At 41.4% G+C, this 288,358-nt stretch overlaps 10 protein-coding genes across 18 annotated transcripts in view; 4 read left to right on the top strand and 6 right to left on the bottom strand.

Moving 5' to 3' along the window:
* Positions 1-30,045, bottom strand: part of TESK2 (testis associated actin remodelling kinase 2) — a 131,022-nt gene extending 100,977 nt beyond the window's left edge. Inside the window, exons 1-2 of one of the 3 annotated variants that reach the window (XM_029227992.1) lie at positions 29,739-30,045; positions 360-671 (exon numbers count right to left, since the gene is read on the bottom strand). In XM_029227992.1, the coding sequence (XP_029083825.1) occupies positions 360-581 (222 nt within the window). In that variant the 5' untranslated portion in view covers positions 582-671; positions 29,739-30,045. Of the gene's footprint in view, positions 1-359; positions 672-19,173; positions 19,202-29,738 lie in introns of those variants that run through there. The other 2 variants (XM_029227995.1, XM_029227993.1) reach the window with 2 other exon arrangements.
* A 2,991-nt stretch (positions 30,046-33,036) lies between these two features.
* CCDC163 (coiled-coil domain containing 163) lies at positions 33,037-36,705 on the bottom strand. The gene is made up of 7 exons (XM_029227013.1): positions 36,693-36,705; positions 35,447-35,523; positions 35,254-35,335; positions 34,904-35,090; positions 34,723-34,790; positions 34,375-34,442; positions 33,037-33,285 (listed from the first exon to the last, which is right to left on the bottom strand). Exons 1-7 carry the CDS (start codon positions 36,703-36,705, stop codon positions 33,172-33,174), a joined length of 609 nt encoding a protein of 202 aa, XP_029082846.1. The 3' UTR covers positions 33,037-33,171.
* On the top strand, positions 36,590-41,589 carry MMACHC (metabolism of cobalamin associated C). Of its 2 annotated transcripts, none has more exons than XM_029229664.1 (4): positions 36,590-36,817; positions 38,599-38,793; positions 39,503-39,655; positions 40,260-41,589. In XM_029229664.1, exons 1-4 carry the CDS (start codon positions 36,737-36,739, stop codon positions 40,671-40,673), a joined length of 843 nt encoding a protein of 280 aa, XP_029085497.1. In that variant the 5' UTR covers positions 36,590-36,736; the 3' UTR covers positions 40,674-41,589. The 2 variants fall into 2 exon arrangements, with proteins under 2 accessions (XP_029085497.1, XP_029085498.1); XM_029229665.1 differs by lacking the exon at positions 36,590-36,817 and adding an exon at positions 36,903-37,098.
* A 200-nt stretch (positions 41,590-41,789) lies between these two features.
* On the bottom strand, positions 41,790-52,535 carry PRDX1 (peroxiredoxin 1). The gene is made up of 6 exons (XM_029229666.1): positions 52,479-52,535; positions 50,562-50,678; positions 48,137-48,290; positions 47,496-47,618; positions 47,047-47,177; positions 41,790-42,144 (listed from the first exon to the last, which is right to left on the bottom strand). Exons 2-6 carry the CDS (start codon positions 50,665-50,667, stop codon positions 42,059-42,061), a joined length of 600 nt encoding a protein of 199 aa, XP_029085499.1. The 5' UTR covers positions 50,668-50,678; positions 52,479-52,535; the 3' UTR covers positions 41,790-42,058.
* A 34,278-nt stretch (positions 52,536-86,813) lies between these two features.
* On the top strand, positions 86,814-96,757 carry AKR1A1 (aldo-keto reductase family 1 member A1). The gene is made up of 9 exons (XM_029226790.1): positions 86,814-87,174; positions 91,800-91,889; positions 93,610-93,729; positions 93,901-94,052; positions 94,649-94,844; positions 95,191-95,390; positions 95,666-95,738; positions 95,892-95,978; positions 96,592-96,757. Exons 1-9 carry the CDS (start codon positions 86,983-86,985, stop codon positions 96,655-96,657), a joined length of 1,176 nt encoding a protein of 391 aa, XP_029082623.1. The 5' UTR covers positions 86,814-86,982; the 3' UTR covers positions 96,658-96,757.
* Positions 96,758-105,548: 8,791 nt separating this feature from the next.
* On the top strand, positions 105,549-142,204 carry NASP (nuclear autoantigenic sperm protein). 3 transcript variants are annotated; one of them, XM_029228773.1, is made up of 15 exons: positions 105,601-105,765; positions 120,122-120,172; positions 128,852-128,962; positions 130,461-130,541; positions 131,581-131,690; positions 132,387-133,373; positions 136,988-137,067; positions 137,467-137,552; positions 137,668-137,741; positions 138,480-138,668; positions 138,786-138,952; positions 139,349-139,405; positions 139,494-139,571; positions 140,253-140,381; positions 140,878-141,066. In XM_029228773.1, exons 1-15 carry the CDS (start codon positions 105,707-105,709, stop codon positions 140,956-140,958), a joined length of 2,340 nt encoding a protein of 779 aa, XP_029084606.1. In that variant the 5' UTR covers positions 105,601-105,706; the 3' UTR covers positions 140,959-141,066. The 3 variants fall into 3 exon arrangements, with proteins under 3 accessions (XP_029084608.1, XP_029084606.1, XP_029084607.1); XM_029228775.1 differs by lacking the exon at positions 132,387-133,373 and having other exon boundaries at positions 105,549-105,765; positions 140,878-141,786; XM_029228774.1 differs by lacking the exon at positions 139,349-139,405 and having other exon boundaries at positions 105,614-105,765; positions 140,878-142,204.
* An 8-nt stretch (positions 142,205-142,212) lies between these two features.
* Positions 142,213-147,230, bottom strand: CCDC17 (coiled-coil domain containing 17). Its single transcript, XM_029228777.1, is given in 14 exon segments — positions 142,213-143,053; positions 143,055-143,135; positions 143,437-143,547; positions 143,615-143,825; positions 143,996-144,199; positions 144,358-144,455; positions 144,559-144,707; positions 144,947-145,063; positions 145,311-145,429; positions 145,519-145,602; positions 145,822-145,984; positions 146,073-146,295; positions 146,397-146,501; positions 146,565-147,230. Coding segments are annotated over 14 exon segments (1,908 nt in total). The 5' UTR covers positions 146,730-147,230; the 3' UTR covers positions 142,213-142,975.
* A 1,520-nt stretch (positions 147,231-148,750) lies between these two features.
* On the bottom strand, positions 148,751-206,197 carry GPBP1L1 (GC-rich promoter binding protein 1 like 1). 4 transcript variants are annotated; one of them, XM_029227447.1, is made up of 12 exons: positions 206,050-206,197; positions 176,344-177,363; positions 175,636-175,750; positions 173,243-173,372; positions 172,567-172,853; positions 162,947-163,019; positions 161,273-161,466; positions 153,565-153,705; positions 152,941-153,099; positions 151,677-151,801; positions 150,680-150,782; positions 148,751-149,827 (listed from the first exon to the last, which is right to left on the bottom strand). In XM_029227447.1, the coding sequence occupies exons 3-12, from the start codon at positions 175,693-175,695 to the stop codon at positions 149,675-149,677; spliced, it is 1,425 nt and encodes a 474-aa protein (XP_029083280.1). In that variant the 5' UTR covers positions 175,696-175,750; positions 176,344-177,363; positions 206,050-206,197; the 3' UTR covers positions 148,751-149,674. The 4 variants fall into 4 exon arrangements, with proteins under 4 accessions (XP_029083280.1, XP_029083281.1, XP_029083282.1 ...); XM_029227448.1 differs by lacking the exon at positions 206,050-206,197 and adding an exon at positions 205,135-205,223; XM_029227449.1 differs by lacking the exon at positions 206,050-206,197 and adding an exon at positions 205,174-205,194.
* A 117-nt stretch (positions 206,198-206,314) lies between these two features.
* TMEM69 (transmembrane protein 69) lies at positions 206,315-211,834 on the top strand. The gene is made up of 3 exons (XM_029230870.1): positions 206,315-206,381; positions 207,850-207,989; positions 209,155-211,834. The coding sequence occupies exons 2-3, from the start codon at positions 207,936-207,938 to the stop codon at positions 209,866-209,868; spliced, it is 768 nt and encodes a 255-aa protein (XP_029086703.1). The 5' UTR covers positions 206,315-206,381; positions 207,850-207,935; the 3' UTR covers positions 209,869-211,834.
* Positions 211,835-211,843: 9 nt separating this feature from the next.
* IPP (intracisternal A particle-promoted polypeptide) lies at positions 211,844-251,877 on the bottom strand. Its single transcript, XM_029230869.1, has 9 exons — positions 251,862-251,877; positions 248,884-249,221; positions 240,987-241,418; positions 235,089-235,244; positions 233,376-233,543; positions 229,864-230,001; positions 228,568-228,690; positions 226,157-226,377; positions 211,844-213,973 (listed from the first exon to the last, which is right to left on the bottom strand). The coding sequence occupies exons 2-9, from the start codon at positions 249,173-249,175 to the stop codon at positions 213,749-213,751; spliced, it is 1,755 nt and encodes a 584-aa protein (XP_029086702.1). The 5' UTR covers positions 249,176-249,221; positions 251,862-251,877; the 3' UTR covers positions 211,844-213,748.
* Positions 251,878-288,358: the final 36,481 nt, after the last annotated feature.

Genomic DNA, 288,358 nt, shown 5'->3' with positions numbered 1-288,358 from the left:
AATAGACATATTCATAGAGACAGAAGGTAGAACAGACATTAACAGGGCTAAGGGTAGTGGAGGGAGTTATTTTTTAATGGGTACAAAGTTTCCATTTGGGATGATGAAGAATTCTGGGGGAGTGGAAGAGGCTCCTATATTATTTTAATTTTTGATCAGCATGTAGTATTTTTATAATTAAAATAAATAAAATACCTTACAAGTTAATAGATAGCTCAAGAGGACAGTTTGTAACACTGCTCAAGATCCATAGCACCCTGACAAGGCAAAGCCTATGTCTTAATTAAACACAACTGTCAACTCTGCAGTGAAACTGACCATCAACAAGACAATATAAGAAAAACTGATGCATCACTCACCTTGAACACTTCAGAGAAGAAGCCAGACCCTATTTTTTCACAGGTGAAGTCATCTAAACGCGTCAGTCTGGAAAAGGCACTTATAAGAGCTCGATATGAAGAGGGCCAAACTCTTCCCACCTGGGTCATGTTCCCGTCCCCTCCACCACCTCCTTCAAAATCTTCAAGACGCTCCACACGTGGAGGAAATCCTGCAATTGAATTCCGTTTGCTCCGATCCATAGTCTCAATAATCACTTTTTTTCTTCTTTTAGGAATGAATTCCACACATAGTAAATTTCTGTTGAGTTTTACTTCTCTTCTGGCTTGTCACTAAATAAGAGATTAAAATGATATTTCATTAAAACCATTAATGACTAATAAATACAGGCATACAGAACACTATCAATGTAAAAATATTTCCTCTTTCATATTCTAGTTCCTGATTTTCAGATCTAAAAAACACTTTATGCTTTTACCTTCAAAAAGCGGTGATATATCTATTATTCGTTGAGTACCTATTATCTAGGAAACATACTATAAGAGTTATGCATATGTCATGTCATTTGATTCTCAAATAACCCATGATATAAGATTATGTTCATTTCACAGAGAGGTCAATCATACAGTCACCAAATGGTACAGATAAAGTTAACATGCCAGATTGTCTGATTCAAAAGCCTGTGCTCCTGCCAATGCCCTTCACAGCCTCATATAATTTTCTCTTCATTTGAAAAATCATTAAGTCCAAATATATAAAACAAGGATGACAAATATTTTATACTATAAAATTGTACAATTTTAAAAGAAGAAAACTATATCCAAAAGCAATTTAAAATTCCACTCTTGATTAAACAACCCAGTCCAGCAGAAGTGACTACAGAAGGCTCCATCCCATCTGGCACCTAAGAATAAAAACAAAAACCCACTTTTTCTTTTAGCCTGTCTCTCCCAACATCTACTTTTTCCACAAGAATCAATTATATTTAGGCCTTTAATCCATTTTTTTAAAAGATTTATTTATTATTTATTTATTTTTGGTTGTGTCAGGTCTTAGTTGTGGCACGCGGGATCTTCGTTGAGGCATGCGGGATCTTTCATTGCAGCACGCAGGCTTCTCTCTAGTTGTGGCATGTGGGTTTTCTCTTCTTTAGTTGAGGCGCGAGCTCAGTAGTTGTGGCACGCGGGGCTTAGTTGTCCCGCAGCATGTGGGATTCTAGTTCCCTGACCAGGGATGGAACCTGCGCCCCCTGCATTGTAAGGTGGATTCTTTACCACTGGACCACCAGGGAAGTCCCTTTAATCCATTTTAAGTTTATTTTTGTGTACGGTGTTAAAAAGATGTTCTAATTTAATTTTTTTTTTTACATGTAGTTGTCCAGTTTTCCCAGCATCTATAAAACTCTCAGAGGAGACTTCCCTGGTGCTCCAGCGGGTAAGACTCCCACTCCCAATGCAGGAGGCCCAGGTTCAATCCCTGGTCAGGGAACTAGATGCCGTGTGCATGCTGCAACTAAGAAGTCTGCATGCTGCAACTAAAGTTCCCACATGCCCCAACTAAGACCTAACACAGCCTAAACAAACAAACAAATAAATAAATATTTTTTTAAAAACTGGTAGAGGAAAATACAGGCAGAACACTCTTTCACATAAATTGCAATATCTTTTTCGATCTGTCTCCTAGAATAATGGAAATAAAAACAAAAATAAACAACTGGGACCTAATTAAACTCAAAAGCTTTTGCATAGCAAAGGACGCCATAAACAAAACAAAAAGACAACCCACAAAATGGGAGAAAATATTTGCAAATGATGCAACTGATCTCCAAAATTTACAAACATATCATGCAGTTCAATATCAAAAAACCAAACAACCCAATCAAAAAATGGGCAGAAGACCTAAATAGACATTTCTCCAAAGAAGACACACAGATGGCCAATAGGCACATGAAAAGACGCTCAACATGGCTAATTATTAGAGAAATGCAAATCAAAACTACAATGCGGTATCACCTCACACCAGTCAGAATGGCCATCATCAAAAAACCTACAAACAATAAATGCTGGAGAGGGTGTGGAGAATAGGGAACCCTCCTACACTGTTGGTGGGAATGTAAATTGGTACACCTACTATGGAGAACAGTATGGAGATTCCTTAAAATACTAAAAATAGAGCTACCATATGATCCAGCAATCCCGCTCCTGGGCATATATCCAGAGAAAACCATAATTTGAAACAATACCTGCACCCCAATGTTCATTGCAGCACTATTTACAATAGCCAGGACATGGAAGCAACCTTAATGTCCACCGACAGAAGAATGGATAAAGAAGATGTGGTACATATGTACAATGGAATATTACTCAGCCATAAAAAAGAACAAAATAATGCCATTTGCAGCAACATGGATGGATCTAGAGATTGTCATACTGAGTGAAGTAAGTCAGACAGAGAAAGAAAAATATCATATCGCTTACATGTGGAATCTAAAAAAAAATGGTACAAATGAACGTACTTACAAAACAGAAATAGAGTCACAGATGTAGAAAACAAACTTATAGTTACCAGGAATATGGGGGCAGGATAAATTGGGAGACTGGGATTGACACATGCACACTTCTATATATAAAACAGATAACTAATAAGGACCTACTGTGTAGCACAGGGAACCCTGCTCAATAATCTGTAATCACCTAAATGGGAAAAGAATTTGAAAAAGAATAGTTACATGTGTATGTATAAATGAATCACTCTGCTGTACACGTGAAACTAACACAACACTGTTAATCAACTATACTCCAATATAAAATAAAAATTTGGGGACTTCCCTGGTGGTACAGTGGTTAAGACTCCATGCTCCCAATGCAGGGACCCCAGGTTCAATCCCTGGTCAAGGAACTAGATCCCACATGCATGCCACAACTAAGAAGCCAGCAAGCCGCAACTAAGGAGCCGGCGAGCAGCAACTAAGGAGTCCGTGAGCCCCAACTAAGGAGCCCGCCTGCCACAACTAAGACCCAGTGCAACCAAATAAATATTTTTAAAATAAAAAAATTTTTTAATAAAAATAAAATTAGTATTGAAAAAGATTTTTTTTAAAGAATCAATTATAAGAGTCCTATGCAAAATACAACATTGTGATTCTACAATTAGTGAAACACTTCCATAAATGTGATGAATACCTAACCCAGAATACCTCTACCACCTCCAATCATGGAGAATTAGCAGCAGGGCTTGCAGGGATATCCTTACAATATGACCCTGCTGTAGCCAAAGTTGGTAGCGTTCTACCCAATATGGACCAATCACATTTCCTTTCTGGGCAATTTGGAATTGGAATTAAGATATTCCAGCCTCAGTCTGGCTGCTTTCTAAAATGGAAACCATGTAAACTCAGGAGCTGTTGGCCATGGCGATTTTCTACCATGCAGGCTTGAAGGCAGAATAAGCCAAGGGATTGAGGCAAATTTACAGAGGAAAAAAAGGCACAGACAAGAACTTCTTGATTTTCCTAATGTGCTCTAATCCCTGATTCCTGAGGCCTAACTGTATCCTGGCTTAAGGTTCCACGAGATATAACTGTATCTTTTTTTTTTTTTTTTTTTTTTTTCCTTGTGGCACGCGGGCCTCCCACTGCTGTGGCCTCTCCCATTGTGGAGCACAGGCTCCGGACGCGCAGGCCCAGCGGCCATGTATCACGGGCCCAGCCGCCCCGCAGCATGTGGGATCCTCCCGGACCGGGGCACGAACCCGTGTCCCCTGCATCAGCAGGCGGACTCCCAACAACTGCGCCACCAGGGAAGCCCATAACTGTATCTTTAAAACAAATTATTTTTGCCTAGCTAGTGTCACCATTCTTCACAGAAGGAAGAATAATCCAAGTTCCTAAAGAATAAAACATTGAGACTTTCCTCGTGGTCCAGTGGTAAAGAATTTGCCTTCCAGTGCAGGGGAAGTGGGTTCAATTCCTGGTCGGAGAACTAAGGTCCCACGTGACATGGGGCAACTAAGCCCACGTGCCACAACTACTGAGGCTTCAACAAGAGAGCCCGCATGCTGCCAAGTACAGAGCCATGCATTCTGGAGCCCACGTGCCACAACTAGAGAGAGAACCCGCATGCCACAACTAGAGAGAAGCCTGCACGCCGCAACGAACAGCTCGCATGCCACAAGAAAAAAAAGATCCCACGTGCCGCAACTAAGACATGACGCGGCCAAAAAAAAGAATGAAACATTTAAGTATCTCTATTGAACCTCTGCCAAAAAGTGGCAACAAATCACCAGATCAAAAATTTAGCATTATAAGACCAACATTTTTAAAATTTTACAGCCAGTAGAGACCATGAAGTTCATTTTATATTTTAGGAAACACAAGGACCAGAAAGCATAAACAATGTGCCCATAGCTATAAGGTATTTACTAGCAAAGCCAGACTTAGAACCAAGGATAATGCACTTCTAAAAGTATGTCTGTTGATCATCTGCTTCAAAATTACCCAAGGACTTCATTTAAAACTCAGATTCTTGGGTCTCAACCTTGACCCACTAAATCAGAATCTCTTGGAGTGAGGCCTAGAAATTTTACCAAGTTTCCCAGTGATTCTTATGTACACTAAGAGTTGAAGATCCCTTACAGCAGGGAAGGGGAATATTAATAGCTTTTTTAAAAAAACACCAAGAATTTCACAGGCACTTTCGCATTTAATCCTCAAAATATACCACCAAGGCAGGTATGATCCCGATTTTACAGAAAAACAAATGTAGGCTCAGGAGGTTAAGTAACTTGTCTAAGGAAACAGACCTGGTAGAACCAGAACTGGAACAAAGGTCCACCCAGCACCAAAGCTCAAGCTTTTTCCATTTCATTATTACTTAGTTCAGTGTTTTTCCACTATGAGAGTTGTAAGGAGTTAAGCTAGTCATCTGCATATAAAAGAGGATCAGGACCTGAGTGCAGAGGAAGGCCAGGCCAATTACAATTTGGACAGAGATGGAAAAGAAACTTTAGAAAAATACAGAATTGGAGAAAATGTAAAATAAAGCAACCAACTTAGTGTACAAAAATATTTGTAAAATAAAGCAACCAAACCAAGGGATTAATCTCCAAAATATACAAACAGCTCATGCAACTCAATATCAAAAAAAACAAACCACCCAATCAAAAAGTGGGCAGAAGACCTAAACAGACATTTCTCCAAAGAAGACATACAGACGGCCAACAAGCGCATGAAAAGATGCTCAATATCGCTAATTATTAGAGAAATGCAAATCAAAACTACAGTGAGGTATCACCTCACGCCAGTCAGAATGGCCATCATTAAAAAGTCTACAGGGCTTCCCTGGTGGCGCAGTGGTTGAGAGTCTGCCTGCCGATGCAGGGGACACAGGTTCGTGCCCTGGTCCGGGAAGATCCCACATGCTGCGGAGCGGCTGGGCCCGTGAGCCATGGCCACTGAGCCTGCGTGTCTGGAGCCTGTGCTCCGCAACGGGAGAGGCCACAACAGTGAGAGGCCCGCGTAATGAAAAAAAAAAAAGTCTACAAACAATAAATGCTAGAAAAGTTCAGGAGAAAAGGAAACCCTCCTACACTGTTGGGGGGAATGTAAATTGGTAGAACCACTATGGAAAACAGTATGGAGGTTCCTTAAAAAAATAAAAATAGAACTACCACATGATCCTGCAATCCCACTCCTGGGCATATATCCAGAGAAAACTATAATTCAAAAAGATACATGCATCCCAACGTTCATTGCAGCACTATTTACAATAGCCAGGACATGGAAGCAACCTAAATGTCCACTGACAGAGGAATGGATAAAGAAGATGTGCTACATATATACAATGGAATATTACTCAGCCATAGAAAAAGAATGAAATAATGCCATTTGCAGCAACATGGATGGACCCAGAGATTACCATACTAAGTGAAGTAAGCCAGACAAAGACAAATAGCATATGACATCACTTATATGTGGAATCTAAAAAAAGAGACAGATACAAATGAACTTATTTACAAAACAGAAATAGACGCACAGACATAGAAAACAAACTTATGGTTACCAAAGGGGAAGGGGGGGAGGGATAAATTAGGAGCTTGGCATTAACAGATACACACTGCTACATATAAAATAGATAACAAACAAGGACCTACTGTATAGCACAAGGAACTATACTCAATATTTTTTAATAACCTATAAGGGAAAAGAATCTGAAAAAGAATATATACATATATATATATATGTATAACTGAATCACTGTGCTGTATACCTGAAACTAACATGACATTGTAAATCAACTACATTTCAATAAAATTTGAAAAAGAAAAAAAAAGGATACATACACCGCAATGTTCACTGCAGCACTATTTACAACAACCAAGACATGGAAGCAGCCTAAGTGTCCATCAACAGATGAATGGATAAAGACAATGTGGTATAATGTGGAATCTAAAAAAAGGTACAAATGAACTTATCTACAAAACAGAAATAGAGTCACAGATGCAGAAAACAACCTTATGGTTACCAGGGGGTAAAGAGGGAGAGGGATAAATTGGGAGATTTGGATTAACATAGGCACACTACTATACATAAAATAGATAACTAATAAGGACCTACTGTATAGCACAGGGAGCTCTACTCAATACTCTGTAATGACCTATATGGGAAAAGAATCTAAAAAAAGAGTGATATATGTATATGTATAACTGATTCACTTTATTGTACAGCAGAAACTAACACAACACTGTAAATCAATTATACTCCAATAAAAATTTTTTTAAAAAGATGATGTAGGGCTTCCCTGGTGGCACAGCAGTTAAGAATCCGCCTGCCAATGCAGGGGACACGGGTTCGAGCCCTGGTCCAGGAAGATCCCACATGCCGCAGGGCAACTAAGCCGGTGCACCACAACTACTGAGGCTGCGAGCCACAGCTACTGAGCCCATGCGCCACAACTAAAGAGAAGCCTGTGAGCCACAGCGAAAGATCCCGAGTGCCACAACTAAGACCCGATGCAGCCCTAAATAAATAAAATTTTTTTCAAACTGAATTCAAAGCAATTTTTAAGAAGTTACCAAAAAAACTGTAGGACCATCCTACAGGATAATACCATTTTAATTAAAAAATGTATTTTTTAAACATATAAAATAACATATATTATAGAGAGGCAGGACAGCATACTGATTAAAGGTATAGCCTTCAGAACAAATCTGTATTCAAATCCTTGCTCTGTAACTTGCAGCTATGTGAACCTGGTCAAGTTATTTCAAAACCTCTCTACATCTCCAGTTCCCCATCTATAAAATGGAAATAAATTAGTACCTACATTAGAACATTTTATATGTATTAACTCATTTAATCCTTACAATCACCATAGGGTATTGATTAAATGAACAGTGCCTGGAAAATAGTAAGCATTCAAGTTCTGTTGCTTATTATGATTATTATATAAAGATATATATTTATAGTAAATGTCTAAAAGTATGAACTAGGGGGACTTCCCTGGCAGTGCAGTGGTTAAGACTCCATGCTTCTTGGGCTTCCCTGGTGGCGCAGTAGTTAAGAATCCACCTGCCAATGCAGGGGACACGGGTTCAAGCCCTGGTCTGGGAAGATCCCACATGCCGCAGAGCAACTAAGCCTGTGCGCCACAACTACTGAGCCTGCGCTCTAGAGCCTGCGTGCCACAACTACCGAAGCCCGCGTGCCTAGAGCCCATGCTTCGCAACAAGAGAAGCCACTGCAATGAGAAGCCCGCGCACCACAACCAAGAGTGGCCCCCACTCACTGCAGAGAAAGCCCACGGGCAGTAACGAAGACCCAATGCATCCAAAAATAAATAAATAAAATAAAATATTTAAAAAAAAAGACTCCGTACTTCCAACGCAGGGGGCTCGGGTTGGACCCCTCATCAGGGAACTCAGATCCCACATGCCACAAGGCGCAGCCAGAAAAAAAAAAAAGATAAAAGCATGAACTAGAAAGCCAGCCACTAAATTCATTGTAGTAGTTGCCTTGGTGGGAAAGAAGAAAAATGAGATAAGGAAGGGAAATAAAGGAGATTTCAACTATAACAATAATGTTTTGTTTCCTTTTATTAAAAAACAAACCTATAACAAACACAAAACGGTATGTTTGCTAATTTTGTTATTTTTTTCACTAATATTTGTTAATTCTGGGTGGTATTATATTGTACTCTTTTCTATATTTAATTTTCTTTTTTTTCTATATTTACTCTTTTCTATATTTAATTTTCCTAATAAAAAAAGAATTTTAACAGTTGTTTTCTTTTTTTTTAAGTCTATTGCCAATACAACAGCTATGTAGTATGCTCAGCCCAAAAAAACTGAAAACAATTTGGCAAATAAATAGCATCCCACTGTGCAAGCCAAGTCTCAAGATTCTCAACCTTTTATTCTGCAATAGTTCGACTACAGTTTTTGGTCCAAGGAATATTTATATCTTAGCCTAAAAACTCAAAAGCATTAGGAAAATTTTTGGATAGCCTTACTTATTCAAGTCCACAAACTTAAAATATAAAAGCACTCATGACAAACACTGATATTTAGTTGTAGAGCCCCTATTATATGCTAAAGCAATACTAATTACTAGACAGCTGAGGGACAAAAAGTACAGTCCCCTTATGGGAGTAAGAACTTTATTAATCCATTTTGGAAAAGTGCTGAGCATGGGAAAACTTCCAAACCATGCCTTCTGCTTCCTTGGCCAGCATACTGAATGACCACATTTTAAACGAAACCAACCAAGTTACAAATAGCTTTCAATTTAATCTGATAATTTTCTATTAGCCATAAAAGGCAGCAAAGGTGTGTATGAACAGACTCTAAAACCATACCCTATTTTTTAAAATCTGAAAATAACTAATTTTAAAATCAGACAATACATTCTTTGAAACTTGTGAGATTTTATGCTGTTTTCAGACTCTGGGTTACTTCTCTTGGTCTCACTTAAGGAATATTACTTTTTGATACAAATAGTGCCCTTTAAAGTATACATTTTGGGTGGAACAGAAAAACAACTACAATTACTCTTGCTGTAAAGAGCCTATTTGATTCAAGAGACTACACATTGTTGATCAAGAATTTTAAGCTTGTAAAAACTTGGAATTCCTAAATGGAAACTGATGATACTGTGAGCTGCTTCCCTAAAAATATCCCAGCGAGAGTCCCAGTGGTTCTTAATTAGGGTCATGTGAAGATTTAGGGGGAAGGAGGTTCTTGTCAGCGAGGAGCTACTGTCACAATGGTGGGGGTGTAGGGTGGGCACTATTGGCATTTTAGTGGGCAGCGGCCAGGGAAGCTAAATGTCCTACAATGCACAGAACAGTCCTGCACAACAAAGAACTGTCTTGCCCTAAATGCCAGTAGTGCCCCCGTTAAGAAGCACTGTGTCAGAAAAGCTTAATCAGTTTTGTTCTTAAACCAGGAAACAGCCTTCAGCAGTCTTTCAAAAATGCCAAAATTATGTTGCTTACAAGGACACAAATAATTTTTTAGTAATTTTGTTCTCAATTTCAATATTTATAAACTGGAAAGTTCAAAACTTTTTTCCTTTCTTTTCTGCATAGGAAGGTTTGTCTTTTCAAAGGCTAATTTTCACTTACACTGGGATTGATTTATTTTTCCCAAAGAAAGTACAATTAAAAGCTTTGATTGGAGAAAGTAATTTGAAAAGCTATCAATAAAAAAGTCAGTGGGGCTTCCCTGGTGGCGCAGTGGTTGGGCGTCCGCCTGCCGATGCAGGGGACACGGGTTCGTGCCCCGGTCCGGGAAGATCCCACATGCCGCGGAGCGGCTGGGCCCGTGAGCCATGGCCTCTGAGCCTGCTTGGCCACAGCAGTGAGAGGCCTGTGTACTGCAAAAAAAAAAAAAAAAAAAAAGTTTCTCTTTCAAAAAGAAAAAAAAAAAGTCAGTGAACTAAATATCCTATAACCAATATTATATATTTTATCTTTTCAAAGTAGGAATTCCACAAATCATTTTCCAGAGAATCAAGAAACTTTTAGGACTCCCAAGTAGACCATACGCCCATCTGAAATGCTTATGGAAATAATAACAACTGTAGCCACCATTTACCATAGGCCATGCATTCTACCAAATGTTTCTGCGTTTTAGATAACCTTTATGACAACTCTGCAAGGTAGGTGTTATCATCTCCAATTGAAAGAGAAAGAAATTAAAACACTGAGAGATTAAATTCAAACAAATTCAAACAACTAGTGACAGACTCTGGATTCAAATCAAGAGTTCCAAATCCAAATACTTCCCACTATGACATGTCTCCTCCAAAAAAACAGCTAAATTTCCGTGAAAAATTACAGCTTACTAGCTAGGTACTAAGCTACTACTATTCTCCACCGTAATTTAACAACAGAGACTAAAGAGCACACAGATGATAGCTCCACCAGCCGCTGAAGCAAAAGCCTTTAGTCTCTTCATCACTTTCTACAGATCAAAAAATTAGCATTGGGCTTCCGTGGTGGCGCAGTGGTTAAGAATCCATCCGCCAATGCAGGGGACACCGGTTCAAGCCCTGGTCCGGGAAGATCCCACATGCCGCGGAGCAACTAAGCCTGTGCGCCACAACTACTGAGCCTGCACTCTAGAGCCCGCGAGCCACAACTACAGAGCCCGCGTGCTACAACTACTGAAGCCCGCACGCCTAGAGCCCGTGCTCCACAACAAGAGAAGCCACCGCAATGAGAAGCCCGCACACCGCAACGAAGAGTAGCCACCACTCGCCGCAACTAGAGAAGGCCCGCGCACAGCAACAAAGACCCAACGCAGCCAAAAACTAAATAAATAAATAAATTAGCATTGGTTTAAACAGGCTATTTAAAGAATGGATGCCAAGCTGACAGGAAAGATATGCCAACCCCCAATCAGCCCTTCTTTTCCATTCTAATGTACAGCATTAGTTGTTTCTTACACTTTCATTCCACAGGAATGAAGTAGATGAAACTTCACAACAACATAGATGTAAATAAAATCCTGTAACGCACTGAACAGCTAGCTATCAACCAACAGGTAACAGGATATGGCAAAGTGTCAGCCAGCACCCATAATCTTCAACATCCATCCAAATATGGAATCATGTGTGTACAGAGTTGGTAATGAAGTCCCACAAGTGAGTAAAAAGGATTTCTGAGAATTCAGTGGACTTTTATACCCTGGGTATAAAGAGTAGAAAAAGAATGCAAACATAATATCCTAATATCCTAATCATGCTCTGTTTTCTTTCTATCATCATAAAAATCCCCTCTCTAATTCAAAATGAAACAAGGATTCATTACGGGTAAGATGTAGCCCAGAAAACTGGCCATTTTCCTGAACAGGAATACTGATAAGTACATTAGCTGTATATCATGACCAACCACATGGCAAATCTACATCACAGTCTGCTCAGCTGCTGTCCTTTCTATGGACCAACAAAGCAAATACGGACACATTTCAGGATGACTGCCTAATTAAAAATAAAAGCAACACTGCTGAACTTGCCATCCTGCTGTGAAATAATGAGTTGCAGTTTCCATTCAAAGCAAAAGCAATCTAACATAAAAAGTGGCATCCCCTATTTAATTAGCTATGAGTATACACAATGGCATATATTAGTGCCAGACAGATCAAAAGCCAGTTCTTAAAACTGTTATTATCTCTTTTGGATACGCATATTATATGCTGTTGTAACTACAATCCACCAGGCCCTAGGTCATGACATAAAACTGAAACTTAGGTTGAAAGTTGAAAAGGCATTTAGAGGTTAACTAGTCCAATCTTTTGGCCAATTCAAGAATCCCCTCTGTTAAAAAATCAAATGTTAATTGGGTTCCCACTAGGTATAGGGCATTACAAGTTTGTTTTCTTTTTTTAATATTTATTTATTTGGCTGTGCTGGGTCTTAGTTGTGGCATGCAGGATCTTTTTTTTTTTGTTGCAGCTTAGTTGCAGCATGCAGGATCTAGTTCCCTGACCAGGGATCAAACCCAGGCCCCCTGCATTGGGAGCACAGAGTCTTAACTGCTGGACCACCAGGGAAGTCCCAAAGAAGTGACTTTAAAAAGGTGAACAAAATGGGAATTTCCTGGCAATGCAGTGGTTAGGACTCGGGGCTTTCACTGCCGTGTCCCAGGATCAATCCCTGGCTGGGGAACTAAGATCCACAAGCCTCGTGGTGCAGCCAAGAAAACTGAAAAGTAAAAAGAATAAATAAAAAATTTTTTAAAGGTGAGGAAAAACCGAAAGCAATCTACAGATTTAATGTGATCCCTATCAATTACTCATGACATTTTTCACATAACTAGAACAAATAATCCTAAAATTTATATGGAACCATAAAAGACCCAGAATTCCCAAAGCAATCCTGAGGGAAAAAAACAAATCAGGAGGCAAAGCCCTCCCAGACTTCAGACAATAGTACAAAGCTACAGTAATCAAAACAGTGTGGCATTGGCACAAAAACAGACATATGCTTAACGGAACAGAATAGAAAGCCCAGAAATAAACCCACACACCTACAGTCAATTAATCTTCAACAAAGGAGGCAAGAATATACAATGAAGACAGTTTCTTCAGTAAGTGATGTTAGGAAAAGTTGGACAGCTGCATAGAAATCAGTGAAGTTAGAACAGTCTCTCACACCATACACAAAAATAAACTCAAAATGCTTTAAAGACTTAAATATAAGCCATGACACCATAAAACTCCTAGAAGAGAACATAGGCAAAACATTCTCTGACATAAATTATACCATTACTTTCTTAGGTCAGTCTCCCAAGGCAACAGAAATAAAAGTAAAAATAAACAAATGGGACTTAATCAAACTTACAAGCTTTTGCACAGCAAAAGGAAACCATAAACAAAATGAAAAGACAACCTACAGATTGGGAGAAAATATCTGCACACGATGCGATCAATGAGGGCTTAATTTCCAAAATATACAAACAGTTCATACAACTCAATAACAAAAAAAAAAAACAGCCCAATCAAAAAATGGGCAGAAGACTTAAATACACATTTCTCCAAAGAAGACATACAGATGGCCAATGGGCAAATGAAAAGGTGCTCAACACCGTTAACTATTAGAGAAATACAAAACACTGGTCAGAATGGCCATGATTAAAAAGTCTACAAATAATAAGTGATGAAGAGGGTGTGGATAAAAGGGAACCCTCCTACACTGTTGATGGGAAGGCAAATTGGTGCAGCCACTATGGAAAACAGTATGGAGGTTGCTTTAAAAACTAAAAATAGAGTTGCCATATGATCCAGCAATCCCACTCCTTGGCATATATGCAGACAAAACTCTAATTCAGAAAGATACATGCAGACTTCCCTGGTGGTGCAGTGGTTAAGAATCCACCTGCCAATGCAGGGGACACAGGTTTGAACCCTGGTCCAGGAAGATCCCACACACTGCAGAGTAACTAAGCTCATGTGCCACAACTACTGAGCCTGTGCTCTAGAGTCCATGAGCCACAACTACTGAGCTCACGTGCCACAAGTACTGAAGCCCGTGAGCCCCCAACTACTGTGCCTCAACTACTGAGCCCATGTGCCTCAACTACTGAGCCCATGTGCCCCAACTACTGAAGCCTGTGCTCCCTAATGCCCACATGCCGCAACTAGAGAAAGCCTGCATGCAGCAACAAAGACGCAATGCAGCCAAATTATTTATTTATTTTTTATTTATTTATTTATTTTTAAAAAGAGGCCAAGGGAACATCAACATATACAGGACAAAAAGAAACAACAGAGGTAAGAATAAAACCAAGAGGAAGTAAGTCACACAGGTCAAAGGTGGGAACGATAGGGCTTCCCTGGTGGCACAGTGGTTAAGGAACCACCTGCCAATGCAGGGGACACGGGTTCAAGCCCTGGTCCAGGAAGATCCCACATGCCGCGGAGCAACGAAGCCCATGAGCCACAACTACTGAGCCTGCACTCTAGAGCCGGCAAGCCATGGCTACTGAAGTCCGTGTGCCTAGAGCCCGTGCTCTGCAACAAGAGAAGCCACGGCAATTGGAAGCCCGTGCACCACAACAAAGAGTAGCCCCCCACTCACCACAACTAGAGAAAAGCCTGCACACACCAACTAAGACCAAATGCAGCCAATAATAAATAAATAAAATTTTTTAAAAATAAAAAGGTGGTAACAACAAACATATCAGATGTCACAAATCAGTCAAATAATATGAAGAAAAGTGTCCACTGGATTGGACACTACAGAGGCCAGAGTTAACTCAGCCTACTGAAACAAACCACTAACAAAGAGCTCACTAATTCCTCCATGCCTGTTCTATTATTGAAAAGTTCTGATCGTTACAAAGCTTTTTCTTTACAAGGAAAAGAAAGCATAGAGAAAGCACAGTACTATATTCAAATTCTGACTCTGAAGGAGAATTAAGAAGTTTAACAACTAAATAAAATAATGAGACTTTATTGGATCTTGATTTGAACAAACTAGTTATAGAAGAGAGCTGAGGAAATTTTAATAAGAAATACTATTAGCTGATAAAAGAAAGTTCTATTAATTTAAGTGTGATAATGATATTAAGATTGTATAAGACTTACTTTTGGAGATGCACACAGAAATAGAAGTGAAATATCATGTCTATACTTGTGTTAAAATATATCAGAAAAAAAAGATGTAGTAAATCTTACAAAATGTTAATTGTTAAATACAATTCTTATATGGGTAGATGGGTGTTTGTTACATTTTTCTCATAATAATAACAAAAAAGGCTTCAGAAACAAAAGATGATAAACTATTTGTCAATTAAAAAAAAGAATCCTGAAAAACTGAAACCATTTCCACTAAGATCAGGAACAAGGCAAGGTTGCTCACTCTCACCACTATTATTCAACATTGTTTTGGAAGTTTTAGCCACAGCAATCAGAGAAGAAAAAGAAATAAAAGGAATCCAAATCGGAAAAGAAGAAGTAAAGTTGTCACTGTTTGCAGATGGCATGATACTATACATAGAGAATCCTAAAGATACTACCAGAAAACTACTAGAGCTAATCAATGAATTTGGTAAAGTAGCAGGATACAAAATTAATGCACAGAAATCTCTTACATTCCTATACGCTGATGAAAAATCTGAAAGAGAAATTAAGGAAACACTCCCATTTACCATTGCAACAAAAAGAATAAAATACCTAAGAATAAACCTACCTAAGAAGACAAAAGATCTGTATGCAGAAAACTATAAGACACTGATGAAAGAAACTAAAGATGATACAAATAGATGGAGAGATATACCATGTTCTTGGATTGGAAGAATCAACATTGTGAAAATGACTTTACTACCCAAAGCAATCTACAGATTCAGTGCAATCCCTATCAAACTACCACTGGCATTTTTCACAGAACTAGAACAAAAAATTTCACAATTTGTATGGAAACACAAGAAACTCCGAATAGCCAAAGCAATCTTGAGAAAGAAAAACGGAACTGGAGGAATCAGGCTCCCCGACTTCAGACTCTACTACAAAGCTACAGTAATCAAGACAGTATGGTACTGACACAAAAACAGAAATATAGATAAACGGAACAGGATAGAAAGCCCAGAGATAAACCCACGCACATATGGTCACCTTATTTTTGATAAAGGAGGCAAGAATATACAATGGAGAAAAGACAGCCTCTTCAATAAGTGGTGCTGGGAAAACTGGACAGCTACATGTAAAAGAATGAAATTACAACACTCCCTAACACCATACACAAAAATAAACTCAAAATGGATTAAAGACCTAAATGTAAGGCCAGGCACTATAAAACTCTTAGAGGAAAACATAGGCAGAACACTCTATGACATAAATCACAGCAAAATCCTTTTTGACCCACTTTCTAGAGGAATGGAACTAAAAACAAAAATAAACAAATGGGACCTAATGAAACTTAAAAGCTTTTGCACAGCAAAGGAAACCATAAACAAGATGAAAAGACAACCAAGACAACCCTCAGAATGGGAGAAAATGTTTGCAAATGAAGCAACTGACAAAGGATTAATCTCCAAAATTTACAAGTAGCTCATGAAGCTCAGTATCAAAAGAACAAACAACCCAATCCAAAAATGGGCAGAAGACCTAAATAGACATTTCTCCAAAGAAGATATACAGATTACCAACAAACACATGAAAGAATGCTCAACATCATTAATTATTAGAGAAATGCAAATCAAAACTACAATGAGATATCATCTCACAACAGTCAGAATGGCCATCATCAAAAAATCTACAAACAGTAAATGCTGGGGAGGGTGTGGAGAAAAGGGAACCCTTTTACACTGTTGGTGGGAATATAAATTGATACAGCCACTATGGAGAACAGTATGGAGGTTCCTTAAAAAACTAAAAATAGAACTACCATACGACCCAGCAATCCCACTACTGGGCATATACCCTGAGAAAACCATAATTCAAAAAGAGTCATGTACCACAATGTTCATTGAAGCTCTATTTACAATAGCCAGGACATGGAAGCAACCTAAGTGTCCATCGACAGATGAATGGATAAAGAAGATGTGGCACATATATACAATGGAATATTACTCAGCCATAAAAAGAAACAAAATTGAGTTATTTGTAGTGAGGTGGATGGACCTAGAATCTGTCATACAGGGTGAAGTAAGTCAGAAAGAGAAAATCAAATACCATATGCTAACATATATATATGGAATCTAAAAAAAAAAAAAAAAAACAATGGTCATGAAAAACCTAGGGGCAGGACAGGAATAAAGATGTGGACCTACTGGAGAATGGACTTGGGGACACGGGGAGGGGGAAGGGTAAGCTGGGACAAAGTGAGAGAGTGGCATGGACATATATACACTACCAAATGTAAAACCGATAGCTAGTGGGAAGCAGCCACATAGCATAGGGAGATCAGCTTGGGGCTTTGTGACCACGTACAGGGGTGGGATAGGGAGGGAGACGCAAGAGGGAAGAGATATGGGGATATATTTATATGTATAGCTGATTCACTTTGCTATAAAGCAGAAACTAACACACTATTGTAAAGCAATTATAACTCCAATAAAGATGTTAAAAAAAAAAAAGAATCCAGGGCTTCCCTGGTGGCGCAGTGGTTAAGAATCCGCCTACCAATGCAGGGGACACGGGTTCGATCCCTGCTCCAGGAAGATCCCACATGCCGCAGAGCAACTAAGCCCGTGCACCACAAATACTGAGCCTGCGCTCTAGAGCCCGCGAGCCACAACTCCTGGAGCTCAAGTGCCACAACTACTGAAGCCCTCGTTCCACACCTACTGAAGCCCGCACGCCCAGAGCCCATGCTCCGCAACAAGAGAAGCCAGAGCAATGACAAGCCCGTTCACTGCAACGAAGAGTAGCCCCCACTTGCGACAACTAGAGAAAGCCCACGCACAGCAATGAAGACCCAACGTAGCCATAAATAAATAAATGGCATCACAATTAAGTTAAAAATCTCAAGATCTACTTAAAAAAATTTTGCTAGAATAAAAAAATAAAAGAGCTTAGAGGGAAGAGCAGATGATATACCATGGCAAACTGTGTTAGATAATTCAGAAAAGATCTAGTGATGGCAAAGATACTGAGATTGGAAAAGCATGTCAAGACATAAAACTTCATGAAATGAGAGCAGAAAAAAAATTTTCTAAAATAACACTGTTACATATTATTTAAAACATATGTATGTGACCAAAATAAATTAAACAAGACAAGTTTAAAAAATTCTGATTCCAGCTAAGTAGCTGAATCATCTTGGGCATGTTACTTAACTTCTCCCCCTCATTTATAAAATAGAGGTAAATATTAACTATATCTCACTGAGTTATAATGAGAATTAATGACAACACACTAAGGAATTAAAGGATAAAAATGCATAAATGAAGCAAAAGGCAGGGTGCATAACACACAGTAAGCATTCAATAAAAATGAGTTCCCTTTCCTCTCTCTTCCCCAGCCCAACCTTAATCCTAGTTCTGGATGCTGCAAGTATACAACAAATTAAGTCTGGTTTTCTTCTTTATGATACATTTTCAGTTACCAAGTTTTCTCCAGGGCACATATACACAAGTCTTTCAAGTTTCCCATGAAACATGGCATCAAGAGCTCCCTGGTTATCTTCTTTAAAGTTTAGCCTTAATTGCCCTCCAAACTGTCAAAGCTCCTCTAAAACACAATAGCAAAAAAAGTACACAATATTACATATATGGTCTAACTAGGACAGAATTGAGTAGGATTATTATTTCCCATAATCTGGATATAAAAAACATAGTTTCTGATCTTCTAAGTACACTAAATGTATCTAAAACTTTTTATGCTGGAACATGAAACTTGACACAAGATCAACCAATTGATATTAGACCCATTCAAATAAGCTGAGATGCTAAAGTACTAAGAGGATTATGAATTTCCAGGATAGGACTTCCCTAGTGGTCCAGTGGTTAAGAATCCACCTGCCAAGGCAGGGGACACGGGTTCAATCCCTGGTCCGGGAAGATCCCACATGCCGCGGAACAACTAAGCACATGGGCCACAACTACTGAGCCTGCACTCTAGAGCCCGCGAGCCGCAAGTACTGAAGCCCGCGTGCCTAGAGCCTGTGCTCCACAGCAAGAGAAGCCACCGCAATGAGAAGCCCACACACCTCAACGAAGAGTAGCCCCCACTCGCCACAACTAGAGAAAGCCCGCGCACAGCAACGAAGACCCAATGCAGCCAAAAATAAATAAATAAAATAAATAGATAAATAAATTTCCAGGTTAATCTTTATTTTGATAAATTTTCCTATTTGATTTTAAGAAGACCACTTAGGTCAAATAGGCAACTCACCTCTTCTGATAAAGTGGTTAGAAGTCTATTTCAGAGGCTGGCAAAGAAAGCAATCAAGAGAAAAAGGAAGTTAGATTCCTGGGGTTAGGGTAGGCTCTTCTATAGTTTACATTACAAAGGTCAAAGGAGGAATCTGATAAAAGGCAAAACAAAATTAATAACATGAAGTATTGTCAAAAAATATTCACCAAAAAATATTTTTCAACCTTATTTCTCTCTCAAGTGTATTATTTCCACTAAAGGGAATATTTTATAGCCATTAAAAGTGAGTTACTGGGCTTCCCTGGTGGCACAGTGGTTGAGAGTCCACCTGCCGATGCAGGGGACACGGGTTCGTGCCCCGGTCCGGGAAGATCCCACATGCCGCGGAGCGGCTGGACCCGTGAGCCATGGCCGCTGAGCCTGCGCGTCCGGAGCCTGTGCTCCGCAACAGGAGAGGCCACAACAGTGAGAGGACTGCGTACCGCAAAAAAAACAAAAACAAAAACAAACAAACAAAATAAGTGAGTTACTATAAGCAGACATAAGATAAATGTACAACAATGTATTAACTTACATGTTGTCAGTAACAGAAAAAAACTGGAGACAATCCAAATGTCCATCAATAGGGTAGGTTAAATAAACTGGAGTACATCCAAATAATGTATTATATAGTCATTAAAAGAATGAGGCAGGGCTTCCCTGGTGGCGCAGTGGTTAAGAGTCCGCCTGCCGATGTAGGGGACACGGGTTCTTGCCCCGGTCTGGGAGGATCCCACGTGCCACGGAGCGGCTGGGCCCGTGAGCCATGGCCGCTGAGCCTGCACGTCCGGAGCCTGTGCTCCGCAGCGGGAGAGGCCACAACAGTGAGGGGTCCGCGTACCGCAAAAAAAAAAAAAAAAGAATGAGGTAAATTCTATATATACTAACATGGAGAGATGTCAAAGTTTCACTGTCAAGTGACAATACCAAGATATTGGTATTGTCACTTGACAGTGTCGCTGTTGGCAAAATAGAATGTATAGTGCAATCGTATTTTTATTTTTTAATATAATAGTAAACATTAGTATATATCTAAAAAAACAATTTAAAAGAATGCATATATTAAACTTTATCTTGGTGGAAGAGGTGATTATAAGAAAGACTTTTTTTTTTAATTTATTTTTGGCTGTGTTGGGTCTTCATTGCTGCATGCGGGTTTTCTCTAGTTGCGGCAAGCAGGGTCTACTCTTCCTTGCTGTGCATGGGCTTCTCATTGCAGTGGCTTCTCTTGTTGTGGAGCACAGGCTCTAGGCACGCGGGCTTCAGTAGTTGTGGCATGTGGACTCAGTAGTTGTGGTTCACAGGCTCTAGAGCACAGGCTCAGTAGTTGTGGCGCATGGGCTTAGTTGCTCCCCAGCATGTGGGATCTTTCCGGACCAGGGCTCAAACCCATGTCCCCTGCATTGGCAGGTGGATTCTTAACCACTGTGCCACCAGGGAAGTCCCAAGACTCATTTTTGTATGGAATACGTTTCTGTTCAGTTTTTTTACAATGACCTTGCATTACTTTTGTTTAAAAAATGAAGATTAAAAGCTTAGAACAGGGCTTCCCTGGTGGCACAGTGGTTGAGAGTCTGCCTGCCGATGCAGGGGACACAGGTTCGTGCCCCGGTCCGGGAAGATCCCACATGCCACGGAGCGGCTGGGCCCGTGAACCATGGCCGCTGGGCCTGCGCCTCCAGAGCCTGTGCTCCTCAACGGGAGAGGCCACAGCAGTGAGAGGCCCGCGTACCGCAAAAAAAAAAAAAAAAAAGCCTAGAACAACTAAAAATCACCGTTTCATCCCTCCCACTACAATAGCTTAGACTACATGAGATGAAATTTATATGTTAAGTGCGAAGAGGGAGGGGCAAAAATATAAAAATTGAATAATCAATGATTATAATTATATAAAAGTATGCACTGGAAAAAATAAAGGAATTATACCAAAGTGATAATGTTATTTTGGGTAGAAAATGTATGACTTATTCTTTACTCTTATTCTAAACTTTCTGTAATGTTATATTGACAACAAATATAGCAAACTGAACATAATTTCACAATCAATGTATAATGAAAATGAGTCTCTTAAAGCATTTAATTATTAATATACAGAAATACAAATATAAAAGCTGACCTGTAGTAATTCGACTAAATTCATATTAACTACAGCATACTCCCTGGCATTTCTTTTTTCTGAAAGGGGTTTGCTTCCTTAAAATATTTTCTTTCTGATTTAAATTCAGGAAAAAAATTCTAATTCCAGTTAAAAATGTATTCTCTAATGTAACTATGGAGCTTTAAGAGGACTTTTAATGTGATTTCCTTATACTTGTAAAGCTTCAACAAGACCAGAGCCTTACCATGCCAGAGGGTTATCTGGTCTTAAGAATCCAAAGGAAAGAGTACATAACTATTATAAAAGGTATTTTCAAACAATGCCTATTTTCATAGTTCTTTAATATATATACACATATATACTTTTCAAATAAAGGGTCATATTCCAGTCTGAAATTTCACTTCTGTTTAAATACAATTGTCTTTGATAATATCTCTACTATTTCATAAGCATGAAAGATTTCAACATCATTTCAGACTAGTGGGAAGGAAGCAAACTGCAACCTGTAACAGTTCACATAGCACACATGACAGTTAAAAAGAAAATTCAATGGCGGCTTCCCTGGTGGCGCAGTGATTAAGAATCCGCCTGCCAATGCAGGAGACACGGGTTCGATCCCTGATCTGGGGATATCCCACATGCTGCGGAGCAACTAAGCCCGTGCACCACAACTACTGAGCCCGTGTGCCACAACTACTGAAGCCCGTGCGCCTGGAGCCTGTGCTCTGCAACAAGAGAAGCCACCACAATGAGAAGCCCGCACACCGCAACGAAGAGTCGGCCCCGCTTGCCACAACTAGAGAAAGCCCACATGCAGCAACGAAGGCCCAACGCAACCAAAACTAAAAATTTTTAAATTAAAAAAAAAATTCAGTGACATTTGTTGCACATAAAATTCCTTAGCTTGGCATTCAAAGACTTTGCTCTACTAAAACTGGCCTAATCATTAGCCCCCAGACTTAACCCTCCTTTCAAGTGTAGCTTTCCCCTCCTAGCTTGGCTTAAGTGATGTTCATCTCATTCCAGCTGTTGTGCTCAGTTAACATCTTCTTGGTCTTCCTATCTTCACTCTCACACCTCTCCCAATCTATTCTCCAAAATAAGTAAACTTTTGAGAACTTTTCATGTGTGATACAAAGGCTCTTTCTTATCTGGCCCCTGCCCACATCTCCGGCCTCATCTATCTCTATTCCTCTACCCACAGACACAATCTGCTCCAAACATAGAGAACTACTTGTAGAGTCCTGCTCACACTTCAATACCTAGAAGGAATATTCCTTCTCCCTGGCATGTTCTTCTTGACCTCTTCTACATGGCTCTCCAGTGATCATCTCATATGGGAAGTGTTCTCTGACCCCTCAATCTCTTTTTTCTGTGCTTTGATAATGCCTTCCACAAAGCTCTGTTATTATAGCTATCACACAGTATTTTAATTGTTGCTTATCTGTCTCTTTCACTGGACTCTGAGCTCTGTGAGGGTTAGACTTGAACTTACTCACCTCCAAATGAATTATGGCATACAAATTTTAATACTACTATATGAATCAAAATCTACAGTGGATAAAAAAATGAAAATAAGTAAGACATTGAGATTCCGTACTTCCTATGTAAAAACATATTCATTCTTTCATTCACTCAGTCAACAAATATTTATTTAGCACCTACTAAGGGCCAGGCACTATGCCAGACCCTGGGAGTTGGTAATGACAATGCAAACACATACACAAAAAGAATCCTGAGAGTCCAAAATGTTAACATTGGCTATTAACTCTTTGAATCTTGGGGAGATCTGAATAATTGAAAATCATCTCTATTCCCCAATTCCTCCTTAATGAACATGCATTAATTTTATAATCTTACACACACACACACACACACACACACAAAAGTGAGGGGTCCTCCCAAATTACAAATTCCTATCAATCAGTAAGAATACAATACGCAAAGTAAATAATGTGCAAATTTGTCAATCATAGCTAATGTGAAAGCAAAACAATTTTTGAGAACTTTTAGTCAGATTCCAATTATACCTAATACAAAGAACAACAAAGACTAAAGTATGCAAAAATACTTCAGGATTTCCACTGTGCCTACTTTTGAAAAAGATCCCATGCAAATTGTCCAAGAAAAACACTGACCACAAGATCAATACCACCCTAGTTTCCCACACTGCAGAAAACAAAAATTTGTCATCCTATTCCATTTAATGCAGGAGAAGAGATGACAACCTCTATACAATTTGTTCAGAAGACAAATTAATAAGTAACACCATATTTCATCTGTATAATGATTTACAGTTTACAGTTCACAAAGCACTTTGACCTTCACAATAATTCTATTTTCTTGTTCCCACTGGATAGATTAAAAAACTAATGATTGAGATGAAGAAGGTCTTTCTAACTATAACTCAAAATCCAAAAGCCATAGAAGACAAGATTGATAAGTCTGTCTACATAAAAATCTAAAAGTTCTGCATGGGAATAAAAGAAGTCAGAAGACAAATGTCAAAATGGGAAAATATTTGCAATACATACCCCAGACAAAAAAATTTATCTTATTACATGTATACATGATATATATACATAAATACACATATACCAATACATAAATAAATATATATACATATTTATATCATATATAAAAAGAGAGAGAAACTTAGAAATTAATAGGAAAGAGGCCTATGACTCAAAAGAAAAACAGGTAAAGAATTTAAACACGTAGTTTACAGAAAAGGAAACATGAGTGATCAAACAATATAAAAAGATCCTTAACCTTAACGTAATATTTTAAAACTTAAAACTACTCTGAGGTATCATTTTTCTCTATCAGATTGGCAAAAATTCAAGTTTGATAACAGTAAAACATAATCTTAGTAACACCAATCCTGAAGCCAGAATACTTGGTTTGAATTTCTGCCACAGTAACTGTATGATTTGGGCAAATCACTTAAAGTCTCTATTCCTCAAATTATTAATCTGAAAAATGGAGATAATAACAGTACCTACCTCAAAGGATGTTATTAAGATAAAATGAAGTAATGTATATAAAGCACTTAGAACAGTATCTGGTACACAGTAAGTACCATGTAAGTATTAGCTATGATACAGCTAATGTTGGTGAGTGAACAGGCAATGCACATTTTGGAGCAACCCCAAAGGGAAGCAATTTGGCAACATATTTCACAGTTATAAATGCATATATCCTTTGACTTAGAAATCCCACTTTCTATAAAGTGATCCCACAAATATCCTTTTACACATGTAAAATGACACATGTTCAAGGGTCTCCATTACAGAATTGCTTACAATATCAAAAGAGTAGGAGCAACACACATGTACAACAATAAGGAACTAGTTAAATTATGATACATCCATTCAATGAAATACTGTGCAGATTTTTTGAAAAAAAGCAGAAACTCTCTATGTACTGATCTGGAAAGGTCTCCAAGATACATTAAGTGAAAAAAAATTTGGGGGGTAATGGGTTGAAGGTGCAGAACAGTGGGGACTATGGACTAACTTTTGCATGAAAAGTAGGAAAAATACATTCATAATTGTAAGCGTTTGCCTAAAGAAAGTCTAAAAGAGTGTAAAGAAACCAGTAAAAGTGGTTGGGCAAGGGACATGAAACTGCGTGGATGAGGAATAGGCATAGGAGTGAGACTTTCACTGTTTATATAAAATATATAAATATTCAACTATTTATTTAACCATTTGAATGTATTACCTATTCAAAAATTAAATTTAAAAAAACCTAACGCTCAGAGGATAAAAAATTTGCCTACAATCATATAGCTAATCATAACAGGGTTGATGACAGTTAGGACTTCCACTTTTTTCCTTATATCACACTGCCTTTCTGAAATTTTCAGGAATGTAAGATTTAAAAATTATCACAAGTAAGCCTTTCTCTGAAACAACCACTCCGAGTGCTCAGAAGAAATAACACCAGTGAGACTACATTGAAGTCATCTCCATATGATGACTTGGAAAACAGTATAATACTCATTGTTGGCCCAAAACATTCACCATCACCCACACTATACAATGTAATACTTGGGCTTCATTTACCAGAAGGAGACAAAATTCTCATAAAAGCCCTTATCATAGATTTCAAATTCCAACACAACATTCATTTTGCAGAAAAGATGAAATGTACGACACAAAGATTGTATTTATAAACACTTTCACATAGAGAAAAAAGTCATTAAAGCAAGTCAGCTTTCTACTCTAAATAAGCCAGGGAATGAGTACATGTAAATATGTAAATGTGTAATTTACTTTTTACAAATAACGTAAGTACAAAATGTCATTGGGGATACTGGGTTGGAGAGTCCCTAGTCTAGCTTCTCAGCACGTACACTCTTAAACAGAGCTAAACAGGCCTATCATATTCCAAATCACAAAAGATCTGTGTTTCAGACCATCCCAAATAGACATCTGTTTGAGAGAATAATACATCATACATCCAGGGCATCAAGTATTTGAGGATCTCGACATTAATTCACACACAAATATCTGTACCACCTAGTACTGCTTTTGAACAAGTGCCAAGGAACGTCCAACTCAATTCTGGGTCCCTTAGTTCTGAGCAGCCCCACATATAGGACCCAATATCTTCTCTGTTCCATTTCCCGCTTCATAGTGGGCAACTATGACATCTATACTGATGACATATCAATATCCTTTATAGCCCCTTAACCTCCCACTACTTCAATAATCTATACGTCTATTCCCCTTCAACAGCACTGAGACAGTTACACTCTGGTTTTTTTTTTTTTAAAGTTTATTTATTTACTTATTTATTCATTCGTTCATTCATTCATTCATTTATTTGGGCTGCGTTGGGTCTTTGTTGCTGTACGTGGGCTTTCTATAGTTGCAGCGAGTGGGGGCTAGTCCATTGTGGTGCGCAGTCTTCTCATTGTGGTGGTTTCTCGTGTTGCGGAGCATGGGCTCTAGGCACGCTGGCTTCAGTAGTTGTGGCTCACGGGCTCTAGAGTGCAGGCTCAGTAGTTGTGGCACACAGACTTAGTTGCTCTGCGGCATGTGGGATATTCCCAGACAAGGGCTCGAACCTGTGTCCCCTGCATTGGTGGGTGGATTCTTAACCACTGCGCCACCAGGGAAGTCCCTACACTGTTTTTTACTTTACCTTGAAACTATATTTATACTGAACTCTCAGCTTTCTCATTCTGTTTTTCTTACAAAACCTAGTCTTCAACCACATTTCTGATTGTCTCCTTATTTTCCAAATACACCAGCCCCAAAGAAGGTTTTATTTCTCACAGCCCCAGCTCTGACGCTCAAAGTGCATCATACCATCATACCTCCCACACTATCACTAGCAATGTAAAATTACTCTCCATTTTACCTTTCTTTCTTGTAAATTCCAATTCTGGATCAACCCAATCATCTTTTTTGCCTTCTTCCTCTTAGGCTGCTGGAGTGGAAAATGCATGCTCCTGGGCCCCACTACAAATATATATTTCTAACTTTAACTTGGCTTAAATGTGTCAGCAATCTTTTTTATTTAATCCTTAATCCAGGGACTTCCCTCCCTGGTGGCGCAGTGGTTAAGAATACGCCTGCCAATGCAGGGGACACAGGTTCGAGTCCTGGTCCGGGAAGATCCCACATGCCACAGAGCAACTAAGCCTGTGCACCACAACTACTGAGCCTGCGAGCCACAACTACTGAGCCCGCACGCCTAGAGCCTGTGCTCCGCAACGAGAAGCCACCGCAATGAGAAGCCTGCACACTGAATGAAGAGTAGTCCCCGCTCGCCACAACTAGAGAAAGCCCACGTGCAGCAACGAAGACCCAACGCAGCCAAAAATAAAAATAAATTAATTAATTAAAAGAAGAATCCTTAATCCATTCCTCTTTCATTTTCCATTGAATATTTCCATGGCCATAATACTCAAGCCAGAAACTCACCATAGTTCCTTCAGTCTCCAAAGATAATTGACGTCTCCACAGATAACTTATCACATCAACAAAATAAAACCATCTTTTAAACTCTCTCACCTTCCTTCCCTCCTACCACATCATTATCCATCTCGATGTCTATCCTTTTGGTGTCAAAGAATGAAATGCCCAACGTATCTCCTAAATAAAATTTCCCCTCAACCTACCATACTAAAAAGAAAAACACACATGTGCCATAGTGGAAAGAACACAGGTTTCAGAGCTAGACAGACTTTTTCAAATTCTTGCCTATAGCCTTCCCAACTGTAAAAGAGGGATACTGATACATAAACAAGGCTGTTGTGATCTATAACGCATCTTTATGATACCTGGCATATAGCATAACCTCAACAAAGGTGTTTCACTACTATCAGCTCTCCTTCACAACCACAGTTGTTGAAAGAGTAATTTTACTGTCTCACATTTGCTCCTCAATCCATCACGATCTGACTACTGCCATCATTCCCATCATCACGCTATCTAAAGTGTCTTTCAAAGAAAGCAAGTGATCTCCTAATTACTAAATTCAGTGGTTTCTTCCTAATTCTCATTCTACTGGTCATACACCACATCATACACTGATGGTCGCCCTCTCCCTTCTTGAAACCCTTTCTTCCTTTGGCTTCTATCATAATGCCATTCTGTTCTAATTCTTGTCCCACTGTTTTAACCTCTCTTTCTCAGTGTCTATTACCCTTCAAACAATGATATTCCTTCTGGTCCACAGCCCTTTTCTTCTCTTCTTTCAGTATTACCATCCCATACTAAGGCTTCAAACATCCCCCATATACTCTTTGTTGACCCTCAAATATATGTATTCAGTTCCAAACTTTCTCCCAGTTTTCAGACCCAAATTTCCATCTACCCACAATGATACCTGAAAAACACCTCAAACTAAACTTGTCCAAAACCACATTACCTCCCCCTCAAAATTGCTTCTTTATGTTCCCTATTTCAATTAACACTATCAATCCATCCCATCAGCCAAGTGAGAAATCCCCCACTAATTCTCTCAACTCTATTTTTTTCATAATAAATACTATTTATTAAAAGTGAAAATACAAGTTACAGATCAGAAGAGAATTTTTGTAACTAATTGTACTCAAAGTATATTAAAAAAAACTTTTAGAACTTAGTAAGAAAAAACCCCACAAAGTAGAAAAATGGGCAAGAGACTTAACAAGCAATTCACAGAAGAAACCAAATTGGGTAACACAAGATATTCAACATTATTAATAATTGGGGAAATGCAAATAAAGACCACAGTACCTTTTTATACCCCCTAAATTGGTAGAAATTTAAATGTCAGATACTACCAAATACTAATAAGAATATGAAGCAGTGATAACATTCATACTCTGCTATAGGAGTGTAAACTGCTGCAACCACTTTGGAAAACAATCTGATATCTTATGAAGTTAAAGTGTATATACCCCATGACCCTACTCCTAGGTCTTGTTGCATGTGTGTACCCCCAACTCCAGCCATAGGCAATCACTAATCTACATTCTGTTTCTATAGTTTTGCCTACTCTGGACATTTCGTATAAATGGAATCATACAGTCAACTCTATTTTGAAACCTCATGGAACTGCATGCCATTCTCTTCATTTTCCTACCACTATTCCCCTCTGACCTGGATTAGCACACTACTTTCCTGCCTACCTAGGCTTTCTGCCTCCACGCTCTTCACTTTGAATTCTTCCTCCATATTTTCACCAGAGATAATCAACCATACCAAACTCCTGCTTAAAAGCTTCAATGGCTCCCCATACCTACAGAATAAAGTCCAAATTATTTAGCAAAGTTTTTTTCAGAGGGATACATTGAAAGGTTTTTAAATTCGACAAACCCGGTTTCACTTCTAGCTAAATCTGAATACTGGCTTAGTCCAGAGTGTTCAAAGTTAAGGGTAAAAGGCAGAGGAGGGAAAAGGAAAGATGCGGAGAGGAGGGATGACAGGTGAGGAGTGAAAAAAAGGAGTCAGTAGTGTCTGAGGGGAGGGAAGTATCTTTCGAGGGTAGAAGTGGGTGTTTTCGAGGGTGTTACGTTTGAGAAAAGTAAGGGAGTCCAGATCTCTGAGCGAGCTGACAGTGTGGAGCTGGAGGTCTCAGAAACGGGAGTTCTCCGAGGAAATGAAGAAGTCCTGAGTCTCGAAGTGGGGAAAGAGCCTGAAGGAGTCGGGGACCAAGTCCCAGATACGAAGGAACTTCTACGGGTTCCGGGCCTCTACGGTGGGGAGGGAGAAGGCGCGGGGCAGGGGTAAGAAGCCGTCCCGGGACCCTGAGGGAAGTGAAAAGAGTAGAGGAAGGGGTCGAGGAGTGTCCCCAGCCGCTGAGAGGAGGCTCCGGAAAGCGAAGGAGTCTTGCCAGTGCTAAAAGACCGGAGCACCAAAGCTCCTAAGCCCAGGCGGGCGGCAGCCGCGCACGCGGGCCGGGGTGCCCTGGGTTAGTGCCCCACGCGCTCTCTTGGCGTTACCTGAGGCGGGACTGAGCAGCCAGAGGGGTGCCTGCGCGGGCGGGAGGGGGAGGCGGAGGCAAAGAGGGAGCATAGTAGCCCTCACAGCTCGGAGGCGGCAGCGGCTCTTAGCCTGCGGAGGCGGTAGGGCTCCCTCGCGCAGAAGCCGGCGACTCGGCTGGGCCAGCGGCGGCGGAGGACGAGGAGGCTACTGCCATGACCCCGCAGCCGGGGCCGCTCCACACGCCTGTTCGGCGAGGCCAGGAGAATGATCCGGCCGGCGAGCCAAACAGCGCAGCTGGAAGAGCCCCAGGCTGCCCGGTCGCGAGCGACTGAAACTCCTGCCCAGGCGGGCAGGGAAGCTAGGGGCGGGGTTTCAACAGTCACGCCCCTCTTCTCAAGCCCTCCCTCAGAGCAGCCAATCAATCGTTAATACTGGAAAAACGAGCTAGTGGAATTGCCCAATTAGCACTAGGAATGCCACGTGGTATGAGGGTGGACACAATGGGCGTTCAGAAAAGCCAATCATCAGCCCAAAGCGCCAACTCCGGAGGACGAAGGGAACCAATAGGAAGGAAGTAGAAGTAAAAACAGAAGAGGCAGTGTGCGGGAAAGGCGGAACCAAGGGCGGAACCAAGGAGGAGGGAATACACCTGGGGAAAACCCGAGCCCAGGAGCCTCTCAGAGGGCGGGAGAGTAAACACAAAATGGGCCAATCAAAATGCCAAACATATAAGCGCTTGGTAATTGATAGAGGCAACAGAAAATGGATTCTACTGGCGCGGCTTTTGGCTTGGTGAAGATATTGCTGAATAAGGACTTGAGTAGGCAAAAGCCGTATGAACGCAGAGTCGGACAGGATCTCACTACAGTGTGGAGGGAAAACTGAAATAAACAATTATTAGCGACTTGAGATAGTAAGAGCAATGGGTATAAATGCTGAGCGAGCAATACCTTTAAGCTAAGAGATTCGATTTGGTGAAGCCTTCTTCCAGGAGGTTAACACTTGAGCTGGCTTGAAAACAGGTTAGGGAATAAGAATGCTATTCAGCTGTTCAACAGGCACATATTTCCTCATGCTTTCCATACGCCTGGACCTCATGCCATCAAGGCATGAGCCTTGATGATCTCATGCCTGAGCAGATTGAAGCTTCCAGGGCAAGAGCAGGCAAACAGTGGAGTATGGCCTTCCTGCACCCACCTTCCCTGGGGTTAGAGACCTCCTTTGTGCCATCTTTAGACTTGCCTCCTGTTGGAAGGGTCTTGACAGATGAGTGGGATTTGAACAGTTGGAGTATAGGTGGTGTGCATTTTTGGTGGCAATAAAGTTTAAGAAAGATGTGTGGTAAGAGATAGAAGGCAGAGATAAGAGGTTAAATGTGGGTTCAGCTTAAATGCCAAACTTGTCCTTTCTTTTTTATGCTGGAAGAATTATCAGAGGTTCTTTAGCAGGAGAGTAGCCTTTACAGGACACTGTTTTAGGAAGATTGATAGCTCACAGGATCTCTAAAGGGAGAAAAGAGGTCACCATCACCCAGTCCCCTTGGCAAGCCTTTTCTGTATCATTCTCCTGGCAACAAATCATGTGCTGCCACCTGGTGACAGTTCAAATACCATTGTTCCACATTGCTATTTAATGTTTCTGTTGGAGCCCTGGCATCCTTGCAAACCTGTCTTCCACAGACCTTGATGCAAAGTAGTTGATAAGTAAGTAGAGCACTGGTAGCAAGTAGATTAAATAGTGCCATTATGCCAGATATATCACCTGCCCAGTAAAAGATGTAAAAGACAGGGGTTCCTTGTATCTGCTTCAGCAGGAAGATGAGCCTTCATGGGAACTTTTGGGTTTTGTTTTTTTGAACAGGTTCTGTTGGACCCAGGTCTCATCTCTACCATTCCATTCTCATCAATCTCCCTAATGCTGAGGGGGAAGAAAACATGAGGATTGCCTTATAGCTATTCAGGTGTCAAAGGCCCACCCTTCATGACCTGTCTGCTGATTAGGCCAGGGCCTTGAATGTACCCCAAAACAGGAAGTAGTTCCTGCTCTACTCACCCCAGCCTTTTATTATGCTTTTATTTCAGATAACTGTCTCCTCTTCCCAGCTAGACTGAGCTAAGAGATGGGAGTCCACTGCACATCTTAGCTTAGGACAAATATATACCAGGACTGGTATGTATTATGCTCAATAAACATCCACTTGGTGGATAAATGACATTATTTTTTGGGCTGTATTTAGCACTGGAAGAGACCTAATGAGACCTCAGTGAGACGCTGCTACTTCTAGGGAAACCCTGGACGGCACTGTCTAGAATACAAAGCCCAGGTAAGGAAAAAGTAAAGCTTCCCTAAGTCTACCCAGGAAGGTATACTTCCAGAGAGCAACCAAGTGGTGGAAGGATCAGAACCAATAGCCACAAAGCATTTTAAAAAATATAATAGGAAATATCAGAGTGCATAACTCTTAGTAAGAATAGTATTGAATAAGGGCTTCCCTGGTGGCACAGTGGTTGAGAGTCCACCTGCTGATGCAGGGGACATGGGTTCGCGCCCCGGTCTGGGAAGATCCCACATGCCGCGGAGCGGCTGGGCCCGTGAGCCATGGCCGCTGAGCCTGCGCATCCAGAGCCTGTGCTCCGCAACGGGAGAGGCCACAACAGTGAAAGGCCCGCGTACCACAAAAATAAATAAATAAATAAATAAAATAAAATACAGCATTGTTTCTCATCATCAAAAAAAAAAAAATTTAAAGAATAGTATTGAATCATAAAATTTGTTTCAGTTAATAAATACATACATTTATATTTACTATGCTACAATGTAAACTGTATTTCTTACTGGAGGTCACAGTCAAAAAGCCCTGAACACCATTGGACTAGAGGTAGAGGCTGAAAGAAGAGAGACTAAGGAGGAGACTGCTGCAGAAATGCAGCCTGGACTGCTGAGGATGAAGAAATATGGAAGGGCTAGAGTGAGCCTCAAGAGGCAGAAGCTGAAAAAAAAGGAGAGGAAGCATTCTATTTGCCAGGTCAAAGGCCCACCAGAGTGTCTTGCCCTCCTCTGCATCCCCATAGCAGTACTGCCCCAGAGCATTGTCCTACCTCATTCTACCCACCAGAATGGGAGCTCTTCCTTCCAACGTCCACTGAGCACAGGGCTTGCACTCAGAAGATACAGTTATAAATGTCTACAAACTTGGATTTCAGAGAGAGAGGTGACAGGAAGCAGTCAAGTCACAGGTACAGCTGAGTCTATCCCATGTGGGTGCTGATTCACAGAAAACACATCAGGCAGGATTAAACCATTTTATTGCTTGTGGGTAAGGCTGGACAGGCAGTGACAAACCTCAGTAGGGAGGGCAAACACCAGCTAGATCAAGAGGGGAGGGGAAGGGGACCCAGAAACAGGACCTTGGAGGAGAAGGTGAGCAAAGAAGACATCATCCTACTGCTCTTACAAGTCCTTACAGTCACTCAGGAGCATCTTGGGGCCCTTAAAGTATAGGGCTCTGGGCCTGGAGCTGAAAGCTGCTGGGCTGCAGGTTAGAAAGGGTATGCCTCTGGAGATCTAAGAGGAAAGAAAGGGAAGAGAGAACAAATCATCAGCAAGCACTGTGATACATACAGACCTAAGCTGTGGGCCCTGATGGGGAAGGACATAAAGGCCTGACTCGGGATAAGGAGCAACGGAGGTTGATGGATTCACAAGAAAGAAGCAGAGACTCCATTCTACCCAATGTCAAACAATTAGGCAGCTGGCATCCAGGCACCATTCAGATTCAGCTTCCCCAAGATGCATGCCTTACCCCCACCTAGCTACCTTAAAAGTTCCCAACTACTGTTACTGTCTGGAAGACTGACTTCAGAGCTAGATGAAGAAAGAGACATGGCGAAGGTGGCAGCCAGGGGCAGCTTAGACTGGAGGACGTGAACGGAAGTCCTGCAAAGGGGAAAGAATCAGAGGCAGAGATGGTGATGGTGGGTCAAGGGGGCCCTCCCAGCACAGAACTGTCCTCCTTCCTGAGGCTAGGACTCCAGTCCCCTCCCCCTTTATCCTCCAAATATATAGAAATACCTCGGTGACTCTGTGTCAAGTAAAGAATGCCCGGTACTGCCCGTATGCTGCAACCCCTACCATACCACCCCTACCAGCCCATTTCAAATTTAAGATAGCTAGCTGAACTTTGGTCCCTAGTGCCTGGTCTCTGTGAGACAAATCCCTTCCACTACCACAAGCAACCATACTCCCTGACCTGAGGGGGTCGTGCTCCCACCAGGCATCCTGGACCTCTGTCCTGGCAGCCTCCAGGGTGTGACTTTTGCCCTCCTGGCCACTTTCCAGCTGATCCAACATCAGCCAGACCATGGGCCCAGGTAGGACCAAACCTCTCCCTCTCCAGAAGCAACTCCCCCTCCCCACAATTAGCCTCTTCAGCACACTTGGAACCCTCATGTGGACAAAGATAGTTTCTCATGGCCTGGAGCAGAGGGCTTGGGAAGAAGAGCTTTGGAGGCAGGTGGAGTCAGCAGAGGGAAGAGAAGGAAAGAGATAGGGATAGGAGAGGGTATCCTGGCCCGCCAGCAAAACAGGATAGACAGAGAAAGGACGGGGCCTCCAAAGGGAGATGTGAACAGATAGGTCCGATCCTGGTCCTACCTTCCAGCTGTGGGCCTGAGCTTGCCGCCCCTCAGTCATCTGTTTCAGCAGCAGCTCCTGGTGCTGGCCTGTGGATGAGAGAAAATGTAAGGGGGATGTTCTCCAACTTCCTTCCTTCCCCTTCTCTGGCACTGAAAACTAGGACAGAAGCATTCTGGTCCAGCTGCTGAGAAGTTTCCAAGCTGACTGGGGAGACTAGACTCACACCATGAGAGGTAAGACAAAATATTTGGCCAGATTTCTAGGAAGCTCAAGCAGTCAGAGCTATGGTCATTTATTAGGAAAGCAAGAAGGCTTTCCAGAAAAGGGAACAGGTGACTTCACACCCACCCCCAATCTTTTACTCACTCAGCTGGTCCTGCAGCAACTTCAATTCCTCCCGAAGAATCTCTGACTCCTCCCACAGCAGTTGCAGCCTGCAGGAATGACAGCAGTGTCATTCTAAAGCCAATTAACAAGCCCAGAGGAGGCTACCAGAGTACCAGGAGTTCAGAGGCCTGAAGAAGGTGAAGTTTTGCCCATCACTTACTCATTCTGCAGCTCTTGGTGAAGGCCACTGGTAGCACTGCACTTTTGTGGTCCTGTTTGTATTTGGGCTCGCGCCTGTTCCTGTACCTGGTTTCGAAGGCCCTGCAGTTCCCTTCTCAGCCCCTCCAGGCGTTGCTCCAGGAGAAGGACCCTTTGCTCTGGGCCCCCCTGCAGCAACCTTAGTGATGCTGTAGTGGGACAAGTTGGGGATCAGCCCCTCTAAGAACTTCACACATGAGCCTAGAGACTCCACTTGCAAATCAAGACACAAGCACACACACAACAGGAGTGCACCAAAATGTGTTCACACATATGAGACTGTGTATATGAAGAAAAGAACTGATCAGATACCTTCTAGGGCAGAGATCTGGTACTTCTGCTGCTCTCGCTCTTCCAGCAGGCCCTGCACAGCTTGCCTTAGTGCCTCAGTCACCTACCCAGGCAGAAAAACCACACGAGTTATTGTGCAAGGGGCTCCGCCAACCCCTGGTATCCTCATCTCACGCAAACCCCAAACATACTCACCTAGGAGTCCATGCCTCACCTGAGCCTGGGATCGAAGCTGGGATCGAAGAATAGTAAATTCATCCCAGAGAAGATGCACTACAGGCCTCAGCCCAACTTAGTCTCTCTGGGACAATGGGAGTCTCTAGAGCCCAAGGCTGTTGAGCTTGGACTCCTGACTGGGGAGGCAAGTAATGAGGGGAAATCCAGGTCCCAGTCAGGTCTCCTGCTGAGGGAATAAGGAAGGGACGAGTGCAAAGCCTATTGGGGGGGGGGGGGCGAAATGTTTGTTCAGGAAAATAAAAAGCTGGAATTTGCAAGGACTAGTGGACGGCATAGGCACTGGAAAAAGGCAGATTCTGGAAAGAGAAAAGGCTGAGGGATAGGTAGAAAAAGGAACAATACCCGTGGTGGAGACTCCAAGGGGATACAGCCTTTGCTACAAAAAAAACAAATGCACAGGCCAATGAGTTCTGTCTTGCAGTCCCTTAACCCACATCCCCTAAACCAGAAGGCGGGGAACTCAGGCGCCCCCTCACCTTAATCCTGGCCACATTTCCGTCAGTAGCATTGAGAAGCGCACCGAGCTGCTCAGACCATCTCAGGCTCCTACTCATAGCCTGCGGCAGAGCTCTGGCTCCCTGGCATCTTGTGCCCTTGCTCTCCCAACTGTGGGCACCCAAGGCACAGCCCAGGAAAGACCACAACGTCAGATCTAAAGAGGTGAGTGGGGGATGCAATAATAGAGGTAAGGATGCAGTATCAGACCAAAACTGCGCCTCTGGGACTAGTCAGGGGAGCAACGTCCTTGGGGAACTGGTGGAAAAGCGGGATGCCCTGATACGCAGATATCAGGTGGGAGTTAAAAGGTACCGAATCTTGGTCGAGACCTCTCCAGACGCACGACACTTGCGCCATCACACCGAACCTGTGCCAGCGACTACTGCCGCCGCCCGGTTCAAACCTTACGGTCGGCCGGGAAAGCCCGACTTCGCACTGGCCTCCGCGGTGCCACTTGGGAAACTGAGTTCACCTCTACTGGAGACAGCTGGCGATGCAGGCTACCGAACTACGTTTCCCTAGAAGCAACACGCGCAGTCACAGCCCCACCGTGAAGCTTGCCGGGAAACTGAGTCTTTCGGCTTCTGTAGTGGCTGTCTCTAAGGACCGAATGAACTACGTGTCCCAGGATGCATCGCGCAGAGCCAACGAAGTCCCGCTGCCGATCCCAGTAGTTCTTGGGAAATGGAGTCCAAGCTGCCTCAAAGCTTAACGTCCCGAGTTACCTTGAGACTCCATTCCCCAGCAGGCTCAGCGTGTAGCGTGCGCTATGGAGCCGCAAGTTGCAGAGCTGAAACAGAAGATTGAGGACACGTTGTGCCCTTTCGGCTTCGAGGTTTACCCCTTCCAGGTTGGTTTATCCCTACCGTGGTGCTAGGGCGAAGTGTATGGTTGGCTTCGGTGCCACCGGCGTGAGGCCCTGGAGTCCTCTGAACTTTCCCGAGCTCTTCTGGCCCCGTGTTCGTTTGACGTATCGGGACAGGGTCTCAACGGGCGCTTGGTTTAAACGGGTAGAGAACTGTTGCAGGTTTGTCCTTTTACCCTCATACAATGCCGGATTGATGAATAGGAGACACCATATGATCCAGTAACCCTGTGGCTTTGTCACCTACGTAATTTACAGGAAGAAAGGTACTGTGGGGCCAGAGTCATTTTGGAAGCTTCCCGAAGGAGTTGGGAGGAGGGCAAGGCCTGGAATGTTTGCATGGCTAGAATTTTGGTCATCTGATTAGCGAAGGGCATTCATGGTGTTGAACAAGCAAACAGTTGGCTGGGTTGTTCCATCTACCAATAAAAGGTTACATTCATGATGTTGCCAGTCACCAGTGCTGGGCTGGGTATATAAACTATACACTTGCCTGACACAGAAGTCTGGCATCACCACCTACCCTTGTTCACATAGGTCCACTTCCCTATATCCAGTGTCCCCTGCACTGAACCCTGTGCTTGGAAACAAAGCTAAGTCAACTCAGCTTGAGCCTTTTGCCTGATGCTTAAGAGGCAGCCCACTTCCACCCCTTCCACTGAGTGGCACACAGCAGTGCTGGGAGAGGATTATAGAGGAAGTAGGTTGGATCTAGCCTCAGAGAGGCTTACCTGGAAAAAATGGAGTTGAACTATATATGAAAAGATAGATTGGAAGGTTATATACATCCCAAATATCAGGAAGAGCTTGAATAAAGGTGTTGAGGTAGTAGTGGTGGATGGCAGGTATGAGGGAGAGTGGAGATGCCTAGCTGGTGCAATCAGGTAGGCCTGGATAGGGGGAGCTATGGTATTGAACAGTGCCATATACAGCCCTGCCAATCATCCTGAGCTCCTCCTTCTCTCACCTCCCTAGCTCCACATACAATCAGCCAGAGACCTTTAGCAACAATCTGTCTCCTATCCCAGATCCATTTCCTTCCATTCAACCCATCTATGCTCCTGGTCCAGGCCACTATTTCTCATTTGAATTTCTGCAGTAACCTCCTTCCTGTCACTTTGCCTCCATTCCATCCTCCACACTGCAGCCAGACTGATCTAAAACTGATCATGTCAGTTTACTCCTTAAATCTTCAATGGCTAGCCCTCATTGTCACCAAATTAGACCCATATTCCTCAAATTGGCAGTATTCAAAGCCAGTCAGTCTTACTCCTACTGATCTCTCCAGCCTTCTCTCCCTCTGCTCCCCTCTACAGATGCTTCACTTCTGTCAAACTAGACAATTTGCTATTCTCCAACTATGCCTTGCACTTTTTACCTTTGTTTATGCTGGGACCTGCTTAAAACACATACCAGATTCTCCCTCTACACGTCAGCCTGTAAGTTTCCTTCCTAGCCTTCAAGACTCAGCTTCCAAGCCTTTTCTAATTTCAGAGGGCCTTCACTGGCCCTGTTATTGCACTAATCACAATATAATCAAATTTTTTTTGTCCTTAGTTTTTTATGAATTCTTTGCTTCTCTATTGTAACTCCCTGTCAGATTCAGTTGCGTCCCCATAAACACACATCATACATCAGTAGAGTTTCATTGATTGAATAAGATGGAGGCTGGGCAAGATGCATGAAGCCTTGAATGCAAAGCTAAGGTATGGGCCTGGCTAAGGCCTAAGTTGGCCCTCGTGTGGCCTGAATTTTCTCTATTCCAGGTGGCATGGTACAATGCACTTCTGCCTCCAGCCTTCCACCTGCCCCTGCCAGGACCTACCCTGGCCTTCCTGGTACTCAGCACACCTGCCATGTTTGACCGGGCCCTCAAGCCCTTCCTGCAGAGCTGCCACCTCCAGCCACTGACTGACCCTGTGGACCAGTGTGTGGCCTACCACCTGGGCCGTGTTAGAGAGGTGAGCAAGGCTGGCTGTAGCCTTCCCCAGCTTCAAAACCTGCACCTGCTTCCAGCTCCTCGACTAGACCTGCTTAGGGCTAGGAGCCACTTCCCGGGCAGAAGGGTATCCTAAAGCCAGCCTTGACAATATGATCTCTCCCCATTCTGCCTTCTCACCCCAGGTTTGGCCACCTCCTCTAGCAGCCCCCCAGGTCTGAAACCAGTCTCACTCACCCTTCACTGATGTACAACTCTATGATCAGAATTCCCTTGGCCTCCAAGTGAAATGGGAATAAGCCCAACATTCCCCACGCATCTCTCACCTTTCTTTGCCCTAGACCTGGAAGCTTTATGCTATCTTTGGGGTCTTTTGAGGACAGAATACTCCCCCACTAGACACTTTACATGTATATACACACGTACACATACACTGGGTCTCCCCAAAGCTGGGCCATGTCTTCCTCCACATTGGGCCTCCGGAGGGCAGAGCCAAGTCACCCCTCATAAAGGTTTCTGAACAAGACTGTATTTCCCTTCAAACATGGGCCCTCCTAGACACAATATTGTTTTCTTCACGCTGGAGCCCCCAGCCCCACTCCCAAGTTTAAGATCATGTTTCCCCTTTAAACATGACTTCTGAGGACAGGGCCGTGTTAACACAACTTAAGGCTCTGTTGGACATGGTCATGATTCCTCTTGTGCTAAAAGCTTCCATCTTGCTATCACAGAGCCTCCCAGAGATGCAAGTAGAAATCATCGCTGACTACGAGGTACACCCAAACCGGCGCCCCAAGATTCTGGCCCAGACAGCAGCCCATGTGGCAGGGGCAGCTTATTACTACCAACGACAGGATGTGGAGTCTGACCCCTGGGGAACCCAGGTCAGAGGGCAAATATGAATGAATAGGGGCTGAAAATGGAAAGGAAAGGAAAATCCCTCAAGATTTCAAGTCCCAGGAGTTCCCTGGAGGCCTAGTGTTTAGGATTCCGGGGTTTCACTGTCATGGCCCGGGTTCATTACCTGGTTGGGGAACTGAGAATCCCGCAAACCGCAAGGCACAGCCAAAAGAAAAAAAAAGATTTCAGATGTCATTCTTCCACCTCCCCTGGGTAAAGGAATTGATGGGTACAATCCAGGACAAATGTGCACCATGGTCAGAGGTCTGGTTCCTAGAGACACATCAGTCAGAGAACTAGTCTGTTCTTAGTCTTTGTGATAGAATGGAGGGGGCAGAGCTGTGATTAGAGTGGTGAGACTGGGAAGCTGAAGTTCAGCTCAAGGAACCTTTCCTTGTGGTCAGTGACTTCATGAAAAAAGTTGTCCAGGAGAGATTAGAGGAGTCCAGTCAAGGACTGACCGAGGCTCACGTGTAGACTCAGAGTAAGAAATGAGAATAAGTGAACAAACCTAGCTTGCATTGCTGGTAGCTGGATTTGGTGCCAAGACGACCTCCATGACTGTTTTCTTTTTTACCCACTCCCCAGCACATATCAGGTGTGTGCATACATCCCAGATTCGGGGGCTGGTTTGCCATCCGAGGGGCCGTGCTGCTGCGAGGAATAGAGGTGCCAGACCTGCCACCCACAAAGCCCCTCGACTGTGTACCTGCAAGAGCTGACCGGATCACCCTGCTTGAACGCTTCAACTTCCATTGGCGTGACTGGACTTACCGGGATGCTGTGCCACCTCAGGAGCGCTACTCAGAAGAGCAGAAGGCCTACTTTTCCACTCCGCCTGCCCAACGCTTGGCCTTATTGGGCTTGGCCCAGACCTCAGAGGAGCCTAGCCCTACATCCCAAGAGCTTCATTTCACCACATTCATCCCCAAGAAGCCTCAGAGTCCCAGCAGAGGCTGGCTCAGCCCCAGGGTCTCACCACCTGCATCCTCTGGCCCTTGATACCCTCCCCTCCCCTGTGGGATCCTCATTTATGACAGTTGCACCTGCTGGGACTTATTTGGCTAGACAAGATTTTATTGGGTACAAGATGATCATTTTTGATAAAGAATTATAGTAGAGATCTTAAATGAAGATAACAAGTCTTAAAGAAGTTTGGTCAAAAGACCAAAGCAGATCCAGACTTGCCACCTGCCTTGGAATATGGGGTTATTACCTGTTATTACCATTTCTCAGCAGTGCTTCAAGATGCTATTTGTTACAGGGCTTAAGAAGCAACTATCCCCTAAATAACGGTACCTGCCTCAGAGGGTTCTTATGGAGACTGAATAAATACAAAATAGTACCTGGCATATAATAAGCTATTTATTATTAAAGGCCCCAGGAATCCTATACTGCCGCTCATAGCTCTTGCTTGTCTGAATACTGGAGGGCTAGGTAGGCTGGGGTAGCCGTGTCTGGAAGGTGTCTAGAAGGGCACCACATGATATACAGAAGGATTCTCAGTCCTGAATCTGCCCTAGCCTCAAGAGCCCAGGAGGAATCCACCTTTGCCCCACTGACAACCCTCCCTCAGGACAATGATATGAGGATAAGAACTACCCTTAAATCAAGGATAGAAACCCCAGGGAAGCCAAGAGGTGCTCAGCACTGTGCTTTTGACACAGAAACCTACCCTATGAACACCAGTGCTGTGTTTGTCTCCCCCTCCCCCTTTTAGTTCCAAAGGTACTGAAGCCTCTCTGATCTTTTTACAGAACCAGTACCAGGCATTTATCAGAAGAGGCCAAGCTTCAGGTTTTCATACAGCCCTCCCAGTAGTGTAAAAGTAAATGTCAGTAATCTCATTGGGCTCTTAACCTGCAACCCAGCCTATAGCAAAAATTGCAGTGCCTTGGCCAGTACTGTAGTAGGAGGCCTTGCTCTTCTCCAGATATGGTGAAATGAAACACCTTGCTTCGAGGTCCATCCTCTGTATGTACTTGCATTTCCCCTCAATATAATTTCCTGATTCTGAGACACTCTCACACCTCATTTTCCCCTAAAGAGGGAAAGCAAAAAGTAAATTCCTCTTACACTCAAAGGCTAATGTCCCCCTAAAATGAAGAATCAACAAGGTCTCAGCTCAAGTTTAATAAAACTACAAAGGACCAAAAGCGATAACCTACTACTATACAATCAGTTTGCCTGCCCCATAATACAGCTCAGGCCATTCCCCCCAGAGGAAGAAAGGCTGGCCTCCCCAGCCCCTGCAGGAAAGGCCTGTCCTGTCCCACACCACATCTGGGCTGAGTGCAAGGTCTTGTGTTTTAAGCATGACAATAGTACAAAAGAGGTTTTGTTCTCATGGCCACCTACTGCAGCCTGGCCCTAAAATGGCCCAGTGCTCACTTCTGCTTAGAGAAATATTCTTTGCTCTTCTGGACATCAGGCTTGATGGTATCACTGCCAGGCTTCCAGCCAGCTGGGCACACTGCAAAAGAAAGGATACTAATTAATAACCTGATCAGTGGTGAGCTCCACCCTCCCAAGGACAAGTGGATGCCTCAAAACCAAATGTGAGCCCTAAAGAGGCAACATTCAGGCACCAGGAAGCCTACCCTGCAGTCTGAGATCATTCAGCCTTTTAGTTCAAAGCTATAAATATGTAATTTAATCCTCACCAGAGCCCTAATTACTATGATACCTAATTTGTTCAGAGTAACTGAAATTTAAAGAAATTAAGTAACAGCTTCAACTTTATACTTTGTTCTAAAAATAATCTGTCTAAAGCATGTACAGCAAAATATTACGATTTTGTTAACAGTAGGTAGTAGATAAGTGGGTATTCATTTGTTCTCAGTAATTTTATGTATGCTTCAAAAATGCACCTTTTGAGAAATAAGCTTAAATGCTCTTCAACAGATGGTGCTGGAACAGCTGGATTTCCACATGTAAAACAATGAAATTGGACATCTATTCATACCATACACAAAAAGTTTACTCGCAAATGGATCAACAGCCTATATATGAGCTAAAACCATAAACTCTTTGAAGAAAACACAGGGTGGTCAAACTTCATGACCTTAGATTTGGAAATGTATTCTTAGACATGATACTGAAAACACAAACAACAGTAAAAAAAACATAAGGTAAATTGGACTTGATTGACATTAAGGACTTTTGTAGATTAAAGGACATTATGAAGTGAGTGAAGACAACCCACAGAATGGGAAAAAATATTTATAAATCATATCTGATAAGGGATTAATAGCCAAAATTGAAATCCAGAACTCCCACAGCTCAACAGACAACCCAATTCAAAAATGGGCAAAGGACTTGAAAAAAGACATATCTCCAAAGATATACAAATGGTCAAATAAACATATGAAAATATGCCATCACTAGTCAAAACTACAATGAGATACCACTTCACATCCCCTAGGATGGCTATAGTTTAAAAAAAAAAAAAAAGGAAAGTAAATGTTGGGAAGGATGTAAAGAGCCCTTGGTATTGCTGGTGGGAATGTAAAATGGTGCATGTGCTGTGGAAAACAGTTTGGCACTTCCTCAAGAATCTAAACATAGAATTACCATGTGACCCAGCAATTCTACTCCTATATATAGCCCCAAAGTAACTGGAAACAAGGATTCAGACACCAGTTCACCAATATTTTAGCAATATTATTCACAATAGCCAAAAGGTGGAAACAACCTGTTAACAGATAGACATAACTCTGTGTGTGTGTGTGTGTGTGTGTGTGTGTGTGTGTGTGTATCGGAATATTATTCAGCCTTTAAAAATAATAATGTTCTGATATATACTACAGCCTGGATAAACCTTGAAAACATTATGCTAGGTGAAAGAATCCAAACACAAATGGATAAATACTATATGACTTCACTCACATGAAACACCTAGAATAGGCAAATTCATAGACACAGAAAGTAGAAGTTACCAAAGGCTGGAGGGAAAGGGGAATGGTAAGTTATTGCTTCATGGTTACTACTGCCTGTTTGGGATGATGAAAAAGAGAAACAGTGGTGATAGATGTACAACACTGTGAATGTAATTAATGCCACTGAATTATGCACTTAAAAAGGTAAATTAGGGGCTTCCCTGGTGGCGCAGAGGTTGAGAGTCCGCCTGCCGATGCAGGGGACACGGGTTCGTGCCCCGGTCCAGGAAGATCCCACATGCCGCAGAGCGGCTGGGCCCGTGAGCCATGGCCGCTGAGCCTGCGCTCCACAACGGGAGAGGCCACAACAGTGAGAGGCCCGCGTAACGCAAAAAAAAAAAAAAAGGTAAATTATATGTAACCACAATAAAAACTGATTACCGTAGTGACTTGCCCCCATACCCAAGAAAAATATAAGCTAAAAAATGACAAAGCTATGACTGTGTAAACCCTAACACTAAGCTGCTTCTTCCCTCTAGCAGCCCTTCAGAGATCTGAAAGCAGCAAGCAGTTTTCCTTCTCAGTGTTCCTTAACTCTGCCAAACAAGAATGCCTGAAATAAGGGGCAGGACCTCCACAGAAGGTCCTGCTTGTTTCACTAAGTAACTGCCTGCTATACCTTGGTAAGCAAAAGGTCCAAGTTTGAATCTTTCGCACACTTTATGCAGAAAAGAACCTTTCAACCTTTCCAACGATCCTAAGTTAGCAATGCTCCTTGGGCAAACCTAAGGAAAGTGAGGCAAAGAAACCAATCTCTGATTTTCTACTCTATTTGCTGTTTAGTCTTCTAGGAAGCATGTAGTCAGCAAAGTCCAGTAATGGAGCAGCAAAAATCTCACTTGCTCAGGTGAGAGAGGGGAAGCCCCTTTCAGTCCAAGGATGTCACAGCCTCAGATGTCAGACACTGCAAACAGCAGTCTGGGAACAAGGTATATGGATGGAACAAGCACTAAATGGCAAACCCAGCTGCTTTACAAAATCTCCATTTGATTGTTACAGGCATTAGCTTTAGTGGCACCAAAGGGTTAGAACACAGGTCCTAAGCATAAACAAGCTTCCAAGAATAAAAAACAACATAAAAACAGAGACCAGACCCAGAGCCACCCCGTAGTTTGCCAGCAGGGAAACCAAAGATTCTTCTGTCCAGGAATACAAATGATACAAAGATAGGAGGAATAATGAACCAGAAAGAAGGACCTTGACAATTTAGTCTCCTTGGCACTAAAGCCTCTTGGCACTTAAGACTGTACCAATAATTAATGACAGGACAGAAAGATCCACACTTGGATGTTTCACTCATACCCAACAGTGCTGGTTTTTCAGAATCAATATGGAGCCCAGAAGAACTGGCTGAGTCCCACATTTACCAGCTTTCAAGTGCAGCTGAAGTACCACAACTCTCGCCAACACAGAAGGCCCTAAACAATGACTTTTTCAGCATTTGAAATTACCTAAGAAAAGGAGGGCTTTGAATTTGGATCCCAGTTCCACCATTAACTATGAATATATGCTGTGTTTAAATACTGGTTTATTTGTCCTTAAAAATAGGAACATAGGATTTTTTCAGTAAAAAATTTCTCTATGGTATTTGTCAGTTCCACCCTTCTCTCTGCTAAAATGTAATGTAGTTCACTTGAAGACCCCTTCCCCGCAAAAAAGTGTAAAATTCAAGATCAAAAAAAATTTTTAGGTAAAAATAGGAACATAGGATATACAAACATAAGGTCATTATGTTGTACACCTGAAAATAATATAATGTTATATGCCAATTATATCTCAATTTTAAAAATAGGAATGCGGGGTTATTTGTCAAATAAACAACACATGACAGCACGTCATATAGACTGCCTGGTTGGTATTTACATGCTCTCAACTGGGAACTATCATACTATAAGCCATAAAAGGCTGCGCACAGAAAGCTGTGCCTGTTCTAATGGGATGGGAAGCAGCAGAGAACAATAGAGTGTGAAGAAGCAAGCTTCACAGTCATGAAAGCTTGGGTTCAAGAGTCTATGCAAGGTCTAGCAAAGTCCAGTAAAGGGCTGACTTGGCCACTCCACAGAGCCTTCCGTCTTTGTACTGAACTTCATTCTCCACCAGGGGGCAGTCTCAGCAGCTGTCTACTCCTTTAATCCAGAGTAAAGCCCACACGAGCTTCTGCAAATGGTGCCTTCTGATTCCCATTACCTATTAGCCTTCCACTCTAGTCACACTAGCACTTCTGGGTCCCCCAAACAAACACCACTAATCCAGACTCTTAACTTCCACCTCCTTTAACTCGCAAGATCAGAGCTGAAATGAGCCTTAGAGAGCTAGTCAGAACTACTTATTTTCTAGAGAAAGAAAATGAGATGTACTAAGACAAGAAATTTGTCCAAGTCCACCTGCGCACTTGATATCAGTAGCACTTGATCCCAACCATCTTACCCTCAATCATATTAAGCTGGGGTGGGGGTGGGGTTCAAGATCCCCTCCCCCTACATACCCAGCACCTGCAGCAGATGGAGGAGCTGAGTTCTTAAAACTCAACCCAGTTGGGATAAGGCTATCTCATTCCAAGCAACAACTACACTGGGCAGAGGTGGGGAGCTGTCAAAAGCTACAGCCTTATAAACTCAAAGGCTGGGAGCAAGTAGTTCAGGACTTTATCAAAACACTGCAATGAGAGAATATATAAGGGGAGAAGGGCTAGAGCAGTAAGAAAGACCTGCACTCTAGCAAATGCTAGATAAAACCGTAAATTGAATCTACTCGGTCATGTTCAGACTCACAAAAACATTGTCTTTCATCCTGAAACTTCTAACGCAGAACCTTGGTATTTCATCTCAAACCCTTCGGCCCTAACCCCTCCTCCCTTAGAAAAATTTTTATATTGAGCATATATATAGTTTGGTATTTGTTGATTATCAGTCTTACAAATACAACCACACTGCACCAACAGAATGGATTTTTAAAAGATAAAAACATATTAACTGTTTCTACCTACTGTCTTTGGATAAGTTATCTTAGTCCTATTTTCATTTCACTTTCCAAAACTGGTTGGACATTACCCCAATGAAACAAATATGGTCTACAGAGATTAAGCTCTCCCCCCAGTAAACACTTGTCAAGAGCAGCATGGTTCCTGTCTAGGTGTGATTCCCAGCCTTTTGTTTCGCCCTTAACACACCTATGGGATCCTCCTATACTCTTTTAATAAGTTGAATCTGCAGCAGTGAGCGATACTAAATGATCAGGGCAGAAGCTGGGAATACGCAGTTGGAACAAGAAGCCTTTATATTCTCCTCCCCAGGCTTTTCCATTGCCCCACCCCCACAACCCACTATAATCCAGAGATGGCAACTTCTTGAAGAGACATAATCACCCTTTTATCTGGTAGACTTTGTTCCTCCCATCTTTCCCACTCCGCTGTCCTGTCACCAGGCAGACTGACTTACCTTCCCCATGTTTGTCAGTAAACTGGAAGGCCTGAACTAGTCTCAGTGTCTCATCCACAGAACGCCCAACAGGAAGGTCATTTATGGTGATCTGTCGAAGGATACCTTTATCATCAATAATAAAAAGGCCCCTGGAAAAAAGTATTAAAGGTTTGAGAGAGACAGTACAGTTTTAGAAATTGCTTTCTTAGAATAGAGAAGAAATGGAAATAGGCTGGTCTCCCACACTTGCACTGGCCTTCCCCTTAGGCCCAGCATAAAAGAATGAAATCATGCCACACACCTTGAACTTACACAGTGATGTCTATCAATTATTTCTCAATACAACAGGAAAAAAAATGAAATGAGAGAAAAGACTCCACAGATCAGGGCCCTACCTTTCAAATAAAAGATCCTCAGCCAATCAGATAATTCTCCTGATGACTGTCAGCCCCCCAGCAGGTATATACCTGAATGAGATGCCTTCATCAGCCTTTAAGACCCCATAGTCCTGAGCAATGGTGTGCTTGGGGTCTGATATCAAGGGAATGTTCATGGGTCCCAGTCCTCCTTGCTTCTTGGGTGTGTTGATCCTACAGCAAAAAGCACACATACAATCACATTCATTCAAACTCTTGTGTAGCAAAAGCATTAACTATAACTATTCCTTCTCCTGTCCAACATTCCTAATCTTACTCCCCAGAAAACTTCAAACTTTTTCCAGCAGTAAAATAACCCGCTGAGGACAGTTAAGGTCACCAGGGTACACTCAGCTGTAATCCAAGCTGCTTTTCCTCTGCTGCCAGGTAGTAAGAACAAGTCAGAGCATTTGTTCTCCTTCTATGAGCCAGAAATCAATACTTGAGAAAGTCTATTGCCAAAGCCTCCCAGTACCAGTTGCTGCTTAACTTAAAAGTCCATATGCCTGGACTTCACTGGCGGTACAGTGGTTAAGACTCCACGCTTCCACTGCAGGGGGCACAGGTTCCATCCCTGGTCAGGGAATTAAGATCCCACATGCCACACAGTGCGGTCAAAAAAAAAAAAAAAGTAATAATTTAAAAAAAAGAAAAACAAAAAATCTCCATGCCAAATGGATCAAGAGGTTTACCATGCCAGGTGACAAAAGTGAGAATCCACAGAAGCACCAATCACTTGGCAGTTGAGTTTCTTAAATTCTTCTGCCTTATCACTGAAAGCAATGATCTCCGTGGGGCACACAAAGGTGAAGTCAAGAGGGTAAAAGAAGAACACAACATATTTTCCTGGGGGGAAAAAAAAAGCCCAAGTTAGCCTTTGAAATAGACTTCCTGGGACTTCCCTGGTGGCGCAGTAGTTAAAATTCCAGCTGCCAATGCAGGGGACACGGGTTTGAGCCCTGGTCTGGGAAGATCCCACATGCCGCAGAGCAACGAAGCCCGTGTGCCACAACTACTCAAGCCCGCACGCCTAGAGCCCGTGCTCGGCAACAAGAGAAGCCCCCACTCTCTGCAACAAAGCCCGTGTGCAGCAACGAAAACCCAATGCAGCCATAAGTAAATAAATGTATTAAAAAAAAAAAAGAAACAGACTTCCTTGCCTTATAGAGAATGTAAACCTGAAGACATTCTCCTATGGAAAAAAGCAGCCTTTTCAAGTTGATGGCAGACACATTTGTTAAAATGCCAAGATGCTCAACAGAGAAGATTCCTTGCAGCTACTGTCAGAACCTCTCCCACAAGAAAAAGTTCTTCGTTTCCATGATTTATTTTCCTGCCTCCATGTTAGCTGCCAACTACAGATAAACTCTGTTCCATCTAATTTTGATCTCTGGATAGTTAAAATTAGCACAAACACCAAGTTCTCCAGTGAAGAAAAAAAGCAAAGACGCAATTATCTACTGGGCAATCTAATGCCAATGCTTATATAATCAGTGCCCAGAAAGAGCTGAATTGCTGCATTTTCTGCTGCAAGGCAATAAAACCAACAAGAGAAAGTCAGAACCTCTGCAATTCTACCACAAGGAACCACAGTAATGTGATGGGTAAGATTTGTTTATTTATTCATTTATTTAGGCTGCATTGGGTCTTCCTGCGGCACTAGGGATCTTCCCTGCAGTGTGCACGAGCTTCACTCTAGTTGTAGTGTGCAGGCTCTGTAGTTCTGGCGCACGGGCTTAAGTTGCCCCACAGCATGCCCGCGGCATGTGGGATCTTAGTTCCCCGACTGGGGATTGAACCCACGTCCCCTGCACTGGAAGGGGGACTCTTAACCACTGGACCACCAGGGAAGTCTCTGATGGCTAAGGTTTAAGTGATCACCTGAATAACCACAGATATGTTTCAAACAAGCCTGACAGGACAAGCAAAGAAAAAATTTATAAGGCAAAAGTTCCAAAAATTTTCCTGGTAGGTAACAGAATTTCTAGTTGCAATTTTATGAAACTCATTCTGATTACCAATTGAAGTATTCTAGATCTTCAACCTGAGGGCAGCTTCTCACCATACCTAATGGGCTGAGCTATTTGGAGCAATTCCAAATATTCACTTATTTCCAGATAGCAACAATGTTTGAAAGTCAAAAACAAGCAGATCCTTTTGACATTCACTTTGAAAGCCAAAATCACTATAAACACACTCACCGAAACAACCTTCCTCAGGGGCTTTGCCTAACAAGCTACAGCAGGTCAAGCCCTGGAGGGAACACAATAGCTCTTCCTAAACCTCATGCCTTTGCCCTTGGGCCAGAGTCACCTCCCTATAGTGCTACTTACCTTGTTTGCCAGGAGGAGCTTCTCTCCATAGGGCCCCACTTATCTGCTCTCATTCCAACCAATATGTGTAATTTGTTAAGAAACCTAGTCACAGGTTCTACCCAAAAGCTGCCTCTAGGAACCGACTGCTACACCATCAAGAAAGGTATACTTGACACCTGAGTCTCAGGTTTGCATTCTAAGGAATTTCTATTTTCAATTGTCCCAGAAGACCCTGCTGCTCCATGACTGCAAAATAAAAAGAACCTCATTAGAACTTGCTAGGTGTCTACTTGAAACTATTTAACAGAAAGGAGAGTTATTCTAATTGTGACACCAATTTTTCTCTGGGGGCAAAACAGTCAAGGGAATGTGCCTAAGCCCTCTGCCTAATACAGCAATCATGACACACATATTTCTTAAACTGAACTGAACATACAGTCTCACAGCTCCGAAGACTTTAGCTCTGAGACTTTAAATTGTTGAAGGCCTTTTATAACACGATAATGAGACTATCTCCAATAATATAACTGAGGAGCAATACTGGGAAAATAATAAAGATTTATGTCCAGACATAATGAAGCTTGTGCTTTCTCCAGAAGCAGTTTGGACTTAGGATATCTACCCTGTGTTCACTGATGATAATCACCACTTCAATTCAATAGGAAGACAAAGCCTCTTACCCTAAAGACACAGGAGATATAAAAATCATTTTACAATCAAATATGACAAGAGATACAGAAAATGAACAAGCCATCCCTAGACTGTAACATAATTCCACATTAATGAACCTAACTACTCTTACCTTTGTAGTCAGATAGGCTGATATCTTTGAACTGACCATCTGGCATTACAGCAGTTGCTTTGAACTGGGGGGCATGGTGCCCAATTTTGGCATTTCCTGAAGACATATTGCGATCAGCTGGAAAAGGTAAGAGGAAGTCAATTAGAAACAAGCCCCCTTTTTTTTTTTTTTTTTTGCGGTACGCCAGGCCTCTCACTGTTGTGGCCTCTCCCATTGCGGAGCACAGGCTCCGGACGTGCAGGCTCAGCGGCCATGGCTCACGGGCCCAGCCGCTTCGCGGCATGTGGGATCCCCCCGGACCGGGGCACAAACCCGCGTCCCCCACATCAGCAGGCGGACTCTCAACCACTGCGCCACCAGGGAAGCCCCTGAAGTTTATTTTTGTTTTTATTTTTTTACCTTTTATTGGAGTACAGTTGATTTACAATGTTATGTTTTCATTTTAAAATGGAAATTTTTTTATCAATTGGAGTAAACTCTTACTGTTCCTGAACCATCATTCGTACAACTACATTTTCTTCTGTACTTTCATTACACACATGCAGAGATAGAAAGAGGTGGAAACTCTCAAACCTGGACCCAAATGCACAATGCCATAAACACTGAGCACCTGCCTCCCAGAAGCTGCCATGCTGCCTTTTCCCTGGACTGCACCTCCATCTGCCTTCAGAACGTGGTAAGCACCCTTTGACCTTTCTCCAGGTAGATCTGCCCAAGACAGCACACACCCTAAAGCCAATCCAAGTTTTTCAAGACGTAAGACCAAGATTTATGGCATCGGCTCTATTTCAAAATTCTAGGTGTTGTGTTTAAGGCCCAGAAGTCCTTTCAAAAATAGGTTTCTTACCTCGGGGCCAAGATCCTGGGGCAGTGATAAGTAGAACAAGAGTCAATTTATTGCCAAAGAGTAATGTTACACTGGATTCACCCAGGTCAAGACCAAAATAAGAAGTTAAGATTTAACCCAGTAAGCCATCAGTTTAAAAGTGCCAAGAAACTAACTTTTCCAGTCCCCAAGTTCTTGCTTCATAATACCACAACAAGAAGAAACGTTGTAAGCATCGATTGCCACAAACTTTTTACCGCTTAACACCTTTTCATAGCAAACCAAAAAACCAGCAAGGCACAAAGCAACTTGGCAACCAAACACAGGATGTGACCCTAACATAAATGGGTTTCTTGTCCAAACCTGATTTTCCAGGGGGCCCCCACGACCACTAAAGCACAACCAGTGGTGGGGGATGGGAAGCTTCTGGACTTCTGGTCGGTGTGTTCCCTTCAGGAAATCTCCCCTTGAACTTCTGTGGAGAAAGCCACTCCCCAAAAACTCACTTCAGGTACCCTTTCTGCCACTCCCATCATCACCCCCACCCTAGCACTTAAGAAAGCACCAGCAGAAGAGTGCGCAGTCTTCACAGAGGGCATTTAGGATCACCACAAACCCATTCTGCAGAGAACTAAAGACGGAGAACGGAATCTTAGTATCTGAAGCTCCACTGCTAGTCACAGCTAAGGACCGAGAACAGCCTTTCCCCCTAATACACGACGGACGGACGAGTATTCTCAGTTTCTAATCAGTTTGCAGATCCACTCTAGAAGCTTCCCACACACACACACACACCCGCAGGAGACCCCATCACCACCAAGCCACGCCAAGCCAATCAGCGCCCTCTGCTTTGGTTGCCGGGGGAAGAGAATACTCAAGCCGCCTTTAGCCTCGAGTTTCAACCACGTCCCCGCACCCACAAGGGGGTCCAACGTGAGGGCCACCTCGCCCGGCCACCTTCTCCGTCAAAGAACCCCAGTTGAGCTGGGCAGGCCCCGGGGAGGGGGAGGGGGAGGAGGAGGAGTAAAGGGCGACGAGCGGGGCGCATGGGGCCTAGCGGTACGCAGAGGCCACGCTGCCCATATACTCACCACTCCTCACAAGCCACAAAGAACAGTCAGGAAGCACACACGCAAAGCATGCGCCGGGCGCTGGCCTTTATAGCCTGTAGGGTTCTCGCGAGAGTCAGGGCGGGCCAGGGGTGCGGACGGGGGAGAGGGAAGGGGGGGGATCTGGCCCGAGCACCGCCCCGACCCAACGCGCCCCGCCAGTATGACTCAGCGATTTCTCTCGCTGGGGGCGGCCTAGCGGACTACCAACCCCCCACCCCGCGTCGCCGAGGTTTGAGGCGTTCTTTTGATCACTTCCAAACCCGAACGCGTCCGCCTTGCCTTTAAAGCCTGAACCAGAGTAAGGGTTCTAGCTGCTGCCCACGGAAGACCACGTATAACCAACCCCTGAGAACTATCTCTTAAAATATTTCTCAAATATTACCCCCTTACACCGATTCCCGCAGCCTCTGCTGTAGAGCTGATCCTCAGTAACCCTCATTGCTTAGAGAGCCTCCCTTTTATTGTTCTGATTAACAGGGTTGCTGCTTTCTATCTGCTATCCATGAGTTCCCATCCCATCCATTCCACGGTGGCTGGAGGAAATCTTTCTGAAATCTGATCTTGTCACTCACTCACTCACCCCTCTGACTTGTGGCTCATAAAAACTGGGGCTCTGTATTCCTGAGTTAAAACTCTTCGTGGTTATTTTATGTGTGGCCTTCATAAAGGAGTCTTAATCCATTAACCTTACTTTTCTCGTCTGTAAAATGGGAATACTATTCTTTGTTGAAATCATCTCTGTAGTTTATTTAGCACAGTACCTAGTTCTTATTATACACTAGAAGTGTTAGCCATTGTTACTACTGTAACTCTTCCTTGTTCCTGTATTATAACACCCAGAGCAGAGTGTAGCTGTTTTAAGCCTTCAGCCTTTTGTTCAAGCATGAGGAACCCTTTCTCTATTTGACCTACAGAAAACGTGTTTGAAGACTCAGCTGAAGCACTACTTCCTCTGAAATTCTTTCACTCATCCTCAGAATTGACCATTCCCTCCTTTCTGCCCAAACAGTAGCCTGTATAGCAAAAAGAAAACTTTAAAGCTATTTTACTTGTTTATATGTCTATCTCTCCGTGTTAGACTGACTTTCTGAAGGGTAGGGTTTGGGTCACAACCATCTCTGTGTCCCCACGTCACAATGTAGCACCTGATATAAAATAGGAGTGTTTAATAAATAGTATTGTGTCCCCCTTTCTGCCTCCAACCCCCACTATCCTCCTAACTCCCTTGGACATTATAGCAGGATAAGAGATAGGGAAGTGCTGTGTCATGCTGCCTGAGCATCTCAAAATTTTTTGGCATTTATCATCCTACCATGCAACAGTAGTGATTTTTTTTTTCGTTCTCTGCCTAAGACTGAACAATTATTTGGCCATTATTCATCTTCTTCTTGAGGACTCAGGGGATACAGACATTCAGAGCTTAATAGTGGATGGTTATTGCTGTGAGCAGGTTAAACCAACCACGCACAGTCCTACAGCAGCCAGAAGAAAATTACCATTTATTTTATCTACCATGTGCCAGGCCCTGGGCTGGGCACTTGAACTTATTTGTCTCATTTAAGAGCCAAAAGAGTTACCCTGGCCCAGGGAAATATTAACATCCAATCCTCGTGGGAATATAAAAAAACAAAATAGCAGAACAATTATGACCAGAAGAAATCTGTTGAACACTTGTCTGATTAAGTCATCATAGAATCTGTTTCCTCAGGGAACAGTAAAGATTTTGGAAATGGGGGCAGGGGAACTTTATCCTTCTACAGGACCTTTATCCTCCCTTGTTCACCAGTAGTCTGGGAAGGATTTTATCTGTTTTATTTATATGTGTAGTACCAGAACCTGGCACACTAACTGGCCTAGGAGACGTGCTTCATTAATTTTGGAGTGTATTGCAGATTTTTGAGATGTGGAGTTAAGCTACTTGAACCACATTTTAGGAAGATGATTCTAGCAGCTGTGTGATCGATGTAATGACTAGGAGACAACAGGCAAAGAGACCAACTGGGAGGCTACTGCAATGGTCCAGATTAGAGAAGTCTCAGAACTGTAAAATGACATTGGCAGCAGAAAGGGAAGAAGGAGAGAAAGAATATTTCCACAGGCTTTTGGATTGATTGCATTTAGGGTGAGATGAAAGAGGAAGTTCAATCTGATTTCTTGGTTTCATATCTTGGTGCCATGTGAGTAATGTCACTAACCAGTGATGTAGGAAACACTGGAGGAGGAGAAGTTTTGAGGTTAAAAATAGTGATGAGGGCTTCCCTGGTGGCGCAGTGGTTAAGAATCCACCTGCCAATGCAGGGGAGACGGGTTCGAGCCCTGGTCCGGGAAGATCCCACATGCCACGGAGTAACTAAGTCCGTGAGCCACAACTACTGAGCCTGTGGTCTAGAGCCTGCTCGCCTAGAGCCTGGGCTCTGCAACAAGAGAAGCCACCGCAATGAGAAGCCTGCCCACCACAACGAAGAGTAGCCCCTGCTCACTGCAACTATAGAAAGCCCCACACGCAGCAATGAAGACCCAACGCAGCCAAAAATAAATAAATAATTTTTTTTAAAAAATGATGAACATTTATCAAGTACTACCTATTTTATAGATGAGATGCCTGATGCCCAAAGAATTTAATTATCTAAAGTAACAACTAATAGTGATACCAAGCAGGGCCCTGTGGGGCTTCTGGACACAAAGCCTCTCTGTGTCCCCCATTCCTTTGATTACAGGAAATAGCCTTCATTCAGCCTCCAAGACCTTCCCTGCGTTCCAATGGGCAGATTCAAGCAGTTTTTAATTAGGGAAGGGAGGGGATTGGAGACAAGGGAGAAACAAACAATCAAGAGAAACAATAATGCAGCCTTGGGGCAATGTCCTGGTTCCCCCTCAAAGGATACACATAACAATGTCTTTGAGTTTTGCAGATACTGAAACCCCCTCCAGGTGGGAGAAGTTTAACAATGGTATGCTGCCCACAGGCACATAGACTGCAGACCAGGTGGAACTTGAAGGTTGATGATGCTGACTCCTACTTACCTCACCACCAACCAATCAGAAGAATGTCCACAAGCTGATCATGCCCTCAGAGCCATTACTATAAAACTTCTCCCTACCCTCTCCAAGTTGGGACACAGGTTTTGAGGGCATTAGCCCACTGTGGTCTTCTTTGCCTGGCAAAGCAATAAAGCTCTTCTTTTCTACTTCAACCAAAATTCTGTCTCCAAGCTTTAATTCGGTGTCGGGGTACAGAGGCCGGATTTGGCTTCAATAGGTTTTGGAGCCAGATGCCATCCCAGGCAGCAGAGCCATCATGTTTCACACTATGCAGGTGTCACATTTACATAGACTGGGACTTCCCTGGTGGTCCATTGGGTAAGACTCTGAGCTCCCAGTGCAGGAGGCCCAGTTTCAATCCCTGGTCCGGGAACTAGATCCTGCATGCACTATGCAACTAAGAAGTCTGCATGCCACAACTAAAGATCCCGCATGCCACAGCGAAGATCCCACATGCCGTAACTAAGACCTGGCGCAGCCAAAATAATAAATATTTTTAAAATTTTTTACATAGACTGTAATGGAGTTGTGCCTTATCCTGGTTTGGCTAGGCTAACTCTAGAGTCTAACTTATTACTGACTCCTCTCTTAAAGGAGAAGATAATCAGTTTGGTTTGAGGAAAACATCATTGAGATGCTCACAAGACATCCAGGTAGATGTATCCAGAGGTCACTGTTGGAGATGTAGATTTGAAAATCAGCAGCACAGAGGTTTAGTTATATATTTATTGTTCTTCTATTTACAGGAGGCCTATTCTCTGCTAGGTACCAGACATGCAAAGATGAATAAAACACCATCTATTGAGGTGTTTTGAAGGATCACTAAAAAGTTAGTTAAGGAGAAGAAAAGTGTGGAAAGAGCTCCAGGCAGAGAAAACAGCAAAAGAAGTGGAAAACAATATAATATGTTTGGGGAAGTACAAAAAGTTGAATATTAGTAGAATGTAAATGCCAAAGACTAGAATGCAGAGACACAGAACACAGATTGGTTATGATGTACCCCATAAGCTTGACTGAGGAGTTTGAATTTTATCCCAGGGGGCAAAATTGAATATGGAAGTATAGAAAGAAAGTAAGAGTTTTGAATAGGAAAATGACATCAGGTTGTATTATTTATCATTCTGGCAGCTGCAGTGAAACTAGATTTAGGGGATATAGGATAGAAGATATAGGATAGAAGATATAGGATAAGGAGACCAAGAAGGAAGCTATTGCCGTGATTGGGGGAAAGAGGTCAAGAGCCTGAGTGAAGGCAGTAGTGCCAAGTGTGGAGAGATGGGATCAGATGGCAGAGTTTGTAAGATCTGGGCATCAGTTATGAGAATTGAAAGAGAGGAAGAAGTCGAGGATGAGTCCCAGGGGAATTGGATGAAGATGGTGCAATTCACAGAAATGTAATGAAACAGATTTTGGAGGAGATAATAAGTCCAGTTTGGGACATGCTGAATTTGAGATTCCAGCAGGAGATAGGAAGAAAGTTGGAAATGTGGAAACTTGAGTGTAAGCTTGTGGGAAGGCAGGGACCCTGCCTATCCTGTTCATCAAGTGCTATACTTATCAGCATGGTTCCTGGCACATGATAGGTACAGTAGATATTTGTTTTTTGGTTTTTCTTTTAGTTGCGGCATGAGGGATCTTTAGTTGCGGCATGCAGGATCTTTTAGTTGTGGCATGCAGGCTTCTTAGTTGTGGCATGCAGGCTTCTTAGTTGTGGCATGCATGTGGGATCTAGTTCCCCTACCAGGGTTCAAACCTGGACCCCCTGCTGGAGTGAAGAGTCTCGCCAGCTGGACCTCCAGGCAAGTCCCTAGGGTTTGTTTTGTTTTGTTTTGTTTTTTAATTTATTTTTGGCTGCATTGGGTCTTCGTTGCTGCGCACAGGCTTTCTCTAGTTGCGGCGAGCGGGGGCTACTCTCCATTGCGGTGCACGGGCTTCTCATTGCGGTGGTTTCTCTTTTTGCGGAGCATGGGCTCTAGGTGTGCGGGCTTTAGTAGTTGTGGCACGTGGGCTCAGTGGTTGTGGCTCGTTGTGCTCTAAATTGCAGGCTCAGTAGTTGTGGTGCACGGGCTTTGTTGCTCCACGGCATGTGGGATTTTCCCCAACCAGGGCTCGAACCCGTGTCTCCTGCATCAGCAGGCGGATTCTTAACCACTGTGCCACCAGGGAAGTCCAGTCCCTAGATATTTGTCAAATAAATTAATGAATTATATTTTTTGACATCAGTTGTAATATCAAGGATACTTGAAACTGTAGGAATAAATGAAATCCCTGAGAAAGTGGAAAGAGGTGAGCCAAGACCAGAACCTCAAAGATTTTCTATGAGGGTAAGAGGAAGGACAAAAACAAAGGCAACTCAAAAAAAAACGCAAAAAACAAAACTAACAAAAACAAATAAACAAAAACAAAGCAGCATTTTGTGGGCAAAGGGTCACTCATGAAGAGGGACTGTTTCTACCCAGAATAATTTCCTTTGATCTCCACCATCAGCATTGAAGTTTATTGCACTTGGGAAAGGGTAACAAAAAAGCAAACAAAAAAGGAATGAGTTAAGAAGTGAGTCAACTTGTAGGTATATATGCTGCCACCTGTGAGATTTACTACCGAGTTTTCTCTAAAATCCTTTAAATTAAAAAAAAAAAATCCATTACTAAGTTGCTGGTTGCTGAGGGCTTTAAGTGGGTACTTAATATTTTGATAGGTTACCCCGGGATGCAACATTGAATGTAATTTAAAATACTGTTTCAAAAGAGGAAATAAAATACTGCTTCCTGAAAATGTTTTTCTTGTTAATCACTACTACACTTGTTGCTGATGAATTATTGCCAGTTGTAATATGCAAGATGAGTTTCATTCAAGCAATACCCTTCATGAATATGGTCCTAATACTGTTATAGTTCATCACCCCCTGGGTTCTGCATACTTATTCTTGCCAACACCTTGTGTTGGTGACTCAGTTCTCCCACAACCTTTCTCTATTCAATCTAGCCATGAAACCTTGGTTCATACAGTGTTTTTTGACATCATCTGGCCCTCACTTAGCTTTAAGCGGTAGTTATATCACTCCACTGATTTGCTGTGGTAGACACAGTTAATTGACACACTTTCTTCACAACTAACTAGATGCAACAGGTAAGGCAATTCAACGTGAGTATAAAGCAGATGTCCTAGAGCAATGATCATCTTAACATTAGAACTTGCTAACCTAATAGCAGCCTGTCATAAAATTATAAACCATTGAAGTTAAACCTATAAACCATTAAAGTTAAACCTATAAACTATTAAAGCTAAATGCTTTAATGTAATTGTAACAATAAATGCAATCATGGAAATAAAAATCCCAGGGCAGCATTCAGTTATGAGCGCATTCAGATGATTCAAAATAGGATTATGTTAATTTTTTAAATTATCGCTGAAAGGAAAACATTACATTTAACAGCTCAAAGAACACTTGAATCCTTTAATTTACAAAGAATTCAATTTATAAAATTATATTTGGGGCACACAAAGGCCTACAGATACCAACCGAAACACTGTTATCAAGAATGATGTTCGTTAGAATTGAATGCAGCTGTAACTAACAGATTAAACTCAAATAACAAGCTCAACCAAATAGGGGATTAAGTTTTCCCATTTAACAAGTAGGCAGTCTAAGGCTGCGATCACGAACCCTGAGTTTCTTTTGTTTTGTTTTTTTCTCTTTATTTTTTTTGTGTGGTACGCGGGCCTCTCACTGTTGTGGCCTCTCCCGTTGCGGAGCCTGTGCTCCGGACGCGCAGGCTCAGCGGCCATGGCTCACGGGCCCAGCCGCTCTGCGGGCATGTGGGATCTTCCTGGACCGGGTCACGAACCCGCATCCCCCGCATCGGCAGGCGGACTCTCAACCACTGCGCCACCAGGGAAGCCCAGGAACCCAGAGTTTTAACTTTCTCGTCCCAAATCCCTAGCATGCAGCTTTTATTCTTACAACTACGTATAGTCACAAAATGTCTGCTCTACTTCCAACTTCATACCTATATTCCAGGCAGGGAGAAGGAAAAAGGCAGCCAGAAGTATGTGGGAACTATAATGGGGAGGCAAAGCATTCCCAGAAACCCTCAGTTTACATAGCATTTGCCTAAGTATGTCACATGGCTGCTCCTAGCTGTAAGGGAGGCTGGAAACTGTGTCTATTAATTGGGCATACTACCAGTCCTAACAAAATTGAGAATCGGAAGGAAGGTAGGAAGGAAGGAAGGAAGGATGGATGGATGGAAGGAAGGGGAAGGAAGGAAGGAAGGATGGATGGAAGGAAGGGGAAGGAAGGAAGGAAGAAAGGAAGGGTATTAGATAGGTAACTGACCTTGATGAATCTGAAAGGAAAAACTTAGGATTCTGACTGTGGCTGTGTAAGGATGTTGAAATGCTAGAAAAAGAGACTAAGTTACGTTGTTTTCCTACTCTGGCTAGAGGTGGCAATTCGTTTTATTAAACTGCCCAATCCTACATTTTCAATCAGATTCCAAACCTTAAGTTCAACTATGATTTGGTATTTGTTATTCTTCCATCACTGTCCTGATTTTTTTTTTTTTTTTTTTTAAGCTGCGTTTGGTCTTCGTTGCTATGCACAGGCTTTCTCTAGTTGCGGCGAGTGGGGACTGCTCTTCCTTGCAGTGCACGGGCTTCTCATTGCAGTGGCTTCTCTTGTTGCGGAGCACCGGCTCTAGGCATGCGGGTTTCAGCATTTGTGGCTCGCAGGCTCAGTAGCTGTGGCGCATAGGCTTAGTTGCTCCACGGCATGTGGGATCTTCCCAGACGAGGGCACGAACCTGTGTCCCCTGCATTGGCAGGCGGATTCTTAACCACTGCACCATCAGGGAAACCCCATTGTCCTGTTTTATACTAAGCTGCTGTTCATAATTAAATAAGGCATGTGCTTAGAATATCAAACTCTTGATTTTTGGCTGAAGTTTTCACCCCTCCACACCTAACTAAAGTGTTGATTTTCCTTCTCTTCTTCCATCTTCCTTCCCCTCCAATTTTCAGAGAACTGGAATGAATGCACAGATACATCCAGACCAGAACAGTAAAGGGGAAGGAAGTGCCCAAGCTGGATCAACAATGGTATAGCTGTAAGCTAGACTAGCAGTGGACTTGCACCTTATGTTTACAGAATTAAACTTGGTTTTTACCTCTAGCCACCTCATGCCTTAGGTACTAATGCTCAAACCCTCATCCTCCCCACAACCAAATCTTTCTAAACATAAGCATTTATCAGTTATTTCTCAACCTCAGTGCCATCAACATTTTGAGTCTGATAATTAGTTGTTGGAGGGAGGGGCTGTCCTGTGCATAATTGGATGTTTAGCAATATCCTACCCTCGAGATGCAGTGGCACCCCCTCCAACACATTGCCAAATGTCCCCTGGGGGACGAAATTGCCTCAGGTTGAGAACCTCTCAGTTAGAGAAAGTCAGATAAATGACTTGAGGTCTCTCCCAGCCTATCTAACCTTCTGGCCCATTTGTCCTGGCTGGTAGGGTATTCTCTGCCTGGAAGCAGGGAAAACAGTCTTTTACTTCTTTCATGCATTCATATTTTACTTCTAGACATCTTGGCCAAATCTTCCAGAAAAGAGTGCCTCACTCATTAGAAGCACTGCAATTAGGAGAGTGATGATGTTGGGACCAGAAAGACTCACACCCATTGTAATGACTCTTTGGCTTGTTCTTCTGAAGCCTGCTTTGCCACTGACAGATGGGAGAGAAAGGGAGGCAAAGGATAAAAGTCTCTGAGAAAGCACACAAATGGAAAAGGAGAGCTTTACCTCTGGGCAAGTCTTCACTGATACATTCCTAGCCTTAACCACACCTTTAACCACAAGCTGGGATCTCGCCTTTCCTGGAGCCATTAGTCACGTTCCCTTGACCCTCTACAGGCCATAATTCTGCAACTAGAGGCATCTCTACATTCTTTCCTACCACCTTCCCCAGAGGAACAGCAGATCTGACAAGTGCACTGGAATCTGAGAACTCTAATCTAAGACCAGAGCTGGATAGGAGGCAGGGCCATCCCAAATGGTTGAACAGTTTGGGCCACCGACCTAATTGTCTAGCTAAACTGCTCATCATGTATGGCTTACCAAGCCAGGATAAAAATTGGCCCTTTCTAATTCTGAAGTAACACATTAAAAAACTCTTCAAAACTCTTCTCTCCTGTCTTCTCAGTTCTTCAATTTAAGTAGCCCCACTTCCCTAACTGCTCCTTATGTGATATGATTTCCAACCCCCTTGCTGATATCTCCCCACAGTATTTAGCTTAGCAAGCGTTCAGCGTAACGTTCCATATCTTGACACCCAGGCTCTCCACCTTGTCTCTCCTCCCTCACATACACTGCAAGGTGCTCGAACCATAAAGGACTGTGTGCAATCTTTAAGTATATCATGATGTTACAGATCTCCCACATCCTGTTTGCTGACTCTTCTTTGCCTGACTCCTGCTTGTCTCTCAAAATTAGGCTAAAGTGTCACCATTCTGGGATACCTTTCCTAACAACCTCTCCATTCTCAAACTGATTTTCAGTATTCCTCCCTCTGTATTTCCACCATACTTTGTGCTTATTTCTATCACAGCTAGCACTTATCACATCGTTCTGTAATTCTTAATTTTTTTTCCCTTCCCCCAATGGACCATGATCTTAGTGAGTCAAGGTTATGGTGGCAGTAAGTACTTCATAGCATTGAAGAGATAACAGATTAAGAAGCACTGCATTGGACTGCCATTCCTTGAGGGCAGGGCCACATCTTCACCTCTGCATCTCCAGCATCCAGCACATGGTCTGTAAACAGCTGGTGCTCAGTGAATGTGGAGTATGCATGAATGCCTCAGGTAGAGGGGAATTGCTCTCAGGTGGCTAGCCACACATTTGGTGATCTTATCTTTGAGTGTCATGAGGACACTCATGACAAGTTCCTTATTCATGTCAGGAGCAGAGAAACTGCTGAATGGGTGCTTGCTGAATTAGTCAATGTCTCAATTTCCCCATTTTTAAGAACGGAGGTTCCTGCTCCCCTCCACCATAGGCTAGCAAGATCAAATACAAAATAAAAAACAGCCTTCCTAAGTATTTAGTATTACTTTCTGAGTTCCCTGGAGGCAGAGAGGATTATGAATCAGCTCCATTAAAACTGAGCCAACCATAGCCACTCAGGTCTGGAGAATGGCCTGGAAAACTGACAGGATAGAGCTTTACTTTTATTTATTTATTTATTTATTTATTTATTTATTTTAATTGAGGGACTTCCCTGGTGGTCCAGTGGCTAAGGCTCCATGCTCCCAATGCAGGGTCCCAGGTTCGATCCCTGGTCAGGGTACTAGATCCTGCATGCCGCAACTAACAGCCCACATGCTGTAAGTAAAGATCCTGCAGTCCGCAATGAAGATCCCACATGCAGCAACAAAGATACTGCGTGCCGCAACTAAGATCTGGTGCAGCCAAATAAATAAATAAATATTTTTTCAAAAAAATTGAAATATCGTTGATATATAGTATTATGTTAGGGGACTTCCCTAGTGGTGCAGTGGTTAAGAATCCGCCTGCCAATGCAGGGGACACGGGTTTGAGCCCTGGTCTGGGAAGATCCCGCATGCTGCAGAGCAACTAAGTTCGTGTACCACAACTACTGAAGCCCGCGTGCCTAGAGCCCGTGCTCCGCAACAAAAGAAGCCACCGCAATGAGAACACTGTGTACTGCAATGAAGAGTAGCCCCCGCTCGCCACAACTAGAGAAAGCCTGCATGCAGCAATGAAGACCCAATGCAGCCAAAATAATTAATTAATTAAAAATATTATGTTCGTTTCAGATGCACTACATAGTGATTTGACATTTGCATACATTATGAAATGGTTACCACGATGTCTAGTAACCATGTCCCCATACAAAATTATTACAATATTACTGTAATAATTAAAGACTAAGCATATTCCTTATGCTTCATATTACATCCCTGTGGCTTTTTTTTTCTTTTCTTTTTTTTTTTTGCGGTACGCTGGCCTCTCACTGTTGTGGCCTCTCCCGTTGCGGAGCACAGGCTCCGGACGCGCAGCCGCTCCGCGACATGTGGGATTTTTCCGCACCGGGGCACGAACCTGCGTCCCCTGCATCGGCAGGCGGACTCTCAACCACTGCGCCACCAGGGAAGCCCGGATTATTTATTTTCTAACTGGAGCTTTGTACCTCTTATTCCTCCTCACCTATTTCATCCCCCACTTCCCTTCTGGAAACCAGTTGTTCTCTGTATCTGTGAGTGTGTTTTCATTGTTTTGTTTATCTGTTTATTTTATTTCACTTTATTTTATTTTGCTTTTATTTTATTATTTTACTTTATTTTTTGGCCGTGTTGCACAGGCATGTGGGATCTTATTTTCCCGACCAGGGATCGAACCTGCAGTGGAAGTGCAGAGTCCCAACCAGTGGACCACCAGAGAAGTCCCTGTTTTATTTTTTAGATTTCACATATAAGTAAGATCATAACAGTATTTGTCTTTCTCTGTCTGACTTATTTCACTTAGCATAATACCCTCTAGACCCATCCATGTTCCTGCAAATTGCAAGATTTCATTTTTATGGTTCACATGTATCATGATATATTGAATACATACCACATATATCACGATATATATACCACATCTTCTTTATCCATTCAGCTATCAATAGACACTCAGGTTGCTTCCATATCTTGACTATTGTAAATAATGCTGCAATGAATATCGGTGTGCATATGTCTTTTCGAATTCCTGTTTTGTTTTCTTCAGGCAGGAGGGAGATTTACTTATATGGAATTAACCTAGGCCTGAGAATTGCACTGTGAATTCTGTCCTCCTCCTTTCCAGAAAAAAAACTGCAGGTTTTTTTTTAAGTGTATAAGAATTGGGCCCCTAGTACCTTTGATGGGAAAGGCCAATGTGGGGATTTTCACTGGAGAATGTTTTGATCAGTTAGTGTTATAAGCTGGATTTACCATATCGATTTCAAGAGGGTCTCCGGATGGGGCCTGGCCAGGGAGTTCCAGAGTTCTAATTAGCTACTAATTGTCCATTTACATAATAATAGCTTGGTTTGTCCAATGTTCAGATCCTGAAATATTTCATCTAATGAAACTATTTTGCTTCCTAGTATCTTACTGGAAATCCAGGCTTATGTGAAGCTTAATTAGTATTTATTGAGTGCCTACTCTTCTATTTCTGGGGACCCTGAAATCTTATGATCTTCTAATCCTCAGAAATGGACTCGAATACATCTCCTCTAATAGAACACAACCAAGCACCTTGGCTATAGTTGTTCTATGACTAAAAGGACAGCCTTATAGCAAAGGCTTATCTGCTAGATTCCCGAGAAAAAGGAAATCAGATTCCCAAAGTCCAGCACTAGCAGAGTTCAGAGAAGTCACCTTCTTGCCTAATGAAGGGCACCAGAATGTACCCAGAGTTTTAACCCTCATCCACGTTCTGTCTGGAGAAGGAAATGCAGGCTCCAATGCAGGTATCTGGCTCCTAGGCTTTGTCATGGCTGTGGCAGAGCTGGAGAAGAAATGCCCATCCCCACCTGGGGCTCATGGCCAGCCTCCTCCCTTACCTTGCACAACCTTGATCCAGAAGCAGGATGGTGGCACCCTGGCCTTTTGAGGCCCTAGGACTTTGATCTTTGAATCTGAATGAACTGAGCACAGCTAGTGCCCAACCTGCCTTCGATAACCTCCTTTTTGTTTGCTGTTTTTTCCTCCATTTAACAACATATCCTGGACACTTTTCTACTACAACAGTTACAGATCTACTTTTTCCTGTGGCTGTATCACTCTGTTTTTTTTGGTTGTGTTGGGTCTTTGTTGCTGCGCCCAGGCTTTTCTCTAGTTGTGGCGAGCGGGGGCCACTCTTCGTTGCGGTGCGTGGGCTTCTCGTTGAGGTGGCTTCTCTTGTTGCGGAGCACGGGCTCTAGGAGTGCGGGCTTCAGTAGTTGTGGCTTGAGGGCTCTAGGGCGCAGGCTCAGTAGTTGTGGCGCACGGGCTTAGTTGCTCCGTGGTATGTGGGGTCTTCCCAGACCAAGTCTCGAACCCGTGTCCCCTGCATTGGCAGGTGGATTCTTAACCACTGCGCCACCAGGGCAAGCCCCCATAGATTAGTTTCTACTGGTTTCATACTTTATAAAAATGGAATTATACAGTATATGTACTCTTTCATGTCTGTTTTATTTCACTCAACATTAAGTTTGGGAAATTTATTCACGTTGTTGAGTGTAGGAGTAGTTAATTCCTTTCGCCACAACGGAAGCCCTGAATAACCTTTTTATAGCCATTTTTCTTTCTTTTTTTATGAATTTATTTATTTTATTTATTTTTATTTTTGGCTGCACTGGGTCTTCGTTTCTGCGGGCGGGCTTTCTCTAGTTACGGCGAGTGGGGGCTACTCTTCGTTGCGGTGCGAGGGCTTCTCATTGCAGTGGCCTCTCCCGTTGCGGAGCACGGGCTCCGGACGCGCAGGCTCAGCGGCCATGGCTCACGGGCCCAGCCGCTCCGCAACATGTGGGACCCTTCTGGACCGGGGCACGAACCCGCGTCCCCTGCATCGGCAGGCAGACTCTCAACCACTGCACCAACAGGGAAGCCCTCTAGCAGTTCTTTACAAAGTAATATTTGAACCCTTCAACCATTAAATATTGCAGACTCTTTTCCTACTATGTCATTTGTCTTTTAATCTTGTTTATGTTGTCTTTTGCTGCACGATTTTCACTTTTGTCTGTAAAAACTGTCAATATTTTCCTTTATACTTTCTAACTTTTGCTTTAAACTTAAGGAAGGCCTTCTTCACCTCAAGATTGTACAAATATTCTCCTATTTCTTCTTTTAGTATTTAAAGAATTTATTTATTTGATATTCAAACCTTTATTTGTTTGTTTGTTTATTTATTTATTTGGCTGCACTGCACGGCTTGCAGGATCTTAGTTCCCTGACCAGGGATTGAACGAGGGCCCCTTCAGTGAAAGCATGAAAGCGCTGAGTCCTAACCACTGGAACGCCAGGGAATTCCAAATTCAAACCTTTAAACTTCCTGAAATTTACTTTTGTGTCTAGTACAAGGCAGTCTAACCTTTATTTTTTTCCAAATGGTTAGTCAGTTAACCCAGACATTTTAATGTGGTAACTAAGGCTCTTTATGAACTGGACTTATCCTACCTCTCCAGTTTCATCTACCACTTTTCTCCCTGGAACTCTATGCTCTCTTTTTATCAAACTACATGTAGTTCCTGGAATGTAACATTCTACTTCATTCCTCCACAACTTAACACATGTTAGTTCCTCTGCCCAGACTGCTCTTCCCTAGCTCCGTTTAGCTCCCTGACCAACAACTATTAATCCTTCCAGAAAATTCCTGGCATATGGTAGGTATCATTAAGCATTTGTCAGTTGAATAAATAAATCAATCACTTCTACCCACTTTTAGCACGGGGCGGGCTCTGTGGGACACATGTGCAGTGAAAGGATGTAAAACTGGGAAGTGAAGTTGACAGGGGAAATCCGCACTGCCATATGACAGGCCGTCTGCTTCCTGCCGTGGTTCTGCCCTCACCTTGCCAGGCCTGCTCACAGCACTCCCTCCTCTTCCCCTCCCTTTTCCAGCCCCAGACCAATGGTTTCAGTTGGCTGCAGCCTCCTTCCCACCACTTTACTGCAGCATTAATCTTTGTGACTGTGAATCCTGCCCTGATACAAATACAGCTAGCACTCTACATAAATGTGTGTGCACACAGGTGTGTGTCAGAGAGACAGAGAGAGAGAAGAGAGTGCAACCCTTCTGCAGGATCCTCTTCCATTCAGGAGTCTTGCTATCTCTCTCAGGTCTGGGGAGCAGTTTCAGCAGCTTCACTGGGTGGGGAGGGGACTGTTGTCACCCCTGCCTAGCTTGCAAACATGTCTACTCTGAATATAAACAATAACCAATCACAACTCTTCACTAAATCCCTACTATGTATACTGTGAGGAAATTTACATCCATTGTTTCATTTAATTCCAAAACATATCAGCAAGGTAGATATTCAAATCTCTATTTCACACATGAGGAAATGTGCCCAAGGTCACACAGCTACTAAGGGGTACAGCAAGGATTTAAACACAATTGCATCTAAACAACACCTGTCCTGGTTGATTCACAATCCATCTAGTTGGGCAGCCTCAAGGTTGGAGGTTCAGGTCTGTGAGATTTCCAGTTCCCCAGCCTGACATTCCAGACACAGCTGTACACAGCTGTGTACACAGCTACTATCCAGCTTCTTGAGTGGTACACTTGTGTGCACATTCTCATTCACTGATTCAACAGTCGTTGTTGATCTTGGTGAAACGGACACTCTCTTTGAAATTAGCCACATTTTTTTTTTTTTTTTGGTCGCACCAGGCGGCTTGCGGGATGTTAGTTCCCCAACCAGGGATCGAACCTGAGGCCCCAGCAATGAAAGCACGAAGTCCTACCAGTGGACTGCCAGGGAATTCCCTAGCCAAAATTCTTAATCCCGTCTTCACTACTCTATCATTTTAAGCAAGTTGCTAAGCCTCTCTGACACTCAATTTACCCCACTTTAAAATAAGAATGATAGGACTTGCCTGGTGGTGCAGTGGTTAAGAATCCACCTGCAAGTGCAGGGGATACTGGTTCGATCCCGGGCTCGGGAAGGTCCCACATGCCCTCGAGCATAATTAAGCCACTGCACCACAACTACTGAGCCCGTGTGCTGCAACTACTGGACCCCGGGCACCTAGAGCCCGGGCTCCACAGCAAGAGAAACCACCGCAATGAGAAGCCCGAGCATCGCAACGAAGAGTAGCCCCTTCTCACCACAACTAGAGAAAGCCCGCTCGCAGCGAAGTCCCAATGCAGACAAAATTAATTAATTAATTAATTAATTAAATTTAGTTTAATAAGGATGATAATACCAACATGCTGGATTACCGTGAGGATTAAATGAGATACTGGAGATAAGGAGGCATCAATCACTTTAAAAAGTATTTGACAGGGGAATTCCCTGGCTGTCCAGTAGTTAGAACTCCGTGCTTTCACTGCTGAAGGCCCAGGTTAAATCCCTGGTTGGGGAACTAAGATCCCACAAGCCGTGCAGAGTGGCCAAAAAAAAAAGTATCTATCAGTCTGCCCTCCAGTCTGAGGCAGACAGTCTATGCTCTCTTGCCTACTCAAGGATGTTGCCCCTGCAATTATCTTCTCTTTCTCCTGAATTGTCAATTTTCCTCACTCTGCTGGATCAGCACATAATCTACTATACTAATGTATCTGACAATTCAGGCGGAAAAAAAATCCCACTTTTGACTTCATTACACATCCAACTACCATCCCATTTCACTATACCAAAATTCCTAAACAGGTTGCTTATATGCACTTTGTTCACTTCTTCACCTCCAGTTCTTTTTACTTTTTATTTTTTTATTTTTTTTTTGCAGTATGCGGGCCTCTCACTGTTGTGGCCTCTCCCGTTGCGGAGCACAGGCTCTAGACGCGCAGGCTCAGCGGCCATGGCTCACGGGCCCAGCCGCTCCGCAGCATGTGGGATCCTCCCGGACCGCGGCACGAACCCGCGTCCCCTGCATCGTCAGGTGGACTCTCAACCACTGCGCCACCAGGAAAGCCCTTAAATATTTTTTAAATTAATTTTTAAATTAATTTTTGGCTGTGTTGGGTCTTCGTTGCTACACACGGGCTTTCTCTAGTTGTGGTGAGCAGGGGCTACTCTTCGTTGCGGTGCACAGGCCTCTCATTGCGGTGGCTTCTCTTGTTGCGGAGCACGGGCTCTAGGCGCACAGGCTTCAATAGTTGTGGCGCATGGGCTTAGTTGCTCCGCGGCATGTGGGATCTTCCCGGACCGGGGCTCGAACATGTCGTCGCCTGCATTGGTAGGCGGATTCTTAACCACTGCGCCACCAGGGAAGTCCCCACCTCCAGTTACTTTAATTCACTCTAAACAAGCTTTGTCTATACCACTTAAATGAAGCCTCTATTATCGAGATCTCTAATGGCTGCCATTATGCCAAATCCAATAGGCAAGCCTTGTTTCATCTTACATGAGCTCTCGGAAGCATTTGTCCTGATTGATCATTCTCTCCCTGAAAAGCTGTCTCTACTTGGCTTCTGGGAGTTTTCACTCTCCTGATTTTTCTTTTGTTTTATTGTTTTTTTCCTGGGTTCTTTTTCTGACTTCGGAATTTTGCAGGGCCGTCCAGAACAAAGTCTTTGGTCTTCATTTCTCTTATGTCTCATTCATTCCCTAGGTGAGCTTCTCCAGGTTCAGGACCTCAGCCATCATTTATACAGTCCATATAAATGGGACTGCTGGGCTCTGCACTAAAAGCCTACTTGACTCCCCTCTTGTCCAAAAAGAACTCTTTTCTCCCTACTGCTTTCTCAGTTTTCCCCATTTAGGAAAGAACCCAACATTTGCCCAGTTGCTCAGGTCAAAATACCAGGAGTCATCCTTTATTCCTCTCTCCCTCATACTCCTTATCTCATCCATCCTGTCAGCTCTCGCTTCAAAATGGATCCTGAATCTGACTGCTTTTCATCACCTTATTATCTTCACCCTTTTTTAAGTCACTGTCACCTCAAGTATGGTTTACTCTTAGAGCTTCCTAACTATTCCTCACACAGCAGCCAAGGATGCAGGCCTGATGCCTGCGCAAGACCTTACTTGATCACTGCAGCCCAGGGCCTAAGCCTCAGCTCAACTTTTGTTAGGGAATCCTAACTCAGGGGAGCTTACTATCATTTACAAGCTCAAAAAGGACTGATATAGGGAATTCCTTGGCAGTCCAGTGGTTAAGACTCCGCACTTCCACCACAGCGGGTGTGGGTTTGATCCCTGGTTGGGGGGATGAAGATCCCTCATGCCATGGCCCATGGCATGGCCAAAAAAAAAAAACTGATATATAAATTAGAAAATCAATATATTAATTCACCATGGAAAGACGGCTTTTCAAGAATGTGTATGTTTCTGCCTGCCCTCCAGAACACTCTCTTCTTGGCATTAAGAAATATAGAAAGCAAAACATTACTAAGAACTTTGCTTTGATGTATATGGAATTAGGGAAAAGGCAATAAAATGGTTCTAAGGACTAATTCACTCTGAGTTAAGGAAAGCCTAATGGGCTCTCAAGCCCATCATTCCTCCATCAGAGGTGCCTTACCCAATGACTCCCTCCCTTCCATAGTAATTTATAGCATTTCAATTCCTTTCGTCATTGTCATTAGAATGATGTTAATTAAGTTGGCTCCCTAGGCATACTATGACAGATTATAGTTTGTTAGAGTTTTAGCAGGAGTTTGTTATCCTGGTGGACTCAGGAGTTCTTCTTCCCTTTGACTTTGGAGGCAGGCAGGCATCAGTCATCCTGTGTTTTTTTAAACATTTTTTAAAAAAACTAATTTATTTATTTATTTTTGGCTGCGTTGGGTCTTCGTTGCTGCGCACGGGCTTTCTCTAGTTGTGGTGAGCAGGGGCTACTCTTCGTTGCGGTGTGTGGGCTTCTCATTGAGATGGCTTCTCTTGTTGCGGAGCATGGGCTCTAGGCACGTGGGCTTCAGTAGTTGTGGCTCGTGGGCTCAGTAGTTGTGGCTCACGGGCTCTAGAGCGCAGGTTCAGTAGTTGTGGCGCACGGGCTTAGTTGCTCTGTGGCATGTGGGATCTTCCCGGACCAGGGCTCGAACCCGTGTCCCCTGCATTGGCAGGTGGATTCTTAACCACTGTGCCACCAGGGAAGCCCTACTTGTTTTTATATTTTCAAAAGTTGCAATGAAAATATGTACTAGTTTTATAAAGGAAATACACCAATTTTTTTTTAAAGAAATGCAATACCTAAATGGCAAGTATCTTAGTTGGGGTCCCTCTAAAGTCAGACCCTGAGACTAGGGCTTAGGTACTGGTCATTTATTTGGGAGATGACCCGAGGAATTAGAAGGAGGGGAGAGGGGACATGAGACAGAAAAGGGGAAAAAGCCAATACATTAACTGCTTAATACTATGGGCAACTGGAATCAATCCACCTAGGGAATCTTGTGAAAAACTATGAAAACCACACATCAGAATTGTCCCAGTGGAGGCTGGGGAGGCTGGAGCATTTACAGGGACAGGGACAGGGACAGGATCCCTTTCCTTCCATTTTTTGAGGGTTTCCCCTGGAAACCTTAACTCCCTCACACTTCCAGATTGCAGGTGCACACAGCCAAGCAGCCTTTCATAGTGTGGAGAAAGCCCTGGGGCAGCAAAGCAAAGAGACATCATAGTACATGATTGATACTGTGAGTTACTGACCTCCACAGCAGTGTTAGAACACACAGGTTGATGCATCACACAAATCTCCTACAACAAGAAAGACAGAATAATTGTTGGGAAATTCTGTGCCCACTTCTATTTCCAGCTGATGGTACCTGTAGAAGAGTCTAGGGGTGTGAACCTACCATAGGTGGTACTCTTGAGAACCACTGACCTACAAAGGCCCGACTCTAGTCACTACTAATCCCTACTAGTTTGTTACTCCTTTGAGTGCATGGACCATATGTGAAAACAATTCTCAGACGTTTATTCACTGAGCCCTTAGTATGAGCCAAACGTCATTCTTGGCCTCAGGGTCACAGAGATCAATAACCCACTAGGAAAGGCAAAGGGGCATCCTGGAAAAAGCAAGGACTTTGGAGTCACAGATGTAGGTTGTAGTAGTTCCATTACTGTCTGACCCTGCATAAGTCATTTAGGCTCTTCTCAACTGCAAAAGGGGGATAATGGTCTCTACTTATAGGGTTGTTGTGGAGATTAAGTAAGGTAATTTCTATGAAATATTCAATACACTGCCTGATGCATATAGAAAGAGCCCAATAAATACTAGCTATTGTTTTGCTATTAAAAATGGTAGCTAGGAATACCCTGGTGGTCCAGTGGTTAGGACTAGGCTCTTTCACTGCCAGGGTCCAGGTTCCCTGGTCAGGGAACTAAGATCCCGCATGCCGTGCAGTGTGGCCAAATTAAAAAAAATTTTTTTTAATTTAAAAAAAAAAAAGAGAGACTTCCCTGGTGGTCCAGTGGGTAAGACTCCAGGCTCCCATTGCAGGGGGAACTAAAGACCCAGCGCAGCCTTAATAAATAAATATTAAAAAAAAAAAAGTAGCTAAGGCATGTTTCCTAAACCAGTCTCTGGCCTCAAAGAGATGGTCCCAGTTCTATGGGTAACACAGGATAGAGCACACAATCTTAGTTCACAGTGAAATATGGTACAGCGGAATCATGCACAGATGCAATGACATGCTGGGGAAATGAGGGCATTGGAGCTTGGATCTGGAATGATGAAGAAGCAGACTGCATGGCATAGTTCTCAGGGCCTGGTGCCAGCCTTGCTGGCCCTCAGCAGGCTCTTGATTTGGACCACAGGATCCAAGGGGCTGAGAAAGAGAGCGATGCCTCCATGCACAAACCCATGGACACTCCCAATAGCTCCCCAGGCAGGGATTCTCACTCTTGGGGAAAATTAGTCAGGTCTTGTCAAGTTGGTATCATCCATTTGTTAGAAGATCCCACATTGAAGGCTGGTTCTGAGCTGTCCAGGGTTTAGAAATAATTCTGCCCTTTAGGGACATTCATGGATTGGAAAGAATTCAGATTTTCCTTAAATGTGCTCCTGCCCTCTACTATTATGTCACTAGAGGGTCAGCTCATGAAGCCAAGATCTTGTTTAAGGTATCTCCAGCGCCCTAGCAGAATACCTAGCACACAATAAGGGTTCAGTAAGTATTAGTTGAATGAATGACTACTGAATGAAAAGACACTCGGCCGTGAGCACCTGGAGGTGAGTCTAGATTTAAGGTCTCCCTCTCTTTCTGGGAATTTTGACTGACACTGACGAGGGGTTTGGATCCAAGGGTTTGAGAGGCCCTGCTGAGGGGCAGACTGGAGGGTATGGACCTCTCCTCACTTTCTTGTCTCAGATTCCTTTCATCTAGGTAAAGTACATAGGCCCCTGCTTCTCCTGGCTCTAAGCTTCCAGAGTGGCCCTTTTATTGCCTTGATTTGCACATGGGTCCTCTGAGAGCTTGAACTTTGTTCTTGAATTCTCAGATATCCCAACCCAAAGTAAGCAGGAAGTGCCAGCAAATAAAACACCAGTATAGACTCAGAAACTTGGGAAGGGGACATTTCCTCATCCCTCTGACCTGACCACATTCCTCTCAGATTCTAGAAACTTCTCTCAAATGCTGAAATGCTCAGTGAAGCAGGGCTGAGAAGTTGTCCCTCCCACCTAGTAGTCCAGAGGGGGACATGCCCTCCTGCTTCCTCAGAGACACCTATTACTTTCCAGCTTTTCATCTGTTTGAGCCTCTTCCCCTGGCATCCCATGAAGCTGCCTCTGTGCACCCATCTCTGGGCCTGCATTCCACCTCTTCTACTTTAGCCCCTCTGGACTGTGAAAGTTATAGCCAGAGGACAAGGCTGATCCATTTTTGTGTCCTTTTTTGCACCTAGAAAAAGGACTAGGTGCTATGGTCTGAATGTTTGCCTCTCTGCACACCCCCTCCCACCATTAATATGTTGAAATCCTACTACCCAAGTTGATGGTATTAGTACATGTGGCATTTGGAAGGTGTATAAGTCATGAGGGTGGAACCGTCATGAATGGGATTAGTGCCTTATAAAAGAGGCTCTTCCGGAGAGATCCCTTGACCCTTCTGCCCTGTGAGGATACAATAAGTCTGTGACCTAGAAGAGGGCCCTTCGCTGATCATGCTGGCACCCTGACCTCAGACTTCCAGCCTCCAGAATGGTTAGCAGTAAATTTCTGCTGTTTATAAACCACCCAGTCTGTGGTATCCAAAGCAGCCCAAACAGACTAAGATACTAGTGCTTAGTAAATGCCCAGTAAATGTTAGCCGAAAGCATGATTCCCTCCATTATTCTCTCCCTTTTCTTAGCTCCAGTTTCTTCCACTGGACCCTTCCCCTTAGCACATGTTCACGTTCAAATTCCCCACATAGTGAAAAACTCTTCCTCCATCTGCTTTTCTCTCAAGCCACTAACCCATCACTTTCCTTCCCTTTACTATATTCTTGAGAAGTCTGCCCTCTGATTCTCCACATGTCTGTCTCCTCTTCACTCCTAGATCCAATCAGGCTCAGGATTAACCATTCCACTGAGCCAGCTCTCCACAAAGTCACCAATGACCTTCATGTCAACCGAATCCAAAAGTTTCTGCTGTGGAGATTAGAAAGCATGAATATAAAGAGTATGGCAGATAGCATATGCTCAATAAAATGGTAGTTGTTCTTACTTGTTTTAGTTTCCCTAACATTACTCACTTACTTTTTATAATTTGTTAATTTATTTATTTATTGGCTGCATTGGGTCTTCATTGCTGTGCCCGGGCTTTCTCTAGTTGTGGTGAGTGGGGGCCACTCTTTGCTGTGGTGTATGGGCTTCTCATTGCGGTGGCCTCTCTTGTTGTGGAGCATGGACTCTAGGCACGCGGGCTTCAGTAGTTGTGGTACGCGGGCTCTAGAACGCAGGCTCAGTAGCTGTGGAGCACGGGCCTAGTTGCTCCACAGCTTGTGGGATCTTCCTGGACCAGGGATTGAACCCGTGTCCCCTGCATTGGCAGGTGGATTCTTAACCACTGTGACACCAGGTAAGTCCCTGGTACCTCTTTTTAATTTTTTTTCTCTCCCTCCCTCCACTCATTATAAAGGTAATATAGTTGTATCCTAGCCTCTTTACCTAGAAAACCAGAGCTCAGAGCAAAATTTACATGCTAAGGCTTTATTGTGAGGTTCTACAAACAATATTCAGGACAAGAATAAGGGAAAAACAGAAAGGAAGGGAAAGAAAACAAAAGGTGAAGTGCCTCAGAGCTAGCCACAGCTTTATAAGAAGATACAGCTAATTGCTCAGTTATATAGGACTGAGAAACCATATAAAATGACGTTACGGTGTCTAGGAACTGTTTACTGGAGAGAGGAAGAGAAAACTATCTGTTGGCTCTTTGCTTCTATCTCTCATTTGTCAATTTCCTTATACTGTATGAGATATTAACTGCACTGTACTTCCAGGTTGTTTCCTCGCTCCTCAGTGCAGTCTTGGGAGATTGATCCCAATTACAGCAAGGGCTTCAGCTTACTCTGGAAGTGGTGTTAAGTGACCAGATTCTCTGTGGGCCTCGTTAAGTTGGATGTGAGTGTCATAGCAGCTGCAGCTCCTGCTATAGCAGGTGCAATAGAGAAAATACAGAAGTCTGGTCCACACACTTGGGGAAGCTGAGGCAGACTACTGCATCAGGAAGTGGGTTGGTTCACAGTAGTGACTAGCTCTCTACAGAGTGGAGAGGCTGGAAGCAGGTAGGTCCAAGTGAGTCTGGAGAGGTACTCAACTGGATTCAATAAAAGAGCTATGTTTCAAAAACTTTATAAACACAGAAGAAAAACAAAATAACCTATACATCCACTAATCAAATGCAACTATTGCAATTATTTTGGTGTGTTTCCATCCAATCTCTTTCCTTATACATATAGGTTTTTCATTTTTTTTTAATTTGAAAATATTTTCTAACTTTTTAATTGGAGTATAACATAATGGAAAAGTGTACATATTAAGTGCATAACTTGATAAATTTTCACAAATTTATCATATCCTTATAAATTAAATCAAGAAATAGATCATTAATATCACCCTACAAGCTTCGCCTCTTGCCCATTTCCAGTCTCTACATCTCCAAGGGTAATCACTATCCTGACTTCTGACAACATAGTTTTTTTTTTAATTTTTAAAAAATTAATTAGTTAACTTATTTTTGGCTGTGTTGGGCCTTCATTGCTGCACACAGGCTTTCTCTAGTTGCGGGGAGTGGGGGCTACTCTTCATTGTGGTGCGCAGGCTTCTCATTGCAGTGGCTTCTCTTGTTGTGGAACATGGGCCCTAGAGCACCCAGGCTTCAGTAGTTGCGGTGCGTGGGCTCAGTAGTTGTGGCTTGCAGGCTCTAGAACGGAGGCTCAGTAATTGTGGTGCACGGGCTTAGTTGCTCCATGGCATGTGGGATCTTCCCAGACCAGGGCTTGAACCTGTGTCCCCTGCATTGGCAGGCAGATTCTTAACCACTGCACCACCAGGGAAGTCCCCATAGATTCGTTTTTACTGGTTTTATACTTCATAAAAATGGAATTATACAGTATATGTACTCTTTCTTGTCTGCTTTATTTCACTCAACAGTAAGTTTGGGAAATTTATTCATGCTGTTCCTTTTCACTGCTGTATAACATCTCAGTTCCAGAATTTCTATTTAGCACTTTTTTGAAACTGACTCTTTTTCTTTCATGCCATTGCATTCTTATCTTCTGACTCAGTTTGGGTTTTGGAAGGCTAAAGAGAGTTTCTGATGGTCTTAGGGAAGGAGTGCCCCTCACTCATTTGAGAGAGCTCCCAGAAGTTAGTGCTCTGGAGAATGTGGTAGCTGATATGAAGGCTACAAGTGTCATAATCATTTTGCCACCATAAGGAGGTCAACTTCAGGATGAATATGAGATTGGAAAGCAGAGAGAAGAAATAGAAACAAACTGGGATCCTGATGACATTGTTGAGCTGCTGAATCAAACCAACCTTGAAGCCTGTCTATGTGAGTCCATAAATTTCCTTTACTGTCAAAGCCAGCTTAAATTAGGTTTTCTGTTAAGAGCAACAGAGTCTCTTTTTTTAAAATTTATTTATTTATTTATTTAATTTTTGGCTGCATTGGGTCTTGGTTGCAGCAAGCGGGGGCTACTCTTCATTGCGGTGTGTGGGCTTCTCATTGCAGTGGCTTCTCTTGTTGCAGAGCACAGGCTCTAGGCGCACGAGCTTCAGTAGTTGTGGCTCGCGGGCTCTAGAGCACAGGTTCAGTAGCTGTGGCGCACAGGCTTAGTTGCTCTGCGGCATGTGGGATCTTCCCAGACCAGGGATCAAACCTGTGTCCCTTGCATTGGCAGGTGGATTCTTAACCACTGCGCCACCAGGGAAGTCCCCAACACAGAGTCTTAACTTATCTATGGGTCAGTACTAGAGGCTTTGGGAATACAGAAGAGGAGTACCTAACTCAGTCTGAGCCAGTAGGGAAGGCTTCTCAATAAAGATGTTTTGGGAGTAGAGGATATTTGAAGGAATGTGTGTCCTAGGTAGGAATAGCATATGCAAAGACCCAAGGTGAGAGAAAAAATGGTGTGTTTAGGAAACCATTCACCATCCTCACATGTACTCAAGCTGGAAGCCTGTCATTCCAGTGTTTTGTTTTTTTCAATCGAAGTATAGTTGATTTACAATGGTGTGCCAATCTCTGCTGTACAGCAAAGTGACTCAGTTTTACACATAGAGACATTTCTTTTTTATATTCTTTTCCATTATGGTTTATCACAGGATACTGAATATAGTTCCCTGTGCTATGCATTAGGACCTTGTAGTTTATCCATTATAAATGTAATAGTTTGCATTTACCAACCCCAAACTCCCAGTCCATCTCTCTCCCTCCCCCCTGCCCCACCTTGGCAACTACAAGTCTGTTCTCTATGTTTTTTGTTGTTTTTTTAAATTTTTTATATTAATTTATTTTATTTATTTATTTATTTTTGGCTGTGTTGGGTCTTTGTTGCTGCGCATGGGCTTTCTCTAGTTGCGGTGAGCGGGGACTACTCTTCATTGCAGTGTGCGGGCTTCTCACTGCAGTGGCTTCTTTCATTGCAGAGCACGGGCTCTAGGCACGTGAGCTTCAGTAGTTGCAGCACGCAGGCTCAGTAGTTGTGACTCATGGGCTCTAGAGCACAGGCTCAGTAGTTGTGGCGCACGGGCTTAGTTGCTCTGTGGCATGTGGGATCTTCCTGGACCAGGGCTCGAACCCGTGTCCCCTGCATTGGCAGGTGGATTTTCAACCACTGTGCCACCAGGGAAGCCCTGTTGTTTTTTGTTTGTTTGTTTGTTTGTTTTAATCTCCTACATCTAGTGGATCACTGAGTGCTGCCAATTCTACTCCTAAATATTTCTAAAATTTGTGTCTGCTCCATGATGAGTGTGAGCTGCTGTCCTAGGACAGACCCTGGGAGAAACACACTCAACAGACAGAATGTGCGGCTTCCCTGGTGGCACAGTGGTTAAGAATCTGCCTGCCAATGCAGGAGACATGGGTTCGAGCCCTGGTCCAGGAAGATCCCACATGCCATGGAGCAACTAAGCCCGTGTACCACAACTACTGAGCCTGTGCTCTACAGCCCACGAGCCACAACTAGCCCGCGTTCCACAACTACTGAAGCCCACATACTTAGAGTCCGTGTTCCACAGCAAGAGAAGCCACCGCAATGAGAAGCCCACACACTGCAACAAAGAGTCGCCCCCACTTGCCACAACTAGAGAAAGCTGCACACAGCAACGAAGACCCAACACAACCAAAAAATAAATAATTAAAAAAAATTTTTTTTAATAAATAAAATAAATATTTTAAGGGACCTCTGTGGTGGTCCAGTGGTTAAGACTTCACCTTCCAATGTAGGGGGTACGGGTTCGATCCTTGGTCAGGGAGCTAAGATTCCCATGCCTCATGGCCAAAAAACCAAAACGTAAAACAGAAGCAATATTGCAATAAATCCAATAAAGACTTTAAAAATGGTCCACATCAAAAAAAATCTTTAAAAAAATAAATATTTTAAGACAAACTTTTTTTACAATGAAATTTTCAATTGACTGAATGTACTATTTACTTATACTAAATTAAACACTTAATACATAAATGTGAGCAGTTTTATACATTGCTGTCAATTCATTTGCAGAGATATCTGCATCTTCATGTCCATTGCAGCACCATTCACAATAGCCAAGACATGGAAAAACACGTGTCATCAGCAAATGAATGGATAAAGATACACACACACACACTTTATTATTATCCAGCCATGAAGAAAGAAGAAAATCCTGCAATTTGCAACATGGATGGACCTTGAGGGCATTATGTTAAGTGAAATAACACGGTCTGCAGAGAAAGACAAATACAGTATGGTATGGTATCACTTACATGTGGAATCTTAAAAAGCCAAGTTCAGAGAAAGAGACGGTAAAGGAGTGGTTACCAGGGGCCTGTGGTGTGGGGGGAATGAGAAGACATTGGTCAAAGGGTACAAATATCTAGTTGTAAGAGTAACAAGTTCTAGGGATCTAATGTACATCATGGTGGTTACAGCAAATAATACTGTATTATATACTTGAAGGCGGCTAAAAGAATAGATCTGAAATGTTCTCACCACAAAGAAAGAAATGGTAATTATATAACAGGACAGAGGTGTTAGCTAATGCTGTGATGGTAATCATTTTAAAATACAGTTGATCCTCAAACAATACAGGGGTTAGGGCACTGACCCTCGTGCAGTCAAAAATATGCTTATAACTTCACAACTGGCCCTCCCTGTCTGTGATTCTGCATCTACGGATTCAATCAATCTTGGATTGTGTTGTACTGTAGTATGCATTTACTGAAGAAAATCCACGTATAAACCTTGTTGTTCAAGGGTCCACTGTATATAAGTGTAACAAATAAACATATTATTCACAATGTTGTATGCCAGTTATATTTCAATAAAGCTGAAAAAAAATTTCTACACACTAAGTTTCTGCATTAAGCTTCTAAAGGAGTTTATCCTTGTTACTTCAACTGAGTCACAAATTATCCCATAACTAAGCCATGTGAAATGACCATTTATCATGCTCAAAAGTTCTGTGAGTCATGAATTTAGATAAGGCACAACAGTGATAGTTTGTATTTCATCCATGATATCTGGAGTTTCAACTAGATGACATGAAAGGTAGGTGCTAGACTCATATGAGTTCTTGTTCCCTCACAGGTCTACTGGTTGATAATGGCTATAAACTAGAATATTAGGTACTCTGCACACAGACTTTGCCATATGGGGTCTCCATGTTGGCTAGTTTGGGATACTTCCTAGCATGATGACTGGGTTTCAAAGGTAGATTTCCCAAGAGAGGAACAGATGGCCAAGTGGAAATTGCATTGCCTTTGTTAGACTAGCCTGAAATCACACAGTTTAACCAAACTATCTTCAATGAACAGTCACAAGTCCTTCCCAGTTTCAAGGAGAGGGGAAATAGACCCTATCTCTTAAAGGGGATTATCAATTTTCTGTCAGATGAGCCAGAAATACTGCTGTGACCTTTTCCAGAAAATACAATCTTCCACATTCCACCCTCTAGCCACAACAATGAATTTTTTCCTGTATGCACAGTCCACTCACCTCTCCTTGGAGAACCTCCAAAGTCGCATCACGTTAGGATATTTCAGGCGTCGACTGGAGGTCAAGAATCCTATCATCTAGGGACTTCCCTGGTGGCACAGTAGTTAAGATTCCACCTGCCGGAACTTCCCTGATGGTGCAGTGGTTAAGAATCTGCCTGCCAATGCAAGGGACATGGGTTCGATCCCTGGTCCGGGAAATCCCACATGCTGCAGAGTAACTAAGCCAGTGGGCCACAACTACTGAGCCTGTGCTCTAGAGCCCACGAGCCACAACTACTGAGCTCTCGTACCTAGAGCCCGTGCTCCACAAGAGAAGCCACCACAATGAGAAAGCCCACACACTGCAACGAAGAGTAGCCCCCGCTTGCAGCAACTAGAGAAAGCCCACATGCCGTAATGAAGACCCAATTCAGCCAAAAAATAAATTAATTAATTTAAAAAATTTCTATCATCTAGATCAGGCTAGCCTCATCTAGATAAGGCTCATTAAGTATAGTTTCCCTCTATGTGAAGACCTATGAACTTCTGCAGACTTTTCCTCCATAAACCCTACTGGGTGTTCACAAAAAATTGAGGAATATGCAGAAGAAGCTTTTCTTGTTTTGGTGGAAGGGAACACCAGCTGCCGGGGAAATTTTCAGAGAAGCGTCTTCCCCATCTTCCCTTCAGATAACAGATTTTATTTAGGCAGTACTCCAGCTCCAAGAGGGCGAGTAGGACATGTGAAGTGTCCACTATGGAGATGCAGGGACAGAGCTGAGGCCAAGACTGAGGTTAAATCAGAACATCAAAGAATGCTCCCACCTCACCTTGAGAATATTGTCTTAATATAGCATATTCTTATGCCTGGAAATTTTAAGTTATCATCCTTCTCTGCAGTCAAAATATATAAATTAATTTATATAATTTTAAGTTCTGTGATCATGTTTTTAAAAATTACAACTATTATTATTACACAGTTGATCAAAGTAACATACAGCACAAGTTTTGATACTTGTTAAACATAAAAATGAGATGGACTGGGGCTTTGTTCTTTTTTTTCTTTTCTCCATTTAATTCTTGTACCTGTGGATGAATATTACTTATTTTCAGAATGAACAGAGTTCAACAGCAATTCCATTCTTTTTTTTATATATAGATTTATTTATTTTTGGCTGCGTTGGGTCTTCATTGCTGTGTGTGGCTTTCTCTAGTTGTGATGAATGGGGGCTGCTCTTCGTTGCGGTGCACAGGCTTCTCATTGCGGTGGCTTCTCTTGTTGTGGAGCACGGGCTCTAGGCACGCAGGCTTCAGTAGCTGTGGCACGCGGGCTCAGTAGCTGTGGCGCAAGGGCTTAGTTGCTCCGCGGCATGCGGGATCTTCCAGGACCAAGGCTTGAACCTGTGTCCCCTGCATTGGCTAGCTGATTCTTAATCACGGCACCACCAGGGAAGTCCCTCAATTCCATTCTTACTTTTCATTTTTATAGATACAAGCATTGAGATAACTTGTTCACATAAATAAGTGGATGAAAATAGAAATCTTTCTAAAGCAATGTCACTTAGCTGTTTTAACTCTTTCCAAGTTATACTCCAAAAATCACAAAATCTATCATGCAAAATTATATATATATATACATATATATATTTGCGGTACGCGGGCCTCTCACTGTTGTGGCCTCTCCCGTTGCGGAGCACAGGCTCCAGACGCGCAGGCTGTGGCCCTGGCTCACTGGTCCAGCCGCTCCGCGGCATGTGGGATCCTCCCGGACCGGGGCACGAACCCGTGTCCCCTTCATCAGCAGGCGGACCCTCAACCACTGCGCCACCAGGGAAGCCCATGCAAAATTATTTTTAATGGTCTATCAGCTTTTACCAATAGTTTTCAAAACAAAGAATTGGAAATGACTTGCATAAGGGTTTATGATCCAGTCATTAGTCATCAGTATTTCCAAAAGTTCCTTTGTTTAGTGGCCTCAATGCACACGGGGGCAATGCATCCTATGAGCTGGCTGAGAGGTTTGTCTTTTTTAAAACGGAGGAGGAAGATTGTAAAAGGGATGGTGCGTTCTCATGCTGATCTCTTTTAGAAGACAATACACCAATTTGATGACTATTGCTCTGAAAACTCTTGGAAGGCTAGTGTTGTGCCTTGCATGGAACAATCCCAGTGGCCAGAACTAAGAGCAAAAGTCTCAGATCTGGGGAAGGAGTGGGCAGGAGGTAGTCCATTAGATGGGGCAGAAGATTGTGGATCGTGGGAGGGTCCTTTATGGCCTAAGCCATTTTGTGATCTAAGCCTGGCCACAGTGCTTATCCTTGAACAGGTCTCAGTAATTAGTGATCTTAAGGGGAAAAAATTATGCAAGAACAAACTGTTATCAGGCCAGAGGAGTAACAACAGCAAAGAGAAGACTTCCAGTTCTGTTTTACAAAAAAAAGATTAGCCTGAAGCACTAAACCACCAGATCAGTTAGAACGTAAGGAATGCTGATGTCGAGATTTTCTGACTTTTGTGACTTTAATCAACTAAAGTTTGGACTCTGTTGACCACCCAAGCCCTTTCGTGAATATGCATGTGCCCTTAGCTTAAATGTTCCCATTTTTGCTGTCAGGGAGCAGCAAAACCTTTGCCTTTCTGCTTTGGGAAAGATCCCTGTTGTTCTCTTTACTCGTTGCAATAATGACTGAACAAAAGTTCGTGTGCCCCATGCAGAGTGAGGCCAAATAAACCTAAACATCAAACATTGAAGCAGAGAAAGGTCTATTGCAAGACCAAGCAAGGAGAATGGGTGACTCATGCTCAAAAACCCTGAACTCCCCAATGGTTTTTGGGGAAAGCTTTTTATAGGCAAAATTTGGGGTGAGGGCTGCAGGGTGTATGGCTTTCTTCTGATTGGTTGGTGGTGAGGTAACAAGGCAGTGCTCCAGGAATCTTGTGCTCAGCCTGAAGTTGCTATCCTCTCCCTGGGTGGGGGTCTTAGTTCCTGCAGAAGATCTCAAAAATATTGTCATGTACATTCCTTGAGGAGGAACCAGGACCCTGCCCCAAGGCTGCATTAGTATTTCTTGATTGTTCCTCTGTTGTTTCTGCATTCCCTCCCTTCTCTGATTAGCAACTGTTTTAACCTGCCCTTTGGAACTTAGGGAAGGTCAAGGAGGCTGAATGAAGCCTATTTCCTACAAACAAGAAATGGGGGACACAGAAAGGCTTTGTACCCGGGAGTCCTACAGGGTCCTGCTAGGTTTCAATAATAAATTCTCCCTTCTCCCGATCTTTGGCTTGGTTGTGTTCATCCCACCAAGGGATGAACCCAGTTTTTCTGGTAACAGTTCTCTTTCTCTGGGGACCCCCTGCCCTACCTGCTTATAATGGTCTTTGCTGGGCTAAGATGAACTTGAGAGATTCTAAATTCTGATCAGGTAACAGGGAAGAGCTAAATCAGACTCCATGTCTGATCTGTTTCATTGCCTTTAACCTTTGCTTTTCGTTGCTTTTGTTATTATAATCATATATAAATGGCCTGCCTCAGGTAACCATGCCCACCTGTGAGTGGCTGCAAGAAAAAATAAACTAACACATCCCCTGACGGAGGTTGGTCATTCCAGGAGATGTTTTGCAAGACTGATGGCCCTTTTGCTTTACTTCCTCACTGCCCCTCCCTCTCTGATTCTATAAAAGAAACTGGCATCCAGGACCAGATAGGACGGTTTTTCAGAGACACTAGTCTGACACCTTCTCCATCTGCTGGCTTTCCAAATAAAGTGGTATTCCTTGCCTCAACACCTCGCCTCTGATTCATTGTCCTGTCCGGCGGTGAGCAGAGCAAGCTTGGACTCGGCAACAATCACATAAGCTGGAATCTGAGTGTCTTTATGAGGATAGATGGTGTGAAATGTCGGACATTTAGTCCATCAGGACACCACTCCTACTTGGGAGACAGTGGGGAGTAATCTGGGTGTAAAAAAAGATGGGGGAAGGTCTTCCCTGGTGGTGCAGTGGTTGAGAGTCCGCCTGCCAATGCTGGGGACATGGGTTCGTGCCCCGGTCCGGGAAGATCCCACATGCCGCAGAGCGGCTAGGCCCGTGAGCCATGGCCGCTGAGCCTGTGCTCCGCAACGGGAGAGGCCACAACAGTGAGAGGCCCGCGTACCGCAAAAAAAAAAAAAAAAAAAAAAAGATGGGGAAGAGTGGTACTGGGGGAGTACAGATGGGTGGGGGAGGAGTTGAGGGGAGAAAAAGGCAGAGCTACACCAGGACAAATCTGCTTCTTGCCCACTTCCACCAAGGAAAACATAAATTCAAGACACCTCTCAGCCTAAATGGCAAACGGGATTTCAAATCTCAGAACTGTAACTTGGGACTTCCCTGGTGGCGCAGTGGTTAAGAATCCGCCTGCCAATGCAGGGGACACGGGTTCAATCCATGGTCTAGGAAGATCCCACATGCCGCAGAGCAACTAAGCCCGTGCGCCACAACTACTGAGCCCGTGCTCTAGAGCCCACGAGCCACAACTACTGAGCCCGTGTGCCACAACTACTGAAGCCCGTGTGCCTAGAGCCCCTGCTCCACAACAAGAAAAGTCACTGCAATGAGAAGCCAGTGCACCTCAACGAAGAGTAGCCCCCGCTTGCCGCAACTAGAGAAAGCCCGCACGCAGCAACGAAGACCCAACGCAGCCAAAAAAAAAAAACCCCACAAAAAACCAAAAAACCAAACTGTAACTTAATAACTGTGTGACTCTGAGCAAGGGAAACCTTGCTGAGTCTGCACAGTCTGTAAAATGGAACTGAATACCTTCCTCACAGGAGGCTTCAAGTGTGCTGGTAACACTGTATATTCATCTGGATGGTGGTTATGTTGAAAAAAAATCACAGAGTTATACGTTTAAGATTTGTGCATTGTTCTGTCTGTATTGTCGATTAAAAAAATATTCACAAACTAAAAGTTGAGAGTTGTTTTATTTGGTGGCAATTTTCAGGACTTCAAGCCCAGAAGGCAGCATCTCAAGTAACACTGAGAGAACTGCTCCAAGGAGGCGAGAGGGGAGCTAGGATATATAGCAGCTTTGCAACAAAGGGCAGGTAGTCGGAATGTCATAAGATTACTGTTAATTAAAGAAAACCAGAAATCCCAAGTTAAGGAATTTAGCGCTTTTCTATGCATGGGAAGATTCAAGAAAGGGTCTGGGCTCACTGAAATCATGCCTTTGCTATGCACCTCAGCTATCTGGGGCCAGTATCCTGTGTTTTCATATCTTGAAATCAGGGCTCACCTTAGGGAGTGGCTGCAGTCTGATGGCTGCTAGATGGCAGGTATTCTTTGTTTCCTTCCTAAATTCCCTTAGGGCTCACCAGCTCACCTTCGGTGGCTGCTGCACAGCTTCAATCGCTGATGATTGTGACATCCTTTGTTTCCTGATATGGCAGGCAATATTCCATTTACCAGTATGCTATACTTCAATAAAAAGGCTTGCAGTAAATAAAATAAAAAAGAACATTCCCCTTACAGGATTGTTGTGAAGGCTCAATAAATTAATGTTTATAAAGCCTAAATATACATAAAACATAAATGCGCTGCCAGGGTCCACAGTCCGGATACAGAGAGCACTAACTTTTACCTCTTGAAGCCTGTAGTCCGAAGGTCTTCCCTGTTACTGTCAACCTCTGTGTTGCGGCTGTTCTCTGGACCTCAGTTTGCCTGACCAAATAATGGGACCAGCTTAGGTGTTTTCAGGGAACTTGGCCAACCCGGCTCTAAGGAAGAGAATAGATCAGAGTGGGGCCTGTAGTCCTTAGGGGGAGCCGACTGCAGAAGAAGTCACCACGTGGCAGCCGGGCTCTCCTCCCTCTGGCCGCAGAACGAGCAGAAGTTGCCCAGAGCGGCCTCCCGGCGGCGCGCGGTGCAATATGGGCCAGGCAGAGGCGCCCCCTGGCCCCGCCTCCGGGTCCGCTTACTTGGCCGTCGGCGCAGGCTTCCCTCACCCGGGAGTTCTCCAAACTCGCGCTGTGGAGTGTGCCCAGACTCCGCCAATCCACCCACCAGCATCCTGAGGAAGAGACAGTGCAGCCCCCCACCTCAGGCGTCCACTCCCCAGCTTGTTTCTGAGGACAGGGGCGGGGTCCACCACTGCGCGTGATGTTGAATGCCCGGCCCCAGCCCCTCCTCTGGGAGGAGCTCTCTCATCACCGCCAGACTTAAGTCCCGGTGTCCAGTCTCAGGACAGTTTCTTGCTGCCCACCAATCCCGGAAGCTGAGGCCCATTGGGTCGCTAGCAGGGCACAGGACTGAGCTGAAAAGCCATACTTCCCTGATAACGTCCTGTGCTCGTGCCGAGGTGAGTTTCACTTCTGCTGCCCCATCTTTGTCGTAGTGGAGATGGCCTCGAACCTTCACTGCGGATGTGTCCGCCCCCGGGTTAGAGCGAAGAGCAAATGCTGAGGAGGCGGCCCGACTTGGTTTCTGATTTGAGCTTCCTCTTATTCGCTCGCTGAGTGATCTTGGATAAGTTCTCAGTTTCTCTGGACCTCAGTTTTCTCAGCGGTAAAATCTGTTCCTACATCAGGACTGTATGTAACAAGAGCTAAAGTGAGATAAAGCTCTTAAAGCTCCCGGCACATACTGTCAGTAAGTTTTGGTTGCCATCTTCCTTTTGTTTACCCACCAACACGATTTTTTCAGGAACTCCGGCTTTAATGTGGAATTGCAGAGACTCTTCTCATAAGTGGCAGGAGGGGTGTGGGTTCGCTTGCTTAGGCACCTGCCTTGGGTTTGGGAAAGCCAGGGCATGTTTTTCTGTTGACCCAGTGCTCTGTTAAAGTGAGACTGGAATCTGAACCTTCACCGGATGGGGTTAGTATAAATTAACTCTCCCTTCAGCCTGTACATACTCTGGACTGCAGGACCTCCCTTGGAAGAGCCTTGATGATTCTGATCAGTCCTGTTACTTTTCCCAAGGTCTCAGTTTTCTTATCTGTAATACAAGAACAATCCGAGTATCATCCTTTCTGGAGTCACTGGGATCTTTTTTTTTTTCTTTTTACCGAAGATGATGGTAAATGCTTTGTTATTTTCCAGAGATGATTTTTTCCAGGTTATCCAAGAAGTAAAGGAAGAAGGTGATGGAGGCAGTGACTTTATCAAATGCCCCTCCTGCTGACAAGATCTCCCCCATTTGCCGCTGTGTGTGGGGTGGAGGAGGGAGCAGGCACTCTAGCAGCTACAGGTTTAGGTAGATGATAGGCCCTGACCTCAAGGAGTACCAAGATTTGTGAGGGAAAATGAACAAACAAATGCAGTGATGGGCACAACTGTCAGGACATGGGAGGAACCAGAAATTTAAACTGCTAGCTGAAGGGTGACCTGCAGTTAGCCAGGCAAGGGTGGGACTTGGGGAAGGAAAGTGTGCAGAGGCCTGGAGTCAAATATGGTGGCTGGTTCTGCAAAGCCTGGAATATGGAGTCTGAAATGAAGAGGTGGAGAGATGGGGGAGGTGGGAGCCAGGTTATAAAGGGTATTACCAGGAAGTCTGGACCTTATCCCGAGGGTAGGAGAGATCTACTGGAAGAGATCCTGGGAATCACATGGTCAGATTTGGGGACTGCTTTGTGGGGAGAGGGGACACACCGGAAGCAGAGAGATCCCTGGTTCTGGGGGGGGGGGTGGTCACAGCTAGAGCAGTGGCCCTGGAGTTGGACAGAGATAGGCTGGATAAAGATTTAGGAAGTATATATTCTTTTCACATACATCAGAAGTCCAGGAAGTGTTATTGCAATCTTAGGTTTTACATTACAGTTTAGAGCAAACAGTGTCTTTTGTAATATTTACAAGTATTTACAGGATTTTTAATGCAGCCAGATAGACCAAATCTTGGCCACTGCTACATATTTAAGGTGGCTTTCCGTCCTGGCTTCCTCGAAACCAGAAGAAGAAGATAAACTCCCCCCCATCACCTGTCGAAACCCTAATCTGATAATACACAGAAATGCCTCAAACAAACTGAAATACATTAGAGGGCTTTTTTAAGGCCCCCATGGATTATACTGTAGACCGGTTGTCTGGTTTGCTTTAACACTTGTCACCGAGGGCCTTGAGTCCCTGGTGAGATAGAGTATACAGAAAGAAGAACATGGTCAGACACTGTGCAGAGTGCTTAAAATCTCTTTAGAATGGGGGAGCTGAGATTCAAGCCCAGGTCTGTGCCACTCCAGAGCTTGAAATCTGTGCTGTGTTGCTGGATTTGATAAGTACACTTTTGGACATGTTGAGTCTCACTTACCTGTAGGATATACAGGTGGAGCTGTCCAGAGGGAGGTGAATATATAGAACTGGGGTGGGAAGAATTAGTGATTAAGGTGATCACTGAAGACTTGAGCTTGACTAGGGAGTAAGAAGGGATTGAGGACAGAACCCTGAGGGACATCAGTATTTATGGGGAGCAGAGAAGAAAGGCCCATCCAGCCAGGGAACACTCACATGAATACTGCTTCCTCTTCTTCCTGTGTTTTCAAGTTTCCTGTATCAAGGCAGCTCTAGAGCCCTCCTCTGAGAAAGGAAGACTGAGCCTCAGAGAGAAGGAACCTAGGCACTGACCTGGGAATAATAAAACCTGAATCCTGATACTACCCTCACCCGCCTCTCCCCACACACCCAGCTTTTCTCTCTTTTCCATCTAGAACCTCTCCCAAGATAACATGAGGGTTTCTGAATTCTGCCAGAGGTCCAGCTAGGCAGATGCTGACAAGCTCAGAGCCTATTAATGCAGGGCTGGCTGAAAGGCTGTGGCACCAGGCAGAAGATGAGGAAGTCAGGAGCTGGTAGAGGATGACTTCCTGTCCTAGAGGAAAACATCTGTCTTCTGCCTTCTGTTCTATCCTTTGGAGCTCTTGTTCTTTGCAGATCTGTGTTTGCCGTTTCTACCTGTATGATTCCTGCCCCTCCAAGCCTTAGCCTTTTTTTTTTTTTTTTTTTTAGAAACTTTATTTTCCGTCAACCTATTTCCATTTTAAGAGTTTGTGGAAGAACGGCTTAAGACCACTCAGTGGTTGTTCCTACCCACTCAGTGGCCTGAGCAGTGGGAGCTGCAGACCAGTCTTCAGTGGCAGGCTGAGCACTCCAGTCTTCAGGAGGGAACTGCTGAATAGGCACAGGACACCTGCACACCTTGGGACCAGTCCGCCACCTGAAGGCTTAGCCTTTTTGGTTTTCAGTTTCACAAGCAAAAGAAAGGGAGAGGCAAGCATGAGGTTTCTTCCTTTTCCCCTGAGGCCAGGTTTTTGTTCACACTCTTCAGCCTGGGTGTAATTTCAGAGCCATCCCGTGTGTTCTGGTAAATCTGGGAGAGGTCAACAGGTCATGGGTTGAAGATCAAGCCCAGGAAACCAGCCACAGACCCTGGTAGCAGCTAGCAGGCTAGTTCCTCCTGTGAAGTCCAGACATGTTTGCCTGATCCCTGGGCAGGTTGGTGTCCCTGGGAAGTTTGGTAATGAAGAGTATTGCCTTCAGTGGTCTGTGGTTTGCTGCCCAGGTTGAACGTTTTTGTTTCTGTTTTTGTTTTAGCAGAAAAGGTAGTCTCCATAAGGTTATGCTAGACTATAAAATTCTTCCTGAGTCAGAAGTATTAGGAAAGACAATTTTGGTGTGTTGCTTATAGTTACAACTTGTCCAGTTACCTGCTCTACCATAATACTCTTTTTTAAAATAAGTTTATTTACTTATTTATTTTTGTCTGAGTTGGGTTTTTGTTGCTGCGCACGGGCTTTTCTGTACCATTGCGGCGAACGGGGGGGGGGCTACTCTTCCTTGCGGTGCGCGGGCTTCTCATTGCGGTGGCTTCTCTTGTTGCGGAGCACGGGCTCTAGGCATGCGGGCTTCAGTAGTTGTGGTTCGCGGGCTCTAGAGTGCAGGCTAAGTAGTTGTGGTGCATGGGCTTAGTTGCTCTGTGGCATGTGGGATCTTCCTGGGCCAGGGATTGAAACCTTGTGCCCTGCATTGGCAGGAGGATTCTTAACCACTGCGCCACCAGGGAAGTTCCCCATTTGGAGAGTTCTGATTTTCATAGCTCTCCAAACAGGGTTGCTTCAATCACCCACCTGCTTCGTTCAGTTAGAAATTTTCATGTATCTGTAATTTCCTGCTTTCTGCTGCATTGAAGTCCTGTGTCTAGTTCCTCTTCCTGGAAAGACTCTTACCCTTGACTCTTGGGACTGTCCCAACTCATTCTTAAAAGCCAGTGTCATTATTCCCTGGTTCTTGCCCTACAGAAGTCACTTGCTTTTCTGTAGCACAGTGTACATGCACATGTATTTTATCGGTCTGTGTTTACTTGCCTTTTCCTGCCTTTTCCATCAGCTCCTCCTTGAATAGTTGGCTCTGCCACTTAGCTGTTGATTTGGGGCAAATAACTTTACCTCTCTGAGCCTGTTTTTTTCATCTAAAAAATAGTATACTTCCCTTGTAAGACCGCACTCAGGCCTAGCAGCATGGCCAATCAGACCTCTGAAAGAGGGACTCAGAGTCTCTGTAGTTCTGACAACCTCCTGGGAACATTCATTTCATCCTTTGAAAAGGGACCCTTTCCTGAGCCAGTTCTGTCACCTGGTCTCACTTTGTCTCATAAAGGCCTTTGCCTGTCTTACAGTGGTTTGAGACCTCATGTAGTTAAGGCTGGGTACTTCTGGGAAGCCACCTCGCCTTTGTTTTTAGGTTTTAGAGCTCTTTAAGCAGAGCTATAGCCTGATGGAAGAAGGGCATCCAGGCTGGTGGTCCCGTTAGTGTTTGTCCAGGAGTTACTGGCTTTGCGTGGTTCCAGGCACCTTGTCTCAGCTCATAGGCCTATACACATGACTCTGTGTTTTTTCTCCTATCACCCCTGTGCCCCCTTCCTGTTTTACAGGAGTCTTGATCAGTGGGCCCAAGCAACGGCACTGACACCACACCATTCTCTTCCCATCTGTGTTTCAGGGGGCAATGGCGGCTTCCTGTATCCTCCTGCACACTGGACAGAAGATGCCCCTGATTGGACTGGGCACCTGGAAGAGTGAGCCTGGCCAGGTGAGGGATGGGAGATTAGGAGGGGGGCTTCTTGCTTCTCTGCTCGGGAAAAGGAACTATTCAGGAGAGGGTGTCTGTGTTTTTTCTAGTAGCCCCCCCGCCCGCCGACTATACTTCACCTCAGGTGGGATGAGCCTGGAGGGCAGTGGGAAGAAACAAGGGAAGAAGGGACCAGCAGTGAGCACTTGGCTTCCACAGCTGATTCAGAGGAGTGGTTGAGGGGCCCAGCACTGCCTAGAGTGTAGGAAGGAGCCCTTTCCCCGACTGGACCTGCACTGCTGTGAAGGCATGGGACCCCTCTGTGCCTGGCCCTATGCTGACCCCTAATATGCCACTTATCACCCTGTGCTGTGATCATGTCTCCTGTTCCACGCTGGGTTCCTTGAGGCCAGAGGTAGGCACACAGCAGGTATTAGGGTTTAAAGAATAACTAGGTCAACTGTTTAGACTGAAGGTCAGCAAACTTTTTCTTAAAGAACGAGGTGGTTAATAATTTAGATTTTGTTAGACAGTTTGCAAAATGGAGGTGATTATGTACTTATGTAACTATTTAAAAATATAAAAACCATTCTTAGCTCAAGGGCCAAAAAAACCCAAAAGAAAACTGCTAGAGTTTAGCAACCCCTGGTGTAGACCCTTCCAGCCCAGGGAGCCTGGGAGGGGAGACCTGTTTTTCTAGACTGACACAGGTAGAGATTCAGCTTGCACCTGGGGTGGAGCATCTCCTCAGGACTTGTTCCTTGTGCTTGGAATCTGAATCAGAGTTTAGAGAAGTTTGGGAGGGACTCTGGCAAGGAGAATGGCCTCTTCTCTCTGGAATTTAGGCTGGTGTGGCTGGATGAACTCTGCCTTCTTTCCCTTTGCTTTCCTTCCTACAGCTGCCTAGGAGCCTGGTTCTGTAGGCAGGCACTGACATGGCCTGGGGCAAGTCCAGGAGCTAGATGAAGGCACTTGGTGACAGCCAGAGCCAGGGCCAAGACTGGGGGCAGGGATGGAGGGGATGGGGAAGGGTATGGAACCGCAGGAGTAGGGTCAGGTGTGAGGGGCATATGTCTGGATAGTAAGAGCTACACCTAAATGGGGATCTTGAGTGGCAGGGGCCTGGCACCCTTGGTTCTGCTCCTAATGCTGTGTTAGTCTGGTTTTTAACAAATTGACTGACCTGTCCTCCTCCTTGGTGTCTGCTTTCTTCTCTTCTGGCGGGGGACTCTGGGCCCAGCTTCCATCTCACTTCTCTGCCTTCCTTCATTTTCTCCCCCCTCACCTCTTCTGCTCGCCTGAGCTCTCTTGGTCTACATGGCTTCCTAAGGGTCTCCCTCCATGTGGCCTTGCCCTGGGAACTATTTACCTGTGTATCATGTTTCCCTAACCAGCTCCCCAGGGCTGGGGACCTGTCTCCATGACTACACTTCTGCCTTCTGTCCCGTGTCAATGTGTCCATCTACCTTCTGAACATCTAGCTGAGAACACATTGTTTGTTTTAGCTGGGCCCTGCTGAGATTGCTTGGAAGGAACCTTGGAGGTTAGTGGGGTGGGGACAAAGGGTTTGGGGTCTCTGAAGAGACTTCTGGTCTCCAAGACTAGAGCCATCTTCTCACTTCCACTGCATGGATGACTGCAGTGGTAAATTCCTGCCCCCTCCCCGCATCAGTGACCCTCGGGAGGGCAGTTTCTGGTCCAGACCAACAGAGCTAAAACTTCTGCTTTTCTCACCTGGCAGGTAAAAGCAGTTATTAAGTATGCCTTGAGTATAGGCTACCGCCACATTGACTGTGCTGCTATCTACGGCAACGAGACTGAGATTGGGGAGGCCCTGAAGGAGAATGTGGGACCTGGCAAGGTGAGGACTGGGGCTACAGAGGGGTGGGGTGAGAAAACTCAGAGGCTGGGGCTGAGGCCTGGCGAGAGGGATCTGGCATCAGCTTCCTTCTAATTCCTCTCCCAGAGGTGAGGGTGGGTGAGATTGGGTGCCCGTGGCTCTTCTAACTATGGACCCTGCCCCCTGTACTAGTTGGTGCCTCGGGAGGAGCTGTTTGTGACTTCCAAGCTGTGGAACACGAAGCACCACCCTGAGGATGTGGAGCCTGCCCTCCGGAAGACACTCGCTGACCTCCAGCTGGAGTATTTGGACCTGTACCTGGTGCACTGGCCTTATGCCTTTGAGTGAGCCTTGCCAGAGTCTTCATCCAGGGAATCAGGGGTTGGCAGAGTCATGTTAGTAACCTTTTGTAAGTCACAGTAGCAGAACAGGAGAGGAACACTCAGCCTTTTCTGCTACAGTTTAGCTACAAAAAAGGAGTGCAGCCTCACACGGTGTGTATCCTAGGGGGTACATGGGTGGTCCCTCCTGCTGCCTTTGTACATTTGGGAAACGTACTAGCTTCTGCTGACCTAGGCCCTGGGGTTGCAGTAGAGTAAGCTCCCACAGAGGGTGTGAGAGGAGCCGACCATCAGCTCTGTGCTCTGTGCTTGAAGAAGGCTGCAGGGGCATGCAACTCCCCGAGGTGAAAGGAGTTAAGGAAGACTTTCCAGAGGAGAGGAGATATAATGTGTCTAGGAAGAAGAAGAGGGGGGATGGGCATTCCATATAGTGTTAACACTTGGGTTATGACCTGGAAAGGTGAAAAACCATGCTTGTTTCTCATTCTTGGCCCTTTACTCTTTCTGGGCTTGGATCATGGGATGTAGCATGGCTAGACGGGCAGGTAGGCAGGAGCCTGGCATTTGTGCCCACACCGGGGGGGCCGTCTTTCACTCAGGCGGGGTGACAACCCCTTTCCTAAGAATGCTGATGGGACTATACGCTATGACTCCACCCACTACAAGGAGACCTGGAAGGCTCTGGAGGCACTGGTGGCTAAAGGGCTGGTGCGGGCACTGGGCCTGTCCAACTTCAGCAGTCGGCAGATCGATGATGTGCTCAGTGTGGCCTCTGTGCGCCCAGCTGTCCTGCAGGTGAACACAGCAAAGATCAGTTGGTTTGGGGGCAGTGTGTGTGTGTGTGTGTGTGTGTGTGTGTGTGTGTGTGTGTAAATGAGCATGAGTGAGCAGATGATGGGTCTACTTCAGAGAGATGGCTAGAAAGTTGTCAGAAGTGTGGTGCAGAAATCCTCTGCTTAAGGAAGGGCATTGAAGTGTGGGAAGAGAATGAAATAGTGGAAAACTGTCTAGAGAGTGAGAAAAGCAGGTTGAGGGGAAGCAGGGGGTCAGCGATGCAGGGTTGGTCAGGATGTGCATGTCTGGGTGGGGCCAGCAAGCTGGCTGTGGCCACCTCATGATGATAGGTTGTTTCTTGGCTCAGGTGGAATGCCACCCATACATGGCTCAGAATGAGCTGATTGCCCACTGCCAAGCACGTGGCCTGGAGGTGACTGCTTATAGCCCCCTGGGCTCCTCTGATCGTGCTTGGCGTGATCCTGATGAGCCTGTCCTGCTTGAGGAGCCAGTGGTCCTGGCACTGGCTGAAAAGCATGGCCGGTCTCCAGCTCAGATCTTGCTCAGGTACGAGCAATCTTGGGGAAAGACAGTCAGGTTAGGGAGAAGGCTTCTGGGTTGGGAGGCAAGGGTTGAGGGGTTCCTTATCCAAATGCCTGGATGAGGCTGAGAATCCTGCCGTGTCATCTGGGGAGAGGCCACTCTGAGGCATGTTCCCTATTCCAGTGAGGCTCAGGGGTTCCAGGAGCTCAGAGAATGCTGCATGGAGGACCAAAAAAAAAAAAAAAGTGCTTATGTGTACTGACTCCACTTCCTCATCTATACCTCAATTCCCCACTCAGGTGGCAGGTCCAGCGGAAAGTGAGCTGCATCCCCAAGAGTGTCACACCTTCCCATATCCTTCAGAACATCCAGGTACTTGGTGATGTGTCTGTCCTGTCTTCTTTAGTCCATTGGGACACAGTCTGGCCCTGACTCTGTTTGGCTAAGAAGGCATTGTTCTGGAACCCCAACTTCCACTCGCAAAACTGGCTTTCCTGACCACCCGCCCCCGCCTCCCATCCCCAGGTGTTTGACTTCACTTTTAGCCTGGAGGAGATGAAGCAGCTAGATGCCCTGAATAAAAATTTGCGATTCATCGTGCCCATGCTTACGGTGAGTGTGTATCACCCCCCAGAGGCAGGGAATATGAGATTTGGGGCAGGATTCTGCCCTAAGTCTGGCCTCAACCTTCCTGGTCACAGGATGTTGTTGTTGGTAGGATTGCTGTCCTGGACACAGTGGGCTCTTTTTTCTTTACTGAGCTCCGGGAAGTAGTCTGGGTGAGGGATAAGGCATGTAGCCTGTGAGTTCCAGTCCTGCATCTCGATACCTTGTAACCTAGAACAAGTTATTTAACTTCTCCAACCTTCAGCTTCCTATGTGTAAAAAGATCCCAGTTCCTGACACATAACAATTACCCAGTAAATGATATGAATGGGACATTCTCAACCTTGTTAGAGGTTTCCCTGTTGCACATAGGGAAATAAAGAGTTCATTATCCTAGCTGAGACTGCAAACTCTTAGGGGCAGGGTCAGCCACGTACCAGGCTGTGGGTTTGGTGCTGGAATGCTCTTGGTACTGTGGCATTCTCAGGCCCTAGCCTCAGTCAGTGCCATCTGTCATAGTGCTGTACACAGGTGAGGCTGTTGAGTAAGATTCTTGGGAAAAGATGACATTCTTGGAATGTCAGCTCCTACTAATGGAGTCATCTGTTTCTCTTTCCAGGTGGATGGGAAGAGGGTCCCGAGAGATGCAGGTCACCCTCTGTACCCCTTCAGTGACCCATATTGAGACCACAGCTTCCTGGCTTCCTTTTCATCTCTCCAGCTATAAAGTCCTGCCATCCCCAGAAAGAAGGAGTTAATAAAGCCATTGGAGTATTCATCCATGATACTTGCTTGTCTTATTTGTCTGGTCAGACCTGATATGGAAACAGTTTCTTTTACGGATGCTGGGTGTGACCTGCCATGAGTCCAAACTCCCTTATCTTTCTTGATTCTGGAGAAACCAGTGTGTAGCTGAATTCCATGTCCGCCTTCATAAATTATAAGGTGTATTAGTGGAGTAGCGCCACCTAGAGGCACCTCTTAGCACTACATGCCATCCCAGTGTAGTCTTAGTGAGAATGCCAAAAATTGGTCACTTACGGACTGAGATCAGGGCAGCGAGAATCCTGTGGTTTCTTCACACTTCTGGGCATGGGTCTTGAGTTCCTGCATCTCGCCCACCCATCTAGTCAGTGCCTAGATTTAAGAATATGAAGAGCCAACAAAACTTACATTCTGAAGTTTGGGAGTCCCAGCTTGGAAAATCAGGAAAACTGGGGACAGGGTCTTTTTCTCTCAGACACTATAGTCAGTGTGCATAGGCTACCTGAAGGAGGCAGAGTCAGCACCAAAGTTTGTCACTGTACCTAAGGTCCTATCTTATATATTTTGTGGTCCCACTAGAGACTGAAGTTTTGGGTTTTTAGCAGGGTTTTTGGAAAATCCCTCTAAACTCCGGTCACACAAAACTCATTTTAGTTTTCTAGTTGAACCATTGCCTTTCATTCAGAAAATATTTATGGAGTACTTGGGCACGATGCGAGACCCTGGGGATATAGCTATAATCAAGACACATAGGTCCCTACAGTTTACTTGAGACAGACTAAGTAATGGTGTAATTAGTTTAATTACAGTTGGAAGAAGTGCTATGAAAAAGCACAGAGTGAGAAGCTTACTGATTTAATCGGCTGAGATCTGAAGGATGAGTAGGGAATAATTAGTTAAAAGAGGTGAGAGTGGTAATAGTGTTCCATGCAAATTGGATAGCCTTGAAACTGAAAGAAGTTGTTGGAAAAACCTAAAGAAAAGTCTTTGTGACAAACTGAAAGTGAGCAGGGGTGGAATGGCATGAAATAATGCTGGAATAAGGTAGGGACCTGGTGATGTAAGGCCTAGGAGACTGGGTTAAGACTTTAGGTTTTTAATTTTATTTATTTAATACATTTATACATTTATTTATTTATTTTTGGCTGCGTTGGGTCTTTGTTGCTGCGCGGGTTTTCTCTAGTGTCAGCGAGCGGGGTCTATTCTTCGTTGCGGTGTGCGGGCTTCTCATTGTGGTGGCTTATCATTGTGGAGCACGGGCTCTAGGCGCGCGGGCTTCAGTAGCTGTGGCTTGTGGGCTCTAGAGCGCAGGCTCAGTCGTTGTGGCGCACAGGGTTAGTTGCTCCGTGACGTGGGATCTTCCCGGACCAGGGCTCAAACCCGTATCCCCTGTATTGGCAGGTGGATTCTTAACCACCGTGCCACCAGGGAAGTCCAAGACTTTAGGCTTTTTAATCCTGAATGAAGCAGGAAGCCATGTAAGAGTTTTGAGCAGGAATAACATGGCATGATTTGTGTTTTAGAAGTACAGTGCTAGTGCAGTGGGGAAAATGGATTAGTGGGATAAAAAGTGGTTGTAGGGGGGCTTCCCTGGTGGCGCAGTTGGTTGAGAGTCCGCCTGCCGATGCAGGGGACACGGCTTCGCGCCCCGGTCCGGGAGAATCCCACATGCTGCGGAGCGGCTGGGCCTGTGAGCCATGGCCGCTGAGCCTGTGTGTCCGGAGCCTGTGCTCCGCAACGGGAGAGGCCAAGTGGTTGTAGGGAGGCATGTTGGAAGTTAGTCTTTTTATTTTATTTTATTGAATTATAGTTGATTTACAATGTGCCAGTCTCTGCTGTACAGCAAAATGACTCAGTTATACACATACACTATTATTTTAAATATTCTTTTCCATTATGGTTTATCACAGGATATTGAATATTGTTCCCTGTGCTATACATTAGGACCTTGTTGTTTATCGATTCTAAATGTAATAGTTTGCATCTACCAACCCGAGAAGTTAATCTTTTGTCTGTGGTCCTTTCTACCTGGAACAATCCACCTGTTAGCCTACTGTTGGATGAACATCTATTACTTAAACATTCAGTTTAGCTGTCACTTCCTCTGGAACATCTTTCCTGATCTCACCCTCCCCAGGTGGCTTGCTATATGATTCCATAGCTCCCTTATACCCTTTCACGATCCAACTTTCCACAGTTATGAGGTAACATGAGTTTGAAATGTATTAGTTTGTTGGGGCTGCCATAGCAGTACCACAGAGTGGGTGATTTAAACAACAGAAATTTGTTTTCTTACAGTTCTGGAAATTAGAAATCTGAGATCAAAGCATCAGCAGGATTGGTTCCTTCTGAGTGGCATAAGGGAAGGGTTTGTTCCAGGCCTCTCTCCTTGGCTTGTAGATGGACATCTTCTCCCTGTGTCTTTACATTGTCTTCCCTCTGTGCACATCTGTGTCCAAATTTCTTTTTTTGTTTCTTTGTTTTGTTTTGTTTTTTGGCTGCACCACATGGCTTGCGGGGTCTTAGTTCCCTGACCAGGGATCGAACCTGGGGCCCAGCAGTGAAAGCGTGGAGTCCTAACCGCTGGACTGCTAGGGAATTCCCTGTGCCCAAATTTCTTATAAGGCTGTTATATTGGATTAGGGCCCATCCTAATGATCTTATTTTAACTGAAGACGCTGTCTCCGTATACAGTTACATTCTGAGGTACTAGGGGTTAATACTTAAGTATATGATTTTGAGGAGGGAGGACACAATTCAGCTCATATCAGGAAGTGAAAGTTGTCATAACATCAAATTATTCACTAATAAGTTGACTACTTACAAATTATTCTTAACTCAAACATCACACCTTGCTTAACATTAGCATTTCTCTGTTAACATCTTTGTCTAAATCACTGGGCAGTACAGTGCACATCCAATGAAAAGTGAAATTGCAAATCTTGCAAAAGTTAACAGTACTTTATGAAGCAATGGAAGTGATGTTAGAAACTTAACACATCATACCCAAAGCTATCGAAAAGTGAGGATCTGACAGTTAATTGGGAAAGAAAATCAAAGATGAAGACACTAGATTTCAAAAGAGGATATTTGGCTTATCAAAGTATTAAGGAAGGCCTTTGGGAAAACTATGAAGTCCTTAAGTATTTTTGCAAAAAGGATTCTTTATATGATTGTTTTGAGTAAAAGACCACAAACTCAGATTTTAAAATGAGATTTGCCTTTATAAGACTACATTCTAGAGGAAGGGAGTGCTTACCAGCCAGAGGCTAGCACCACCACACTCCAGTTCCTTACATCAAAATTTTTTATACATAAGTACAATCTAAGACCCCTTTCAGAAACTGCCCTGCAGTCTGCAGGGAGGAGGGGATATCTCACAGTCAAGTAGGAAAACTGAGACCTTGTGACATTATGTAGGAGAGAGAATATGAACCTTGTAGTCAAAGTCTGGCAAACTAACAGATAAACAAGGTCCTACTGTATAGCACAGGGAACTATATTCAATATCCTGTGATAAACCATAATGGAAAAGAATGTAAAAAAAAAGAATGTATATGTGTGTATAACTGAGTCATTTGCTGTACAGCAGAGATTGGCACACCATTGTAAATCAACTATACTAAAAAAATTAAAAAGTCTGGCAAACCAAAAAAGAATACTTGGTGAAAGGGGACTGATAACATACATATGAAAGAGGTCACAGTATTTGTCCAGGAAAATGTGATCTATGAAGGAGTCCTGATATTTGTCCAAAGAATTAAAACATTGAAAATCACTTTATTGGTTTGAGATGTTAACTTCTAGAATGTTCATGACAAGTTCCGTTGATTTTCCTCTTTGAGGATCATCTGCACTTTGACATCTGTATATTCATAAGGCTATAAATATGCCTGTCCAGATGTGTCTTTGTTTTGTTTCACTACCTCTTGGGCCTTTGGCCTTTTGAGGTTTCAATAGGTTGTTTTATACAACATGACAAGCAAGCCTCAGCTAGTATAATGAATACATGGAGAGCATATATTTTTGCTAGGATAATTAACACACATTTAATTACATTTAAATCTCATTCTGTTTCATTTCCCTACATCCAGGATCTACCAGAATTAATTAAACAGTTGTTTCTCTCTCAATGGAGTGGAGAACCAAGACTGTTTCTTTAATTTTAGGGATGTTTCTTTCTAATTCACTTTATAGTTTAATGACTTGTGTTGACAACAGTGTAAACATCACCTTGAGCTATCATCATGAGGTCAAGAGCCATTCAATTCTGCCACAACAGAGGTAGATGATACTTCTATTTGTGGAGATCCAGGGTGTCATTTTTTGCATTAAAGCTTTACTCTAGTATTCCAGAGATATTAACATGACTTGTGCTGGCCAATGGAAAAAAAAAGTGATTATGTGTTGGTTCCGGGTGAAAGCTTTAAGACCAAGTGTGAGTTCCAACATATTCTCTCTTACCCTCTGAAACAGTGACAAGCAATACTCTATATTATTTATGGTCACTGTTCCATCAGCTTGAGACCCAGAATGAGGATGACACAGAGCAAAGCCTCCAGCTGACCTGAGATGAAAATATAGTAAGAGTGGAAACTGAATCTTATTGAATGAAGCCACTGAAGTTTTGGGTTTACTTGCTACCACAGCAAAATTTACCCTGTCTTTTTTTTTTCTTAATTTTAAAAAAAAATTATTTATTTATTTATTTATTTTGGCTGCGCCGGGTCTTAGTTGCAGCATTTGGGATTCTTAGCTGCGACATGCAAACTTCTTAGTTGCGGCGTGCATGTAGGATCTAGTCCCCTGAGCAGGGATGGAAACTGGGCTCCCTGCCTTGGAAGTGTGGCGTCTTACCCACTGGGCCACCAGGGAAGTCCCTACCCTGTCTTAATTAGTACAGTTAGCTAATATTTTATTTATGATGTATGCAGTGACATTCATAAGTGAAAGGGGCTTACAGTTTTATTTTTTATATTTTCCTATTTCTGGAATCAAGACTACATTACCTTTGGGAATTCCCTGGAGTTCCAGGGGTTAACACTCTGTGCTTCCACTGCAGGGGCATGGGTTCAATCCCTGGTCAGGAAACTAAGATCCCACATGCTGTACTGCACGGCCTAAAAAAATAAAAAAGACTACATTGGGACTTCCCTGGTGGTGCAGTGGTTAAGAATCCGCCTGCCAATGTAGGGGACACGGGTTCGAGCCCTGGCCCAGGAAGATCCCACATGCCATGGAGCAACTAAGCCCGTGCGCCACAACTACTGAGCCTGTGCTCTAGAGCCCGTGTGCCACAACTACTGGGCCCGCGTGCCGCAAACTGAAGCCCGCGTGCCGCAACTACTGAAGCCCACGTGCCTAGAGCCCGTGCTCCGCAACAAAAGAAGCCACTGCAATGAGAAGCCCACACACTGCAAGGAAGAGTAGCCCCCACTCGCCGAAGCTAGAGAAAGCCTGCGTGCAGCAACAAAGACCCAAAGCAGCCAAAAATAAAATAAATAAAATAAATTTTTAAAAAGACTACATTAACTCTTCTTTCTTTTTTTTATTTTTTGCTATACATAAATGTATGTGTTCAACCCACCATCTTTAACTGAAAGTCTTCCCTAAATCTTATTAATAAAAATCAGAGTTCTATTATTATCCTAGAAAAGTTTTTGCTTTTTTGCTACGTATGGAAATGTTTCTTGAAAATGTGTTAACCTCACCTATAAAACCATCTGGGCATTTGGGGGGAATGGTGGGACGTCTGACTACCATTTTCAAATGTTTATTATTTATTGATCTACTTAAGGTCTGTTTTTTTTGTGCCAATTTTGACACTTTGTTTATTTCTAGGATCACTCCATTAGGTTTTCAAATTTATTAGCATATAATTATTCTTTTTTTTCAATATTTATTTATTTATTTGTTTGCACTGGGTCTTAGTTGCGGCATGCATGTGGAATCTAGTTCACTGACCAGGGATCGAACCCCAGGCCCCCTGCATTGGGAGCAGAGAGTCTTATCCACTGCACCACCAGGGAAGTCCCAGCATATAATTATTCTTAATACAATTATCTTTCCATTGTGTCTATGATTTCTGTAGTTATTTCTTCTGCATTTTCTATTTTGCATTTGCTATCTATATTTTTCTATCTATATATTTTTATTTTTTCAAAGAACCAGTTTCTAGTTAATCTTTTATTTCTCTCTTGATTTCTGCCCTATCTTCCTTATGTACTTCCCCTCTTGTTTGAGATTTCTCTCTTGCTCTTTTTCTAACCTCATGAGTTGAATTCTTTGAGCAATTTTTCTATTTGTTTCCTGATAAAATTTTTTGAAAGCTATACTTCATCAAAATACAGCTTTATCTGTGTCCTATGAATTTTTTTTGTCCTATGAATTTTAACATGTATTTATTGTCATTCAGCTCTAAGTATTTAACTTCCTTCATGATTTTTTAACCCAAGGGCTATTTATTTATACAATATATAAATGTTAATTTGCAGTGCAATAAAGCTTTGTGGTTAGAGAAGATGGTCTATATGAAAATGATAATGATTCTTTAGAATGTATTGAGGCTTTCTTTGTGGCCTAATAATGGTCCATTTCTGTAAGTGATCTATGATGTTTGAATGTAATGTGTATTTGCTGATTTTTGAGCATAGATTTCTATATATTTAGTCACTAGAGCATATTAATAATATTAGTCATGTCTTCTCTATCTCTGCTTACTTTTTCGTCTGCTTGTTTCTGAGTGACATGAGTTAACAATTTCAGCTACAATTGTTGACTTATCTCTATTTCTTCTGCAATTCTTATAGTTGTTGCTTAATATATGATGGATATATTTAAGAAGTTTATTTCACTCTTATATAACATTTTTGGAGTAAGCAGACCAGAGCTTGTATGGTGGCTCTGTGATGCTAGGAACCTAGGCATCTTACTAATTTGTCATTCCTGGTGCATTGCCCTGATTGACTTGGTCCAAGTTAGTTCACCACCTCACCTTCTGAAAAGAGAAGCCCCTTCCCTTTGATATCACTATATGGAAGATGCACACATTGCTTTTGTTCACTTTCCATTGACCAGAGTGTCATCATGTGAGCACTTCTAGTTCCAGGGGACATTGACAATTTGGTTTTTATTCTGGGGATTATGCACTAAAATAAATGCATAAATAAATAAAAATCAGGGTTCTATTACTACTATAGGAGAGAAAAATCGATATTGGAAGACAACTAGGAGTCTATCACAAGATCTCAGTGTTTTGTATGTAATCATTCATTTAATCCCTGTCTTTTCCATATACTTCTTCTACCCTCAACTTTCTCTCAGTTCAACCTCCTTTTTGTTTTACCCTCTCCAAAAAATAAACTTCCAGTTTTCCATTGCCCTGGGAAAGATGATTTAGAAGGTCTAACTGCTTCTTTTTATTTTTTTAAATTAACTTATTTATGTATTTATTTATTTTTGGCTGTGTTGCTGCACACGGGCTTTCTCTAGTTGCCGCGAGCGGGGGCTACTCTTCATTGCATTGCACGGGCTTCTCATTGTGGTGGCTTCTCTTGTTGTGGAGCTCGGGCTCTAGGCACGCAGGCTTCAGTAGTTGCGGCACGCGGGCTCTAGAGCGCAGGCTCAGTAGCTGTGGCGTGCAGGGGCTTAGCTGCTCCACAGCATGTGGGATCTTCCCGGACCAGGGATTGAACCTGTGTCCCCTGCATTGGCAGGCGGATTCTTAACTGTGCCACCAGGGAAGCCCGCAGGTCCAGGTCTTTATCCCTAAAGATTTCAAACTGCCTGAGTCTTGACAGACTGGAATAAGAATCCTCCCCAAGAATCTTTCTCAGTATGTCTGAACCTGGACGGAAATAAAATTCCTGTTCTGACCTTTGTAGGCAAGGCCATGGTGGAAGGCAATGGGTTATGCTCCAGATGTGAGGAAGTGCAATTATCTTCCACTCAGCGACTTGCAGAAAATGAGGCACACTGCTTCCCATAAATGACTTGTCTTGCAACCTTCTGAGCTAGTCATACCTTCTTTGAACCTTGGTTTCTATTTCTACCAAATGGGACGGATAACACCGTTGTCACTAGTAGCGTTGCTGTTAAGATTAAGTAAGACAGCTAATAGCTTTAGAATGTCTAAGCACAGTGCCCCCGCACATAGTGGACAAACTATAAACCGTAGCTTGGAGTGGACGAAAAGAGCTGGGAGCTTTAAGCTAGTCAGATTTGGGAGTCTGGGTAGGGCCTAAGAGGATGGCTTCACCGGATTGGGCCAGCCGAAGGGGGCGGGCCCAGAGGGAGGAGCCAGCCGCGTCCCGCCGCAGCCCCCAGCTTTGAATCAAGCGCGGTAGTTTCAGGCGGTGGCCAATCCTAGGACAGCATTTCCTTGCGTCAGTTGTTGTTGAGGTTCAGAGCCACGCGTCTCTCACCGATATCTGTTCTAGCCGTTGCTGAAATACACGTGCTTGGCTCTTTCGTGTCCATCCGTTACGACTGAGAGGACCGACAGAAAGTCTCAGTTAACTTCCTGAGTATCCGGCCTGGAAACAGACTCTCGGCTACTCGCTCCGAACATGTAGTGCAGCCCCAGCTTCCCCTTCTCTGGAAGTCGCTGGCCGCCGTTCAGTCAGGAGTAGTAGTACCAAGATTCTAGTTCTTCTTACGCGACTTGCTAGAGAAGCAAAAAGTTGCTTTTTTCGAGGAAGCCAGGGAGGAAAGGTATCACGCAGAACCAGGTGGTGCGGGTGGGGGATGTCCTTGGGCAGGATTGGGGCTGGGTCCTGGCCCTTTAAACTCGAGGGGGAGGATCCGGAAGTGGATGGGCGGGGCGAAGGGCCCTGGTATATAAGAGGGCCCAGCCGCGCGGGGTCTCCAATCTGCCATTTTCTGTCCACGAATAAGTCTCTGGCTTTCCAAATTCTCTGTTTTTCCCACAGGCACTATCCCGTCCGCTGGTCCACCACCTCAGGCGAACGATGGCCGCAGAGTCCACAGCCACTGCCGCCATCACCGCGGAGCTGGTTTCCGCCGATAAGTAAGCTGGACCGTGGAAAGCTTGAGGCACTGGCCAGTCCGCAGGGAGGGGGTGGTGGACGGAGGCTAACCGGGAGGGACAGACCGGAGGGTGGGAGGGCTTTCCTTCCAGTGAACAACCGTCGCTGTTCGGGGAGGGCCGGACACTGGAGAAACCCACTTCTAGCAGAGAGCCTCGCTCATTGGCAGTAACGCCGGTCGGCTGGCGCCCCCTGCCCCGCTTTTCGCGGTCGCCATCTTGCCGGGGGCAGCGGCGGCTGTCTCCATCGCCTGTCCCTCTCCTTCCTCCCCAGGCCCGGGGCTATCGGCGGGGAGGCGGGGCCCCGGCGCGGCAGTGTACCTTCACGTCCCTGCTGTCCCCGCACTCCTGGCGTGCGCCTCCGGTAGGATCTCCAAACACATCGGGAAAATAACTAACAGAGATTTGGCGCCAAAAAAAAAAAAACTGCACGAGGGAGGAGGCCGGACCGGTGGGTCGGGATGGGCGGGGTCTCTCGGGGGCGGGGTCGTGCGCTCGTGCGTTCGCTTCCCTCCGCCGGCTTTGGAGCAGGGGGCGGGGCCCTGAGGAGGCGGGAAAACTCCATTGTTTGGGGCTGCGGCTCCCGAGCGCCTCGGACTTCCGCCGTGGGACGCGGAGAAGCTTGTGCCCCGCGGCCTCCTCGCTCACCTGGTACTCTCCTGCCCTCAGCAAGGCCCATTTCTTTTGTCTGTGGTGGAGAGCATCGTGGTTCTTTTAGACTTTGGGAACGTTGGCGGGGGACTTGGCTGCTTCTGGGGGATTTTATCGTGAGGCGAAGCATCTTCTAGCGCTGCGTCGAGGTCTTTTCACTTCTAGCAGTGTTTGGTTGCTAGGAGAATGGGCAGTATTAAGCGCGAAGTGTAACAGAAGGACTGGAAGGAATGATAGAAGACATGATTGCTATGAAAACGGCACAGTGCCACTCAGACATAAAGGTATTTTTTGAACAGTGAAGGGAAACAGGCCGTTATTCGAAGAAACAAGAAATAACCCAAATTATTAAGTGGCAGACTCTAGGATAAACCCTAGTATTTCAAGTTTTTATTTCCTCATTACTCATCCTTTCCCCCATCCCCAAAGCTTGAGAGGAAATTGCATGAAAATCTAATTAGCTAGTTAGAACAATAAAGGCATCATTCCTTAGCTAAGTAAGTTCCTGGGGCAATTCAGGGGTAAAGCGTTTCAGTCGTTTAAGGGGGAGGGTAAAGAAAATTTATGTGAGTTTAATAAACTACTAAGAATGCACATTATAATTCCAGTATAGCCATTGAAAGAATAAAAAACATGTTTAACTTCCAAGCCAGTAGAGAGAGAAAATTGAATGAGAAATAAACCACAATTCAGAGTTGATTTTGATACCGCTTTCATTGCTTAAGTGGTGAATCAAGTTGGGCTACAGTTGTCATCTGTTAAAAGCTACAATTTGGCTTCTGTCCCCTCATGCCATTAAACAACGTTGCTAAAGGTTATTAATGGTTGTCTAAATGTTAAATCAGTCTTTGTCCTTATTAGCTTTCTAAATAGTTCTAAGTAGTTGTTAACGTTTTTGTTTATGTTACAAAAGAATATAGCAGTTTGTACTGTAGTGGTAAGGAGGAATGAGAAAGCTTAGAAAGAGAAAGTCTTATGTGATGCATTGAATTTTACTTTAACTGTCTTACAATTTCTGAGCTACTTATTCGTACCTTTAGATGAGAGATGTCAAAGTAAAAATAAGTGGTTTAGCTCAGTAATCCTTAAAGTTCTGGGGTTTGTCGTTCCTATTTCCATAAGTGGAAGGTTCATCTGTGTTGGTGTGGGGCTTATTTTGGTGCTTAGTATTTGGCTGTTTAAAATGAGATGGATAACCTCTTGTAAGTTAGCTTTATGATGAATTAATGTCACTGTAATTAGAATATATTTGTGTGAAAGATTTAGCTAATGTACCTGTGTACCTATATTTTGGTTGGGTGGAGGAGTTAGGTTCAGTATATTAGCTCAAATGTGTAAATGAGAAGAGTCTCTCTTGGTGGACCTGCAAAAAAAAATCTATTTTCAGAAGATTTAAAAAAAAAATTTTTTTTTCTTTTTTCCCGGTTGTGCCACGCGGCATTATACGATCTTAGTTCCCCCCCCAGGGATCAGACCCACACCTTCTGCATTGGAAGCACGGAGTCTTAACCACTGGACCACCAGGGAAGTCCCTGACCTTGTACTCTTAAGACAATTTACTCATCACATCCATTAACTTTGGTAATCTTTATATGCGTATCCGAAAGTATTCTCCACTTAACCACTTTAAACAACTGAGGTTCAGGGAGGGACTTCCCTGGTGGTCCAGCAGTTAAGACTCTGCTCCTAATGTAGAGGGCCCGGGTTCAATTCCTGGTCAGGGAACTAAGATCCCGAAAGCCACACAGCCTGGCCAAAAAAAAAAATTGGTTAAAAAAAAACCCACTGAGGGGTGGTGGTGGTGGTGGGATGAATTGGGAGATTGGGATTGACATATATACACTAATATGTATAAAATAGATAACTAATAAGAACCTGCTGCTGTATAAAAAAATAAAACTGAAAAAAATATATAGAGCGATGCAGAAATAAAAAGACAAATTCACAATTGTAAAAAAAATAAAAATGCCAAAAAATAGTAAGATTAATTGCAATTTTACAATTTGGGCTTTAAACATACACTGTTTCTTGGGCTATGACAGTAGGGTAAAGTGACCCAGTTTGTATAAATTTTATGAGGCTTGATAAATGCACTTAATAATTGTCAGCTCATGACAAAATTAAATGACTCAATGAATGTTAATGTCTCCTTTCATATATCTAAGTGCCTTGGTACAGTTTCAATATGTGGCATATGTATTGTAGTATGATCTATTAATAACGTGGATCAGAGAGAAGCAAAAGTCAAGGACAAATGTAATTTTTTGTGAGATGTACATTATTTTTTAACATCTAGCTGATTACCTTTGGATGCCAATTAAACATTACACCCTCTTGAAAAAAAAAAAACAAAACACTGAGGTTCACCCTAAAGGTTCCACAAAAAAAAGATCATCGATTGGAATGCTTAATATTGTTAAGATGTTCATACTACCCAAAGAGATCTATGGATACAACACAGTCTCTGTTAAAATGCCAATGGCATTTTTTGCAGAAGTAGAAAAATGCATCCTAAAATTCATAAGAAATCTCAAGGGGTCCCACATAGCCAAAACAGTTTCTTTTGTTTGTTTGTTTTTGGCCACGCCTCGAGGCTTGTGGATTTTAGTTCCTTGACCAGGGATTGAACTGGGATCCTAACCATTGGACCGCCAGGAAATTCCCTGCCAAAACAGTTTTGAAAAGAACGAAGTGTAGGTCTCACTTGCTGATACCAAAACATTGTGCTACTGGCATAAAGATAGACAAATAGAACAATGGAATGTAAAAGAAAGCCCAAAAATCCTTGCATATGGTCAAATGATCTTTGATAAGGATGCCAAGACCACTCAATGAAGAAAGGACATTCTTTTTTTTCTTCTTAAATTTATTTTTTTATTTTTGACTGCATTGGGTCTTTGTTGCTGCATGTGGGCTAAGCGGTGAGCGGGGGCTACTCTTCGTTGCAGTGGGCAGGCTTCTCACTGCAGTGGCTCCTCTTGTTGTGGAGCACGGGCTCTAAGGCGTGCGGGCTTAGTTGTTCCGTGGCATGTGGGCTCTTGCCGGACCAGGGCTCGAAGCCATGTCCCCTGCATTGGCAGGCGTATTCTTAACCACTGGGCCACCAGGGAAGTCCCGGGATATTCTTTTCAACAAATGGTGTTGGGAAAACGGGATATGCACATGCAGGAGAATGAAGTTAGATCCTTATTTTACACCGTATACAAAAATGAGCTGAAAATGGATTAAAGACCTAAATGTAAGACCTGAAACTATAAATCTCCCAAAAGAAAGCATAAGTTAAAAGCTCCATGGGAATTCCCTGACGGTCCAGTGGTTAGCACTCACTTTCATTGCCATGGTCCAGGTTCAGTCCCTGGTTGGTGAACTAAGATCCTGCAAGCCTCTCAGCGTGGCTTAAAAAAAAAAAAAAAATTCCCTGCCAGTTTTTCAGTACATTTTATGGAAGTACAGCATACTACAAAATGCACAAATGGTAAATGTACAGTTGAGTGAATTTTCACAAAGGGAAATTAGAAACAAAACATTATATGGAAACCTCCCCCCCCCAACCTTTTTAGTCATACTCCTCCCATCAAACCTAGCTCTTCTGACTTCTAACATTACAGTGTCATAGGTGGATATTGAACTTGTATTTATTTATAAGGATACCATAAAACTTTATAGGGAGGGTCTTGCCTTGTGGTCCAGTGGTTAAGACTCCACGCTTCCACTTCAGGGGGTGCAGGTTCGATCCTTGGTCGGGGAGCTAAGATCCTGCATGCTGTGTGGCACAGCCAAAAAAACCCCAAAAAACTTTATAGGAAGGATGACAGATGATGCTAAATTTCTATGATGACTGGGAGCCAGGAAAACTGGGTTCTGTTTCTAGCTGCTGCGGTGGACCTCAGTTTTCCCATTTGTTAAATGGTGGCAGTAGTGGGGAGATTCTACAAGGAAATTTTTTTCAGGAAAGTTTTGTGAAGCAGTTTTCTTTCCTCCTACTTACTGGCATATTTTCCCTATATTTATTGAGCATTTGTCTTATTTAGTAGAGGCGCTGTAGTTAAGGAGACAGAAAAGATCTCTGCTTTCAAATGGAGCTTCGACTACTGGGATAGAGACCATGAATATATAGATTAGAGAATATCAGTGATAAAGTGCTATGCAAAGAATTACCCTAGTTTTAAGATGATGTGAGGTAACTGGGTGGTTATTTATTTTTAATTAATTAATTTACTTATTTATTTTTGGCTGCACTGGGTCTTCGTTGCTGCGCACGGCTTTCTCTATTTGCAGCGAGTGGGGGTTACTTTTCGTTGCAGGGCGTGGCTTCTTACTGTGGTGGCTTCTCTTTGCAGAGCATGGGCTCTAGGCACGCGGGCTTCAGTAGTTGTGGCACGTGGGCTTCAGTAGTCGTGGCACACAGGCTTCAGTAGTTGTGGCTTGTGGGCTCTAGAGCACAGGCTCAGTAGTTGTGGCACATGGGCTTAGTTGCTCCGCGGCATGTAGGATCTTCCCCGACCAAGGCTGGAACCTGTGTCCCCTGCATTTGCAGGCGGATTCTTAACCACTGCACCATCAGTGCAGGGGGAAGCTCTGGGTGGTTATTTTAGATTGGACGATCAGGGATGGCCACAATGAGGTGAATGACAAGGGGCCAGTTATATGAAGTTTCTAACTGGGAAACTTCGTTCATAGAAATAGGGATAGCAGAGAATGTGGATACAGAGGCAAGCAGGTTGGTAGTTTTGGTGGTTGAGGAAGGGAGACTTCCTGTCTAATGGTTTCTGTTTGCTCAATGGGGTGTGAAGCAAGGTCGGCTTAGAAGTAAGGGGGAACGGAGTAGGGTGTAGGAGATTTGAGGAGAGATAGTAATGTTGGAAACTTGGAAGACATATTCTAGGGAATGTGGTAGGATTGCCCGTGTTGTCCTTGTTTCAGATTTGGGGCCAAGAATTTAAAGAGAGTGCAGTCAGTGCTGTTGTTTCTTAAATGTTCAGCTTCTCTGCTCTAGCAGACACAGAATAGATGGCTTAGAGGGTTAAGACCTCTTGTGGAACTTAAAAGTTTGCCAGAAGAAAAGCCTTCTTCACAGGCTGAGGGTTTATGTTAAAGAAAAAAAATCTTTAAGATAAAAACAACTGGAGATTTGTGGGGTTTTTTTTCATGACTGGTTGTCTGCCAGCAGCTACCTATTTGGTCTCTTGGTGCTTCCTTTCCTTCCCCTTAGCACCATCTCTGCATTCAAACGTCCCAAGATGGATGCTTTTAAAAACATTTTCTCTGTGATATATGCGTTCAGTTGCTTTCTTTGCTTCTTCCCTTCATAGCCAGGCTTCTTTAGATAAAAGTCTGCAGAATTCCTGGTGTCCATTTTCCCCCCCTTCTGTTTGCTTATACATTTAACAAATGTATTCAGTATATATTTTAATATGTCAGGTTTTAGAGATACAAAGATGAATAAGGTGTCAGTTTCTGGTCATCAGATCACAATCTAATTGGACAGGTGTGTTCTGAGAATATACACATTTGTTCAACCTGTCTCGATCTGGCTTCTTCATGTCATTTAAACAACATTGCTAAAGGTGATCATGGATTGTCTAAATGCTAAAATAGTCCTTATTCTTAGCTTTCTAATGAGTTCTTTTTGCTGCCTTTTTGGCACCTCTTTGCTGCCTCTGATACCAGACACTCCCTCCTTAATTATGTCTTCTTTTGATGCTGCCTCCATTTCTTCCTATCTTTCTGTTCTTTCATTGTTAATGATTGCTAGAATCTATTGATTCCTTATGTGCCAAGCATTGAACTAAGCACTTTGTGAACTTTCTCATTTAATTTTCAAAACAGATCCTGTGAGATAGGTACTGTTAATAGTTGAGGAAACTGAGGTACTTCATATGGTAAGTGGCAAAGTCACTTGTTGTTAATCCTACCCTAGTGATTCAGAATTGGTCACTTTAACAAATATTGATTAGATAACCAGGCTTTGTGCTTGGTGCTAGGATACAGTTTAGGATAAGATAGACATGGTTTCTTAGATCTTAATCCTGATGGGGAATACAGAAAGTCAGTAGGCAATTGGAGTACAGAATGAGTTATGATGGGGTCGTGTAACTGGGTAAGTTACTTCTCTGGAAAATAGCCACAAGGTTTTTTGTGAGAGGATTAAATGAGAATGTAGTAGGCTGACAGATGTTTGCTCTGAATTGCCTATTGAATGTTATCCATTTATTTATTTATTATTTTAAAAATATTTATTTGGCTGCGCTGGGTCTTAGTTGCAGCAGGCGGGATCTTAAGTTGCGGCCTGTGGGATCTACCACCAGGGAAGTCCCTGAATGCTATCCATTTAGGTGTTCCATAAGCACCTCAAAACCAGCTCAGTATGTACACCCCAATTTTCATTAATAATCTTGCTTTTGTACCTTATTTTGGTTGGATAGCACTCAGTTTCCCAATCCCAGAAATAAAAATTCTAGATTCCCCCTCCCTCCTTTTTCAATTTCTAAACAGTTACCAATATTTAGCAGTTTGGTAGTCTGTAACAGGGCTTAGAAATGTAAAGCCTAGAGGGCCAGATAGGAAAAAGTGAAGTGGTGGTGGGGATTGAAGTGAATTGTCCCTTAAAGGGCTAGGTCACTGTTCAACTTGAGCTGATTGGGGAGAATGTATGCCATAGTGGCAGGTATTTCTAATATTTAAAGAATATTGTAATTATTTCTTTGACTAGGAAATACATTCCTGGTTCAAAATCCAGGAGGGGAAGTACACAGTGAAATGTCCCTCCAACCCTTATTCCCTAATCACATAGATTTTCTCCTCCGAGTCCACCAGTGTTAGTAATTTATTATGTGTCCCTCAATGCTACCTTATGCATATACGAGCAGATTGTATGTAGTTATTAATTCTATATTATTGTGTAAATGGTAGCACACTTGACACATTTCTTAGCACTTAGCAGTATATCTTGGAGATGATTCCTCATTAGGGCATAGTTTCTTTCTTTTCTTTTTTTTAATGGCTGCATTGTATTCTATTCTGTGACTGTCTCATAATGAGTTTCCTATTGATGGACATTTGAATTCTTTCCAGAATTTAATTGTTACAAATTGTGCTCTAGTGAATAACCGTGTAACCCTGGACTCATATATCTATAGGATAAATTTCTACAAGTGGAACTGCTGGATCGAAGAGTGTTCATTTGTTGTTTTTGATAGATATTGCCAAATAGACCTTCATAGAAGTTTTGTGAATTTAAACTTATATTAGCAATATATGTGAAAACCTGTTACTCTTACATTCTTGTCTTTGACTATTTGATGGGTAAAAAATGCTTTCTCACTAATTTTGTGTTTCTCTGAAGAATGAGTGTGAGCATGTATTCAAATGTTTGAGATATTTGTGTTTCATTTTCTGTGAATGTGTTTATATCCTTTAATCTTTTCCTGTTGGACCTTTTTTCCTGTTGATTTAATATTCTGTATATATTCACTAAGTTAACCTTTTGTGAAATGAATGAGATGGAGTAGAATTTATCAGTCTTACATGATTTCTGAATATGAAAGGCCTTCTCCCGATGAGTTACAATGTAATTCGCCTGTGGTTTTCTTTAGTACTTTTCTGGTTTCAGAGTTTACATAATGATTTTTCAGGAGAAGCAGAAATCCAGATTTTTATGTGATATCTTCATAGTTTTAAATGTAGTAACTACCATAATTAACATTAAAAAATAATTGTGGGTAAACATGTCTATGGCTCAGATAGGACATGAACATGAGTTTATAATTTTTTTTCTAATATGGTGCTTGTTACAGTGTGGTCCCCAAACCAGCAGTAGCAGCATCACCTAGAAAGTTGTTAGAAATGCAAATTCCTGGACCTCATAATAGACCTACTGAACCAGAACTCTAGGGTTGGGGCTCAACAACGTGTTCTTTTTTTTTTTTTTTTTTTTTAAATAAATTAATTTTATTTATTTTTATTTTTGGCTGCGTTGGGTCTTCGTTGCGGTGCATGGGCTTCTCTTATTGCGGAGCACGGTGCGCGGGCTTCAGTAGCTGTGGCTCACGGGCTCTAAAGCGCAGCTCAGTAGTTGTGGCTCACGGGCTTAGCTGCTCCGCGGCATGTGGGATCTGCCCGGGCCAGGGCTCGAACCCGTGTCCCCTGCATTGGCAGGCGGATTCTTAACCACTGTGCCACCAGGGAAGCCCTCAACGTGTTCTAACATGAGCTCCAAGTGATTCGTGTAGGTTGAAGTTTGAGAACCACTGCTTTAATCCATCTTTTCTTCTGACTATGCTAGTACATGCCCTTTTTGTCTAGGCTACTAAATAAGAATGGAAGTAAGTTTATCACTGCTGAGTGCTTTACAGTGCTATTTAATAGTATCTTCAACTGATATGCTTTTTTCCTCATTTTATCCACTTCAAACTTTTGTACCACTGAGTATATAAAAGGTAAATTTGATCATATTACACCTTCAGTGCCTCAACTTAAGGATAAAAATTTAAAACCTTAGGTTGGCATCAAAACTGAATGATCTGGGACTTCTCCGGTAGTCCAGTGGTTAAAACTTTGCCTTCCAGTGCAGGGGGCATGGGTTCAGTCCCTCATCGGGGAACTAAGATCCCACATGCTGCACAGTGCAGCCAAAAATTCAAAACAAAACAACAACAAAACCTTAAGAAAAAACCTAAACGACCTGGTTCCAGCCTTGCTTCTAGGAAGTGGGGACATGGAAAGTGGGGTGAAGGAAGTTACAATGGTAAAGTCCAGGGAATTCCCTGGCATCCCAGTGGTTAGGACTCCGCACTTCCACTACAGCGGGCCATGGGTTCCTTCGTAGGGGAAGATCCCGCATACTGTGGGGTGCGGCCAAAAAAAAAAAAAAAGTAAATTCCAGTCTTGGAATTTACATTATAGTTTAAGGAGGTATTCTCCAAAGTAGAGAGGAATTAAGTTTTAATAACGATACAGAGATTGACAGTTGCCTTATTATTTATGACATTATCAGGGAGCTTTTCCAAAACAAACATGAATTCTATCTCAGGTTTAACAAATAAAATCTCTAGGGGTGCAACCCAGGCATCTATCTTTTGGATAAGCTTTCTAGTGAATTAATTATTATGCTCACCTCCGGTTAAGAATCATGGTCACATCAAGATGGGGAAGTTACATGGAAGTACGTGTGAGCTCAATATAAAATTTAAAACTTTCAACTAGAATAACAACAAAATTGAAAATGGCAACCTTACAAAACAGAGATCTAAATTAGTAGAGATATTCAAAGAAAGACTAGGTTAGCATTTGCCAGGCATGTTGTGTACTGAGTAAGGAGCAGAATTAAGTAACTTTCAATTCTAATATTTTAATCAAATACAAAAAACCTAAGATAACATTATCAGGACTCCATGTTTTAAATTACAGACTGGCTGATGGGAGTTATTTATTCTAGACCCTGTGTGATTTCCAAGGATTGTTTTGCCTATTCCTTTCTGGGTCATTCTTTCCCGGGTCTCAGTAGTTTTCTCATGCATAAGTTGATCAGCACTTAAACAAAGACTGGGGGGAAGCATCTACAGATCTCTGAAGCTTGCTTTCTCTATAGCTCTCTCTCTAGTCTGTCCTGTAAATTCTAGCTACCTAGGCCACCCCAAACCTCAAATTCTGTCTTCTCAATTCTGTGAGATGGACTTTGTTGATGGTCCTTCTCTGTTCTGTGGACAAGTCTCTCCAGATAGTAACCTGGGGATACTCATAGGACTCACCTCATTTGTTTCCCTTCTCTCAGATTACTGTCTTGTGCTACTGGTGTAAAACTGGTGTTTCGTGTATGTTGGCTGTTTTTTTTAGTAGTTTGAGTTATTTGAATCTGGTGCCTGATAACTTCCATTATGGCTAACCGTGAAAGTTTAATAGTATTGCACTTCATCTGTCACCTATGTGGGGTGCAAAACATTTTGTGTATTATTGTTGCTACTGGTCCCTGAATGTAGCATGTATGTACAGTGTTAACGTGTTTGTTTTTAGTACTCATACTCTGGACGTTTGTGTTACTACCACTTTGTGTGTGCCACAGACTGGTATTGGTTTGTGACCTGTTCGTTACTGGTCTACAAAGATACAAGTGTAGGGAATTCCCTGGTGGTCCAGTGGTTAGGACTCCACGCTTTCACTGCTGTGGCTCCCGGTTCAGTCCCTGGTTGGGGAACTAAGATCCCACAAACCATGCTGTGTGTATGTATAAAAATTGGGAGTAAGCATTTGGGAACAAAGAAATTTGACATTGCTCTGACATTTCTGTTAATACTTTATAAAAACCCATGTCTTACACATTGAAATTAAAAGTCTCGTCCTTCAGTCACAGGTAATATGAGAAGCTCTGTGCTAGAATTTGGCCAGAATAATCCCTTAGTTAAACTATTTGAACATAATTAGCTATGACAGGAGGTGTTTAGGAGATAAGGATCCAAGGCCATTCCAGCGTTCTGGTCAGATCATCTGCTTGCTTATGTTGCAGCTGAAAGCATTTAAATTGTGCTTTATTCCTGTCACCCTAACGGTGAAGTCTCTGATTATTTTCAACCCCATTTCCCTGCCTCCCCTCCCCCCAGGGCTTTTCATCAAATTTGTAGACCAATATAACATTCTCAAAAGGATTAGGAGTTAGGAGCAAAGATTTTGGATCCTGCTGAAAGAAACTGACACCTTTTCATCTCTAAAGCATTTTCTAGAACTCAGACTCCAATATAGTTAGTCCCTGCCTGGCATTTAATCTCTTCTGCCTTTCTCAAGTTGTCCCCTCTGCTTTTTTTTTTTTTGGCGGCGCCTTGTGGGATTTTAGTTCCCCAACCCAGGCCTTTGGCAGTGAGAGCGAGGAGTCCTAACCACTGGACTGCCAGGGAATTCCCTGTCTCCTCTGCTTTAACTTTTGTTGGAGACTGTGTCTGATGCTTAGCATATAGTGGGTACTAAAATGTCTATTGAATTTAATTTTTTGAATTAGTATATTTATTTATTGAATTGAGCAAGCAATTTTTTTTTTTTTTTTTTGCGATACCCAGGCCTCTCACCATTGTGGCCTCTCCCATTGCGGAGCACAGGCTCCGGACACACAGGCTCAGCGGCCATGGCTCACGGGCCCAGCCGCTCTGCGGCATGTGGGATCCTCCTGGACCGGGGCACGGGAACCCGTGTCCCCTGCATCGGAAGGCAGACTCTCAACAACTGTGCCACCAGGGAAGCCCAGCAAGCTATTTTTTAACTGTTCATTTGTTTTGTCCGTACTGTGTATATTACACTGCTATTTTAATAAATTTGTTATCACTAAACAAGAAAGTCCAGGTGTGAAAAATTAGTTGACTCAGTTCTATTTATATGTATGTTTTAACCTTTGGAGGAGTTTTCGGTAATGTCTATATAGGAAAGCCTTTTTCTCTCCTACAGCTTCTTGTGTTCTCTCATACTTCTACTGTTTCTTGCTGTACATACTTCAATTCTAATTTATTGCTCCTGAGATGTTAGTACTCACTAGTAAAGTTTCCTGTTTTCCCACTGTTCTTTCTTTTTTCCATTTCACCACAGCTAACAGCATTCTCAGCTCTCATGGTGTGCCTTGGGGGCACATTTATAAATGATAATATGTCTTTACTTAGCTGAATGTTGCCTTTGGCATATAGGTGAAAACTGATGATGGGGCAGGTAAAAAGAGACAAGAATTTAAATTAATACCAAGTGAATGGTGTCAATCTATAGGGTTCCTAAGTAATAACTTAAGTCGGCCCTGTCTTGAAACCTACCTAAGGTATAACTTTATTGTAAAGAAAGGGTAAATTCTTTCCCATTTATCAATTTTCAAATTAATTCAGTGATCTCCTATCAGTCTCTAAAAATGATACCTAAGGTATAACTACCTAAGGTATAACTTTATTGTAAAGAAAGGGTAAATTCTTTCCCATTTATCAATTTTCAAAATAATGCAGTGGTCTCCTGTCAGTCTCTAAAAATGACTAACGAGTTCTTTTTGGGTTTTTTTGTGTCATTGTGAACTCATGGATTTAAACATATTTGGAGTTTTTCAATAAATTGTAATTATCTTAAAATTTTTTAAATTTTATATTGGGGTATAGTTGATTAACAATGTTGTGTTGGTTTCAGGTGTACAGCAAAGTGATTCAGTTATACATATACATGTATCTATTGTTTTTCAAGTTCTTTTCCCATTTAGGTTATTATAGTATATTGAGCAGAGTTCCCTGTGCTATACAGTAGGTCCTTGTTGGTTATGCAATTATTATCTTTGTTGATGCTCATTGTCCCTTCTGGCCAGTGAGATTTTACTGAGGTTGGCTCCTAAGTGTGCTTTTGTAATACTTTTGTAAATATGAAACATCAAATTTATAGAAAAGTGAAAAAAATAGTACAAAGAACTCTTCCCATGCTTTACCCTGGATTTCCACTTTTCCTTTATAATTCCTTTTAGCATGACGATAAGTAGATATGACCCTAAATAATATTAGATATAGTATTGTTGCTTTCTGGCATGAAATTGTCCCAGATTCACCTATGTACTTCCCCTGCCCTGGCTTAGAATCAATTATTTCTCAGTAGAGTCTTGGTTATTTTTAGTGGGAAATGGATTTTCAGGAGCACAGTCTAGGTGCTAGGGGGGTTACTCGTGCTGCTGAGTTGGTCATTATTTCTAGACTTTTTTAGTAAACACAACTATGACACAACTATGAAATATTTTAAAGATATTAGTACTTTTCAAAAAAATGAATGTTCTGGGAAACTGCTTCTTTTTTTAAAAAAAAACTTATTTTTAGTGAGCAGTTGCAGAATGTGAGATTTTCAGGATTGCACATACTGGGTTATAACAAATACTGCATTCTCTTCTGTCTGATCGTAAACTCAAATCTAGGATGTAACTGTCTTGTTCACTGTAGTATACTTCATGTGTAGCAAATAAGCATACAACGGTTATTTGAATGAGTAAGGATTAAATTTGATAATGTAAATATTATGTAAAACCTTAATATTTTGGGCATTTAATAAATCGCTCTTTTTTTTTTTTTTTTGCGGTACGCGGGCCTCTCACTGTTGTGGCCTTCTCCCGTTGCGGAGCGCAGGCTCAGCGGCCATGGCTCACAGGCCTAGCCGCTCCGCAGCATGTGGGATCTTCCCAGACTGGGGCACGAACCCGTGTCCCCTGCATTGGCAGGCGGACTCTCAACCACTGTGCCGCCAGGGAAGCCCAATAAATCGCTCTTTTTATGGCTTTATATTTTCTTTTTTATAAAGTTTATTTATTTATTTATTTTTGGCTGCATTGGGTCTTGTTGCTGCGCGTGGGGTTTCTCTACTTGCCTCAAGCGGGGACTCTACTCTTCATTGTGGTGTGTGGGCTTCTTGTTGTGGAACACGGGCTCTAGGCACGCGGACTTCAGTAGTTGTGGCACGAGGGCTCAGTAGTTGTGGCTCACGGGCTCTAGAGCTCAGGCACAGTAGCTGTGGTGCATGGGCTTAGCTGCTCCGTGGCATGTGGCATCTTCCCAGATCAGGGCTCGAACCCGTGTCCCCTGCGTTGGCAGGCGGATCCTTAACCACTGCACCACCAGGGAAGTCCCCATATTTTCTTAATTTGTTTAATTTCTAGTCTTAAAATAGCCTTCATTTTTACTTTTTTCCCCTTAATTTTTCATTACAGAATTGAAGAAGATGCCCCTGCTCCTTCTACCTCTACAGATAAAGTGGAGAGGTAAGATTATTTACATGGTGCAATTAGATTTATATCTGGAACATAGACTAAGAGCTATATAACTTGAGGGCAGTTTGTTTCATTATTTTCAATAGGTAACGAATAAGACTGAATGTTAAAGTACCTGTTTAAAGTATGGAGTCCTGACAGTGATGTCGTCAGGTTTTTTTGTATTTGATTAAGATATTAGAATTGAAAAACTTGTTTAATTCTTCTTACTTAGTACCCAACATGCCTGGCAAATGCTAACTTATTTTTCTGTTGTTGTTGTGGCATGCAGGCTCAGTAGTTGTGGCTCGCGGGCTCTAGAGCACAGGCTCAGTAGCTGTGGCGCACGGGCTCAGTTTCTCTGCAACATGTAGGATCTTCCCAGACCAGGGCTCGAACCCGTGTCCCCTGCATTGGCAGGCGGATTCCTAACCACTGTGCCACCAAGGAAGTCCCTAACTTATTCTTTTCTTTAAAAATATTTTATTTATTTATTTATTGGCTGTGTCGGATCTTAGTTGCAGTGCAGACCTTTCTCTAGTTGTGGTGCACAGGCTACTCTGTAGTTCTGGTGTGCGGGCTCTCTAGTTGTGGCACATGGGCTTATTTGCCTCACAGCATGTGGGATCTTAGTTCCCCACCTGTGTCCCCTGCATTGGAAGGCAGATTCTTAACCACTGGACCAGCAGGGAAGTCCCTAACTTACTCTTTCTTTGAATACTTCTACTGATTTAGATTGCTGTTTTGTAAGGTTGCCATTTTCAATTTTGTTGTTATTCTGGTTGAAAGTTTTAAATTTTATATTGAGCTCACATGTACTTCAATGTAACTTCCCCATCTGGATGTGACCGTGGTTTTTAACCAGAGGTAAGCATAATAATTAATTAACTAGAAAGCTTATCCAAAAGGTAAATGCCTGGGTTGCATTCCTAGAGATTTCATTTCTTAAGCTTTTAGTGTATGAGTGTTTTGGAAAAGCTTCCTGTTAAATCTTAAGCTCACTTAGGTTGAAAATTACTGTTCTAAATTCTGTTTAATCCTTTTTGCAAAATATCTGCACATTTTCTTTTTAAGAGTCTTTAAGTTTTTCATTTGTTTCATCATTTCACATTGTGGTCTTAAATTCCATTGTTATCTTGGTTATTTAAACCATGTCTTTTACAAATACTACCTACTGATTTGTGAGTCAGTCTCGTTTTGGGGTGGAAGGAGTACTGCTCAGGATTGGTCCTAAACACACATTCGCGTAACCTTTTTAGAGTCTTGGTATATACCATAGTATTAAATTTCTGGACTGAGAATAAGGTATAAATGTAGCTAGGCTACTTCACCCCTGGAACACTGCTGATATGTGATTATTAATATTCTAAGCATTGATGATCTTTTGAGGAGCATGATAATCTGATTCTGAGAGAAACTTGGAAGGATGGTTGGAAAAAACATGACTAGTCTCATAAATTTGTAACAGCTGATCTGAAATGGTTATTTAGTACTGCCTGGCAACTATAGCATGTTTCCTTGGCCAAGTTGTTCTCCCATTCTGCTGAGTAACTTCTTAATATTCAGTACCGTCACCTGTCTTCTTGCTCTTACTTGATGATTTTACTTTTTAAAAAAATTTGATTGGGGACTACCTGGTGGTGCAGTGGTTAAGAATCCACCTGCCAACACAGGGGACACGGGTTCGAGCCCTGGTCCGGGAAAATCCCACGTGCTGCGGAGCAGCTAAGCCCGTGTGCCACAACTACTGAGCCGGTGCTCTAGAGCCTATGAGCCACAACTGCTGAGCCCATGTGCCACAACTAGTGAAGCCCACGTGGCTGAGCCCACGCTCCGCAGCAAGAAGCCACTGCAATGAGAAGCCCATGCACCGCAACGAAGAAGTTGCCTGCGTGCAACTTCTGAGAAAGCCTGCATGCAGCAATGAAGACCCAATGCAGCCAAAAATAAATAAATATATAAAAAATTTGATTGTTCAGTAATAAGTAGTTAGGAAGAGGAGTTTCTTAATCTATCTTAAATCTGTACCCACACATTCTTTTCTTTCTTTATTTTTTCTTTTCTTTTTTATTTATTTGTTTGCTCTCAGTCTTTGTTGCAGCCGGCGGGCTCCTTAGTTGCGGTACCCGAACTCTTAGTTGTGGTGGGATCTAGTTCCCTGACCAGGGATCGAACCCGGGCCCCCTGCATTGGCTGCACGGAGTCTTATCCACTGTGCCACCAGGGAAGTCCCACATTCTTCTGGATGTGGGTCCATGCTCTTATTCAGAGGTTCTAAAGGTGCAGTCTCTATGCCCCTGGGATCCCCAAGACCCTTTCAGAGATTCCGTAAGGTCAAAATTTTTCGTATTGGTAGACCGTTTGCCGTTTTCGCTGGTTGACATTGGCACTAATGGTGCAAAATCAATGGTGGGTAAATCTGCTGGCCCTTTATTTAACAAAGGTCAAGGCAGTACAAGTAGTTCACTCCCAGTTTCACTTCTGTTGCTTCCACGATGAAGCAATAGAAACTAATAAATTTATTCTCAGTCCTTCACTACATGGTTTTAGAATAATCTGTGTGACAAAATGGGAAATAGGAATGCTAATTCTGCACCCTGAAGTAGGTAGGTAAGATGGTTGTCTTTAAGAAAAGTATTTGTGTGACTGTTTGAATAAAGAATTAAATTTTGGGGGCTTCCCTGGTGGCACAGTGGTTGAGAGTCCGCCTGCTGATGCAGGGGACACGGGTTCATGCCCTGGTCCGGGAAGATCCCACATGCCGCAGAGCGGCTGGGCTTGTGAGCCATGGCCGCTGAGCCTGCGCGTCCGGAGCCTGTGCTCCGCAACAGGAGAGGCCAAAAAAGGGAAAGGCCCGCAAACCCAAAAAAAAAAAAAAAAAAAAAAAAGAAATTTTTCATGGAATTCTGGATTTCAAAGGATGAACAACAGACTGATTACTCAGACTTGGGTATTTGGCAGACGGTTTCTCAAAAATTAATAAAGTGAGGCTGTCACTTTAAGGGAGGCAACTGAGAATATCTGTTGTCAGTGATAGAATTTTAGCTTTCAAATGAAAATAAATTAAAATCTTAGAAGTTGTATTGACTGCCGTGAGCCTGTCTCATGTAGTCCCAATATTTCAAGACTCTTCTGATGAAATTGGTGGTGGTGGTGGTGGTTCTTGTTTTTTATTGTGGTGTAAATGCATATAACGTAAAATTTACCATCATAGGGACTTCCCTGGTGGTCCAGTGGTTAAGAATCCGCTTCCCGATGCAGGGGACTCAGGTTCGATCCCTGGTCGGGGAACTAAGATCCCACATGCCACGGGGCAACGAAGTCCACGCGCTCTAGAGCCCGCGCTCTGCAGCGAAGATCCTGCCTGCCACAACTAAGATCTGATGCAGCCTAATAAATAAATATTTAAAAAATATTACCATCATAACCGTTTTTTATTTTTTTGCGGTACGCAGGCCTCTCACTGTTGTGGCCTCTCCCGTTGCGGAGCACAGGCTCCGAAAGCGCAGGCTGAGCGGCCATGGCTCACGGGCCCAGCCGCTCTGCGGCATGTGGGATCTTCCCGGACCGGGGCACGAACCCGTGTCCCCTGCATCGGCAGGCAGACTCTCAACCACTGCGCCACCAGGGAAGCCCCATCATAACCGTTTTTAAGTGTACCGATCAGTAATGTTAAGTACATGTACGTTACTGTGGAGCCAGTCCCTTCTTGCAGAAGTGAAACTCCCCGTCATCCATCTCCAGAACATTTTCATCTTTCCCAACTGAAACTCTACCCATTAAACAACGTCCCATCTCTTCCCGCAGCCCCTGGCAGCCACCATCCTACTTTCTGTCTCTGTGAATTTGACTACCCTAGGTACCTTTTATAAATGAAATCCTACGTCGTTTGTCTTTTTATGACTGGCTTATTTAATTTAGCATAGTGTCTTCAGGATTAATCCATGTTATAGCATCTGTCAGAGTTCTCTTTTTAAGGCCGAATAATATGCCATTGTATGTATAGACCACATTTCGTTTATCCATTCATCTGTCAGTGGATACTTGAGTTGATTCCTTTTGGCTATTGTGAATAATGCTGCTATGTATATGAGTGTACAAAATCATTCATGAATAGGAGATCTATTCAGAGTACAAGATAGAACAATGATTTTTACTTTATTTAAATAAATAAATTTATTTTTTGTTGCATTGGGTCTTCATTGCTGCGGGGGCTTTCTCTAGTTGCAGTGAGCGGGGGCTTCTCTTCATTGCGGTGTGCAGGCTTCTCATTGCGGTGGCTTCTCTTGTTGCAGAGCACAGGCTCTATGCATGCGGGCTTCAGTAGTTGTGGCACACGGGCTCAGTAGTTGTGGCTCACAGGCTCTAGAGTGCAGGCTCAGTAGTTGTGGCGCATGGGCTTAGTTGCTCCGCGGCATGTGGGATCTTCCTGGACCAGGGCTCGTACCCCTGTCCCCTGCACTGGCAGGCGGATTCTTAACCACTGCACTATCAGGGAAGTCCCAGAACAATGATTTTTAATGTAGCAGTATGAAAAGTTCATCAATACATTTTCAGATCCTGCATTGCAAATAACCTTTAAGGAACTACCTCTCATTGAGTTTTGGTGTAGTATCAGAGAAGAAAATCCACAGCCATTTACAAGATTATTCAAGGGAATTCCCTGGTGGTGCAGTGGTTAGGACTCCGTGCTTCTGCTGCCAGGGGTCTGGATTCGATCCCTGGTCAGGGAACTAAGATCCCACAAAAAAAATTAAAAAGGTTATTAAAGTACTCCCTTTTCCAAACAGGTATCAGTGTGAGGTCAGATATTTTATACTTCAATGAAAACAACAAATACCAATGCGTTAAATGCAGAAAAATGAATATGAAAATCCAGCTTTTCTATTAAGCCAGACATTGAAGAGATTTGTAAAAATGTTCAGTAGTGCTTCTCACTAAATTTTTTATGTTTGGGAAATATAGTCATTTTTTCATAGAAGTCATGTTAACATGTAACATTTTAAAATATTTAAAATTTTTTTTAGTTTTAATTTCAATATGGTAAATACAAATAGATATTACTCACATACAGAAAGGCTCTTCGAGGGCCTTCTGTAATTTGGTAGCGTAGAGAGTCTGGAGACCAAAAAGTTTGCGAGCCATTGCTCTCCTTTTAAAATAATTAATTAATTAATTTTAGTCTGTGTTGGGTCTTTGTTGCGGTGTGCGGGCTCCTCATTGCGGTGGCTTCTCTTGTTGCAGAGCACGGGCTCTAGGTGCGCGGGTTTCAGTAGTTGTGGCTCGTGGGCTCTAGAGCGCAGGCTCAGTAGCTGTGGCACATGGGCTTAGTTGCTCTGCAGCATGTGGGATCTTCCCGGACCAGGGCTCAAACCCGTGTCCCCTGCATTGGCAGGTGGATTCTTAACCACTGCACCACCAGGGAAGTCCCCATTGCTTTTCTATATAAAGACCAACATCTCCACTTGTTCAGTGGATCCCATCCTCAGTCATCTACTCAAAAACAGAGCTCTTGTAGTTCTATATCCAGCAGTACTATTCCATTCCTCTCCTATGAGCTTATTTGTACTGCATAGTCTTATTATTTGTATTGCATAGTCTTCCCTTGGTATTCATGGGGGATTGGTTCCAGGATACCCCCGCCCCCCGCACCAAAATCTGTGTATTCTCAAGTCCCTTATATAAAATGGCATAGTATTTGCATATAACTGAACACATACTCCTATATACTTTAAATTGTCTCTAGATTACTTATACTACCTAGTACAACATAAATAGTTGTAAATATTATGAAAATGCTATGTAAATAGTTGGCCAATGTGCAGCAAATTCACGTTTTGCTTTTTGGAGCTTTCTGGAATTACCACACACTGTACCCCCCCCCCCCCCCCGAGTATTTTTAATCTTTGGTTGATGAGAAGGGCCAACTGTATTCCTCTTTTTTTTTTTTAAAGAAGATGTTGGGAGTGGGAGTTTATTAATTAATTTATTTTTGGCTGCGTTGGGCCTTCATTTCTGTGCGTGGGCTTTCTCTAGTTGTGGCAAGCGGGGACCTCTCACTATCGCGGCCTCTCTTGTTGCAGAGCACAGGCTCCAGACGTGCAGGCTCAGTAGTTGTGGTACACAGGCCTAGTTGCTCCGTGGCATGTGGGATCCTCCTAGAGCAGGGCTCGAACCCGTGTCCCCTGCATTAGCAGGCAGATTCTCAACCACTGCGCCACCAGGGAAGCCCTGTATTCCTATTTTTAACCCTTCATTGATCCCCCACATCCCCTTCTACCTATTACTTCATTTCTGTTTCTTGGACAAGAAAACATGAAAGGGTTGTTGTTACTTTGTTTCTTTACTTCCCCTTTTTTATTTCCTGAACATTCTTCAAGTTTTTCTTTCACCATTCTAAAATGGTCTTGGGCTTCCCTGGTGGTGCAGTGGTTGAGAGTCCGCCTGCCGATGCAGGGGACACGGGTTCGTGCCCTGGTCTGGGAAGATCCCACATGCCGCGGAGTGGCTGGGCCCGTGAACCATGGCTGCTGATCCTGTGCATCCGGAGCCTGTGCTCCACAGTGGGAGAGGCCACAACAGTGAGAGGCTCGCGTACCACCAAAAAAAAAAAAAAAAAAAAAAAAGTGGTTTTGCTTAATGGTCATTAATGCCATCTATATTATTCCTTAATCTAGTGATTAGTTAATCTTGTCAGTAACATTTGATCCAGTGGATCACTTTCTTTACATATCTTCATTTGGCTTCAGGGATACTATATTTTTTTCCCTTACTAGCTATTTTTTCAGTAGGGGGAGTGACAAGGGCTTGTTCTTCCCCATTTCCCCTGCCTCTGATGTAGAAATGCTCTCAGGGCTCAGTCCTATGACTTCTTTATTAATAGTCACTCCCTAGGTAAATCTCCCCCAGTTTAGCTCAGACCTGTGGCTTTAAGCACATGACACCCCATTTGTATCTTTAGTCCCTACATGTTTCTTGAATCTCTTCCTTTGAATATCTTGGAGGTTCAGTAGGCATCTTACAATTAACATGTCCAAAACTAGATTACCCTGCCCCTCACCTTCTTTTTCCTCAGTTGACTATCTCAGTAAATGGCAGTGTTGTATAAATCTTGATCTAGATGGTCTAGAGATCTAGATGGTCCCTGCCACTAACTCTCAGTTTTCACATCTGTAAAATGGAGATAAGTTACAGCCTTATGAAGTGGATACCAAGATTAAATGTAAATATAGGTATAATTATCACATGACACATAGTAAGTGTCCATTGTTATTACAGTTGCCCAGGCCAGAAAGCATTGGTTTTATCACTTTTTCATTCAAGAAATTATGTATCCAGTACATTAGCAAATTCCAAAATAAGTATATTGAGAATCTAACCATTTCTACTATTTCCTCGGTCTTAGCCTAGATTCTTTCTAAGTAGTCTTCTCCTTCTATTATTATTATTTTTTTGAAGGTTTTTTTTTTTTTTTTTTTTTTTTGGGGGTTGTGCTGGGTCTGTGTGTAGGCTTTTTTCTAGTTGTGGCGAGTGGGGGTGCTCTTCGTTGTGGTGCGTGGGCTTCTCATTGCGGTGGCTTTTCTTGTTGTGGGACACAGGCTGTAGGTGCACAGGCTTCAGTAGTTGTGGCATGTAGGCTCAGTACTTGTGGCTCATGGGCTCTAGAGCACAGGCTCAGTATTTGTGACACACGAGCTTAGTTGCTCTGCGGCAAGTGGAATTTTCCTGGACCAGGGCTTGAACCCGTGTCCGCTACATTGGCAGGTGGATTCTTAACCACTGCGCCATCAGGGAAGTCCCCTAAACTGCACAGTTTTGAAGTGAGCAATTTGATGAGCTTTTACATGTGTATATACCTGTAGACCAATATCATAAGGTAAGGATATATTTATCATCTCAAAATTTCTTTATGCTCCTTTGTACTTCATTCCCTCTCCAGGCAACCACTAATCTACCTTCTGTTGCTGTAGATGAGTTTGCATTTTGTAGAATATTATCTAAATCGAATCATACTGTATGTACTTTTTTTTTGGTATGGCATCTTTGATTCAGCATAATTAAGATTCATCCATGTTATGTGTTTCAGCAGTTCATTCCGTTTTATTGATATTCCATATTGTGGATACATCACAGTTTTTATCCATTTGGGTTTCTAGTTTTTGGCTACTGTAGATAAAGCTGCTATGAATATTTGTGTACGTGTCTTTATGGGCATATACTTTCATTTTTCTGGGGTTAATACCTAGGAATGGAATGGCTAGATATCATATGGTGGGTATATATCTAACTTTAAGAAACTCTCCAGCTGTTTTCTAAAGTGACTCTCCCATTTTACATTCCCGTCAGCAGAATATGAGAGTTCTAGTTGCTCTACATCTTTGCCAACACTTGATGTGGTCATTCTTTACATTTTCGCCATTCCAGTGGGAGTATAATAGTATCTCATTATGAGTTTAATTTGCATTTCTCAAATGACTGATGTTGTTGAGCGTCTTTTCATGTGCTTATTTACCATTCATATATCTTAGTAGTGAGCTTTTTTAGTGATACGTAAGTGTGGGTTAGCTAAGCCTTGCCAGAGTAGTTCAGAGGTTTAAAGAAATTCAAGTATTATGGTTTAAATGTAGCAGGTATTCCAAAAATGTTGGTTCTAAAAGTATTTGACGTTTGAAAAAAATCTTTATCTTGCAGTCTGGATGTGGATAGTGAAGCTAAGAAACTATTGGGTTTAGGACAGAAACATCTGGTGATGGGGGATATTCCAGCAGCTGTCAATGCTTTCCAGGAAGCAGCTAGTCTTTTGTAAGTACTGTGTTTTGCTATGATGGGATATTGTGTTCCTAATAAAGTTCAATCATAAAAAGTTGTTTAATGGGATAAAAAGAATAAAGAGCAAGAGTTTAAGAAGTTTTGATTATTTTTCATGTGTAAATTTATTCCTATAACTATAAAACTTATAAGGTAATTTGTTTTCTGTTCATCACTAACTAACTAACTTGTCCTGGTTTTGGTTCAGGGTCATATTTGTCCATTTTCCCCCACAACCCTTACTCCTTCTAGAACAGAATCTTACTCCTGGATGTCTGCAATAATCTTTTCAGATTATTGGCCTCTGGCCTCTGGTCTCTTCATCATCACCTGAGTCTGAAGAGCTGAGGTTCTGGTATTCAGTGGTGTGCTAAGGGTAGGGCCCAGATTTCATCTGATGCTGAGTATTTAGGTAATTTTATATAAAAGTATGTGGTTATCTTAAAATGAAAATGTTAAAATCTAAGTTTTTAAGATTAAGCACATAGAAACACGCTTCTTAGCTTATTCCTTATTCCTGGAAAGTTCAGTATTCTCACTGTCCTGCCATTAAGGGTATTTAGGAGGAAAATTTGAGATGCATTATTCTAATCTAGTAGACTACCCTTAAACATGACCTTCATCACAATAGTTTCTTTGTTTAGTTGTACTGTTTACTCTCACTAATCTCTCAGGCTATTAGTTGGCCTGACTTAGCATGATTTCTGCCAATCCTTTACCCCATGAAAGCTGGTCTCCTTACTCCACATAAAGTACCTCCTCCTTACCATTTATCACACTTGTGATTTTTTTCCTCTTCTTCTTCCCTGTCTAGATATTAATAGCTTAAATTTGTATATATAGTGCTATCTGTATTTCTAAGCATTATTTTAAATGATTTTATATACATTAACTTAATTAGTTCTTGCAATATCTCTGACTGGTTCTTAACATTTCCATTTTACAGGTGAGAAAACTAAGGTACTGTGAGATTAAGTAACTTGACTAAGGTTAAAAGTTAGAGGCAAGATTTGAACCTAGGCAGTCAGGCTCCAGAGAACATTCTCTTAACTCTTTATCATCATGCCTTTCCATGGACCTTATTCATGCTTTGGGTCCCAGCCAAAGGCCCTCTAACTCTAACAATATTCTGGCCCGTATTGACCCCTATCTTATACCAGGAGAAATGCCTATTAATGTAATTTGGCTCTTAGATTATATAGTATAACTGTAGCAAATGGATGTCTTTTAGAGTATATATTATATTCTAATTATATAATGTATATTATATATCTAAATTTGTAATTATATACTACATAGATGAAGAACAGGCAACACTAATTCATTCATTCTTAAAGTCCCTTGGACCTTGACTTCAAAGCAAGAGGAGTGGAGCATTGGTTTCCTAGAAGGATGTGTTACAGAAGAAATGTCATTTTATAGCTAAAGAACTAGGGGAAAAAATTTTTAGACTAGATGTTAATTCAGATCTTAGCTGTTATTCTCTTTGTAGAGGTAAGAAGTATGGAGAGACGGCTAATGAATGTGGAGAAGCCTTCTTTTTCTATGGGAAATCGCTTCTGGAGTTGGCAAGGTATGTCTTTCAAGCCAAGTCTTTAAGTAATATGTTTTGTATCATAGTAGTCTTATTTAAAAACTTGCTTCGTTTGCTAAGATTGTTTACTAGCTTTGAGATTTCACATGAGCTAAGTGGGACTGGTTTTACTGGGGGGGTTTAGAAGGAGCATGAAATACTGATGGAAGTTTTTTTTTGGCGGGGGGGGGGCATGCTGTGGGCTTGTGGGATATTAGTTCCCCAACCAGGGATTGAACTTGCGCCCCCAGCAGTGAAAGCGCAGAGTCCTAATCACTGGACCACCAGAGAATTCCCTTGATGGGAGTTTTGAAAGTCACTTGATACAAAGAGTAAAGTTATACTTAGGTTTTGACTTTTGCAGTAATTAGAAGCAGAGGTCTTTCCATTAGTGAATAGTCAGTAATTTATCAAAAAGTCCAATTTAGAGAGAGAACCTTTGAAATCACTCTCAGCTAGCCCAAAACAGTCATCCATAAGAAGGACTGAATGAAGGACAATTTGAAAACACTGGCATGTGAAAATGTCTTAAGATAAGACTCACAAGTAGTCTTAACTGTTGGAAAGTTGTTGTGTATTTTCCACCAGAATTTATTAATCAGAATAAAATATATTGAGGGTACACAGAGGAGCAAATATTCTGTAATCTATTTAATCTCAGTTCTGCTAAGTTTTCTAATTTTGTAGAGCATTCTAAGGATTTGTCTTGAAAACCTTGCCAGAATGTTTTTGGCCATCTAGAGAAATGTAGGTGGATGAGAAGTTTGGGAAATATGGCCCTTTTGATAAGAGTCATCAGTGTTTTTTCAGGTGGCTGGATAAAAAGGGTATGTTTATTTCTTTCAGTGCTCTTACAGCCTTAATTTATATTAAAAAGTTTTGATCATTGCATTTCTTTCATGAGTGCTTATAGTTTATATTCTCTGTACTTGCTTACTCTTCTGTTGCTTTTATAATACAGGACTACAGTTTCTGTATTACAAAGACTGTTAGGTTCTAGCCATCATACCTTTAGTGCTTTCTCCTTTTGTTCTGCTAGAATGGAGAATGGTGTGTTGGGAAATGCCCTGGAAGGTGTGCATGTGGAAGAGGAGGAAGGAGAAAAAACAGAAGAAGAAACTCTGGTAGAAAATAATGATAACATAGATGGTATGTGGAGTTACATGTGACATTCAAGAGATGCGACGTTTATTTCTTGTGTACAAGTGATGGAAATAGGGCTCTCCTTATCCTGAATGGTCTCTCCTGGGGTGACACCTGCATCTGGTGGAGACTGCAGGGGAGGTGGCTGATTACTGAAACAGATAGCAGGCTTTTGTAAGGGGATAACTTAATTTCCCAAATAAGTCTGGTTATTTAAATTGATGTTTTAAGTATTAAAACAACCTTAAATATTTTTCTGATGTGAATTTTAAAAAGTCTTTACAGCTCAGTTATTTTAATGGCTGTGCTTTTGGAGCCCTTTTACATTTTTTTGTGTCTAAGAAAATTAAATGTTAATTTCTAATTTGAGTTTGGCTGCTAGAATTTTACGTATCAGATGGAGGTCTGTATAGTGTATAGAAGAGAATGTAAAGCTTGGCATCTCTTACCTAACTGATATCAGAATGCTCAAGTAAAATAATATCTAATTTAAGGAGCTTGGGTTTCTTTTGCAGTAAGTTGCTCTGCTAGCTGGGAGTTTCCCTTTGCTTTTCTCAAGGGGGCAGATAATTTGCAGGCCATCTGCTAAAACATAAGCCAGGCTGTTTGAGGGTTTAAAGGGAATGTATTTTTAGTTTCCATTTATGCCTTTATCATTAAACTCGAAGACATGTTTATGCTTCATGTTCTTTAACCATGTAGAGGAAGCAAGGGAAGAGTTGAGAGAACAGGTTTATGACGCCATGGGAGAAAAAGAAGCCAAAAAAACAGAAGACAAGTCTCTGGTAAAGCCTGAAACGGATAAAGAACAGGAAACTGATATGGAGAAGGGTGGAAGAGAAGATATGGATATAAGTGAGCCTGCAGGGGAACTACAGGAAAAAGTTGAATCAACTCCAGATCAGTTAACTGAAACCACTAAAGAGGGAAAAGGAACAGCAGCACCAGAAGGACTGAATGAAGCTGAAGTCACTTCTAAGAAGGCAGAACAGGAAACACCAGATGCTGAGGAAGGAAAATCAGTTTCTGGAACTGATGTCCAAGAAGAGTTCAGAGAAAAAGGAGGTCAGGGAGAAGTAATTGCGAGCATAGAGGAGAAACCAAAAGAAGCTTCAGAAGAGCAACCTGTTGTGACTCTAGAAGAGCAGGGCACTGCAGTGGAGATAGAAGCAGTCAAGCCAGTGGATGTGGGTGGGGATGAGCCAAAGGAGCAGGTAGCTGTCTCTGCAAGTGAGCCAGGAAAGGCTGTTCTTGAGCAGTTGGTAGGGCAAGAATTGCCTCCTGCTGAAGAGTCACCAGAGGTGACAGCACAGGCTGCAGAGGCCTCGGCTACAGAAGCTGGATCAGAAGTCTCCAAGAAGCCTGGGCAGGAGGAGCCAGTTCTCCCTAAGGATGGTGCAGTCAATGGACTATCAGCTGCAGGGGATCACACTCCTAATGAACCGAAGACTAATGCAGAAGGACGGACAGAAACAAAAGATGGCTCAGGACTAGAGGAGAAGGTCAGGGCAGAGTTGGTTCCTAGCCAGGAGGAGACTAAGCTGTCTATAGAAGAGTCTGAGGCAGCTGGACATGGGGTTGAGACTAAGGTAGCCCAGGGGGCTACTGAGAAATCCCCTGAAGACAAAGTTAAGACAGCTGCTAATGAAGAAACACAAGACAAAGAAGAACAGATGAAAGAGGGTGAAGGTAACCGGGACATGCAAGAGCTGCAGTGGGTGGAGTACATTCTGGATTTGACTCACTAATCATGGGTAAAAGTCAGCCTTCCATTCAGGATTTTCCGTCTGCCTTTGGATTAGGAAAGGGCTAAGTGAAAATGGGATTAGTTTAAGAAGGTGGTGATAAGTTGAGCAAGTTAAAGCAAGTCTTCTTTAGCTGGCTTACAAACTAACGCTTTACTAACTGCAAAATAGGCCTTTCTGTGATATCTGAGACTTGGCTAGCTATCAGTAACTTGTACCACACTAGCCAATAAAGGTGGGTGGGAAGTGGGGTAGATAGGGAAATAGTGGGCTAGGCTGGCAGAGAATGCTGAATGGATGTTCACTTGCATGCCTCTTGATTTTTAAATTTACTGTTCACTTGGTTCCTTTTTCTCTGCTTTAGGAATCAGGATTAGAGCAGTAGAATCCACTGAATTGATACACTTAAGCAGGCATGCCATTTAAATGAAGGCAGTTAACCCTTGAATGTTCTATCGCCAGAGTGGAAGAACTCTGGTAATCTTTACTTTTAGTCTTCAGTAAGTGTTTAGAGGCTTATTCACATTAGTTAAATTAGCCCCCTCCAAAGATAACAGAAAACCTAACCGTTAAGCCCTCTTGCTGCTTTCCCCCCTCATTTCATGCTTGCTTTGGCTGCTAAACTGAATTTTTTGTTACTTAGAACATTATAAAGTGTGAATGCTTTATATAGTATTATTGGTCTAATTGTGATTCAGTTTCATCAAGATGTATAAGCCTCTAATTAGCAACTCCATAACTGGCACGTCTGACTTGAGTTATACTATCATTTGAGGATTCTACTGTCCATAAGATTTATCTAATGTTGTTATTAATAACCATAGGTATATTCCAATTAATCATTATTACACATATATATTACTTATATAATTGACAGACTACTTCGAGTTCTCTTAAGATTTAGATGTTCAAAGACCCATTATCAATATGTGTAGCTGATTCTGGTAAACTTCCTTCTACCTATGTGCAGGTCCCTGTACTCCAGCCAGCACAGGCATGGTAACCAGTAGTGAATTGGCTAAATGGTAGAACCATTGGGCTGCTTATTGGGCTTTAGGAGATACCTATGGGAAAAGCACAGGACTGAATTCCTCAATTTAAAAAAACCTCCCATGTCTTAATTTTTAATGATAATTAGCTAGAGTAGTAAAAAGCTCTGCTGGCTCTCTGAAGTTGGACTTTGAATAATAAGCTACAGTAGAGATGTCATTTCTCCACAGTTGAAAAACTATTCATTTGAGTCTCACAAGTAACATTGTTAGAGTCTCTCACATACATTACTTTTTGATTCCAAAATACAGTACTGTGTAAGTAGGTAGTATTACTCCAGTTATAGTGATGAGGAAGCTGAGGCTTAGGGGTTACGTGACTTGTTTAGGGTCAAACAGTACATCACAGTACTGGAATCTGACCCTAGATCTGATTTGAATGTATTGTTCTTCCCAAGATACCTCACACTGAGGAAGGCAACTTTCATCCCTTCTGTTAACCCACCTCTTGTCAGAAATTTACATGGTAACACTAGCCTGCAGAAATCTTACAAGAGGTTTTCTCTTAAAACCTCCATTTCCTGCCATCTCTTGGGCTCTCTATATCCCTTAAAAAAAAAAAGATAATAAGCCTATTCTTTTCTCATTGTCACACTAGATATGATTGGTAAGTGAACAAAATTTTAATGTTGTAGGCATAAAGCTTGGCCATGCTCAGATAGACTGTACAGGTCAATTTGTAGTGTTTCCTGACTATCCTTTGGGAATGCTAGAATAACCAGAGAATCAGATTGCCTTTACTTGGCCTTTGAGAGTTATTCTTCTGGTTTGCACAACTCTCTGCCCGTACTGTTTTGAAGATGCTACAAGATCAGAGAAATGGTATGTTATAAAACATTGTTTCCCTTTCTCTGAAGGATGGCATACCACAAAAAAGACTCCATTTTCAAAGAAGCTTAGAAAATATTTTAACAGATCTCTTTACTGAGGCCTTCACTGCATTCCTAGTAATATGTGGGTACAGGTTACCAGGTTGGAAAGTGTTATTTTAAAGTAATGGCTTTCTCATTAACCTGGCTCCCTCTCCACCATTCCATGAAGGTAGTACAGATTCCTCAAGAGAAACCAGTATTTTTCTCAGACCATTATAAGAATTTTAATTTAAAAATTTGATGTAAAACTCCAAATAACTATTTTATGCCAAATTAGAAGTCAACTTTTAGCAGTTTGGTATGAGTGGAACAGATACCAGATAAATAAGAATATAGAATAAACAACATTTTGTCAAATTTTCCTACAAATTGGGAAGGTAAGGTGTTTGGTTTTTTTAGTATTGTGAGAAATACAAAGATCTGCTTCACCTGTCATATATTCTGGTGGAGGATGGGCTTCACTGTCAGAGTCAATAAAACCACCCATCTAGTCTAACATCAGGGAACTAAGTACACAAACCACTTCGAAATTTGGGCATGGAAATAAAATGGTGTATGGTGGTGTGGGTACTTATATTTCAGAAGCACCAAATTACATAGTCAACAGGAGAAAAGGGAGGCACTTGATAAAATGGGGTTTGTTTGCTGTAGAGGTTAACTATAATTAGCTTGTAACTTTAACTGGTTCTTAGAGGGCTTTAGTTTGTCCTAATTTATAGGACTTTTCTGTGCCTATTCCCATCCTGAAGCAGTATTGTTAGATAAAAGTCCTTTAACCTGACTTCATGGCTCTAAGGCCTAGTTTTTAGTTAGAAGACAGTATTTGAGCTTTTCTGCTGTTGTTAAATGCTTAATGAAAGATGGCAGAGATAGGCACATTATACCCATTTCATGAATTGTGGACCCCCAAAGGTTCATTTATTAATCACTTGACATTTTGAACCTTAAGTGATGTGTAGAGCTGTTTATCAGCAGCCTGTCCTTACAGGCAGTTAACTTGTGAGTGTTGTTAATATGGTGTTGATATGGCTGGAAATTTTAACATGGTACTGCTCACTCAAATTCTGTACGTGCTTAGAGCTGGCTGGAGTGTGTGGCATGCTCATTGGTGAGAGTTGGTAAGGGCTATGCTTTTCCGTTCACAGTTCTGTTGTGGGAAAGCTAGTCTCTTGAGTATTCTTGCTTTGAATGGACTGGAGTAATTTAACTTTTGGTATTTTCTTAGCCTTATTAGTATTAACTGACAATTGGCTTAAAGACCCCAGGAATACTGGCTGAGGCCTCCAACTGATTCTGGTTGAGTAGATGGGAGCTTCTAAAGCCCATGAATAAAAGTCAGCTAATCTGTTTTGATCTGAACGGTCCAGGTTGACTTTTAGAAGAGAAACATAGCCTGTTGATCATTGAAGCTCTGAACCATAGACACTGTAAGATTATACAGTCTAAGTCTGGATTAGACTTGAATTAGACTGTTAACCACTGGCTTTATTATTTACATCCAGTTCAGCTGTTAACTGATTTGGCTTAGTATCTGGCCTGTCCTACCTCAGAATATAGGTTATTTGACAAATGTTTATTGGAATTTTTGACTTGTCAGATCCTTAATATTCTCAATACTGAAGAATTTTTACTTGCAGAAACCGAGGGCTCAGAAGAGGAGGATAAAGAAAATGACAAGGCTGAAGAAACACCAAATGATTCACTTCTTGAAAACAAGGTGAATTATTTGTTCAGTATCATTGTCTACTTTCTTATTGTGGGACTTTGGTTTACTAGTATAGGCATGACTATTATAGGTAGCTGTTTCTTGGTTAGGGATTGGGGACCCTTTATTCATGCTGGGAATAGACAGATCCATTTGAACCCAGGGGGTCCTGTCAGTTAGGACATGACCCAGCATATCACTGCTAACTATCACTGACATAAGGTGATATAGGGTAGACTTTGTAGGGGTCCATTCTGTAGGTTTAGGGAGAAAAATAGGAACTTTGAATCCTATATCAGTCTCTCCCCGTCCCACGCCCCCAAGCTATACTAAATTATACATTTAGATTTATAATCAAATGATGCCTGTCTTGTACTTCTGCCTAATGCTAATGATTTGGATATACTTCAGTCTCTTCAAGAAAATGAAGAAGAGGAGATTGGGAACCTAGAGCTTGCCTGGGATATGCTGGATTTAGCAAAGATCATTTTTAAAAGGTAAAACTCTTGGTGCTTCTAGGCTTAGGTTGGGAGCTTGGTGGTTGAAGACAAAGCAGTTAGGGTTCGACAGATGCTTATTAATAAGGTTTCTGACCATCTTTCCCTCTTTTAGGCAAGACACGAAAGAAGCTCAGCTTTATGCTGCACAGGCACATCTTAAACTTGGAGAAGTTAGTGTTGAATCTGGTAATACATTTTCCATTTTACTCTCTTCTCTAACACATCCCTTGCCCCTGCCTTAATCTTTCTCTAATTCCTTAAAATCTAGCTCAATTGATCATAAATTGTGGGCAATTAGCTTTAAAAGGACAGTAGGCTTTTTTTATTTTTGGCCGTATTGTGCAGCATGTGGGATCTTAGTTCCCCAGCCAGGGATTGAACCCCTGCCCCCTGCACTGGGAGTGCAGAGTCCTAACCACTGGACCGCCAAGGAAGTCCTTCTCAGTAGGGATTTTTTTTTTTTTTTTTTTAAATTTATGGCTGCGTTGGGTCTTCCTTGCTCTGCGTGGCCTTCTCTAGTTGGGGTGAGTGGGGGCCACTCTTCGTTGCGGTGCACGGGCTGCTCACTGCGGTGGCTTCTCTTGTTGCGGAGATGGGCTGTAGGCACGCAGACTTCAGTAGTTGTGGCTCACAAGCTTTAGAGTGCGGGCTCAGTAGTTGTGGTGCACGGGCTTAGTTGCTCCGTGGCATGTGGGATCTTCCCAGACCGGGGCTCAAACCTGTGTCCCCTGCATTGGCAGGCGGATTCTTAACCACTGCACCACCAGGGAAGCACCTCAGTAGGTTTTTTAAAGTCATTTTGATGGTTTTTAGTCAAGGGTCCTGGAGATGCTGCAAAGAAAAATGAAATATAAGATGGGAGCATATTCCTGCAGCATGGTCTGAAATTTTAGAAGTATTGCTTGCTGTTTTTCTCTTCGTTAGAGAATTACATCCAAGCTGTGGAGGAGTTCCAGGCTTGCCTAAACCTGCAGGAGCAGTACCTGGAAGCCCATGATCGGCTCCTTGCAGAGACCCACTACCAGCTGGGCTTGGCCTATGGGTACAACTCTCAGTATGATGAAGCAGTGGCACAGTTCAGCAAATCTATTGAAGTCATTGAGAAGAGAATGGGTGAGTAAGCATCAGCTGTTTCCACAATGATTTTGATGGATCCAGTATTGACAGTTAAAAAAAAAAAGGCTTCTTTTGTGTTATCTGTTACTGATCACTTCAGCTTGTTCTTCCTAGCTGTACTTAATGAGCATATGAAGGAGGCCGAAGGATCACCTACTGAATATGAGAAAGAAATTGAGGAGCTGAAGGAGCTGCTACCTGAAATTAGAGAGAAGATAGAAGATGCAAAGGAGTCCCAGCGTAGTGGGAATGTAGCTGAATTGGCTCTGAAAGCAACTCTGGTTCGTTTGGTTTCCTTTTAAAGTTTTGATAATAGTATATTCGATATTGTTGAAGGCCCTTTATCATGGTATTAGCGTGCCATTTGCTTAAGAATCTTAACTTATGACTTGGTTTCCAGGGAGTTGGAGGTCAGAGGGAATGTGAGAACTCATATACTGTTCCTCCCAAATAGTAAATATTAATGCTTAAGACAATATACTCTGGAGCCAGACTGTGGGTTTGAATTCTATCTCAGCTACTTACTATGTGTGACCACGGGTATGAGTAGAGGAGGTGAGTGATGTTGCTACTATATGGTGGCCACTAGTATTTGAGGTCTTAAACAGTTGCTTGTAGGTGGGTGACCTGGTGGGCTCTGTCCTGGGACCCACCTGGGTTTGTCATCTCTCACACAGGTGGAGAGCTCTACTTCAGGTTTCACTCCTAGTGGAGGAGGCTCTTCAGTCTCCATGGTGGGTATTCAGGTGGTTTTTGTCACTTAATATTAGACCTCAGTGTTTGTCTAGGAGTACATTGCTAACAAAGGTTTCTTATTGCCAGATCGCCTGTAGAAAGCCAACAGATGGTGCTTCCTCATCAAATTGTGTGACTGATATTTCTCACCTTGTCAGAAAGAAGGTAAATCTATATGTGGTCATTTCTTTTCCGTCTTCTTCTCACTCTGCATTTTTTTTTTCCTCCAAATGATACATGAGGACTATCTTTCCTATGAACACCCCTCATACTAGGTGCAATAAGACATTCGTTTTGCAAAAATAGGCGAGGATTTGAATGAAGATCGGTCTTGACTGAATATGTCTTCTAGCAAAACTTTCCTGGTTTTTAGCCCAAGGGCTCTCAGGAAAGGTGATGAGGAGGACTGGTCAGATCAGCCCATCTTAGGAAGCTGGCAGGTTTACAGTAGTCATTCAGCAGCAGACCTCTTGATACTTAAACTTGTGTGAGTCTGCCTTCTGCCTGTTGCAGTAATTTTTTTCTCTTGTGGAAGAGCCTGAACTCTTGCTTTGTTTCCTGACTCAAATGTAGGAATTCAAATTTGTGGGTTGGTTACTGTTCAGATCTATTCCTCATCCCCACCCCACTCTTCCATTAGAGAGGCTGAATTGGTATGTTTGGGCAGACCAATCTATTTCTGCAGAGGACAGGTTGTGGCCAGGGAGACCCTTAGAGCCGTGAATCCTGGTGTTGGGAGTCTTTGCACCATAGGGAAGAGGAGGGCGTTAAGGAATTGTTTTACAGTTGTCCTTTTGAAAACATTAAGCACACTTGTGAAGCCTTCACCATTAATTATATCTTTAGAGAAAACCGGAGGAAGAGAGCCCCCGGAAAGATGATGCAAAGAAAGCCAAACAAGAGCCGGAGGTGAATGGAGGCAGTGGGGATGCTGTCTCCAGTGGAACTGAAGTTTCGGAAAACATGGAGGAGGAGGTGGGCAGTTAAGCAGGGTTTGGACACTTGCCTCATTTCCCCTTGTTCTCAGGGCCTGGGGAAACCAGTCCTCCTAAGTGCATGTTCCCCAACTTGAGCCTGTTTGGATTACTTGAGTGCAACCCTCATAAAAACAATGAGGTCATACAGGAAACAGTTTGGTTACAAAATATAGGACGTCTCATTGACAAATGGAACCTATATACATATCACCGGTCCCACTCTAATGAATGTATGAGAAGACACTTAATTGGCAAGACCATTCAGTCTTTTTTTTGCTCCTCTTTCTAATATGAACACTGGCTCTGTCAGCCCTGTTACAGAGAATTTAGGAAATGGCCTTATAACTTGTGGTCATTGCTCTTTTAGTGTAGAGAGCAAAGCAGAATTTAAGGGACCTGTGTTTATTTCCTCTGACTGAGGCCTGCTCAGTTGTGTTAGAAAGAATGGCTTAAAGTAGGGTCACTTATGCCCAGGCTCCCTGTTTATCTTCCAGGCTGAGAATCAGGCTGAATGCCGGGCAGCAGTGGAGGGGACAGTGGAGGCTGGAGCTACAGTTGAAAGCACTGCATGTTAAGAGAGGGAGCAGAGCCTTCCTCCCAATGGAAAGTGTTTTTGTATATAATGTATTTTTTCACTTTTGGGGGATTCTTTTTGTATAACTTCAATAAAGATTGTAAGCAAAGTTTGAGGCTTCGATGATTTTTTTTTTTTTCCTTAAATATTGGCTAAATGTGTGCCTTGGAGCACTCTGGGTTTTATATGGTGGCCAAAGGTTTTTGTGGGTTTTTTTCCCTCCTCTGTACTGATCTCTGTGTTGGAAGTTCTAATCCAGATTCCTGTCTGATGTGGAGGTGATGAAATCAAGTGTGGCTGTAGGCCCTTATCTTCCAATGGTGCTATATTTTTTCCATCATAAATACTCTGAACCCAGCTGTCTTGTGAACTTTGAATGGTGCTCTCCCTGGACAGGAGCTATAAAAAACAAGACTTGGTGAAGATCTTGCTCTTCGGTGCTGATACTGTTTGATGGACTTTGACTGTGAACTGTTAACAGCTTCTAAGCCAGGCCTTAGGGTGGTACCTGTCTTATCCACCTCGTCTCCAACTGGGGCCATAATCCTGTCCTGGAAAAAAGAACTGAAGAAAACTTGGGGCTGGGGAGCGGGGAGTGATCCTTGAGGAAACTGGTGTGCTAATTGTAGAAAATTGAGCTTTCTGGTTTGAAAGTGACTAAGGGACTGACTGACTGATGGACACTCTGGATGTGGTTGGAAGAAGGAATCTGGGGGGAGAACTGGCTGGTTGAGTTATATTTGTTATAACAGAAAATATCAACAGTTGGAATTGTTACCTGTCCACAGTTTTGACTTCTTAAATAAAGATGCTAAAAAACTCTTGGTCTCTGGACTTGTGTTTAAAGATCTTAGAGTGGGATCATGGGCTGCCTGGAGCATTTCAGTGGGGTTGAAAGGTGGATAATGGGTCAGCAGTTCTGGCTGCCCAGTGTAAGGGTGCTGCTGGTGCTTAGGGCACTAAAGCCATCCCATTGGGCCCTCGCTGATGTCCAGGGTGTAGGGCTAGTGTGAGACCCATGACTCAGCTGCCTCTGACCTGACCTTTAAGAAATTGCTATTCACCAGGCAGTATTTGGATCTGAATTCCAAACAGTGCCTGCCCTCTACTACCTAAGGGGTTTAGTATTTCCAGCATTCATAGGGCTACTTTGCTGTACTGTACAGACAGCAGGTTAGAACCTGCAGTTTGAATATGCAATGTTGGAGGCGGAGGGAGCTTTTTTTTTTTTTTTTTTTTTTTTTGGTGGTACGCGGGCCTCTCACTGTTGTGGCCTCTCCTGTTGCGGAGCGCAGGCTCAGCGGCCATGGCTCACGGGCCTAGCCGCTCCGCGGCATGTGGGATCTTCCCAGACTGGGGCACAAACCCGGACTCTCTACCACTGCGCCACCAGGGAAGCCCGGAGGGTGTTCTTGACTACCAGGCCTTTGACCTTTGGCTGACACTGGGGTCTGGGGCCACGCCCAATATAACAATTCAGGTTTCACTTGTGACCATCCCCCCTGCCTCCAACTTGGGAGGAACATGACTGGGTTGTCTTTCTGTAAGTATGTACGGCTACAGGAGCTCCCTGTTTCATGGTGACCTTGAGAACCTGGAAGGCTTCCTGGGTGATGTCCTGAAGAAGCTTGGATTTGGATGAAGAAGTGGGCGGTAAGACTGGCTTTCGCAAAAAAAAAAACCAGGAATGAGTTCATCAAGTTCCTTTAGCTGAATGAAAGACCGTCTCCAAGTCACCTTTTCAGAGAATTTTCTTATATGCCAGGCAATACTGTAAATACCTGACATATCTGTTTAATCCTCACATCAATCTTTTTTACAAAAGGATAAGAAAGGCCAAGTACTTGTGGAAGGTGGTAGAGCTGTGATGGGAGCTCATGTTGTGTGTTCACATCTGTATTTGCTTCCAGACCCTCTGTCAGAACACGGAGTAGTAAAGCTGCAGGTGGGAGAACAGGCCTCAGTCTAGGCCCCAGTCCTGTGCCTGTGAAGCTACTCATACGCCCATTCTTCTGGACTCAGAAAGCCAGTGGGGGTGGGTCAAAGCTGTGCTGAGGGCGCAAACCCTCCTCTCTGTGCTTGACTCTGCCGCTAGTGAGGGTCTTCAGGAGGAGGGGGGTCAACAAAGCCAGCTGTTGGGGCCAGGGAGCTGGCCTCCAGTGAACATGAGTTGGGCACCTGTGGAACAAGGAGAAGGTCGATCTTTAGCAAAAGGTTTATGTAGAGGTTAACAGCACAGGTTCTGGCGTCAGACCACCTTAGAGTCAACTGCTTACTGTGAACCAAGTTAACCTTATGCTCTGATTTTCTTACTTGCTTACACAGTAGTACATACCTAATAGGATATGTGAGGGTCACATGAGTTAATTCACAGAAAACATTTAGTAGTGGGTTGGCACATACATAGTGGTCAACAAATGCTGGTTATTAACCACATCAGCCACACCTGTGGGGTCCCCCGCTATAGTTGGGCCCTCACCAGAGGTGGGTACTGGTACTCGTGGGCACTTGCTGGATTGATCTCTGCCAGTGTCTGGGTATCTGCATCTCTTGCATTCACCAGCCGCAGAAAGAGCTCGGCCTGACCTACCTGGAAAGAGGTGAAATGGTACTGCATCTGTACCGTGGAGGACCCAGTCCCCATCCTCCACACTCACCTGGGGAATCCCATTCAGCTGCCCAAGGCTAAGGCTGGGGTCCAGAGGAAGGGTCCGAAGTGGGAGACGCCAACGACCACTTAGCACCCTCTGATCCCGGTCAAATAGCACCAGCGAGGCCCAGGCTTTTGGCAGTGGTGCTTTAGCCCATGCCAGCCCCTGCCAGGCTTGCAGCTCACAGATCAAGGATACTGATGGTGAAGGTGGTAGTCTAGAGCAACCAAAAACAGGTGTCAGGAGTCAGAAGTGGCTCTGCTCCCTTCCTAGGACTTGGCCCTCAGGGCCAGTGGCCCTGTATACAGATGAGAAAATGTAGCAGAATGAAGGACAAGCCTCAATTGCGGCAAAAAGCACCAACATCATAAATCTCCACCTACTGACCTGGGTATAGGCTGCCTGCTGGCAAGGATGGCACAGTTGCCCATGGGCCCAGGAGCTGGAGGTGGGGGCAAGCAAAGGGCTGGGGGCAACGCTGTGGTCCCTCCTGTATCCTGTCCATCTCGGGCCAAGCCAGTCAATAGTTGCACCCAAATCCAAGAAGCCTCAAGGCCCCGCAGGAAGTCATAGAAAATGACAAGGCCAGCCCTAGGAAACACAGGCCTCAAACGCACACACACCCAAGTCCTCCTCTCACCCTCCCAACCTCCAGCCAGTCCCCCCACCCTAGCTGGCCCTAGTGGGTCTCCTTGACCAGCAGTGGTGACCAAGTCACAGAGGATGTCAAAGGAGGGAGCAGGCCTCACCCAGGGTCGTAGGGTGCAGGGCCCAGAACGTCAGTTGTGGGCAGGAGGAAGTGTGGATCCAGGCCCAGGTTCCTGGTCATGGTTCCAGGAAACTGCGACTGCAGGGGAAGAGTCAATTCCTCCAGAAAGCCTCCTAGGTGTTCTATGCTCCCCCAACTGCACAAAGCAGAAGTGCCCCTGTCCCAACCCCTGGGTCCTCACAGCCTTTTCGGCGCCACCCAAGAATAGGACGCCTGTGGAGTGTGGAAGCAGCGGCAGCGGGGGAGCCACTGGAGGCGGGAGGCTTGGGGGATCCTCCCTTCTTCTCAGGCGTGGGCTGGGATTGGCCACAAGTCTCGGCTCCCTGTGCCCTAGGTGCAGGGGAAGAGTAGGGCGCCCTTGAGCAGGACGCAGCAAGTAACTGGGCTGAGGTACTCCTCCCCCAAGAGCCAAACCCCTATGGACACCTGGAGATTGGCATGGACACAGACTGATTGGGCTCAGACACAGGTCTTATTCCCCGTGCATGGTGCTTCTAACCCCTTCCTCTGAGCCTGGCCTGCTGGGGAGGGCTAGGGGGGGGGGGGGGGGGAACTGGGTGCTCACTGACCCCAGGGCACCCGGCCTGCACCCCTCTGCATCTGCAAAGCCAGGATTTCTGCCTCCAGGCGCCGATTTTCAGCCTCCACTGCTAGAAGCTCCTTGAATGCAGCACCTGCCTGTCTTCCTGCGATTGAACAAGTCTGACCTGTCATCTCTGACAGCTGGTGACCAGCTGCTCTGAGCAGCTCTCCAGCCTTAGGATTCTCTGGACAAGGCTGGACTTGTCAGCTAACATTGCAGGCACCCCCGCAAAGACAGGTGTTCTACCTTGGGTTTTTGCTCAAGTGGTTCCCAAGCCAAAGACGTCCTCCCTCATCGCCCTTTTCTCTCCCCAGGGCTAAGGCCCTCCTGGCTGGCCCCCTCATGTTCACCCCTGCGGGTCTGCGACCGCCGAAGCTCCAGAGCTGACGCCTCCACTTGTAACTGCCATATCCAGCCCAGAACGCCGGTGTCCCGGCCCCCGCCTCGAATGTAGGCCTCACGCAGGGCCCTAGGGAGTAGGGGACAAGAAGGCAGAAGCGTTTTTTCCAGGACCGATCAGCGCTTTGCCCCGTGCCCGCCTCGGGGCCCGGATCTTACCCGATCTCCGCAGCCAGAGTCCCTGGGTTTGCCTGTAGCACCGGACCACAGACTTCTGCCTCTCGTAAGGCGTTCAGCCGGGTCCTGGGGTGGAGGACGGCCGGCGCGGGGGCGGAATCAAGGACCCAGACCCCGGGCCTCCGGCAGCGCCGCCCCTTCCCGACCTCACTCGCGCGGCCTTCCAGCCGAGTCCGGGCGCATACCTCGCACGTCCAGCCGGGCGAGGCCCCGCCCCCCGCTCCGGCCCCGCCCCCCCGCCAGCCGGTGACTCGGAGCTCCCGGGATCCGGCTCCTCAGCCTCACCCGGGGTTGGCCTGTAGCTGCTGAACGTGCGCCCCTAACTCCTCTAGAGCACCCCGCGTTCGCCCGGCCTCTGCCCGGAGTTCTCGAAGCTCCCGCTCCAGGCTGAATATGCGTGATTTCCCGTCCCGGGTCCAAGCCAAACCTTGGAGGTGCCGGCTCAGTTCTGAGGGGGTAAGAGATCAAATCAGAACGGGTCGGGCGACCTCAAGCCAAGGGGGAGGGTGGGCCCTAGTCCCCCTCTTTTCCCTTACCCTCGCCGCGTCGCTCCAGGGCACAGCTCTGTGCCTTGGTCTCTGCCAAGCGCCTTGCGTGAGTCCGGTGCAGCGCCCGCAGCCGCTCGCCGGGGCTCCCAGCAGTCTCGTAGTTGGGACCCTGAGTCAGTGCCTCTGACTGCCTCCAGGGCCCCTGTGACCCTCTGGGTACCTCTGTTATGCTGGGTCGCATTTCCTGCAGATACAGCCGCAGCCGCTGCACCTGGAGGTAACAGTAACCCACAATCTCCATGTTGGGGTAATCTGACCCACGCGTGATCTATAGGTTTGGTGGGGAGGCTCAGTGGGGAAATCCAGGTGTACCTCATCTGTTAGCCTCTTCAGAGCCGATTTGCTGGCCTCCTGGTCTGGGAGGCCCTGGTGTTCTTGTGGCACAACCTGGGTACAGGGTGTGGGGTGAGGAATCCTCTGAGAGTTACAGTCACTTCAGTACCGTCTCATGGCCATGGAGGAGGCCCTTACCCTGGGTACCCGTGGTTCAGTGGCTATTGGGGGCTGTTCTCCAACTGTCAGCTCCCGGGGCTGACGGCCAATGCAGAAGCGCTGAGTGTGGGTGGCCAGCAGGGCCCAGGAACGGAAAACCATGTCACAGGACCCACAGGGCAGGAGCCCTGGCTCCCCGGAGTGGGAGTCCATGGGATGGGACTCCTTCCCTGATAGCAGCCAAGACCTGCAGAAGACAGAACAGAGGGGCAGGGGAAAGGGAAAGGAGGATGAAATAGCCAAAGGCAGAGAGGAAAGGCCAGGTTTACCGGTTCAAGTTTATGTTTGGAGAGGAGCTAAAGTTCCCTGGGCAACAACCTCAGGTCTGGGCAGGTCTGGAGAGTGAGCGGGCAGGCTTGGTCACCTTAGGGAGGAGCCCCTGGCTTGAAAAAGATGTCATAAAATCTGTTCCACCTCATTGCATGAGTATGGGCAAGTCTCTACCACCACACCTTGGTTTTCTTGCCTATATTAATAAAGGGGAGCAAAGACTGCCTCCTAAACTAGCTGAGCCCATATCACATACTCCGTCTTGGTTATTTAATAGCCTCTGGCAGGGAAGTGTCACCTTGTTCGTTCTAGTTTTGCCCAAGTGGATGCAACCCAAGTTAGTGTCATTCTCCATTCCAAGGAATATCTGAGGGAGGAGGCATTCTGCCTGGAAACCATGTCTTTCCCGTAGACTAAAAGCTTCTCCTTGGGCTTCCCTGGTGGCGCAGTGGTTGGAGTCCGCCTGCCGATGCAGGGGACATGGGTTCGTGCCCTGGTCCGGGAAGATCCCACATGCCGCGGAGCAGCTGGGCCCGTAAGCCATGGCCGCTGAGCCTGCACGTCCGGAGCCTGTGCTCCGCAACGGCAGAGGCCACAACAGTGAGAGGCCCGCGTTCTGCAAAAAAAAGCTTTTCCTTGCACGGTGCCTCTTTGGAAGTAACATCTTTTGCATAACCAAGTCACACCAAGGCCCCCTAACTCCTAGTTCCTGCCCCTAGGCGCCGCCCTGCCGCCCCCACAAGATAATCAACACAGCTGAAGGAATGAAAGTTCTGGGAGAACACAATGAATCAGAAGAGGGAATCAAATACAGAAAGGTAACTCTTCACTCAGGACTAGCCAGGGGCCACACAGGCCCCGTTCCTGCTGACCAGATTTCCCTGCCACCCCCACCCAAATATATGAATCCACAGAGGCAGGAGCTCTGACCTAGCCCCATGTTTCTAAACAAGGCAGGTAGTGGTGCTCCCGCTCCCAGGTATGTAAGGCCAAGCTATGACTAGCAGCAGGTTACAAAGTGTTTCAAAGTATGTAATCTCAATTGTCCAGCTCAATTCCAAGTGGAAAAGAGGTACATTTTTAGAAATTTGTTCTGAGAAAGCTACTAAGTGGCAAAGCCGAAGACCAAACATACAGGATATCTCTATGTCAACCTACTTCTCATTTCCAATTTATAGCTCATTTTATAGTATTTCATTGATCCTACGATGTACACTTTTTCATATTTTAACACTGAAATCAGGATTCACAATTAATGGAGTGTCATAACTGGCAAGTTTTCTTATTAGTACATAAAATGTCTTAAAATAGATATACTCAATGAAATATGATATAGTTCTTTCTGTTCTATCTCAATCACCATTTCCACAGTTCACATGTGCACTGCTTATACTACTAGCAGGAGAAGCCCCTACTGGCAGGAGAGACTACAGTACGTTATGGCACATAAGGTCTCTGCCTTCCTAGCCTTTAGAATCTAGCAATTATGCTGGTTACTCTACCTCTAGTCTCTACCCCTTCTGGAGCCTACACTACAAGTTAGTTTTACCCTTCTAACAAGTGGTCAGGCCTGTTATTCCTCTGCTTGTCTCCCATTAGAGCATGATCTCGGGCCTGTATATCCACTAGGGACCATGTGCTGTAGCGCTGGCTGAAGAGTGCCAGTTTCGGTATCTGTTGTTTAGTTTTAACTTCTAATTGTCCATCAGATCTTGGCCTAAGGTTCCATTTTTTATGTAATCCTACTGAGCTGGGTGCTCCTTGCATTCCCAGGGCCTTGCACAATGCCCGGGACACCCTATGTTCTTATTTAGCAGAAAAATTGAGGCACAGACTTCCTTAAAAAATAGGCACACTGGTAAATACATGGGCAGTGAAAAACAGTTTCAGAAAGGAAACTTGGGTTTCTGATTTTATTACTGGTAGTTTATTGCACAGGTTCTTCTGCATCAAAAACATATCTACTAAAAGGAGAAACAGGTGTGTCTGAATTCAGATTTCCCTCAGACCTCTAAAAGTAGTATTTCCCCTAAAAAAGAATCCACTCATCTAATTTTAAAGAAAATATACTTCTTACACAAGACAATCCAAACTGATGCAAAATATTTATTCCAAGTTAGTTATTTTATGCAGTAGTTTTCCCCCTCAACAGACTTGTGATAACCACATCTTTTAAATCTGTAAATAATGTTATCAAAATAATCTTAATCTTTGAAATCTCACAAAAATGTATATTTTACAATCCACCCTGAATATCAAGGCTGCAAGAATAACACATTTCCTATATCCAAATATTTTACAGCTGTACCCAGAAAGAAAAAAAAAAAGTGAAAAAACCATATATGCTGGGTTAAGGGCTAATGTTACCCGAGCAGCCAGAAATAAAATAAAATATCCAAATTATTAGCATTAATTTAATACAATTATAACTTCAATAGTCACTTTGTCATTGACAATGATTGCTTGAGCACAGGGGTGAGTGCCCCAAGGGCTGGTAGTAGAAGCTGCTGCTGCAGACCAGTGTCTCCTCCTCTCTGCCCTGCCAGCTCCCACCTGTGCATCGCCCCATATATACTGTGTGTATGTGTGTGTTTTAAAAATCTTTCCCACCACACGAAGTTCTATTAAGCAGATAACAGGGAAGAACAACAAAAGCTAAACAAGCCAATCGCTCGCTCTCTCTTTGGGATATGATTATTTCCCTTGTGCATGAAGTATTCAACAACAACATAAGAAAAGGAAAAGGAAAAGAACGATTTCTTCTGTATAACCCCTAAACGCACAAGCTGAGTTTACTGGGTCAGATTTAACAGTAAGCATTTATATGCCTACTTCCAGGCATCGTCATCAGATGTTTCACTGCTACTTGTTTCCGTGTCTGAGTCCTCAAACTCTGCTTTACAAGTGTTTCTCCAAGGGGAGAATAGGCTAGAACTTCGGCTCTGCAAGAAGCCATTCTTCCCAAAGCCATTTCTTCTCAGCTGTGGTTGGCAAGGGAAAGAAAGAAAAAGACAACCATCAGTAACTACACTGGCCCATGGGACCTGGGAAAGCCCAGGCCTCAATTCAATTCTAGGCAGAATGTAGAGGGGGACCGTTCTAAGAGACTGAAGATTTCTTATAGCAGTGCTTTTCAAACTGTAATGTGCCAATTAATCACCTAAGGATCTCTTTAAAATGCAGACTGATTCAGTATGTCTGGGGTACAGTTTGAGATTTCCTATTTCAACAAGTTCTCAGGTGATGACAATGACAGGGGAACAGAGTTCTGAGTAGCAAAGTCTTTATGTCAACCTATACTTTTCTTTATAGGATTTTAACACCACTGTTATTTATGCTTTAAATATATACCACCTGAACGTAAGTTTCATGAAGTTTGTAGAGACCTGGCAGTGTTTTACTCAGAGAAAGAATGCAGGCATTTGTTGAAGAAATTCAGATAGGCTATTTGGCTTCTTGGCTCTGGCTGGACTACCAGAGATAAACCACAGAGCTGGAAGCAGAGGGTTAGCCTGCTTAGCCAGAGACCAAGGGCTCAGCCCATAACCTCGGGAATACAGCCTTGTGGTTCTGATAAGGAGTTAGAGCTTCCAGGATGAAATAACATACTGCTTTCTGAAATCTGCTAACTACTGACCTGGTTTTTGTGTCCACCACTGGCCTGGGCAGAATGAGATGCTCCTCCATATTTCTACAATGGCAACTTATTAAGTAACTTTTCTTTTTTAAGGTCTTTCTCACACCCTAAACTGGGGCTTCCTAAGGGCAATGATTATCTTATCTCCTTTCTCTCCTAGTCATTAACTGGTCTCCAGCAAAAGTTTATGACATACCTCCTCTGTCTTCATGTGGAACTCTTTGAGCTCATCCTCTGTGAGGGGAAGGCAATTCTCATCATTTTCAGGATACTCCTGCCATCCCATTGCTTTCAATAACCTGGTAGAGGCAGGTCAGGCAAAAAAAATATACCTTTAAGCATAAGTGAGAAATCCACAACTTTCCAGCCCAGGGGCAATGGTACCCACCTAGATGTTAGAGAAGAAACTTGGGTTTTTCTTTTCTTCCCAGTGGGATAAGCTTTAATTATGACTACTTAGGTGCTTGGAATTAGATGGAGGATCTCTGTAGTTGCTCTTTGGAGAGCATAAGAGCTATAGAGAAGGGACGGTAGAAGTAGCAGTATAGAGTCAAACTATCCCACAGACGAAACAGAAGAAATCTCACTTTGTCTCCTGTGAGCAAATTAGCACATAGCCACATGTACCTAAGTTCTCTTTTAATTTCATGGCACTGTGGACTCCATAACCTTGTGATCTTGTTGACCCCTTTTAAAGTTCCTCTGGACAGGAGCCCCTTTTCAGGAAGGTACTTGGCAGGCCCCATCTGCCATCCAGTTGCCCACACAGCTTGGCTGGCTCTGTGTTCAAGGCCCTCATTTAAAGAACAAGCTCCATTACCTTCGGGCCTCATGAATCCCAAGGCCCCTTAAAGGGGTCTTGTGGTAACTTCTCACTTGGGCCAGGAGGGGCCAAGGGGCCACCACAACAGCACCGGGAAACAGGTCTCACCCCACCCCACCCCTTCCAACTGGAGCCGTAAACTGAGTCTGAAACTAAACTACAAGAATGCCTTGGAGAGGAGGGTGTGAAAACGCTAGCTGAGTCTGTAAAGGAATACCCAGTGGGCAACAGGCCAATCTGCGGCACACAGAGAGAACAAGGTGTGGTGCTGGGGGCACTTCTCTCTGTACTGGACTCTGAAATGTCTTAAGTATGTTGAAACTCCTTGTAGGCCATACACAGCATGCCTTGTGATCTGACCCTCACTTACCTGTGCTCTGCTTCCAAAGAGTGAGAGAGGACCTCCCCTTCGTCTTCTACGGGGAGATCAAGGCCATTCTGATGACAGCCTTCCTCTCCATTTTCTTTTGGTTCAGGTGTGCTGTTGTCCTCTGACTGAAATAAGGAAAGGAAGGACATATTTGGTTTAATACCCCTTTGGGGCAAGATAAGCAATCTAAGAGATTAAGAAGTCAGAACCCAGGAAAATGCTTTCTAGAAGAGGATCTCGGCCAATAGGTTTTTCCCACTTAAAAACGAGAACTTGCTCATCTTGCTAATAAGATTTCCAAAGGATACTAACTGGCTACCATCTTAACTTCAGGTTATGGCAACTGTGGCAGAAGCTACTAGACGCCTATGCAATATCAATTTTCTATTCTTCCTTACTGATTTGGACTAAGGAACCAATGCGCTCAGCTTTTAAAAAGTTCACTTTCCTAGGCTCCCTTGCAGCTAGGAGTGGCTATTTGACAGTTGGCCAATAAAATGTAAGTGGAAATTGCAGGGGTGGCTTTTAAGAAAGCACTTAAAAAAGTGCTTTTCAGGTTTTTGGCTCTGTCCTTTCCCTAACTAGAATGTGGATGGGAGCACAACTACCCTAGTTCCAAGGCAACCAAAACTTACAAGTTTCCTGATAATACGAATGAGCTGCCATTACCCTCTTGGACAGGGAACTCTAACCTTCCTTTTGCAGGATACCAAAAAGAAACCCTCTTGTTTTACGGTTCTGTTCGTCAGATTTTCTTATATTAGAATTAAATATAATCCTTAAAGGGACTTCCCTGGTGGTCCAGTGGGTAAGACTCTGTGCTCCCAATGCAGGGAGCCCGGGTTCAATCCCCGGTCAGGGAACTAGATCCTGCATGCATGCCGCAACTAAGAAGTCTGCATGCTGCAACTAAGAGTTTGCATGCCATAACTAAGACCTGGAGCAGCCCAAAAAAAAAAAAAAAAAAAAATATATATATATATGCTTCTATAATTTACCAACTTCTTAGCAACTTCAATTCAAGGCTTAAGCAGTGCTGCCCTGTTTAAGAGCACTAAGTCCCAAGGCAGCTATCACTGAAATGAGCCCTAATTTGAAATATGCTGAACAAAGAACTGAACTCACTTTATCACAGACTGTTACTCCTCCAGACAAATCTCTGTCATTTAAAAAATGTACCACATCTTTCTCGCTTAAGAACAAAAAGCACATGTATAACATAGAAAAACACTTATGTTGCCCCAGAAAAACCCTTTGCTCTTACATCCTCCAGCTTCTCACAGTCTCTGCTCTCTGAGAAGTCTCCATTCCGGTCATCCTTCAGAGTCTTCAGGAACTCGCTCTTCCTGTCAGTAGTTCGGCGGGTCAACTTGGTCAGACGAGAGGAGCTGATCTCAATTGGAGGAGTGGTGCTGGCGGGGCTCTGGGCAAATACCACAAATAGGTTGCTCTTGACAGCAAAGAGTAAGTACTGGGATTCTCTAGGTCACTTCTACATGGTACTGCTTTCCAGAATCTGGTAGCCTATTTTTCACTCTTTTACCAAAAATAAACTATCCTTTTCATTTAAACAGACTTCAGCTCTGCTGAGTTCTTACAGTTAAAACCAGATGGTTTAAATAGCACCTCTCCGATCTTTCTCCAGATGCCAGCATAACGCCAGTCAAACACAGGCCAACCATGGTTTACCAAAGGGCAATGACCCCACCCAGCTACTGCCCATCTTTGGATGCTGATGGGAATCACCAGTAAAAAAAAATGACTTTGAGCTAAGCATAACTACAAAGGAAATGGAGTTAGAGCTGTACACGTCACAACACTTACCTCAGTTTAAGTAAACGGGAAATGGCAACTTTAGAAAAGGCTGCTTAGCTTTATTCTCACTCACCTCTTTGGGAGAGCTTAAAACTATACCACCAGCCAGTACTACTGGTTTGGTAACAGAGATTGGACTGGTAAAAGCAGACTCCCGGCTAGAGGAAAGGGATCCTGATTTGTGTTCCATTCTGTTAGCTTTCCACGCACTGGGCTACATGGGAAGAGAGAACAAATCAGTCAGAACAGCATGCAGACAGAAGCTCAGCCTGTAAGATCGTAAGGAGTGAAATGTTATGTGCAAACATGAATTCCAAGAGTTCACCTGTCTCAACACGATTGGGAGGTATATAACCTTGAAGGAAAAAGGCAGACAGGAACCAGAAAAGCCATGGGATATTAACAGGTATTTCTCAAAAACAGAGCCCTAGTCCAATAAGCCTGGGAGATGCTAGGCTGAATATAGTTCGACAACAGGTTTCTTTTACTGTGCTGTTTCTCAAAACACTTAACTATATACGTGAATTGAGAGGCAGATATACTACACAGCATTTTCTAAACTTATTTGACCCTCCCAAATGTTTTCTTTTATAGTGTGCTGTTTGTTAACCTCTGATGTAATCCTGACAACCCCCCACCCCTGCCTCCAAAGAGCACATCAGAAAAATGATGTTTTCTAGGAACACTGATGGCAGGAGGCTAGGTACAGGCCAGGGTGGGCAATATAAACGGCTGGACAATCCTGGTTTAGTCCAGGGGTCCTTCTTTTGCTCGGTCTTGTGGGGTCTGGGCCCATTCTGTCACTCTGGCCCTGACCCCAACCATGATGGCAGCACAGTGTACATGGAATACTCCATTTTTCCTGAGTCAATCACTCTTGTCTGAGGCACATCAATGGAGTGAGGCTAAAGAAAGTAAAAAAGTCTGTTTTTCCAAAATGAAACAGTTAGAACCAAGAGATCTCTAGGACAAAGGAAGGGTCTGAGTGAAAAGGATTTCTTTCTTGTTATTAAAGATAATATAGGCTAAAGAAAGGAATAAACTTAACAGAGTTATCTACTATGTACCAGATGCTTGATCTATTTTATTTAATTCTTAACCCAATCAGGTATAATTATGTCAAATTTTTACAGAGAATTACACTGACATTAAGAAAGTTATGTAATTTGTCTGAGGTTACTCAACTAGGATACAATATTGTTTTCCACAATGCCTCCAAAAAGAGCATGCCAGCAGATAAAAGAGACAACGACCTAACTGGAATGGAAATTAATTTTTTTCTTGCACTGATGAAAATCTAAAGATGGCTGTTTATTCAGGCTAAATATCAAAGACAATAGTTTCCCAGAGTTGCACAGGGTCACCAGATGCCTTGTCTTTTAATATTGCCACCTCAGGGCACAGAAACAGGTGAGTGTCTGCCACAGTAGTACGATAGTTTTACCAGACAGTGTTACGTGCAACAGGATACTGACATCTCTATCCAACTTTATTCCAACTTAATTTTCAGTAATTCAAACACTATATTATATAGTGTTTGGTTGCTCACTAGAGAAAACCATTATGCCCTGTACCCCCTTTATTAGAGGAATTATATATGTAGAAATCCACTAAGGTGAGGCACAAACTATTATGTATAAAATAAGCTACAAGGATATATTGTACAACATGACGAATAATGGAGTATAACCTTTGAAAATTATGAATCACTATATTGTACACCTGTAACTTATATATTGTACACCTGTAACTTATATATTGTACATCAACCACACTTCAGTCAATCAATAAAGGAGGAAAAAAAAGGAATCCACTAAAGTGAATCACATATCAGCTGCTGTTTTCTTTTTAAAATATCCTCTCCTTTTCTCCTAACTCCAAATCAACCTCAACTCTCCACCTCAAATGATCTTGTCTTCTCCTACTGGACTGACGTCAGAAGTCACTGGATCCGGGGATTCCCTGGTGGCGCAGTGGTTAAGAATCCGCCTGCCAATGAGGGGTACGTGGGTTCGATCCCTGGCCTGGGAAGATCCCACATGCCATGGAGCAACTAAGCCCGTGTGCCACAACTACTGAGCCTGCGCTCTAGAGCCTGTGAGCCACAACTACTGAAGCCAGCGCGCCTAGAGCCTGTGCTCTGTGACAAGAGAAGCCACTGCAATGAGAAGCCCGCGCACCGCAAAGAGGAGTAGCCCCTGCCTGCCCCAACTAGAGAAAGCCTACGTGCAGCAATGAAGACCCAATGCAGCCAAAAATAAATTAAAAAATAAAGTTATTAAAAAAAAATTTTGTCACTGGATCCAAACTCTCCCCAATTATCTCCTTTGCATCTCAAGTTCCTTCGATAGGTCCCCCTCCCTTTCTACCATTCTACATCCATTTGTTCTCATTCCTTTATGAATTTATCAATTATTTCTCCTTTGTATCTTTAATCTCTTTCTCTCTAGTAAGTTCTTCCATTTTATCTACAAACATGCTAAGCCACCTTACTGAAGCGAAGGGGGAAAAAACAAAGATATATTTTCCCTTTTACTACAATCCTTTTATTTCCAAACTTTTCTGCATAATTCAGTATCTGCTGCCTTTCACTTGTTCATTCTTACTATTTAATTCCCTGCAACACTCAACTCTATCCCCATTTTAATGAAACAGCTCTTTCAATAAATAAGCAAAAAATCTTGTCTTCATATTACATTCAATGGTCAGCTTTAAAGTATCTGTTTTTGTAGAAGGAGAGATTACTTGTTACCTATCTTTTCTGAACCTGTCCCTCTTTCCCTTCTCAATTCCCTGATGCTTCATTCTCTTCTCGCCTCCTGAATTCCTTTCAGTCTATTCAGTGGATGTAGGCATACTCAGTGCTCTTCTACTGCAATCTGTTCCTAGGTGAACTTCATTAGAAAAACTAGTTATTTGTAATTGTTTAATCATTCAAATTGTTAAAATCATGGAGCTAATGTGACCCCTAAACTCTCACCTGAGCTTTTGGCTTTAGTCTTACTTCTCCCCACCACTTCCCAACTACCAGCCATCCACTTGTCTTTTCCCAGATATGGCATGTTTTGCCTCCTTTTTTTATTTTATTTTATTTTATTTATTTTTGGCTGTGCTGCGTCTTCATTGCTGCGTGTGGGCTTTCTCTAGTTGCGGTGAGCGGGGGCTACTCTTCCGTGCAGTGTGTGGGCTTCTCACTGCGGTGGCTTCTCCTGTTGCAGAGCATGGGCTCTAGGCATGTGAGTTTCAGTAGCTGTGGCACACGCAGGCCCAGTAGTTGTGGCTCGCAGGCTCCAGAGCGCAGGCTCAGTAGTTCTGGCGCACAGGCTTTGTTGCTCTGTGGCATGTGGGATCTTCCTGGACCAGGGCTTGAACCCTTGTCCCCTGCATTGGCAGGCGGATTCTTAACCACTGTGCACCAAAGAAGCCGCCCTCCCCCTGCTTTTTTGGTAACGAAGAGCTCCTCTGCCTGGAATGCCCCACCTACTTGCTCCCTAACAAACTCCTACTGTTTTTTTTTTCTTTTGGCTGCTCTGGGTCTTCGTTGCGGTGCGCAGGCTTCTCTCTAGTTGCTGCGCGTGGGCTTAGTTGCCCTGTGGCATGTGGGATCTTAGTTCCCCGACCATGGATCAAACCCACATCCCCTGCATTGGAAGGCAGATTCCCAACCACTGGACCACCAGGGAAGTCCGTCTCCTACTGTTTTAAAACTACCATTTGTTGACTAGTTTAGGATATGTCAGTACTATATTCCAAGTACTTCGAGTGGCATGAAGTCTGACTCTAAAACCAGAATTCTCATCCTCCTCTCTCCTTTTTATGCTTCAAGATGGGAAGCATTCTGGGGCAGTGGAAAGAGCCCTAGTTGAAGTTAGACAAACCTTGTTTTAGAGTCCCAAACTCCATAATTTTATTAGCAATGTAACCTAATATATTACATAATTTTCTACATCCTAAGATTAAGGTAAATGTTATACGTAAAAGGCCTAGTGAATGTCCTGGAACATAGTAAGATGTCAACGAATGGTAGTTCTCTTTCCTTTGCCACTTCAAAACCCAGTTCAAATATGACCTCATCTGTAAAGGCTCTGAGGACCCTCTCCAGGCAGGGCAGTACAACTATTTTTTATATGTGTCTCTTCACTAGACAGCAACTCTTTGAGATTATTTTTCTGACTCTAGTGGCATATAGCTTTTAAATACACAAATATTCGATGTTTAATAACTGCTGAACACGTAGGGAAAATGAATGAATGGATAAATCCACACCTGCCTACTAGTTATCTCATCTCTGCCTTCCTCTAACATCTCACATTCAAGGGTCCCAGAACCACTCTCATCAACTTTTCCTGAAAACTCTGCTTTCTCTCTTCTCTAACTTCAGTGAAATGGTTCCACAGTTATCCCAGTCTCCTGGGGATGAATGCTCAGTGTCCTGTTTTCCTCCTCTGATTTGCTTCCCACTGTGTGCCATCACCACCTCCCTTCCCTGCTCACTTGCATCATCCCCGTTCAAGCTTCACTACCTTTTGCAAGGATAGTTAACAGCAGACTTTAGTTTTTCTATTTTCATTCTATCCTCAACTCAGTTCTACACAACAGGCCTAAACTGATCTTAAGCTCTGTGTTATGACTTTTATCCTTGTCACTTCTTCTTCCCCAAAAGACTTCTAAGATCCTTGAGGATATGAGTTTGTCTCACTCATTATTTTTTATTTTTATTCTTTTGCGGTACACGGGCCTCTCACTGTTGTGGCCTCTCCCGTTGCGGAGCACAGGCTCCGGACGCACAGGCTCAGCGGCCATGGCTCACGGGCCCAGCCGCTCCACGGCATGTGGGATCTTCCTGGACCGGGGCTCAAACCCGTGTCCCCTGCATCGGTAGGCGGACTCTCAACCACTGCGCCACCAGGGAAGCCCTGTCTCACTCATTATTATACTCTTCTTCTGTTGCCTAACAGAATGCTTGCAGACATTTCACATGAAGTTAACACTTAGGAAAACTTTATAAACTCTGAAGGAATGGAACAAACAAAAGGTATGCTGCCATGCTGATAATAATAGCTACCATTTATTACCACTTACAAGTACCTCATTTATTCCTCAAAAAACCCTTAAAAGACAGGCACTACTACCTCCACTTTACATGATGAAATTGAGATTCAGAATGTTAGAAACTTGTCCAAGGTTGTATCACAAAGAAGGAGCAAAGTGTCATCTGTCTACTTCAAAGCCCTGCTGTTAATTTCCATGCCACAGTTTCTTTCTTTCTTTCTTTTTTTTTTTTTTTTGGCGGTACGCGGGCCTCTCACTGTTGTGGCCTCTCCTGTTACGGAGCACAGGCTCCGGATGCGCAGGCTCAGTGGCCATGGCTCATGGGCCCAGCCGCTCTGCGGCATGTGGGATCTTCCCGGACTGGGGCACAAACCCGTGTCCCCTGCAACGGCAGGCAGACTCTCAACCACTGAGCCACCAGGGAAGCCCCAGTTTCTTTCTTTATAGGAGTTGCTCTCTTGACTGAATTCATATTCTTTTCCTTCTACATCAGAGCAACAAGTATCCTAAACACCTTTCAAAAATAATTCCATTTGTCAATCAGTTTATTCCCATTCATTTTTTCTTGGGCCATGATCCTTTAATGACCTTTCAAGTATATTTCAAGTTGTCCCCAGTGACTTCTTCCTACAGATTTTCTTCACCCTTTCACTTAACTTTACCACCACCTATATTCTGTTTCCTTTTACTGTCAAGTCTCAAAGGTGCCACTACTTCCACTTCCACTCACATAATTCCAGAATCCTCTGAAATCTTGTTTTTCAGCCTTACACTACTCTCCTAAAACCTCAACTCAAAGGTCACCAAAAACTTTCCAACTGCTAAGGTCCAAATCCCCTGTTATTTCCCTCAACCTATTGGCAGCAATTGACAAGTGCTGACAACCCCGGCTGCCATCTTAAATTCACCCACCCAGAAGTGTGATAGCATACGATTTTTTCTATGTCTGAATTACAATTTCTTAATCCTGTTGACTGTGTTATTTTCCTAATATTTATGAAATATTAAGTACTTCCCCAAGTCTTATTGTCCCATTCTTTACTCTTCTTCTATCCTCTTTCCCTCAGAGATCTTATCTACACTGAAAGCTTCATTAACACTAGGATAATGACCCTCAGTCCTGGTATTTTTCCAGTGCTACCAGGTAATCAGAATGGTTCATTCCGTATCCCTCATATATGCCCAGTGTTTTCTATTTTCAGAACATTTTATTTAACCACCTCTTCTAACCTGTAATACTCTCCAGACTTTCCCTGACTATCCAAATCTGGACCATCCTCCAAAGATCTGTTCAAATTAGTTTTTCAGTAAAATTTCCCTTGATGGTCATAGTCTAAGCTGATCCTTGCTCCTCTGCACTGTGTAAATAAATAAAGTGTTTAATTAATTTAGTTATTCCAAATCTGTTTAAGATTTGTTTTTACGATTTGTTATTTTATTTCATACACAATCACATGACCTTTTATCGTTATATCTTGTCATCCCTATTAGACTTTTAGCCCATGGAGGGTGAGGACCAATGTTGTACTTTGTGTTGCTCTTAAGTATCAAACAAGTGCTTGCACACACAGAAAAGTGAATTAATGCTCACTGTTTTTTCTCTCAATAACACAGTAAATCTAATTGTTTCCTTACAGTGGCTGGAATTCATTCAAGCAATTATTGTGTGCTTTTGTGAGGGTGCTAGGGATACAAATATAAAAAAGACCTGAAGCCTTTAAGGAGATTACAACCAAATGAAGAAATAGATGCAATAAATATTGTGATTAGAGACAGAGTGCTATTCAATCAGATACAAGGCTTAATTAGATCTTTAGATGTATGTGATAGAAAAGGATTCCGAGAGTATGACATAAACAGGCAGGAAAATCTCCCAGGTAAGAAAACAAAGGGCAGTAAAAGACAGATTAGGCTTAGGCTACATAGAATTATACACACCAGTGCTCAGGAGTCTGGACACTGTATTATAACATCAGGGGTTGCTAAGTCATGACCCTTGGGCCAAAACTGGCCTGAGGCCTATTTTTGTATGGCCCATGAGCTAATAATGTTTTTTACATTTTTAAATGGTTGAAAAAAAAAAGAAAAGAAAAAGAATGTATTACAAAAAGACCATATGTCATATGTGACCAACAAAGCCTAAAATATCTATCATCTGACCCTTTACAGATAAAGTTTACCAACCCCTGCTATATAGATGGTTTGGAATCACTTAAAGGACTTAATGGGAGGGGATGTGATATATTCAAACTGTTTTAGGATAATCATTCTGGCAGTTCTGTGGAAGATAAAATACAGAGAAATGAGGAAATAGAAGGGTACACTACAACAGTAAATGTGAGATGACAAGGGCATATCATAGAGGAAAAAAACTGATGGGGATTTTATATAACTGCTTGGGAGAGGGGAATGAGTAAGAAAGAGGAAGAAAGCAGCAGCCATGATACTCAGCTACGTGACCAGATGAATGTTGGTGTTATTAATGAAAACAGCAAATCAAGAGAAGCAGGTTTATGAGATGAAGCTAATGAGTATGAGAGGCCTACTAAAAATGTAGTTGGCAGCAGAAGAGAGTTTGGAGACAGTAAAATACTATACATATAACTTAATGGCACCAAATGACTATCTGGTGAGTGACTCAACAGGAAAAAATTAATTTACTAAATTTTTTTCTTATTTATTCTCCCACCTCTGCTGTATAAGGTTCTTACACTGATTCCAAATCATACCTTGGATGGAGGTGGTACAGGCTTAGGAACCAGGTTCTTATAGACACTTGGAACCATGGTTGACAATTTGTTTCCATTTGCATGGTGAGATCCTGGTGAGGTGAATGCAGCAGAGAAGGCAGCAGCAGGATCTTCTTTGGAAACTTTTTTGATGACTAGCATTTTGGAGGGCTGCTTGGCACTAGGTGGGTTTTCTGTGAAATACAATAGTGGAGAGACAAAAGAATGTCAAACCTATTGGTTAACAAGAAGCATAGTTCAAACAAAGGCCTCACTCTGAACAAAGAGCTGACAGTTGAGACTAAGTGACAAACATTTCCTGGTGTGCACTTAACAGATACTCTCAAAAGTGACACTTACCCAGGAACTGTAGGAAAAAAGGCAACATAAGAAAACACTTGATTCTAAATTCATAATCAACCAAAAAGCCCAAAGATGTTAGAAGTCTTTCAGGGGTACAGCATGTCTCATGCACGGTGTGATCACTCAGGCATAGACCAAACAAGAATATATCCAAGGGTAGCTACTCCTGTCAGCATGAGAACACAGAGAGATGAGGAAACTGGAGAAAGGAGTCTGCTATGGGACCTTCTGATGAGGCAAACTGGAGCAAAGCTATACATTAACAAAGGGGAAATGGTACAGCAATTGCCCTTAATCCTGTAACTCAAGATCCAAACCCAGTATTTAGATACACTAAAGCCTTCCTAATATGATGCCTGGCTACTGAACATATCTAATGTAGGAACTAGGAGAGTACAATTTGTAAATGCCAAAGATCCCAATGCCACAGGATCAGGTTTGGTTTGAAATACACTGATTTTTCTACTAACTTTTTTTTTTTTGGTGGTACGCAGGCCTCTCGCTGTTGTGGCCTCTCCCGTTGCGGAGCACAGGCTCCGGACACGCAGGCTCAGCGGCCATGGCTCACGGGCCCAGCCGCTCTGCGGCATGTGGGATCTTCCCGGTCCGGGGCACGAACCCATGTCCCCTGCATCGGCAGGTGGACTCTCAACCACTGTGCCACCAGGGAAGCCCTCTACTAACTTTTTATAAGGCTAGTTATTAGGAACATATATATATAAATGTGTGCATTTATAGGTTTCCCCCTGCCCTATACAACAGACATCATTGATAATTGCCAAAAACAAAAACAACACCCCACTCAGCTAACGGAATCTGGTTGAACAAAATGTTCTCTGGGACGTGGTATTATTTAGCCTTTCAAAGAACACTTTAGAAGAGTATTTAGTAATATGAAAGAATGGTTAGAATATAGTTGTCTACCAAATATTAAGGAGACAACTACAATACATTAAAATTCAATTTAATTGTTATAAGCAAATTAGCAACATTAAAAATTACTTCTAAAAAAATTACTTCTTATGAGCATATTATATTATTCTCCCTTTGCTTAAAATCTGCTTTCAAATTCAGGGCTCTACAAGCTCTCAATTGTCTGTATTCTGACTCTACTACCATTACATCTCAATGGTATTTTGGGGGGCAGAGTAAGAGCTAGGCAGAGTTAGTTACCATGTGCAAATGGATGAGAAGAGAAACCAGAGATAAAGAAACAAGCGATTAAAAAAACAGATAAAGAATTTTTTCTCCTCTCCCTGCTAATAAGAAAAATTTAAAGTTGTGCCTTTAAAAATGGCAAAATCTACCTACCCCACACTCCAGAAGGGGTCCCAATAGGTCTGCATGGCTGATTCTGTTTGCCAGCTTCTGGATTCAAAGAAGGCTAGGAAAAAAGGGGTATTAATGGTTGATATAGAAAACTAATCATTTCAGCACTTTTTGCAAAGTAGCATTCACCATGGAACCTATCAAATACTGATAAGTATATATCAGCAGCACTCTAACACTGTATTCAGAATTAACAAATAAACAGACGATGTTGAAATGCAAAATCAATCTCAGGCTCTCTTGGCTTTCATTTCCTTTAATATGAGAGGATAAAAAAATTTTTTTTAAATAAACAGAGTAAATGTGCAAGTTCTCATCTTCCTCTAGGATATGTATGCCAACTAAGGAGGCACAGAAAGCTGAACAAGAAAGTGAATCACTTTTCTCAGATTTAAGGAGCATAATCTGGTCAGTGAAATGTGAGTATTCATAGCATTTCTAATGAGACTGCTTTAGGGCAGAGGCACACCATGTGCTAGGAATACAAAGGCAATTAAGACAATTAAGAAGAATCCTTATCCCCACAAGGGTCAGTCTTACTACAAAGATAAACTTGTAGACAAATAAGTATAATAAAAGGTTATGGGGGGACTTTGCTGGAAGTCCAGTGGTTAAGACCTCACCTTCCAATGCAGGGGGTGCAGGTTTGATCCCTGGTCAGGGAGCTAAGATCCCACATGCCTCACGGCCAAAAAGCCAAAACATAAAACAGAAGCAATATTGTAACAAATTCAATAAAGACTTCAAAAATGGTCCACATCAAAAAAAAAAAAAAGATTATAGGGACTATGATAAAAATTCACATTAGGGAAGAAGGAGTACTAAGGAAGGAATAGTCAATTCCACTAGAAAGAGAAGTGCTATCAGAAAAGGTTTCATTAGAGGAGACTAAGAAGAGTCCTTAATGATGAATTCCAAAGCTGGAAAACGGGTGATTCCAGGAACAGAATGCTGAATGAACACCAAGACAGGAAAAACATGAAAAAGAGATCTGCAAATAGTTCAGCATTAGTGCTAGGGAATGAGAGGGCCTTTCTTTGGGGAAAGAGATGTCTGGCAAAGTAGGTAAGAGCCAGATTGTGGAGTATTTTTAAGGGAGATTGAATTTTATTCTTTAGGGATGGAAATCCATCTCTCATGCAGAGTTAACATGATCCAACCATTAGTTTACAAGTCTGGTAGCAGCTTGAAGGATGTATTTCAGGGCTATAAACAACTAGGAGACTATTAGGAGACCAGTTTCCTAGTACAGGAAAGTAAGAAGGCGACAGGAGTAGAGGAAGAGATGATGGGAAGGATCGAGAAGTGTTAAGAGTCACAGACTCAACTTAATAACGAATTGTATGGGGGTGTGAGGATGACACTGGTGCCCAAACCCAAACTTTATAATCTGGTACAGAGTAGGAAAATGGCTTTTCAGCACAAATGACCACGGGACATTAAACAAGAAATAGAAAGATGCACAGACTCGACTGCAGAGCTTCTGAATCAAAACCTCCAGAAGTGGGGCCCCAGCAGGTGTATATTTTCAACCTGTCAAGAGGAGACCCACTAGCATACAGCAAGCACGGATACAATCTGAACTATTAATTCAGTATACAAATGGACAAATCAGACAGAATATGGACAGGTAAATACACTCTTCTGGATGGAATAGTAAAGGCAAAAGGAGTCTAGATGAATAAAGTATGACAGAGTAAAAAAAATCCTTGGCTCACATTTTCTTTGCTTGAGTATTCTAATTGTTACACCATTGATTTGTATTCTAAAGCTTTGTTGTCAAATTGTGTCTGATTTTCTTTCTTTTATAAGTGACTTGTTCTTTATGTCTGGATGTCTGAAGGATATTTTTCTTCTAAGTGTTGGCTGTTCTGGCTGTCCTTTCAATTTGTAGTTTCAAGTCTTACTGTATTTCATGAAATTATTCTTGAATTATACTTTTTAGCACCTAAGCTATTCACTTTTGTTATTTTATATTATTATTATATTATTTTTTTCAGGGCAGATCTTTTGGATTTTTTTTTTGCCAAATTTCTGTATCTTTTTTTTTTCAATTCTTAATTTTAATCTATTTGTTTTTTCTTCATTTAAAAAGCTTCCTTTGTCTAATTCTTGAAAAACACTAGTGTTTATTGTCTTGTGCTCCTTCTTGTTTAGTCTTCATTTTTCTGAAATCTTTTATTACTTCTTTCCCAAGTTCTAGCACTGTGAAATTTTCTGGTTATGTCGTTCTTGTACCATTTGGTTATGGTTCTTATCCGTTTTGTGCACGTCTTACAGGTGTAATTTGCATTGCCTGTAGAAATGTTACTCTGTTCCTTATTCTCTTGATCCTATTATGTTGTTCATTTTTATGTGATCAATTTTTGTGAATGTGGATCAAGATAGCTCTCTAACATCACACTTTGTAACTCTCTTCTGTTGTCTTCATGAAGTGCTCAAAAAGATGGCACACTTTCTTTGATGTCCTGGCTCACCTCCTCCTCCCCATGCCTTGTACCTGAACCTTCTCTTCCCTTTGTCTCTACTGTCTCTGTCCCTGCAGCTCAGTCTGGATTCTATTTCCAACAGTTTTGTCCTCAGTGAGGGGCTTTGTTCTGGATGGGAATATTGGCTAGTTAGTATTAAATGTGATAGAACTCTGTGCTGAACTTTATTGCCTCTTGGTTCCAAAGTCATCCTTTCTGCTTGCTCTGTGTAAATGAATCTGGGCACTTTAAAAACTTTCCCTTTGTTAATTTGCTGGCATGTTAATTTTGTCAGTAGAGAGCAAGGAGAGGCTTTTGCTTCTTGTTCCTGTGTGCTTACTCAGCAGGTTCCTGCAGCACTCTGCTTCTGCTAAGCCAGGTTCTAAAGTACAAGTGAGCGCTGACTTAAGTGGTTTTGTAGCAGTGACATGTCCCATGAACAGCTTTACGAGGTACTCTAGAGGGCAGATTTTCAGCATGTTCCCTGGAGAAGCACCTTAGCAACTGCTCTGCCATTCAGTGAGCCACAGCTAAGCCCTTTCCGATAAGGTTTGGATCTCAATCCTGGGGTGGTGATGGGGCAACAGGGGACTCTTCCTTGGGCACTCTGTCTTAGCCCAAGGGTTAGTGGCTGCTCCTTGTATCTGCCAATTCTTTATAGTTTTTTAGAACTCTATATTCTTTATAAGTTCTTTATATTCTTTAGGGTTCTCTTTACTATTTACTAGCTAATCACTCATTACCCCATCCTGTTACAGTTAATAATTCTTTATATTAACTTTCCTTGTTCGAATTATTGTGTGATTTCTCTCTGCTGATTGGTCCAGTCAGACCCTTTATACCTTATCCCAGAACATCTCTGTATTTACTAGTTTTGGGAATATGGAAAACCACTCCTAATTTCTAGCTGCTCTTCTCAAATGTTCTCTAAGCTTTCTAGAACAATTACTGGCTCTTCTGGAAATCCTGGGGTTGTAAGATGCCCTGTTGCTTCCTTCAATTTCTCCTGCACAACTGCTAACACAATACCAGTCAGGTTTTATAGCTTTTAGTGGTTTGTCTCTATGTTGTGATACTTCACTTTATTTTGGTGTAGATGACATCCATGGATTTTTTGAGTATAATTAAAAAAAAAAATCTGTCTATCTTCTATCTACCTACCTACCTACTTACCTAATCTATCTTTTATTTGGCTGTGTTGGGTCTTAACTGTGGCACGTGGGATCTTTTGTTGTGGCTCAGAGGCTCTTCGATGCAGTGTGCAGGCTTCTCTCTAGTTGTGGTGTGCGGGCTCCAGAGCACGCGGGCTCTCTAGTTGTGGCGCTCGGGCTTAGTTGCCCTGCAGCATGAGGCATCTTAGTTCCCTGACCAGGGATGGAACTGGCGTCCCCTGCATTGCAAGACTGATTCTTAACCACTGGACCACCAGGGAAGTCCCTGTCCATGGATTTTTTTGGTTCTTCAATCCTAGTTGCTTTGTGTTCTTTCTTAACTTATTCCTTAATTTCAGACTTACAAAATAATTGCAAATATAATACAAAGAATTCCTGTATATCGTGCATCTACAGTCTCATGTCAACATTTTACCACATTTGTTCCACAATTCTCTGTAAATATATATTTTTCCTGAACTATCTGCAGGTTGAAGAACTTGAAGGATATTCTCTTACATAATCATAGTACAATTATAAAAATCAGGAAATTAACATTAATAAATACTATTATCTAATCTACAACTCTTATTCAAACTGTAACACTGATACTTTTACAGGAAAACAAAGTTTAAAATCACTGTTTTTCCCTCATCCAGTATCCAGTCTAGGTTTACATGTTGTCTTTAATTGTCCTATCTCTTTAGTCTTCTTTAATCTGGAACTTTTCCCACCATGACCATAACTTTTTTTTTTTTTTGCGGTACATGGGCCTCTCACTGTTGTGGCCTCTCCCGTTGCGGAGCACAGGCTCCGGACGCGCAGGCTCAGTGGCCATGGCTCACGGGCCCAGCCGCTCCGCGGAATGTGGGATCTTCCCGGACCGGGGCATGAACCCGTGTCCCCCGCATCAGCAGGCGGACTCTCAACCACTGCGCCACCAGGGAAGCCCCGACCATAACTTTTTAAAAGAGTACTCAGCCTAGTTCTTTTGTAGAATCTTTTAAAATTCTTTTATAGAAACCTCAATTTGAGTTTGTGTGATTTTTCCTCATGGTTAGATTCAGGTTATGAATTTTTGGAGGGCACTCCTCAGTGAATCACATCAGGAGGCTTGTGTTATGTTTGTTCCATGACCGGTGACATATATCTATTTTTTAATCAAACAACATTTACACACAATGAAATGCACCAAGTATACCATTCCATGAGTTTTGAAAAATACCTATACCCCCCCAAATCTATAAAGATAAAGCTACTTTCTACAACCGGAAAGCTTCCTAATGCTCTTCCCCAATCTCCACTCCACACAGGCAACCACTGTTTTTCTTACCATAGATTATTTGCCTATTCTAGAATGTCATATAAATGGAATCATACAGTATGTACCTTATTGTGTAAAGCTTCACTGAGATTCATCATGTTGTTTTATCAGTCATTCTTTTTTATTACTGCATAAGTAGCCCATTACATGATTATACCACAATTTTTCTATTCCTGTTTTGATAGACATTTAAATTATTTCCTGGGAATTCCCTGGCGGTCCAGTGGTTAGGACTCTGTGCTTTCACTGCTGAGGGCCTGGGTTCAATCTCTGGTCAGGGAACTAAGATCCCACAAGCCACGCAGCACGGCAGAAAAAAAAAAAAAAAACAAAAAAAAAAATCCAGTTTTGTGTTACTATGAATAAAATTACAATAAATGTACAGATTTTCATTTCTCTTTAGCAAATACCTAGAAATGGAAGTATTGGGTCACAGGGTAAAGTTTATGCTTAGTTTTATAAGAAACTGTCAGACCTTCCTTTTCATAAAATGGTTGTACTACTACACACTCCTGCTAACAATGTATGAGACTTCCACATGCTCAAAAATGTCACCAAATTTAGTATTTTCAGACTTTTAAATATTAGCTATCCTGGTGGGTGTGCAGCAGTATCTCATAGTGGTCTTAATTTGAATTTCCACATTTCCCTTATGATTAATGACACTGACCATTTTTTTCATGTGCCTACTGGCCATTCATCTATCTTCCTTTGTGAAGCATCTGTTCAAATCTTGTTTATGTTTTTAAAAAAACTGAGTTGTAGGAGTTATTCATCACATTATGGGAACAGGCCCCTTTTCAAATCTATGTTCTGCAAATATTTTCTCTGAGTCTGTGAAATAAGCAGAAGTTTTAAATTTTGATGAAGCCTGATTTATCAATGTTTTCCCCTTTATGGTTATTGCTCCCTGGGTCCAAAGAAATCTTTTTATTATTTTTTAATCCCCTATGTGAGAAAGATATTCTCCTAAGTTTTCTTAGTTTCAGGCCTTACATTTAGGTCTGTAATTCATCTCAAATTCACTTTTTTGTATGCTAGGTGGTAGGGGTAGAGAAGATACACACACACACACACCCCTCTATATCTATAGATATAGTTCCAGCACAGTTTGTTAAAAACACATTTCTTTCTGCATGCCTCCCAGAGTGGCCATTTTTAAAAAATAAATAAAAATAAATAAAAAATATTAAAAACCCTGGACTTCCCTGGTTGGTACAGTGGCTAAGACACCATGCTCCCAATGCAGGGGGCCCAGGTTCGATCCCTGGTCAGGGAACTAGATCCCACATGCCACAACTAAGAGTTCACATACCGCAACTAAAAAGATCGTGCGTGCAGCAACTAAAGATCCCACGTGCCGCAACTAAGACCCGGCAAAGCCAAATAAAAAACAAAAAACAACTCTGTCATGCTAAATGTTTCACATACATCATTTAACATATATGATCTTTTTTAAAAAAAATTTATTTATCTTTGGCTGTGTTGGGTCTTCGTTGCTGCGCATGGGCTTTCTCTAGTTGTGGCGAGCAGGGGCTACTCTTCATTGCGCTTGTGGGCTTCTCATTTCAGTGGCCTCTCTTGTTGCGGAGCAAGGGCTCTAGGCTCACGGGCTTCAGTAGTTGTGGCACACAGGCTTAATAGTTGTGACACACGGGCCTAGTTGCTCCGCGGCATGTGGGATCTTCCCAGACCAGGGATCGAACCTGTGTCCCCCACACTGGCAGGTGGATTCCCAACCACTGCGCCACCAGGAAGTCCCAACATATGTGATCTTTATTCCTTACTACAATGTTGCAAGGTAGACATTACCATCCAACAACTCAGGGGAAATTAGGGTTATTACTTGTCCAAGGTACAAATATAGGACTGTTAATTACATTAAACCAATACTATTTTAAAACAAAAAATAACTTTCTAATTATACAATGTAGAGTATGGGGAAAAAACAAGAAACATAGAAAACCTACTGTAAACAATTAGGTCCTCAAATACCTTTTGTTATTTTTGACTAACTACTCTTTCTTGATAAACCCCATTCTTTTTCAACCAATCACTTCTTAATCTCCCTTACTGCTATTCCACAGGTTCTGCTCTAAGCTTCCTCTCTGAATATATTACTTTCCTTGGGTGATTCTGTCCAACCATAAACCTCAACTACTATCTCTATTTCCATGTGCACACCTCCGGTTGATCTCACCCATCTCTTTGGTACCAAGACGTCTTTATCTTCTATCCTCCAATTCTGCTCCTCCTGTTTTTCCTTTTCAAATTACTTACTTATTATTCATCAATTCCCTTTGGATAAAAATCTTATTTTTGACCCTTCCTTCTCTAGTTACAATGCCATGGTCCCTATCCTTTAGATTTATCTCCAAAACAAGATCTTTAACAACCTAAATGTCTGTGAACAGGAAAATGGATAAATAAACCTAGTATATTCACACCACAGAATATTTACTATACAGCAGTGAGAAAGATATAGAGCAGGGTTTCTCAACCATGGCACTACTGACATTTTGGGCTGGTTCTTTGTTATGGGGCTGTCCTGTGCATTGCAGGAAGTTTAGCAACATCTCTGATCTCTACATACTAGATGCTAATAGCACTATCCCAAGGTGTGACAACCAAAATTTCTCTAGATATTGCCAAATGTGCTCTGAAGGAGGCAAACTTGCTCCTGGATTGAGAACCACTGATCTAGAGCCCTATGTATCAATACAGACAAATCTCAAACAATTTTAAGCAAATGAAAGAGAACTACAATATGACAGTATTCATATAAAGATCAAAATCAGGCAAAATGATATTACAGATTGTCTACAGATACATTCATATAGTAAAAATTTATCAAAACATACATGAGGATGATAAAACATTAAATCAAAATGGTGATTACCTCTAGGGGAACGTTAGGAGAATATGATTAGGGAAGCTTTAACTGTATCTATGATATCTTGCCTCTTTTGTAAAAGAATGGTATAGAGCATACTGGGCAAAATGTTAATATTTCACAAAGCTAGGTTGTGTGCGTACTTGACGGTTTCTCCAGACTTTTCTGTACACTCAGAATATTTCATAAAAGCATAAACACAAGGCTTCCCCAGTGGCGCAGTGATTGGGAGTCCACCTGCCAATGCAGGGGACATGGGTTCGAGCCCTGTTCTGGGAAGATCCCACATGCCGCGGAGCAGCTAAGCCGGTGCACCACAACCAGTGAGTCTGCGCTCTCGAGCCTGCGAGCCACAACTACTGAAGCCCGCGTGCCTAGAGCCTGTGTTCTGCAACAAGCGAAGCCACCGCAACAAGAAGCCTGTGCACTGCAACAAAGAGTAGGCCCCGCTCTCTGCAACTAGAGAAAGCCCGTGCGCAGCAACAAACACCCAACTTAGCCATAAATAAATAAATAAATAATCATTTTTTTTTTTTTAAAGCATAAACACAAAATAAACTTGCCCTTAACGACCTTGTTCAGGTTTGACGTGACAGCAAACTTCCCTTTAGATCACTTAGCAGATGGATAATGCTGCCTTAACATTTTTCTTTCCATTGTCAATTAATTTCCCACTGGGAATGCCACAGAACTGATAACTTATAAGTTTACTGAATAAATAATCCATGTTATAATTTAGTGTTGTAGTCATTTTTCGACTACTGAGTACTTAGGACATTCTGGACAAATATTTAATATATTGGTGTATTACAGACTTTTCCATAATAAAGTTTTAAAGGATAGGCACCTGGGGATAGGAATTTACTTTGATAAATGACATTTAAATTAAGAGCCCCCAGGTCATTTGCTAGACTTGGGAGAAGAGGGGCTGATGCCTAATTTTACTCTTTAGTTGGTTTTGATAACATAAAATGGCTGTCATAAAAGTGACTGGCTTATCTAATGTGCTACTTAAAAATAACAAGTTGCACTACCTAATAGGATTGCCACTAGCCACGTGTGGTTGCTGGGCACTTGGAACGTGTGCCGTCTGTATTAAGATGTGCTACGATTATAAAATGCTTGTAGGATTTTGAAGATGTAGTACAACAAATAATGTTAATTATCTCATTAATTTAAAGATAATGACTACAGGTTAGAATAATAATTTGGACATATTTGGTTAAGTAAAATGTATTATTAAACTTTTTTAAGGTGCACAAAAACTCTACTTTTGGTTTAGAGGTCAAAAGGCATATAATTCAAAAAAAAAAAAGGCATATAATTCAACACACAATAGCATCAAGTTTTACTGATTGTATAGGCAACAGCTAAAATACTCCTAACTGCATGTTTCTGAACTTACCACAATTGTTTTATATAAGAGGGCAAAATCAAGACAAAAAACCCCCTCTTATGATAGTTGGAGAAAGCAATTTAACATTCAAGAATATAGTTTTACATAAACATATCTGAATACTGAACCTTATAAAGCTTAAAGAAAAATAAGAATTCCAAAGGCAAAAAGATGAAAAAATATGAAGATGTGCTAAAAGTTACACAGGAATTTTGGCCAGCTCCTTCCTTGTCCTTCCTAAAAACACTAAAAGTCTAAACTTAGGGACTCCCTTTTTAGTACTTTCTGAAATGTTCTCATTACTAACACGGTTTTATATATAAGAATCATTTGTCAGGTTTTAGGTATACAACTAAATCTTCATACTTACAAAGTCGTCTTCTTCAAACTGCAACTTTTCTACCTTATCATCTTTCTTCTCTTCCCTAATCTCTGTAGGTGGCTTTTCCTGAAAGGCACAGCCTTTCCGGGAGTGGAAGCTGCCATTCCAGTGGCGATGGTTCCCTGTGCCACCCCCACTACGCTGGCTCATGCCATCGTGACCTCGGGAAGAGCCGTGCCAACCAGATAGGTTCCCTGTGATTCCAGCATATGCCCCCTTAGAGACACCAGAGTCCACGGAATCGTGCCGGAACAAGGAGGGCTGGTGCCAGGAATCTGAAATAGTAAGGAAAAGTAACACATTAGAGTGTTTGCTTCCTGAAAATTCAGAAACAACTGGGCCAAATGCTTCCTGATATAACTTAAGGTATTGCCAAAGCCCTTCGGGGGACCTTTTTAATAAAAGAGTAAGTCCACATACAAAAAAGGCACAAGATACAACTTTCTGTTTTAATGTAATTTCTATATGAGTTCTTCAACTGAATAAATGACTTAAGAGAACCTAAGAATGTTAGAAAGCCAATATAGTTGAGTAATGACTACTGGAGGATCTAATTGAGTATTATGTTTACAAAAGATCATTATTCCAAGATTATGGACATGCACCCTCAGCTTGGGCTTGCTGAGTAGCTTATATAGAGTCATGGAAGTTGGGTATGTCTTACCTCCTGTCGTTCGTAGAGGTCCATTGTTAAAAAAGCCATCAGAGGAATTATGTCGACGACGGCTTACTCCAAATCTACCATCTCCTCGGGGTAGGTGCTCTCCGTGTTTTTCGAAGGTGGCTGTAGGTGACTAAGATGATAAAGTACAGAGAAGCAAACAGGTAAGTACATATCAGTCTCTTTCAGTATCTTAAGTTTTGCATCGGGTTTTTAGAATACAGGTAATATTGATGGCAGAAACCCCTATTTTGAGCATATGGGACACAGTTAAGGGTACTGCAGTCCTCTGAGTTAGAGAAGCCCTATGTTACATATTCAATCATTAACTGAATTAATAGGGAGAAAAAGCAGCTACTTCAATTTGCATGAGAGGGGAAAAAAACCCTGTCAATATCCAAAAGAATAAACTCCAAAACTTTACACTTAAAAATGTTGTTAATCTTGAAAGGAAAAGCAAGATGCCTGCTCTAAATAGATTTATTATTTGTGTAAATTACTCTCGAACTGAAGACAAAGGAACAGTTAAATCCCACCTTGGCAGGCCATTAACAACCCCACAGGAGATTTTATAGTTTTATAAAACACTTACTTCCAAACATTAATACTCATAACAAGACTATAATTTGGCATCATCCCCATTTTACTATTTCCATATAAGGAAAGAGGTCAGGGAGAATAAGTCTCTGAGGTTACACAACTAAAAAGGAGCACTTTGAGAAACACTTATTATAGATGAATTCTGATGTCCCTTCCTATTCCAAATAGTTGCATTCTATAACAGTCTTTAGTCTCATATGATAGAAACCAAAGTCTAAAAAAACCATGAAAAGCATGGATACATTTGACAAGGGCTTACAGGAGAACTATAGGTTGGGGTAGAGACATCTTCACATCTATTTCCTTATTATTAATATCCTCACCAACATGCGGTCTGTCAGACTTTTTTATTTCAGCCATTCTAGTGGGTTACAAAGATTTTCTTCTTTCTTCTGAAAGTCTTATGGATTTCAGCTCTTTAATTTAGGTTATAATCCATTTCAAGTTAATTTTTTTTTTTTTTGCGGTACGCGGGCCTCTCACTGTTGTGGCCTTTCCTGTTGCGGAGCACAGGCTCCAGACGCGCTGGGTCAGCGGCCATGGCGGGCCTAGCTGCTCCGCAGCATGTGGGATCTTCCCGGACCGGGGCACGAACCCCGTGTCCCCTGCATCGGCAGGCGGACTCTCAACCACTGCGCCACCAGGGAAGCCCTCAAGTTAATTTTTATGTATGATATGATGTAAAGGTTGAGGCTCTCCCTCCCTCCCACCCCCACATAGATATCCAGTTCTAGAACCACTTGTTAAAAAGACTATCACTTCTGCATTGAATTACCTTGGCACTTTAGTCAAAAATCAACTGTATAGGACTATTTTTGAATTGTCTATCCTATTCCATTGCTGTATCTGTCTATCCTTATGCTAATACCACACAAATTTGCTTATTATAAAATGGAAATATTTAAATCATATTTCCTAATTCTTTTTACTGAGTTCACTGTGCTAAATCAATTGTTCATTGTGCTAAATCAATTATCCTTTGCAGGTATAAGATGTGCATACGTTTAAACGCTTTCCTAGGATCCCACACCGAATCCCTCAGGCCCACCACGCCCAACTCATGGGTCAGATTATGTCAATTATGAGATTTGGGGAATTTCACAAGGGCAATTCAAAATGAAGATTAGAGCAAAGGGTTGTGGGTCTAGACAGACCAGGAACATCTTCCCAAAATTCACATCTAAAAATAGGGAAGGTATGCTCTTTTTTCTGAGACTACCTATCAACTTTCTCCCTCCTCTATTAGTTGGCAAAATGGGAAGAATTTTTAAGTTTACTAGCTTCCTAAAGGTTTCCTTTAACAATAATATATTCCATTTGTCTTTACCCTTAATGCAATTACATTTTCCCTGAAATCATTAAGTAGATTATTGTCTCTAAAAAAGAATTTCTAAGATTTAATCTGAGAGCCATGTAGTAGTCAGTCACTGTCTATCCTTTTTCCTCCTCATCTACTACTTTAGACAAATGTGCATTCATCCTGAAGATTCATTTCCCCCCAAACTGAAGTGTTCCTGCAGCTAATATAGGAAGTCTTAAGTGTGCCACACAATGAGAAAAGCTTAACATGAAATAAACAGAACACCTGGCAGTAGCAGGGTACACACTGACTTGCACTGCCTAATTATTTATACCCTATTAAAAGAAAGATAGTTAAGTTTATTGAAAATGTATGTAAAATCCCCAGGCAAGGCTGAATACACAAAAAAACAACTAGATTGTAAAACAGAGGCCACAGACAAGATGGGGATGAAAAGAACTGGTATTTGGATAGTTACTAGAATGGAGAACAGTACCTTAGCTGACTGTGGTGTTGAGAAATTTAGCCAAGCAGGAACAAAGTCATGCTGCGCCATTTAGGTCCAGTGTCTCTTTTCAACAAGGTGAGGCATCCAACCTCATGGCCAGGATCTGAAAATAAGAAAACTGAAATCACTTATTCTTGCAAGAACCTGATATCAAGTAAAGAGTCTGTGATTACTTTAAGGTCCCCCTTTTATAGAAAGACTTGCTCTCTGAGCCTTTCTAGAGTACTCATCAGGCACCATACATCAGAGAAGTTATAAACAAAAACAACAGTCTGTGAATATATAACCATGAAAAACACAAACAGAAAAGTGTGTCACAGACCTGGAAGTTATATGACAGAAGCTAATGAATTCTTGTGTTATAGCAGAAGAACCTTAAGAATAAACAACTACTTAAAACTACAGATACGTATGAAAAAAGATTAATCTGCTTCAGGTAACTTCAGGCAAAAGCAGTAGAAAAGATCTTCCTAGAGATGGAGGATACAACCTCTCAAGAGTTTTTCTATTTAGTTCACATTAATTTCTTCAAAACATCAGTTAGAATCAGTTTTCCTGAGAGATCCATCTGTTGGTGTCTCCAAACCACCCCACTGATAGTCTCCAAAGTATAATATGTAAGAAAGCAGTAGATATTTTCCATGATACATATACATACACAGTCTTCTTCCAAGTTAGACATAGGAGAATACTCACCCCAGAGCGTAACCTCTGTGGTCCTGTTTCCTGAACTCCTTGAGTCTGCCGGCTGGATTTCCACGAGGTTCTCTTGTTAAAAGGGTACTTAAAATTAGGCTGGCCAGCAGCACACCTTATGATGAAGCACAAAGAAGCCAGGCTCTGTGTGGATCAATTTCTCAGTCCCCTCAATTGCTCATCTTAAACTATCTAGATCCTGACACGTTTCCAAAAGGGGAAAGGGGAAAGGGGAAGGGGGAGGGGAACATAAAAAGTATTTGTTACATTTAAAAAATAGGGGGAAGGGGAAAGAGCTATATCAACGTTCACCTCATTCAACTTCCTTGAGTGATGGCCCTATGATGTTGCTTAAATAGATAATACATGGACATTTGCACATTGAATGCAAACACTGTTCACAAAAAGGTCATAGCTTAGAAAGACAGATGGACTTCTGTTTGGGCAAATAATGTCATTGAAGTGATAGATCAAAAATAAAAAACTGAAGAGCTATAAAAGATCTTCTGAGTAATCAACTCTAGTAGCAAAACATCCACATTACAAAGCCCTTAATTTACAAATCTCATTATTCTTACACAGTTGCTAAAAATAATGTGTAGGTATGTATTTATATTTGACTTATCCTTCAAAATCTGAGGACATAAGAAACCTGTTTAAAACAAACAAAAAATCAGACAGGAACTTGATATGCTTTCCCCTCCTAAGAATAGCAGCTCTCAAGGCAAATTTCTTAGTATAAAGCTCTCAAATGTTTCTATTTCTTTGGTCTTCACTATTTATAAATTCACAGCAAAATTAAAACAAGTAGAAAGATAGGGCTTAAGGAACAGTCATGGAGAAAGTTCCAAAGTGAGGTTTTCTTCTCTTCAGTTTTCTGTATTTCACTCCTTCTGCCCCTTCTTGAAGACTAAACCGAGTTAATGCAAGGTAATGAGAATCTTCTGCTTCAGTAGAGAAGTCACTTTGCATTCATGTCCATCGTTATTCAATCATTTTAAAGACCACAGGAATCTATCACTATAAATGAAAAAACAAAACAACATATATCACAAGAGGCAAAATTACTATATATAAATGCTAAAGTGAGACATGGTCAAATGATCGATCTCGGAGACAAAGGTCTAGGAGACAAAACTCTTAAGTCCAATTTAGACATTAATCTATAGCAACAACATAACTGGCTAAAATTATTTTAAAGATTTTTAAAGGATTTTAGAAAAGTCACCTGAAGGAATATACTTTTAAAATAACAATTTCTCCAGTTAGCTATCAAAGGTAATTCAGACATGCAAATTAGAGTCTGTTAGATTTAGATTTTCTCATATATGGAATAGCTTGCCATAAGTGGTCAAAGAGTCATAACTTACTGGTTATTACCACAGTCAACTATCTAATTGTTTAGTACTAACCACAGACAGATGTGTAAAAACAAGACATCCGTCATAGCATTCCTCATGTATTTACATATTTTTAGATACCTACTTATCAATTAAAAGACTTAAGTGCTTATGCTCTGACTTAAAATATGCAGTAAGAGATAACACAAATACTTCTTTGGCAAATTCCCAACATTCTTCCAAAGGCTAGGAAGTTTTCTTTCTTTCTTTTTTGTAATAGATTAAAAAATATTTATTTATTTATTTATTTGGCTGCGTCAGGTCTTAGTTGCGGCACGCAGGATCTTCACTGTGGTATGTGGGATCTTTCGTTGCAGTGTGCAGGCTCTTCACTGTGGCACACAGTGCGGGCTCAGTAGTTGCAGCACACAGGATTAGTTGCCCCATGGCACGTGGGATCTTAGTTCCCCGACCAGGGATCAAACCCGTGTCCCCTGCATTGGAAGGCGGATTCTTAACCACTGGACCACCAGGGAAGTCCCTAGAAAGTTTTCTGATATGAGAGAATGCTTGCATCTGTGGGCAATTCTGGTCTACACTGGTATTCTAGTTTACAGAGTATTTCTCATATAATTAATTCATGTTTAAGAATACTAAATTTAGAATAGTAAATACCTCTTTGGGGAAACAATGGGAAAGGAATCAAAAAAAGGTTCCGGAGGGCTTCAATTGTATCTGTAATACATTATTAAGCTGAATAATGGGTATATGACTATTCACTTGTTCTCTACATTTTTTATATACTTATAATACATACATATATATATATATATATATATATATATATACACACACATATATCAACCATGCAGGGTATATATATTCCTTCAGCGCACATGGAATAGTTTTAAAAACTGACCTTATACTTGTTAAAAGAAATCTCAATTAGTTCCAAAGAAGAAAACAGTCTGTGTTCTCTAACTATGCTATGTTAAATCAGGAAACGACTTTCTCTTGCATTGCCCGCTCTCCTTCCCCTTCTTGAAGAAATCCTGTCCAAAGCCACTAGGTGGGGTCAGGCAAGGTAAAGTCCTCAAAGGGGGAGCTCAAGGCCAGAGCAGGGTGCTGGGGCATAATCAGGGTGTCTACACGGGGTGGAAGGATAGCGAAATGTGTGTACGGCAGCAGTCCTGTGCGGGATGTCAGGACTGTTGGGCAACGTAAGGTGAATGTCCCAGTACGAGGGCAGCCTAATGCAGAGTGTGAGAGTCTCAGGTGGAATGAGGTGGACACCCTGGCAGAGGGACACGGCCAAATAGGTTGAGGGCTTCCACGCAGCAAGGTGCCTTGCACAGTTGTTACAACTTATATGTGGTTAGGAAGGAACACATGCACGGGAAGAGGTGATAAATGGAGGCTGGTTACATACTGGGATTTGATCAAAAATTAAGAAATATTAAGGAAAAATGGGAGTCAGATTTCTTACTGTGAGAGAAATGATACACTGATAAAGAAAAATTCAAAATCCTTAAATAGAACGACAAAAACCACTACGAATAAATTTGTATTGTAACAGCTGTACTATAACAGCTACAGCAATACTTAATATAAAATAAGCTTTAAAAACGTAAAAAAAAAAGACTAAAGCCAAACTGATCTTTATTGTTCTTTTCCCAATATTTTTATCATGATAGGAAGAGAGCAACAAAGCAAATCTGAAGAAACAGAAAGGAGAGAAGCAAAAAAAGGTCAGAAAAAATAGAGATGATGTTTAAAAATGATAATTCTTTTGAAAAATATTAATAAGAAACAAACTCACGTGACTTCCCTGGTGGCGCAGTGGTTAAGAATCTGCCTGCCAGTGCAGGGGACATGGGTTCGAGCCCTGGTCCGGGAAGATACCACATGCCGCGGAACAACTAAGCCCGTGTGCCACAACTACTGAGCCTGTGCTCTAGAGACCACGAGCCACAACTACGGAAGCCCGCGCACCTAGAGCCCGTGCTCTGCAACAAGAGAAGCCACTGTAGTGAGAAGCCTGCACACCACAACAAAGAGTAGCCCCCGCTCACTGCAACTAGACAAAGCCTGCACGCAGCAACAAAGACCGAACAATAAATAAATAAATTTATAAATGAAAAAAAAAGAAAGAAAACAAACTCAGGTAAAACTGCTTGGGGAAAAATATTTGAAGAAGATGGCACGAAAAAGAGGAAATAAACACAACAGATAAAGAAACATCATGAGTAAAACAATATTATGAGCAATTATATGCTAATAAATACGAGAATCTTAGATACATTTCTATGAAATGGCAAAACTGGCACAGTAATAAAAAACTTGAATAGACCTGTATATATTATTACATACACCATGGACACTTAAATGTGAATCAGAAAGCCCCCCCTCCAAAAGGGTGCCAGGTGAAGAAGAAAAACTCAATCCCTGCCTGTAATTTGGTCTCTTGGGTAGCAAAGAGGTGCCTAGTTAGTGAGCTGGGACAGGATGGGTTGGTTAGCACTTTGGCCCAGGCCTTGAGTTAGAGGCCAACCTGCACAAAGAATAGCTAGTTCAAGGATAATCCCTTGATATTGGTTCTGTGGTCCAGCCTAGAGATTTTGAAAATCAGGAGTGACTGCAAGACACACACTGGGGAAAACCAGCTTTTAATATAAACAAATTAAAAGAAGCCAATTCACAAAATATTTAGAAAGAAGTAAAACACACAGAACTTCATAACTGATGGGATATGGGGGTAAAGGAGAAATAATGGCTCATACTCTGATTTCTAGCTTATATAACTAGGTAAATGACCATCACATAATTGACTGATATAGGGATAAATGCCGACTGGCTATTGTTCCTTCAGTATAATTCAGGGTTGTTTTTATATAGGTCTATACCTGCAATACCTAGTACATGATGACAATGTTCCTGTAATAGATTCTTATAGAAAAATATCAAATAAAGCTTCCTTCTGAAAAAGACATAATTAACTGTTTGTTGCATTCTTTTTTTGTTATAAGAATTGTGGTTTAAACCACAGAGAACCTGAAAATCTCTGTCAGATGAATCACCCGTCAGGTTATAAAACTGATAGACACAAAGGAAAATGCCTGAATTTTAAACATAAACAGTTCCCCTTTACAATCCCCACTAGATGCATTCCAATCTTCTAATTGACACACACCAACTTTTCAGTCAACACTCAGTCCCAAATTTCTCTAGCAGTCTCAGTTGAGGCAGTGACTGTAGAGGGAATATTAACTGACAATGCTTTGCTACTGGTGTGAAAGTTCTAAAGTTGTTATATATCCTGTAACTACTTACCGACCATCTCTAACATACCAGGATGTCAAGCTATATAAGAGTGTGGTCTGTGCATGTACGTGTAGAGTATGTGGTGGGGAGGAGATGAATGACAAATGGGAAACGAAGAAAGAGGACAGATAAAGGAAAAAGAAATTCCTGTTTTAGAAGCAAAAGACTATAATGCCAATAATGGTTTCACTAGGAGGGTGGAACTATGGGCATTTTGTTTTATCTTCTTAGTCAAATGTTTTTGTAATGAATTACTTTGCTCTGCAAATTTTTATAAAATTTTATAAAGTTATTTGGTGATGCCTTTTGGGGCTGTAGCTATTTTTACAGAGCAACTAATTGGAGGAAATTTTGTTTAACTACCGAGAAATTTTGAGGAAGAAAAATACATCACTCAAAACTCTTCTGGTGGGGGGGTGGGGGAATCAAGATTAAAAAAATTTAAATATGAGATGTCAAGTATGTGGTCTGGAGCACAGAGAAGTCTGCTCTGGAGAAAGAATTTTGGGAATTGTTAGTGTTTGGTAGATGATGTTTAAAATCAGAAGAGATGAGAGCTAAGGAGACTATAAAGATTTATATAAGAGTTTCAAGTCCTATTTACTCCATTCCTTAGTTTCCATTTCTATTTGTCACTCCAGGTTCAAGTTTCTCTTCAATTAAAAAACTGGTTTCGGGGGCTTCCCTGGTGGCGCAGTGGTTGGGAGTCCACCTGCTGATGCAGGGGACACAGGTTTGTGCCCCGGTCCGGGAGGATCCCACATGCAGCGGAGCGGCTGGGCCCGTGAGCCATAGCCGCTGAGCCTGCAAGAACGGAGCCTGTGCTCCGCAATGGGAGAGGCCACAGCAGTGAGAGGCCCACGTACCGCAAAAGAAAAAAATTAAAAAAAAAAAATTAAAAACTGGTTTTGGGGACTTCCCTGGTGGCGCAGTGATTAAGAATCCGCCTGCCAATGAAGGGGACGCGGGTTCGAGCTCTGGTCTGGGAAGATCTCACATGCCACGGAGCAACTAAGCCCGTGTGCCACAACTACTGAGCCTGCACTCTAGAGCCCACGAGCCACAACTACTGAAGCCCGCGCACCCAGAGCCAATGCTCCGCAACAAGAGAAGCTATCTCAATGAGAAGCCCCAGCACCGCAACAAAGAGTAGCCCCTGCTTGCCACAACTAGAGAAAGCCCGTGCACAGCAACGAAGACCCAACGCAGCCATAAATAAATAAACAAAACACACACACACACACACACACACACACAAAAAAAAAACACTGCTTTCACAGGCACTACTAGTCTCTTCCACCCTCGACCTCAGCCTTTACTCTTGGCTGCTAGATTTCTCTTCCAGAGTCCAGGTTCAAATTATATCACTATCCCGCTCAGAAGTTTTCCGGCTTCCCACAGAGTAGGATTTAAGTTTCTTGTTCTGATAGTCAAGAAATAAGCCTTTGGGGCTTCCCTGGTGGCGTGGTGGTTGAGAGTCCGCCTGCCGAAGCAGGGGACACGGGTTCATGCCCCGGTCCGGGAAGATCCCACATGCTGCGGAGTGGCTGGGCCCGTGAGCCATGGCCACTGAGCCTGCGCGTCCGGAGCCTGTGCTCTGCAACGGGAGAGGCCACAACAGTGAGAGGCCCGTGTACCGCAAAAAAATAAATAAATAAAAAAATAAAAGAAAGAAGCCTTTCCCCACAAGTAAACTCCCTCTCCGAAATCCTCAAGGTACCTTAATTGTGCCTTCAAATTAAGTGTTAAGGAGTACTTAACACTTGCTCCTTCCAGGACAGTTATAAATGTTGATTCTAACTCCCAGCAGGCCCAAAACCTGTTGCTTCTAGAAAATCTTGCCTTGTCCTTCTTTGAAATTGACATAGCATCTAGCATGGTGCCTTGCACTCAGTAAGGATTCAAAGGTTTAATGAACTAATTTTTACAAATTATGATAAAGCAAGAATGCAGAGAAACTGTAACCCTCATACATTGCTGGTAGAAATATAAAATGGTGCAGATGCTGTGGAAAACAGTTGGTGGTTCCTCAAAAAGTTAAACACAGAGTTAGCATACGATCTAACATTTCTATTCCTAGGTATATAGCCAAGAGAAATGAAAACACATGTAAGTGAATGTTCACAGCAGCTTTATTTACAATAGCCACAAGAAGCAACTCAAATGCCCATCAACAGATGAACAGATAAGCAAAATATGGTATATCCATACAATAGCATATTATTCAGCTATAAAAAGGAATGAAGTACTGATACATGCTACAACAAGGATGACCCTTGGAAGCATTAAGCTAAGTGAAAGATGCCAAATATACGAAACAACACATATTACATGATTCCATTTATATGAAATATCCAACCCATAGAGAACAGATTAGGGGCTGGAGGGAAGTGTGGCTGCTTAATGCATTCAAGGTTTATGTTTGGGATGATGAAAAAGTTCTGGACAGTGATGATGGTTGCAAAACACTGTGAGTGTACTTAATGCCACCAAACTGTACACTTAAAAATGGTTACAATGGTAAATCTTATGTGTATTTTGCCACAATTAAAAACAGTATTATAAAGCAGTTGTTAAGTCAATATAAATAGTCAATATTAAATATAAACAATGCTCTACATCATCCATTCTTTTTCAGGTTTTATCTAAGTGCTTTTGCTCTCTCCCTGCACATGTGTATCAGAACTGCCTATTTGAATACTTGATCCAACCATTCATTCATAAACATCTGTGAAATATCTTAGCTTTACAAATCCTATGACTTCTTGGCTACTCCACATATACCCAGCAATCTACAAGATACTTCACAACATGATCTAGTTTTATACCTTGTAATTAAGCTGCTAGAGAGGATGTCCCTGCCAGGGACCTTACCTCAATCTCCTCTACTTCAGGCTCTCATTACCACTCCACATGTGTTCATGATCTCAATTAACTTTCATTTTCTCCACAGTCCAATGGTGTCACCATCTACTACTCCTGGTAACTCCAACCTCTATCTACACTGGTTTCACTCAATTAACCAAAAAAACCACACCCACTTCTCTGACTTAAAACAAAACCCCTTCCTCAAGTCTGAATATCCCTCTAGGTATTTAGGTTCATTTCCTTTCAGCCTTTTTTTTTTTTTTACAATTAGTTTTTATTTATTTATTTATTTTCAATTTTTGGCTGCCTTGGGTCTTCGTTGTTGTGCACGGGCTTTCTCTAGTTGTGGCGAGCGGGGGCTACTCTTCATTGCGGTGCGCTGGCTTCTCATTGCAGTGGCTTCTTTTGTTGTGGAGCACAGGCTCTAGGTGTGTGGGCTCAGTAGTTGTGGCTCGTGAGCTCAGTAGTTGTGGCTCGCGGGCTCTAGAGCACAGGCTCAGTAGTTGTGGCGCACGGGCTTAGCTGCTTCATGGCATGTGGGATCTTCCCATACCAGGGCTCGAACCCGTGTGCCCTGCACTGGCAGGCGGATTCTTAACTACTGTACCACCAGGGAAGTCCCCCTCCCTTCAGTCTTAACAAAACTTCCAGAGAGCAGTGTACTCCTAGTATCTTCATTTTCTCACTCCCCCATTAATTTCTCAATCCACAGCAAGATTAATTTCCTCTCAGAACTCCAAAGAACACTGATCTGTCCTTTTAATTCCAAAATTTGATGGGTAACTGCCAGTTTCTTTACCTCTAAAATGAAAGTTGTGCTACTTCACGTGTTGAAGATTAATAAACCAACAAATATAAAAACGAGCACGTTACTATTTTATTGATTCTTAATCAGAGAGTGGGTGAAACAATACAAAGCCAGATGGGTTATTTAGTCCTATTCTGGGAGAATTCTTAATTAAAACACTGATCTGTGCAACTCCTAACATACATTTTATCCTTCCTTCCTTCCTCCCACTCACACTGGGTTAGCCCTCCATTTCAGAGATTAACAACAAAAAAAAGCTGAGGCAGGCTATAATATGTTAAGGGACTTATCCAAGGTAACACATCTAATAAGCATTTGGGTGAGGCCTGGAACACAAGTTTTCTTCACTGCTTTCTGAATTACACTGTGGTTGTTACTCTCTAGTCATGAAATGATTCCAATAGTTAGAAAAGTAGAACAAATTTCTTAAAATTTTATGGAGCAAGAAACTAAAGAGGGATGTTAATTTACATACACACACTTTTTTTTTCTTTCTTTTTGTATTTCTCTCATTATTTGTTTATCTGTATTAGCCAAGACTGGCTGGCTTCCAGGCAAAACTGAAAGACTTGAAAAATTAAACCCTTCTGTGGTAAGAAAAAAAACCCAAAAATGTGGCTAGTATGTACATGGTTCCTGATCTTAATAAAACTGCAATATCATGTCCTTAGCCATGACAATACCTTAAAGAACATGACCATACATCCAACTCCATCATAGGGAAAACTAATTCAGAACATGTACTGCTGAGCCATGAAGTTCCAAGGAGCTGTCATATCCACAGCTAGCCAAGGGAAAGAATGCAAAGAAGCCACAAGAGGTTTTTTCTGCGAAACGTTATCAGGCTTATACCAACTGATCTTGGCTAAAAGGGGTAAGTGGACACAGAGTTTGAAAGGAATTTCCCTACCTTCTACTTCCATATGCTCACTTCTCTGAAACTGACCTGCATAAGAAGGCACCTGTGGTCAAGACATCATGTTAATTCTTCTTTCCCATGGATGGGTTCATAAGTGTCCTTCTCCTTCTCACCCATCTTACTATGGTGTGCTACCCCAAGTGGATTAAGAAGAAAAATTACAAGTCTTTTGATTCATGTCGGAGTGTTCTCATTATAGAATGTGGTGACAGGAGTGATGACAATTTTTGTTTAACAATCTCACTTTTTCGTCCCCTTACTAACATCAATGAATGCTTCTGTAAGCAAGTATGATGAGAGCACAGAGGATGTGGGTAAGGTATAGAGCATTATTTCACCTAGGTGACAGAATCACAGCAATGTTCCTGGTAAAGCATTTTGGGAGATACCAATCTATTGTGAAGCTCAGCGAGGACTCATTCACTTGTGCCTAAGATCATGTCCTAGCTGCATTAAGAATGTGTGTCCCAGCTACATGCTTTGCACAATTCCAAGTTGTTGAGGGTGAAAAGGTCCTAAAAATTTACTTCCAAGAGATCAACACTAAATCTTTGAATACACATATGTTGGGGACTTATGTTCTGTTGAATAGTTATTCGACATGAAGAAACATTTTAATTAACTTTTGCTGAGAGATTCGATACTAAAATCCATATTCATTTGTGCACTGTCATACAACAGTATTTCACTGCACATTTACTCATTCCTACCATCTACTTATATTTGATTAATTTACGAAGACTCTTTAAGAGTTCTACTACTTAAAACAAAGTTCCTAGCAAAATAAATTGCACTCTTAAAAACAGAACAACGGGCTTCCCTGGTGGCGCAGTGGTTGAGAGTCCGCCTGCCGATGCAGGGAACACAGGTTTGTGCCCCGGTCCGGGAGGATCCCACATGCCGCGGAGCGGCTGGGCCTGTGAGCTATGGCCACTGAGCCTGTGCGTCCGGAGCCTGTGCTCCGCCACGGGAGAGGCCACAACAGTGAGAGGCCCGCGTACTGCAAAAAAACAAAACAAAACAAAAAAACCCAACAGAACACCTATATCTACATATTATGTAATACAAATGTTCTTGAAATGCAATCTAGGATATAATGGCCTAAACTTATAAACAGCAAAACAAAAACTAAACAAACAAAAAAACTTCTTTCAATTCAAATAATTTCTCCCTTTCAGATGTTGACATGCCATTTTAATTCTGTCAAAAGCATAACCTTCAACCATGAAATGAAATTTCTATTCCATCTATACTACACACAACAACTCAAAAGTTAACCTCTAATAATGCCACTGAGGTTTGGCTCTAATATTTTTTTAAATAACCTGTGGGAAAACCCCAAAATATGCAGTGTCTAATTTTTAGCCAATTTTGTTTAATTTTGGCTCCATAAAAAAAGTGCCTTTAAATACAAAAGTAATAGATATAATTTAGTCATTTGACAAGCCTTCTTTGATAAAGGCTTTTGGCATATCGCCTATAAAGTGAGAAATTCAATGACTAGGTAACATCATCTCATAAATTAGGTAGTTTACAATCTGTGTATACCACGGAATTGAAAAAGGATGTAACCTAGTTCTAATAGATCATAAAAATAAGTTTTGATTAATGATTTTTGGTAAGTAACTCTAAAAGGACTAAAAGAACTGAGTGGCACTGATGTAAAAAACCATATGTAGCATTTTTGGAACTTATATCCATAAAAGTGAAAAACAGGAAGTGACATGATATTGAACTATTTTCATTCTGTTAAGTAACATTTTCCTATAGCAATGATCATCTAAATAATTTATTTTTAACTGTCTCCCATTGAACCAAGGCACAAAGAACACTGTCTTGTATAGTTGGTACTCAATAAATATTTGCTGAATGAATGCATAAATAAATGAAGGACTTGCTAATAGGTACTACATCTTCAAATTCACAAGGTAATGCCAAATTGCTTTCCAATCAGGTCACCAGTTTACACCACCGGCAGTGGTTATTTTTAGATTTCCATATGCTCCACACCCTCACAAAGTTAGGTATGGCCAGTTATTCTCTGCTCTGCTGGTGGGTATAAAATGATGACTTATCGCAGTCTTTGTTTACATCATTTAATCTATTTATCATCTCTTTGTGTTTCGTTTTGTGGTAAAACATCTATTCTTATCATTTTACCATTCTTTTGGTAGCTGATCTTTTTCTTATCTGAAATAAGAGAATACAATAGACCCCAATCCTCTGATTATAGTGTTGCATATATCTTTTCCAACTTCATGGTTTTTTTAAAAAAACATTTTTTAATATTAATTAATTAGTTTGTTGATTTTATTTAGGCTGCGCCTGGTCTTAGCTGCGGCATGCGGAATCTAGTTCCCCGGCCAGGGAATCAAACCTGGGTCCCGCCCCCTGCATTGGGAGCATGGTGTTTTACCCACTGGACCACTAGGGAAGTCCCCGTGGTTTTTTATTTTTTTGATGAACACAGGTTCTTACTTTAAATGTAATTGATACACCTGAAACTAACACAACATTGTAAATCAACTACACTACAATAAAATTTTTTTTAAAATGTAGTCAAAGCTGTTGATCATTTCCTTTATGATTTTTTTTTCCAGCCATGTCACATAGTATGTGGGATTTTAGTTCCCCAACCAAGGATCAAACCCGTGCCCCCTGCAGTAGAAGCGCGGAGTCTTAACCACTGGACCGCCAGGGAAGTACCTATGATGTGTATTTTTGCATCTAATGTATAAAAGCCTTTCTTCTCTAAGATTCAAAGAAGTTACCTATATTATCTTCTTAGTTTTATAGTTTTGCCTTTCACATTTAAGACATCAATCAGTTGGAACTGATTTGTATCCGGTATGAGGTCCAGGTCCAATTTCATTTTTTACCACGTGAGTAACTAATTGTCCCAAATCATTCTTTCTCCACTGATTTATAAAGCCAGCTCAGGGAGTCCCCTGGTGGCCTAGTGGTTAGGATTCCGGGCTTTCACTGCCCTGGCCCGGGTGCAATCCCTGGTCGAGGAACTGAGATCCTATAAGCCACACACCCCTGCCCAAAGGCCAGCTCAATTATAAACTGTTTCTATATATGTATGGGTCTGTTTCCAGACTTCTGTTCCATTGGTCTATTTGTCTATTCCTATACTACAACCATGTGTGTCTTAACTAAATTATGGCTTTATAATAATATCTTGGTATATAGTACGGCAAAGCCTCCCCACAAACATACACATTAAAGGCCTTGGTTATTTTGGCACTCTGCCCGTTCATATAAAATTTAAAACAAGCACGTCAAACTGGGGATATGAGGCCGTTATGACACTGCTTGGAATACCAATGAACCAATCTAGATCAATACAGGAGAATTTTTTTTTTTTTTTTTTTTTGGGTACACGGGCCTCTCACTGTTGTGGCCTCTCCCGTTGCAGAGCACAGGCTCCGGAAGCGCAGGCTCAGCGGCCATGGCTCACAGGCCCAGCCGCTCTGCGGCATGTGGGATCTTCCCAGACCGGGGCACGAACCCGTGTCCCCTGCGTCGGCAGGCGGACTCTCAACCACTGCGCCACCAGGGAAGCCCCAGGAGAATGTTTTTATGATAAATCTTCTAAATCATGAGCATGGTCAATATCCAACTTAAGTACTCTTTAACATCTTTGAATAAAATTTAAAATATTTCTCCCTAAAGACCTTACATACTTTTATTCGTAGGCTTACTCCTAAATACTTTATTTTTGTATGCGATTGTGTCATTTCCTTTAAATGATAATACCGTTTACTATTGGTATAAATCACATCAAGCCATTTTGCTAAACTCTTAGGAATTCTACTAATTTGTAAATTCCACAAATAATGACAAAGAAACTTTTCGAACATGTTAACTTTTCAGTGCCTATCAGACATCTAAGTGGAGATGTTAAGTAGGCAGCCAGATATGAATTTACAGTTCATGGTAGAGGTATACACTAGAAACAGAAATTTCATTTAAATCCATGGACCTAGATGAGATCACCAAAGAAATGAATGTAGACAGAGAGGAACTTTGGTGTATTATAACTTTAAAGAGAGTGTGGGGACTCAAGCTAAGCAGCAGAGATGTATTTCAAGAAAGTAGGAATGACCAGCTATATCAAAGGCCATGAAATGAGATGGAAGACTGAGAACTGACCACTGGATTTAGCAACGCGGAAGTTCTCAGTGACCATGTTGGATAAGGGCAGTAGTGAGAGCCTGGTTCGGGGTGTTTAAAAGGAAGGAATTGTAGACTGCAAGTACAGAAAATTCTTTTGAAGAGTGTTGCTACAGAACCAAGAAATGGGGTAGTGGCTAGAAAGAGATGTGTGGTCAAAAGAAAGAACTGTTTTTGGTACACTGATGGGAATGACCCAGTAAAGAAGAAAAAACTGAAGCAGCTGATGATGCAGAAAACTGCTGAAACAATATTCTTAAGGAGGTGAAGAGGAGAGGGATCTGATGCATCAGCAGAGATCAGCTTTCAGTAGGTTTGCACATACTTTGTTTATGGTGACAGTTGGGAAGGCAGAGTACCTGAGTACTGCTGCAATGAGAGCTTAGAATGTCTATTCTGATTGCTTTTATCTTCTCAAAGTAAAAAGTCTTCAGCTAAGAGTGACAATGGGTAGGTGAGGGAAAGGAGGGAGTTACAGGTTTGAGGAGAGTTAGGGTATGAAATGGGAGCTGCAGAGTCAATGAAAAAGGAGATATCGTAGTTTCCCAGCACAATAAAGGTACACACTTGTAAGTTATCATGAATTTAAAGTGAGACTAGTCTGCAGAGTTCTGTAGTTTAAATTACTCAGTCCATCACTGTAACTCCCTCAACTCTGGCTCTTCTCTCCATGACCTGTACCCAACTCCCAAAAGTCCCACCTCAGTTAAATCCAACCGTTGCTTATGCCGTTCATCACCCATGAAGCTGATTGTGGTAGAAGAACACACAAAACCCTGCTTTTAAACATTTTAGTTTTCTACAACAAAGAACCCTGACCAATATACTCTTAAAGGTCAGTAACTTATGAATCACCACCCACAATGGCTTACACTGTTTACATGTTCCTGGGCCAATCCTATCTTAAAACCCTTCTCCTGGTTTCCATGACATTACATCATTAGAGCAGTAGTTTGCAGACTTGGACTGCATCAACTATAAAATTTCAAAATATGTTTCAAGGGCTGATACAGGTTGGCAATTTTATTTGGATTAGTAGAACACTAAAAAAATATATCCTAATACTATCATTTCATAAGAGAAAAGGCAATAATGCCGTAAAAGAAAATCTTGAGAAAAAGGACAACTCATGTTTGGAAGGAAGGAAGGAAGGGAAAGAGGAAAGTTGGCATCCTTTTATTGATAATATTCACAAAGGGCCGGTATAATCTTTGTCAGGGAGCAGCAAGAGTGGCAACCATTGCATCAAGATATCCTGGTGGTCTTCTTACCCTTAATTACTTCTTTTCTCTTTTCTTTTGCTCTGTAAATATAATGGCTACCTAAAAGCTTTGATGCAGCACTTTTGTTTCTTTGGAATCTCTTCACCATCTCATTCATTTTCAGGTCTTCAGTTCTCACATGAAATTTCTACTTCATGAAGCATTAAATCATGCACATACCTATACTCAAGCATCCATCACAATGCATTATATTTACCTGTTTACATATTTATTTCCCCTATGCTTGGCAGGGATTAAATTAATAGCAAGTGGGGTAATCTCTTACTACAGACAGGATGACCAAAAGTAATAATTTCTTTTTTTTCCCTAAATTTTATTTATTTTTGGCTGCGTTGGGTCTTTGTTGCTGCGTGTGGACTTTTAGTTGTGGTGAGTGGGGGCTACTTTTCGTTGCGGTGCGCAGGCTTCTCATTGAGGTGGCTTCTCTTGCTGCACAGCACGGGCCCTAGAGCACGCGGGCTCAGTAGCTGGGGGCGCATGGGCTCTAGAGCACAGGCTAAGTAGTTGTGGCGCACGGGCTTAGTTGCTCCGTGGCATGTGGGCTCTTCCTGGACCAGGGATCGAACCCGTGTCCCCTGAGCTGGCAGGCGGATGCTTAACCACTGTGCCACCAGGGAAGTCCCAAGTAGTAATTTCTTTAAGAGATGTTGACAACTCTATCAATTAGTATCTCCTTTAACTGTTCCTAAGAGCTCTCCTTGAACATTCTTTATTCCTTTAACTGCAGAGTCCAAGATTATTAACTCTGGATAAATTCAGATATTCACTGGCCCTAAAATTTCCTTTCCAAATCTCATGATTTGAAAAGAATATTACTTAGTTTTTTTTTTTTGTTTGTTTGTTTGTTTGTTTGTTTTTACGGTACACGGGCCTCTCACTGTTGTGGCCTCTCCCACTGCGGAGCACAGGCTCCAGATGCGCAGGCTCAGCGGCCATGGCCCACGGGCCCAGCCGCTCCACGGCATGTGGGATCCTCCCGGACCGGGGCACAAACCCGCGTCCAAGCCCTATTACTTAGTTTTAAATGTCTATCACTCTCACTGCCTCTAAAGGACTGAGGAACCCTACAGTCATCTATACTCATTTCCTAACTGTGCATCAGTTTCCCTCCCAAGTCCTCAATAAGAACTCCAGGGTTACTGGTGCCTTGCTTAGTTTATTTTTAACCTTCACACTGATACTTCATCACAGAAAAGAGCCCAAAGCCATATTCTACTTGTTATTTATTTTAATTTCAGGAGATTAATGTGTACCTAAGAACTTCTAAAGGCTATGAAATTTGGTCACGTCTTTCAATGAACCAAAAGAGGATATACCTTTAAGATTTCTTCCACTACAGTTCTTTCTGTTAAGAAAACAACATTACTCTGAATCACTCACAAACTCATACATACTTTTAAAACCTGAGTAAAATTATGAGATACTGTTCCACACCCACCAAACTGGCAAAAACAAATCCTGAAACTATCAAGTGCTGATAAAAATATAAAGCAACAGGGAATTCTCATATATTGCTGGTGTGAGCGTAAACTTGTACAACCATTTTGGAAAACAGTTTGACAAATACAAAGTTCAAGCTGTGAAACCCCTATGACCCACCAATCTTTCTTTTTTGTTTTCTGAATTTCTTTTTAACATCTTTATTGTAGTATAATTGCTTTACAATGTTGTGTTAGTTTCTGCTGTATTACAAAGTGAATCAGCTATACGTATACGTATATCCCCATATCCCCTCCCTCTTGCATCTCCCTCCCACCTTTCTTATCCCAGCCCTCTAGGTGGTTACAAAGCACTGAGCTGATCTCCTGAGCTGATCTCCCTGTGCTATGTGGCTGCTTCCCACCAGCTAGCTATTTTACATTTGGTAGTATATATATGTCAATGCCACCCTCTCACTTTGTCCCAGCTTACCCTTCCCCATCCCCGTGTCCTCAAGTCCATTCTCTATGTCTGCATCTTTACTCCTGCCCTGCTCCTAGGTTCTTCAGAACCATTTTTTTTTTTAGATTCCATATGTATGTGTTCGCATATGGTATTTGTTTTTCTCTGACTTACTTCACTCTGTATGACAGACTCTAGATCCATCCACCTCACTACAAATGACTCAATTTCGTTTCTTTTTATGGCTGAGTAATATTCCATTGTATATATGTGCCATATCTTCTTTATCCATTCATCTGTTGATGGACACTTAGGTTGCTTCCATGTCCTGGCTATTGTAACTAGTGCTGCAATGAACATTGTGGTACATAACTCTTTTTGAATTATGGTTTTCTCAGGATATATGTCCAGTAATGGGACTGCTGTGACCCACCAATCTTAAAAATACATGAAGGTAAGACAAAATATATAAGAATGTTTGCTACAGAATTGTATATAGTAGACAAAAAACTAAATTACCTAAACGTCCACCAATAGACTGATTAAATTGTGGTATATGTGTACAATGCTGTACAGCAGGAAATAATTACATTAGATATATGTATAAGCAAAATGGATGACTCTCACAAAGTAGAATAAAAAAGTTGTAAAAATTGAAAACTATACTATACCATATAAGGTTTCAAAAAATGAATAACAATATTAGTTTTGGGATATAGTCATATAAAGCAAAATTATTTAAAAATGCAAGTGTATTATCAATACCAAATTCTGGATGAAAGACACAAAGACATGCAATTAAAAAGGAATATATAAAGGGCTTCAATTCTGCACACTGGCATAAGGATAGACATAGAGATTAATGGAGCAGAACCAAGAATCCAGAAGTAAAACTAGTAAGTATGGCCAACTGATTTTCAACAAAGAAGCCGAGATATATCAATGGGAAAAAAATGGTCTTTCTTTTCAAAAGATGGTGCCACGATCACTGGATGTCCACTCGCAACAACAAAGAATGTGGACCATATCTTACACCACACACAAAAATTAACTCCAAGTGGATCAAAGGCCTTAGTGTAACAGCTAAAGTAAACACAGGAGTGATTTTAGCTTAGGCAATGGTAAATTAGACTTCATCATCAAAATAAAACGTTTGTGCTCCAAAGGACACCATGAAGGAAGTGAAAGGACAACCCAGACTAAGAGAAATGATCTGCACATCGTATATCTGATAAGGGAACTGTATTCAAAATAAAATCACAATGAGATATAACCTCACACCTGTTAGAATAGCTATTATCAAAAAGACAAGAAATAAGTACTGGCGAGGATGTAGAGAAAAGGGAATCCCTGTGCACTGTTGGTGTGAATGTAAATTGGTGCAGCCACTATGGAAAACAGTATGGAGATTTCTCAAAAATTTAAAAATAGAACTAACATATGATCCAGCAATTCTACTTCAGGGTGTTTATCCAAAGGAAAGGAAAACACTAACTTGAAAAGATATATGCACTCCCACGTTCACTGAAACATTATTAGAATAGCCAAGATATAGGAAGTGTCCACTGATGGATAAATGGGTAAAGAAAATGTGGTGTGTATGTACACATACACACACAGACACACACACACTGGAATATTATTCAGCCATAAGAAAGAATGAATTCTTGCCATTTGCAATAATATGGATGAACATTGAGGGTACTATACTAAGTGAAATAAGACAGAGAAAGACAAACACCATATGATCGCATTTATATGTGCAATCTAAAAAAACACCAAGCTCATAAACAGAGAAGAGACTGGTGGTTGCCAGAGGTGGGGTGGGGTGGGCTTAATAGGTGAAGGGGGGGTCAAAAGGTACAAACTTCCGGTTATAAAATAAATAAGCTATGAGGATGTAAGGTGTAGCATGGTGACTACAGTTAATTATACTGTAGTGGATATTTCAAAGTTGCTAAGAGAGAAGTTCTTATCACAAGAAAAAAAATTTCTGTAACTATATGGTGACAAATGTTAACAAGACTTACTGTGGTATTTTGCAATATATGCTATAATTATCAAATTATTATTACATACACCTGAAACTAATAAGATGTATGTCGATTACAACTCAATTAAAAAAAAAAAGAACCTGTACAATTCAAGAATAAAAAGATAACCCAATTAAAAAGTGGGCAAAGGGACTTCCCTGGTGGCGCAGTGGTTAAGAATCCACCTGCCCAATGCAGGGGACACAGGTTCAAGCCCTGGTCCAGGAAGATCCCACATGCCGCAGAGCAACAAAGCCCGTGCGTCACAGCTACTGAGCCTGCGCTCTAGAGCCTGCGAGCCACAACTACTGAGGCCCACGTGCCTAGAGCCTGCGCTCCATAACAAGAGAAGCCACCGCAATGAGACGCCCGCGTACCGCAATGAAGAGTAGCCCCCGCTTGCGGCAACTAGAGAAAGCCCACGTGCAGGAACAAAGACCCAACACAGCAACAATAAATAAATAAATAAATAAAGTAATAAAGTGGGCAAAGGAATAGACATTTCTCTCAAGATACACAACAGACCAGTAAGTACAGCAAAAGATGCTTAACATCATTAGCCATGAGGGAAATGCAAATCAAACCCACAATAAGATACCATTTCACACCCACGAGGATGGTTATAATCAAAAGGCAGACAATAACAGGTGCTGCTGAGGATGTGGAGAAAATGACATCATCATACACTGACTACTGGTCGGAATGTATAATAAGATCACTTCAGAAAATAGTTTCTTAAAAAGTTAACCCTATGACCCAGCAATTCTACTCCTAGAAAGATCCGAGAAAGATGTAAACATACATCCACACAAAAACTTAGACATGAATGTTCACAGCAGCATTATTTTTAATTTATTCATTTATTTGGCTGCACTGTGTCTTAGTTGCGGCGTGCGGGATCTTCCTTGTGGCACAAGGGATCTAGTTCCCTGACCGGGGATCGAACCTGGGCCCCCTGCATTGGGAGCACGGAGTCTTAACCACTGTGTCCACCAGGGAAGTCCCAGCAGCATTATTAATAACAGCTGCAAAGAGGTAACAATCCAAATGCCCATCAACTGATGAATGGAAAAACAAAATGTGGTATAACCATACAACAAAATATTATGTGGCAAAAAAAAAAGTACTGAAACATACTAAAACAGGTATGAACATTAAAAGCATTATGCTAAGTGAAGGAAGCCAGACACAAAAGAACACATACCGTATAATTCTATTTATAGGTAATGTCCAGAATAGGCAAATCCACAGAGACAGAAAGGAGATTAATGGCTGCCTAGGGTTGAGGAGGTGAGTGCTAACGGTTATGGAATTTCTTTTTGGGGTGATGAAAATGTTCTAAAACTAGATAGTAGCAATGGTTGTACAACTCTGTGAATAAACTAAAAAAAAAAAAACATTAAATTGTACATGTAAAGTGGGTGAATTTTATGTTATGTAAATTCTATCTCAATAAAGCTGTCTTTAAAAAAATTAGGCCAATGACTGGTAAGAAACTGCGAACGCAGTACAAAGTAGCACCACCCAAATTAATTTCTTGCTGCAAGGGGGGAAATCTTACTGTTTAATGTATGGACCCAGCTATTACCACCTTAATCCAAGGATCAACCTTAGCATTACTAAAGTAGGTCAACCAGGTATTATGTGCTTTGTGACATGATGCAAAATGAGATAGAATTATGATGTATTCTCGCCAAAGTATTTACATATAAATCCATCAAGCTACTAGCTGTAAACTTTAGAGAAAAATACATGAACGAAAGGAACGAACTAAGAGATACCACAAGAATGCAACTGTACAGAAGCATTCTCAGGACAACCAGTCCAGTCTCAAAGTCAGTGTCACTGAAAAATAAGGACTAAGCTAGACTAAAGAGACAAAAAGAGGGCTCCCCCGGTGGCGCAGTGGTTAAGAATCCACCTGCCAATACAGGGCACACGGGTTTGAGCCCTGGTCCGGGAAGATCCCACATGCTGTGGAGCAACTAAGCCCGTGCGCCACAACAACTGAGCCTGTGCTCTAGAACCTGTGAGCCACAACTACTGAAGCCTGTGCACCTAGAGGCAATGCTCCACAACGAGAGAAGCCACCGCAAAAAGAAGCCCGCGCACCACAACGAAGAGTAGCCCCTGATCACTGCAAATAGAGAAAGCCCGTGTGCAGCAACGAAAACCCAAAGCAGCCAAAAAAAAAAAAAAAAAAAGAGAGACAAAAAGAAATTAAACAAGTGGGATTGATTGATTGATTGCTGCGAGGCTTGCGGGATCTTAGTTCCCGAACCAGGGATAGAGTCCGGGCCACGCAGTGAAAGCACTGAGTTCTAACCACTGGACTGCCAGGGAATTCCCTAAACAAAGTGCTATATGTGAAAAGGTCCTAGTTTAGATACTATCAACAGTTTGGATAGCCAGCCAGCGGTAACAAACATTTTTCTGGATCAGCTGGGGAAATTTGAATAATAGAACCTGCATACTAGAGGAAATGAACATGGACTGTCGGCATCACTGGACAAAAAAAGCCAAGTTGTAAACTGATCTCATTTTCATAAAATAAAAATAAAAGCCTACACATATGTGCTTAGAGAAAAATCTGGGGAAAAAATGCACCAAAAGTTGTTAACAGTGGTGACTTCTGAATGATAGGAATGTCAAGTTTTTATTTTCGCATATCTGTATACTCTAATTATCCACACACCACAACACTGTTTTTGTAATAATAAAAGAATTACTTAAAGACAGAATTACATAGGGAGCTTTAATAAACTAATGGTGCCCAGGCCTTACCTCAGATATATTTTAAAAGGTTGAGAACTACTGCTTTTAAGAATTGGGAGTGGATAAAAGGAAAAATTCTTCTCTAAGTTTGTCTTTAAAAAAGACATTCATGGAAATTTTTTTACTTCATGAGTTAGGAGATCACCCTTAAACAGAGGCAGTAACTAAATCTTTTAGAAGGAGCAAATTATATTAGTCAATTTTACAAATCAGGGCCCTTGGTTGAAAAAAATAAACTGTATTTAGGTAGATTAAGCAGAAAAGGAAGTTTATCAGCAGCATATTGGGAGTTCAAAAAATGAATGATTTGGCAAACCTGTAAAAATTCAAGTAAAGCTAAGCAGTCAAAACCACCAACCAAGGTCATATCACAGGAACAAGTCTCTCAGGAAACTGCCCACTAGCTAGCTCTGCCACTGCCACCAGACAATAGAATTAATTCTAAACTGTCCTTGCTCCTTTGTGTCTCTCTCACTCCAGATTCAAGTCCCCAGTCAAGTGTATTTGATAGGCACAGCTTGGGTCACAGCTACCAGGGGCAGAAAGCGTATGTGTGCATGCATACAAGTTACGAGTTACATGTCCTTTCCAGCTTCCTCTCCCACTAAGATTCACAAAAAGGCAATACTGGAACAGGCTTAAAATAGTAAACAGACAAAAGAAACAACAAAGGATAACCTTAAAGCCCAATTAGTAGAATGTCCAACACAGGAATCTTGCCAGTCTTCCCATTAGTAATAAACTTTAATCATTGTGCCTTCTTCCAAGTCATTTTCAAAAAACATTTTGAAAATGAATTCAGTTTCAAAAAACATTTCCTGAAACTAATTTCACAAAGTATAAAATTTCTGAAGACTAAAATTTATAAACTTTCTCAGGTAGTTATCGCCTTCCCAATATTTTGTCATTTAAAGGGGACAAGCACCTGCTGCAACCATACCTATCCCACTAACAGAAATGAAATTTACTTAAATCACAACAGTTCCAAATAAGCATAGTATGTTACAAAAGTACATTTATCACCTGATGCAAACTGACACATTAAATTCTGGCTGTGAGATTCAGATAACTAAGTGGATTAGATTTATGAAAAGTATCGGAAACTATACGATTTTAAAAACAGCAAAAATGTTTTTTATAGTATTTGCTCCAAAAGTCACTACTATCTGGGACTTCCCTGGCAGTCCAGTGGTTAGGACTCCATGCTCTCAATGCGGAGGGCCCGGGTTCAATCCCTGGTTAGGAAACTAAAATCCCACAAACCGAGTGGCATGTCCGCACCCCCCCCCCCGGCACAAAAATCAAAAGTCACTGTATCAACTACACTACAGACAAGTCATTCAAGTAGTGATAACTTTTATCAAATATCTGCAGCTGTGCTGACTCTGAAAGGCTTCCATTTCCTATGAATATAAGTAAATAGGCTATTTGTCACTTTTAAAAAACTATACTGTCTTTTATAATTGAAACATTTAATAGTAGTGACTACTATATTATGAAATCTACGTTTTACTTCAAGCACATTTTACTTACAAGCATATCTAAAAATCTCTTCTCAAGAATAAACTGTGCTTCTAATCCAAACATTACTTTTAAGTTAGAAGAGCAGACTCTGGATCTAGTTGGCTCTGCCATGTACTAGCTGTGTGACTTTGGAGAAGTCACTTCACCTCTTTTTTTTGGGCGGGGGGATCAATTCCCATACTTTATGTAGCTGCCAACAGAAAAGTAAATCCTCTCTCCAGGAAATCAATGTCATTCAGAGCCTCTAAAATTTTCCATACACAACGTTAGGCACCTCTTTTTCCTTCAAATCATTACCTGTAATTTGGAGATTGTTGGAAAGTTGATGATTAAATGAGTGAATATATGCAAAGTGTTAAGAATAGTGGCTGGATATTTTTCCCAGGGAAAACAAAAAAATCCAAGTGTCTGGTCTATAGTGGGTACTCCATAAGTGTTAAGAATAAAATGCTTATTAATAGTTGGGGGTGGGGGGGATAAACAACAGGAAAAAAAAAAATGCAGTTTTGAGAAATTTTCTGACCAAATACGCTGAGGAAACTATTCACTAGTAACCAAAACAAGAAAACAAAACCACTACAAACCCAGCATACTTAACTCAATTTTATAATACAACAAATATATACTATGTAGAAAAAAAAAGGACAGGAAACAAACTACCTAGAAAAGTTAACACTGAATTGGGCACAGGACCAAACCGAACACTCCATTTTACAAGCAGACTGAAGGAGGATAAATAGCTCATACAATTATTCTATGCTGCTCAACAGAGAAATTGTGAGAAAATGATGAGAATCACTGAACCAGAAAAAAAAAAGCTACCAATTTACAGGAAATCAGGAAAATCTAGAATGTGGGAAACTGCAGGACAAATGACCTGGTTTCTTCAACAAAGTGCAAGGAAAAAAAACCAGAAGAAACATACAAACTAAGAGGCTTGAAAGAATATCAGTCAACTACCATGTGTGGGACCTGGATCCTGATTCAAATAAACAAGAGACGTCAACAGAAAATATCTAGAAAAGGAAAAACAAAAACCTAAAAGTCCACGTCCAACAATCTGTCCAGATTTCACAGAATTTCACTCAACTGGTAAAAGGATGTTCATTAAAGACAATTTCAAACAATTTACTTGACAATTATGAAGTGCTTACAATGGACAGGCATTGTATTAAAAACTCTACAAATATTATTTCATTTGTTTACCACAGAAACCCTATGAGAAGGTACTATTATCCCCATTTAACAGAGAAAGAAACAGGCAGAAATCTTACTAAAACTCCACCAAGGTCTCAAAGCTGTAAGTGGCAACGCAGAGGTTCAAACCCAGGCTATAATGCTGCTGCCCTTAATTATCATACCATGCTATCTCTCTACCACGATGTGGTGAAAACCCAGCTTTGGAATCGGAGAAAGCTGAGTCCCCACATCTCACTATGTTATATAAACCACTTAACTTCTTGGATCCTCTGTACACCCACTTATAGAAGGGTTAATATCAAGTATGTTAAACAAGTGTTTTAAGGAATAATGATTGGACTCTGTTACAAGTCTCTAGCTTATGAAGACCACAATAAATGGTTCCCACTATCCTTCCACCATACCTGGTAAGATTAATTAAAAAGCACAGTTAATAATTCATAAACACATAGCTGGAACACTGGAATAGCTCTACCTTTTAATTAACTAACCAAAGAACCCCCAAACCAACTTTTCAACATACTTGTAAACTTCAAGGATAGCAGTAATTCAGAAGAGAACTTTTTTATATAATGAAATTTAAACATATAATCAGCAGAAACAAGAGTGTGCAATATAAAGAATAGCCAAACTTAAATTAATTCAATTTTTTCTTTAAAAAAAAAACAAACAACAAACTTGTTCAACATAAACAGACCTGCTGCTCAGAAAAGTGCACTAAAACTTTGTTCATGCTGGTGATTCTCTAGCCTGACATCTGACTGATATATGGCAAAGTAGTTTTATTACAGAAAAGGAAGGTAAGCTTAATGAGTATGTTAAAAAATCAACTCCCTTAAGAATGATAGCATTCTGTGTTGTTATCCTGTGAATATTTTTGTGCTTATCTGTTAAACTACTAAGTTCTCGGGGTGGGGGGGGCAGGAATGTTTTATAGTCATCTAGGTATTCCTACTCCTTAACAGGCAGGAACAACAGTACAATAGTACAGCCTCTAGCATTTCTTAAAAGAAACTTTCTTAAAAGAAGTTTGAACCATTTTGTCTGAAAAGTAATTTTTCCAACAGATCAATTAAGGGCTGATTATCATTATTTATTTTAAAAATGATTTATTTATTTATTTATTTTTGGCCGCCCTATGTGGGATGCAGAATCTTAGTTCCCCAACCAGAGATCGAAGCCACGCCCCCTGCAATGGAAGTGTAGTCTTAACCACTGGACCGCCAGGAAGTCCCAAAGGCTCCTTATTTGCTTTAGTAAAGAAAAACTATTAGACTCCTTTAAATATTTGCCTTGTATATTTTAAACCACCTACAAAAATTCAATTTACATAACATTAGCAATATTTTACCTCATTAGTTAAGATATATACCTGTGGACAAAAGTAGTTCAGCTCATCTCACTGAACTATTTTTCAAGTTTGATTATAGCCAGTTTTGTTTTGAGCAGACTTCAGTGGGAAATAAAAATCAGAGCCTGATTTTGAAGTGACTTGGTCAGCTAGCTCTCAGCATAACCACATATCAAATTGCAGACAATGGCAACTATAGTCAGTTATGAAGTAGCATGTTTTCTATGTATCACCTAGATTAGATATCCCATCCCACCCCAATTATTTGAAAAACCATAAATACATACACCAAAATTTGCCTTTTCCATGAACTACTTTTTCAGTTGGGATATTTAAAAAACTGTGTTGTGTCTCACCTTTCCAATAGTCTTATTTTTATTTTCATGGTTAAAGGTAGCAACCATAATGGTTAAGCACAGTGACTTGGAAACAGATTGCTTAGGTTTAAATACAGGGTCTGTGACCTACTAGCTGGATGAATCTCTGAACATATTTTCCTTAACTAAAAAATGGGGATAAAACAATATCTATCTGACGGAAATAAACAAGTTAATAAATATAAAGCACTTCGAGCAACTGTCAGCCTCTGGTACATTAGAGTTATTACTAAGTGCATATACACTGAATCATAAAACAAAGATATGCAATCTGCTGAAGTATGATTCTGAATTGTAGGTTTTATCTTTAAGCATTTAAAAATGAATTATAAGCAGAAATGTGTCCCAGATTTCTTGTCATTCCAAACTTATTAAAATGGTTTCATGTGCTCTCCTCAGCCAAGCTACTAAACAGCCACTGACGAGAAAACTGGTAAGATGGAATTCATTCAAAAGAAAAATGGCTTCCTAACACCCTACCACCACCACCAAATTTCAAGAGCTCTGATAAGATACTATTCAGAATCAACTGAAAGAATACTTATATCAATATGTACAAACTGTTTTGAGTATCCTGAAAAAAAATTAGAGTAAGGTCTCACCCAAGTTTACAGGTCCAGTAGTCAACAACAGCAAAACACAAAGCAACTGACTTGTAATTTCTATAAAGCACTTTTGTCCTGTAAAACCACCAAAATAATTTAAGAACAACAAATCCTAGGGAAGTTGACAAAAGTAAACTTTTGTATTGAAAGAATGTAGAAAGGTAAATTGAAACTGACTCCCTAGGGAAGGAAGATGACACTTTATTTTACTATTAATTCCAAACTTCTCATTCACAATTAGCATTTTATTATTTCATCTTTTAGACAGATTGAAACTCAAGCATCTTCCCAAATACTGAAGTTAACTGTTTTTGGTTTCCATTCTATGCCTTTTTGTTTTCCGTTAAACTTCTGGATCTAAAGGTTTAAAAAAAAAAAGGCAGCAAACAAAAAGACAGCCTTTTGTTTGAAAGGGTACAACAATCAGACACTCCAAATCTAAAATGTTTTCACTTGTTGTCTTACACTTTTCTAATAAATGTCCCAAACTTAACAGCACTCTGATTCTCTTTCAAGCATTACACATAAAAGACCTTAGAAAAGGCCAGCAATGACCAAACTATAAATCCAAGTGTACTGAAGACTACCAATCACTTTACTTTTGGAAGGGATTTACAAAGAATGTGACTTCTATTACTAAACTAAAACATGAGGCACCATAAACTTTGTTTATTCCAGATAAGCTATAAATATCAAAGTTAAGAGCAAGTATTTCAACAAATATGGCAAACCAATCTCAAAGCACGAACTTGGCTGATAAAATTAACACCACAGCACAATTTCAAAACTATAAGCAACTACCAAAAAAAACCCACCCAAACCGCACCCACTCTTATGTAAACTTTCGGAGTAAGCAAACTACTTTAGCCTCACCTTTGTTTTCACCTAGCGAAGACCCTTCAACATAAGACACAAACCGCAAAAAGATGAAAGATCCAGCTGTTGTCCCCGTAGGAAAAATAACTAAGAATTTAAGACATGTTAACGTATTTAAGTTACCAAGCTCAGGGCACTTCCCCAAGCTACAGCCATTTTAGATTCAGCCTTTCTTTTGAATTTCACGGGGGTGGGGAGAGGTAGATGTAAAACAAAAAAAAATCCTCACTAAAACACTTCAAGATCGACCAGCCTTTTTTGTTTTCAGGGAGGGAGGGGTCAGTAGGTGCTGGATAGACAATCTAAATCAACGAAAACACCTCGCTATCAGGGGGAACCGGAACGCTGGGAACAGGCGTGGGGGGTTAAAGCTCTTCTTTTCCCCTCAGATACCCCACATTTGACTTACACGCTTTTTTCCCTTAGACTTTCCATCACTGGAAAACAAAAGCCCTTGGCTCTAATTCAAGAAGGAGAAAAAAACCCGTAAACCAAGCTATTCAACCACCAACAAGCCGGAACGCCTGGAGAGGAGCCAGAGAGCCGCAGGTGAGCGTTCCGACCCGAAGACCAAAGTTGAACTAGGAGCGCTCCGGCAGAGTCGCGGCGACGCTCATGTGCAAAGCTCCACGCGCGGGGGAAGGTGCCCCGTCCGAACCACACGACCCGTGAGCTCTGCTCCCGGTCCCCGGCCCAACCTACACCCAACCACCTGTGTGAGAGCCTTCTTCAACTTGTTTCAACAGCCGGTCCGTCAGGCACCGGGCGGAGCCCTGCGCCGGACCACTCAAGATCCCCTACCGCCCCGTCGTCCGGAACTCCCACTCACCGGGCAGCGGCGGGGCTACAGCTAGGGACCAGTCGCGGCGTCTGAGGGTGCGTCCCCAGCTTCCTGATCCGGCAGAGGTGTAGAGCCCACAACCATAACAATGCTCTTCCCAAAATGGCTGCCCGGCCCACACGGCCCAGGCGGGGCAGAGCGGGTGGAGGGGGAGGAGCGACGACCAGTCTGGCCCTCCCCTAATCTGACCCCGCCTCACACACGCCCACCCTCTCGCACCGCTCACAAGGGCGCACGCGCGTGAGCCCTGTTCTGGTGACCCGCCCGACGCCCCAAGCTGCCAACGTTTAGCCGCGTGAACGGCAGTTATTCCCTGCCCTGCCCCCAGCTCCCTCCACTGCGGCTCGAGGCGGCGCATGGTCAACCCCCGCCCCTCTGCAGAGTTGAACACTCTGCCTTTCCTCGCACCGCCTCAGAGGCGGAGACCAGCTGGGTTTGGTACTCCCCTTCACATCCCCTCTCCCGACACTAGGGCCTGGGCGCGTGTGAATGAGTGGGTGGGTGGGTATGTGTGTACCCGTTTTTCCCCGCCCCTTCATTCTGCACCCTCCCACACCCCACCTCTCGGCAAGCACGCATCTCCAAACTACCTCTACAAGTACTAACAAACCGGTTTCGTAGACTCGTGTGTTTTCCGACCCCTTCCCACCTTCGGCTCCCTCCTTCCTTCACGTGCACGCGCCGTTAAGACTCCAGCCCCCAACGGGCCGCACGGCCGGGATCTGGAGGCCTGCGCGGCTGTTCCCGACGCGCTACCCGCTGGGAGTGGTAGTTCCGCCCGACCGCTGGCGACACGCCCCTGCCCCAGCGCTGGGCGGATTTCTGGCCGGAGCCTGCTCCTGTGCCAGGGCGGATAAGCTGTTTCTCCGGCACAAAGTCTCATTGGGTATCGCACAACGGGAAGGGGTGGCGCTGCCATGGCAGAGAAGGAAATAAAAGTGAAAAAGCCTGTCACGACTAGAAGGTGTTACTACTAGGAAGAATTCTCTGAGCCCATTCTGCACGGGAGGCTAAACCATGTGACGGTCGGCAACCAGGAAGCTAGACTACATAGAATCCTGAGGAATGGAGGAACTGGCTAGCGTTTCTGTTGTTTTCAGATAAACGCGCAAATTGCCTGATGGTGTTTCCTTTGATAGACTGTGAAATGGAGTCCCAGAGAAGGGAAGGGACTTGCTCAAGGTCACAAAGCCCACAAACAAAAGTTAAAGCAGAGGGTGACAGAAGGAATCTAACTTCCGGGTCACCCTAAAGGCTCTTACCCTCACACCCTTCATGGAGATGAAAGTCCTGCCCCTTGTGCTCTTTATTTCTTAACGAAGTTTCTAGTTACCAGCAGAGAAAATGAAGTGAAAACAGTTTTTTGTTTTTTCTTAAATAGTATTAGTTCAGGACCTTAATGAGGCGTGAGATATGCCCCGTCGCTCCTAGAAACCCTGTTGTTATGCAAAGTAAAAAATGAGTTCCTGAGACGGCAAGCAATTTGGCCAAGTCATACTTGGCCTAGACTCCAAATCTCTCCTACCTTCCTCCACCACCATCACTCTGAGATGGTTTCAGTAGTTGCATTCTGCCTTCCCGAACTCTGCGAGGCAGATTCTGCTGGCTGGGAAACCTGGAATACAAAGGCAAGGACCGTTCAGGTACCCTACAGACTTCAAAAGCTGGCTTCCACTAGAACCAAGATTTTCCCCTGTAGGAACCAGTTAGCACTGGTCAAGTCTGCACCCGGACTCATTTTTTTCGGCTCTCAGGAAGTGGGGAGCGCTATCTAACCCCACTTGCCGGAAGTGCTTTTCCGCAGTACCAAGCTGTTCTTGCAATTCAGCTTTCCACCTCCCCGCGCGACGCTGGCAGGTGAGTAGTAGGGCTGTTGTCACAGGTGCAGGTTGGGAAAGGGGGGCACCAAGGCTTCGGAGTAAACTGAGGTCGCGGGTACTATTGGGCAAAGTTTCCCGGGGATCTTTGCGTCCCCTTTTCTCTGATGTCTGCTCTAAGGCTTGCAGTTTGCAACTCTTTTATTTGGCGCAGTGGAAATATTGAGCGTTCTCACCCAAATTGAGCGGATCCCTTGGGTCTTTGTCCCTAACCCCCTCACCAGTTGCCGTCCCCGGCCTTTAGGCTGTCACTTTTCTCTTTAATACTCTTGAGCTGGAAAGCACATGTCACAGTGCCTAGGGAGTTTGGAAGGTTGAGGGAGCGTTGAGCTTTTTGAAATCCCTTACGAAGGTGATTTTGAACAAAGGTGAGTGTGTGGGCCCTGCAGGTATGTGTGTCTGGGAGTCAGTAGGTGGATGTGGGTGTCATCTAACATCTATTCAGAGACCCGGGATAACTTAACTCCCTACTTGCTTCCTTATACATATATACAGAATGAAGACATTGACGGGCTGGTGTACAGGATTTCTTGAACCAGCCCTAAGATCTGTAATCAAGAAATTAGTTCACTACGTTTTTAAATTAAGCAGCAACTGTGGGTTTTAGATTTTTAGACACCTTATTCTTTTGGTTAAGAATGGGACTTACATAAATATGACAGATCTGGATTCATAATATTCTCTCTCACTCAGCCACTTACTGGTTGCTTACATTGTGTAAGGTGGGAATAATAGCTAGTATTTTTTGAGTGCCTACTTTGTGTTAGGGACAGTTCTCAGCTTTTTACATGTATTAACTTACTTAATTTTTACAACGACCCTATGTAGTTATCATAAGCCTTATAGGTGAGTGAACTGCACCATAGCCAGGTTAAATAATTTGTCCAAAGTCACATAGCTAATACGTGGTGGAGCCAGGATTCCAACCCAGATTGTTTGACTCCAAAGTCTGCACTCTAACTTAACAGGCTATTACTGCCTTTCAACACCAAGTTGATGAGGTTATTCAACAGTTACAGTAATTACATAGTTACAATGCCTGATTCACAGCTAATTGTATTGATTGCTACTATCATTACTTTAAGCTAAGTCCCAAAATAGATAACTAATAGACCAGACAAGCTATGACTTTCAGTGTTAAAGATAAGAAAGCTGGCACTTCAAGGAAGCAATTTACCCAAGGTCACACAGCTGGGAAATGATGGAGGCATTTGTAAAAATCCAGATCTGTTGTCTCTGTGCATTACTCTTTCTGTTACACCAAACAGCAAAAGCTAAAAGAATGGTTCAGAGAAGAAAAGGATCTATTTACTTAATGTTACTGATATTTTGAAAACATTATTGTTTTCAAAGGAACTGTTATATGGAAGAAATTATCCCGAATTACTACTTTTTAAAACTTATGTATAAAGTGAAGAAAATTAAATGACATCTTGTTTTGTACACAGCAACATGCTTCTGATTCAGATGTTCCACTGAGCTATAAAAATACATTAATCAGAACTGTGTGGCATCTTCCTAAGCAAGACTTTCAATGGGGCCCACTATGGTTCACTTCATCCAGAAGTTTTCTCGAGCATCTTCAAAGGTTGGTTTATTCAGCAAATATTTGAGCATTACTTTCCAGGTATTGCTTGGCTAGGCAATAGTGAAAAAGAAGACAAAAATCCTTACCCTCTTATATTCTGGTTGATCGGGGGAAGAGTAAAATATAAATAAGTGACATCTAATATGTCAAGTGGTAAGTGCTGTGGAGAACTATAGAGCAGGGAAGGGGAATAGGGACAGTAGACTTAAGGATTGCATTTATAAATAGGGTGGTCAGAAGTGAGGCAATGAGCCATGCAGGTACCTCAGGGAAGAACATTCTAGACAAAAAGGAAAAAAAAGCCTCAAGATGGAATCATTCCTAGCATTTTGAGTAACCACCAAGATTCTTAAATAACTTTCATTTTTTTCTTTAATCCAACATTTTTTGAGTTAATGTTGATCTGCTTAACTGTTGAAGTATGGAATCTACTCACTAAAGCACAGAATCAGCAAGAGAGGTTATTGCTTTGGCCACGTACCATGAAAGGCACTGGGGATTTTTTTTTTTTTTTTAAGGCAAAGAAAAATACATGGTCCTGGCTCTCAAGTCTACTGAGACAGACAAGTAAACACAAGATTTTAATTCACTGTGAGAATTATGATGGAAGTGTGTATATGGTACTTATAGGAGGATTACATCAGATTGGAGAAAGCTTCAAGCCAAATTTTTAAAGATAAGTTCCCTAGATAGAAAAATGGTAATCTAGAATTCTAGGCAGACATATGTAGAAAGGCATGAAGCTATGAAAATTATGCAGTGTCTAAAGCTTAATTTTCTCTACATAAAATAGCATTTCCACAGTAATTAGTGCTGCTTCTTTTGCAATTTATAAATAGAAGAGGCAGTTTAGAATGCCAAAAACTGAAGACCTAGTCTTTAGCTGTTCCTCCTTCAGATATTTCTTTCATGGGATAAGTTTAGTGGTAGGCCAAAATATATCACTGGTTTCTATTCAGTAGTTTCTTTTGCATGTTGTATAGCTGTTTAATAGTCTTTGCCAGCAATAATAACATCATCCTGTAGTCCAACCTTTCTTTAAGTTCGATGTGCTAACAGAAAGCAGGCGGTTTGTTTTTATATTGTCTCAGATTGGGACTAAAACATTTGATGATTTCCTTTTTTTAAATCTGTTTTTTGTCTTCTTGTTCTGTTTTCCCTATAGATGCTGAAGTACCCTTCCACAATCAGACTAGGAGCCAGAAGGAGAATAGAAACATTTTCTCTCAAAACAGGCCTCCAGCAGAACTTTTCCCCTTTGTTTCCAAGGCCTTGGCTTGTCTCATCATTTCCAGTGTGTATGAGCAAGACACAATATTATCACACTTCCCCATGCAGCTTTAAGAAGAAGCAAGAGCAAGCAGTACTTCCAGCCAGGCCACCACAAACCATCAGTTACCTGCCTGACAGCCCAAAGCCAGCATTATACATAACTCTGGCAGGACTAATCCCCTTCATTGCTCCACCACTGGTCATGGTGATGACAAAGACTTATATTCCCATATTAGCTTTTACTCAGATGGCTTATGGAGCCAGTTTCCTGTCTTTCTTGGGAGGGATCAGATGGGGTTTTACTCTGCCACAAGGTAGTCCAGCCAAACCAGACTTCCTCAATTTAGCTAATAGTACAGCTCCTGTTGTGTTTTCATGGCTTGCGTTCTTTGTTTCTGAAAGACTCAGTGAAGCTATAGTCACAGTAATAATAGGTTTGGGGATAGCATTACACACTGAACTTTTTCTCTTGCCACATTATCCCAATTGGTTCAAAGCCCTGAGGATAGTAGTCACTTTAGTGGCCTTTATTTCATTTGTAATCACTTTACTAGTTAAAGGTTTTTATCCAGAGAAGGGACCCAAGAGACTTAGGCAAGTAGAATAAATATAAAACTACTCTGTAGATGACGTTAGCATGTTGGCTAGAAGCCTTGTAAGGTTGTGTTTTGGCATCACCTTTTTCTACCTCTCCAGTTTAGCTCTTTTTTCCCACCAGTGGTGATTTATTCTTCCCAAATTATTCTTCATTTCTAGAAATCTTTATTTTATAAGGAATCACTGAGAAACAGCTTGAAAACCCTTAACAAGTCCTTTTCATGTTATATTAGGTTATAGTTCTTATTCAGTCTTTATGAACTTTATAGTCATCCACTTAAAAATTTCAATGTTTTAATTGTTTTGAAAAATGTAAATTAAAAGATGAAAAACCTTTGTGCTAGAGCTTTAGGATCATTGAAAACACACACACACACACACACACACACGCACACGCACACGCACACGCACACACACACACCCTCAGAGGAAAACTTGGTATCCATGAGTGTCTGAAAATAATAGGTGGCTCCAGTGTGGAGTTTTCATTGCAGTTGCCCCTGGGAACTGCATTTCCAAGCTCTTTTTACCTGGCACAACCTAGTTATTTGAACTGAAAGGATCTGTGGCTCTGAAGTCAGTAGGGAGCAGTGTCACGAGGGAAAACTATGTTCAAAGAAAAGCTAGACACATTTTCCAGGTTTTACCAGGATATTTGGCAGAATATAGATGCAACTTATCTCCAAACATAACACCAGCTGGTCAAAAATAGTTAAATAGTTAAAAGAATAAAGCCTCTAGGATATACAAACTAGGAAAAGTCAAGCTGGAGACATCTTAATGTTCTATCTAGTTTTGCATGTCAACTCACACAAAAGCTTTTTTAAAACAGTAAAAGCAACACCTTGAATTCTAACTTTAAAACTTACTCTTTTGAGATGCTTAGTCTCATAAAAAAGGAGAAACATTTTCAATGTTATAAGAATTTAAATCAGGAAATGGTATCATCTGGTATACGTTACCTTTGTATAAGTATTCGAATATTAGGTAACTTAAATTTCGTAAGTAAATTATATACATATAATTTTCACTTTAATGATTCTTGCTGTGGAAAGATCATAATCTAAAGTGGTAACTTGTTTACTTTGTTACACACCCGTTACAAGATTTTTTTATGAATTGTGTGTTCAAGTCCTAATCCACAGCATCTCAGAATGTGACCTTACTTGCAGATAGGGTCTTTACAGAGTTATTAATAAGGTTAAAGTGAGGTTATAAGGGTAGGTTGTAATGTAATATTACTGGTGTTCTTATAATGGAAAATGTAACATATACAGAGAGAATACCATGTGAACATGAAGATCTACATGCCAAGGAGAGAAGCCTTGAACAGATCCCTCCTTCTTAGCCCTCAGAAGGAACCAACTCCACCAACAGCTTGACTTCAGGCCTCCAAAACCGTGAGACAATAAATTCTGTTGTTTCAATTATGTTGTTTCAGTTATATATTAACAAATATAACACTATAGAGCTAGAGCTTGTTCTGATCATTAAGAAGCTTACCAGTTAAAAGCCTGTGGCTGAAATCACCACACGATCCTTCTTTATTAATGTAGAGAAGAGTTTACTACAGCTTGATACTGAAGGAAAGAAAGCTCATACTCTTCAGAAGTTCCTTCTCAGATCCTACTCAGATTGTTTCAGTGAGGAAAATTACTTCTTTGCTTCTCTTAAATTGAATGAGGACTGCACAAACTTAAAACTTTTCTCTGATCTCAATCTTTCAGAATAGGGGCAAGTCATATTTTTAGGCTAACTGCCCACTTTTTTTTTTTTTGCCCGCGCCACAAAGCATGCAGGATCTTAGTTCCCCGACCAGGGATTGAACCCGTTCCCCCTGCAGTGGAAGCTCTGAGTCCTAACCACTGGACCACCAGGGAATTCTCTACAGTGTGCGATTTTTAAGTACATTGGACAGGATATTTAGAAGTATATTGAATTGTTAAATATTTTGGAGGAAGATCACGTTAACAGTTGCTCAGAAAACAATTAAATGTAAAACTAAATGTGCAAGTCCTTAAAGTTGAAACACTAAAAATCATGGGCAGCCCTACTACACTTTGATAATCCAGGAATGCTGCTAATAAACTAAATTAATTAGTAATACAAGAAAAAGCAAAGAAATCAAGATACTTTATTAGTACATTCTTTTTAAAACAATCTGTCATTACCTAGGAAATAAGCATATTTATAATTACTTATTTTCAGGCATTGTCTGGACCTATTAGGCCCAAACACTGATTGTGTTGACTACATTTCTGCCACAGCAGTACAAAATGCCTCCCTTCATAGTGCCATTTTAGGTTGGCATCAGGCAATAATGAAAATTAAATGATAGGAAAATTTGTAAATCTCTTGAACCAGAATGCAGATTCTCTTTAACTAGAAATATTAAAGGCACATGAGTTACAACTCAAATAGTTTACAAATTATCTTGATACTTCATTCCTTGACATTTTACAGATCCCAGCCGGGCATCTGTGACCCTTCAGACTTTCAGGGTACCCCAAAGAATGGGATACACAGCTTTCTGTCTGCACTACGTAAGCTTTTCTTAATATATGCATATGGTTAAGTTATGAAGGAAAGTATCTTTGTGAGTCTATCCAAATATTTTGGATATGAGTGCTGCCTGAGTCTTTAATGCTTACCAAAGGTTTTCTATCTAAATAAGCCACTGATGCCTATAATATACTGGAGGATTGTACAGAAAAGGGGAAATCAGGGATATACAAATCAAATCCTGGAACAGCCAGGTAAACCTAAATGTATAAGACCTTTAATATATATGGCTCCAACTGACTAGTAGAAATAATTTAAAAGTGATGATCATGTACACAAAGAATCTTCATCTCAGAAATGGACAGAAAACAATTCTTTAGAATGCTTCTCAGGGAAAATGAGAAGTTTTGAGAAGCAGTTTTGGGTCAGAGGCCTTTCAGCGTACACTTATGAGTTAGTATCTGTAAAAAGTTTTACAAGTACCTACAATTCCATCTTCTCCAAGCCAGGCAGCAGCTTTGTACTAAACTCATATTTAGGCTTGCCCAAGTGTGAGTATGCTTTACCAAGCTTGATAATCTAATGAATTCCCTCTTCCCCAAGCTAAACGTATTTTTGGTAACTATTTAGAAAAAGGTGCATTCAACCTGCTGGGCTCTATCACCCATTACATCATCCTATTGCAATAAAGGACTGTCACTAAGAACCTCCTATTAATTCCTCATCTGCATTCCAGCATCAAGACAAAACCATAAGTGAGCAAAAGCTTTTTTTATGCTGTTATCAACAGGTGAAAACTTATATATATAAATAGCTAGATATTTCCCACATGTCCCTCCCAGTTTTCCTGCTGTTAATAAAAAGTTTGGGACTAGTGAAAACTCCTGGAATAAAATAAAAGTAGGAAGTTGCTTCATTGGCTTTTCTTTGTAGAGTAAACTATGACCATGGAAAATTGCACTCTGGATTGAATCATGAATGTATAGATACCTTTAAACTGTCTCATTGATATTCTTAAATGACACAATGGTCATGTTACAGCTTAACTGCACTGGAGAAGCAGCTAAAGGGACTATTTGCCAAGAAGCTTCTAGCAAATCATTTTTACAAATAGGACTCTACTCCTAATTGGACAATTCTAGAGCATAAACAGCATATCTACTGGTAAGCTTGGCAAATTTGTGTGAACTCTTTATTGATTTAGGATATATTCCATATCGCTTCTCACTCAAATTCTTTAAAAAAAATCATTTTTTACTCATTTATCTACCAAATTCACAGAAAACTCAACAGATGAAAGGGTCCTATCACCAAACACAAGTGTGATTTGCAAAAGGTGAGACCCTGTATTTTCAAAATGTTTCCTGTGCTCTCTTACGCTTACTATTTCATAGTACAGCAACACCTCCTTCACAACGACTGGTGATCATGTTACCAATTTCTGTCCATGTATCTGAATGAGGGTTATAAACTTCAACTGAGTCCAAGGTACCTGGGGCCAAGAAATCGTGACTGGAAGATCGACCTCCAGAAACATACAGAAGCCCGTTGACTGCCACAGCACACATGCCTGCTCTAGGCACTTTCATTGAAGCAACTTCAACCCACTTTTCCTGGATAAGAGAAAAAAAGAAGTTAGCAGTGCCATAACATGGTAACAGAGAAAAGTGCTGAGAAATTAGGCACTCTGGTTCTTTTTAAAAATTTTTATTTATTCTTTTAATATTTATTTTTATTTATTTATTTATTTAGGCTGTGCTGGGTCTTAATTTCGGCATGCGGGGATCTTTGTTGCAGCACTCGAGATCTTTTAGTTGCGGCATGCGAACTCTTAGTTGTGGCATGCATGTGGGATCTAATTCCCTGACCAGGGATGGAACCTGGGCCCCCTGCATTGGGAGTACTGAGTCTTACCCACTGGACCACCACGGAAGTCCCTCTGGTTCTTTTTACATGTTTAAATTTCAAACTCACAATCCAGTCATATAAGTATATAGAACATTTTAAATTGAAGTTTAAAGTAGTGAATTTAGAGGAAAGTAATGAAAAATATATCTGTGATTACTTATAAGTTATGGTCACCAAGAGATAATCTAGAAATTTACCAGGGAAGTCTGGAAGGACTTTTTAAAATCTTTAATATAATAGGTCTTATAAATCTCCAAGAGAACAATACAGTAAACAACACTGGCCAAATTTATTCGAATATGGATTCCTTTTTTCAACGACCATCTGGTGCAGTTAGTAATTTGCAAAACATATTTTCAGAAAGGTAGTACAGATCAGGGATTGGAAACTAGGGCCTATTTTTGTAAGCCTACAAACTAAGAATGATCTTTCCATATTAAAAGGTTATTTAAGGGACTTCCCTGGTGGTCCAGTGGCTAAGACTCCATGCTCCCAATGCAGGGGGCCCGGGTTTGATCCCTGGTCAGGGAACTAGATCCTGCATGCCACAACTAAGAGTTCACATGCTGCAACTAAAATCCCGTGTGCCACAACTAAAGAACCTGCATGCCGCAACTAAAGATCCCGCATGCTGCAACTAAAGATCTTGCATGTAGCAACGAAGATCCCACATGCCGCAACTAAGACCCAATGCAGCCAAATAAATAAATAAATATTTTTTAAAACGTTCATTTAAAAAAGTATATATGGAAAAAGAAGAGATTGTATGTGGCCCCCAAGGCCTAAAATGTTTACTATCCGGCCTTTTAATAGAAAGTTTGCTAACTCCTGGTATACATTATTCACTGAAGAAATTTCAATAAGCTGCTATATCCAAAATGACTGTAAAGTCTTACTCCAGGGAAAATGTCTATACCCAGAAAACAGGAAAGCTAATAAAGTCCCTGAGAAATAATCAAGAGAGAAAAGAAAAAGTTTCCAGATTAAAAAAAAAGAATCTGAAAATAAAGCATATGATGCACAAAGTTTATAAAGTCATAAAAGATGAAAAAAGATTATTCATCAGTGCTAGAGAGTGAACTTTTTGAGGACAGCAACTTAATGAGCTTCATATCCCGGTACCCAGTATAGAACCAGCACATTATAGATGCTGATCTGAACTTAAATGAAATTCTGAAATACTAACACCAGGGACAATCCTTTGAAATTGAAGGACCATATTAAACTTGAAGGCTATTTGATTATATGAAATTACAGAATACATCACAAAGTTTTCACAGCTGAAAAAATACTCATTTTAAAAGATAGGTATATTCACAAAAATACCTATAGCTGGTTAAGATAAATCAGGATGTTGGGTTTATGTTTATCATTAGGGAGAGCTAACCTTTGCTCCCCTACAAAAATGGCTCTGGACAAGAAGAGTAAGGGAATCATGGGGCTCATTCAGTAATGTTTATCTTTCATTTCTATCAGTGTATTAACTACAATTTGCTTTTTATTTTGAGTCCCCTCAAAATAAACTCTGTAAAACCAGAAACATGTTTTACATTATCTTTAGGGTTTGAATCTATAATGTAGGACTTTAGTAGACAGTAAATAACAATAACATTTCAGATTTATGCATGAAAAACCAAGGTAACATTACTGATAAGCACTTAACTTTGAAATGAAAACCTATTCATTTTTAGCCATAGAGAAACATTAGCAAGAGAAAGCGCCCTCAGAAAGTTCACTTTCTCTATTCCCCCCATATAATAGAGACCACTTAGAAAGTGAAAGGAACCTGAAATATCACCAAAGTTTGAAACTTGTCACACATGAGAATCAAAATTATGCTTTACAACAAAACAAAAATTCTACTTTTGCCATCTCTATTCAAGATTATACTGGAGGGTCTAACGAGGGCAATTAGTAAAGAAAATGAAATAAAAGCCATCCAGATTGGAAAGGAAAAAATAAAATGATCTCTAATTATAGATGACATGATCTTGTACATAGAAAATCCTAAGGAATCCACAAAAACAGTACAAGTGCTGCAAGGTTTCAGGATATAAGATGAATATACAAAAATTGATCAAATTATTATACACTAGGAATGAAAAAAGCTGAACATGAAATTAAGAAAATTCAATTTACAATAGCATCAAACGTAATAAAATATTTAGGAATAAGTTTAACCAACAAAATGCAAGATACTGAAAACTATAAAACACTGTTGAAACAAACTGAAGAAGACCTAAATAAATGGAAAAACATCCCATGTTCAAGATGAAAAGACCTAATATTGTTAAGATGGCAATACTCCCCAGATTGATCTCATATTCAATGTAATCCCTATCAATACCCTGCTGGCTTCTTGGTAGAAACTGACAAGCTGATCCTAAAATTCATATGGAATTCAAGGGACCCAGAACAGCCAAACCAACTTTTAAAAAGAAATTCCAAGTTGGAGGACTCACAATTTCTGATTTCAAACCACAGAGCTACAGTAACTAAGACAGTGTGGTAATGGCATAAGGATAAATATATAGATAAATGAATAGAATTAAGAGTCCAGAAATAAACCCTCACATTTATGGTCAACTGATTTTCAACAAAGATACCAATACAATCAAATGGAAAAGAGTCTTTTCAACAAATGGTGCTGGGACAACTGGTTACCACATGCAAAAGAATGAAGGTGGACCTCTTCCTCACACCATATACAAAAATTAACTCAAAAATTAATGAAAGACCTAAATATAACTGTAAAACTTTAAAAAAAGAGTAGGCATAAATCTTCATGATCTTGAATTAAGCAATGGTTTCTTAGTTATAACACCAAAAGCACAAGCAACAAGCGAAAAAAATAAATTGGACATTAAAATTAAAAACTTTTGTGCTTCTAAGAATACCATCAAGAAAATGAAGAAAACCATAGGATGGGAAAACAATTTTGCAAGTCATATATCTGACAAAGGACTTGCATCTAGAATATATAAAGAACTCATATCCAGTAAGAAAAAGACAAATAATCCATTTTAAAATGGACAAAATTAGAACAAATTTTTCTTCAAAGAAGGATAAATGACCAATAAGCACATAAAAGATGCTCAACCTGGGCTTCCCTGGTGGCGCAGTGGTTGAGAGTCCGCCTGCCGATGCAGGGGACACGGGTTCGTGCCTCGGTCCGGGAAGATCCCACATGCCGTGGAGCAGCTGGGCCCGTGAGCCATGGCCGCTGAGCCTGTGCGTCCGGAGCCTGTGCTCCGCAGCGGGACAGGCCACACAGTGAGAGGCCTGCGTACCGCAAAAAAAAAAAAAAAGATGCTCAACCTAATTAACCATCAGGAAAGTACCAGTCAAAACCACAATGAGATACCAGTCCACACCTACTAGGTCAGCTATAATAAAAAAAGATAAATAATAAGCATTAGATGTAGAGAAATTAGAACCCTCATATACTGCTTGTGGTTATGTAAAATGGTATAGCCCCTTTAGAAAACAACCTGGCAGTGCCCCAAAAGGTTAAACATAGAGCTACCATATGACCTAGCAATTCCACTCCTAGGTATATTCCCAAGAGAAATGAAAACATTCAGTCCACAAAAAAAACATGTACACAAATGTCCATAGCAGCACTGTTCATAATAGCCAAAACACTGAAACAACTCAAGTGTTTGGTTTGTGAATTATATTTCAATAAAAAAATATAAAAATAAAAATCCTTTCTACTTATAAAGAGAAAAAAGTAAATTTAAAAATCTTTAGGTTTTGAATGTTTTAATAACCAAAACTAGTTTAAGAACCATAAAATTCAAATAACACTAATCCATATTTCATAAAATATGTTCCCTGAAACACTTTTCTTCCGCAAGATGTTTCACAAACAAAAGTAAGGGTTGTGTGGTCAATTAAATTTGAGAGACTTAGCATAAAGATTCATGAAGTATATTATTTAATAAATTGTGTAAAGAAGTCCTGTAAGAAATGTATTCAACTTTGTTTAATCCAAATTTCCCTAAGTATAATTGACCAGGGCAACTCATGTTACCAAATTCCTATTAACAATGCAAAAAAATAGTATCCCATGGCAATTAATTTGGAAAAAATTTGTCTAACCTATAAGTCTATGGCATAACACGCCTTGTACTTCCATTATCCCAGCACTTAATAAACTGTAATGCAATTGTTTGTCTATTTATTTCTCTATATTCCCCACTAGAATGTAGGCTTCTTGAGAGCTGGGGCCTTATATATTTAGTTTGCCTTTGTTTCCCCAGGTCTGTAAGTATTTGTGAATGAATAAATGGACTAATAAACAAATGCATGGTAGAACAGTGACTCAATGACGATACAACCTACTTTCTCTTCTTTTCCTAGCATAATTGCATCAACCTAGTAACTGAGGGCATGAGAGAATAATGGGGCGCTCATATGGGCAATGATAAGATGGGTAATATGCAGAGGTGGCAGGTGGAGAAGACAGCTAGTATGGTAGGTAGATTTGTTTCATTGAACAAATAAGTAAATAGAGAATACCAGGAGCCAAGTTTTTAACTGATAGAGAAGGTATTTACAAACATGGGAATGGCGAAGGCCTGAAAGAATCTGAGGTATACTGGAATTGGTGCTATCATTGTGAACTCATGGTTTTATAACATATATGCACAGATATAGAAATACTTATAAATGAATATGTGTGTGAATACATATATACACATATATACATTTGCTGTTTATGTTTAGCTGTTTACTGAAAATACCTAGAAGCAGCAATACCCCAGTAGCAATGAGTACTCTGAGTGCCTAATCTTGGTTTCTAAATACTGTCCTTCACTAAGAGGAACTAATGCTTCTTGGAGAAATGACTGATTCCAGGGCCAGATCAGAGAAGTATAAGCTTTCTTGTACTTGAAATATTTTGTTATGCCAGATAGTAAAGAAATGCTCAGTGAATGATGGAATCATGTTAAAAGGACGAAAACAGAATGGATTTTTACTTTCAGTCATGATAGAGTAATTGTTACCAAACTTGCCCTCCTACCATAAAGACCTAGAAAACTCAACAAACTATATGAAATAAAGTCCTCAGACAATGGACAACAGGCAATGAAAAACTGTGATTCAGAAAAAGAAACAAACAATGTGAGCTTCATGGTTGTCCAGGCTTTCTGCCTGGAGGGCTTTGTGAATAGCAGTACAGGGAAGGGAATCCCAAGCAGAGTATGACAGTCAGCTGATCCAGGAGACAGAAATCAGAGTTTAGAGAGGATTATGCAGTTGAGACATGCAAGGAAGAGTGCTAGAGGACAGAGGTTCCCCTGAGTCTGGCTGAATACCCCTAAACTATGCATGCATAAAATGAGACTCTATGAAAGAAAATAAAAATAATAAAAAATAAAAATAAAAACAACAAAGAGAAAGTTAAAAAAAATTTTTTAAGTGGAAAAAGAAGAAAAAAAAATGAGCCCCTATGAGAACAGTCAAAAAACAACTAATAGGAGGATGTGACATAGTTAGACATATATTTGGTCTCTGACCCCAGTTCTTGACACAGAGCTCCTAAATCCCTTGGAATTTCCTGGGTGATAGGAATGTCTCCTCCTTAATAAGGCAACTCTTGGCAGGATCCTGTATAACCTCAGGATGGGAGCCTTTTACCAGAAAGATCAAGCCCAGATTAGAAGCTTGGAATGTTCAGTCCATACCCTATCATCCAGGGAGGAGAGAGGGGCTGGAGGCTGAAATAATAATTGATCATGCCTATGTGATGAAGCCTCCATAAAAATCCCTAAACTATGGGGTTTGGAGAACTTCTGGTTTGATGACCACATCCACATGCCAGGAAAGTGATACCCCAAACTTCACTGGGGCAGAAACCTGTAATCAAGACACTTCTGGATCTTGCTGTATGTACCTCTTCATCTGGCTATTCATTTGTATCCTTTATAATAATATAGAATATAAAAATTATATATTCTATTCTATTCTATATTCTATTCTATTATTCTATATTTATAATAATGTATAATATCCTTTATAATAAACTGGTAATAGTTAAGTAAAGTGTTTCCCTGAGTTCTGTGAGCCATTATGGTGAATTACTGAACCTGAGGAAGGGATCACGGGAACCCTTAATTTGTAAACAAGTTAGTGGTTAACCTGAGGACTGGTGTCTAAAGTGAGGGGCAGTCTTGTGGGACTGAGCCCTTAACCTGTGGGATAGTGTCAGAACTGAACTGACTTGTAGGACACCCAGTTGGTGGTGTCCACAGAGAATTGGAGAAGAGCTTGGTGTGGAAAACCCACACATTTGGTGTCAAAATATTGTGAGCAAAGAAACAGTTTTCCTTTCAAGGAGTTGTAAGCTTAACAATTCTCAGAGCTCACACAAGACTGGATGATATTCTAGTTGTTGTTTTTTATATCTTTATTGGAGTATAATTGCTTTACAATGTTGTGTTATTTTCTGCTGTACAACAAAGTGAATCAGCCATATATATACATATATCTCCATATCCCCTCCCTCTTGCGCCTCCCTCCCACCCTCTCTATCCCAACCCTCTAGGTCATCACAAAGCATCGAGCTGATCTCCCTGTGCTATGCCGCAGCTTCCTACCAGCCATCCATTTTACATTTGGTAGTGTATATATGTCAATGCTACTCTCTCACTTTGTCCCCGCTTCCCCTTCGCCCCCAGGGTACTCAAGTCCATACTCTACATCTGCGTCTTTATGATATTCTAGTTTTGACAAGCCAAAATGAAGAGACCTTGTTGAACAGCTAAGGCATACAGTAGAGAGTCAAGAAGGGCCATACTTCAGTGGTAGGGCTAAACTATACCTAAAAGACCTAGATCTTCTAGACCTTCCCTACAAAGCTTAAAAACAAGTCTCAAATAAATCAATCTTATTTGCAAATAATTTAACTGCCTATCAAAACTAAACTCAACACTTCTTATAGGAAGAAGACAAAATCCAAATACTCAACAACATAACATTCACAATGTCCAACATCCAATCAGTTACTAGAAATGTGGAAAAGCAAAAACACTCTGACTTAAACCAGGAAGAAAAATTTCAACAGATACAGATCCAAAAATGACAAGATAATAGAATTAGCAGACAAGAACTTTAAAACAGACATCATAAATATATTCAAGGATCTAAAAGAAAACATGAAAATGATGAGGAGAGAAATGGAAGACATTTAAAAAGCAACAACCAAAAAGATCTTCTAGAGCTAAAAAATATAATACCTGAAATGAAAATTTTCCTAAATGGAATTAGACACTGCAAATTAAAAGTTTAGACATTGATTAATGAACTTGAAGACACAGCAAGAGAAACTATCCAAACTGAAGCACAGAGAACAAAGTTTCAGTTATGCAGGATGAGTAAGTTCTAGCAATCTAACGTACAGCATGGTGACTATAGTTAAGAATACTATATTGTTTTTTTGTGTTTTTTTTTGCGGTATGCGGGCCTCTCACTGTTGTGGCCTCTCCTGTTGTGGAGTACAGTCTCCGGACGTGCAGGCTCAGCGGCCATGGCTCATGGGCCTAGCCGCTCTGCAGCATGTGGGATCTTCCCGGACGGGGGCACGAACCCGTGTCCCCTGCATCGGCAGGCGGACGCTCAACCACTGTGCCACCAGGGAAGCCCCTATACTGTATACTTGAAATTTACTAAGAAGGCTGACCTTAAGTGCTCTCACCACACACATAAAAAAAAGGAAAAGGGAGCTATGTGAGTTGATGGGTATGTTAATTAGCTTGATTGTGATAATCATTTCACAATGTATACATATAGCAAAACATCACACTGTACACCTTAAAATCATACAATTTTTTTTGTCAATTATACCTCAGTAAAGCTGTAAAACAAAACCAACAAAAACAAACTGAAGTACAGAGAGAAAAAGGATGGGAAGAAATTAACAGAGCCTCAGTGACCTATGGGGCAATATCAAGTGGCCTTACATGCATGTTACTTAAGTCCCAGAAAGACAGCAGGAGAATATTTGAAGGAATAAGGCTGAAAACATTCCAATCTGATGGAAGCTATAATTCCACAGATTCAAGAAGTTCAATAAATTCCAAGCAGGTTAAACACCAAAATCCAACAAGACATACCATATTCAAATTACTGGAAGCCCATGATAAAGAGAAAAATCTTAAAAACTGTCAAAGAGGGACTTCCCTGATGGCCCAGTGGTTAAGAATCCATCTTGCAATGCAGGGGACGCCAGTTCGATCCCTGTGGAACTAAGAGCCCACATGCCACGGGGTAACAAAGCCCGCACGTAGCAACTACTGAGCCTGGGCACCACAACTAGACAGAAGCCTGCGCACTACAATGAAAAGCCCACATGCCACAACTAAGACCCGATGCAGCCAAAAAATAAATAAATATTTTTTTAAAAAACTGTCAAAGGAAAAAAAAGACATTACATACATGGGGAAACAAGGATAAGAATGACTACTGACTTCTCATCAGAAACAATGCAAGAACTAACAACATTGTAAATCAACTATATTCCATTAAAAATTGAAAAAGAAACAATGCAAGAAGTTAAGTAAACAACAATGTTAAGTGATGGGGGAAAAAAAGAACAACCTAAAATTCTATACTCAGCAAAATATCTCTCAAAAATGATGGTAGAAAAATAGTTTCAGAAAATGAAAGCTTAGAGATTCATTGCCAGCAGACCAGTACAAAAAGAAATATTAAAGGAAGTTCTTCAGGCTAAAAGAAAATGATATGAGATAGAAACTTAGTTGTACACAATGACTAGAACTAGAAATGGTAAATATATGCATAATTATGAAATATTTTCTCAACAAAATTTACTTATATATAATTGACTGTTTAAGCAAATATAACAACAACATATTGTGGGGTCTACTATATATATAGTAGTAAAATGTACAACAATAGCACAAAGGATGGAAGGGAGAAATGTAAGTACGTTTTTGTAAGTTTCTTACATTAAAAGTGAAGTGCAGAACTTCCCTGGTGGTGCAGTGGTTAAGAATCCACCTGCCAATGCAGGGGACACGGGTTCAAGCCCTGGTCTGGGAAGATCCCACATGCCACAGAGCAACTAAGCCTGTGCACCACAACTACTGAGCCTGAGCTCTAGAGCCCACGAGCCACAACTACTGAGCCCGCGTGCCACAACTACTGAAGCCTGCGCACCTTGAGCCCGTGCTCCGCAACAAGGGAAGCCACCACAATGAGAAGCCCGTGCACCACAACAAAGAGTAGCCCCTGCTTGCTGCAACTAGAGAAAGCCCATGCACACTAATGAAGACCCAATGCAGCCAAAAAAATAATAATAATAAATACATACATACATACATAAAAATTCTTTAAAAAAAAAGTGAAGTGGTAAATCATTAGAGAAATGCAAATCAAAACCACAATGAGGTATCACTCACACCAGTCAGAATGGCCATCATCAAAAAATCTACAAACAATAAATGCTGGAGAAGGTGTGGGGAAAAGGGAACCCTCTTGCACTGTTGGTGTGAATGTAAATTGATACAGCCACTATGGAGAACAGTATGGAGGTTCCTTAAAAAACTAAAAATAGAACTACCATACGACCCAGCAATCCCACTACTGGGCATATACCCTGAGAAAACCATAATTCAAAAAGATACATGTACCACAGTGTTCACTGCAGCACTATTTACAATGGCCAGGACATAAAAGCAACCTAAATATCCATTGACAGATGAATGGATAAAGAAGATGTGGTACATATATACAATGGAATATTACTCAGCCATAAAAAGGAACAAAACGGAGTCATTTGTAGTGAGGTGGATGGACCTAGAGTCTGTCATACAGAGTGAAGTAACTCAGAAAGAGAAAAATACCGTATGCTAACACATATATATGGAACCTAGAAAAATGGTACTGATGAACCTAGTGGCAGGGCAGGAATAGAGACGCAGATGTAGAGAACGGACTTGTGGACACAGGGTGGGAAGGGGAAGCTGGGCCGAATTGAGAGAGTAGCACTGACACATATACACTACCAACTGTAAAATAGATAGTGGGAAGCTGCTGTATAGCACAGGGACATCAGCTTGGTGCTATGTGACGACCTAGAGGGGTGGGATGGGGAGGGTGGGAGAAGGCTCAAGAGGGAGGGGATATATGTATACACATAGCTGATTCACTTTGTTGTACAGCAGAAGCTAACGCAACACTGTAAAGCAATTATAATCCAATAAAGATGTAAAAAAAAAAAGTGAACTGGTATGATATTATTTGAATGTAGATGTAATGCATTAAAATACCTATTATATATAATGCAAACCCAAAAGCAACCACTAAGAAAAAGAGTGAAGAGATATAGTTAATTGGACAAAAGAAATAAAATGGAATACTAAAACAATAACAATATAAAGACAGAAAAGGGGACTTCTCTGGTTGTCCAGTGGTTAAGACTCTGTGCTTCCACTGCAGGGGGTGTGGTTTCGATCCCTGCTTGGGGAACTAAGATCCCAACATGCCGTGTGGTGCAGCCAAAAAAAAAAGACAGAAAAGAGGAAAAAACAAGGATGGATTGTGTAAATAGAAAAACAGCAAAATAAGAGTCTAAAACCCAACTGTATCTATAATTACATTATATATAAATAGTAAAAATTCTAAGGAGCCCATTTGAAAGTCAGAGATTGTCAAACTGTAGGAAAAAACAGACCACAACTATGTATTATCTTACAAGAGATGTAGTTTTTAAAGACATAGATTTAAAGTAGAAGGAAAGAAAAAGGTATACAATGCAAATACTAATCAAAAGATAGCTTGGCTACCTTAATATCAGATAAAATAGACTTCAGAGCAAAGAATACTGCCAGAGATAAAGAAAAACATTTCATGGCTATAAAAAGATCAATTCATCAAGAAGATATAATAATCAATGTATACACATTTAATAACAGAGATTCAAAATATGAGAAGCAAAACCTGACGGGGATGAAAGGAGAAACAGGCAAATCCATAATTACAGATAGAGATTTCAACACTTCTTCCTTAGTAATTGACAAAACAATTGAACAAATTAGAAAAACTAGGGAAGAGAATTCCCTGGTAGTCCAGTGGTTAGGACCCTGCACTTCCATTGCAGGGTGCATGGTTTCAATCCCTGGTCAGGGAACTAAGATCCCACAAGCCTCACCGTGTGGCCAAAAAAAAAAGAAAGACTAGAAAAGACCTGAATGCTAACCAACTTGACCTAACTGACATTTATAGAACACTATTCTCAACAACAGCAGAATACAAATTCTTTTCAGGTGCACATGAAACATTTACCAAGACAGAAATCACATAAAATATGCTCTGTGATCACAGTAGAATTATATTAAACCAATAACATAAAGATATCTAGAGAATCCCCAAATATTTGAAAATTAAATAAAATACTTGTAACAACTCATTGGTCAAAGAAGAAATTACCAGGGAAATTAAAAGCTATTTTGAAGTAAATGCTAACTAAAATACAATATATCAGAATGTGTGGGATGCAGTTAAAGCAGTGCTTGAAAACAATTTAGAGCTTTAAAGATTTATGTTCTAGAAAAAGAAAGGTCTAAAAATCAATCATCTGAGTTTCTACTTTAAGAATCTAGAAAAAGAAGAGCAAATTGAACTCAAAACAAATAGAAGAAAGGAAAGAAACAGTAATAGTAACAGAAATCAATGAAATAGAAGATGGACATCAATAGAAAAAAATTAATGACACCAAAAGTTGATTCTTTGAAAAGAAAAAAAAAAGAGGGAAAAAACCTATAAATAATATCATGAATGAAAGAATACACAGCACTACAGATCATTACAGACGTTAAAAGAATAACAGGACACTAAACAATTGAAATCATCCAACCTACCTCTTCAAAGGAATATTTTTCTACAGTGTGAAGAGCATCTTGTGTCTCATTCCACCCTCCAATAGAATAGATGCAGTCATTGAGTGCAGCCACCCCAAGATATGCTCTTCTGGTTCCCATTGGAGGAAGTGGAGACCAACGCTTGGAAAGTGGATCATAAACTTCAAAAGAACAAAGCTCTATTCCTTCATTGCTGATGCCCCCAATCACATAAATTAAACCTGGAAATGGAATATTTTTGCTCAGATGCTATAGAAAATAGGATACAAATAATTATAAAAAGTAATAATTGTGATTTAAGTTTGCTATCTGATATTATACTTAATGCAGGGCTTACAATATTCTTTTAAGAGAGAAAATTGACTTCTGTCTAGTTTATAACAGCTCTCATTTAAGCATGTTACAAAGAATTAGGGGTATGAATTTAAAGTGGCATTGAAGGGCTTCCCTGGTGGCGCAGTGGTTGAGAGTCCTCCTGCCGATGCAGGGGACACGGGTTCGTGCCCCGGTCCGGGAAGATCCCACATGCCACGGAGTGGCTGGGCCCGTGAGCCATGGCCGCTGAGCCTGTGTGTCCGGAGCCTGTGCTCTGCAACGGGAGAGGCCACAACAGTGAGAGGCCCACGTACAATAAAGTGGCATTGAATTTTCAAAGAACTTAATGATGCTATAACAAAACAATTTGTCAGACAAGGATTTCCGATCTTATTGTTTGCTTAATGATCTCAAGTTCCAGATCCACTGCTACCACATATAGGTAAAAAAGGATGGGGAGAAGGATTTGTTCCCCCTTAAAAACTGTCATACACTTAAACTGGGAATGACACGACCCTGTTGGTGACAACCTAACGGTTGCTCAGATGGACAAAATGAATTTAAATTAGAATAGTTTATGGCTAGATTAAGGTATCAGATACTGTACAGTAGACTGTAATTCACAGAGTTCCTTATTAAATTTAACTGAAAATAATGGTTCTGACAATCAACAATTATTTTTTTTGAGTATCTACTGTTGTTCCTAGAGGTCTAAAGTGAGAAGTTATAAGGAATGGCATTTTTAAAAAATTTATTTATTTGGCTGCACAGGGTCTTAGTTGCGGCACACAGGATCTTTGTTGCCGCGTGTGGGATCTTTGTTGTGGCATGCGGGATCTTTAGTTTCAGCATGCAGAATCTAGTTCCCTGACCAGGGATCGATCCCATGCCCCCTGCATTGGGAGTGCAGAGTCTTAACACTGGACCACAAGGGAAGTTCCAAGGAATGGCATTTTAAGAAACATGAGCTAAATGTTAGTAAACTTGGGTTCTAGCTCCAGCTTTGCTAGTAACCAACTATGAGAAAAGACAACTCACAGCCTCCTGATCTTCAGCTTCCTCATCTAAAAATAAAGGGGTACGGGGCTTCCCTGGTGGCGCAGTGGTTGAGAGTCCGCCTGCCGATGCAGGGGACACGGGTTCATGCCCCGGTCCGGTCCGGAGTCTGTGCTCCGCAACGGGAGAGGCCACAGCAGTGAGACCCACGTACCGCAAAAAAAAAAAAAAAAAAAAAAAAAAAAAAATAAAGGGGTTGAGTTGAAATAGAGAATCTCCAAGATGCGTCTCTAGCTCTATGATTTTAGATGGGAAGATAAAAATAATAAATAAAAAACAATTAGAGAACACTATAATATTAAACAATATAACATAGTCTGCACCATGTAATTTGAGTATTTAGCTGCTAGCAGAAATCTGAGAAGGTACTCAGAAGGCAGAAAGAATTTCAGCTGGGAACAGAGCATGCTGAATTGTCACATAACAATGGGCAGACTGCTTCCTACTCTACAGGTACATGTAAATCTGTTCTCCATTTCTGGACAGAGAATAAGGTTCTATTTGAGAGTGCTTATTAATTACCTCTCAGTGTATAATAGACAATTACAATTAAAATAACATCTGTATACCACTTTAATATGTAGTACAACATTTTTCAAATCTGTGATAGCATTGTGTGTGTACTGAATCACAATGTATTCTATAAAAAAACACTGAAGAAGCCTATGACACTATGAAGATTGTTTTTGATAATCTCTCCCTACTTAGAAATATATACTAAGGCCTACAAGGGAGAGAAAATAACAATAATGGATGACAGTTCAAATGCTTATTTTGCTAATTAGGTATTTTTGCCCATCTGGAATTCTTAATTCTAGCTTTGTTTATTTTGGGGAAAAAATGATTATTTTGGCAATACAGAAATAAAGATATAAGAGGTTTAAAAATATAGGAGATTAGAAGCAGAATTTCCACACTGTTAGTGTCAATTATTCAAAACTAACAGACATAAAATATACTTTTGTTAAAATAAAGCCTCATGCTCAAACAGTTTTTTTAAGAAATATATATTCAGGAAAAATATTTTATAAAGCAATTACCTTGCATTTCACAACACCCAAAGTAGTAGCGTGACATAGCCATGTTGCCAACTACTTCCCATTTATTTTCATCGGGATCAAATCGTTCAATGGTGTTCCCTATCTCAGCTCCAACCCAACCACCTGAAACCAAACAGAAAAATATTATTTTTGGAATAAAGGAATTTTATTTATGAAAAACACCTTAGAGGGACCTCCCTGGCGGTCCAGTGGTTAAGAATCCGCCTTCTAATGCAGGGGATGCTGGTTTGATCCCTGGTCGGGGAACTAAGATCCCACATACTGCAGGGCAACTAAGCTCGCGTGCTCTAGAGCCCACGCGCTATAGCTAGAGAGAAGCCCGCCGGAGTAACGGAAGATCCCACGCACCGCGAAGAAAAGATCCCACATGCCACAGTGAAGGTCCCGCGTGCCACAACTAATACCCGATGTAGCCAAATAAATAAATAAATATTTAAAAAGAAAAACACCTTAGAAAACATCTAATCTGACAACTTTATATTATGGATGATTATCCTATGGACCAGAGAGGTTATCTGTCCAAGATCACATGAAAAGTTAGAATTTGATTGTAAGTAGAACTTGGGTCTTTTAACTCTCTGCCTAGGTTTCACAAGAGATCTTTTTTTTTAATATTTGGCTGTGTTGGGTCTTTGTTGCTGTGCGCTGGCTTTCTCTAGTTGCAGTGAGCAGGGTCTACTCTTCATTGCGGTGCACGGGTTTCTCATTGCAGTGGTTTCTCTTGTTGTGGAGCATGGCCTCTAGGTGCACAGGCTTCAGTAGTTGTGGCACGTGGGCTCAGTAGTTGTGGAGCACAGGCTTAGTTGCTCTGCGGCATGTGGGATCTTCCCGGACCAGGGCTTGAACCCGTGTCCCCTGCATTGGCAGGAGGGTTCTTAACCACTGCGCCACCAGGAAAGCCCTCACAAGAGATTTTTTAAAAATAAAGCAAAACAAAACCAAAAACTTCAGTCTATTGCATAGGAAATATGGTACTTTGCAAAACAACTTTTTGAAACAACGTCTGTGTATTCAGAATGTTTATCCTAACCATGAAATTTAACTAGTCAGCTAAAATGCTCCCCTAGACATCTCATCTATATTTTATGTCCATCTCCTTCTAAGAATTCCATACTTGGCAATATCTCCCAAGTAATATAATTTTGAGAATAAGAACTTTTAAAGCTAAAAAGACACAAGTTTGTTATGGGAAGGAAGGAAAATTTCTAAAGTAAGCAGAATTTGACTAAGAATTTAAATAATATTAGATATCCTTAAATTGGAGAGTATAATTACCCAAAGCATAGATAGCCCCATAACACACACACACTCCCAAGCCACAGCGGGGGTGATTCATTGAAGCTACAGTTGTCCACTGTTTAGTAACCGGATCATAGCATTCAGTACAGTCAAAAATCATTGAATCCTTTTCACCTGAGTTAAATAAAAGAGACACATATGAGAAGATTTAGTAATACTAATAGCCTAGAACCACAATACAATATTCAGCAGCATTCTGTGTTGTCAGAAATTCAATTATTATGTCTGATTTTATACTATTCTTTAAAATTTATTTGCCCACCAAGTGTTATTTTGAATCCATAGCACTGTCATTTATTAAAACCCACTTAATGAAGCAAAGTGGGCTATTATCTATTTCTAATTCTACCACCCAAACAATCCATGTAATTTTTGAGGATACAATTTGCATTTTAACACTTCTATATTTTCATAGTTTAGATAGCTGGCTCTGCTACAATTTGAGTTTTAATGCAATGCTTATCTAGCAACAAATAGAAAATGAAAAAAACATTTTAAAATACCACTTAAAATAGAATTTTAAAATATACTATACCTAGGAGTAAATCTAATCAAAGATTTATAAGAACTTTGTGGATATAATTTATAAATTTTATTTAGATAAAGTTTTAAATTAAGGAATATCTAAATAAGTGAAGAGATGTATCATGTTGATGAGTTACAAGTGTCAATGTAAAGATGATTATTCCCAAAATGATTTATAGATTTAATGAAATCCCAGTTTTTAAAAAACCCTTTCTTTCTTTTTTATTGTATTTAAATACACATAACATAAAATGTACCATGTAAACCGTTTTTAAGAATACAGTTCAGAAAAAAAAAAAAAGAATACAGTTCAGTGATGTTAAACACATTCATATTGTTGTACAGCCATCACAACCATCCATTCCCATAATCCTTTTCATCTTGTAAACCTGAAACTCTATACCCATTAAACAATAATTCACCATTCTCTCCTTCGCCAGCCCCTGGCAACGACCATTATACTTTCTGTCTTTTTGGTTTTGACTACTCCAAGTATCTCATATAAGTGGAATCATACATTATTATTTTTAAAAACAGATTTGATAAACTAATTCTAACTTTTATATGGAAGTATGAAAGACCTAGAATAGCCAAGCACTCCCAAAAAGAATAATAAGGAAAGAGAAAATGCCCTATTAAATAAGCCTATCAGACTTAAAATAGAGCTTTAATAATTAAGATAGGAATAAACAGAGAGACCAGTAGGAAAGAAAGGAAATTCTAGAAACAGATCCACACATATATGATTACTTGGTATATGACATAGTTTGCATGACAGAGCAGTGGGGAAACAAAAACGCTGGGAACTGGTTATATATATGGGGAGAAAAATGAAACTGGTTCCTTACTAATACTATCCGTAAAAATTCAATTACAGGTGAATTACAGACATAAATGTAAATGGCAAAACTATAAAATTTTAGAAAACAATAAAGGTATATATCCTCATGACTTTCCAGTAGACAAAGGATTTCTTTAAAACGATATAAGAAATACTAACCATAAAGGGAAAAAAATAATAGAGTTGGCTACATTAAAATTAAAAACATTCATTTATCAAAAGATACCATAAAAAGAGTAAAAGATGAAGCAGAGGAGTAGGAAAATATATTTGCAGCACATATAATCTTATGAGGGCCTAGAATCCTGATGTATACGAAACTCTTACTGTGCAGAAAAGAGTCACCATAAAGCCTAAAACTGCCTATGGTTAGAAAGGCTTGCTCACAAGGTTGACCCTTACCTGGAGTCTGGGAACATGGCTAGTAAAAAGTTCCCTACACTCACATAAACTTTTCCCTAAATGATAACAGTGGCTTTTTGCAGTGGTGAAAATGTTCTGGAATTAGTGGTGATGGTTGCACAATTTTGTGAATATACTAAAAACCACTGAACTGTACACTTCAATGGTGAATTTTATGATATGTGAATTATATCTTAATTTTTAAATATAATACTTAGAATATTAACCCAGATATGAATGTATCGAAAAGGAAATAAACTATTGACTGTGATTATCTCTGGGTGGTATGATTATAGTATGGGTGATTTTTATTTTCTTTTTCATATGCTTCAGGTTTACCAAATTTTCTACAGCAAATCTGAATTACTTTGGTAAAAAACATTTATTTAAAAATTATATATTAAGTAATATGTTAAGATAGTAATGTTTATAGTATTAATAATGGCTAGTAAAGTCATATCAGTTTTTTTTTGTTTGTTTTTTGCTGTACGCGGGCCTCTCCCGTTGCGGAGCACAGGCTCCGGACGCGCAGGCTCAGCGGCCATGGCTCATGCGCCCAGCCGCTCCGCGGCGTGTGGGATCTTCCCGGACCGGGGCACGAACCCGTGTCCCCTGCATCGGCAGGCGGACTCTCAACCACTGCGCCACCAGGAAAGCCCAGTCATAGCAGTTTTGACGGGCTCCCATCTGTACTTCTGTGGTATCAGGAAAGGGGATACATATATATGGAAGTGTCGCAAAGGACACTGTGACCCTAGGTTAAACTGGAGAGAGTTCACGCAATGCAACTGCCAAAATGTACATAAAAAGAACTATTAGAGTTCTAGCCAAAGATTATATAGAGTTATAGTCTTTATACTGACAGATGGTTATTGCTCAAAACTCTAATTTCTTTGTTAGGATTTTCAGATGCACCATGACATTTATTGATTTAATAAACAGTTTTTGAGTGATGATTATGTTCCCTCCAAAAGATAAAAATCAAATATTCCCTACATCTCTCTCATTTTAAACTGACGGTATCATAGTTGGAAAAAAATAATATGATTTTTGATTTACAGCTTTCAGTATTTTAGAATGACCCATAGAAATAAAGCAAAAAAATTGGCTGTAAAGGTTAGAGATGATCTACCTAGGCTGGTTGCTATAAAAACAAATTATTCAGAAGTAAATATTTATATCAAAGGTGTTAGTATTTATTTCTCTTTAGATCCCTCTCTAATAATTATTTCTCTCCCAAATTCAAATCCCGTTTTAATTTTATTCATTAATCATTTTAGAATTTATAGTAATAGTTTCAGAAAACACAGTGATTTTAATCAAGAAATATATCCCAATGTCTAGCTGACATGGTTTTTATACATCCCACTGCCCAGATACTTGGTTAATTTAAAATGATTCATAATGCAGCTCTCAGAATTAAAAAAATTTTTATCACAAATGTTGATCTAAATTTTGGCACCACATTTTCATAAACAACTTTTCATTAAAACCAAACCTAAGTATTTGCCTTGTAATAAATTACCGTGTCCCTCTGGTATAAAATATTCAATATCTTATGTTTCCTTTTTCTTTCATTCATTTATTCAATAAATATTTATTAAGCACAACGGTATCTGCATACACCCCATAGTATCTAGCAATATATATAAGGCATATAAGAATGCAGTCAACTTAGAGCTAGAGACTAATAAGGGAAATAAGACATTTTCATTATTACCTCCAATTGCGTAGACCATCCCTCCCAGAACTGCTACTCCCAGTCCACATCGAGCCTGATGAAGTGAAGACACAGTGGTCCAGTACTGGCTAAAGGTGTCAAAACGTTCTACACAACTGAGGGCTCTACTATCACTCCAACGACCCCCCTGCAACCGAGTATATCCACCTGAATAAAGGAAGGAAAGGAGGTACACAGCAAATCCCTTACTGCTAAATATGGAAATGGTAGTAACAAGAAAAATCTAGCCCTCTATGTCTAGACATTCAATATAACTACTGCATAGTAAGTAATAAGTGCTTTAGAGTCTGCCATATATACATCTATTATTCTTAAATGTGCCAGGTCCTGAAAGATTATGGCTTAAAATGCAATGAGGTCAACCACAATGTTCTACCACCTGGTCTTGGTTATAATCAAATGTTAGATGAAACATAAATCTAGGAACTGGTTATCTGTCTAGTTAGGAAGTTTCATTGTGACTTCTATTAATGTCTTTTTCAGTTAAATATAGTGAGTTGGGGCTTCCCTGGTGGTGCAGTGGTTCAGAATCCACCTGCCAATGCAGGGGACACGGGTTCGAGCCTTGTGCCGGGAAGATCCCACGTGCCACAGAGCAACTAAGCCCGTGCACCACAACTACTGAGCCTGAGCTCTAAAGCCCACAAGCCACAACTACTGAGCCTACATGCCACAACTACTGAAGCCCACGCGCCTAGAGACCGGGCTGTGCAATAGGAGGAGCCATGACAATAAGAAGCCCACGCACTGCAACGAAGAGTAGCTCCCACTCACCGCAACTAAAGAAAGCCCATGCACAGCAACGAAGACCCAACACAGCCAAAAAGTAAATTAATTAATAATAAAAAAAAATAGTGAGTTGAAATCCTTCTTTGACTGCACATCCCATCATTAAAAAAGTTTAGCCAGCACTCAAAAATTACACATTTATATATTATAGTATATATAAAATTATACAATGACATACATACTAAAAATTATACTATACATAAAGTTTTTATATATAATAAATTATATTATGTATATAAATCTGGACAATCTGTTGACATATATATATCAAATATTGATAAGGTTTAATGCTATTTTTTAAAAAAAATGGTGGGAATTCTCTGGCGGCCAGTGGTTCTGACTCGGCACTTTCACTGCTGTGGCCTGGGTTCAATCCCTGGTTGGGGAACTAAGATCCCGCAAGCTGCGCAGGGTGGCCAATAAACTACACAACACTACACTACACTACAATAAAATAAAATAAAAATGGAAAGGTTCATACGATATTCCTATGGGTTATCCTGCATATCCACACTTTGGAGACCACTAGTTCCTATCATCCCTAATGACCATCTAAGACGCTGTGAATAGTTAAAATGTGTGAGATTTATTTTCCTATTTCTCACAAGAATTCAAATATTTAATTTTTAAAGCAGTATATCTTAGGCAGTTATTTGATAATAATTGGGTATATAAGAACCCAAAGATTTAAATCACAGAATAACAGATGTCAAATAAATAGCTATTTATTCTTAGATGTGTCCACTGTACTATATAAATACAATTTCTAAATCTGTAGCCTGTATGTGAAATTAAGTATGCCTATCTGACATACCTGCACACTCTGACATGTATGATAACAACAAAAACTTAAAAGGTTTTTATCCTGAAAATAATTTCTATTACTTTTTAAAAGGTTCTCACCTACTGCATACAGGTACTTTCTTGCTTTCTTCCGAGGTCGAACCTTAGATGTCTGCAGAAAACTAGAAAATTTGTTCTCTTTGGGAGATTTGCACACCTCACAGTACTCTTTCAAAAGTGTTTGCAATGCAACACGAAGATTAAAATCGGATATTCCTAAAGCAATGTTGAAAAAGATAATGTTTTAATCAATTTTTAAATAATATTGAAAAGACATGTTGCCATGAAAATAAAATACATTTAACAATCAAAAAATGAAAACTCATCATCAAACAATGGAGTATGTTTCCAACAATACCAAGTATTATTTTTCTCACTGCTACTAAAGAATATATACTTTCCTTAAATCAAAGATTGTTTTAAAAAACATGCTTCATTAGATCCAATTTGAAAACACATGTATGAGGATCTCTAAACAAAGATGCCAAGTAAAACAGGAGCACAATTATCTAACAAAATGAAAAAATAAAATTGCCCAAAATTCTATACTTACAACCTGCTAACAAAAGGATATAAAATTATGTCATACACTTTGAAAATGATAGTCAAAGCAAGAAACAGAAGATTCTGGTCGGATGAGGTCCATTTCCTAAAGACTTTGAGCATGATTGGGTAGGTTATTCTGCTCAAGGGTGCTTAGCTGAAAAGATGAATTGTGAATGAAAGCCAACCTGTGTCCCACTTGGCAAGCTATAAGAACTGGCCTCCGTGAAAGGGCACTATCTTCTAATTTGCACAAAAGCACCACATATGCCAGTAAGGAACTGTCTCTAATCCTTGTCTGTATGTCCAAAAAACAATATTGAGGAGAAAAGGTCAACTAACAAAATATTGAGAAGTCTCACTAGTAACGTAAGAATCTGGAGAAAGGGCAAATAGCAGATAAAAAGCAGAACTGAGAAGTCAAAGAACAAAACCATTAAAAGAAAAATCCTTTACAGGCCCATCGGTAAAGATAGGGAGGATCACCAGGGTTTGCCATTTAACAGAGCTTAGTGGTAGCCAAAATCCACAGTAGTGAGACACATCCTTGGCTGGGATAAGTAGGTCTTGAAAACAGATCAATACAGTAGTAGGATCTTACAAGAGAGACCTCAGAGCCCAGGCCCCCAAGCAAGGACCTCAGCCTTAGCAGATCTCTATTCTTTCACTACCTTATGCCTCAGGCTAGAAAGAAGTGGTGAGAACACAACACAGAGCCCTCAAATTTTACATGGGAGAAACAAAGTAGTTACACTAAGGTAGAAAGGGTGTCAAAGAGAATTATCAGAGCAAGCAGGTTTGAACAGAGTTGCCCAAGTTAAGAATGAGCAATATATCATGAAAAAGCAATACAGCTATGTAAATATACCCCAGGAAAAAGAAGAGAAAGAGACTGAAGAATTCAGTCTGGAAGAAAACATTAGCCACAAACAGAAACAAACTCCCCATACACAGGATAGAATTATTTAAGAATACAGATCCTATATAAAAAAAAGAACTCAAAGGCAAAATGAGATGCATCGTGAGCTTCCCTGGTGGCGCAGTGGTTAAGAATCGCTTGCCAATGTAGGGGACACGGGTTCGAGGCCTGGTTCGGGAATATCCCACATGCCGCAGAGCAACAAAGCCCGTGCACCACAACTACTGAGCTTGCACTCTAGAGCCTGCAAGCTACAACTACTGAGCCCGCGTGCCACAACTACTGAAGCCCGAGTGCCTAGAGCCCGTGCTCCACAAGAGAAGCCACCGCAATGAGAAGCCCATGCACCACAACAAAGAGCAGCCCCCGCTCGCCGCAACTAGAGAAAGCCCATGTGCAGCAACAAAGACCCAATGCAGCCAAAAATTAAAAAATAATAATAAAATAAAATGAGACGCATTGCTGAGGAAACAAAGTGAGAACTGAAATGACAGTAGTGCAGAGTTAATAAATTGGAAACAAGAAACTCATCAGAGAAAAATCAAATTAGCGATTTGGAGTAAAGACTTGAGAAAACTGTGAATATAGAGCAAAAGACAAAATATTTTAACATTAGAAGATGATAAATATGAAAGACAAAAAAGTTCCAGTGAAAGGATGAAGACTACCAAATGAAACATTAAAGGTGTTAGGAATTTCATACAGGAAAAATTTCCCAAAATGAAATTAAAATTGAACCTTTAAAAGGAAAGGGCGGGGACGTCCCTGCCAGTCCAGTGGTTGGGACTCCACTGTGTGGGGACGTGGCTTTGATCCCTGGTTGGGGAGCTAGGATCCCGCAAGCCGCAAGGCTCGGCCAAAAAAAAAAGGAAAGGGTATTTGATATAGTCTAAGGAAAAATGGCAAACTTTAACACAAATCAAGAATAATGGGGCTTCCCTGGTGGCGAAGTGGTTGAGAGTCCGCCTGCCGATGTAGGGGACACGGGTTCGTGCCCCGGTCCGGGAAGATCCCACATGCCATGGAGCGGCTGGGCCCGTGAGCCATGGCCGCTGAGCCTGCGCGTCCGGAGCCTGTGCTCCGCAACGGGAGAGGCCACATCAGTGAGAGGCCCGCGTAACGCAAAAAAAGATAATTCTTTAGGCATCCAAGCAGAAACAGCAAGTCATAAAAAAAAAAAAAAAAGAAAACCATGCCTTACAAACTTGGGGTGGGCTGGGGGAATCATCATAAATTAATAATATTATGCCCACCCAAATTTCTGTTAAATTAAAAAGCAACAGGCAGAACTTCTCAGATGTGAGAAAAAAAAATCAGGAAATAACAGTTACCATGAGCCTTCCTTGAAAAAAATACTTAGTGATGAAATCCAACCGACCAAATGATGAATCAAAAAAGAAAGCTCAGGGCTTCCCTGGTGGCGCAGTGGTTGACAGTCCACCTGCCGATGCAGGGGACACGGGTTCGTGCCCTGGTCCGGGAAGATCCCACATGCCGCGGAGCGGCTGGGCCCGTGAGCCATGGCCACTGAGCCTGCGCGTCCGGAGCCTATTGGGAGAGGCCACAACAGTGAGAGGCCCGCGTACTGCAAAAAAAAAGAAAGCTCAGGGAATTCCTTGGCGGTCCAGTGGTTAGGACTCGGTGCTTTCACTGCTGTGGCCTGGGTTCAATCTCTGGTCGAGGAACTAAGATCCCACAAGCCCTGCTGCGCTGCCAAAAAAAAAAAAGGTCAGGACTAAAAAGACTATCGTTAAAAAAACTGGTAGAGAGCATTAAATCCACTTAAATACAGAGCAAAAGCACAGAGCTAGGGGAATCATGATTGAAAAAAATCTATGTAAAGGCTGTGTAAACCTTGAGGGGGGTAGGGAGAAAAATAACAATGCTAATTACCTCATTTTTCTTAGCAGAGAGTCTAAACTTTAAAATTGAAACACAAAATGAAACTATGGTTTCCCCTTTTAATGATTTTCATCTTTTGTTTTTAACTCTACAAAAACTTTTTAGAATGAATATTTCTTGGGATAAAGAAACATTTATCTGAAATTAGTTATTACTTTAGTTTCTTCTTTGTTGATTTTTAGTGAGATTTAAATACATTTTTGTAGTATAAATAGTATGATAGAATGATTCTTATTCTTATAAATTTTTTTTTCTATCCATCCATGCAACCATACACCCACCTATCATCCATCCTCCTACACAGAGACATCTAGAATGATGTTTAATGAATGTTAATTATAACTGGCTATTTCTGGGTGATGGACTTGGGTGATTTGTTGTTTTTTTTATACTTTATTACCTAAACTTTTTATACGAGTATGTACCATTTTTGAAAAGTAAAATCATTCTCTAAAATGCAAGAAAAATATATGTTATCATATATTAATAATATTAAATTGCCTGAATTATTCCTGTAGTAAATATAAAAAATATACACCGGGGGAAAATCTACACATTTCACATAACATAATTTAACCATTTCAATTAAGTCTCTTGCTCCTTCACTGAATTTTGTGGTAGACTCTCATTATTTTTCTGTATAAATTGTCCATCTTTTCTCCAATATGATCAAAGAGATAAAGTTTCAAAAATAGTGAAACATATTAAGGTTAACTTTAAAAAAAATCCTCCATTTATTTCTCCCTTGCCTCCCTGCAGTTTTACTCCAGTAAAATATCTTTAGGTGATAACTATTGGGCAGTGCAAGTCTTAAACACTGTATTACAACACTAAAAAGCTGTAGGAAGACATGTCCCAATTCTAGGGAACTTTCCTTTGCTCCTAGCAGAGGAACTTTCCTTAAGCACTCTGTATCTGCAGCACTTGGGAAAAGCCAACTCAACCATGAAAGCCTTTGTTCCACTCCTAAATTCTCACATGATACATGCAAAAATGTGTCTGGATAATTTCTCTCTTCTTGTTTTACCATTTAAATACAGCCAGTCTTCATTTTTTGTGGATTCCTTACTTGTGACTACATCTACTCACTAAAATGGATTTGTAACCCAAATCAACATTCACAGCACTTTCCTTGTAGTTCACAGACATGCCACAGAGTGGCAAAAAATTTGAATCACCTAACATGCATGTTCCCAGGTGAGACTGAAAGAGGTGACATTCTGCCTTCTTGCTTCAGCTCTCACTATAAACAAGTGTCCTCTTCACACTCTATTTAGTGTCATGGTTTTCACATTTGTGTGTTTTTTGCTGGTTTTTTCACTGTTTAAAATAGCCCCCAAGCATACTGCTAAAGTGCTGTCTAGTGTTTGTAAGTGCAAGAAGGCTGTGATGTGCCTTACAGAGATAATGGATCAACAACATATAATATTAAATGAGGTAGTTCTGAAAGACACACACATAAAACAAAGTTATGTATTGATCAGCTGACAAAAATGTTGTAACCAGAGGCTTGTAAGAACTTACCCTGTATTTCCCTAGGAACAATGGCTCAATATTTGCCAATTCAGTGTTCTTGGCAAATTTATAGAGGATAACTACCGTGAATAATGAGAACTGAATATATATGAATAATGAGAATTAACTGCATATACATTAATACAAGATATCACTCAGAAAAACCTACAAAATTCTGTTAACACTGTTAAGAATGGGAAAAAACTAAAAATCCACATTAAATATAATTCGTTCACAGAATTACAACTTTAATGCTAGTATTGTATTTAATTCATAATAAAATATTTGTAATTCAGTCACATCCTAAATCTTCAGTGCATGACAAGAGTAAAACCTTCAAATCTTGAAACCAGGTCCAAAGTAGTTTTTAAAAGTAAATTTAGTTATAATTTTTCCAATATAAAGATAAAATTTATTTTATACTATGGTGAAAAGTATTTTCAAAGTTTAGAACCTAAATATATTCAAAGGCTACACAGAAGCTATATTATATCAATATACAATTCATTTTATAATGAGAGGAGTTACAATATTTATTGAGTTTTGGTTTTGTGTTTAGCATATATGTTTTCCTCAAATGCTGGGTTTTGGTGAATTTTTCAGTGGCAAGAAGAAATCTTACACTAAAATAATTAGTACTGCCAAAAATAGCACTAGTATTTTAACTCTGTCAGTAATTTTATCTCCCTTGGTACTTAATCTCAAGAAAGTATTTAAAGATTTGATTAAAATAAGGGGTAGAAATACTGAAGTACTGGGACTTCCCTGAAGGTGCAGTGGTTAAGAGTCCACGCTCAATGCAGGGAGCGCAGGTTCGATCCCTGGTTGGGGAACTAAGATCCCACATGATGCGTGGCGTGGCCAAAAACTTAAAAAAAAAAAAAAAGAAAGAAAGAAAAAAAGAAATACTGAAATACTACTATCTACCCACAAAACACAGAAGTTGTATCTTGCATATAATAATCATTCAATAAATGTCTGCTTATTGAACTGAAAAATTAAAACACTATCACGTTTCAAACAGAGGAAAGGTCACTGGATAATTAACTGACTAACTTAACATGAAACAAAAAAATTACCTTCTATATACTTTAAAAGCCTCTGAGGAGGTAATAAAGGGAATCGAATTGGGTCTAGCACTTCCACCACATGTTTTCTTCTCTTTCCGAGATCTTTCAGAATCCACTGCATTGCAGCTAAGAAGACCTGGTATTCATCCTCGATGCTAAGCTCTTCACTTCGCAAAATTTTGATCAACTGATCTTTTGTAAGTGCCAGGAACTCTTCCCCACTATGAACCTCCAAGAAATGGACATGAATGTAGTTTTCTGTAAATTCCAAAAGATCATGGCAGGCAATCTGCTCAGAGAACTGAAAGATCCCAATGCAGTTCAGTGGATCAATTTGTCCTTTCAGAAATTCACAGCAAAGATTAACAACTTCAGTCAACTGTAGCATGTCTGCTGCAACAATCAGCTCTTGGACATTATTCACTCCTATGTTCACTATACCTAGGGAAGTAAGGAGACAAAATAACCAATAAAATAAAATAAACATTTGACTTATATTCAAAGACCATTATATTCAATACTTGATTCCACTGATAGCTTAGGCTTTGCCGGGTAGATACTAAGTATAAAGGCAACAAAGAACTTGTAGAAAGGTGCAGAACTTAAATGATAATGGTACCTACCCCACATTCATGTAACACTTAACAATGAACCAGGCACAGCATTAATTGCTTTATACATTCACTTAACCCTCACTACAACCCCATATAATAGGGTTTTTCCCCTTATTATTATTATTTTTTAATTAATTATTTATTTATTTTTGGCTGCACTGGGTCTTCGATGCTGTGCGCGGCCTTTCTAGTTGTACTGAGCAGGGGCTACTCTCTGTGGCAGTGCGCAGGCTTCTCATTGTGGTGGCTTCTCTTGCTGTGGAGCATAGGATCCAGGCGCGCAAGCTTTAGTAGTTGCAGCACGCGGGCTCAGTAGTTGTGGCTCGCAGGCTCTAGAGCACAGGCTCAGCAGTTGTGGTGCACTGGCTTAGTTGCTCCGCGGCATGTGGAATCTTCCCGGACCAGGGCTCGAACCTGTGTCCCCTGCATTGGCAGGTGGATTCTTAACCACCATGCCACCAGGGAAGTCCCCACTTTCATATATGTTTATAATGTTTATAATGACTTTGGGAAGACATCAAATACTCAATTATATTTAGAAGGGAAAAAAACCACTGTAATTCTACCTAATAAGGATAAACTCTCCATTCAATCTTAAACTTTCCCTTTATCCCTTTAAAACATTCAACTAAACTATGTGTCTAAAGTTTGTATTCCCAAATAGATTTATAAACTCTGTTGGGGCAAGGCTTGTTCTTTCTGTATTCCCAATGCCTAGCACACACTAGGTGCTCAAAAAAATTATTATATATGAATGAATGGCCAAAGACATTATGGTGAGAGGAAGACTATGGCTTGATGAATGCAAACAGGGGTTTTTTGAAAAGTATAGGAAATGGAATCCACCATGGGAATAAATGGTAGTGGCTGCAGAGAAAACTGCGATAAGACTTAATTGAATGAAATGAGAATTCACTACAAATTTGGAGAAGATAAGATCATGGGTTGTGATGGAAGGTAACTGAATGACTGCTACTGGATGAAACCAAGAGTTACTTGAAAGTACTAAAAAGAATGCCCTACAGCTTAATAAGGCTTTACAGATTATTAAAAGCACTTTTACAGCAACAAAAAAACTAACAACCCAATTGAAAAATTGGCAGAAGACCTAAATAGACATTTCTGCAAAGAAGACATACAGATAGCCATCAGGCACATGAAAAGATGCTCAACATTGCTAATTATTAGAGAAATGCAAATCAAAACTACAATGAGGTACCACCTCATACCAGTCTGAATGGCCATCATAAACAATTCCGCAAATAACAAAGGTTGGAGAGAGTGTGGAGGAAAAGGAACCTTCCTACGCTGTTGATGGGAATATAAGTTGGTGCAGCCACTATGGAAAACAGTATGCAGGTTCCTCAAAAAACTAAAAATAGAATTGCCATATGATCCAGCAATTCCACTCCTGGGCATATATTGGGACAAACCTATAATTCAAAAAGATACAAGTACCCCTTTGTTCATGGCAGCACTATTCACAATAGCCAAGACCTGAAAACAACCTAAATGTCCACTGACAGATGAATGGATATATATACAATGGAATACTACTCATCATAAAAAAATAAAAAAGAAACAGGGACTTCCCTGGCAGTCCAGTGGTTAAGACTCTGTGCTTCCACTGCAAGGAGCACAGGTTCGATCCCTGGTCGTGGAACTAATATCCCTCATGCCTCGAGGCCAAAAATAAATAGATAAATAAATAAAAATAAAAAAGAATTTAAAAATTTCATTTGCAGCAACATGGATGGACCTACAGATTATCATACTCAGTCAGAAAGAGAAAGACATACCATATGATATCACTTATGTGTGAAATCTAAAATACGACACAAATGAACTTACCTACAAAACAGAAACAGACTCACAGACATAGAGAACAAATTTGTGGTTACCAAGGGGGTGGGGGGTGGGGGAGGGATGGGTTGGGAGTTCGGGATTAGTAGATGCAAACTATTATATACAGAATGGAAAAACAAAGTCCTACTGTATAGCACAGGGAAGTATCAATATCTGCTGTATGGCAGAAATTAATACAACATTGTAAATCAACTATACTTCAATAAAATTAAAAAATAAAAAAACAGTAAGCTACATGTAAAAGAATGAAATTAGAACATTTCCTAACACCATACACAAAAATAAACTCAAAATGGATTAAAGACTTAAATGTAAGGCCAGACACTATATAACTCTTAGAGGAAAACATAGGCAGAACACTCTATGACATAAATCACAGCAAGATCCTTTTTGATCCACCTTCTAGAGAAATGGAAATAAAAACAAAAATAAACAAATGGGACCTAATGAATCTTAAAAGCTTTCGCACAGCAAAGGAAACCCGACACAAGACAAAAAGGCAACCGTCAGAATGGGAGAAAATATTTGCAAGCGAAGCAATTGACAAAGGATTAATCTCCAAAATATACAAGCAGCTCATGGAGCTCAATATCAAAAAAAAAACAACCCAATCCAAAAATGGGCGGAAGACCTAAACAGACATTTCTCCAGAGAAGTTATACAGATTGCCAACAAACACATGAAAGGATGCTCAACATCACTAATCATTAGAGAAATGCAAATCAAAACCACAGTGAGGTATCACCTCACACTGGTCAGAATGGCCATCATCAAAAATCTACAAACAATAAATGCTGGAGAGGGTGTGGAGAAAAGGGAACCCTCTTGCACTGTTGGTGGGAATGTAAATTGATACAGCCACTATGGAGAACAGAATGGAGGTTCCTTATAAAACTAAAAACAGAACTACCATATGACCCAGCAATCCCACTACTGGGCATATACCCTGAGAAAACCATAATTCAAAAAGAGATATGTATCACAATGTTCATTGCAGCACTAGTTACAATAGCCAGGACATGGAAGCAACCTAAGTGTCCACTGACAGATGAATGGATAAAGAAGATGTGGCACATATATACAATGGAATATTACTCAGCCATAAAAAGAAACGAAATTGAGTTATTTGTAGTGAGGTGGATGGACCTAGAGTCTGTCATACAGAGTGAAGTAAGTCAGAAAGAGAAAAACAAATACCATATGCTAATACATATATATGGAATCTAAAAAAAAAAAAAAAAGGTTCTGATGAACCTAGGGGCAGGACAGGAATAAAGATGCAGATGTAGAGAATGGACTCTTGAGGACACGGGGAGGGGGAAGGGTAAACTGGGACAAAGTGAGAGAGTAGCATTGACATATATACACTACCAAATGTAAAATAGATAGCTGGTGGGAAGCAACTGCATCTCACGGGGAGATAAGCTCAGGGCTTTGTGACCACCTAGAGGGGTGGGATAGGGAGGGTGGGAGGGAGACGCAAGACGGAGGGGATATGGGGATATATGTATACATATAGCTGATTCACTTTGTTACACAGCAGAAACTAACACAACACTGTAAAGCAATTATACTCCAAAAAAGATGTTAAAAATAAATAAATAAAATAAAATTCTAGTTCTACCCCAGCAGTATGACCTTCACCTTATGAAATCTAAATATACTTTCTGAGGGTTTAAAAACAAAAGTATTTTTACATTTATTAAAATTTATCTCATCTAACCTTCACATGAATTAAAAAGTGCTACTATCCCCAGTTTGTGAATAAGGAGAATGAGGCTCTCACAAGCTCATTTCTATTTTTTAAGTACCTACTTTACATTACCTATAAAACTCTGTAAAGGCACAGGCCACACCTGTCTTGTTTACTATCATATCCCCAGTGCCTAGCTCAAAAAATATATTCACATATATATTGAAAGAATGAATGAATAATTGACTAAAGTTAAATGAAATGCTTTGTATCACACAGCTAGTTAGTGGCAGAGCTAGATCACAAACCCAGGTCATTTGATTTTAAGTGAAGTGCGTAAAAATCTATGGTGAGAAGAATCTGTTAAGACCTATTAGAATTGTGATCGGTTAATAAAGAATGTCCAGAGGAGGACTTCCCTGGTGGCGCAGTGGTTGGGAATCTGCCTGCCAATGCAGGGGACACAGGCTCGAGCCCTGGTCCGGGAAGATCCCACATGCCACGGAGCAACTAAACCCATGCGCCACAACTACTGAGCCTGTGCTCTAGAGCCCACAAGCCACAACTACTGAGCCCACGTGCCACAGCTACTGAAGCCCGCATGCCTAGAGCCCGTGCTCCACAACAAGAGAAGCCACCGCAGTGAGAAGCCTGTGTACCGTGGTGAAGAGTGGCCCCCGCTCACCGCAACTAGAGAACAGCCTGTGCCAGCAAAGAAGACCCAACACAGCCATAATTAATTAATTAATTTAAAAAAAAATATCCAGAGGAGAGATTAATAGAATAACAGGTTTTGCTGCCCCATCCCAAAAAAGGAAATGCTATTACAATGAAAATCAAAGATCATATTTTCAAAGAACTAATTGTATCAAAGATTACAAAGTTCCCTGTCCAATAAATACGCAATATTCATTTTCATTTAATCCGTACTAACAGAACCCTTGATTTTGTTGTGAGTGGCAGTTGTGTCCTGCTGAAAATTAAATTTCTCATCCTCCCTTGCAGTTGGGGGTGAATTTTTTTTTTTTGCGGTACGCGGGCCTCTCACTGTTGTGGCCTCTCCCAATAGGCTCCGGACGCGCAGGCTCAGCGGCCATGGCTCACGGGCCCAGCCGCTCTGCGGCATGTGGGATCTTCCCGGACCGGGGCACGAACCCGTGTCCCCTGCATCAGCAGGCGGACTCTCAACCACTGCGCCACCAGGGAAGCCCTGGGGGTGAAGTTTTGACTGAGTTTGGCCAACTTGATACAGGTAGCAGTTATTGCGGAGGGCTACCAGAAAAGCTTAAAAAGGGATAGACTCAGCCGGCAGGTCCTTTTACCTTTTCCTCTTCTGCCTTCCACTGGCTAAAGTTCACTGATCATGAGATTAGAAGCTACAAGCTATAGATGGTGGAGCAAAATGTTGGAAGAATAACGGGCTAGTAATGACATCAAGAAGCCACCATACCAGCCTTGGGATGGCTTCTATGGATTCATTTTTGTTGGAAAAATAAACTCCTGTCTTGTTGTTTTATATCTTTTACTAGCGGCCAAATGCTGTTCTTTACTGTTAACCAATTTTACCTTAAATGTCAATATTCTACAACATTATTATCCCCCAGATATGCTCAGTAGCTTTTATTTCTCTAGGTTTTACCACTTTTTATTCCTTTGATGGAAGTGCTAATCATCAGCAATATGGAGATGATGCCATGAACATTCTCTTTCACTAGATATCTCTTGTTGCTACCATCAGACAGCAGAGGCAGAATAAGCAACTTGTGGAACTTCTTCTGTTTTTATGTTGTTTGACACTAATTGCATTGGATTAATCTGTATTAATTTATACTTTGCAAATAAGAGAAGCAGGGGCATTTATGAAATAGTTTAATCAGCTCACATAAGTCACTTAGAAAAGTGAGGTCAAGAACCCCTCAATGTTAATCTGTACACTAGTCAATAGGCAGAGCTGCACTGCTTTCAGCAGATAAAAGATAATCATTTTTATTTTTTTAATTTATTTTTTTAACGTGATAATAATTTTTACAATCGCAAATTAAAAGCTATTTTCTGAAAATTTCCAAAAAGGAATATGAAACTACACAAAGAAAAGAAATCACCTTGGGACTTCAGTGGTGGTGCAGTGGTTGAGAATCCACTTGCCAATACAGGGGACACGGGTTAGAGCCCTGGTTTCGTTATTTTCCAGGTTTAAATAACATGCTTTAAGTAAACAATACTTTATCAGGCCATATCCCACCAAGTAGTCCTTTAAGGAGAGCAAGGTATATTCTCAAAACTAGAGTGTAAACAAACATAGTCTTTGTTTTCAAACATTTTTTCCTGATTATAAGAGTAATATATATTCACTACAGAAAAAAACTTTAGGGACTTCCCTGGTGGCGCAGTGATTAAGAATCCGCCTGTCAACAATGCAGGGGACATGGGTTCGATCCCTGGTCCGGGAAGATCCCACATGACGCGGAGCAACTAAGCCTGTGCGCCACAGCTACTGAGCCTGCTCTCTAGAGCCCGCGAGCCACGACTACTGAAGCCCACGCGCCTAGAGCCCGTGCTCCGCAACAAGAGAAGCCACCACAATGAGAAGCCCGCGCACCACAACGAAGAGTAGCTCCTGCTCCCCACAACTAGAGAAAGCCCGCGCACAGCAACGAAGACCGAATGCAGCTAAAAATAAATAAAAAATTAAATCTTTAAAAAAACTAAAACAAAATAACTTTAAGGCAGAAAAGCACAAAAATGAAAATCACATTTTCCCATACACAGACATACACTTTTTTTTTTTTGGCCGCACTGCACGACTTGCGGGAAGTGTGGAGTCCTAAAGACAGGACCACCAGGAAATCCCTATATTAACATTAATACTTTAGTGTATCTCTTTCAAATCTTTTTTCCATGTATATTTATATTACATATAAGACATATTTTACACTATGGTTTTTGTGTACATTTTATAATGTCATTAAAACTCTTCAAAAACATTTTAAAAATAAAAGTTTGTTTAAATTAATACATGCTGATTATAGACATATTGAGGAAAAAACAAAAAAAGGAAAAATAAGAATCTTCCATATTCCATCATTTAGAGATAAACGCTTATAAATATTCTAGTCTCTTCCTGTGCACAAATACACAAATGAATTTTTTTTTTACAAAATTGTGGTGATACTTATATCCAGATTTTTTTTCACTTAATATATTGCAAACATTCTTCCATGAGAATGTATATGTGTGTGTGTACATATATACAAATATAATTTGTAAGAACTAAAAATTATTCCATTATATATACATGTACCATAATTTATTTAACCATATAACCTACTGAGGGACAATCAAACTGTATTCCATTATATACTATTATAAATAATGTTACAATAAATGTAAATATTTGCCTATATCACTAATTAATTCCTTAGGATTCCCAGAAAAGGAATACTGGGTCAAAAGATATGAACTTTTTGTTTTGTTTTGATTTTTTTGGCCATGCTATGCAGCATTCAGGGATCTTAGTTCCCCGACCAGGGACTGAACCGGAGCCCCCTGCAGTGGAAGGCGAAGTCTTAACAACAACTGGACCACCAGGCAAGTCCCGATATGAACTTTTTGAAGGCTCATAATAACATATTGTTAAATCACTTTCTATATGTTAGATCAAGTTATATTCCCATAGCAGAACGTGAGTGATTGCATCATTCTTCACTCAAAGCTACAAGTTCACTTAACATACCTGTGTAAATGAAATCTAGAAGTATTTGAAAGATTCCAGCTTCAACTCCTAGAATCTGTACAACATCTTTTGAGGACTCTTTCATTCCTCCAGCGAACAAAGCTGCAAAGTAAGGACTACTGGCAGCCAAAACCAGCCGATGAACTTTGAAAGTTTCCTTTCCAACTTGCAGCTGCACATCACAGAAATGCTGTCCATTTCTCATTTTATTGATCTGGGCCAAGATGAGTTGAGCATGTTTATCTGATGAAAAAGGACTATCACCAGCCTTGGCACAGCCCTCATTAGCCATGATGATGACAGATTAATTAAAAGGACTGTTGCCCATAATCTGGTCCCTGAAAAAAAAAAAACCAAAGAGACCAAACAATGTATTTTTGTGTTTAACATGTTTTCTATTCATACATGTATGAAACATTCCCTATCCTCAAGGAGCTTACAGTCTATTTAGGGACATAAAAACACATATGGAACAAATAAAGGCTAAATTGTGTGGTACTATTTCTAACAGGGTTTCAAAGAAGGGAATAAATAATGGGGCCTAAAATAATTAGATGGCACTTCACAGCAGAAATGGAACCTGAACTGGACACTGAATGACAGTGTATTAAGATATGAGGAGAGGGCATAAACCCTTTTGGGTGGAGTAAAGAAAATGAGGAAAGGCACAAAGATATAAAGATATTTTTGTACACTGCAGTGAGGAAGCACACATGGCAGCCAAAATGAACTTTCAAAAAACAATTGTGATCAGGCCAACTGTCTGCTTATGATCCTTCAATTTGTACACTTCCCTTAGCACACAAAGCCCTTCAAATTTCACCTCTACCTATGCAGTCCTACCTCCTATAATCCTTTGAACTTAATACTCCAACAAAACCTAACAATTTGCAGTTCTCTAAACACAGCTCTTTCATGGCACCCTTCCCCCTCCTTTTCTTTCTGGATCTTTGTTATAAATCAAGACTGTTCAAACTTACTTTCCTCCAGGAAATCTTCCCTGTTCCTCTTTCCTCTGGGTTTGGTGCTCACCCTAACCTTACCTATTTTACAGTATATTATCACATTCTACCTTGTCAGACATTTTACCACCCTACTCCCTACACAGACACAACAAACACACACACACTCTGAAAGTTATCTGAAAGACAACTCCTTAGGGACTATCTTTCATAGCTGTAGCACCAGTATCTAACATATCTTGTTTTCAAATGTTTGTGAAATAAATGAGCACAAAGAAATAATAATAATAGCTTAGGTTGTTTTTGTTTAATGCTGATAACTTTTCCACACATTATGCCAATTGTAATTCTCACAATAATTGAGAGGCTGGAAGAAAAAGATATTGTTATTTGAAATAAGAGAAGGAAACTGAAGCTCAGTTTCCCAAGGTCACAGAGTTAGTATAATGACAGTCCTGGTATTTAAACCCAGGTCTTCTTACTCTAAATCCTGGGTTTTTCCCATCATATCATGTGCATATAGAGAAGGAGCTTTGAAACCCAAGCATAGCAACTTAACATGAACCTTTACAGGTTAATGGAGAATAAACATGACAATGGTCATGTTTCAGAACTGTTATTTGAGCTTTCAGGGGATGAGCTAAGAGGTAGCAAAGTCTTAGAAAACAGCCTTCCAGCTTTAACAATGAGAATCAAAGGGATAAATCCAAGTTACTTTTTGAATAAAGAAACCATGAGATCCAGTAATATAAGAGATATGGAGATGAAGCACAGGGGAAATCTAAGATGACTAAGGTATTTAGGCATCAAGGAAAATTAGTAATAAGACTGACAGAAATGGTGTGACCGGATGTTAAAGAAAAGGGGGGGGCTAAATTTATAGCATTCAGTCAAACTTATTAAAGTAAAAATAACTAAGCTGATTATCACGATTATCTAGGAATTAACTAATTGAGAAATTTTATTGAAAAGTTCCGAGGTAGCTGCTAAAACTTCACATCAGCATCAACATAAATGTCAACATATTACATTTAACTGGCATATAAAAGCAAACAGTGTATTTGTCTCTACATAGAAATTTGACCTGCAGATATTATTAAACATGGCATGGCTGTCAGGCTTTCTTCTGTTTTAGATTTCTTCCTATCAGCAGATTTTGGACCCAACTGGTTTGTTTAATTACAAGGTACCTCCTCTGCCCCCAACTTCAGGGCATCAAGCACAGCTACTGAACTAAAATGCTGCCTCCTGCTACAAAAAAGTTACTGAATTATCCATCCACTCTGGCAGCCAACAACAGAAATCCTACTCTATTACTACTACGCTTCTTAGTAACTGCTGATACTATCCCACTGCCACTGGAGTACTTCATTCCAAAAGGCGGTACGTGGTATGACCCTATTTCCAAAAGGAAAGAGCATAATTCAGGGACATCGCATACGGATGTAAGGGATGTGCCCCAAGAGACGCAAACTTGAAAGGCAGATTATTTAGGAAACGGTGGAGACGCCCAGAGGAAGTAAAGAGGACCTATGTTTAGTGGCCTCGAAGTCACTGCTGCGAGGACCTGGAAGCTGCTTCATTCAGCAAAGCGTGTCAGAAAGAATCCCAGGACTAGCAAGCGTCAAAAAAAATGAGGCTCTTTGTGCTTGACTTGGGGGCTGGACCTGGAGAGCTACCCCTAAGCTGCTGCGACACTGAAGGCAGATAAACATTCCGGTGCTACCTAAACGGCGGGGAAGACATCTCAAATACTTCTGGTGACAACAGACGGGCCGGAACTCGGCCTCGGATTCCCCAGTGGGGGCGGGGAGAAGAGAGGCAGGAAGGGACCGGACTAGACGACGTTCCGGGCGAAAACACTTCGATTATTAGAGGCACGCCTGAACGGCAGGAGGAAGCCGGTTCCTGAGGCTCCTCGCACTCTCCTCCTCAAGGATCCCGAGAGCCGGAGAGAGCCGAGGAGAAAATTCCCAATCCCGTCATAGGCGCCCCCGGGACGCAGGCCCTTCTTACCCGCCTCTTCCCCTTCCCGCTGGCGCTCGCTCAGGCTCTGCGTGCGCAGCCGCGATAAGCTAGCGTACAGACGGGGCGGGGAAAGCCCGGCGGGGTGACAAGGCGCGGGTGACTGGGCAGTGCGGATCGTTGAGGGCTTGAGGCGAGACCCGGCCGGCTGAGGGGGCCTCTCCGCTCCGCTGGCAGGGCGGCTTTGCGCGTGCGCTCTGCTCTTTCGTTCACGTAGAGCGGCGGCTCTCGGTGCCGCGCTGCTGCGGCCCTGGGCTCGTGCTTGATTCCCGGCGGGCAATGGCCTTTGGCCAGCTTAAGCTCCCGCATTCTGGGGCTGGCCGGCTTGCCGTTTCCACGCCGCCTACCCTCTCTCGATTCTTGTGGCGTCTCAGGCAACCAGCGAGCCTCAGTGCTAATGAAAGAGTCGGGATCTCCTCTCCTCACGCAGCCTATGACGCTGCTCCCCAGGAAGTCAACAACTGGCTGGCTAAACGGCTTGCAGTTTGCACCTCCAGGCCCATCCATCCTTCCAAAGCTCCTGACTGCCCCACGGAGGGAACACACAGAGTAGAATTCAATGTTACCCACACCCAAGATCTGGACACAGTCATTTCTGCAGTGAAAGGAATTGCAGGTGTATATGTCACTTCTTTTTCTGCTAGGTACAATATATTTTCCTCTTTTTTGTGTGTATTAATTTGTAAGAATCTTTCTTACAAATTCTATAACACTGTTATTTAAGTTTACAACAAATCATTTTCCTAGGTCGGTTTACAAAGCAGCATACTTCTCATTTGCATGTGGGTCACTGAGGAGGAGAACTATGGGATTTTTTCAAAACAGTAAAGATGGTGAGTAGCGCACACACAGACACACACAAAAAAACACCCCCACATCACCGCACCCCTCATGCAGGGCTGGGCGCTTCTCTGTTCCTTACCATTCGCTCAGATCACTTTGAGTCTCTGCCTGACTGAGCCCCGCGCTATGAGTGGATGTCTACTTTGAGTGAAGGGACAACTCAAAACGTCCAGTTATTTAAACTGTTGAACCTCATAATATGGCACATTTAAAAATGGCTTTCAAACTTTCGGACTCCAGCTCACAGTGAACAAAAACATTCTACATCAAACCGGATACCACATACCTACCACACAGATAGATATACACATCTGAAACAAAAATTTCACAAAACTCTTGTTGGGGAGGGGGAAATTTCCCCCTCTACTCATCTTGATTTCTTGTGTCTGGACTAATAATAAAATTGACACAAGACAGTTTAACAGGAAAAAAAAGAAAATTTAGTTGTTCACAAGGAGGACTCATAGAAAGGGGCTTAAGAAGTGGCCAAAGCAGACAGCTTTTATATATTTAAACAGAGAAACAATCAATTTATGAAGAATTGACAGGACAAAGAAACTAGGTTTTGGGAGTTCAATTAGCAAAGAATCTAAACAGTTTGGGCTTGGGGTAGTAAATGGGAGGAAGTAACAAGGTTTGTTTATACAGGCTTGTTGACCTGAATTCCCTATCTCTGGAGATAAGAGTGTCCTTCTACCTCCAAATGCAGGGAGTGCACCTTTCACGTGAGAGATTTATTTCCTGCTTTCAGGGAGATAGAAAGGAGGGTTAGAGTTTCCTCTTGCGTTGGCCATCTCTTAAGTTACTTTAATTCAAAAAAATTGGGACTTCCCTGGTGGTGCAGTGGTTAAGAATCCGCCTGCCAATGCAGGGGACACGGGTTTGAGCCCTGGTCCGGGAAGATCCCACATGCCACAGAGCAACTAAGCCCATGCACCACAACTACTGAGCCTGCATGCCAAAACTACTGAAGCCTGTGCGCCTAGAGCCGGTGCTCCACAGCAAGAGAAGCCACCGCGATGAGAAGCCCACGCACTGCAGCGAAGAGTAGCCCCAGCTCACTTCAACTAGAGAAAGCCCACCTACAGCAACGAAGACCCAACATGGCCAAAAATAAATAAATAAAATAAATTTTAAAAAAAGATCAATATGCCATTGAGGTACATTTTGGGGCAACCTACCCTGGGCCCCAACACTTATTTATATTTACTACCAGCAATGCACTAAATTTCTATTGCTTCTTTTTGATTTCATTACCAAAAAAATGCTGAAAGGGAACTGTTGTAAGGAAAAATTGTCAAAGACTTGGAAATGAGCAAAAGAAATTACTTTTCAGTGTAAGCCTGGGCATTGTCTAGCGGACACTGGAAGGATTTGAATGCATAGGGATGTCTTTCTGTTGACTAAGATCTTTTACAAGAAAACTGGTAATATTTAGAATAATTCTTGTCCACGTCGAAGAAAAGATACCCCCAAACATTACATTTTATTGACCTATAGGGTATTAAACCACTTTGCCTCTGTTAGCGAATTCAATATTCTTGTTTCTTAGCAAATTCGTACAACATTCCTGTAACATTTTACTGGCTCACTCATTAATTAACGAGATAAATAACAATTTGACGTGTTTATTTTATATTCCTATGAAAATCATCGGTTTACTTTTCAGAAAATTATACCTCAGCACCACTAAAATTAATTTCACAATTTACTATTGTATTGCACCTAGCAATATGAAAACTGGTGCTTAGAGCATATACCTAGGAGCAGAATTGCTGGAACATAGGATATGTGCATCTTCAATTTCATTAGAAAATACTTCTTTTACAAACTCATTTTTCCAGTTTACATTTCCACCAGCAGCAAATGAGAGTTGCCTGGCTTCACATCCTTGCCAACACCTAGTATCATCAGATGTTTCAATTTTGTATAATCTGATGAGTGTAAAATGGTATTTTATTTTTATTATAATTTACATTCCCTGATTATTAATGAAATCAGGCAGTAAAAAGATGTTTATAAGCTGCTATGGACTGAATTTTGTCCCCCCACAACTTGTATGTTGAAGCCCTAATTCCCAATGTGATGATATTTGGAGGTGGGGCTTGAGGGAGTTAATTAGGATTAGATGAGATCATGAGGATGGGGCCCTCATGATGGGATTAGTGCCCTTATAAGAAGAGACACCAGAGCATGCTTGCTCTCCCTCACTCCACCCACACATGCATGATAGAAGGCCATGTAAGTGTCTAGTGAAAAGGTGGCCAACTAGCCCCCATTTGCATAAAGAAGCAGTCATAAGAGCACATAGGGAGATGATGGCTGCCTATCACCAAATCGAGAGAGAGAAGCCGCAGAATGAAACCTACCTGGCTGGCAACTTGATCTTGGATTTTCCAGTCTCCAGTACTGTGAGAAATAAATTTCTGTTGTTTAAGCCAGGGGTCCGCAACCCCTGGTCCGTGGAGTGGTACCGGTCCACAGCTTGTTAGGAACCCGGCTGCACAGCAGGAGGTGGCCACTGAGGAGCAAAGCTTCATCTGCCGCTCCACATCGCTTGCATTACCGCCTGAACCATCTCCCCTCCCACCCCCGTGGAAAAGTTGTCTTCCACAAAACCAGTCCCTGGTGCCAAAAAGGTTAGAGACCACTGATTTAAGTGACCTAGTCTGTGGAATTTTATTATGGCAGTCAAAGCAAACTAATACATAGGCCAGTTAAGTTTCCTTTTGTGTAGAATGGCTATACATGTGTTTTGCCCAGTTTTCCATTGAATTTTTAGTTTCTTATTTAGGATGTTTTTTGATTATATGTGTTGCCAATTTTTTACTCATTATCTCTCTCTTTTTTTTTTTGGCCGCACTGTGCGGCTTGCGGGATCTTAGTTCCCTGACCAGGGATCGAACCCGTGCCCCCTGCGATGGAAGCACAGAGTCCTAACCACTGGACCACCAGGGAATTTCCTTCATTGTCTCTTTTAATGAACAAAAATTTATAATTTTACCAGCGTATTAGTCTATTTATTTATGTTTTGCACTTTGGGTATATTGCCTAAGAAATTCTTCTCCTCCCCAATGTTATAAAGATATTATATTTTCTTCTAAAAGTGTTATAATGTCTCTTTTCACATTTACTTCTTTAAGTCACTAGGAATTAATTTTTGAGTATGGATTGGGATAGGGATCCAATTTTTTTCCCCATATGAATAACTAATTGTCACAACATTATTTACTGAATATTTCATATTTCCTCACTAATCTTCAATGCTAGCTCTTTCCCATTTTATGTTTCCTTTTGGGCTGGAATCAGTTCTCTATTCAGTTACATTGGTCTATTCATACATGCCCTGCTGCTTTAATTATTATACTTTTTTAATGGGTCTTGATATCTGGTAGAATAAGTTTCCCTGTCTTGTTCTTCTTCAGTGGTGTCTTGGCTATTCTTGGAACACCTGGTTCTTCCACATAGATTTTAGAACCAACCTGTCAAGTTTCACACACAAATACATACAAGGGGGGAAGGAGAGGTTCTACTAATATTTCAATAAACCTATAGGACAATTTGGAGAGAATTAACACCTTCATAATATTGAATACTTTTATCCATTAATAAAATTAAATTTTAGAAAAGTTTAAAGTTTTATATTTTTATTCATAAGGGTCTTATATATCTTTTATTAACTTTATTCCTGAGTACTTTCTCTTTGTACTATTATAAATAATATCTTTTTAAGAATTACATTTTGTTTGTTGGGGTACTTCTGTGTGTTGATTTTATGGACAACAACATTACTTAATTCACTTATTAATTAAAAAATTATCCATAGGGGCTTTGGGATTTTTCTGTGTAAATAATCATATCATCTGCACATATGACAGTTTTGCTTCTTTTTTTCCAAACCTTATACTTTATGTTTATTTTTCTTGTCTTACTCAGCTAACTAAGATCTCCAGTGTGAGGTTGACTGCAGATGCAGAGTAGTGTAGGAATTAATGCATAGACTTTGGAGCCAAATGCCTAAGTACAAAATTTAGCCCTGCCACTGAGTCCTTAAGCAATCTATTTAACTTTTCTTGAAACTCAGATTTCTCAAGTTAAACTATGCCTAATTATTGTACTTCATATCATTGTTGTAAGGATTAATTTAACATATATAAAGCCGTTAGTATCTGGCAACTGTTAGCACTTTAAAATTATTAATAAAACAAAAATAGTAATAATAGGGACTTCCCTGGTGGTCCAGTGGTTAAAAGTGCACGCTTCCATTGCAGGGGACTCAGGTTCAATCCCTGTTCAGGGAACTAAGATCCCTCATGCCATGCAGTGTGGCCAAAAAATTAAAAACATTCGTTTTAATTTTTTTAAAAAAAGTAATAATAAATCAAGTATCCTTACACAGGTTCTGATTTTAAATAATAGTTTACTATTAAATATAATGTTTGCTGTAGGTTATTTTTTGGTAGGCTTATTTTTATCAGGTAGTTCCCTTCAAATCCATCTACAACTACTACAATTAGTACTACTACAACTGATAGTGATGATAATACTGAACACATATGGTATTTGTTATGCTTTTAATCCCTAAATTTATTGCATCTCCTGAGTATTTCATGAATTGCGTTTTAGCAAACACCTTTTTTGTATCTTTTTTTAAAAACTGAAGTATAGTTGATTTACAATGTTGTGTTAGTTTCAGGTATACGGCAAAGTGATTCTTTCTATATATATTCTTTTTCAGATTCTTTTCCATTATAGGTTATTACGAGATATTGAATATAGTTCCCTGTGCTATACAGTAGGTCCTTGTTATTTATCTGTTTCATATATAGTAGTGTGTATCTGTTAATTCCAAACTCCTAATTTATCCCTCCCCCTGCCTTTCCCTTTTGGTAACCACAAGTTTACTTTCTATGTCTATGAGTCTGTTTCTTTTTTGTAAATAAGTTCATTTGTATCACTTTTTTTTTAGATTCCACATATAAGTAATATCATATGATATATGTCTTTCTCTGACTGACTTCACTTTAGTATGATAATTTCTAGGTCCATCCACATTGCTGCAAATGACATTATTTCATTCTTTTTTATGGCTGAGTAATATTTTATATACATATAATGGAATATATATATACTCCATTGAAATATATATATATATATATATATATTACATCTTCTTTATCCATTCATCTGTTGATGGACACTTAGGTTGCTCCCATGTCTTGGCTATTGTAAATAGTGGTGCTATGAATTCTGTATCTGTTTAGATGATCATATGATTTTTCTTCTTTAGCCCGTTAATGTGCTAAATTGCATTAATAGGTTTTTTAATGCTAAAATAATCTTCATTTCTGATGCAAATTTCACTTGGTCCTCATGTGTTTATCATTAACTTAACATTGCTGGATTTACTTTGCTAACACTTTTTAAAAATATATTTATTTATTTATTTGGCTGCACCAGATCTTAGTTGCAGCATCTGGGATCTTTGTTGTGGCATGTGGACTCTTAGTTGCGGCATGCATGTGAGATCTAGTTCCCTGACCAGGGATCAAACCCAGGCCCCCTGCATTGGGAGCACAGAATCTTAACCATTGAACCACCAGGGAAATCCTGCTGAGACTTTGCGTAGAATATGTGCATCAATATTCATGAGTGAGCCTAACCTTTAATTTTCCTTTGTTATACTACTATTTTCTGATTTAAGTATCAATATTATACTAACTAACCCCTGACATGGTTTTAGGAGTGTTTTTCCTTTTTCTTTTTTTTTTTTCTCTACATGAGTCTGAGTAAGATTGGAATTGAGTAAGATAGAAGCTGTTGAACTTGCCTGTAAAAATATATGGATCTGTTGTTTTCTTTGTGCAAAGATTTTTTTCAATCTCTATCGCATTTTCTCTTTATTCTTGAGCAATTTTGCTAATTTATATTTTTCTATAAATTTGTTCTATTTAATTAAAATTTCAAATTCATTCACAGACAGTGAAACAACATTGTTAACAATATTCTCAAATTTTAATCTCTGCTATTATCTATAGTCATGGCTCCTTTTTCATATTTATTTACAAATCTTTTTTTCTTGATAAATCCTGCCACAGGTTTCTCAATCTCATTATTCTTTTCAAAGAACTGACTTTTGACTTTGTTGATCCTCTCCACTTTATCTTTGTTTCCTACCTCATTATTTTCTGTTTTTATGTTTATTATTTCCTTATTTTAGCTTTCATTGAATTTATTCTTTTCTTCTTTATCAGTTTAAGTTTTTCATTTGCTTAGTTCCTGACTTTTCAGTCTTTCTTATTTTAAAATATAGGTTTAAGGCTATAAATTTCTGTCTAAATGTCGCTTATAATGTAAGCATGAATAGTACCCTTGGGAGTTAGGTAACAAAGTAGCCCTGTTGGTTATAGATAGAAAAGAGGTAGAACTGACTACTGAAACATTGTTAAATTTCCTGGCAGTAGTGCTTAAAAACTCAGGCTCTGAAATCAGAATGTTTGAGTTGAAAACTTAGACTCTGACTCTTACTAGCTGTGTGACTTTTGGCTAGTTACTTAACTTCTCTATGTTTCAGTTTCTTCATTAGTAAAATGGAATGAATATCTATCTACTTATGGTGGTGTTATAAGTATGAAATGAGTTAATGCATGTAAAGTATTTATGCCATTTTCAGGAATAAACATTAGCTCTTACTTTTCTTACATGTCTTTGTTGGTTGAAATGAGTGACCATGAATTTAGAGTGGCATCAGTCTACCCAGCTGAATGATTTTTCTTCAGCAGTGCTCCACAACCTGCCTGGATGCAGAAAATCAACCATTTGAATTGATCTAGGGTTAAGGTTTTGCTAGGTAGGTACTATGAAAAGAAAATCGGTCAAGGACCTTGAGAATGTTAATAAGATAGTGGTTGAATGGACTAGAAGAGTCCTTCTCAGAAGCCACAAGAAACTTGTTCAGTGTAGCATGACAACATACTCGAGGCCCCCAGATTAAGTCCTAGGTCACCATTTGCGGAGATTCTCCTCTTGGTAATTTTCTATTTTTACTGAACTGAGGAAGGAAGAGAAAGGAGTCATGATAGTGAGCTTCGCTTACTCATTTATTCAACCAGTGCTTAATGAGAGTCCACAATGTGCCTGGCACTTCAGGTCGTGGCGATATAGCAGTGAACAAAACAAAGTTCTTGCTTTTGTGGGATTACATGCTAGTTGGGGAGGCAGAAAATAAACAAATAAATGAATAAATATGATATGTCAGGGGATGATAAGTGTTATGAAGAAGAATAAAGAAGGATAAGAGAATAGAGAGTGACATATTGAGGAAGGGAGTGCTGTTCTAGACAATGTGATCAGGGACAGCCTTCTAAGAAGATAACATTTGATCAGAGGCCTGCTTGGAGAGAGAGACCATGTAGAGGAGAATTCTAGGCAGATAGAAAAGTAAACACAAGGGTCCTATGGTGAGAATATGCTTAGAATGTTTAAGGAACAAGGAAGCCATTGTTACTAGAGAAACATTAGCAAGGGGGAAGGGGCTCATAGGATATGAAGGCAGATGCGTAGCTAGGAGCAGTATCATGTAGTGCTCTGTATGCCAGTAGAAGACCTTTGGCTTTTCTTCTGAGCGAAATAATTATTCTATTTGTTTAATTTTGTTATTTGTTTTGTTTTGTTTTTTGAATGACAAATGGCTCTCACACATTTCTGTATATAAAACCCCAGTCAAGTTGTTTGACATCAGTCTTTTGAGTCCTTAAAGAACTAGGTGTGCCCAGAGATGCGATTGCTGGCAGTCAGTGGAGGGGACTATAAGGCCAGTTTCTCTGTCTAGCCTAGGTACTCTTCTCCCCTATGTCCAGATCTCTCACCTTTTCTGTTCTCATTGGTTGTAAACTTCAGTCATTATGTCACTTTTGTCTCCAACTAGCCCTGAGAGACTAGGACATACAGATTTGGGGAGTAACTGAGGAAGCAAATTGCAAGGCTAGGTGGATGCGGTCATTGTGAGATGTGGAATTTCAGCAGTTCTAGGTGGCGACCTGAGCCAGGATGAGATCTTGGAAACAGACGGTTGAAGTGGAGTGGAGAAGAAACAGGCATAACTCACCTACTCTTGATAAATGTTTAAAACTAACAACACTTTTTTATTTTTATTTATTTATTTATTTATTTTTGTGGTACGCGGGCCCCTCTCACTGTTGTGGCCTCTCCCGTTGCGGAGCACACGCTCCGTTCGCGCAGGCTCAGCGGCCATGGCTCACAGCCCAGCTGCTCCATGGCATGTGGGATCCTCCTGGACCGGGGCATGAACCCGTGTCCCCTGCATCGGCAGGCGGACTCTCAACTACTGCGCCACCAGGGAAGCCCAACAATTTTTTAAAAAGCCAAGTTTATTGAGGTATAATTTATATACAATAAAATTCACTCTTTTTGACTGTACAGTTCTAAGTTTTCACAGATGTATTGTACTAGTCCAGGCTATCCTTAAAGCCGATGCCAATGTGAGATTAAACATACAAGGTTTTTTGTTTTTTTTTCTGCAGTGCGCAGCATGTGGAATTTCCCCAGTCAGGGATCAAACCCATGCCCCCTGTGTTGGAAGTGCAGAATCTTAACCACTGGACCACCAGGGAAGTCCAAGGAGTTTTTTTTTTTTTTAGGACAACGCTTGTGATAGTAATGAGAAGGGAGCCAGGCAAGGGTGGGAGAGCTCTCTGATAACAATGCAAGCCTGATCCTGAGTGAAAAGAGAAGGAAAAGAGGTTGGGAGTGTCCTTGAATGCTAGGAAATCTAAGGAAAGATCAGTAAGGAAGGACTTTGGGAATCTTTGAGCTAAAGTTGACCTTCTAAGGACCTTTCCCCAATAGACCTGCCTTAGTACCCTTGCTGTGCCCAGTTGTTGTCTGAGAATAGCCCATTGAAATGTAGCATTGGTTCAAATATGGTGATGGATTTCTGGGCCCAGTAGCTAGGGCTTTGGTCAATTATGTTCCCTGTTGTTGAAAGTGTGCAAGGCACACTCATGTGTCCATCACAAGTATAAAGTCATGTACCTGCCACAATCAAAATATAAACTATTTCCAACACCCCATAAACTGACATAACTTTTGAAGTCCTGTTTTCCTTTATTTTCTAACCACAAGTATTTTCATTATCTCCAAAGTCCTTCAGCAAATTGCTTGGTAAATTTCTGGGACCAGTTATCATAGTGGATCTCAACAGCTTAATGTATGGTTTCCATTAATAACTGAATTCATCATGCCAAAGCGGCAGCTTTTCACTCCCACTGGGCAGTTCAAGGATCAGAATCTTAGTAATATATAATTATAATATAATATATATAATAATATATAATATATAATATATAATCGCTTTCGGTATGGTGAACTCTCACACCAGTTAGTCATTGGCTTCCACAGGGATGAAAGTCATTTAACCTTCCAGACATCTCTGGATGAGGCAGCTAATGTCAATTGTCAAGAGAAGTGGAGATGTGGACTTCCCTGGTGGTACAGTGGTTAAGAATCTGCCTGCCGATGCAGGGGACACGGGTTCGAGCCCTGGTCCGGGAAGATCCCACATGCCACAGAGCAACTAAGCCCATGCACCACAACTACTGAGCCTGCACTCTAGAGCCCACCTGACACAACTACTGAGCCTGTGTGCTGCAACTACTGAAGACCGTGCACCCTAGAGCCTGTGCTGTGCAACAAGAGAAGCCACCACAATGAGAAGCTAGCGCACCGCATTGAAGAGTAGCTCCCGCTTGCCGCAACTAGAGAAAGCCCGCACGCAGCAACGAAGACCCAATGTAGCCAAAAATAAATTAAAAAAAAAAAAAAGAGAAGCGCGGATGTGAGCCATTATCAGCCAACAGCCACAGCAGTTGGGGGATGGTTGTACCAGCCTAGTAAAGAAGATCTGCAACATTATCTGCTGTGCCTAGTATCACATTCAATTGTCACAAGGTTCTATCAATCCTATTCTCTCAATATCTCTTGTTATATTCTGATTACCATTGGGTTATCCCACCCTCTTTCACCATTTCTTGCCTGGAAAACTGCAAGCCATCATCATCTCTCACCTGGATTATCACAATAGCATCCTAACCAGTCTCCCTCTTTTAGATCTTGTTCAATTCCAATCCATTCTCTACAGAGCAAGTAAAATGATCCATTTAAAACATAAGGTACCTTTTCATGATAAAAACACACAATAAACTAGGAATAGAAGGGAACTCCACCTATCTGATAAAGGGCATGTATAAAAACCCCCACAGCTTACAGCATTGATAGTGAAAGACTAAATACTTTCCTCTTAAGATCAGGAATAAGACAAGAATGACTGCTCTCATCATTTCTACTCGACATTGTGTGGGAGGTTTAACCAGGGAAGTTAAGAAAGAAAAAGAAATAAAAGGCATCCAAGTTGGAAAGGAAGAAGTAAACAGTTTCTATTTGCAGATGACATGATCTTGTATAGAAAATCCTACAGAATCCACACACATACACAAAAACTATTAGAACTAATAATTGAATTTGGTAAGGTTGCTGAATACAAGATCAATGTACAAAAATCAGTTGTATTTCCATGCACTAGAAATGAACAAAATTAAAAAAACAATTTCATTTATAATAGCATCAAGAATGATAAAATACTTAGGAGTAAGTTTAACAAAAGAAATGAGTGTAACTGAAACTGCAAAACATGGTTGAAAGAAATTGAAGGAGAACCAAACAAATGGAAAGACATCGTGTGTTCATGGATCATAAAACCATCTGTTAAGATAGCAATGCTCCCCAAATTGATCTCAGATTAAATGAAATCTCTATTAAAAAAAACCCAGCTGGTTTCTTTGTAGAAACTGACAAGTTGATCCTAAAATTCATATGGAATTCAGGGGACTCAGAATAGCCAAACCAATTTTTAAAAAGAAAACAATGTTGGAGGACTTACATTTACCAATTTCAAAACCTGCTACTAAGCTACAGTAACTAAGACAGTGTGGAGCTGGCATAAGGATAGACATATAGATAAATGAATAGAATTGTGAGTTCAGCAATAAACCCTCACGTCTATGGTCAATTGATTTTCTTTCTTTTTCTTTTTCTTTTTTTTTTTTTTGCGTTATGCGGGCCTCTCACTGTTGTGGCCTCTCCCGTTGCGGAGCACAGGCTCCGGGCGCTCAGGCTCAACGGCCATGGCTCACGGGCCCAGCCGCTCCGCGGCATGTGGGATCTTCCTGGACCGGGGCACGAACCCGTGTCCCCCGCATCAGCAGGCGGACTCTCAACCACTGCGCCACCAGAGAAGCCCTTTTTTTTCATTTTTTAATGACAATTCTTTTTTTTTTTGGCTGCGTTGGGTCTTCATTGACGTGAGCAGGCTTTCTCTAGTTGCGGCGAGCAGGGGCTACTCTTCGTTGTGGTGCGTGGGCTTCTCATTGCGGTTGCTTCTCTTGTTGCAGAGCACAGACTCTAGGCACACGGGCTTCAGTAGTTGCAGCACGCAGGCTCAGTAGTTGTGGCTCGCGGGCTCTAGAGCACAGGCTCGGTAGTTGTGATGCACGAGTTTCATTGCTCCGTGGCATGTGGGATCTTTCCGGACCAGGGATTGAACCCGTGTCCCCTGCATTGGCAGGTGGATTCTTAACCACTGCACCACCAGGGAAGTCCCTATTGTTTTCTTTCTAATTTTACAAGCAATATATGTTCACTGCAGACAACTAGAAATACATAAAAGCATAAAGTAAAAAATAACAATCACCCATAATCCTCACCCCCCAGAGATAACCACCAAGCACTTTAAAAAAAATTATTTATTTATTTTGGCTGCACGGGGTCTTAGTTGTGGCATGTGGGATCTTTAGTTGCAGCACGCATGCAGGATCTAGTTCCCCGACCAGGGATTGAACCCGGGCCCCCTGCATTGGGAGTGCGGAGTCCTACCCACTGGACCACCAGGAAAGTCCCACCACCTTTAGCATTTTGATGCATATCCTCTCAGTGTCCATGCATTTTATTTTTAATTGAAGTATGTTGTATGGTCAATTGATTTTCAACAGAGATGCCAGGACAATTCAAAGGGAAAAGCAGAGTCTTTTCAACAAATGGTGCAGGACAACTGTTTACTGCATGCAAAAGAATGAAGGTGGACCTCTCCCTCACACCATATACAAAAGTCAGCTCAAAATGGACCAAAGGCATAAATATGAGAGCCAAAACTATAACATTTTAAAAGAAAACATAGGGAATTCTTTGGCGGTCCAGTGGTTAGGACTTAGTGCTTTCAATGCTGGGGCCCACGTTCAATTCCTGGTGACAGAACTAAGATCCTGCAAGCCATGCAGCCAAAAAAAAAAAAGAAAGAAAGAAAGAAAAAATAGGCACAAATTTTCATGACTTTGGGTTAGGTAATGGCTTCTTGGATACAACACTAAAAGCACAAGTGGCAAAATAAAAAATAGATAAATTGGACTTCATCAAAATTTAAAACTTTTGTGCTTCAAGTGACACCGTTAAGAAAGTGAAAATAATTAGCAGTGATGAGCTTTTCATGTGCCTTTTGGCCATCTGTATGCAAATGATGTATTATTGACAGTTTACATAATCCAGATCAATGCATCATTGTGGTGGGTCATGTGACCCCTTATGAGATCAAGAAGGAATGCTATCTTTTAAGGAGTTGTCTTGTTTATGTAGGAGAATTTTGCTCTTTAGGTTGAATAAGTCTTTCTGTCATTGGGGGAGATTTGGTGATGCATAATGCAGGTACACAATGCACAGTGTGGGGAGAGAGGAGGCCGAAGTGCAGAGATTTTTTTGTTTAAATTTCTCTTGTCATGCCATAAAAATATGACTTTTATTTCACAGTACATTTTAGTATTATTATGAAATCATAGATTATATATTTGATTTGGTTCAACTCATTGAAATCATTATTCTTTTCAATACTCAAATTATCCTATTTTTGGCTAGTGGGAATCCCTTTCTAGTTGGCTCCTGTATCATTTTGATGTACCACCAGTAGTCTTTGATAACTTTCTTGCTTTTGGGCACAAGGTATTTCAGGTTCATCTTGACATTTCTTGTCCCAGGCCTGAGAATCAGCCACTTATCCAAGGACCTCTAGATCCTTTATTTTTATTTATTTATTTATTTTGGCCATGCTGCAGAGCTTGCAGGATCTTAGTTCCCTGACCAGGGATCTAACCCACGCCCTCAGTAGTGAAAGAGCAGAGTCGTAACCACTGGACCACCAGGGAATTCCCTCTAGATCCTTTTTAATGAGAAATGGTATTTAGACACCACAATCTTGGTATCAGAGGGAACTAACTGCTACTGTTAGAACATACCTCAAAAAAAGAACCTGAGTTGTTAGTACATGGTTTGGATAATATCACTGTTCTCCTCACATGGTTATGTTAAAGACTAGAGAATGGAGACTTTCCAATTAAGCAGTCTATTTCACATAGCCTGAATTTATTAACCAGAAGCTCACTATTGTTTGTTTTTCTCTTTATCATTTCTCCTGAGAAATAAAAATTTGAGCTGGAAATGAGGAGTAGCGAAGAAAAGTGTTTTGATAAAAAAGCTTGCTTTTAGGTTTCAACAGAAAATTTATTGTAGAATTACCAGAGACAGAGACAAGATGGAATTTCTCATATTAGCCAAAGAAATATATAACCTTGAAATGCAGAGGAGATAGAAAACATCTCAGGGGTTCCTTCAGGAAGAGGGATATGGAAGAAAAGGCGTGTCAGCAAGTTATAGGAAGTACCTACTACTTCATTTTGGTGCCCAGTCCAGAAGTGCTCAATTATTCTGCAGAGTCATTGCATATACTAATTTGGCAAGCAAATTAATAGAGAATAAAAGAACAGGTAAATAGCCTATTTACACATGAGAATAGAACTGAACTCAAAATTCACAGTCCACCAGTGTCTTTACTTCCCTCAAAACTTAAAACTTCTTGAATCTTGGTTGAGGACTACTCTCCATCTAAAACATGCATTGGTTTTGACCTTTATCTAATACTCATGGATTTATTTTGGTTAAGAAAAGAGATGAATGCTGACTGAACATTTTGTGATCTGGATTACATTTCCTCTAGGGGTCAGTTTCAGGGCTTCCAGGGAGTTGGGTTTAGCCAGAGAATCACACCTCAAACAGGATGTTTTTCCAACTGGGTCTTTTTTCACAAAGCACTTTTCAAAGACAGTTGCTTATCTCAAAAGCAGTAGTTCGCAACCTTGGCTGCTCATTAGAATAACCTGAGGGTTTTTAAAATGATACCATGCCTGGGACTTCCCTGGTGGCGCAGTGGTTAAGAATCCACCTGCCAATGCAGGGAACATGGGTTCGATTCCTGGTCCAGGAAGATCCCACATGCCACGGAGCAACTAAGCTTGCGCGCCACAGCTACTGAGCCTGCGCTCTAGAGCCTGTGCTCTGCAACAAGAGAAGCCACCACAATGAGAAGCCCGCACACCACAACAGAGTAGCCCCCGCTCACCACAACTAGAGAAAGCCCGCTCGCAGCAACAAAGACCCAATGCAGCCAATAAATAAATAAATTTAATAAATAAGTAAATAAAATAAAAAATAAAAACCCTTCCCCCGAAAGCCACTGGGGAGTTTGGGTCTTTAAAAATAATAATTCAAAATACATAAAACAATACTATGCCTAACCCCCAGAGACGCTGATTAAATTGTTTTGGGGTAGGGCACCGGCTTCTTAAGTTCTAAAAAATCCCAGGTGATTCTAATGTGCAGCTAGGGATGAGAACTACTGTCCTAAACAGAGTAAAAGACCTGAAGGATTTTGGGTTAAAAAAAAAAGGTACCTTTGATAATAGGGCAAAAAAGTTATACACAGAGGACAGTATATTCCAAACTGTTTGATTATATACTCCATCAGAAAGATATTTTAAGTGTATTCCAAATATAGGTATATTTATTTTTGTGTAAATTATATATAGCACAAACTATAAAGTTAAAAGATATAAATATGACAATTTTTTAAAAAAGTTTTCACTTCATTATGAATGGTATAAAAAACTCTTTAATTTCTTTCTATAGAGAGTAATGAAAGAGAGTAGGCTTAATTCTTCCTAAAAATCTTGACTGATTATCTTGTGCAGCAGTAATTTGAAGATCTAGTTCTAAGTGTAATTCATTTATATACTTAATTTTAATGTATATTCTAGTTTAAAAAATTAATTAGGAAAAAGATCCATGAGTCCTTTCAGTCCTGACACTAAAAGATGTGAATAACTAAGTGACTGTATTCGCTGTTGCTATGTAACAATAGTGTCATGAATTTAGTAACTTAAAACAGCACACATTTATTATCTCATAGTCCCAGAGAATCAGGAACCAGCGCATGGTTTAGTTGGATCCTCTGTTTCAGTGTGTCACAAAGTTATAATTAGCTTGTTTACCTGGGCTGCCATCTCATCTGAGGCTTGACTGGATAGGGACTCACTTCCAAGCTCGTGTGATTGTTGGCAGCATTCAGTTCCTTGCAGGCTGCTAGACTGAGGGCCTCTGTTTCTGGCTGGCTGTCAACAGGAGGCCACCTCAGCTCTTTGCCAGGTGTTCCTCTCCATATGGCAGCTCACAACATGGCAGCTTGTTTCTTTCAAGTCAGCAAAGGAAAGATACTCTCCAAGTAAGACAGTTACAATCTTAGGTAATGCAATCACATACAGATAACCTTTGCCGTATTCTGTTGGTTAGTAGCAAGTTACAGGTCTACACGCACATTCAAAGGGAAGGGATCATATAAGAGGCAAGGATCATGGAGCCCACCTCAGAGTCTGTCCACCACAGTAACTAAATACCTAAATACACAAATGAAAGAGGGAAAAGGGAAAGCTATTTTTCATGGTAACAGGTGTCGACTGAAAAAAGATGCACAACCTAAAAGTTGAGAATTATGTTTTATTTGGTGGTTTTTCTAAGGACCTCAACCCTGGGAGGCAGCCTCTCAGATAGCTCTGAGGGACTACTCCAAAGAGGTAAGGGAGGAGCCGGGATATATAGGAGTTTTTGCAACAATGACCAGGTAGTGAAAACATCAAAGATCACTGTTAATTAAAGAAAACCAGATATCTCAAGTAAATGAATTTAGCGCTTTTCTATGTATGGGAAGATGCAAGAGTCTGGGCTCACTGCAATCATTCCTCTGATATTCATCTTAGCTATCTAGAGCCGGTATCCTGTTCTTTCCCATCCTGAGTCCACTCAGGGTGCACCCCTGGGGTGGCTGCAGTGGCTGAGGGCCGGGCAGCAGGGAGCCCATCTGTCTCCATCCTGAGCTCCCACAGGGCTCACCTTTGGGGGTGGCTGCTGTGACGGCTGCAGCACCCTTTGTTGACTGACAGGGCAGGCAACATTTCTCATTCACACAGGCCAACTTATCAACGTAGAAAGAATAGTAGACAGGAAATCATTATTTTCCAACCACCTTAGCAATAAATGATATAAATAAGAATAATCAATGGAATAAGCATATAAAATATGTTGGAGAACAGGACATTTACATAGTCTCAAAGTATCTCCTCATAGACTTTTGCTTCCAACCATAATTTAGCCTCTGGCATAAAAAAAAATTCTAAAAATCTGAAGAAAATATTTGAAACAACTTTCAGATGTTAGAAAACAGGCAGAACAGGAGAGTTATCCTTGAGAGAAAGGAAACAAATGTGGTGAGTTCTATAATTGCCCCAGCTTACTTCATGGAGTGCATTCCCTGCCACAGTTCAAGGAGGGAGAACCCAGAGTTCAGCATTCTCCCTGAGTTGAGGAGACAAAGTTGAGAATTTGAGGAGGCCAAGTTGGACAGAATTTTCAGGGTAAAGTACCAGAGAGGAGAGAGCAGCACAAAGAAGAAGGAGCTGAAAAGGGTAAGCAATTTGGAGATCTTCAGAATGTTCTCCTCATGTCTTCATCTGGGTACTGATCAGTACATGTGCATAAGAAAACTATCCAAGCCTTGGGAAAATAAGTGGAAAAATTCTGGCCTCACTTAGCCTAGAAATGTTTCATGTCCCCCAAAGCCAGAATACATCATCAGGTAGTGTACCCAGAAGAGTATTGCTTCACTTGTGTGGCAAAATTAGCCCTAGACTAAAAGTTGCTCTGGTCCCAAGTAACAAAGCTTAAAAGCAAGCCTTGAAAGGATCAAACTATTTCTTGGAAAAAAGCTCAAGAATATTTATAGGAATGCAAAAAATATCCAGCACCCAATAATTGACAAAGTTAAGGCATCCAACCAAAAATTACCAGTCATGTAAAGAAGCAAAGAATATAACCTATAATGAGGAGGAAAATCAATCAGTAAGCAACAGATCCAGAAATGACACAAATGATGGAATTAATAGACAAGGACATTAAAATTATTATAAATACATTTTGTATGTTCAAAAAAGTAGAAGGAAGCATGAGCATGTTAAAGAAAAACACAGAAGATATAAAAAAGTCCCAATAAACTTCTAGAGGCAAAAAAAAGAATGAAATGAAAAAAAATACATTAGATGAGATTAACAGCAGATATTGCAAGTCAGTTGACCTGAAGACATAGCGATAGAAAATAGCCAAAAGGAAACACAGCGAGAAAAAAGGCTGGAGAAATAATGGCCACAAGCACAAGCTGGAGATCACAACAATGCCTTGAAACCCGTGCCAGTTCTCATTGTCTCTGACCTTGATGGCATGTGTATCCTGCAGAAACCTTGAACAACACTGTCAACTCATTTGACCTAACTGACATTTATAGAACTCTAAACTCAACAGACTATAGATCAGCAGAATAGATATTGTTTTCAAGTGCACATAGAATATTTACCAAAGTAGACTATATTCTGGGCTTTAAAACAAGTCTCAATAAATGTAAAATGATTCTTATCATATGAAATATGTTCTCTGACCATAAATAAAATTAAATTAGAAATCAATAGAAGGAATGTAGAAAATTCTCTATTTGTTAATTAACACATTTCTAAGTAACACATTGTCCAGAGAACTCAGAAGGGGACTTCCCTGGTGGCGCAGTGGTTAAGAATCTGCCTGCCAATGCAGGGGACACGGGTTCGAGCCCTGGTCTGGGAAGATCCCACATGCTGCGGAGCAACTAAGCCCATGCGCCACAACTACTGAGCCTGTGCTCTAGAGCCCGCGAGCCACAACTACTGAGCCCACATGCCACAACTACTGAAGCCCATGTGCCGAGAGCCCATGCTCTGCAACAAGAGAAGCCACCTCAATGAGAAGCCCGTGCACCGCAACCAAGAGCAGCTCCCAGCTCGTGCGCACAGCAACAAAGACCCAACGCAGCCAAAAATAAATCAATACATAAATCTATAAAAAAAAAAAAACTCAAAAGGGAAATTAGAAAACAATTTGGACTTAATGAAAATGAAAACAGAACATATCAACATGATATCAATACGTGTGAGATACAGGTAAAGCATTCCATATGGGGAAGTTTATAGCATAAATGTGTGTATTAGAAAGAGAAAAGCTCTCAATGACCCAGGCTTCCACCTTAAGAAAGTAGAAAAAAAACCCAAATGAAACCCAAAGTAAGCAGAAAAAAGGAAATAAGTGAAATAAGAGCATGTGGGACTTCCCGGGTGGTCCCGTGATAAAGAATCCGACTTACAATGCAGGGGACGCGGGTTCGATCCCTGGTCAGGGAGCTAAGATCCCACATGCTGCAGGGCAACTAAGCCCGTGTGCCACAACTACTAAGCTCACGTGCCTCAACTAGAGAGCCTGTGTGCTGCAAACTACAGAGCCCACACACCCTGGAGCCTGCACGCCACAACTAGAGAAGAGCAAACCCGCACACCACAACTAGAGAGAAGCCCACGTGCTGAAACGAAGAGCCTGTGCACCGCAGTGAAAGATCCCACATGCCTCAACGAAGATCCCGCGCGCTGCAACTAAGACCCAACGCAGCCAAAAATAAATAATAAAATTAAAAAAAAAAAAAAATAAATCTTAAAAAAGAGCATAAATCAATGAAATAAAAAACAGAAAAACCATAGAAAACTGATGAAACTAGAACTGATTATTTAAGATCAATAAAATTGATATGACTTTAGGCAAAGTGATCAGGAAAAAATAAGGTATAAATTACCAATATCAGGAATGAGAGAGAAGACATCATTACAGTTCTTATAGACATTATAATCATAATACTGTATGGAGATAGTATGAACAACTTTATGCAAAATTTTTGACAACTTAGATGAAATGTATAAATTCTCTGAAACACATAAATTACCAAACCTCACTCAAAAAGAAACATAACGGGACTTCCCTGGTTGTCCAGTGTTTAAGACTCCGGGCTTCCACTGCAGGGGCCACAGATTGGACCCCGGGTCGTGGAACTAAGATCCTGCATGCTGCTCGGCACTGCCAAAAAAAAAGAAACAACCTGAATAGTTGTGTATCTATTAAAGAAGCTCAACTTTTAGTTAAAAACCTTTCCCACAAAAGGAACTCCAGTCCCAAATGGCTTAACTTATAAATTCTACCAAACATTTAAAGAAGAAATAATACTAATTCACAAACAGTACACAAAGTCTTCAAGAAAATTCTTCCCAACTCAGTCTATGAGACCAGCATTATCACACCGATGCCCAGACTAGACACTCATTATGTCTCTTATAGCTGTGTTTGTTTTACCAAACCAATATTGCATCAAAGTTCATGCATTGGACTTGGTTATGCCTCTTTAGTGTATTCATATCTAGAAAAATTCTTCTACCCTTTTTTTTCTCTCTCATGACATCAATTCTTTGAAGAGACTCATTAGTTACCTCATAAATGTCCTATGTTCTGGATTGTCTATATGTGTTTTAATGGTGTAATGTATCTTGTTTGTTTGTTTGTTTGTTTTGGCCACCTTGTGTGGCTTGCGAGATCTTAGTTTCCCGACCAGGGATTGAACCTGCGCCCTGGACAGTGAAAGCACAGAGTTCTAACCACTAGACAGCCAGGGAATTCCCTATCTTGCTCTTATATTTCCTATATTTCCTGTAACTGAAAGTTAGGGCTGAAAATTTGCTTAAATTCAATTAAACATTTAGGCAAGAATATTTCATAGGTTTTGCTGTGCACTTCATACTGTATCACATCATGAGGCTCATCATGCTAGTTTATTCCATTAATCGGGCTTGGTTAAGTTAATGACTCCCAGATCTCTAAATTGTCAAGATTGGTTTTTCTCTGTGCAATTAGCAACAAGATAACTTGTGGGTGATACTTTGGCACAGTGCAAATATCTTGTTCCCCAAAAGCCTTTCACTCAATGATTTCAGCATCCACTGATTTCTTTTTCCATGCCTTAACCAATTATTTTACGAGGAGTAGAAAAATGGCAATTTGTTAATCCTATCAATATTACCTTTTTACATTCCCTGTAAAGAAAGGCTTCACCTCTTCCACTGGGGATTAAACATAGCTCCTCCTAAAAAGGCAGGGTAAATGCTTAATTTCATTTAGTTGCCAGTTTTCAGAATATTGTATATACAAGCTTATTTTCAGTTAGCTCTCTCTCTTTTTCTGTCTCTCTCTGAGAGTCACTATGGACTTTTTAATTTTATTTACTCAAATATTTAAAAAACACAGTCATCATTCTTTTTTTAAAATTGATTTTATTGGGACTTCCCTGGAGGTCCAGTGGTTAAGACTCCGTGCTTCCACTGCAGGGGGCACAGGTTCGATCCCTGGTTGGGGAACTAAGATCCTATGTGTCTGAGTGGTGCAGCAAAAGAAAAAAATATATATATATATATACGTATATATATATATATATACATATATATATACATATATATATAACTGAAGTATAGCTGATTTACAATGTTGTGTTAATTTCTGCAGTACAGCAAAGTGATTCAGTTATATGTATATATATTCTTTTCCATTATGGTTTATTACAGGATATTGAATATAGTTCCCTATGCTATACAGTAGGACCTTGTTGTTTCACAGTCATTATTCTGTTTGACTCTCAAATAATCCCAAAGTTGGTCAATGAGAATTCCTTCAAACTGGCTCCTTGTGTTTATGATATGTCTCCATTAGTCTTTGAGAGCTTCCTTGTTTTCTGGCATGATAAGATATCCTTGGTTCACCTTGTACTCTACCTGCCTCATACCTTTCATAAGCTATTTCTTTAAGGAACTGTGGCTAGTTTTAGTGAAAAATAATAATTAGTGGTCACAGTATGGGCTGCACTGATTACTATCAGGGTTTTTCTTCATTTGGATTCCCCTGAAAGCAGACCCTGAGACAAGGGTTTGAGGTCAGGTAATTTCTTTGGAAGATGATCCCCAGAAATACAAATCAAGAAGTGGGGAAATGAATCAGCAAAGGGAAAAAAGCCAATAAAGCGTGTATTAATGAACAAATTACTACTGTGAGCAAATGGGGCTCAATCCTGCTGAGAACCCTCTGAGGAACGACCTAGAATGTGCCCCAGAACTGTCCCACCCAGGGACAGAAATGCCGGGTTATTTACCCACCAACTCTCATTCCTCACTGTTCTAGAACTATCCCTAGATTTTTAAATCCCAGCACTTTCATCAGGAGCTTGAGTTGATAAGTGTGTACTAGAACTATTCACTTCAGGTGAACTCAGAGCAGGTGTAAGAGGATGTGTGGGACAGGGCATTCATAGAATCTACTACAGGTTATTGCTTGCAGGTACTTTCAAAAGACAGAGCTGGAAAATACATTTTTTTTAAAAAACTGAATTAATGTTAATATTTCCAATTCAAAATGACATTGCATTTTTTCTTTACCTTAGAATTTAATATTGTATCCCCTTTCTCTTATACTGAAAATCTTGGTTCTTAATAATATTAACATTTATTTGTTTTATTCTATAATATACATTATTAGATTCAACTTGCATTATCAATACAACTACCAACAATTAAATTGTTGAATAATGTTTAAGATTTTTTTGCAGTTTTTTCATCCTTAGAATATACCCCCCTTTCTAACCAAAAAGTAGCATGCTTTATGCTTATTCTGTACCTTGCTTTTTTTCACTTAATATGTCATGGCGCTCACACCCTAAAGTATATCCTTTTTTTTTTTATTGTGGTAAAATATACATAAGATGTACCATTTAAACCGTTTTAATGTGCACAGTTCAGTGGCATTAAGTACATTCACATTGTTGTGCATCCACCTCCAGAACTTTTTAATCTTTTCCAGCTGAAACCTTGTACCCATTAAACAATAGCTCCGCATTCTCCTTTCCCCCCTAGCTCCTGCAACGCCTATGCCACTTTCTGTCTCTATGAATTTGACTACTTTAGGTACCTTATTAAGCAGAATCATACAATATTTGTCCCTTTATGACTGGTTTATTTCACTTAGCATAATGTCATCAAGGTGCATCCATGTTGTAGCATGTGTCAGAATTTCCTTCCTTTTAAAGGCTGAATACAATTCTACTGTATGCACATACCGTACTTTGTTTATCCACTCATCTGTCAGTGGACACTTGGGTTTCTTCCACTTTATTTTGTCGTGATTAATGCTGCTGTGAAGACAGATCTACGCATATCCATTCAAGTCCTTGCTTTCAATTCTTTTGAGTATATATCCAGAAGTGGAATTGGTAGATCATCCTCATTCTTTTTTTTTTTTTTTTTGCTATTAGGAATATTATCACAATGAAAATAAACTTGTGCACATGCTGTGCATATATAGTTTTATATTTTTAGAGGCATGTGGATCACTGTTGGGTTGTTCATCATTCCAATCACCCTGACTCCTTTAGGTTCAGCTCTTTCATACCACTCTCATGCTCCACTCAGGGACCCAGGATCATTCTATTGATCTCTAGATCTAACTAGCTAGAAGCTCAAGAAACTTGGGATTCTCTGTAATCATTTATCACTTATATGCCACTCTTCGGAGCACAGGAATCTTGCTACTGCCTCTTGCTGCACTGAGGAGCAAGGAGCTCTGTGAGGTAGACTCAGATTTGTTTGCCCAGCTATACCACCCAGCCATCTCCACTCTGGGGCTTGCTGCCTTTGTGGTCTCTACCTAGAAAAGGTTGCAAGGTTTACCTGGTGCTTGGATTTTCTCTAAAACTGAAGTTTCTGTCATAACCACACCTTATCAGTCAACTTTAGGTACATCTCCTGTATCCTCTTTTCTTCCCCTCAAATCTTCTGCCCAACTTCAACATACTGCAAGCTAGTCTTAGTCACAGGAAGCTTGCTTTTACATCACATGCACTTGAAGCCTAAGGTTTTAACTCTCAAAAGCTAAGAAACAACTTTTTGGCCTGCTATGTCATTTCTTCCCTGAAGAACTAAGTGAAGCAGTAAGCCCGCTGAATGGTAGAAGAACAAAAAGTACAAAGAAATGCAGAGGAACAGACTCAATTCATTTATTCCTCCACCAATGAGGATTCATCTTTTTAGTAATCCAAGAATCTTCCTGGAGAAAATTGCTATTTTCATAGCCAGGAATTAAGGGCATCCAGGTCTCCTTCTGAGGCTGAGGGGCTTGTACTTTGATTCCAGTGGAGGAGCCCTGGAGGTGTTTCTGCCTTCCTTCTCTGTGCCTGAGCTGAACCAGGCCCAGACGCATACTGGGCAAGGTTTCTAACACATCTGGACACATCCTAAGACATTCTGCTCCCAGGTCCCCTCTATCTCAGCTCACACAAGGTTCCCTGGGTGGATTGGCAGGAAGAGCATCATGTGGCTGAGCTGAGGACACCATCTGCTTAAGAACGACCAGGTTCTTGGGCTTTCCAGGGCCCAATAAAGTGGACCCTTGCTTTTCCAGGGGCCCCTGTATGTCTCCAGGAAGGGAGCAATGAGAAACCAATTGGAAAGGAAACAGAAGAGACAGAATTTTCTGGCTTTGGAGACAGACAAACCTGAATTCCAGTCCTAGCTGTGTCACTAACCAGTTACTATATAACCACGGGAAAATCAGTTAACCTCTAAGCTTACATTGCTTCATCTATAAAACGGATATGACACTGTTTCCAAAAGGCCCGAATGAGAGGCTCAAATGAGATAATACTGTTAAAGGGCCTCATAAACTGTTTGTCCCTGTGCAAACACACGACACTGTTATTGTGAGGACAATTGCTTCCTGTATGACCAAAGTGGCTAGTGGATTTCCTGCACATGAAACACGCATCTGCTCAGACGCTGGCTGCTGTGCTGGGTCCCAGGGAAGCCAAGCTGTGTTTCCGCCTTCATCCAGTTTGTTTTGTAACTTGGCCCTGCTTCAGCTTGGGCTGGCATTGAACACAGACTGTCCAGGAAGTTCTGCCTGGCCAATCTGGGCCTCCTGAGATAAGGGGTTAGAAAATCATTATCTGGATCCTGTACATCACAGAAAAGAGCTTCTCAGTTCTTGGCTCTTGGCTCTAGCTTTTGAGCTGCCCCATCCCACTCCTGTCCTCACCTCTCTCTGCTTTCTCTGTTTCCTGTCTCTGCTTCACGTTGACAAATGTGTTCTTTAGGCTCTTCCCTGGGCTGCGCCTGGCTGAACCATCAGTCATCTATTTAGCCCACCACTTAGTCTCTATAAGGCTGGCCCCAAGAACTTGCTCCTCTAATTTCTCCCGGATCCAGGATCACAGGGCAGCTTTGAAGGAGAGACCACTGGGCTTGGTTCAAGTTGCAGAGGAGAACATGGCAATATTGGTACCACCCCTCAAACCTCACAGACTAACACACATGCCCACAGACATACACACAATAACACACGTACAATGCACACACATCATTTACATATACAGAGACATGCAGGTGGATGTGATCACCTATATACATAAATACACACTGACACAAATACCTTAGATCAGAAAGTCTAGGTTGGGTAGGGAAAGTGATTGACTCTGATTCCCTTTTACTCCCCAAAGTCTGAGACAGACAGGTAGAACTTTACATAAAGAAGGACTTGGCATTCTGAGGAATGTGCCTTTTCTGTCTTTGATGACCCCTTTTATTGACTGAGATCACCAAAGTAACAAAAGTTGCCTTTTATTGAATATGCCTCTGTGTTCAGTACTGCCTTAGCCCCTTTGTATCGATATATGCCATCTCATGGAGTCTCCCCACTGCTCTATGCAACCTGAATATTCTAGGCCTCACCAGACTATGGGTTCAAAAGAAGCCATCTTAATATTAATGTCCAATCAATCACAGTGGTGCTTAGCCAACCATTTGCCATACAGGACCTTAGTCCCCCTCAAAAGTCTCCTCAGACATTCCAAGGAGTACTCAGAGGTGTCTCACAGGTATTAAGGGAAGTTGTTTATATTCTTATCCTCCAAACACCACTTCAAGGAATCTTCCCATTGCCTGGTACCCTCTGCCAGAATTCTCCAGCAAGCATCCTCCAGCTCTGACCTTGACACTGTAGTTTGTAGTAGAGGAGGGGAAAAAAGGGAATTATCAGCTCCCTACCTTTGCCACTGAGGCCCCAAAGCTTCCCCAAATGTACCCCAAGTCCCACAAAGACATGATGTATACCATGCTCCAGCCCTTTTGTGGCAGATGCTTTCGGTGCTCTGCCCTTCACCTTAGGGCTTTATCACTAAGTGCTCACTAACAAACTTCCACCTGCCTGCATCTGCATCTCTGCCTGAAGGTCACACAGCCCCTGTATCTGGCAGGCTGGAAATACAGTGGCAGGGGTGGCAGTGGAGGGAATTAATGCTCCCTGGAGCAGTCCTCAACAAATGACTGTTGGGAATTGGTGTATATAACACCATTCTCTCACCCTTGACATGCAAACCCTGAGGCCTGTATTCAACACAGTTTCCCACAGTTTCTGCATGGCATTAAGCTCCAGTCACCTACAGTGATAGCTGGTTTGATCATTTGTCCATTACGGACCTCCCTCCCTTCCTTTCTCACTCCTCACTTCCCTTCTAGTGTTTCCTGCACCACCTAATAAACTACTTGTTCTTGAATCCCTGTCTCAGGGTCTGTTTCTAGGGGAATTCAAATTAAGGCACCCACTCCAAGGAGATCAGTACCTCTAGCATGTACAGGGACTGAGTCCCTGACAGTGCCTCCATTCATCTCCTCTTTCTCCCCAGGAACCTCCTCATGTGCATTAACTCATGCATACACTACTCCACTAATTCTACCACAATCCAGACTGAATTCAGTTTGCATTTAGCTGGGACATCATGCTATACCTGTAAGAGGAGGGAACTGAGCATCAGAAAAGGAAAGTGACATGCGTCCTTTTGGCTGTATCTGTGCTGAGGTTTGGCATATATGGGCTTAATGGAGAGCTGAGGGGCTATTTATAGCTGCTCCTGGGTGGAAGCTTTGAATGTGGAAACATAGATGGGTTGCTGTTTCGCAATGCTGCCCTTAATCCTAGCAGCATGGTGACGTGAGGCTGGGGCTTTCAAATAGACTTACTAAAGGCTCAGAGTTCCTTGGTGGCCTAGTGGTTAGGATTCCAGGCTTTCACTGCCGTGGCCTGGGTTCAGTCCCTGGTCGGGGAACTGAGATCCCGCAAGCCACGCACACCAAAAAAAACAAACAAAAAAACCGCTACATTAAAAACAAACAAAAAAAGACTTTACTAAAGGCTTGATGGTGACACAGGAAATAAACAGAGAGTAGTAACATGATATTAGACCATCTGTCTCACAAATAATAGTCTGTTTTCTTCACCCAAAGATATCCATTCCCATTCAAACTTTGAACTCCCTCAGTGCAGTGTTCTGAACATAATCTGTACCTTCCTGACCTGCCTAAGGCTGGTCTACAGAGTTCCCATCTCCTGAATACCTAAGTGATTATGATTTACCAATGGGGTCACAGACTTACAGTCTCTGTCAAAATATATATTGACAATACAGTACATAATCACAATTCACTAGAGACTTCCTTATATAAGACGAGACCTCAATCAGATGTCTGCTTTGGCTTTCTTGATCCAGCTTCTTTGTCAGCTCTGCATACAATGGCCAGGGGTCTCTAAGAGGCTACTCTGGCTGTTCATTTGTCTTGCCTGCAGGTTTGTCTCAGTTTCTCCTCTCCGTCATTGACCAAATGCCTGGATTTTCTAAGCAAAGCTGTAATTGGCTCAGCATTCCTGCCTATTCTATCTTTCATTCACCCTGAGACTTTGAGGAGATTTTACTTTGTAGCACATGAAGATTACAGAGTAATCTTTTCTACCTGTATAAGGTTTTGACAGGTTAAAGATTTCACCCTAGAAGACATAACTGCATGGCTGGTCAACCAGTGCCATTGTACTCTTTTCACATTCAGAGCAAGGGCAGGCTTGAGAGTCCACACTGAGTTCTGGGGAGATATCAGAGAGCTCTGAATGCCCTTTAAAAGCACCTGAGGGGCTTCCCTGGTGGCACAGTGGTTAAGAATCAACCTGCCAGTGCAGGGGACACGGGTTCGAGCCCGTCCAGGAAGATCCCACATGCTGCGGAGCAACTAAGCCCGTGCGCCACAACTACTGAGCCTGCTCTCTAGAGCCTGTGAGCCACAACTACTGAGCCTGAGTGCTGCAACTACTGAAGCCCGTGCACTTAGAGCCCGTGCTCCGCCACAAGAGAAGATACCACAATGAGAAGCACGCACACCGCATTGAAGAGTAGCCCCTGCTCGCCCCAACTAGAGAAAGCCTGCGCACAGCAACCAAGACCCAACGCAGCCAAAAATAAATATAAATAAAATAAATAAATTTATTTAAAAAAAAAAAGCACCTGAGACCTCTTAACTCTTACCAGCTGTTATTACTCAGAAAGTACTGTGGCTGAGGAGTGGCTTACTCTAGCCTGGGAAAACTGAGTTTAAAACTTTCCCTGACAACAGAATAGAACAGAGATGAGGAAGCCCAGGGAGACTATTTCTTTAGCTTTACTAAGAAGTCATAGTTCTCAGAGATACCCTTGAACAGTTGACCTTGCTATTGGGCCTACCTTGCTATTGCTGCTGTTGCTAAGTTATAGAAAAAGAAAATTGCCAGAAAGAAAATGTTTAGCTGGTAAGGTCAGAACCATTCAGCCTTGGACAAGTTGAGCACATATGTATACATGTGTGAAGTCAGTTATACTCCACCCCCAGGAAAAAACTCCAGCCATATCTTCTCTAAGTCCCTAATTGTTTATATAGTTTTATTAACTTGTTTGATTGAAAAAAATGTCCTGTATTTCTCTTGTGACTGAGTCAGAAAAGGGATGGGTCAGGACACCTGGAAACCACAGCTGGTAAGTCACACCTGCCTTGTTCAGTGTTCTGAAGACCTGGGAGTCAGGAAAAGTCTGGAAGGACTCAATAGAAGGCTTTATCTGGTCGGGCTGACATTTGCAGATTCAACCCTCTGCAGGCCTTCCATTCTTAAAGTTTTTTTAAGGTGCCTAGCATAGTCCTGGTACATAGATGGTGTTCAATAAAATTATTTTTGAAGGAATGGGTGAATGAATTTCAAAAGTAAATCTCTTTCAAAAAGCAAGTGAAGAAAATGGCCAGAGGAGTTTGAAGAGTCAAGTCATTATTTGGTGAAGGAGGACTGGGAATGAGGGAGGTCAAACAAATGGGGTGTGAGAATGTTTTGGAAGCCCTGAAGACCTAGTAGTGGGAGCAGATCCACCCAGAGGTGCTGATTATCCAGTTCTCTGCATTATTTCAGAACAGGCCCAGCATTCAAGGCTTGGCAAAAGTGCATGCTGTCTCTTAACCAGAGTCTGTAAAGGCCCCTTAAGATCTTTGAATCTATGTCTTCAGGGCACAAGAAGGCCATCCTTAGAGTATAATGGTTAGAGTGTTAGAGGAGAGGTTTTCAAGGCAGACAATTGGCTCCAATACGCTTTAGCCCTGGTAACTAATGCTCTCGGCTGTCTGGTAAGCTTTTCTATTCCCTTTGCTCCTCTTGCCATAGGACATATAATTTGGCCATGGCTTGTCAGAGTATTCCATCTCTCTGGGTCAGTGATTGGTCCACAGGGGACAGGTGACACAAGTAAAACTAATCAGAGTCCTTTTTTGGCTTTATATACAGAAGAGAAAACTTCTTTTTGGTTGCACGTTCTTATCTGAGATAACGTAAGCTTGAGGCTGCCGGCTAGCAGGTTTCCTACGGTGCAGAGAGCGTGACAGCTGTAGGAGAGAAACCAAGTGAGTGAAAGAGTACTGAATAATACAAGTACCTAGCACTTAACAGGTACTTTAAAAATGCTAGTTTCCCTTCACCATAAGCCTTGGAAATTCAGTCCTCAGTCAAAAACCTTTTAGGCCTTTAGCTTTTTGAATAGCAAATGGTCCTTCTTGGGCCTCTACTCTAACTATAGTCTCTATTTTTTATTCTCCCCATCCAGGGAGCTCAGAGGAAATGTTGGCAGAGCAAGTCTAGCAGGGAAGTTTCATGCAACTGAAGACACAGAAATAATAAACAAGAAGACATAGACTCTGTCCTCAAAGAGTTGATACTTTTTTTTTTTAATTTATTTTATTCTTTTATTTTTGGCTGTGCTGAGTCTTCGTTTCTCTGCGAGGGCTTTCTCTAGTTGCGGCAAGCGGGGGCCACTCTTCATCGCGGTGCGCGGGCCTCTCAATATCGCGGCCTCTCCTGTTGCAAAGCACAGGCTCCAGACGCGCAGGCTCAGTAGTTGTGGCTCACAGACCTAGTTGCTCCGCAGCATGTGGGATCCTGTTGCTCCGCGGCATGTGGGCTCGAACCCGTGTCCTCTGCATTGGCAGGCAGATTCTCAACCACTGCGCCACCAGATAAGCCCCCTGGTAGTTCTTTAGACCCAACCAAGTTGTCAATTACTTGCCGCGCAGTCTTAATTTGGATGTTTGGTGGTCGTCTGGGTGGATCTTTTCAAGTCCAAAGAGATAGAGCAATAGGAGAATGAGAAAGACTGAGGGGGAAAAGCCTTGGCCTCAGTGCGCTTCTTCACGGCCAGAGAACTGGTCTCTGCCAGATCCTGCAGGTGACGTCAGCTGCCACTTAGCGGGCTACTTGAATCTACGTGGCTCAGGATAAGGCCCAGCCACCCTTCAGAGGGGAGCCGTAGCCCAATAGGCGGATCGAGATTATGGCCTTTGAGGCCCCACATTGGGTGCCAGGAAAGATGTTGCAGGAAAGAGAGTGGGGTGCGAGAGGATGGTCACATCCCAAGTCATGTCTGAGTCCCTGGGATGGCCGCCAAGTGTGGGTTCTTGGCTTTGTGCAGGCAAGAATTCAAGAGCAAGACATAGTAAAGTGAAAGAAGGTTTATTCAGGGAGATACACACTCCATAGACAGAGTGTGGGCCATCTTGGAAGGCAAGAGGCCAAGGAGTTGATACTTTAGGGAGGGAAAAAGTCGCTAGCACAGATAATGACAACACAGTATGCAAATGCAATGACAGAATTGTGCACTGGAGGCTGTAGGTAAGATGGGTGAAACCTCATGGAGAGATGCAGGGCAACAGAATGAAACTGCAGTCTTCATGAGCTGTTGCTTCATCTACAGGGTCAGCACAGATAAGTTCTCTAGGTAGCTGGTTCTGGTACTGCATGTAAGTGCCCAGCTTCTGTGCTGCAGTAAAGATTGCTGCAGTGTTGACTCTTGCTAATGGGGACTTCTGAAATTTCTGTACAAACACTGATTTGCCAGAAGAGAGAGCTAGGAGACCTGGACATCCCAGGACTTCTATCCTAAAAGAGCTATGGCTCCTAGGGAGGAGGGGAAGACTGGGGGATCTGGTGGCAGGGCTGAAAGTAGAACCAGGCAGGAGACAACAGTGGCTGGAGAGCAGGTGTGGACAGCCTGGAAGAAATGCAGACATTTGTGCAACAGCTGCAGAGGCCCCATCATTCATCTGTCCTATCAGTGGGGGAGAATCTTCACTATCTTCACTAAGGAGTATGAAAGAAACTGCATACAGCTCTGCCCTGCCCAGAAGAAGGACTAGTCTGTAAACATCTGAGAAAATGCTCAGCTTCAATAGTGATTAAAAAAACCCACAAAATAAAGCAACACCGAGATACTATGTTTTCTCTTTCAAATTGGTCTTCCTTTCCTTAGATGGATGAGGGCATGCAGGAACTCCCTGTCACTGCAGGTGAAAGTGTAGGTTGATGCTCTTTCTGGAAAGCAATTGGCCTTAAAATGCTCATATCATTTGACCTGATGATTTCACTTACCTGTCCATTCTAAGAAGAGAAATTGACATATGGAGGCCATAATAGACATCCTTGGGGGTGTATTCTCAACTCACAGTGATTCACTCATCTCTGAGAACAGAGGGACCTATTCGTGTTATCACCCTCCTTAATTCAGCCTCAGAAGAGGGACCTTGATCCACTGGCCACTGTTCACTGGACCACGGTAGACACCTGACCAAACTAGGTCAATTATATTGTCTTTCTTACTTAGGAATTCCGGTTTAGGCTGATATCTTGAATGGAAGTAGTGTAAAAATTCTGGAACTGTGTCAAGGCTATTATCCTCCAGATGAACTGAAAAACAGAGAACACCAGTCTACATAGAGAGGAGAATGAGGCAGAGCTGTGGAGAGAAGTAGAGATAAGAGACATAGACAAAACATTCCTGGACCATTACATTGCACATTCTAGTTGCTTTCTGCATTCCTGCCTTTTTATTCTGAGAAACACGGTATTCTTACGACAGCTTATATATTTCCCTTAAGCTAACTAGGTGGGTTTCAATAACTTGCATTCAAAAGCTTACTGTAGCTTTACAGTTAAGGGGATGGTTGAGTAAACGTACATTTTTTCTACAGTAGATTATCAAACTACCATTAAAAATGTTTTAGAGGACTATTTAATGACATGTAAAATGCTCAACTGACAATAAGTAAAATTATCAGGATATACAATTTTCTGTGCGTAGAAAAAAGTTTGCAAACACACAAAACTTTTAGCAGTGGTTACCCACTGGAGTGGGTACCCTGGAGTAAACTTTCATTTTTTACTTCATGCACTTTGGTTTCATTTGAATTTATACTTGGAGCATTGCTTATATAACTAAGGTTATGTGAGAAGCATTTTCCATACTGCTATACAAATAATTTGTAAATGCTATTATTTTAATGGTTGTATAATATTGTGTTTTGAGAGGATATCATACTTTATTAAATCACTTCTCACTATTGTTTTTAATAATTTTTACTATTTTAAGCAATGCTGTGGCAAACATCTTTAATGCATAAAGTTTCTTTTTTCTATATTTTGGATATTTGCCTAGGATCCTTTTTTTAAATAAATTTATTTATTTATTTACGTTTGGCTGCATTGGGTCTTTGTTGCTGTGCTTGGGCTTTCTCTAGTTGCAGCAAGCAGGGGCTACTCTTTGTTGCAGTGGGCGGGCTTTTCATTGCAGTGGCTTCTCTTGTTGCAGAGCACAGGCTCTAGGCGCGCGGGCTCAGTAGTTGTGGCTTGTGGGCTTAGTTGCTCCGTGGCATGTGGGATCTTCCCGGAACAGGGCTAGAACCCGTGTCCCCTGCATTGGCAGGCGGATTCTTAACCACTGCGCCACCAGGGAAGTCCCTGCCTAGAATCTTTTTTCAGAAGTGGAGTCATTAGAGTGGAACATTTCTATGGTTCATGAGTAATTTTGGTCACGATGCTTAACTCTGAAGGCTGTGCCTACCTCCTTGCCACCTGAAACACAGGTGAATGCTCAGGTCTAACTAACATATTGCCTCTACAGCCAGCCTTCTTGCAAATCTAATGGGTTAAAAAAATACTAGCACATCTCTTTGTTTTAATTTACAGTTCTTTGGCTGCCAGTAAGTTAGAACATTTTTCATGTTTGTTAACTGCTTTAATTTCACCCTTTGTGAATTATGTGTTCCCTGTCCTCTGCTCCTTCATTCATTGGAAATGCCGATATTCATATAGGCTTGTATGGAATCTTTATGAAACTAAGGTAAAAATCTGGTGTTTAAAACCATGTGAAAATGTGTGCAGAGAAAAATCAACAGCATTCAGGCCAAAGTTACTCTTTATGATAACTCAATTTGAGTCAATCACCAATTCTTCTTTCCTATTTTTATAAATCTTTTTGACAAGAAACAAGAAACTTGAAGTCATTCTCAGCCCCAAGACAATCATCCCGCTGATTATTCCCTGAATCTCTCTTATATCTAACTCTGGTACCACCAGCCTAATTCAGTCTTTGTAGTAAACATTTACTGTTTTGTCTGTAAGACATCTCCTTTCTTGTGGGAATTGCCTCTCCTCCAATTCTATGCATGATTACTGCTGGAGATTGCATGTTTATATTTGACCATGCCCACCTGTTTGTGGTTGATTTATCTAGGGGCAGTCACCTGGCCCAAACTGGGCCAATGAGTTTCTTCTTATCTTTTTATATTTAGAACCAAGAGAGTGAGGTTAATCTCTCTTCAGTGACAGTAGATATTTAATGTAAAACATGGAAGCTGTTGTTGGCCATATTTTCTGTCAGATGAATTGGGGAATAGAGAAAGCCAGATCAGAGCAAGAAAAGAATATTAATTCAATACAGAGAAGAGTAATGAGATAAAGAGGGAAGATCTACAGTACTGCAGTTTCTTTCAAGAACAGTTTGTTGAACTCTAGTTCAGTCTGTATAATCTGAGTTACATTAGGACTCTTCCAATACACCCTCTTTATCAGTTAGAGATATATGCAATTGCAAGTAATTAACATGGCTTAACCATATACAAATTAATTTTCCCCCAGTAAAAGGGTGCTTGGAGGTAGGCATGCGAGGATAAGAGCAGCTGTTCCAGGTTACAAAATATCATAAAAGACCAGGCTCTTCTGTCTGTCTGTTCCATTATCCTTAGTGTAAGGCAAGATAGAGACTGTACCTCCCAAGCAGAGTCTGCTTTCTTATCATGAAGAGAAGGAAAGGACAAAGGACAAAGGACTGAAGGAATAAGCATACCTCTGGAAGCCTAACTCTAAAACTTTCTTTTATTCTCTCATTGGCCAGAACTGGGTCATATGGCCACCCTGAGTACATATTATCCCCACTTGCACTCTAGAAAAGTAAGAACTTTTAGCTACTTCTATGTACACTGCTGCCCCATACAAAACTGAGATTCTCTTAGTATGGAAGACAGAAGAATGAATATTAGATAGGCAACTAGCAGTGTGGTCCATGTTCCTTTTTGCTTATCTGGTTGACTTAGGTTTTGATCACTTACAATCAGATAAGTTTTGACTAATACAGTCTTCATTGTCTTTCTCCTGGATTACTGTATAAGGGTCCCCATTGGTCTCCCTGTCACCGATTTCCACTTTGTTTGAAATGATAATGCTAATGCAACCAGCCTTCCCAAAGCACATCTCTGAGCCTGGCTATTCCATTGCCTATGTAATTTACTGCTCCAGGAACTCTCTAGTCTCAATATTCTCCTTTCTTGTCCTTTGATGGATGATTCAGTGGCATTAATTCTCATGGTTTATACACACTACTTAGATTCATTTATCTGTCAGGGTCCTGTCAGAGAAACAGAGCCCATGCCAGTAGTTAAACAGAAGGAATTTCATATAGGTAACTAGTTAAAAATGGGTCCAAAGTGAAACAGGGGATGGGTAAGCAACTCATAAATTAGCAACAGCAGGAAACCTCTACCATCCCTAGGGCTGGAGGATCAGAGGAGGAGGTAGTGTTAACAGAGCCTACAAGCTGAGACCACTCAGTGGGAACTGAAACCATAGAGGGAAGGACAGCCCTCTGAAAGCTGAGATGGGGAGGAAGGGACTCTGGTGAGATGTGGAGCCATGGAAAAGACACAGTCAATGTTGGAGATGCTGCCTGAAGCAGAGGTCCTCCAACATCCCTCCCACTAACCAAAAGTAAGTAAACTAGGAAATTTTAGAAAGATAATTTGCATGAGCTAATCCTCTGCAAGACAGAGCAAAGTAGAGGAAGGGCAAGAAATGGATTTGATACTAACACAGTTAATAGTGGCTGGAGTTTACAAAGATGTTCCCAAGTCTGTTAGGATTTTTTAAAAAATCTAACCTCAGAAGTATAAAACTTTAACAATAAAATAAGAAATATCAAGGCCAAATAGATTTTCTTATCCTATTTCCCATTAATTGCTACAATATAGACCATATTTTTAATTTGCTTCACCTTTGGGACATGGCTTTATGTTTTTCTGGAGATTCTAATAGCGTTTCTTTTTTCTTGTTGAATTAAAAAACTAGCTTCCCTGTTACTTCAGGGAAGTTTCTTTACAATATCAATGAGATTTTTCATCTGCATAAACATGTTATCATTTGAATGGAATTCATTCCATTTTAGCTTTTGACTTCTCATTCTATTTTGAACAATTGCATTTTAGGCCTACTGTATAACTAAATCTTTATATTTATTTTCATGTTACTTTTATATTATTCATCTGTTTCTTCCCATATCCTCCTCTTTCTTGGGGGGCATTCCTTTATATTTTTTGCTAGAATACACACTTGCACTAAATTATATATATTTTTTCAAGAAAAGTACTTAAAATTTTTTCTGATTTATTACATATGTGTAAGTGTAGCTGATAAGAAATTTGATATTTGAGCTTGTTTTCTGAGGAAAATACATAGTTAAAATGAGGAGGGAATAGCTAACAAGACTTTCCCCACCCAAA

Source organism: Monodon monoceros, unplaced genomic scaffold, assembly GCF_005190385.1.
Source record: "Monodon monoceros isolate NGI ecotype Baffin Bay Population unplaced genomic scaffold, NGI_Narwhal_1 Super_Scaffold_18, whole genome shotgun sequence".
Taxonomy (NCBI): domain Eukaryota; kingdom Metazoa; phylum Chordata; class Mammalia; order Artiodactyla; family Monodontidae; genus Monodon; species Monodon monoceros.
This window is presented reverse-complemented; position numbering and strand designations above follow the sequence as displayed.

Bases quoted from the DNA above. Each gene is read 5' to 3' on its own strand.
- CCDC163 (XM_029227013.1), bottom strand. The intron at 34,791-34,903 runs GTAAGTGATGGG...TCATTCCTGCAG, and splicing joins CACCAAGAGCTGCAGAATGA to GCTGCAACTGCTGTGGGAGG. The intron at 33,286-34,374 runs GTAGGACCAGGA...CTTTCCTCTTAG, and splicing joins CTCAGGCCCACAGCTGGAAG to ATCTCCAGAGGCATACCCTT.
- MMACHC (XM_029229664.1), top strand. From the start codon at position 36,737: ATGGAGCCGCAAGTTGCAGAGCTGAAACAGAAGATTGAGGACACGTTG. The intron at 36,818-38,598 runs GTTGGTTTATCC...TCTCTATTCCAG, and splicing joins TCGAGGTTTACCCCTTCCAG to GTGGCATGGTACAATGCACT. The intron at 38,794-39,502 runs GTGAGCAAGGCT...TTGCTATCACAG, and splicing joins ACCTGGGCCGTGTTAGAGAG to AGCCTCCCAGAGATGCAAGT.
- PRDX1 (XM_029229666.1), bottom strand. From the start codon at position 50,667: ATGTCTTCAGGAAATGCCAAAATTGGGCACCATGCCCCCCAGTTCAAA. The intron at 47,178-47,495 runs GTATATACCTGC...ACTTTTTTCCAG, and splicing joins GATGAAGGCATCTCATTCAG to GGGCCTTTTTATTATTGATG. The intron at 42,145-47,046 runs GTAAGTCAGTCT...TTTCTTTTGCAG, and splicing joins TACTGACAAACATGGGGAAG to TGTGCCCAGCTGGCTGGAAG.
- AKR1A1 (XM_029226790.1), top strand. From the start codon at position 86,983: ATGCCCGGCCCCAGCCCCTCCTCTGGGAGGAGCTCTCTCATCACCGCC. The intron at 91,890-93,609 runs GTGAGGGATGGG...CTCACCTGGCAG, and splicing joins GGAAGAGTGAGCCTGGCCAG to GTAAAAGCAGTTATTAAGTA. The intron at 93,730-93,900 runs GTGAGGACTGGG...CCCCTGTACTAG, and splicing joins AGAATGTGGGACCTGGCAAG to TTGGTGCCTCGGGAGGAGCT.
- NASP (XM_029228773.1), top strand. From the start codon at position 105,707: ATGGCCGCAGAGTCCACAGCCACTGCCGCCATCACCGCGGAGCTGGTT. The intron at 105,766-120,121 runs GTAAGCTGGACC...TTTTCATTACAG, and splicing joins GAGCTGGTTTCCGCCGATAA to AATTGAAGAAGATGCCCCTG. The intron at 130,542-131,580 runs GTATGTCTTTCA...TTGTTCTGCTAG, and splicing joins TCGCTTCTGGAGTTGGCAAG to AATGGAGAATGGTGTGTTGG.
- GPBP1L1 (XM_029227447.1), bottom strand. From the start codon at position 175,695: ATGGCGCAGCATGACTTTGTTCCTGCTTGGCTAAATTTCTCAACACCA. The intron at 172,854-173,242 runs GTAAGACATACC...TTACTATTTCAG, and splicing joins ACCTCTACGAACGACAGGAG to ATTCCTGGCACCAGCCCTCC. The intron at 150,783-151,676 runs GTAAGTGAGGGT...TGCCTCTACCAG, and splicing joins TCTTTGGAAGCAGAGCACAG to GTTATTGAAAGCAATGGGAT.
- TMEM69 (XM_029230870.1), top strand. From the start codon at position 207,936: ATGGGGCCCACTATGGTTCACTTCATCCAGAAGTTTTCTCGAGCATCT. The intron at 207,990-209,154 runs GTTGGTTTATTC...TTTTCCCTATAG, and splicing joins TTTCTCGAGCATCTTCAAAG to ATGCTGAAGTACCCTTCCAC.
- IPP (XM_029230869.1), bottom strand. From the start codon at position 249,175: ATGGCTAATGAGGGCTGTGCCAAGGCTGGTGATAGTCCTTTTTCATCA. The intron at 233,544-235,088 runs GTGAGAACCTTT...TCCTTTATTCAG, and splicing joins AAAGTACCTGTATGCAGTAG to GTGGATATACTCGGTTGCAG. The intron at 213,974-226,156 runs GTAGGTTGGATG...TCTCTTATCCAG, and splicing joins AAAAATATTCCTTTGAAGAG to GAAAAGTGGGTTGAAGTTGC.